At 42.7% G+C, this 278433-nt stretch overlaps 2 protein-coding genes across 3 annotated transcripts; both read left to right on the top strand.

Annotated features, from left to right (window-relative positions):
* The first annotated feature begins 24808 nt into the window (after nucleotides 1-24808).
* TMEM86B (transmembrane protein 86B) lies at nucleotides 24809-41429 on the top strand. The gene is made up of 3 exons (XM_075838849.1): nucleotides 24809-24909; nucleotides 38522-38780; nucleotides 40907-41429. Exons 1-3 carry the CDS (start codon nucleotides 24859-24861, stop codon nucleotides 41332-41334), a joined length of 738 nt encoding a protein of 245 aa, XP_075694964.1. The 5' UTR covers nucleotides 24809-24858; the 3' UTR covers nucleotides 41335-41429.
* A 51412-nt stretch (nucleotides 41430-92841) lies between these two features.
* PTPRH (protein tyrosine phosphatase receptor type H) lies at nucleotides 92842-260780 on the top strand. Of its 2 annotated transcripts, XM_075839920.1 has the most exons (23): nucleotides 92842-92921; nucleotides 103388-103608; nucleotides 190047-190092; nucleotides 191374-191631; nucleotides 203236-203499; nucleotides 219927-220190; nucleotides 224374-224637; nucleotides 226907-227170; nucleotides 229365-229628; nucleotides 233426-233689; nucleotides 236883-237155; nucleotides 238527-238844; nucleotides 239493-239750; nucleotides 239832-239916; nucleotides 241862-241909; nucleotides 242524-242611; nucleotides 250832-250922; nucleotides 251427-251503; nucleotides 251748-251882; nucleotides 253120-253242; nucleotides 255074-255234; nucleotides 255623-255758; nucleotides 260111-260780. In XM_075839920.1, the coding sequence occupies exons 2-23, from the start codon at nucleotides 103555-103557 to the stop codon at nucleotides 260252-260254; spliced, it is 3879 nt and encodes a 1292-aa protein (XP_075696035.1). In that variant the 5' UTR covers nucleotides 92842-92921; nucleotides 103388-103554; the 3' UTR covers nucleotides 260255-260780. The 2 variants fall into 2 exon arrangements, with proteins under 2 accessions (XP_075696035.1, XP_075696036.1); XM_075839921.1 differs by lacking the exon at nucleotides 92842-92921 and having other exon boundaries at nucleotides 103336-103608.
* The last annotated feature ends 17653 nt before the right edge of the window (nucleotides 260781-278433 follow it).

Below are 278433 nucleotides of genomic sequence, written 5' to 3'. Positions count from 1 at the left end.
TTAGAAAATTGCATTCCCTTTGTATCTCTAAATTAGTGGCGCTCTTTATAGAGGACTTGTCACCTCTCCGGACAAGTCGTTGTTTTTGTTTTTTTATATAAATGCATGTATTCCAGAATAACAATTTTCAAACATCCTTTCGTAGACCTGTGTTGTGGCATTCCTCTTATTCCTCCTGGAAATAAATTGACAACTGGATCTTGCCATTCCTTGTCAATAGATTGTCTTTACACTCTGACAAAGTCCAATTAATGTTCCCAGTGTCCGTATGTTGGGACAAAGGGAATGAATGGTATTACCCAGTTGCCAAGTTATGCATACATTTCAAGCAGGAATGGAATAATACTAGGGGAAAATACTCCACAACTTTTATTTCATGGGGATTACAAGTATTTATTAAAACCGACATGTCATGCAGATGAATCCTCTATAAATGTAGTTCAATCCCGGTGATTAAATATCATTGCTATTAAAATATACCATACGTTGCTGTTAAAGAGAACCTTTCACCTGCCCATACATGTGCAGCATGTAATAGGCAGGGCTGTACAAACCCGGTATCGCTATCAATTTTTTTCCTATCTTTCTCCGTTATCTAGATATCGCTGCCATTATATTTGGCGCCCGATATTTAAATAACCCCCTGAACTATCAATGGGGCGTGTTATTGGCAAGGGGGCGTGTAACATCTCTGTGACACTGTCCAATCAGCTACGGACGGTGTCACAGCAAAAGCTGGAGAGGGGAGAGCATGTGCACGCGCAGCTTGGAGCTCACTTTTCAGCTCTAGGCAGACAAGCTGAACAAGACTGTGTGATCTCTCGCAAAAGCTCACACCGTTTTGTCCTTGTCTGGCAAGAGCTGAAGAGTGCGTGAGAGCGTGCGTGCACAGCTCAAGGATGCCACTGCCGATGATACTCCCGCTGCCATGGAACAGAAGAACAATTCACCTTCTGTTCTGTGGTGGCAGCGGAGATGCGCGCGCACGTGCTCTCACACTCCTCTCTCCAACTCTTGCTGTGACACTGTATGTAGCTGATTGGACAGTGTCACCGCGATGTTACACTCCCCCTCGCCAATTACACGCCCTATTGACAGTTCAAGGGGTTATTTAAATATCGGTCGCCGAATATAATGGCACCGATATAAAAATAACAGAGAAAGATAGGAAAAAATTTATAGTGAGACCGGGTTTGTACAGCCCTGCCTATTACATGCTGCACATGTATGGATAGGTAAAAAGTTCTCTTTAAGGTATACCAAAAAATAACCTCTGATGGCTAGTGGGCATTTCTGACATCCTCGAGGGTAGTAACTGATCTATTACATTATATGTTCTAATTCTAAAGCAATAATTTGCATGTCCATTTTTAGGTATTTTTTTCCTAGATCACAGTGGAGTTAACAGTATGTATACTTCTACAGAGGCACTTTACTTTTCTAGTTGATTTGCAGATAAGAACTTCATGCACTTATATCCTGTGTGATCGTAATAACATCAGTATTCATGCCCTTGTCTACGTCCGTCATTTGTGGGCTGAATTCTGATTCATTACTGTATACCAGCCTTTACATCTGTTCTATAGCCAGTAGTCCCTGTTCTAAATGAAGCTGTAAAAGATGACTTTCTGTATAGTGGAAGATGAAGTCCTTTTACTATTTGATTGATCGGCTAGTGGCCCATTTCAAGATCTAAAATGTCAGGGCCCCAGTGGGCAATTGACAGAGGTTAGACTGGTTCTTTATAGTCTCTTTGCAGTATGACCTCAGTACTTTACTTTGTGTTTTTTGACTATTGACTTTTTATGATATCTGCTTCCCATTCATTTCTAAAAAGAAGTGACTGAAAATGTGCAGTCATCTACTTAATGAGAACCTGGACCAGGACCTGTTATTCTTGACACGAGTGGAGGTCCCACCTGCTGGCCCACTACCGGCATGACTCTTGCAACAAATGAATAGTCTGAAAAGACCCTTTTTATTCTCATTCTGTACAGTATAAGCTATCATGAATTTGTGGACCACTGTGACTAGGATCACAAGTATTCTTATTAAGTTCTTGCGTGGGTTTTTTTTGTTTTGTTTTGTTTTTTGCTTTCTACTATTGCTTTATATATGTTTTAGTTACAAAGAAAACCGTTACCTTATTGTTTCCTAATATCCCCTATTTCTTGTGAAGGAATTAAAATATTCGCTGGTATTCCTGTTTTGGGTTTAAATTATTTACTTCTAAGAGTTTATCCACCAAATTTAATTTCAGCAAAAATGTGATTAATACTATAAGGCCTGATTCACGCGAGCGCTGCACATCTCGGACTTGAAAACGGCAGTTTTTCACGTCCGAGGTGTATCCGTGCTCTGCGCTGCGGGACGTGATGTCACGCATCCCCCATAGTTGAGAGCCTATGGAGTGATGCGTGAAAAGATAGGACATGTCCTATTTTCGCACGGACCCTTTACACGGTCCATTGAAACAACGGCTGTGTGAACGGCCACATTTAATTACATCGGTCCGTGGGACGGCCGCTGTTTCAACGGCCGTCCCACGGATGTTTAACACGTTCGTGTGAATCAGGCCTAAGAACGAGAAATATATACTTTTTAAATTCCTTCTTGCCTTTATGACATTGTTTTCTGCTCCCTCAGTTCAGTGGCAATTCTGCCTTTGGGCTGAAGAACTCCGTAATCTGAGACAGACTGGTTGCTATGAATGTGCTGCCTAACAACGGCATATTGTCAGACAGGAGTTGGCACATTGGCACTATGCTGACAACAGAGAAGGGGGGAAAAGCAGCTTGGCAGCAGTCACAACATGCCAGTCCTAATCTCAGGCTGCATTATTTGTGTTTTTTTCCCCCGAAAAAAATAAATAAATTGTGAATCACTTAAAGGGTTTATCCATGATCAGGAATCTATGTCTTGACTTGGCACGTTTAATTATTGAAACTTAAAGGGGTTGTTAAGGATTGGTAATAAGGTCTTTTTATTCTAAAAACAGCCAATCTTCATCCCCATGATCCTGAACAACCCCTTAAGTACTATTTTTGTGTATATAGGCTACACGTCCATATATTAAGCTGTATGGTGATACGTGGAAATAATCTCAACCGTACAGTCCGGACTCCCAAGTTCTATGCTTGGACACTGAATGAAATCGAGTACATTACTGTGAATCAAATGACATGAATTTCTGAAACCTGGAGAATCCCTTTAAAACAATTTCTAATCGGACACAAAGTGGTTTCGCACTAAAACGCAAAGAAATGTATCCTGTCTCACATCATTGACCTAATGCAGATAACAGATAAGGCGAGGATGCAGTAGCCCTCTTCAATATTTTAGATTTTCTACCAGTTGTCATAAAACAATCCGCATATTAATTTGAATGTGCCTTTTACTGGCCCTATGTGGTTGGTGCATGTCCACTGTCCTTGTATTTACTTGTAAAGGAACACAGTAATGGTACTAGAGGGAAATCGGTGTAAACTGTTGTGTAAGCAATGCCTTTCCCGGCGTTTCTGTGAAGTAATATGCCACTTAGTAGCCGTACCGAATTGTTCATTTTTTTTAATGAAAAACAAAATGTTAAAAAAATGATTTCAAATATATCAGATAATTATTTATATATTTTCTTTTGCAACTTTTGAGAATATTTTAAATATGTGTCCTTTATTTTTTCTTTGCTGGAAAGAAAAATAAATTATACATAGACTTGCTTACAGTGTATATGTATTTTATGTTTTGTGTGTTTGTGTTTAAATGAGAGTTTCGTTGATATCCAGATGACTGAGTAATTCACATTAAAGTGCACCTGTTCTTGGACTAGTGCATTGTAAATCGGGGTCCCACTAGTGGGTGGAGTTTGGGGACTCTATACCACTTCCTTTTGTCGGTGAATGCCAATGAATTTGATTGTAAAGTGCTATATGAATAAAGGTTATTAATAATATGATTATCATTTTTGGTAAACATTTCTTTGACCAGATGCACAGAGGAACATGAAGGTGGGATTGGAGAAAAAAAAAAACACGCTGCTACTGCCACCTCCCCCAAAAAGTTTTATTGGAAGTACTTAAAAATTGTAATCCCTTTAAGTGATATTTTTTAAATAGAAACAAAAAAAATCAAAGCACTCAAGGTACAATTCTGCATTATTTTTTATGTAAGAAACCCCTCCACAAAGTAGGCATAGGCCGGTTTTCTAGTATAGAAAGATTGCAAGAGAGCCCAAAAATGTTGGCTTTTGATCTTTTTATGCCATTATCGAGAATTTTGTGAAAAGGGGTTGGGGCTTAAAAACGTAAATTGAAGAAAAATGTCTTAAGTTATAGCGTAAATCTAGGAGCTGGCGTAAATTTTACTCTGTGGGGCATAGCAAGGTAAAGGCCGGGCCAGGCACCCTACCTGGGGCCCCCCTTCCCTGATCAGACTACCCTCCCCCATCGAGCGAAAAAAAAATAAGGTATGCTCACCTCAATGGTGCACTTTGCTTCTTGCCGCCGGGTCCCCTCACAATGCTGTGGTTCATTCAAAGTACTGATGCCAGGCAGTGCCAGGACATTGTATGTGACACAGCACACAGGACATTTGAGTGTTGTCACATATAAGGCCCTGACCCTGCTCAGCGTTAGGAACTTGTATGAGCTGAGGGACGTATATTTTTTTAAAGTCACATGGGGGGGCAAAACTGGTCCCGGACCGAACACTGTGCAGGGAGCCGGGCTCCTAGCATCATAGTTATGTACGATGCTAGGAGTCCCTGCCTCTCCGTGGAACTACTGTCCTGTACTGAAAACATGATTACAGTACGGGACAGTTGTCCTGCAGCGAGGCAGGGACTCCTAGTATTGTACATAACTATGATGCTAGGAGCCCGGCTCCCTGCCGTGTGTTCGGTCCGGGACTTGCGGCCGAAATACGTTCCGTCCATTACGGACGTAACATGCTCGTGTGAACCCAGCCTAAAGCTTGTCAGCAGAGGGAAGCATGAAGTGCTCTAAAATCTGTTAGACGGCTGCGCTGACTCTGGACTTGATATAACACAGTGGACCAACACTGCTGCTCAGTGGTCCAAAGTCCTGTTTTCAGATGAAAGTAAATTTTGCATTTCATTTGGAAATCAAGGTCCCAGAGTCTGGAGGAAGAGTGGAGAGGCATCAAGACAAGTTGCTTGTGGTCCAGTGTGAAGTTTCCACAGTCAGTGACGGTTTGGGAGCCATGTCATCTGCTGGTGTTGGTCCACTGTGTTATATCAAGTCCAGAGTCGGCGCAGCCGTCTAGCAGGAAATTTTCGAGCACTTCATGTTTCCCTCTGCTGAAAAGCTTTATGGAGATGCTGATTTCATTTTCCAGCAGGACTTGGCACCTGCCCACACTGCCAAAAGTACCAATACCTGGTGTAATAACCACAGTATCACTGCGCTTGATTGGCCAGCAAACTTGCCTGACCTAAACCCCATAGAGAATCTATAGGGTATTGTCAAGAGAAAGATGAGACACCAGACCCAACAATGCAGACGAGCTGAAGGCCGCTATCAAAGCAACCTGGGCTTCCATAACACCTCAGCAGTGCCACAGGCTGATCGCCTCCATGCCACGCCGCATTGATGCAGTAATTCATGCAAAAGGAGCCACGAACAAGTATTGAGGGCATATACTGTACATTTCAGTAGGCCAACATTTCGGTATTAAAAATCATTTTTGAAATTGGGCTTATATAATGTTCTAATTTTCGGAGGCACTAAAGTTTGGGTTTTCATTAACTGTTTGCCATAATCATCAACATTAAAATAAAAAAAATGCTGGGAATAGATCACTCTGTGTAATGTATCTATATAATATGAGTTTCACTTTTTGAATTGAATTACTGAAATAAATTAACTTTTCGATGATATTCTAATTCATTGAGAAGGACATGTATGTATGGTGATAGAAGAGGATAATCCTGCTCTCTTATCTCTGTGTGCAGTGCATAGAAGACAAGATAGCAGTCAGGGTTCGCCCACTAGCTCAGAAAAAACTGAGAATTAAAGGCGTTGTCCGGGAATAAATTTAATTTTAACTTAGTCATATTTAAAAACATTTCTAATATAGTGTCTACTTACCTGTGCCAGCGTTATCCTGTTCTGATCTGCTGTCATGTGACCGCACCAAGGGTTAATTTTTTGTTTCCTGTGAGGTACCGTGTCTTTGCTCGCACTTCCGGCTGCGAAAGGCACGGCGCGTCATCAACTACATTTACAGGCAGTCGGCCGGGCGGATGTTTCATGAGCTTTTCAGAGCTCCGCCTCCTCTGGGCCCGCCGCCTGTAGATGTAGTTGATGACGCGCCGTGTCTTTACACAGCAGAAAGTGCTGGCTGAGCGAAGACACGGAGCGTCAGCAATCTTAGTACACGCCCCCTCCTATCGTCGTCCATGCCGCCTCAGCCCTCTTCACACTCGTCGTTCCCGCACTGCCTGGCTGTCTTGTCTCTTCCCTAACACACCCCCTCCTCCTTTTATCTTGTCCTCCACTCTCCCTCCTCTATTGTCGTCCTATCGCTAATGGCCCTTTTTGTTTTATATATTAGCCTAATAACTGTCTGCAACATCCTGTGAACATAGAGGGGCGTGGCAGTATGCAAATAGCTGAGATGCTTTGGAGGAAGGGGGGGATGCAACTGTCCTCAGATGCAGCAGGGGATCATGGGTATGGTGGGTTACAAGACAGGAAACAGACAGTAAGGGATGTAAACAAACCGTAGCAGTGACGATGGAGATCCCACAGAAACTGGTTAGAAGTTTAATAGGGGGTATTAGGGAAGGCAAACCAAGGCTGGGGGATACTTTTTTAGATTTTTTTTCCCCCTGGACAACCCCTTTAAGGAGTCTACTAAAAAGTGCAGAATAAAAGTCATATAATCGCCAGTAATAGTGTAATATATCATGTACACACATATGACCGCTAATTCTGAAAAGTTAGGTACACTTCAAATTTTTCCCCTTTAACCCCTTCCCTCTTTAGCCACTTTTGACCTTCCTGACAGCCTCATTTTTCAAATCTGACATGTGTCACTTTATGTGGTAATAACTCCGGAATGCTTTCACCTATCCAAGCGATTCTGAGATTGTTTTCTCGTGACACATTGCACTTTAAGTTACTAGCAAAATTTGCTCGATATGTTCAGTATTTAATTGTGAAAAACACCGAAAAATTGCAAAAATTTGCATTTTTCTAAATTTATATGTATCTGCTTGTAAGACAGGCAGTAATACCACACAAAATTGTTGCTAATTATCACCCATATGTCTACTTTATGTTGGCATAGTTTTTTGAACATCCTTTTATTTTTCTATGACCTCACAAGGCTTAGAACTTTAGCAGCAATTTCTCACATTTTCAAGAAAATTTCAAAAGGCTATTTTTACAGGGGCCGGTTCAGTTGTGAAGTGGTTTTGAGGGCCTTATATATTAGAAACCCCCAAAAAGTCACTCCTTTTTAAAAACTTCACCCCTCAAAGTATTCAAAACAGCATTTAGAAAATGTCTTAACCCTTTACACATTTCACAGGAATTAAAGCAAAGTAGAGGTGAAATTTACAAATTTCATATTTTTTTGCAGAAATAAACGTTTAATACAATTTTTTTTATAACACAGAAGGTTTTACCAGAGAAATGCAACTCAATATTTGTTGCCCAGTTTCTGCAGTTTTAGGAAATATCCAACATGTGGCCCTAGCGTGCTACTGGAATGAAGCACCGGCCTCAGAAGGAAAGGAACACCAAGGGGATTTTGGGGCCTTATTTTTGATAGAATATGTTTTAGGCACCATGTCAGGGTTGAAGGGCTCTTGCAGTGACAAAACTGTAAAAATCCCCCCAAAAGTGACCCCATCTGGCAAACTAGACACCTCAAGGAAATTATCTAGGGGGATAGTGAGCATTTTGACCGCATAGGTTTTTTTACAGAAATTATTGGAAGTAGGCCGTGAAAATTAAAATCAACATTTCTTCAAAGAAAATGTAGGTTTAGCGATTTTTTTTTTTCTCATTTCCACAAGGACTAAAGGAGAAAAAGCACCGCAAAATTTGTAAAGCAATTTCTCCCGAGTAAAACAATACCCAACATGTGGTAATAAATAGATATTTGTACACACGTCAGGGCTTAGAAGGGATGGAGTGCCATTTGGCTTTTGGAGTCCACATTTAGCAGGAATGGTTTGCGGAGGCCATGTCACATTTACGAAGCCCCTGAGGGGACAAAACAGTGGAAACCCCCCACAAGTGACCCCATTTTGGAGACTACACCCATTGTGGAAATTATCTAGGGGTATAGTGAGCGATTTGACCCCACAGTTTTTTTGCAGAAATAATTGGAAGTAGGCCCTGAAAATAATAATCTACATTTTTAAAAAAAAAAAAATCTAGGTTTAGCTAATTTTTTTCTCATTTCCAGAAGGACTGAAGGAGAAAAAGCACCACAAAATTTGTACAGCAATTTCTCCCGAGTGAAACAATACCCCACATGTGGTAATAAACGGCTGTTTGGACACACGGCAGGGCTTAGAAGGGAAAGAGCACTATTTGGCTTTTTGAGATCACATTTAGCAGGAATGGTTTGCGGAGGCCAGGTCACATTTGCAAAGCCCCTGAGGGGACAAAACAATGAAAACGCCCAAAAAGGGACTCCATTTAGGAAACTACACCTCTTGAGGAATTCATCTAGGGGTGTAGTGAGCATTTTGACCCCACAGATGTTTCATAGAATTTATTAGAATTAGGCAGTGAAAATAAAAACAGTCCTTTTTCTTCAATAAGACGTAGCTTTAGCGCAAATTTTTTCATTTTCTCAACAAATAAAAGAAAAAAAGAACCCAACATTTGTAAAGCAATTTCTCCCGAGTACGGCAATACCCCATATGTGGTCATAAACTGCTGTTTGAGCAAACAGTAGGGCTCAGAAGGGAAGGACCGCCATTTGGAGTGCAGATGTTGCTGGATTGGTTTCTGGGCGCCTGTGGGCCCAAAACAGTGGAAACCCCCCAGAAGTGACCCCATTTTGGAAACTACACCCCTCAATGCATTTACCAAGGGGTGTAGTAAGCATTTTAACCCTGCAGGTGTTTTGTAGAAATTTGTGTTCACTCGATGTTGCAGAGTGAAAATGGGATTTTTTTCCATAGATATGCCAATATGTGGTGCCCGGCTTGTGCCACCATAACAAGACAGCTCTCTAATTATTATGCAGTGTTTCCCGGTTTTAAAAACACCCTACATGTGGCCCTAATCTTTTTCCTGGACATATGACAGGGCTCAGGAGTGAAGAGTACCATGCGGAGTGGAGTCCTAATTTGGCGATTTACAAAGTATTGGTTCACAACTGCAGAGGCTCAGATGTGAAATAATAAAAAGAAACCCCTGAGAAGTGACCCCCATTATGGAAACTGCACCCCTCAAGGCATTTATTAAGGGGTGTAGTGAGCATTTTCACCTCACAGGTCTTTTCCATAAATGAATGCGCTGCGGATGGTGCAAATTAAAAATGTATATCTTTCCCTAGATATGCCATTCAGTGGCAAATATGTCATGCCAAGCTTATGACGCTGGAGACACACACCCCAAAAATTGTTAAAAGGGTTCTCCCGGGTATGACGATGCCATATATGTTGAAGGAAACTGCTGTTTGGGCACGCTGTAGGGTTCAGAGCCGAGGGAGCACCATTTGGCTTTTGGAGAGCGGATTTTGCTTGGTACTATATTTGTTTGAGTATTGCTGGTGTTTCCATTTATAATGTGGGGGTACATGTAAGCGGGGCGGAGTATATAAGGGGCATAGTCAGGTGGTATATAAAAAAAATAATAATCCATAGATGTGTGTTACGCTGTGAAGCAATCCTTTCCGCACAGGCCAGTGTCGCACTGATAAATGGGGTCATTTCTTATCCCCCTTTTGGTCCACACTCCGCACCTTTTGTAGTTTGGGGAATTTTGCTGGGAAGTGTTGTCCTGGTATAATACGGGCACCGTCGCTTCCAGCGGATATGTTTGGGCTCTCCTCTTCCTGGTTCCCTAATTTTAGGTCCTTGATAAATCGCCTCTTGAAACAGAAGAAATGTTCCCCTCGGGCACAACTGCATATTTTTTTATTTCCATAACTAATTTTATTTTTCATAGACGTAGCGGTATGAGGGCTGGTTTGTTGCGGGACAAGCTGTAGTTATTATTGGTACCATTTTGGGGTACATGTGACTTTTTGATCACCACCTTTTATCCTATTTTTGGGATGCCGGGTAAACAAAAAAACGCAATTCTGGCACAGCTTTTTTCGGTTTTCTTATACAGCGTTCACCATGCGTTATAAATTACATGTTAACTTTATTCTGTGGGTCAGTACGATTCCGGTGATACCTAATTTATAGCACTTTTTTATGTTTTACAACTTTTTGCACAATAAAATTACTTTTGTAAAAAGAATGTATTTTTTCTGTCGCCAAGTTGTGAGAACCATAACTTTAATTTTTTTGTCGACGGAGGTGTATGAGGGCTTGTTTTTTGCGGGACGAGCTATAGTTTTTATAGGTACCATTTTTGGATACGTGCGACTTTTTGATCACTTTTTATTCTAATATTTGTAGGGCAAAGTGACCAAAAAACAGAAACTCTGGTAAAGTTTTTGACGTTTTTTTTTTATGCTGTTCACCGCGTGCAATAAACAATATAATATTTTGATACCTCAGGTCGTTACGGTCGTGGCGATACCAAATACATATGGTTTATTATTATTTTTCAATAATAAAGGACTTGATAAGAGTAAAAGGGTGATTGTGTTTTATTTGATTACTTGAAACCTATATTGTTTTCAAACTTTTATTTTTTGCACTTTTTTTTCACTTTTTTTACACTTTTCTTCAAGTCCCACTAGGGGACTTGAATGTCCAACGGTCAGATTTTTTTGTAGTGCAATGTATTAGATCTGTCAGTCATTCACTGACAGCAAGCCGTTTAGGCTTCGCCTCCCGGCGGGGCCTAATCGGCTTCCGTAATGGCAGAGCAGGAGACCATTGTGTCTCCTGTTGCCATAACAGCAGTCGCCAGTCCCGATTGCCTGTCAGGGCTGGCAATCTGTTAGTAACCGCTACAATGCAGCAATCGCTTTCGATTGCTGCATCGAAGGGGTTAATGGCAGGGATCGGAGCTAGCTCCGGTTCCTGCCGTTACAGGTGGATGTCAGCTGTACAGTACAGCTGACTTCCACCGCTGATGACGCCAGATCAGCTCCTGACCCGGCGCTATCTTGCCGGCAGCTACGGAAGCCGATCAGGCTCCGCCGCCGGGCGGATCTTGACCGGCTTCGGTGCTAGGCAGACCGGGAGGCCAGTATTAGGCCTCCGGTTGCCATTGCAGCCACCGGAACCCCGGTAATTTCATTTCTGGGGCTCCGATGAGCTGCAAACACCGTAAGTGCAGCGATCGCGTTTGAGCGCTGCACTTAAGGGGTTAATGGCGGGGATCGAAGCTAATTTCGGTTACAGTCGGATCTCAGCTGTAAGATACAGCTGAGATCAGACGATGATGGCACCGACTCGGCTTCTGAGCCGGTGCCAAACATTTGCCGTAAATGTACAGCATTTTGCGGGAAGTCAATGCTTTCCATGACGTACATTTACGGCAAATGTCGGGAAGGGGTTAAACCATTCCAGTGTATCTTTAGCGGTATGTTGAGGGTTATTGTCCTGCTGGAAGGTGAACCTCTGTCCCAGTCTCAAATCCGGCAGACTGAAACCGGCTTTCATCGAGAATTGTCCTGTATTTACTGCCATCCATCTTCCCTTCAATCGAGTTTTCCAGTCCTTGCCGATGAAAAGCATGCGCCTTCGTTTAATTGGTTTGACCAGACCTTATTTATGGGTTTCATAGCCAAGGGGGTGAATACATATGCACTCACAACCTTTCAGTTATTTACTTTCATTCCACTGTAAGGCTATGTTCACACGGGGTCTTTTGCCGAGTTTTTTGACGCGGAAACCGCGTCGCAAAACTCGGCAGAAACGGCCCGAGAACGCCTCCCATTGATTTCAATGGGAGGCGTCGGCGTCTTTTTCCCGCGAGCAGTAAAACTGCCTCGCGGGAAAAAGAAGCGACATGCCCTATCTTCGGGCGCTTCCGCCTCCGACCTCCCATTGACTTCAATGGGAGGCAGGAGAAAGCGTGTTTTATGCCCGCGGCGCTCAATGGCCGCGGGCGAAAAACGGCGCGATAATTGCTATTCACACGGAGTATTTTGGGGGAGGAATATCTGCCTCAAAATTCCGTTTGGAGCTTTGAGGCAGATATTCCTCCCCCAAAATACTCCGTGTGAACATAGCCTAACAATTTGGACTATTTTGTCAGGTCCATTACATAATGTAAAATGTAAAATCCATTTTAATTTGTGTATATATATATATATATATATATATATAGCCGGCCTTAGGTACGTGCGAGCAGTGCGGTCGCACAGGGCGCCGTCCGCCGCACTGTAAGGGGGGCGCCACCGGGAGTACATTCCATGGCCACTACTCGGGACGCCAGCGGGTCAGGTGCCACTCACTTACTTACTTTAGGACGCTAAAGGGGCAATAGGTGGCAAATGGGCACCATGGTGGCACTGAAATGTCAAATGGGCACAGAATTCAGTGCCTTCATAGTGCACATTTACCATTTGTTACCCTTTTAAACCCTGTTCAGATTATGTGAATAGCTATGTACACCTTTGACATTTTTTATTTTTTTTATTCTATAAAAATCAGTGTGTTTGGTGCAACTTTGTAATTACATTTAAGGTTTCGTTCACATCTGCGTCAGGGCTCCGTTCAGGCGTTCCATCTGAGCTTTCCGTCAGAACAGAGCCTTGACTGAAACAAACGGAAACCATAGGTTTCCGTTTGCATCACCATTTATTTCAATGGTGACGGATCCGATACAAATGGTTTGCGTTTGTCTCCATTGTGCAAGGGTTCCGTCGTTTTGACGGAATCAAAAGCGCAGTTGACTACAGTATTGATTCAGTCAGGGTTCTGTTCTGACGGAAAGCTCAGATGGAAAGCCTGAATGGAGCCCTGACGCACATGTGAACGGAGCCTTATTAAACTATTTTTGCTTTTTGAGATACAGCTGTTTTGTATTCTGTATACAGAGAAGCCGTGTCTAGTGCTGAGACCTGAGTCCGTCAGGTCATTGGGACTGACGGGTTCAGTGTCAGCAGGTCCTCTATGTCGACGGTTCATAACTTTAGATGTGATCGATAACAGGTGGATCCTGCGTGTCAGAGACACAGGACCTGCTGACACTGAACCCGTCAGTCCCATTGGATTCAGGTCTCAGCGCTAGATACGGCTGCTCTGTATACAGAATACAAAGCAGGTGTATCTCAAAAAGTAAAAATAGTTTTTAATAAAAAGTATTTATTTAGAAAGTTGCACAAAACACACAAATTATTAAAAAAAAAACAAAACATTTCAAAGGTGGGCACAGCCTTTAAAGTGGTTGTCCGAAACACAAATTAAACATTTTGTTGAAGCAGCAGGAGTTAAAAAAACAACAACTTATACTTACCTCTCTCCTCCCAGACGTTCCTGCGCTGGGGGTTCCCGTCAGATCTGTTCTCTGTTTGTATATAGCTGTGACATCATGTTGACCGTACACCATCGCTGCAGCCTATTAATAGCCTCAGCTGAGACCAGTAATTAGCTGCGGCGGTGATGTACTATCGGCGTGATGTCACCGCTGCAGTCACTCTGTGTGCACACAGAACAGAGGTTACAGAAGCCCCCTGCGCAGGAACGTCTGGGAGGAGAGCGGTAAGTATCAGGGCCGGCTCCAGGTTTATGTGGGCCCTTGGGCGACACAAGACTTAGTAGGCCCCTTTGTGGGGGAACTCACGGAGGCAGTAAAATGGCAGAAAATGTCACTGTGCCCCCATATAGACGTTAGGCCCCCAATTTGTACCCCCATAAGTTTAGCACCCTCAGTAGATAGGGCCACACAGCCCCCCTCCCAGGTAGTGCCACACAGCCCTCCTCCCAGTGGTGCCACACAGCCCCCTCTCCCTGGTAGTGCCACACAGCCCCCCTTCCTGGTAGTGCCACACAGCCCCCCCTCCCAGGTAGTGCCACACAGCCCCCCTCCCAGTGGTGCCACACAGCCCCCTCTCCCTGGTAGTGCCACACAGCGCCCCCTTCAAGGTAGTGCCACACAGCCCCCACGCCTCTGGTAATGTTACACAGCCCCCCTCCCTTGTATTTGCACCTTTGGGGGTTCCCTCTAGGAGTGGAATCCCCAGCCAGAGCATTGCCGACACTCTGGGTGGGGATTCCGCTTCAGGAGTAGCCCCTCACGTCATTGTGCATATATGGACAGTGTTTTCCGAGGCAGCCCCAGAGCCATAGTCCCGGGCAGAGCACTACTAGCACTCCTGCTCTGCTCCTGACATCACTGTCCATATATGGACAGTTATGCCGTGACGCCGGCCCTGGTAAGTATGGGCTGCTTTTTTATTTGAAGCCCTCCTCTCCTGCTGCAACATAAAAAGTTTAAACCTGGACAATCCCTTTAACCTCTTAACACTATCCGTGTATGTATGGCAGATGTGCATTCCAACAATATTGCATGTGCCACTGTGTGTTCTCTGTGGTGTTACATAGGACTGCAGGTAACATCTACTACATTATCTGTACTCAGGGAGTTATCAATGTGTTATCTGTGGTGTTACATAGGACTGCATGTAACCGCTACTACATTATCTGTACTCAGGGAGTTATCACTGTGTTATCTGTGGTGTTACATAGGACTGCAGGTAACGATCTGTTCTGTGTGTATATATGTGCCTGCGTGGGTATATTTGGGCCTGTATGTCCATATATTTACCTATATGTATTTGTATAAGACCCATTATGTGTGTATACATGCCTCGTGTGTGCACATGTATGCGCGCGTGTGTGTGTGTGTGTGTGTGTGTGTGTGTGTGTATATATGTATATATATATATATATTTTTGTGTATGTATGAATACTTGCCTGTATGCCTAAATATGTGCCTCTATGTCTATGTATGTATAGTATATATGTTCCAGTATGTGCGTGTCTCTATATATATGTATATACATGTGTGTATATATATATATATATATATATATATATATATATATATATATAATGAATGTGGTTACGTTTTTTTGTTTTGTGGGGGGCAGCAATAGAGAATCCTGTACAGGGCGCCATCCAACCTAAGGCCGGCCCTGTGTATATATATATATATATATATATATATATATATTAGTGAAGGAAATAAGTATTTGATCCCTTGCTGATTTTGTAAGTTTGCCCACTGTCAAAGTCATGAACAGTCTAGAATTTTTAGGCTAGGTTAATTTTACCAGTGAGAGATAGATTATATTAAAAAGAAAATCACATAGTCAAAATTATATATATTTATTTGCATTGTGCACAGAGAAATAAGTATTTGATCCCCTACCAACCATTAAGAGTTCAGCATCCTCCAGACCAGTTACACGCTCCAAATCAACTTGGTGCCTGCATTAAAGACAGCTGTCTTACATGGTCACCTGTATAAAAGACTCCTGTCCACAGACTCAATTAATCAGTCTGAATCTAACCTCTACAACATGGGCAAGACCAAAGAGCTTTCTAAGGATGTCAGGGACAAGATCATAGACCTGCACAAGGCTGGAATGGGCTACAAAACCATAAGTAAGACGCTGGGTGAGAAGGAGACAACTGTTGGTGCAATAGTAAGAAAATGGAAGACATACAAAATGACTGTCAATCGACATCGATCTGGGGCTCCATGCAAAATCTCACCTCGTGGGGTATCCTTGATACTGAGGAAGGTGAGAGCTCAGCCGAAAACTACACAGGGGGAACTTGTTAATGATCTCAAGGCAGCTGGGACCACAGTCACCAAGAAAACCATTGGTAACACATTACGCCGTAATGGATTAAAATCCTGCAAGGTCCCCCTGCTCAAGAAGGCACATGTACAGGCCCATCTGAAGTTTGCAAATGAACATCTGGATGATTCTGAGAGTGATTGGGAGAAGGTGCTGTGGTCAGATGAGACTAAAATTGAGCTCTTTGGCATTAACTCAACTCGCCATGTTTGGAGGAAGAGAAATGCTGCCTATGACCCAAAGAACACCGTCCCCACTGTCAAGCATGGAGTTGGAAACATTATGTTTTGGGGGTGTTTCTCTGCTAAGGGCACAGGACTACTTCACCGCATCAATGGGAGAATGGATGGAGCCATGTACCGTCAAATCCTGAGTGACAACCTCCTTCCCTCCACCAGGACATTAAAAGTGGCTCATGGCTGGGTCTTTTTCAGCACGACAATGACCCGAAACATACAGCCAAGGCAACAAAGGAGTGGCTCAAAAAGAAGCACATTAAGGTCATGGAGTGGCCTAGCCAGTCTCAAGACCTTAATCCCATCGAAAACTTATAGAGGGAGCTGAAGATCCGAATTGCCAAGCGACAGCCTCGAAATCTTAATGATTTACAGATGATCTGCAAAGAGGAGTGGGCCAAAATTCCATCTAACATGTGCAAACCTCATCATCAACTACAAAAAACGTCTGACTGCTGTGCTTGCCAACAAGGGTTTTGCCACCAAGTATTAAGTCTTGTTTGCCAAAGGGATCAAATACTTATTTCTCCGTGCACAATGCAAATAAATATATATAATTTTGACAATGATTTTCTGTTTTTTTTTAAATATAATCTATATCTCACTGGTAAAATTAACCTAGCCTAAAAATTCTAGACTGTTCATGTCTTTGACAGTGGGCAAACTTACAAAATCAGCAAGGGATCAAATACTTATTTCCTTCACTGTATATATACACACACTTCGCAAGGCACTGTATTCAATGTATGTAGCCTCAGTAAATAGCCCACATTTTCATTATTTAAATGGCTGATAAGGCAACTGTACACTTTTGTGTAAATATTCCTGGAGGCTCCCAGCACTGAAGAGAAGTAGTGATCATGGCAGCTGGGATTTTTCTAAACGTCATCCCAATGAAGATCATTACAGTCAGCCTCTCCCCAGACAGGAATGGCTGATTATGGGAAACATTGATTGGCCACGTGCCTCAAGTATGACTCCCAAGTATATTCATGCTCCTTCACTTGCATTAACGCCTCTTTGGACCGCATATTGGGAGTTCCCATGAAAAAAAACTCCAGACCTTTTATCTCACTAATTTGTCATGCAATAAGGAGGAAACCGTTTTGCACCTTGCCATAATATTGCTTATCAGTCAAATGTTCAATTACTATTGAGCCAGGAGGGCCTGTATAAAAATGAATGTAATTCCTTAACAGTTCATGCAATATTTTTGTTAAACTCCTTGAATTAAAGCTGAAGGCCAACACTTGTGGTGATCAATGGCCATTCTAAGCTGAATGTGCCTGCCATCGTCAGTTCGCTGACGTTACATAGCTTAAAGGGGTTGTCCGCCTTCTGACGACTGATGACCTATCCACCGGATAGGTCATAATTTTATCGTCGGTGTGGGTCCAAAACTCGGACCCTGCACCGATTTTCCGCTCCGGTGGCCTGCGGGCATCGGTGAAGCAGTTGGCTCCGTACATAACATAGCGGCCGTGCTGCAGAACAGCAGGTCCGCTTCTATTCACTTGCAGTACGGCCATATTCCGTGGCCGGAGCTAAGTGCTTCAAGCATGCACCTCCGGTGCACGGAGGCATTGGACCGGCTGATCTTTGTGGGGATGGGTGTCGGACCCCCAAAGATCATGTCGGAAGGAGGAAAACCCATTTAAGACCTCGCAAGAATCCGCGGTGCAGGTGACCTTTAAAGAAGAAAAAATTGGTGATGTACAGAGGCTAAATTTCTAAAATTTATGAAGACTCTTTAATAACTGTCCTGCTTGAAAAAGACCATGAATAGTCCAGTTGCAAATCTGTTGGCCACCATGTAGAATGAATATCTGATGCTTGATATCTATGATGGACTTTGGTATGAGGCAGTAATAAAAGGATTGCTTAATGGTAGCATGAGTAAGGAGGTAGAGATAAAAAAATGTTAAATTGTATTGCGTAGTACTCCAAATCTGGCCATTCACATTCATTTACTCAGCCAAAGCTATGATTAAGTCAGTTTTGGCCAGTAGTCAAGTGAAATTATGATAGACTCAACTGTTTTCAAGCCTGATGTTCAACAAATATCTAGGGGGGCAAAAAATTATTTCATCAGGTTATGGCTTTAGCTTGACTCACCCACTGACAATGATGCAGGTGTAACTCCAGATACTCAATGGCCTATAAGGATTTCTGGCAGGAAGTCTTGACCATTGGTTGTCGAATGAAAGGGATATTTCTGTTCTCCTTTAGGCCAGGATCACACATGCAGTTTTTGGATCCGTTTTTTTGAGCCAAACACAGAAGTGGACACAAAAGAATGGAGATGCTTCAGTCTTTTCTTTATACCTGTCCTTAGTTTTTGGGTCCACTTCTTACTTTGGCTAAATAAACAGCCAAAACGGCATCAGAACTGTGTGTGTAATCCTGCCCCTAGGGTGGTTTCACACACACGGTTTTGTTTTTTTGTAGAAAAACGCCACTCCACTTTTTGATCCTGCTTTTTAAGTCAAAGTGTGAAAGCACCCTTACTTAAAAGGCTTGACCACATTTTTTTCCCCCCAAAAAAAATCTGGCACAAGTCTGTGTGTTAAAATAGCAAAAATGCTTTAAAATCATTAGATTCACACAAAATCTAAATTTCAGTATCTGATAGACCTGCCTTAATACTGTTTTATATGGACATTGAAAGGGCAATGTTTTATATGAGACCTTGCAATTTACAGTAATAGACTAAGGATAAACTTTTTGTGTTCCTGCGTTAAATGAGGGAGCCTCGGAAGAGACCACCATCAGCTTTCTCCCCTTTACAAATGTTCCCATTAGGTTTTAAAATGAAAATTGTCTGTAATTTTTCTGTAATGACTGGGAGTGTAGTACAGAAGATGCTAAGCATGCCGAGTGCTGCTTCTACAATGCCTGCGCTGCTTTATCGTCATGCATTGAGCAGCTGAAACGTTGTATCTTTTTCACTGATGGGTGAATACATTTATTCTATCTTGACCTCTGGAGTGCTGCCTCGCTTTTCATTTTTTTTATAGAGCTCATGGTGTCCCAGACAAATTTATGTGCCAAACAGTATATCACCAAGAATTCGACATCATTTTATGCCCAATCTTACAGGTGGACCCACGTAGACGCAGCAGAGTTGGGCAAGTTCTGGGAACTGCTCTGTAGAAGCCATCCATTAGGGCCTACTGGGGCACAGACATCTTATACCGCACCCCGATGTACCGCATGGCCATGTCCAGGATGCGTTATGAGACAATACTTCACTTCTTTTAAACAAAAAGTTAATTAGAAAAGATTGGTGTAAAGAAGAATAAAAATTAGCTTTTATTAAATAAATCTGAAATATCTCAAAGCACAAAAAAATATATACAGTCCTGGCTGTGAGATTAATGGCAAAACAAAACTATCTAAATGACCGTGGTGATCCCTAAACTACCTATAGAACTGTCATTAATACTGCAGTCTCTTTCTATATAGCGGCACCAGTTTGTATTGCATATATCATCACCACGTGGATTACATGTTTTTGTCTCGTGGGATGTCAGTTTAATATTTCCCCTTTGGTGGTCTACCAAGTATATACTGCTGAATGGAGTGTTACATGAATGCACAGACATTGTATTAATACTAAATATTTGAAGAGAAATTATAAAAATCCAGACAAGTAAATCACAGTCAAGATTTATTTTGAACTTCGTTCAAAGAATATCAATTAGGTAGCAACTGGCTAACTAACAGTGCGGATACATGAAACACATATTTAAGTCATAAAAGCTGGGCTGGTTTATTACCTGGGGACATCCAGCTTATTGATCCCTAAGAGTAAAAATATTACCTAGTTTCTGCCTATATTTTTGTTTTTTTGTGCATTGAGATATTTAAGACTTATTTAATAAAAGTAAATTTTTATTATTTTACCAATCTTTCCCAATTTCCTTCTTGGTTTAATATAATTCAGTTGGTGGTGTACACCTTGTGTAAGAGCTAATATAACAATCTCTTCAAGTAATATCACTAATACATTAATACATCGCTTGTTACATTATGCTAATAATGAGCAGTTGACCCCTTGATAAAGCTACAGGCGAAACGCGCGTCAGGGCGCTCATTCACATCCTGGGTCACATTGACAGTCTCCTAAACATGGGTAAGTGCATCAGCTAGGTTTAACCTGGATCTATGCTATATATCTTAATGCACTAGCCACTTTAAGCAAATACAAGCTTTTACATTGAGCTGTTTACACTTTGCTTTTTTGCACTATTCCTATCTTTACCCACTATTATAGATGCATCCTATGTTGGAGTTACATTGATCCAATAATCTCTCCATACTATATATAAAATGTATGCAAATACCTTGATTAATGTATGTATTGATGACCCAGACAAGGACTTATTTTAGATTCTCTGCTTTTATTTTTTGTTTTTGATGCTATTAATAAAGATTGTCAACTTTTTCATATTTTGATATATACGGACTCTTTTGTTCTCTAGTTTATATAATAATGAGCAGTGCCCATCCCAAGATAACCTCAATTTTGACTGTTTGTATGAACTGAGACCCCTAATAGCCCATTTCAGTGCCCGGTTTTCCCAAGCAAACGCCCCCGAGAAGTGTATTTTAATTGATGAGTCCCTGGTACATTTTAAAAGGAAGCATCAATTCCGCCAGTATCCACCAAGTAAGCGTGCAAGGTATGGTGTGAAGATGTGTAAACTGTGCCAGAGTGCATCAGGGTATACTTACACATTTAGGGTATGTCTAGGGAAGGACACCAGTATTCAGTCCCCCGAAATGCCCCCTCTTACTGGGAGTTAAAGCCAACATTCTGTGGGATTTGGTGTACCCACTGCTGGACCAGGGTTACCACCTCTACCTGGATAATTTTTAAACCAGCGTCCCACTCTTCAAGTACCTTGCCTACAGAAGTCCTGCAGCATGTGGCACCCTTAGAAATGAAAAAAATCTGAGAGGCCTCACTAAGACTCTGCTTGGGCAAATACTCAGAAGGGGTGAGACCAGGGCACAATCCAGCAGCAACTTATTGTGTGTCAAGTACAAGAGAGATGTCCTTGTATTGGCAACAATATATGGCCAAACCCAATATCCATGTACCAGTATGAGGTACCAGTACATAAACTCCAAACCAGACTGCATCCTGGACTACAATATGTACATGGGTGGGGTCGACTTGTCAGATCAAGTCCTGAAGCCCTACAGTACCATGCAGAAATCAAGGGTTTGGTATAAGAATCGGGCCGTGCACATTATACAGATGGCGTTGTACAATGCGTACATGTTACATCGATGTGCAGGCCAGAGGGGAATTTTCCTGAAATTTCAATAGGTGGTTATCAAGAACCTAATCTTTAGGGACCAGGAAGGAGGGGGCGCACATCTTACCAGGGCAACACTTTCCAGGAGAAGTTCCCCAAACTAGCAAGAAGGGAAAGAGTCAAGAGAGGAGATGAGTCTGGAGCTGTAGACAACTGCCACATGTAGGGTATTGCTGTACCTGGGAGAACCCACATTACATTTTATGGGGTGTATATCTCCGGTGGCAAATACTGGGCACAATCTATCGGACACTGAAATGGAATAGAAAATTGCAATTCTCACTCTGCACCATCTGCTGCGCATCACCTTTTACACAATACCTGTGGGATCAAAATGCTCACTATACCTCTAGATGAATGCCTTAAGGGGTGCAGTGTTTAAAATGGGGTCACTTCTCAGGGGTTTCAACTGCGCTGGTACCTCAGGGGCTCTGCATACATGACTTGGCACCAGAAAAGCTCCAGTAGGCCAAATGGTGGCCCTTCCCTTCTGAGCCCTCACATGGGCCCAAACATCAGTTTCTTACCACAAATGGGGTATTGCCGCACTCAGGAGAAATTGTGCAACAAGATGGGGTATTTTATTCCTTGTGGAAAGAAGACATTTTGAGTAAAAACTAGATATTATTGGAAAAAATTTTATTTTTTTTTTTTAAATTTACAGACCAATTCAAATAAGTACTGTGAAAAAACTGTGCCATCAAAATGGTCTCAAGACCCATAAACGAATTCCTTGAGGGGTGTAGTTTCCAAAATGGGCTCACTTCTCTTGGTTTTCCATTTTACTGATACCTCTGGGGCTCTGCAAATGCAACATGGCACCCGAAAACGACTCCAGCAAAATCTGGGCTCCAAAGAACAAATAGTGCTCCTTCCCTTCTGAGCCCTCCTATTATCCCAAACAGCAGTTTATCACCACAAATGGGGTATTGCTGCAACAAAATAGGGTATTTTATTCCTTGTGGAAAGAAGACATTTTGAGCAAAAACGACATATTGGAAAAAAAACTACATTTTTATTTTATTTCTCATACCAATTCAATCAAGTTCTGTGAAAAAAATGTGTCGTCAAAATGGTCACAACTCCCATAGATTAATTCCTTGAGTGGTGTAGTTTCCAAAATGGTGTCTTTTTAGGGGTGTTCCCTATGTTTTGGCATGACCAGACCTTTTCAAATGTGACATGGTGTCTAAAATATTTTGTGATTAAAAAAAAAAAGCTCCAAAATCCACTAGGTGCTTATTTGCTTCTGGGGCCTGTGTTTCGGTCCATTAGCACACTAGGGCCACATGTGGGATATTTCTAAACACTGCAGAATCTGGGCAATAAATATTGAATTGTGTTTCTCTGGTAAAACCTTCTGTGTTACAGAAAAGAAATGTATTAATATGGAATCTCTTAAAAAAAAATGAAATTTGTATATTTCACCTCCACTTGCTTTAATTCCTGTGAGACGACTAAAGGGTTAAGAACCTCCCTAAATGCTGTTTTAAATACTTTGAAGGGTGCAGTTTTTAAAATAAGGTGTTTCATGGGGATTTCTAATATATAGGCCCCTGAAAGCTACTTCTGAACTGGTCCGTAAAAGAAAGGCTTTTGAAATTTTATTGAAAACGTGAGAAATTGCTGCTAAAGTTCTAAGCCTTGTAACGTCCTTAAAAAATAAAAGGACGTTCAAAAATCGATGCAAACATAAGTAGACATATGGAAAATATTAATTAATAACTATTTTGTGTGGTATAACTATATGTCTTACAAGCAGATACATTCAAATTTGAAAAATGCAAATTTTTTAAAATTCTCTCAAAATTTTGCTGTTTTTCACAAATGAAAACAAATGTATCGACCAAATTTTACCACTAACATAAAGTCCAATGTGTCACGAGAAAACAATCTCAGAATCGCTTAGGGTATGTTCACACTCTAGACTAAAAACGGCTATAAAATACGGAGCTTTTTTCAAGGGAAAACAGCCTCTGATTTTCAGCCTTTTTTTATGCATCAGGCGGTTTTTGCTGCGTTTTTTACGGATGTTTTTGGAGCTGTTTTTCTATTGACCAAATTATAAACGGCTCAAGAAGTGACGTGCTTCTTTTCATGAGGCGTTTTTTTACGGGCCGTTTTTAGAAACAGCCACTTAAAAAACGCCCCGTCGGAATGGAGCGCCGTTTTTCCTATTGAAATCAATGGGCAGATGTCTGGAGGCGTTCAGCCTCCGTATTTTTTTCCATTTTTTGGGCCGTTTAAGGCCCGAAAAACGGCTGAAAATAGGCCGTGTGAACATACCCTGTTATTGCTAAAAGCATTACCAAATAAAGTGACACATGTCAAATTTGAAAAATGGGGTCTGAGCCTTAAGGCCCAAACTAGGCTGCGTCAAGTGGTAAAGACTATGGACACCTATTGGGCCATTTTTTAAATTGCTTTTGCTGTGTCATGTGCTAAAAAAACAACAAATTAATTTAAAAATGTTACTCTGTTCAGCTTCTGCAGCCTCCAAGTATTTTCGTTCATAGCAGAATGCCACTCACCGTGAAATCCGTCAGACAAATAGTCTGAAAAGTACATTCCATGTCTGTTTCAGAGACCCAGAATATGAAGCAAATGTTATTGCAGCTACTCACACGACTCTATTTCTTTTTATGTCCGTGTTAAAATTATATTGCATATTCCATTAGTGTTTGTATTGTACCCGTGGAAGTTGATGAAAACATCTTATTTTCATCCACGTTTAGTCTGTGTTTAGACAATGCGGAGGTCTTCAAAAAAACAATCCGCCCAATATCTGCATTGTAAATCTCAATTTTCTATAACAATTTAAATACGTGTTTCAGCTTTCAATTAAAATTTATATAATCTGCAAAATATCCATGTAGAATCCACAAAAGGGAGGCATAATGCAGATTTTGTTGGAAGCAAGGGAATCAGATTTTTAAAACCACATTCACATACATTGAATTTAATATGTAATGTCTGCAATATAAGAAAATATGGATGAAAAACACTGACACAATTCGGATATATGGACAAAAAATGGATTGAAATATGTATAAACATATCCCTATGTAGACCTGTATTTGAGGACACTCATACTTCTGTCGATTCACATTCCCTACGTATTGTACTGAATAAATGGCAAGTATACGACTGTGAATATATTATTTCTGGCTGTTGCTCTTTGCCCGGATCATGATGCACGGAGCACAGACACCCCGTTATCAGTAACACTGCTTAAGTTAAAAGTCCAGGCCACAGGTTAAAGAGTAACACGCTCACTATGTACAGATCGGATTAATTCATTCTCCAATTCCACAGAAAGGGAAAGCATCTATCAGCCACTATTTTGGGTTCTGCCTTATAAAAGAGACATGGATATTCTAGAGACAGACTCAAGATACAGGAGAAAGTCCCTGGCTACCGTAAGTTCACTAATGCTGGCAACTGGGGACTGACGGGGGCATTTCATATTAAAACAGTAATTATCAGTTTTTTTTTACAAATACATTGAGACATTTACTGCTGATTGTGGTTTCACCAATAGAAGTCACAAGTATTTTCCGAAATAAACGGATATTAACTCATGTAGGTGTGTTTTATGTATTTAATATTGATATCCTGCTCCATAAGGGAAGTACGTACCATAGAGGCAAACCATATGGCTCCTTTGGGACCGTTGGAAATAGGGTGGCCAGCCGAGGTAGGCCCCATCTTTGTTTTTTACTTTGTGGTAGGGATCCATGTAGGATTCTCCTCCCTAGAGAAACTGCAGTGTTAGCAAACAATATGGTGGCAAAATTGGCCCAGGGGGCATCCAAAGGGTTAGAGGGCAAAAGCAAACACTAAGCCCTTCTGTCCTGCGTGACGAAACCCAGCACCATAACGCGGTGTACCATTAGCATTTTACACTTCTGTATTTTCAGTAAAGAATATAGTTGCTTTTGATTACAGGATTTTTATATTGTGTGCTGAATATTATTATGTTACACTTATTAAAAGCAGTCTGTCAAGTAGTCCGTAATGTTAAGCCGTTAATGGAGATTTTACAGGTCATATTTGTGGTGTGCATCTAGCTCTGCAGCACTTAAGTTGAATTATATGCATGATATTCACGCTCCCCCCGCTGCTTTACACATTTATCTCTTTTACTGTGCATAAGTGCTTAAATGGACATTAACCTTTCAAACAACTTATGCTCAGCTAATAGTATACCTGATATATACAGTACATGAACTTTGTCATTTACTTACTGATAAAAGTTGTTTTATCCATGCACATTATGTGTGAAGTTACTGCCACTAGGTGTCTCCCTTCCTGTAATCTGCTGTCGACCCCCTGTTTTCAAGCAAAATCCATCCCTAGTTACAGAGCAGAGGAGACGGACTACAGAAAGTTGGGGTGTGTCTGTTCACTGCCTGCCAATAGAAGTTTATGAAGAGTGGAGGAGGAAGCAGTGAGTCAGCAACAGACACCCCGCATACAAGTCTGTGGAGAGGGGAGGGGGGAGCAGAGGGAGAAAGACATAGAAATCTTACCAGGAGCCTGTGTCACTCCGATGCTGGATTCTCAGCTACACTACCCATTACTGCTGTATATTCTCCTCCATGCTGCTGCAGCTTTTATATATGTGATAGATTGAGATAGTAGGGCAGGATCTCCCCTTCTATGTGTGCAGTGTATAGAAGACATGATAGCCGTTAGACTCCAATCACTAGCTCGGAGGCAATTGAGAATTAGAGAGAGAGCCTGTAGAGGGGAAAATTGATAAAAATACAGAATACAAGTCATATAATGGCCAGAAATAGTGTTATTCCTCATGTACACACATATGATAGCTTATTTTGAAAAGTCGCATAAAAAGTTAGGTTACGCTTTAAATATCACCTGTAAATTCCCTTAAACAACTGATTATTACTAAGTGACAGACTGCTAGAATTAATCCAAAAAATGCAATATTTGAAGCAGCACAAATCCCGTTATCAGGAGCGGTGTCACGCTGTAAAATCAGACAAACCCAGTCTGACGTAATGTAATCTTCAGAAAAAGCGTGGTGAACAGCAGCACACGTCTCCCAAGTTTCAATCAATATGTTTTTTTTATTGGTCAAACATCCAGTAAAAAATGGCAACGATTCGACCCGTGACAAGTGGAGGGTCTTTCTCAAGACCCTCCACTTGTCACGGGTCGAAACGTTGCCATTTTTTACTGGATGTTTGACCAATAAAATAACTTATTTATTGAAACTTGGGAGACGTGTGCTGCTGTTCACCACGCTTTTTCTGAAGACTCAGAGAGGGCAGCATAAGAACCTGACAGATCCTCTTAACTACAAGTGTGAGTCTTCCAATAATAGAGCAAGGAAATGTGGCAAAAGGGACATTTATTGAGAATGTAGCTAATACACAAATTTTTTTTAAACTTTATTAACCAAAAAAAACTGCCATACTGTGACTGATGATACCATCATACATTAATTAAATACTGCCAAATGTGTGCTGATTATTATTACAATAGGGTGACTCAATATGGAGTGTTTCACACCACATTCGGAAGAACAACTCTGGTGGAATACGGTGGTGAAGAGGTTAATACCAACATCCCCGATAGTCTACGACCCTTAGTTTCCGTGCTGCGGCAGCCGCTGGCCGTAGAATCCAGGTGGGGGTGTAGTCAAGAGAGGGTCGCGCGTGCGCACGTCTTTCTCCATTCTGCTTCATAGGAGTTATGGAAACCGCTGCTCGGCTGTTTCCGTAACAACGATTCTGTTCAATTGGAGTTACGAAAATAATTGAGCAAGCACTACTTGGCTGTTTCTGTAACTCCCATTGAACAGAATGAAGAGCAGCGCACACTCGCGATCCTCTCACTACTAGTTCCCGTCTGGGCTCTGCGGCCAGCGGCCGCCGCACCAGGCAGGACCTGGCCAGGAAACACCCATTCTCGATATAGGTGTGGGTCCGAGGGCTGGAACCCACATCTATGAGATATTTACACTACCGTTCAAAAGTTTGGGGTCACCCAGACAATTTTGTGTTTTCCATGAAAACTTGAAAACTCACACTTATATTTATCAAATGACTTGCAAAATGACTAGAAAATATAATCAAGACATTGACAAGGTTAGAAATAATGATTTTTATTTGAAATAATAATTTTCTCCTTCAAACGTTGCTTTCGTCAAAGAATGCTCCATTTGCAGCAATTACAGCATTGCAGACCTTTGGCATTCTAGCTGTTAATTTGCTGAGGTAATCGGGAGAAATTTCACCCCATGCTTCCAGAAGCCCCTCCCACAAGTTGGATTGGCTTGATGGGCACTTCTTGCATACCATACGGTCAAGCTGCTCCCACAACAGTTCTATGGGGTTGAGATCTGGTGACTGCGCTGGCCACTCCATTACAGATAGAATACCAGCTGCCTGCTTCTTCCCTAAATAGTTCTTGCATCATTTGGAGTTGTGCTTTGGGTCATTGTCCTGTTGTAGGATGAAATTGGCTCCAATCAAGCGCTGTCCACAGGGTATGGCGTTGCAAAATGGAGTGATAGCCTTCCTTATTCAAAATCCCTTTTACCTTGTACAAATCTCCCACATTACCAGCACCAAAGCAACCCCAGACCATCACATTACCTCCACCATGCTTGACAGATGGCGTCAGGCACTCTTCCAGCATCTTTTCAGTTGTTCTGAGTCTCACAAATGTTCTTCTGTGTGATCCAAACACCTCAAACTTCGATTCGTCTGTCCATAACACTTTTTTCCAATCTTCCTTTGTCCAATGTCTGTGTGCTTTTGCCCATATTAATCTTTTCCTTTTATTAGCCAATCTCAGATATGGCTTTTTCTTTGCCACTCTGCCCTGAAGGCCAGCATCCCGGAGTTGCCTCTTCACTGTAGACGTTGACACTGGCGTTTTGCGGGTACTATTTAATGAAGCTGCCAGTTGAGGACCTGTGAGGCGTCTATTTCTCAAACTAGAGACTCTAATGTACTTGTCTTGTTGCTCAGTTGTGCAGCGGGGCCTCCCACTTCTCTTTCTACTTTGGTTAGAGCCTGTGAAGGGAGTAGTACACACCGTTGTAGGAAATCTTCAGTTTCTTGGCAATTTCTCGCATGGAATAGCTTTCATTTCTAAGAACAAGAATAGACTGTCGAGTTTCACATGAAAGCTCTCTTTTTTCTAGCCATTCTGAGAGTTTAATCGAACCAACAAATTTAATGCGCCAGATTCTCAACTAGCTCAAAGAAGGTCAGTTGTATAGCTCCTCTAAACAGCAAAACTGTTTACAGCGGTGCTAACATAATTGCACAAGGGTTTTCAAGTGTTTTATAATCATCCATTAGCCTTCTAACACAGTTAGCAAACACAATGTACCATTAGAACACTGGAGTGATGGTTGCTGGAAATGGGCCTCTATACTCCTATGTAGATATTGCATTAAAAACCAGACGTTTGCAGCTAGAATAGTCATTTAGCACATTAACAATGTATAGAGTGTATTTCTGATTAATTTAATGTTCTTCATTGAAAAAACCTGTGCTTTTCTTTCAAAAATAAGGAAATTTCTAAGTGACCCTAAACTTTTGAATGGTAGTGTATGTCAAATTCTATGGATATGTCATAAATGTCTAAGTTGGGAATACCCCTTTAAGGAGTTCATAACATTATCCATAATGATATACGGATGTAGCCATCTTTATCTTGACTCTGATAACTTGTTGCTGCGTGATATTGCACAACAAAAGCCATTGAAAAAGTCACGATAAAGGATCTTGCCACTGTGTATTTAATGCTTTAAAAGTCAAGATAAAGACGCTTACATCTGAATAGTAGTGTAGAGGTTAAAACCTGCTTCCCTGGTGGTCTAGAATAGCGGAGTGGTTAATTAATAATATTAATCTTTACATAGAGCCAACATATTCCACATCACTTCACAATTCAGAGTCAATATGTACAAACAATATCAGACATTACAGAGTAACAACTCATTAACAATTTAAACGAAATGAAGGAGGTTCTTGTCACAAGGACACAGACTCATTCATTTATAGGGCCCCGTACACACGACGGTGATGTATACGGATCAGTGTGGAGGCTGCGAGTCCAGGCCGCAAAAACTCAGGATAAGTAATTTTACAGTTCTTATTTGTGACATGGACTCGCACATGACCGACCCTGCATTTTTATTTTTGATCCGTCAGTACGGATGACACATGGATGCACTACAGAAGGTTTTTGTGGACAAATTGACCGCAACGGATTCGTGGCTTTGCGGACCGCAAAGTCACCATGGTTGTGTGCATTAGGCCTAAGAGCAAAACAGGGGTGACACTAGAGGTAAAAGTACTTTCTTTTTTTGGGGGGGGGGGGGGGGAATAAAGATGCATGAGCCTGTCATCCAGAAAGTATCAGTGCAGATGTGTATAGGAATGCATGTAATGTGATAGATATTGTTAAATTGAAAAGTTCTGAGGAACAATATAGAAGGGCCAGCATTATGGCTGCTCCTGCTAAATGGGGCACCACAGATGGCCGGACCCCATGAATCTTAATATTGTTTAGATGTTGTATATCATTAATTGCTTTATATATGAAGCTGTTATTTGGCCACTGTGCGGTTGTTATTTATTATATATTCAGAACTGTACAGTGGTATTTACTTAGGCATTAAGAGGTACTGTTATTTAGACACTGTTCAGTATACTATTTTTGCAATGTATGGTGGAGGAGGCGGTGTATGGGAGTGTTTTTTGCCATCATATAGTATTGTTATTTAGGTACCGGGGCAGACATACCATATGGGCAACCTGTGCAGCTGTATAGGGGCAATGCAGGCAAGGGGGCCCATTGCAACCCTACAAATATTTGTGAATTTTTACAGCAGTGAGGGATGAGGTGGTATGTGGCTAGCACCCCATGGTTATCAAATTAGCAGTTGGAAATGAAGGCGCCAATATACTGTGCTTGTTTCCATCTGCCCTTGGTTAAGCTACTGTGATATCACAAGAGTATTTCCATCTGGCAGGCAGCTGTAAAATCACAAATGTCTTTTTTTTTAAAAAATAAGCTGTTGTGACATCACAAATGGGTTTCAGTCAGGAAAGCTGCTGTGACATTACAAGTGTGTTTCCATCAGGTAAATTCTGTAACATCACCACTGTTTCCATCGGTTAAGTTTTTGTGACATCACAAGTGCGTTTAAGTCCGTTAAGCTGCTGTGACATCACAAGTGTGTTTCTGTCATTTAAGCTGCTGTGACATCACAAGTGGGTTTACGGAAGTTAAACAGCTGTCAGCTTTTATTGACATCTCAAGTGTGTTAAATCGATAGTAATCCTCTGTGACATCAGTTTGTTTCAGACAGGCAACATGCTGTGACATCAAAGCTAGTTTAGTCAAGTAAAATAGTATGATATGAGTCACATTTAATGGGTTAAACCAAGTCTCAAACAGCACACTGGGAGAGTGCTATATAAATGTTTTATTCAAACACAAGGATTGTACTCAGACAATCCAAAGGATGTACTCCCACTAACTGTGCGATTGGTTGTGTATATTAAGGCTATGTTCACACGCTTAACAAAAAACGGCAGAAAATACGGAGCTGTTTTCAAGGGAAAACAGCCTCTGGTTCTCAGACGTTCTTTCAGCAACTAGCTTTTTTGAGGCATTTTTTACAGCCGTCTTTGGAGCTGTTTTTCTATTGAGTCAATTGAAAAACGGCTCCAAAAACGTCTCAAGAAGTGACATGCACTTCTTTGTATGAGGCGCTTTTCAAAACGGCTGCGTAACCCCCCCCCCCCATGGGAACGGAACACAGTTTTTCCCATTGAAATCAATGGGCAGATGTTTGTAGGCGTTCAGTCCCCGTATTTTTAGCTTTTTTTGGGGGTACTTACGCCCAGAAAAATGGCTGAATATAGCCCATGTGAACATACCCTTAAGGGCACATTCAGATGTGGCGGAATTGCTGTTGAATTGTGCAATGAAATTCTGCAGCAGACGTTTTTTACATTTGTTTCTATACATTTTTAGCAAACTTAGTTCAGATGTTGCAGAAAATAACTGTGTGGAATTTAGGCTGCGGTGCAGATTTTTCCCTCCGCGGCATGCTCATGACGTTGCGGAGAAGAAACGGAATTCCACTGCGGATTTCAGCCTTTGCAATGCAAAAACTGAAATCTGGCAAATCCGCTGTGATTTCTGCAACTTCTGAATTACCTGTCAAATATGAAAATGTTGGTGCAGATTCGTTGCGTAATTGCCCCAAATCTGCCCCAACATTTTCAGCGGAAAAATTCCGCCACGTCTGAACATGGCCTAACACTATAAAACAAAAAAGTCACTAAATCAGCCATCCTACATGTTTTGCCACCTAAAGTAGCGTCATCAGAGGGGAATGGCTGTTTCAATGACGCCCTGATGACGACACTTTACGTGGCGAAATATGTAGGGTGGCTGATTTAGGGACTTTTTTGTTATTTTAATATACAATCCACGTATGATTAGCTTTATAACTGAGAAATGAGTCGTTTAGCGGCAATAGAGGGATGATATGAATGTGTAGGGATCATGATACAGAGCAATCTTAGGTGGAATGCCTCCACTTATTTCAGTTTGAGCAGACATAGGATAAAAAGTAAAGAGGAATGCCTCTAATGCATTTAATAGAGATTCTTTATTCCCCTTTTTGTATGACCAATCTCAGAATTGTTAGATGAGCAGTTTAGTGACAGTAGGTGGACAAGAGGGGTGTGTAGAGCAATTTATATATAGGAGGAATGCCTCCATGTCTTTCAGTTCAAGCTGATAGAAAGTAAATTATGAGGCGTGCCACTAATGTCTTGAATGCACCTTCTTGTTTCCAATCATATACGAAACTTGTGTCAATAACAATGTCTTCAATGAATGTAGTAGATATTGATATCTCTAACACATGAGCTTGCAAACAAATGAAATTAAAATACCCATGGAATTGTCAGTGATGTTACCATCAGTCTATACACAATTATTCAAATATATATTGAAACATTATTGATATCATCCTATGACATCACACAAGGGTGAATTCCTACCTGCTGGAATACCAGTTCTCCTATTCATAAGCGATTATATTGAATATCTCTCTTCCCTCTATAGATTTGCCCATCAATACCAAAATTTAAATATAATATTTATTATTGCTAAAGGCAGTCCATGGATTCCATTTTTAATTCACCATTTTTTTCCTCTTAGGGTTCTGAAAAACTTTTTTATTAGCATCCATTCTTAACAGATCCTATTGGCTACTGACCTCTAATGGGGTCAGTTAGGTTTCCATCTGTTTCCCTTTTTTTTTTAGTTGGCAAGACTAGTGCTGATAACTACATTATTCTTGCAGTCCAAAAAGAAATAGAAACATGACAAATGGGAGCTCAGCACCAGTGAGAAATAAACCTTACAGGGGTTGTTATTGACATGTACATGCTATGTTATGCTATGTATACATTCTATATAATCATGTGTGACCCATATGATATATGGGATCATTTGTGGCAGGGATCCGATGTCTTCTAGGGTCAAGGATCCCCTATTTAGATAGTTCTTGGTCATTTGACCAAATTTGGATTGACTACTTTTTGCGCTGCTCATTAAAACCTGATGACAGGAAGTGTCAGCAATCAAGACCGGACTCTCGAAGAGATGCCAAGTCAATCTTGCAATGTGCTGCAAAAGAAACTTTCTAAAAATACACATAGCTTTCTGCTACACAAGTGTGTACGCATATTAGTATCTGACCTATTGCACAAGTCTCTTAAAAGGTTTCTGAACTTTTCATTATGCAAGGATTGACCTTTAGTTACATAACATAAAAAAACTTCCGTAGAGAAAAAAATACTACAATACATGAATGTTGGTTTGACGGTGCTCTTGGCCGATAGCCAGGCAGTCCACGCACATAGCAGTGGTGTGTGCATGAAGTCATAACATTACATGAAAACAGTCAAGGTTAGGCATTTTGTATTGTACTACTTTACATATTTTTAGACCAAAAACTGGAACTGATTCCAAGAGGAAGAAGAAGAAACACCTTTCACATGGAAAATGTCTTCCTCCTATTTGGATCCACTTCTTGATTTTGGAATAATGGCCAATACATGTTTTTTTTTTTCATGGATTTGTGCCTGGATGAAACTTTCTCAGGTAATTTACCAAAGATGACAGAAATAGCAATTTCATGGCACACTGTGATGGTCCTCAGGTGGGTACAACTTTGAGATGCCAGTCGACCATTTGATTTTTACTTGAGTGGAATTCCGCTTTATGCTCACTTGAATGCAAAAATGATAGTTAGGTTACATCCAAAACTATATTCAGAAAGATATCACACTGGTATTATTGACATGTACCAGATCAGATTTGTGATTAAATCCATTAACGTCACACATGAGACTTCAAGTTACTACAGATGCAGCCATCTTTATCTTGACTTTTAACGCATTAAATACAGTCGCAATAAACTTTACGTTTTTCAGTTTACATGTATGATTCATGAAACAAATATATTTATTACAAAGTACGTCATATATAACGCAGAAACATCTTTCCTGTGTCCGTACTCCGAGTGCAGTTGAGACCCCTATAGTAATAACTGCTTTTCAGAGCCTATAGAAAGGCTCAATACAAAAGTCCCTCGCAGTCTTGCTGCATACAGCAGCGTTATGTCACTGTTAATAAATCTCTTTAGGGCCGGTATACATACATGCATACATGTATACCAGGATCTGCTTAGTTACTCGTAAACATAATAAACCGTAGAACATCCCCAGTTCAACCCCTTAACCTCTTAGGTAATGTTCGGAGCGGGCTCATCCGCTAAACCCGCTCCGTACGCGGTCAGTGTCAACTGTGTTTTACAGCTGACACCCGGGAATAACAGCCAGGAGCAGCTATCGAGCTGTTCCTGGCTGTTTAACCACTTAGATGCTGTGATCAAGCACGATCGCAGAAACTAAGATGTTACAAATAGGGGGTGCCCCCGTCTGACAGCTCATCGCCCCCTTCGCAACACGATCGGGGGGTGCCAATGGTTGTCATGGCAACCCAGGGGCCTAATGAAATAAAGTTTTTAGTATTGTTAAAAAAAATAAAAAATTATTTAAAGTAAAAAAAATCAAAATACTTTTCCCATTTTTCCTCTGAAGTAATGTAAACAAAATAAAAAAAACAAAATTGGTATCGCTGCGTCCCTAAAAGTCAGAACTATTACACTATAGCGTTAATTAATGCGCACGGTGAATGCCATAAAAATATATAAAATGCCAGAATAGCTCTTTTTTGGTCACTTCATATCTCACAAAAAAAGTGATCAAAAAGTCTCATGTAGCCCAAAATGGTACCAATATAAACTGCAGCTCGCCCCGCAAAAAATAAGCCCTCATATGGTTCAATCGAAGAAAAATAAAAACGTCATGGCTCTCAGAATGTGGCCACAAAACACAAATTTTATTTTTAACAACTAGTTTTTTTCCTTGTAAAAGAAGTAAAACATAAAAAAAACTGCATAAGTTTAGTATCACTGTAATCATATTGACCGGTAGAATAAAGTTAACGTGTTATTTTTACCGCACGGCAAACGCCGTAAAAACGAAACCCCTCAAAAGATTGAGGAATTGCTGTTTTTTTCCTCTTCCACCCCACAAAGAATTTTGTTACGATTTCCCACTACATTATATGGTACAACAAATGGCACCATTAATAATTACAACTTTTTCTGCAAAAAACAAGCCCTTCAATGGTTATAATGACAGAACAATAAAAAAGTTATAGTTTTTTAAAGGTTGGGAGCAAAAAATGAAAACGAAAATCCAGTTTTAATGACAGGAACTTAAAGGGAATTTGTCGCTAGAAATTTTTTTTTTTTAGTTCAACAATTATTATTTAAGTGATTACACATTGTTTTAATTTTTTCACAAGTCAGGATATATTATAAATTAGATTCTAATTTATAAAATTTCCATGTGCTGGCCACTAGAGGGAGCAGTTCCCAAAATTGCAGCATGGTCAAAGTGGTAAAGCAACCTCATTGCTTTATGCTGCAAATTTGGGGTAGACACACTCGCTCTAGGTTCCTCACACAATCCCCCCTCTTATTTTCGCTAGTGCCAGGAGAAGGAGGGGTTGAATCTTCAAACCTCCTACACTGTGTGCCGCCATTTTCCGAGCGAATGCACAGTGTAGGAGGATTAGATACAGGGCTCAGCAGACAGTATAACACGAACATACACGAACATAATACACACATCACATACACAAACATAAATTACCTGCTCCTGCCGCCTCCGCTCCTATTCCTTGCATCTTCGCTTCCTTGAACATATGGCCGGAAGCCACGGCCAGAAGTCGTCATCTGACTGTCCGGCAGCAGCTTCCGGTCCACATGAAAATGGCGCCGGATTTCGCTCTGCTAACAAGCTTCATTTTGGTCTGTGTGGGAGCGGCCCATGCGCCGATCCCACACAGACTGCGTACGCTGCAGTGAATGGAACGGCTCCCGTTCACATTCTCTATGGGGATGTTTGTGCCGTATTCCATTTCTGTATGTGTCGTTAATCGACACATACAGAGATGAAAACAAAAATGGCAGCCCCCATAGAGAAGTAAAAGTAAGAAAAAAAAATAAGTAGAACACAAGAACACAAATAAATAAAATGTATTTTAATATCATACTAAAAGCAATATTATATATATATATATATATATATATATAAAAAAAAAATCATGACACCTTCCCTTTAAAGGATATGTACACCTATGAAAAGGGTTTCTTTTTCTTTCTAAAACAGTGTATTAGGGTGTTTTGTGCAAATTTGTAATTGGCTTTTATTAAAAAATATTTTTACTTTTTCAGATACATATTTTATGTTCATAAGGGGGGATTCACACGAGCGTGTATTCGGTCCGTGCGGGCCGCGTGGTTTTCACGCGGCACGCATGGACCAATATAAGTCTATGGGGCAGTACAGACAGTCCGTGCTTTTTGCGCAGCGTTTGTCTGCTGCGCAAAAAGCGCGACAGGTTCAATAACTCTGCGTATTTCGCGCATCACGCACCCATTGAAGTCAATGGGTGCGTGAAAATCACGCGCACCACACGGAAGCACTTCCGTGGGACGAGCGTGATTCGCGCAACAGCAGTGAAAAGGATGAATGAAAACCGGAAAGCACCACGTGCTTTTCTGTTTCCGAACATCCAAACGGAGTGTCTTTGCGATGAGCGAAGCCGGACAAGCGTACCGAACTTCACCGGGTTCGGCCAAACTCGTTTTGGCCGATCCCGGCAAAAAAATTATCGGTACGCGACGTCAGGAGATAGTCACTGTCCATGGTGCTGAAAGAGTTAAACTGTTTCAGCACCATGGACAGTGACTTGCGATCCCAAAATACATTAACCTGTAAAAAAAAACGAAGTTCTAACTTACCGATTACTCCTGTCTCCTTCCTGCAGTCCGACCTCCCGGGATGACACTTCAGTTCAAGTGACAGCTCCAGCCAATCACAGGCCAAGCACAGGCTGCAGCCAATCACAGGCTGCAGCGGTCACTTGGACTGCTGCGTCATCCAGGGAGGTGGGGCCCGATGTCAAGAGAGGCGCGTCACCAAGGACGCGTCACCAAGGACGCGTCACCAAGGCAACGGCCGGGAAGTTCTCGGTAAGTAGGAACTTTATCTTTTTTTTTTACAGGTTTTTCGCTGTTGTGTTCGGCATTCACTGTCGAGGGTGCTGAAAGATTTAGCTCTTTCAGCACCTTGGACAGTGACGGGCGTTGACAAGCCTCATCTCTATGATGCCGGCTGCGCGAAAATCACGCAGCCGCGCATCAGACACGCATGACACACGCAGCTGTCAAATGGTTTTTGCGCTCGCAAAACGCTGCGTTGTTTGCGCGCGCAAAAACGCAACGTTCGTGTGAATCTCCCCTAACTTAGATGTGATTGATAACAGGTGGATCCTGCGTGTCAGAAACACGCAGGACCCTCTCGCACTGAAACTGTCAGTCCCAGCCTTACCGAGGAGACATCTCTAAGAACAGGCGCTGTTAGTAAGGGTATGTTCACACGTGAACGCCCCAAAAGACGGCTGAAAATACGGAAGCTGAACGCCTCCAAACATCTGGCCATTGATTTCAATGGGAAAAACGGCGTTTAGTTCCAGACGGTACATTCTTTTATGTGTAAAAAGAAGTGCATGTCACTTCTTGAGCCGTTTTTGCAGCCTTTTTTCATTGTGTCAATATAAAAACAGCTCCAGAAACGGCCGCAAAACCCATCAAAGGCTATGTTCACACGGAGTATTTTGCCGAGTTTTTTGACGCGGAAACCGCGTCGCAAAACTCGGCAAAAACGGCCCGAGAACGCCTCCCATTGATTTCAATGGGAGGCGTCGGCGTCTTTTTCCCGCGAGCAGTAAAACTGCCTCGCGGGAAAAAGAAGCGACATGCCCTATCTTCGGGCGCTTCCGCCTCTGACCTCCCATTGACTTCAATGGGAGGCAGAGAAAGCGTATTTCGCGCTGTTTTATGCCCGCGGCGCTCAATGGCCGCGGGCGAAAAACAGCGCGAAAATCGCCGCGAAAATCGGCGTGCAGGGAGAGGAATATCTGCCTCAAACTTCCAAACTGAATTTTGAGGCAGATATTCCTCCTGCAAAATAACCCGTGTGAACATAGCCAAAAAGTGTTTGATCCTTAAAAAACTGCTGAAAATCAGGGGCTGTTTCCCCTTGAAAACAGCTTTGTATTTTACGGCCGTTTTTAGTTTGCTGTGGGAACATAGCCTAACAGCTCCTGCTTAGAGAATGAGCGTTCACTGGAGCACTCATAAGCGTTTTGTACAGTGACGCCAAAAGACGTCGCTGTAGACTGAGGACCTGAGACCCCCCCCCCTGCCGTCTAGTGACCACCCAGGGTCTTTTTAAGGGCTAATGATATAAGACTAAAAAAACGAATTAATAAAACTGCTGCAGTTACTGTTTTTTCTGTTTGTTTTCTGTCTAGGTAAGGAACACTGTGCCAAAACTGCTCCCCTTCCTTATGACCGTGTGCAATTATTTTGTGCTGTGGATTCCACTATCCGAGCCTGGCTGGTACAATGCTCTGATTAAATCTCTACCTATTTCGAGCCTGGAGTTCTTTGTTCTCATCTATTCCACTAGTGTGGGCAAGTTCAGCCCTTATGCCAAGAAAATCTTTCTGGGACTCGTCTTTTCAGCTGCTGGAGATATCAGCCTGGTTTGGCCAGATTACTTTCAATTGGGTAAGAACTCTACAAGGAATGACAAGACTAATCTAACCCTAGTATTGGTAGTGTCAGAGCATAGTATAATAGTATAATGAGTTAATCATAGCTTAAAATGGGGTTCTCCTAAGTGGACATTCCTTTCTCAAATGGAAGCTCCTAATTGCTATTGCTGCTGCCGAGATCAGCTGATATTGGCAAGCGAATATTGAACGGGCAACCATGAGTTACTTGAAGTTGGCCTATATTGGAGTCACTCTTTCAATTGGCTCTCCACTCTGCCCAACAGATGTTCATACACCTGATGGATTGCCCTGTTGGCACAACAACTCTAAGCTCAATGGCTCATGGGTTAACGCTGTTGCCCAGCGCTCAGGTCCTGACCAGGGCAATGTCTGCATGAAGTTTGTATGCTCTCCCTGTGCTTGTGTGGAGTTTTTCCCGGGGTTCTAGTAACCTACAACCTCTGGAACCTATTGACCAGTGAATCCTTTTCTATCAAATTAACTATTTGGTGCTCTGTGTGTCTAGGATAGGGATCCCAAATTTTCAGCAAGGGGCTTTTGCAAAGTTTCTGGCAGGCCTGGTGCATAGATGTATCACTGTCTGAGGAAGCCGCCACTGGAAAAGGGTTGTACAGAAAGCCCTGTTTTTCTCTCCTCGTCCCCTGGTTGAATGTGATGGACATGTCTTTCTTCAACCATACTATATAACTAAGTGGGCAAACCCTTTATTAAAAGTGTCATCAGAAAGACACTTTTCAAGTGCAGCAAATTTATCGAGAAGGTGTATGCTACGTAAGACATTCGATGCTGTTATTCTTGGTGTATATATATATATATATAGTTGAGTCACATTATTATGACCACCTCCTACTTTCTACGTCGACAGCGTGTAGCCCATGAAGGAAGTGATGTGTCATGGGCCGGCTTGGTGGGTATATAAGGTGTGCGATAGGCTGTCTGAACACATATCACTCGTTGTTGTCATGGGTAACGGGCGATTTATCAGATTTAAAAAATGGATGACTATTGGCTTTCGGGCCAATGGTGGCAGTATTTCTCAAACAGCGCAGTTTGTGAACTGGTCGCGTGCTGCTGTGGTGAATGTGTATAGTTACTGGACAAATGACACCATTGGGAATAACCAACGTGGAATGTCGGCAACGAAGGTGCGCGAGGGCCGAACGACACGCTAAAGTGGAGCAGCTCACCATGAAAATCAACCAGGGGGCTACCAGACGTGTGTCTAAAACAACAGTTCAGCCAACCCTATGGCGTTTGGAGCTCCGAAGCAGACGGATGGTCACTGCTCCTATGCTAACAAAGGTGCATTGGAAAAAAAGGCTTCAATTTGCACGGCAGTATCGGAATTGGACCCCCTGATGATTGGCAAAGGGTTGCCTTCTCCGATGAGTCATGTTTTCTGCTTCATAGAATGGATGTATATATGCCAGTACTTTGCATTTAAATCAATGGCATTCACTTTCCATTGTTTCCAACTAGTGTCCTTCTGCCCTCCATTGCCAAGGGCTGCCATCTATGTGTCACTTGGCTTTAGCTAATTGGGGAGAGAAGGTTCCAAGATACACATATTATAATAGGGGATATAACAAAATGACACCTTCAAGCTGCTGTAAAACAAAAATAACAGTTAAAAGGGTGTCAAAGACTTCCAGAAACAGCGCCACTCTTGTTTATGTGCTGTGTCTGGTATTGCGTTTTTGACTTGAATAGGAATGAGCTGCAATACCAGAGACAATCAATTGGACAGCAGTGGCACTGTTTCATAAAATATAAAAGCAGACCAATTTTTTTAATCCCGGACAACCCCTTTAAATCTGGTCACAATAAAATAGAGAACAGGGGGAATTTATTAGGACTGGCATTTCATACCCCAGTCTTAATATAGAGAGTGCTGGAGAAAAACGTGCATAATTTATTAAGAGGCCCCACAATGAGTTAACCTGGGAAGGTCTTATATCTATATTCTTGATTTTTCATACCAAAATCTATTTTTATGATGTTAGGAAGAAAACAGCTTTCATTTTATCAAATTTTTGGCATGCTGACCATTTCCATGTTTAGCCCAAATAAGCATCTGAAATGATTATTTACATGAAAATCTTTTTTGTTCTCTTCCAGGTATGATCATGTTTGGATTGGCGCATCTCATGTACACAACGGCCTTTGGCTTTCATCCTCTAAATCTCCGAATCTTCATTGTTCTCGCCCTGTTTTGTGTCGGTTTTTACTCTATGACTTTCTCATACCTCAGCGGACCTTTTGTGTACATGGTAGCCGGATACACCATGCTGATTGGCACTATGACGTGGAGGGCACTTTCCAGAGTCAGCTTGGCATCTCACAAGTTCTCCTGGCCATGTATCTCTGCGGCTGTGGGATCCATCTTCTTCATGATTTCTGACTGTGTATTGGCCATTGATAAATTCTGCTTCCCTGTCTCTAACTCCCGGGTGATTATCATGTCCACATATTATGGTGCACAGATGCTGATAGCCCTCTCAGTCACTGGCTGGTCCAGAGATGTTTCAATGTGGAAGTCTAAATAATATCTAATACAAAGTATATAATATCCTCATATCATGTAATGCCAATTAAGCTGGCCTTGTCACCACTCCACTAAAATAAAAGTCTTTTATTTCTACACATTATTCATCCAACTATTAAAGGGGTTATGAAGACAACCATGTTTTCAAATGATGCCGGGGGTCCGACTCCTCTAACTTTCGGCTATCCGCTGTTCTTGCCAGTGGAAGCTAGACAGCTCCTCTATAGCCACCGCTACAGGATAAATGTGGTATAAGGCCCAGTTCACATCATGTTTTTTGCCTATGTTTAACGTATACATTAGAATAAGCTTCCAACATATACATTAAACAAAGTCTGTGACGGATGCCTAACATTGGCATCCATCACCATAGACTCTAATGGTATCTGTTAATTGGATACGTCGTGAACTGGGGTCATGAAAGTTAAAAGGATACCATTATAGTCTATAGTTGATGGATGCCGCTATTAGGCATCCGTTCATTGTATCCGTCACCCATAGACTATAATAGTATTCGTATACCTCAAGAAAGCTATTGGAAAGCCCATGATGTATCCCTTAAACGGATGCCTGTGATGTATGCCATATATTGGCATATGCCACCTATAGGCTCCCATGTTGCAAAATGTATATACGTTATTTGCAGGATCCTGTGGGATGGAATAGCCTAGTCTAAGTTATTCCATCCTTGAAAAACAGTGTCGGGAATGGAAGCTGTATACTATATGATCACGCTGTGGTGCTGGGCTGGGAAGGGGGAGAAGCTGGATGCTGAATGGACAGTGTCATACAGAAAACATTACACCGCCCAGAGGGAAAAGAAAGAGTCACCTCCCATTTGGCAAGTATAGCCAAATCATCATATTTATAAAAATGCTCATAACTTTGCAAATAATAGTAATAATAGTTATCAGCATCATAGCGCCTATTATATTAGTTAGGAGACAGGGCATTAATAAACTAGTGACAGATCCTATTTAACTCACCTTAGTGATATCTATCTGCACACAAAAATTATTATTATTATTTTTTTTAATTAAATGCTTGCTGCGTCGATGCTTTTCTTGATAGTAAGTTGACAGATGCCTGTTTGGCTAGCTAACCAACTATAGCTATACCTCCTGTACTGCCCTGATGGTGGACCTGATTGACAATACATATACAGTATGTCATCAATGGCTGAACACTACAACACCCACCGTTCCCAAATACAAAGGGGCTGCATTATTTTCTGACCCAGCGCTGCTTTTGACCAGGCACTAAAGAGAGTTGCAACATGAGATCCATTCATGTGAATGGCCAGTGGTTGTATAATCAACCCAGCACTCAGGCATCGATGACATATCTTATTGATGTCTCTGGTATATTAATTTGGGATATTAATACATCAATGAGCCAGATATTTTACGACTATATAAAAGCTAAAGGAATAGAATTAGAGCATTTGTAGTACAGGATCTACCGCCTCTATATTTGGGCTGTTACCTAAACTAGCACTGTACAGATCCTCCGCTGAAGATACTCAGGTGCCCCAGGCTCCCACTGCAGTTGCCCAATCAGTTTTGGTGCTGGAACTTGTAATCTCATGATCCAAATCTTTAATAGCGCACTAAAGACTTCTTTTTTTTTTGTTCAATAGTTGTGTGGTTGTTAGCGGTACCATTGTTGAAAAGTATGATCAGTGTTTTACTATTTAGGCCTCAAACAGACGTAGCGACAAATCTGTAAAGAATCTGTCTTAGGCTGGGTTCACACGTGGCGGAATTTCACTTAAATTCTGCTGCGGACACTCCGCAGCGTTAATCCGCAGCGGAGCCGTTTCTCCATTGACTTCCACTTTAATTTAGCAGTGTTCGTTTAGACGATGCGTAAAATTCCGCTGCGGAGCATAGGCTGCGGAGCGGAATTTGGTGTCCGCAGCATGCTCTGTCTGTTGCGGAGCAGTGGCGGACTCATGGCGGAATTTCTCCATTGACTTCAATGGAGATTCTAATTTCCGCAATGAAGTCCGCAGCTGTCATGCACATGTTATGTGTGCTGCGGATGCGTCTTGCTTTTTTAACTTGACATTTCTTCATTCTGGCTGGACCTATGTATTTCTAGGTCTACAGCCAGACTGAGGAAGTCAATGGGGCTCCCGTAATGACGGGAGCGTTGCTAGGAGACGTCTGTAAATAGTCACTGTCCAGGGTGCTGAAAGAGTTAAGCGATCGGCAGTAACTGTTTCTGCCCCCTGGACAGTGACTACCGATCCCAATATACAGCAACCTGTAAAAAAATAGAAGTTCATACTTACCGAGAACTCCCTGCTTCTGTCTCCAGTCCGGCCTCCCAGGATGACGTTTCAGTCTAAGTGACGGCTGCAGCCAATCACAGGCCAAGCACAGGCTGCAGCGGTCACATGGACTGGCGCGTCATCCAGGGAGGTCGGGCTGGATGCCGAAAGAGGGACGCGTCACCAAGACAACGGCCGGTAAGTATGAAATTCGTTTACTTTCACTAGGGAAAGTGCTGTCCCTTCTCTCTATCCTGCACTGATAGGGAGAAGGGAAGCACTTTTCCCGCAGTCCGCAGCAGCTAGTCTGCATCAATTTTCTGCACATTTTGGGCAGATCCGCAGCCGTAATCCGCAACCCGGATTAGGTGCGGCATTGATGCGGACAGTTGCGGAGGAAATCCGCCACGTGTGGCCATGCCCTAACAAGCATTATGCATGGTAAAGTGGGATATCTGTGAAAATCCGTAGCATGCCCTGATTTCAGTGCGGATTTTCTCTGCTACATGTGGATGGGGTTTTGAAAACCCCATCTACGTGTAAATTGCTGGATCTGCTCAGAAAATCCGCAATGCCTGGCTTCAACCTCACAGCTAATAAAGATTGGTAAGATAATTAAATCAGAGCAGCACAAGAAAACAGCTCAAAATGACTTTAAGAATTTGGATGAAATCCTATCGGGCAGAAAAAAGTCCAGAAAACAATAAACACAGAGACATGGATGTTGGGCAAGTAGTAACTTTAAAGATCCTAACTATAGACTGTATAGACTGTATAAATTACGCCATTCCCAATTGAAATGTGTTACTTCCAGTTGCCACAAGAGGGCGATGTAGTCAAAGCTCTGAATACAGACCTTGTAGCCGTAGCAGTAGTAGACAGCAGCTAGCATGGGATCTTATGTTAGTGTCTGGGAGCATGCACTGAGTAACAGAATGAATACTATACTGTAAAACTAATGTGACTGTAAACATAAATTGTTGCTGATTTGCTGCGATTTATAATAAATAGGGAAAGCTCGCCATATATGTAACGATTATTGTAACAATGCGACAGTTATGGTAAATGTTGGGCAATAATGATTCCATCATATTCATTCAACTTAAAGGATCTGTTCCAACCAATAGAAAGGAAAAGTTATTCATATGCTTCAAATTTCTTCCATTTAGTATGAAGATAAATACACTTCACATGATATAGATGATGGCTATAAAGGCAAAACCACGAGGAAGAGGTATTAAAGGGGTCGTCTCATCAAGACAACCTCCTCCATCGGGCATATAGACATCATAGAGGGAAGTCCTCCACTTTGGACCTCCCTCTATAAGAGGAGAGTTGCTAACAGAGAGCATCTTCGCTCTGGCGTAATGTACGACCATTTATTTGGAAACGTATGGCCAACCAAGCTTCCTCAGATGTTTTTGCTGCTGTTTGTAGTATGTGGCAGAATAAAACACGGTTTGTAACTTCAGACGGATTTCACCCCTTAGTTGTACTGCGCATGCACCAGCAACATGAACAGCGCAAACTGAAATCCGAGGGGGTGCGAATGTCCCCCCTAACGTCACATCAATTTTTCCTCGTTGATTTTGCACCTCTGCATTAATTTTGGAGTCTGATGACGGGGTATAAATTCAATTCAATTCAATTCAAATTCAATTCAAAACTGGCAGACAATAGTGATGGCACCCACCAGATTTTTTGCCCAGGGGCCTCCATTAACTTTAATCCGGCCCTGCCGCCATTATCAGCGGATCACAAGGGGCTTCTGAAGCCGGATCTGTGAAACACTGGGCCAGCTTCAATCTGAAAAGGAATTTTCTTGTTGACACAACCTCTTTAATGCAATTCCGCATTGAGATATGCAAGAAAAAGACAATAATCTCATATTGATCAACGGCTGTAAACACTTTAAGCAATTTAAGACACTTTAAGCAATATAAAATACTTATGTAAACTTGTTGACACCTGGTTTTTAGGAAACCTAAATAAAAAGTATTACATGAAATAAAGTATCACAATATATGACGCCGATCATTCCTGTGAAAATGTGCTCCCTTCCAGAGGACCCAAGTGTCTCCTATGCCTCACAGTGAATGGTTTACTACTAAAGGTGATCTACCAGTTAGCTGTTACCAGGAAGATACTTTTACCCATGGGTGATATGGGTGTTGCGTAGCTGTTTCTTAAATACATTTTTCTATGAGTGTTTTATTCTCTGTATGCAATAGCCAGGTCAGATCAAGGTCTGTGGAGGCCTTTGGGCAAAAAATTGTGTGTGCCCTCCCTCCTTTCTTTTTAATTTTCTTAAATTTTTTTTGAAGGGAAAGGAAAGCCCGGCTAGAGGAAAAAGATAAAAGTGATATCGATAGAATATATTAAAGGATTAAAAACAGTGGCACAATCACAACAACAGTCTTTTACAATCTACCATAAAGTGCACAAATAACAGAGCTATAAAATGCCTTTCTCTTCTCTCTCGCTCTTTTCCTCTTTCTCTTCTCTGTCGCTTCTCTCTCTCCTCTCTCTTCTATTTCTCCTTTCTCTCCTCTCTCTCTTTCTCTCTCCTCTCTTTTCTCCTCTCTCTTTTCTCTTCTCTTCTCTCTCCTTTCTCTCTCCTCACTCTCTCCACCCTCCCTCCTTTTTCTCTCCTTTCTCTTCTCTCTTTCCTTTATCTTTGCTCTCTCATTTCTCTTATTTCTCTTATCTCTATCTCTTTTCTTTATCTCTCCTTCCTTTTTCCTCACTCCCCTTTCTGTCTTTTATCTCTCTCTCCTTTCCCCCTTCTATTCTCTTTCTCCTTCTCTCTCTTTTCTCTATTCTCTCTCCCCTTTCTCTCTTCTCTCCTGTTTCTTCTGTCTCTCCTTTCTCTCCTCTCTCTCCTTTCTATTCCCTCTCCCCTCTCCCTACTCTATCTTTTCTTTATTTTCTCCCTCTTTCTCTCTACTCTTCTCTTCTCTCTCTCCTTTCTCCCCTCTTTCTCTTTTCTCTCTTTCTCGCTCTTCTTTCTCTCTTCTCTCTCTCCTTTCTCCCCTCCCTTCTCTTTCTTTTCTCTCTCCTCTCTTCTCTTTCTTCTCTCTCTCCTTTCGCTTTTCTCTCTCTCTCTCTTCTCTCTCAATTCTTTCCTTTCTCTTCTCCCTCTTCTCTTTGTTCTTTCTTTCTCTCTCATCTCCTCTCTTTCTTCTCTTTCTCCTCTCTTCTCTTTCTTCTCTCTCTCTCCTCTCTCCATTTTCTTTTCTCTCTCCTTTCTCTTCTCTCACTCCTCTCTTCTCTTACTTCTCTCTCTCCTCCTCTCTCTCTCCTTTTTCTTCTCTCTCTCATCTTTTCCTGTCTTCTCTCTGTCTTCTCTATTTCTCTCCTCTCTTTCTTTTCTTTCTTGTCTCTCTCCTTTCTCTTTTCTCTCTTCTCTTTCTTGTCTCTCCCTCTCTCTCTCCTTTCTCTTCTCTCTCTCTCTCTCTCTCCTCTCTTTCTTCTCTTTCTATTCGCTCATTCTTTTCTCATCTCTCTCCTCTCGGAGCCAGGAAAAGCACACTCACTGAGCAAACATGGAAATAGAAAATTGTACATTAACAGAAACCAACAGAAGAATGGAAAGACCCAAAAAACACAGGTTGTATATACAATTTCTGGCTACTCTACAGCTGTCTAAGAAGAGATTGTGATTGTTTTTCTAACAGTAGATACGTTTATTTGTCCAAGTTATAATTAAACAACTATAGTTTAGTAATTGTCCCACTCCAGAAGTGAATTTATGGCTAAAGTAAGGTAAAAATAGTAAAAGAATACAATATAGTAATTTATATAGGATTGCTACTAAACATCACTAAGGCAGAAGCAATTCCTAGTTATGTCCTTTCAGCGCAACTCTCAATGATCACATTGTCAGGAATCCTATATATTGGGAAAAGATGGTAGCTTAGATTGAATAAAGCTTAATCAGTGTGTAAATGAACAGTTCTACAACTTTCTAATGTACTTGTTTTTCAATTCCTCACTATTTTTAAGATCTTTGTTTGCTGTCAGTGAATAAGGACACTTGTTTACATTCGCAGATTACAAAACTGTACAGCTAGTCCTGCTCTCAGCTGAGAAGTGGATACAATTGTATCCAGTCTAATCAATGCTCTTTCAAATAAACACATCAGAGGCAACATAAATCTGCCTTGTAGTTTCTACAATGTATCAGTTGTATAACTTTTTATTTATACGCTAATTAAGCTTCATTTTCATAAAACCGTAAAGCCTCATTTTACTATAGTGCCTTCATGTTCTGTTGTACAGCCCCAACTTCTAGTCAACATACCCCCAGCATATTAGACTTCTTTATGAATTGTCTTGGCCCTTACTATACCTTATTGGCCGAAACCATGATAAATACTATAGAAAAATCCAACATGCAATTATTGCTGTAAAGAACATGCTGGGCAGGAAACCTAGCAGTCTGAAAAACATGTCATTTATTTTACCATGTAACGTCTGTCACTACACACACACATAAGATATGAGCCATGCCCCATTCTAAGCGAAACTGCATTCTTTGTTAAATCCAGCGTCCAAACTGTTACCCCACATTCCTTGGAAGATGTCCAAGATCTGGGAGTGAGAGCAGAGAAAGCATCTCATTATGTCAAGTCACAGAGACACTCCCTGATGATATAAATAGCTTTCTACACAATACTAATTTCTTCTTCCACCATCACCAGGAGTCCAGACTTCATTCTGCCAGGAAGTGGGGGGACACTGTGTACTGACATTTGGCCCCCTTATCCACTGTACATTGACCTACTTCTCCTGACACAAGTGAGGCCATTGTGCCCATTTTGTACCCATTTAAAGTTAATCACGATTGTAGTCTCCAGACCTCTTATAGCTTGACTCAGTAATAAATCCTAATAAATGGCTACGATCAGTACTGAAGTTTATGATTTTCCATCATCCAGTCCTCTACGCTGTTAGTGATGATGGCAAGTCTAGAATGTTTAAATTCCTTATTGTATATCTTATCTATATCTGGTATATCTTTGATAGGTGCAGTATCATAATTTAGTCATTTCAAGTTTTTTTAAATTTTAACAACTTTGGAGGAACTTAGTTGTCACATGACTTTTCACCTACCAAGTAAAACCAGTACAGGGCAAGAGAAATAACAGGAGTGGAGCCTGACACAAATTTTTGTTAGGGGGTGGGGAAATTTGTGGCATTAAGATAACAGCCATTTTTAAATGGAGCGCTCCTTTAAGGTAAAAACAGAGGGAGGGAAACTAAAGCTGGCCATACACATTACATTAAAGTCAGCCATCCCCATCGATTTTGGTGGGATTGGCTGTCGATTCAATGTGTATGAGGACAGTTTGACAGTCCCCAAATGTCTGCCAACGAGGAAAGAAGGATCATTTTAGTTTTCAACATGCCCGATTCATTGTTCTCCTTGAAGATCTAGCAGTTTATCTCCTTCTTCGTGATACAATAAACATGCACATTTGACCAGGGCTGGATTATAGGAGGGAAGGGGAACTTGCCCAGGGTCTCCACCACCCAGTTTCCTCCAATACTTCCCATTAAAGTTTAAAAAGATTTATTGTGTACACCTAACAGTGGCAGAAGTAGTAATTGTGCAGTTTGATCAATATGGAGAGACTGGCAAAAGGTCAGGGCAGGCGGCGGGTAGTCAATAAATGAAGTCAAGAAACAGGATGGGTCAATATCAGAAAATCCAAAATAGATATACTACAATGCACAGCACAGGGAACAAATAAACCAAATTTCTCTGGCCCAGAGAGACGGGGAAGGGTATCTTAAGTAGCCTGGGAAAGATGGATGATGAAGGTGAAGCAAGGTTTAACCATTAGAGAGCCTAAACAATGGGATACGGCCACAAGCCCAAGGACTGTATAGAAGCAAAGAAGCGATTCAGGATGTCAGCAGAGTCAGATGGTGTTTTATTAGTGATATCAGCAGCGTACACGGTTCGCTTAGTGTCAGTGCGACCACTGCAAGGAAGCGAGAGAAGGATGCTGGAGCGTGAAGAGGGGAGTAGCAACGCGGCCAGTGCTGCTGGTGACACATATCTTCTGATTGAGCACGAGATCAGGTAAAATCCAACATGTCGAACCTTGTTTTCACCAACAGCAGACACTGGGGGACTATGGGACTGCCCACGTATAAGACTATCGTCAAAGTCTGTATATATCAGTGGCATCTGCTGACAATTATCTAATGTTTATTTTAAATATATAAACTCGACAGGTCACGTCATAGGTTAGGTGCCAATAACAAGTGTCAAAGCACCTCCAATATATAGTTATAATGTAGCAAAGCTCCAATATATCATGAGAAACAGAAGCCATGACGCCACAAATATTTGAAAATAGTTACAAAACTTTATTTATTTAAACATACAATAAAAAATAACATGAATTAAAAATTGGATAGGATCTAAAATGTCAGTGTGGTTAGTGAAATGAATTAAACCACGGGTTACCTACATGAGAATGTTCCTAGTGATTACATATGCCTACAGCAAGAACCAAAAAACTAATGTCCATATAACATCCTTGAAGCGTATATATGTCTCAAAAGTAGTGCAGAATGGCAAGAGAAGCAAAGGTTTAGCAATGACCATACGTTCCTAATGCCCAAAGTGAAAGAAGTGCATGAGAGAATACGCTAAATAGGAAAAATAACATGTAGAAGGTTTAAGTTCAAGATAAAAAATGCGGAAGGTAAACAAATCCCGGCATGTGGAATACTATTGAAACAGACACAGGTCTGCTACAGATGGTAAGTATAGATGTAGGCTTACCCATGGAAATGAATAGTCAAATGGCACCACACCGTAGCCAGGTCTGATAGCGCCCCGCCTCGCGTTTCGCTGATGTAGCTTCCTCAGGGGGTGTTTATGTCCAGTGTAAGTTATTCACGCACTGTAAGACGCCGCTGCTGCTGGGAACGGGGCCCCCACTAATATTTTTGCCAGCCCTGCGCTTGACCAATTCAAGTGTCAATGTTTATGGTGTAAGCGGGAGACAGCTGCCCAAAGTGAATGGCTGCTTAAAGCTAGATCTTCTAAGAACTGTACTACTAGTTATAGCACACTGTTTTATGGAAAATTGATGTATAGTGATCAGGATTAAAGGGGTATTTCCATCTTAGACATTTATAGTATATCCGAGGGATATGCCATAAATGTCTGATAGATCTGGCTCCCAGCTCTGGGACACGCACCTATAGCAAGAACGGGGATCACCCATTGCCCATATCAGCTGGCGCAGGGGCCCCTGGCCGCAGATTCCAGGTGGGGGTCTAGTGGAGAGATTCTATTGTATGTCTATTACGGAAACAGCCGAGCAAGTGCTTCTAGGCTGTTTCTGTAACTCTTATTGAACAGAAGGCGGGCGCAGGTACGGCCCTCTCCCCACTAGTCTCCTCCTGAATGCTGCAGGCAGCGGCAGCTGCACCAGGCGAAGTGGCAGGCAGATGACGCCCGTTCTCAATATAGGTGCAGATTTATTGGAAATGCCATAAATGTCTAAGTTGGGAAATACCCCTTTAAGCTTGACTCTGGTGATTTGTTTAAAAGGGTGGTTCACTTATTTTCACTTTCTGTAATTAACAGAAAAGTATTTTCTGTTAAACTGGTGTTAACGTTGCCAGAAAATGAATGTTATCCTCCTCTGTTGTACAGTCACTGTTATGGGTGTCAACAAATATATATGTTAAACTTGTGGAAATCTATCCCAAATTTATTTTCTGACATATCATAGAGTATTTCTGGAGATCATTGGCAGATATGGGCATCTAACTGCTACTGATTTAAAAAAAAATATAGAGCACCCAAATACCTTGGGTGCAGCATCGGAAATCTCTGACATGGTATTCTGTAAACTAAGGTCCATTCTGGTGACTTGTTTAGAATATTGTATCAGAGTCACGGAAATCTGTGAACATCAGTTATCTTCTATCTATGGCCAGACCTGGACACTATGGAAGAACACTAAACAATGCTACCAGCTTTGTACATTTAGGGTATGTGCACACACACTAATTACGTCCGTAATTGACGGACGTATTTCGGCCGCAAGTACCGGACCGAACACACTGCAGGGAGCCGGGCTCCTAGCATCATAGTTATGTACGATGCTAGGAGTCCCTGCCTCGCTGCAGGACAACTGTCCCGTACTGAAAACATGATTACAGTACGTGACAGTTGTCCTGCAGCGAGGCTGGGACTCCTAGCATCGTACATAAGTATGATGCTAGGAGCCCGGCTCCCTGCAGTGTGTTCGGTCCGGGACTTGCGGCCGAAATACGTCCGTCAATTACGGACGTAATTAGTGTGTGTGCACATACCCTTATACCTAAACAAGTTTTTTCTTAGGTGGATGACTGCATAGTAACATGCAGCAGGCTTTCCTTAACAAAAAAAGGTAAAAAAGGTTAAAAAAACAAACGTATACCAATGTTTACCTACCCAGTGGATGGCACAAGAACACTCTTTTGGCATCCATCGGGTCTTTAAGGGTCTATGGACCTGTTAATGTGCTGAATGGACACACTAAACATGGTGTGAACATAGTCTTATTGTGTGACAATAAGCATCAGCAGCCATGCTCAACAGTATTGGGATTGGTTGCCTTTTTACAGGGGTTAAATAAGGAACCCCCAGTTAGAATGGATTAACCCCTTAATGACCGGGCATGTTTGTACCTTAATGACCAAGCCAGATTTGTCAAATCTGGTATGTCTGACTTTATCAGAGAATAACTCTGTGAAAGTTTTGAATATCCAAGTAATTCTGACATTGTTTTTTCGTCACATGTTGTACTTTATTTTAGTGGTAAAAGTAGACTGATACGATTTGCGGAAATTAATTAAAAAATAGAAAAATGGAAGAAATTTTGTAAAAATTACCATTTTCCCCTATTTTTAACTGCAATATGTCACATATATACAATACATTTTCAGCAATTTAGAGGACTTACAAATTGAATAATAATTTTATAAATTTTGAAGTACATTTTGTTTTCCTGCACCAAGCCATGTTTTCAGAGGCTCATAGGTCTCAGAGTGATGGAAACCCCCACAAATGACCCCATTTAGAAAACTAGACCCCTTAAGGTATTTACCTAAGGGTATGGTAAGTATTTTGACCCCACAGTTTTTTGCTAAATTTAATACATAGCAGGTGAAAAAAATAATAATTTCACTTTTTTTCATAAAAGTATCAGTTGGAAGACCAATTTCTTTGTAAAGCGACCATGAGAATGAAGAAACACACCACAAAATCTATCACCCTGTTTCTCCTATTTTCAAAAATACCAACATTGTGGCCCTAATGCGTTGTTTGGACACACGGCAGGGCCCCAAAGGAAGGGAACACCCGGAGGCTTTCAGGACTCATATTTTGCTTGAAAATGTTTTAGGCCCCACTGTACATTTGGAGAAGCTTTGAGCTGCCAGAACGATACAAACTCCCCATAAACGACCCCATTTTGAAAACTAGACCCCTTAAGGTATTTATCTAGGGGTATAGTTAGCATTTTGACCACACAGGTTTTTTGCTAAATATATTGGAATTAGTCTGTAAAAATTAAAATGTACTTTTTTTCTGAAACAACATAGAAATTTTTATTATTTACAAGGAATAACGAAGAAAATGCACCCCAACATTTGTAAAGCAATGTCTCCCAATTACGACAATACCCCATATGTGGTAATAAACTGCTGTTTGGACCCACAGCAGGGCTCAGAAGGGAAGGAGCGCCATTTGGATTTATGATTTTGCTGGAATGGTTTTTGGTGCCATGTCGCATTTGCAATGCACTGGAGGGACCAAAACAGTGGAAACCCATGAAAAGTTACCCCATTTTGGAAAAACCTTCAAGAAATTTTTCTAGGGGTATAGTGAGCATTTACACCCCACGGGTCTTTTGCAGAGTTTATTGGAATTAGGGCGCGAAAATTAATATCAACATTTTTTCCACTAAAATGTTGCATTTTCTCATTTTCACAAGGGATAAAGGAGAAAAAAAACAACCATTTTTTATAAAGCAATTTCTCCCGAGTACGGAAATACCCCACATGTTGTCAAAAGTTTTTTGATTAGAAATGAATTAACCCTTTCAGGACTGATCCATTTTTTGCTTTCATATTTTAGATTTTCACTCCCCGCTTTCCAAGAGCCATAACTTTTTTATTTTTCCATCAATAGAGTGGTGTGAGGGCTTATTTCTTGCGGGAGGAGCTGCAGTTCTTATTTGTACCATTTTTTGGTACATAAAAAGTGATTCAAAAGTTGTATTACATTTTTTTTTAGAGCGAAGGTGACAAAAAAAATAAAACAGCGATTTTGGCGGTTTCAATTATTATTTTTTTTTAAGGTGTGCACTGTGCAAATTAAATATTGGTATATTGTAATAGTTCGGACTTTTACGGACGTAGCGATACCAATTTTGTTCATTTTTTTACATTACTTTAGAAGAAAAATGCGAAAAGGTGTTTTGTTTTTTTAACTTTAAAAAAAATAATTCTCACTACTAATAACTATAATTCTTCTACACATTTTATTATTCAATCCCCTTAGGGGACTTGATCCAGCGATCATTGGATCACTGGTACAATATACTGCAATACTAATGTTGTATATTGTTATTCTTACAGGCTTCTGTAACAGAGCGATCGCTGTACCTGTCCGTTAGTACCGAGGGGACCTGCTGTAATACACAGCCGACACCCGCAGCTTATGGAGCGGGCTCAGCACGTGAGCCGGCTCCATACATAAACCACCGCACCATGACGGGCAATTAAGTCATAGTGCGCAAAGGGGTTAATGCACAGCGGATGGTTCAAAGTGAAAATTGCAATTTTCCGCTGATATGCCATTTTAGTGCATAATATGTTGTGCCCAGTTTGTGCCACAGAAGACAAATACCTCATAAAACGTTAAGCGGGTTCTCTCAGGTATGGCGACGCCATATATGTGGGCGCAACTGCTGTTTGGGCACGCTGCAGACCTCAGAAGGGAGGGATGCCATTTTGCTTTTGGAGCGCAGATTTTGCTTGGTAACTGTTCTGTTTTGGGTTTTGCTGGTATTTCAGTTTATAATGTGGGGACATATCTAATCTGTGCGGAGTACATCAGAGTATATGTAATCTGTGCGGAGAACATCAGGGCATAATAAGAGGGTATAATAATGCGGTAAATAAATAATAATTCATAGATATGCAGCCAGTGTCGCACTGATAAATGGTGCCGATCTTATCCGCTTTTGGACACTCTGCACATTTTGCATCGCCATATTCTGAAAGCCAGAACTTTTTTATTTTTTCACCACCGGAGCTGTGTGAGGGCTTATTTGTTGCGGGACAATCTGTAGTTTTCATTGGTACCATTTTGGGGCACATGCGATTTTTTTTTATCACTTTTTATTCAATTTATTTGCAATCCTGAGCAAAAAACAGGAATTCTGACACCGTTTTCTAGGTTTTCTTTTTGCGGCGTTCACCGTACGCTATAGGTGACATTTTTACTTTATTCTGCGGGTTGGTACGGTTACGGCGATACCAGATGTATATAGGTTTGGTCCTTTTTTTTAGCGTTTGCGCAATAAAATGACTTATTTCTAAAAAAAAAAAATTCTGTGTCACCATATTCTGAGAGACATAATTTTTTAATTTTTTAGTCAAAAAAGCTGTATAAGGGCTTGTTTTTTGCGGGACGGATAGAAGTTTTTATTGGTACTATTTTCGGGTACATGCGACTTTTTGATCACTTTTTATTCTTTATTTAGGGAGCGGTGGTGACAAAAAAAAATTGTGATTCTGTCGTAGTTTTTTATTGATTTTTTTTTGGGGTGTTCATCGTGTGGGAAAAACAACATTATAGTTTTATAGTTGGGTTCGTTACGAACGCGGTGATACCAAATATGTGTACTTTTTTAACGTGTTCATTTTTTTTCTATAATAAAAGTCTTATTCTAGGAAAAAAAGCATTTAGTGTTTATAGAACTTCTAACTTTTATTTTTACACTTTTTTTAAAACATTTTTATTACTTTTTATTACTTTTTTAACTTGTCCCACTAGGGGACACTTAGTCTTGCAGCTTTGATCGCTGCTAGAGTACATTACACTACACACGTAGTGTGATGTACTCTAACTGTCATTGTGACGTGACTGTCACACTGACAGGAAGCAGAGGAGGAACGGCCGGATGCTGTTCCTCCGAGGCTTCCGTACATGGCAACCCGGAGGTCATTATCTGACCTCCGATTGCCGTGACAAGCATCGGTAGCCCCCACGATCACTTCGTGGGGGCTGCTGATGTGCTTCAAACCACTTAAATGCGGCGACGGCAATCCGTCGCCGCACTTAAGGGGTTAACTGCCGAAAGCAGCGGCGATGGTCCGCTGTCCGGCGAGACTGATGTCTCAGCTGTCTAGGACAGCTGTCAGCGCGGGTCTGTCACTCTGTGTTTACACAGAGTGACAGTTTGAAATGCGGACGAAAATGAACGTCATGGTGCAGGAACTAGCAGCCGACCATGACGTTCATTTTCGTCCTTGGTCATTAAGGGGTTAAGGATTTTAGATTACTAGGAGGTTTTCTCAAGCTAAAGCTGATGTTTCAATTCATGGTTGCAGATTGACTTTAAAGGAATTTTCGTTGCTAACATTTGCCACACAACATTTAAAAGTCTCGCAGTTGCTCCTTAGCACTAAACTACAAGCGCCCACCTTGTCAGCACAGGCAATCACTAACAGCAGCAGTTTGCAGCATCTGACTAAGAATTTTCCTTTGGGTAAAAGACGAGATTGCTTTATCCAATGAAAGGGAAATCACAGGGACAGAAAAGTAATTGTGGAGTGAGAAAACCAGACAGAAAGGTTAATCAGAAAGTCAAACAAGTCAAGATTACGGCTCTGAGGGTGGAGAAGTAGAACAGGAGTAGGTGGTAAAAGAAGCCTGGGTTAAAGTTGGCGTAAGAACAACTGGAGCCAAAAAAACAAACACTGAGACAAGAAGACGTATGTTAACACTGAAATGGGCAGCGAGATGTGCTGGTATCCAGAACTGCTATCTAGGAACAGGGGCTGTACCATTTCTCCTAAGTAGGCCAATACCCATCAACAATGCCCTTCTACTTGCAACCATGACACAATGGTAGACCAGTGAACTGTAAAAGGGAAAAACCAGTAATACCTACTTAGACACATGAACAGGGTAAAGTAGAGAAACAAGATGATAGTTACAAGAGGGGAAGGAAGAGCAATATGAGGAATAACACATGATGAACATGGTCTAAGGAAGGCAAATGCACAAGATATTGCACAAGATTTCCAAATACTTTACTGCTGACCAAGGGTTTAATTATTATTTTTTTAAATAAAAAATAGAAGTGCTAGATGAAAATGGCACCAATGCATCTAAGGATCTAAAGGTGAAAAGGTCTTACTGGCTATCAGTGTCAGCAAGTTACCTTCCTGTGTAGAAAACTTTAGGTGGTAACTATTGGCCAAATATTGACTACCACCTGACATGACATGTAAGGTTAAAGAACAATTGGGCATGTTAGGGTTAAGCATGCCTGATCCTTTGTTCCCTTGGGAAATAAGCCGCTGTCAGATGTTCTCACCCACTTTTTAAACATGGCGGGCTAAACCAAATGTGCATGTTTATAAGAGATATCTGTCAGACAGCTAAATCATGTGTATGACCAACTTTAGACCGTGATATATGTGGCCAGTCAAACAGCTCAAGTCATTGGTCAAGTAGAAGGAAAAACATTACAATTATCTTATAAGGGGTATGAAATGTACTCAGTAAGTCCCTTCACTGTTGTCTGCTTCTACTTTCACAAGATGACAGAGGATGTCAAAAGGCTCACTGAGCGCCACTTCCTTCACGCCGTCCCTGCCTCTGTGAACCAAAGATACCCCCAAAAGAGATGCCGGGTGTGTAGTAAACATGGAAGGAGGAGCGATTCCCGGTTTTAATGCCCCATGTGCCCTTCAAATCCAGGCCTGTGCAACTACCCCTGTTTTGAGACCTACCACCCTGTTTCTAATTATTAATTTTATCTATAATTTAGGGAAAACCAAAAAGGGTGGGGTGGGGGGGATTCTTTTTAGGGAGTCAATTTCATTTATGCATATTTTTTGGTTTCATTTCTGGGCTTTCCAAGGGAGGGAGGGATTCTCATGGGGAGGTTTATTTATTTCAGACTGTAAAACTAAATTTCCCCTTTATGATTTTTTTTATACAATTCTTGGACAATTAAATCCAGGACTTGATCATTCACAAATTCATTTCTATTATATAAATCTTGGACAATGAAATCCTGGACTTGATCACTCACAAATGAATACAGTTTATTGTGCAGGAGCCACATCTGTCTATTCAGAACATGGACCCCACAAGTGATCTTGAAATAAATAATAAATGTGGGCATTGCATTTATTGTAGATAAATCCAACACCTGCGGCCCGTGCCGCCCCTGAATTAGTGGAAGTCATGCATTTTAGCAATGACTACAAGAATAAATTGAGGATATATTTCTTTTTTATGATGACTATGTCCTGCCACATACAGCTGTTACATTCCTAATTCTGTACCATGATATTGGTTTTTTTTGGATGATCACTAATAATCGAGCTGTTCCTTATCAATACACCATGGGCTTTGTTACAGTTCTTCTGGAAATACTGACATCATTTTGGGGATTAGTGATCCTTTACTGTTTCTATAGATGGTTTTGGACACTGCCCCTCTATATATTCTGTAGGTGATTGGTTGTTTTGTGCACATAGCGGTTCCTATCTTGCCGGACAGGGGCCTGTTATGGTGTACCGCGTCACTTGGCACATTCGTCCCTCATAAGGATTGATGGAGCTAAAGAGACGTTGTACAACCAGTCACTGAAAAAAAAAAAACCTTGTCATGGCAGCCCTGCAGGTGTTCTTCTATCTAGTGAACAGACTCGAGTTTGCCACATAGTTGGATACATTTTCCTCCATTTGTTTGAAGATATTGCCCGTCACTCCAGTACAGTTTATTTTTTCCTCTCTGACTGATTTTATATTAGGACAGAATTCTGTCCACAATGACATCATAATGGCACCAACTGCTTCTTCAGCAAGACATAGTCATAAGTACAGGCAAATACGTCTATAGCAACATGTATCCGTCATGAATACACGGCTTCACTTCTCTTTTGTATGACGCACAAATTTATTAATGTGGCATATTTCTAACAAAATAACCTTCTACCACGTCGTCTCCTCTATTTCATGTGGAAACGTAATAAGAATTTGAAGAAAACATTATATACCCATAGTGTCTGAAATAATACCCATTATTTCCTCCTTTAAAAAAATTTTGGTCTGCATGCCCACTACACCACTAGATGAATACCTTTAGGGGTTTTTTCTGCGTGTTTTTTTTTTTTTTTTGTTCAGGCTGCTAAATGCCTCTAAATGCCTCTAAATGCATGATATGGGGCCTAGAATTTATTCAATTGTGTCCTGAAAGCCAAAGGGTGCTCCCTCTCTTTTTAGCCCAGCCACACGTCTAATAAGCAGATTGGGGCAACATTGGGAGTATTTTTGAAAACAGGAGAAACCGGGTGATAGATTTTGGGATGTGTTTCTTCATTTTCATGTTCGCTTTACAAAGAAATCGGTCTTCAAACTGACACTTTTATGAAAAAAGTGAAATTTTTTTTTTTCACCTGCTATGCATTAAATTTAACAAAAAACTGTGGGGTCAAAATACTTACTATACCCCTAGATAAATACCTTAAGGGGTCTAGTTTTCTAAATGGGGTCATTTATGGGGAGTTTCTATCGTTCTGGCAGCTCAAAGCCTCTCCAAATGTACAGTGGGGCCTAAAACATTTTCAAGCACAATATGAGTCCTGAAAGTCTCCGGGTGCTGCCTTCGTTTTGGGCCCTGCTGTGTGTCCAGGCAACGCATTAGGGCCACAATGTGGGTATTTTTGAAAACAGGAGAAACAGGGTGATAGATTTTGGGGTGTGTTTCTTCATTCTCATGGTCGCTTTACAAAGAAATCGGTCTTCAAAGTGATACTTTTATATAAGAAGTGATTTATTTTTTTTATTTCACCTGCTATGCATTAAATTTAGCAAAAAACTGTGGGGTCAAAATACTTACAACACCCCTTAATAAATACCTTAACGGGTCTAGTTTTCTAAATGGGGTCGTTTATGGGGAGTTTCTATCGTTCTGGTAGTTCAAAACCTCTCCAAATATACAGTGGGGCCTAAAACATTTTCAAGCAAAATATGAGTCCTGAAAGCCTCCGGGTGCTCCCTTCCTTTCAGGCCCTGCTGTGTGTCCAGGCAACGCATTAGTGTCACAGTGGGGGCATTTTTGAAAACAGGAGAAACAGGGTGATAGATTTTAGGGTGTGTTTCTTCATTCTTATGGTCGCTTTACACAGAAATCGGTCTTCAAAGTGATACTTTTATGAAAAAAGTGAAATTATATTTTTTTTACGCCTGCTTTGCATGAATTCTTACAAAAAAACTGTGGGGTCAAAATACTTACAACACCCCTTAATAAATACCTTAAGGGGTGTCGTTTTCAAAATGGGGTCACTTGTGGGGGTTTCCACCATTCTGACACATATGAGCCTCTGAAAACCTGGCTTGGTGCAGGAAAACAAAATGTACTTCAAAATTTTCAAATTATTACTAAATTTGTAAGTCTTCTAAATTGCTCAAAATGTTTTTATTTTTTTCAAAAATGCTGCCAAAATAGAGTAAAGAGATGGAAATATATATTTAATAAAAAAAATTGTACAGTATGTATGTACATATGTGACATATTGCAGTTCAAAATAGGGAAAAATTATAATTTTTACCACATTTCTTAAATTTTTCTATTTTTTTATTAATTTCTGCAAATCGTATCAGTCTACTTTTTCCACTAAAATAAAGTACAACATGTGACGAAAAAACAATGTCAGAATTACTTGGATATTCAAAACTTTCGCAGAGTTATTCTCTGATAAAGTCAGACATACCAGATTTAACAAGAAGATAACCCAAGCACTCAAGCGTATAGATAAGTAAGATTTGTTTATTATTTTGCTTTCAGTTTTATCTTCACTGAAGTAAATCTTCACAAGATTTCAGTAATTTTTTTTTTTTTTTTTTTTCTTACAGGCGATTTTTATTGAGGTTTCGGCCGAACCAGGCCTTTATCATAATCGCTTAAACTAATATACAAAAGAGAGAGATACAGAGTATAAGTATTGTTGCATACAAATATACATGAAAGTAAAAGATTTATACAAGAAGACAAAAGCTTGATAAATGTATAAAGAACATGTAACACATACAAGGACGTAATTGATGGAACTATATATACTAAATTGAAAAAAATGACAAGCAAAATATCTCAAGCGACTAAAAATATGTATCCATTTAACTAAACAGTAAGATAGCAGAGATATTGCCAGAGGCAGAAATATATTGAACCACATGCTCAACTTTAATGATATTGCCTATAGATAACAAAGCACATTTTTTTTTTACATTTTCATTATTATTCACTGCAGAAATGCATTGGCTAGTGGTAAACAGACAAACAGTAAGTTTAGTAGATGGAGGGGTATTGACAAAATACCCCTCAGGACCATACCATAAGATATCGGTGGTGTGGATAGAATGGAGGGAACAGTAGGAAAATATATAAATAAATGAAAGTACCGTTACCTGTATAGAATCGTGGAGCTGGGTATTGAGGCATCTGCCAGACGCTCTGCATGTGTGTCTGCTTCCGTGTTGTGCGTCCCTTGGACTTATAACAGGAAGTGGGAGTACACTGAATAACGCGGTGTACTGCACATGAGCCCACGGCGTTACGTGATTGTGTGTTGTGGGTAGTTGAAACGCACGCTAGCGGTTACCATAGTGCTGTGGAACGCATAATAGGATCGGGATGTCGGCAAGACAAATGAGCATTTAGATGTAAGTAACCTGGACAGAAATGGATGTGTAGTTTTATCTAGATATACTGAAGGGTGTCAGTAAAGGTCATGGTATATATAAAAGGAAAAAATTTAGGACCAGGAAAACGTTCTAGAATATAAAGGGAAAAGGATAAAATGGAAAAAAAGAAAAATAAAAAGTGATGGAAAATGAAATCTGTTTTATGGTACCTGTGTCTGGTCGCACAGTTATTCGTACTTTTCTTAGCGGGCCTAAAAAAAGGTAGATATAGGAGATGGTTAAAAATGGAATGATATCAATAATTAACATAACAGGTCGTATTCCCTATTTAAACCTTTGGGTGTTAGTGTTTCAAGGATATGAATCCAGAATGATTCTCTCTCTTTTAATAAATGTATATGGTTACCACCTCTTCTTGGTCTAGGTACCTGTTCAATCACTTGGAATCGCAATTGCGATAAATGGTGGTTCATTTTAGTGAAGTCGTCAGGTAAAGGTAGCCATGTTTTATGACAACGAATTGTGGACTTGTGGCTGGATAAGCGGTCTCTTATGTGCTGGGTTGTTTCACCCACATAAACTAGACCGCATGGACATTTAATGAGATAAACTACAAAATTAGAGTCGCATGTGTAGTATCCCTTTATCGGGAATGTTTTATTGCAGTGTGGATGTTGGAGAGTGTCACCTTTAATGATACTGGAGCAGCTTGAGCAATGTAGGCAAGGGAATGTGCCTTTACGTTGGGCTTGGAAAAAGGTTTGTCTTGTCATCTTGGTAAAGCTACCTATATCAGCCGTAATCAGACGATCACGAATATTTATTGGTCTTTTCAAACACATCATTGCTGGGTGTGAGAAGGCCTCTATTTGTGGATAAGCTGTATGCAATAACGGCCAGTGTTTTCTATTGATCTGTTGCAATTTAGGCATTATGGGGTGATACGTATGTACAAATGGTAATCGGGCTTGTGGATGTCTGGTAGGTATGACCATATCTGAAAATGATGTCCTCTGAAGTTCTTCACGTAATAGTGTTGCAGGATAACCTCTCTGTAAAAACTTATCAGACATCTGTTCTAACCTGATTGATTTTATATTGTCATCCGAAACAATTCTGCCAATTTTTGTGAACTGAGATCAGGGTAGAGAATGCTTGGTGTTCCTGGGGTGATTGCTCTGATAATGTAATAGACCATTCTTGTCGGTGGGTTTAGAGTAAAGGTCTGTAGTCAATTTACCCTCATTATCCTTCATGACTATGGTGTCTAGAAAGCAGATGCTGTTGCTATCTGAATTGAGTGTGAACTTTAATTCATCTCTTATCTGGTTCATATATAGTAGAACATTTTCTAAAGAATCTTGAATGCCTTCCCAGATGCAAAATATGTCATCAATGTATCGATGCCAGCATCTGGCATGTTGTATGAAATCTAGGTTTGTGTAAATATGCTCTTGTACAAATAATGCCATATAGGCATTCGCGTAAGGAGGTGCGACATTTGACCCCATGGCCGTGCCGCAAATCTGCACATAGAACTCATCTCCAAACATGAAGAAATTTTCATGTAATATTAAGTCAAATGTCGCACCTCCTTTTTTTCGAGAGTCAATGAAAAACGGCTCCAAAAGCGTCCCAAGAAGAGACCTGCACTTACTTTTTCCGTTTTTTTACGCGGCCGATTTTTCGTCCAAAAATAGACCGTGTGAACATACCCTAACACTACACGTGGTACAGTATAAACAAGGTATCACAATCCTAATATATACCACCACCCACTTACCTAATCATACATGTATACGTTGAGTTACAATACAAACACGCTCACTATTTCTGTCCCACTCTCTCCTAAATATAACCTGTCCCTGTACACTAAGGGTTAAGAAGTGATGTGGACTATAAAGAGTTACCAGGGAATTATCAGGTAAAGGGTTAACCAGGGAATGTGCAGGTTCAGCAAGGGTTAACCAGGGATGTACCAGAGGATGTGCAGGTAACCCGGGGTATACCAGGGGATATGCAGGTCAGCAAGGGTTAACTAGGGATGAACCAGGGGATGCGCAGGTCAGCAAGTGTTAATTAGGGATATACCAGGGGATGTGCCGGTAATGTGAACCAGGGGAAGGTAAGGGTTAGAAAGAGGAGCCAGGGAGAGAGAGGGTTAAGTGTAGCTGTGGCTTAGCGTGTAGGAGCCAGGGACAGGAGGCAGGAGCAGGAGACAGGAGCAGGAGACGGAGCAGGAGAGCCGGTCATTGGTGGTGTGGTGTTCGGTGAGCCAGCGTTGGTGGAGGGAGGCAAGACCCAGCTACTGAGCGTACCGAAGCAGGGCTATTCAAACCCTGCCAGTACGCCCGTAGCGGTGATATGACATCACCGGCCGACCGATGAGCGCGCGAGCACGAGAGCACTGTCGTGCATGCGGGAAGTTTAAAATGGAGACAGGAGATCAAAGCAGCATCTCCTGTCTCCATCAGTTCCAAGCTATAACTAATAATAACTAGTTGTCCTGCTTTGCTTGTGTAACGGTTACTCATGACCAGGGCTGTGTCTCTACAGCCCCGGCTCATGAGACACTATATATATATATATATATATATATATATATATATATATATATATAAAATAGGGGACCCCCCCAACTATACGGAGCTGTTTTCAAGCTGTTGTCAAGCTCCTGATTTTCAGACATTTTTTAAGCCACTCGCGCTTTTCGTGGCGTTTTTTACGGACGTTTTTCGGAGCGGTTTTTCTATAGAGTCAATGAAAAACGGCTCCAAAAAAGGCTCAAGAAGTGACATGTACTTCTTTTTCGTGGGTGTTTTTTTATGTGGCCGTTTCTAAAAGCGGCTGCGTAAAAAAATGGCCTGTCGGAACAGAATGCCGTGTTTCCCATTGAAATCAATGGGCAGATGTTTGGAGGCGTTCTGTTTTAGATTTTTCGGCCGTTTACGGCCCGAAAAACGGACGAAAATAAGCCGTGTGAACATACCCTCAAAGTCGTGAAAAAGAAAATCTCTTCTTTCTATTTTTTTTATTATTTTTTTTTAATACACCCACACAGAATTATCCACACAAAAACCATGAACCACTATAAGTATTTTCATGTGTGCGGGTGCCATAATATTATTATTATTATTATTTTTTTTTTTTTTTATAGAGACCGCAAATGCAAAATAAAACAAACAGGTACACAAATAGATACATAAAATTACAAAATAAAAAACACCATCACCACAACCATCATGCTACCAGGGTGGGAGGGAAAAAGTTCGGCTAAAAGAGGCTGAAGAGGGAGGGGAACTATATACTACTCCCCATCCCCATAAATCATCCCCCTTGCACTACCCATACGCCCTCCCCCTCCTAGAATAGATGACTCGCTGTAGAAAGGAGGGAGGGACCTACACTACCTCAACCATAATTAACCCCTTAGCCAGCAACAGTCCCAGGCTCAGCGGCTATACGCCTGTGAGACTGCAAAGGGCATTTGAGGCCTATTGTGGTATTTTCAAAGCATTTGACAACAATTGCAGGGCTCTGAGGTCAAATTGTAAAACAAAACCCCAAGTAGTGAACCCTATCTTGGAAACTACACCCCGTAGGGCATATTAACGGGTGTAGAAAGTATTTTGACCCCATGTGTTTTTTCATTAGAAATTATGCGCAGCAGATGGTGCAAAGTAAAAATTACAATTTTGCACTGATATGCCATTTTAGTGTACAATATCTGGTGCCCAGTTTGTGCCACTGAAGACAAATACCTCAAAAAATGTTAAGCGGGTTCCTCCAGGTATGGCGATGCCATATATGTGGACGTAAACTGCTGTTTGGGCACGCTGTAGGGCTCAGAAGGGAAGGAGCACCATTTGGCTTTTGGAGCGCAGATTTTGCTTGTTAGTTTTTCTGTTTTGCTGGTATTTCAGTTATAATGTGGGGGCACATGTAAGCTGGGCAGAGAACATCAGGGCATAATTAAAGTGTATAACAATGTGGTAAATAAATAATCTTGGAACACTGTACACATTTTGCATCGCCATATTCTGAGAGCTAGAACTTTTTTCTTTTTTTTCCACCGGAGCTGTGTGAGGGCTTATTTGTTGCAGTACAATCTGTAGTTTTCATTGGTACCATTTTGGGGTACATGCGATTTGTTGATCACTTTTTATTAATTTTTTTGTCAAGCAAGGTGACCAAAAACCATAAATTCTGACAATGTTTTTTATTCTTTTTTTTTTTTACAGTGTTCACCGTGGGCTATAAATGACATTTTACTTTATTCTGCGGGTTGATACGATTACGGGGATACCATAAGTATATCTTTTTTTTTATGTATTGCAGCGTTTGCACAATAAAATCAGTTTTTAAAGAAAGATATTTTATTTTTTGTGTCACGATATTATGAGAGCCATAACTTTTTTATTTTTCATCAAAAAAGCTTGTAAGGGCAGCTTAGGCAGTTTGTAGTTTTTATTGGTACTATTTTGGGGTACATGCGACTTTTTAATCACTTTTTACGGTACGTTCACCCTGCCTATATTCGGGCCGTAAACGGCCGATAAATCGGAAGTAGAACGCCTCCAAACATCTGCCCATTGATTTCAATGGAAAAAACGGCGTTCTGTTCCGATGGGGTGTTTTTTTATGTGGCCTTTTTGAAAAGAGGCCGCGTAAATTAACGCCCACGAAAAAGAAGTGCATGTCACTTTTTGAGCTGTTTTTCATTGACTTTATAGAAAAACAGCTTCAAAAACAGCCGTAAAAAACGCCATGGAAAACTCGAGTTGCTAAAAAACGGCTGAAAATCAGGAGCTGTTTTCCCTTTATTTTCAGACGTTTTTTAGTAAGCATGTGAACAAACCCTTATTCTATGTTCTGTGAGGGGTGGTGACCAAAAAAGTGATTCTGGCATAGTTGTTTATTTTTTTTACAGTGTTCACCGTGCAGGAAAAATATCATTATTGTTTTTTATTTTTGGTCGTTACGGACGTGGTGATACCAAATATGTGTACTTTTTTTAACGGTTTCATTTTTTTCTTATAATAAAATACTTATTATAGTAAAAAAGGCAGTGTTTATTCTTATTCACGTGAAACTTTTATTTTTACACTTTTATTTAACATTTTTATTAATTTTTGGTTTTGTCCCACTAGGGGACTTGAAGGCCTGTACTTCTGATCTTTACTCTAAGGGTATGTGCACACGACCTCTTTTCAGACGTAATGGAGGCGTTTTACGCCTCGAATTACGCCTGAAAAAACGCCCCTAATATGCCTACAAACATCTGCCCATTGCTTTCAATGGGAATTACGATGTTCTGTTCCCACGAGCCTTTACTTTAAGCTTCGCTGTCAAAAAACGGAGCGTAAAAAGGTGCTCCGTAAAAAGAAGTAGCATGTGCGTGTGTGCAGACGTAAACTGCATTTACGTCTGAAATTACGGAGCTGTTTTCAGGAGAAAACAGCTCTGTAATTTCAGACGTAATTGCTCGTCCTTGCATTTTGCGAGGCGTCATTAACGGCCGTAATTTAGAGCTGTTCTTCATTGAATTCAATGAAAAATGGCTCAAATTACGTCCAAAGAAGTGTCCTGCACTTCTTTGACGAGGCAGTCATTTTACGCGTCGTCGTTTGACAGCTGTCAAACGACGATGCGTAAATTACAGGTCGTCGGCACAGTACGTCGGCAAACCCATTCAAATGAATGGGCAGATGTTTGCCGACGTATTGGAGCCGTATTTTCATGTGTAAATCGAGGCATAATACGCCTCGTTTACGCCTAAAAATAGGTCGTGTGAACCCAGCGTGTCACTTCTTGAGGCGTTTTTTGGAGCTGATTTTCCATTGAACACTATGAAAAACGCCTCAAAAAAGCCTCAAAAAACGTCTGAAAAGTAGCCTCAAAAGAAGCTCCAAATTTCATTCTCAGGCTGGGTTCACACGACCTATTTTCAGACGTAAACGAGGCGTATTATGCCTCGTTTTACGTCTGAAAATAGGGCTACAATACGTCGGCAAACATCTGCCCATTCATTTGAATGGGTTTGCCGACGTACTGTGCAGACGACCTGTAATTTACGCGTCGTCGTTTGACAGCTGTCAAACGACGACGCGTAAATTGACTGCCTGGCAAAGAAGTTCAGGGCACTTCTTTGCAACGTAATTTGAGCCGTTCTTCATTGAACGCAATGAAGAGCAGCTCAAGATATACGAGCGTCACAGACGCCTCGTATATTACGAGGAGGAGCATTTAGGGCTGAAACTACGCAGCTGTTTTCTTCTGAAAACAGGCTGTCATTTCAGCCGTAAATGCCTGCTATCGTGTGCACATACCCTCAGCTTCAAAAACGCCTTAAAATCAGAGGCTGTTTTCTCTGAAATCAGCTCCGTATTTTTCAAACGTTTTTTGTTAAGCGTGTGAACATACCCTAAGGCTGGGTTCACACGACATATTTTCAGACGTAAACGAGGCGTATTATGCCTCGTTTTACGTCTGAAAATAGGGCTACAATACGTCGGCAAACATCTGCCCATTCATTTGAATGGGTTTGCCGACGTACTGTGCAGACGACCTGTCATTTACGCGTCGTCGTTTCACACCTATCAAACGACGACGCGTAAAATGACTGCCTCGTCAAAGAAGTGCAGGCCACTTCTTTGCAACGTAATTTGAGCCGTTTTTCATTGAAATCAATGAAGAACAGCTCAAGATTACGGGCGTCAAAGACGCCTCGCAAAATGCAAGGAGGAGCTCCTACGTCTGAAACGATGTAGCTGTTTTCTCCTGAAAACAGTCTGTCTTTTCAGATGTAAAAGGAAGCTAGCGTGTGCACATATCCTTATACATTGCACTACCCACGTAGTGCAATGCATTAGAGCTGTCAGTTATTCACTGACAGCAAGCCTATTATGCCCCACCTCCGGGGCAGACCAGGAGGCCATTGTTAGGTCATAGTAACGATCGGCAATGCTGCGATCACATTGCAACGATGCTTCAAACCACTAAGATGCCGCAATTGATTTGGATTGCGGCATCTAAGGGGTTAAGGGCAGGGATCGGAGCTAGCTCCGTTGCCTGCAATTACAGCAGGTTTCTGAGCCTGTGCCATCTTGTTTCTGGGCACGGAAGCCTTTTAGGCCCCACCTCCGCCATTGTTAGGCCTCCTGTCTGCTAGAACAGCCATTATCATTGCGATTATCATTGCGGGGTTCCAATCTGCTAGAAAAACACATAGATGCAGTGCTCGCTTTTTAGCGCTGCATTTAAGGGGTTACTCGGCCGGATCGGAGGCTAGCTCCGGTCCTGGCCATGCAGCAGGGTGTCGGCTGTAATATACAGCCAACACCCGCTGGCGATGATGCATGTACAGCTTCCGTTTGTTTCAGTCAGGGTAAGGGTATGTGCACACGGCAACGCAAAATACGTCTGAAATTACGGAGCTGTTTTCAGGCGAAAACAGCTCCTGAATTTCAGACGTTTTTACAAGTGCACGCGTTTTTCGCGGCGTCCATTACGGACGTAATTGGAGCTGTTTTTCAATGGAGTCAATGAAAAACTGCTCCAAATACGTCCCAAGAAGTGTCCTGCACTTCTTTGACACTGGCGTAATTTTACGCGCTGTCTTTTGACAGCGATGCATAAAATTACACCTCGTCTGCACAGAACATCGTAAGACCCATTGCAGACAATGGGCAGAGGTTTGCAGACGCATTGGGGCCGTCTTTTCAGGTGTAATTCGAAGCGTAAAACGCCTCCATTATGTCTGAAAATAGATTGTGTGAACATAACCTAAGGCCACACGGTGCAGTCACGGTGCGTTTATGTTGCGTTTTTAAACGGCAAAGTCATTTTTCAAGTCAATGGTGACATTTTGGTAAAGGACAGACTGCTGCTATTATATTACAATGTGTTTTTTTGTGCAGTTGACTGCATCTTCATAATGTCTGACCGCATGCAGTTAATGACCGCGCTGCCAAAGTTGTTGCTGAACTGCTTGTGTTTTTGCTAACAGTTCTGCAAAGCAATGTAATGAAATATATACAGGAAGCGCCTAACAAACTTCAAAACCAGTGAAAACAATGTCCATGAATTATTTCCTTTAAAAACGCAACAGAACTGCAGCATAAGGGCAGATTCACACGAGCGTTGCGTTTTTGCGCGCGCAAACAACGCAGCGTTTTGCGAGCGCAAAAACCATTTGACAGCTGCGTGTGTCATGCGTGTCTGATGCGCGGCTGCGTGATTTTCGCGCAGCCGGCATCATAGAGATGAGGCTTGTCGACGCCCGTCACTGTCCAAGGTGCTGAAAGAGCTAAATCTTTCAGCACCCTCGACAGTGAATGCCGAACACAACAGCGAAAAACCTGTAAAAAAAAAAGATAAAGTTCCTACTTACCGAGAACTTCCCGGCCGTTGCCTTGGTGACGCGTCCTTGGTGACGCGTCCTTGGTGACGCGCCTCTCTTGACATCGGGCCCCACCTCCCTGGATGACGCGGCAGTCCAAGTGACCGCTGCAGCCTGTGATTGGCTGCAGCCTGTGCTTGGCCTGTGATTGGCTGGAGCTGTCACTTGAACTGAAGTGTCATCCCGGGAGGTCGGACTGCAGGAAGGAGACAGGAGTAATCGGTAAGTTAGAACTTCGGTTTTTTTTTTACAGGTTCATGTATTTTGGGATCGCAAGTCACTGTCCATGGTGCTGAAACAGTTTAACTCTTTCAGCACCATGCACAGTGAATGTCTTCCGACGTCGCGGACCGGAATTTTTTTTGCCGGGTTCGGCCAAAACGAGTTTGGCCGAACCCGGTGAAGTTAGCTTCGGTTGTCGGGGTTCGCTCCTCGCAAAGACACTCCGTTTGGATGCTTGGAAACAGAAAAGCACGTGGTGCTTTTCTGTTTCCATTCATCCTTTTGACAGCTGTTGCGCAAACACGCAGTTCGCACGGAAGAGCTTCCGTGCGACCTGCCTGGTTTTCACGCACCCATTGACTTCAATGGGTGCGTGTTGCGTGAAATACGCAGTTATTGAACCTGTCGCGTATTTTGCGCAGCGAACAAACGCTGCGCAAAATACACGGACTGTGTGTACTGCCCCATAGACTTCTATAGGGCATTGCGTGCCGCGCGAAAACCACGCGGTCTACACGCTGCCAAATCACGCTCGTGTGAATCCCCCCTTACAGAGACAAAAAAACGCATGCAGTTGACCGCATGCGGTTTTCAAACGCAACAAAACCGCAACAAAACCGCGTCAACAACGCACTGTGTGGCCTTACCCTCAGAGTTCCATTCTGATGGGAAGCTCCGACGGAACTCCAGAACGAAACCCTGACGCAGAAGCCTTATTACACTCTGAGCAGGTTTCACATAAAATTTGGGATTTCTTTCAAATTTGATACAATGCAAAATTACCTGTTAATCAATTACTTATTTGAACTACTATAACAATACTACATTACTATATTAATACTGTTCAGTTTAAACTTTCATAAAATTTTGGCGAGTTTACCCCATGTGCTTATTAAAACAATCCAGTTTTCCAGTTTGGGTATGTTCACATGCTTAACAAGATACGGCTGAAAATACGGAGCTGTTTTCAAGGGAAAACAGCTCCTAATTTTCAGTTGTTTTTTAATCAAACTAGCGTATTTCGCTGTGTTTTTTATGGCGGTTTTTGGAGCTGTTTTTCTATTGAGTCAATGAAAAACGGCTCCAAAAACGGCTCAAGAAGTGACATGCACTTCAGTTTACAAGGTGTCTTTTTACGCAATGTTTTTTGAATATGAGGCGTAAATAAACGCCCTGTCGGAACAGAACGACGTATTTCCCATTGAAATCAATGGGCAGATGTTTGTACGCGTTCTTCTTCCGATTTTTCATCCGTTTTTCGGGATGTTTATGGCCCGAAAAAACGCTAACAATAGCCCGTGTGAACATACCCTTTAAGTGTCGCTAAATGCAATCTGGCCGCTCAGTTGGCAGCGTTTGGCAGACACAAGAATGTCAACATTGTGCAGCCATTATTAGATAGTGCCACAGTGCCTTCTGTAAATAATGGACAGTGATGTCAGGGGCTTCCCTAGAGCCGAAGTCCCGGAGCAGAGCCGCTTCTAGCGCTCCGCCTGGGACTCCTGCTATGCTTCTGACATCACTGTCCATATATGTCCATAGACAGTGACGTCAGGGGATCTTACTGCACCGGAATGTGATGTCTGGGGCAACACCAGTGCCGGAGTCCCAGAGAAGAGCAGAGCACTAGTATAGGCTCTGCTCCGGAACTCTTGGGAAGCCTCTGACATCACTGTCCACATATTGACAGTGATGTCGGGGGCAACCCCAGAGCCAGAGTACCAGGCAGCGGGATACTAGCTTGGGACTCCAGCTCTGCTTCTGACATCACTTTTCATATATGGACAGTGATGTCAGGGCTTCCCTAGAGCCGGAGCAGGGTACTCCGATGCTCCTCCTTCGGCCTGCTCTCTCCTCTCTCGATGGAGCTACGTTGCCCTGCCTACGGACCCCTGCCTTACAGTAATGCCAGATGTGGCAGATATTTTAAATTGATTTCACTGCAATTCCTGAGCCGCATGCCCTCGATTCGGCACAGATTTTTTTTCTGATACCTTAAGGATAGGATTTTCAAAACCTCATAGACATATGTATTAGCTACGAAATTCCCGTTGAAAATCCGTTGCAATTCCACTGTCTAAATTGATGCTAAGACCTTGTTCACACAGTACAGAATGGGATCCAGGAGGGAAAACATTTAGGGCCTCCTTTTATATATTTCTTCTGTTTAGGTTCCAATCCTGGTTTTGACTTCAAAATACATGCAAAATATGCTGTAAACACATTGAACTTTAAGTTAATGGTAAAATTTGGTCTATACATTCAGTATTTAATTGTGAAAAACACCAAAATTTAGCGAAAAATTGCAAAAATTAGCATTTTTCTAAATTTGAAGGTATCTGCTTGTAAGACAGATACTAATACCGAACAAAATAGTTGCTAATGAACATTTCCCATATGTCTAATTTGAATTGGCACAATTTTTGAACATCCTTTTATTTTTCTAGGACTTCATAAGGCTAAGGGTATGTGCACACACACTAATTACGTCCGTAATTGACGGACGTATTTCGGCCGCAAGTCCCGGACCGAACACAGTGCAAGGAGCCGGGCTCCTAGCATCATACTTATGTACGACGCTAGGAGTCCCTGCCTTGCTGCAGGACAACTGTCCCGTAGTATAATCATGTTTACAGTACGGGACAGTTGTCCTGCAGCGAGGCAGGGACTTCTAGCATCGTACATAAGTATGATGCTAGGAGCCCGGCTCCTTGCACTGTGTTCGGTCCGGGACTTGCGGCCGAAATACGTCCGTCAATTACGGAATTAATTAGTGTGTGTGCACATACCCTTAGAATTTTAGAAGAGATTTCTCAAATTTTCAAGAAAATTTCAAAATGCTATTTTTTCAAAAACCAGTTCAGTTCTGAAGTGGTTTTGAGGGGCCTATACAATACAACCCCCCATAAGTCACCACATTTTAAAAAACTGCACCCCTCAAAGTATTCAAAACAGCATTTACAAAGTTTCTTAACCCTTTAGGCGTTTCACAAGAATTAAAGCAAAGTAGAGGGGACATTTTCAATTTTTATTATTTTTGCAGAATTCATATTTAATCTAATTTTTTCTGTACCACAGAAGGTTTTACGAGAGAAACACAACTCCATATTTATTGCCCAGATTCTGCAGTTTAGGCCTCCAAAGCAAAGGAGCACCTAATGGATTTTGGGACCTTCTTTTTATTAGGTTAGACACCATGTCATGTTTGAAGAGGTCTTGTTATGCCAAAGGAAAGGAAAGACCCCAAAACAGACCCAATTCTGGAAACAGCACCCACAAGGAATTCATCTAGAGGTGTAGTGAGCATTTTGACCCCACAGGTGTTTCATGGATTTTATTTGAATTTGCACGTGAAAATGAAAAATTTTAATTTTTTCCAATAAGATGTAGATTTAACTAAAAAAATAAAATTTCCACAAGCAATAAAGAAGAAAAAGCCCCCCAACATTTGTACAGCAACTTTTCTGAAGTACAGAAATACCCCATATGTAGGCATAAACTGCTGTTTGGGCACACGGCAGGGCTCAGAAGAGAAGGATCGCCATTTTGCTTCCGGAGTACAGATTTTGCTGGATTGGTTTCTTGTCACCATGTCGCATTTGCAATGCCCCTAACGCACCAGTACAGTGGAAACTACCAAAAAGTGACTCCATTTACAAAACTACACCCCTTGAGGAATTCATCTATGGGTGTAATAAGCATTTTGACCCCACAGGTGTTTCATAGAGTTTACTAGAATTGGGTAGTGAAAATTAAAAAAAATCCTTTTTCTTCAATAACACGTAGCTTTAGCTCAAAATTTTTCATTTTCTCAAAAAATAAAGGACAAAAAGAACCCCAACATTTGTAAAGCAACTTCTCTGGAGTACGACAATACCCCATATGTGGTCATAAACTGCTGTTTGGGGATACGGCAAGGATCAGAAGAGAAGGAGCGCCATTTGGCTTTTGGAGCACAGATTTTGCTGGATTGGTTTCTTTGCACCATGTCGGTTTTGCAAAGCCCCTAAGGTACCAGTACAGTGGAAACTACCCAAAAGTGACTCCATTTACAAAACTACACCCGTTGAGGAATTAATCTAGGGGTGTAGTGAAAATTTTGACCCCACAGGTGTTTCATAGATTTTATTAGAATTGGGCAGTGAAAATAAAAAAACTAATTTTTTCTTCTATAAGACGTAGTTTTAGCTCATAATTTTTCATTTTCTCAACGAATAAAGGAAAATAAAGAACTCCAACATTTGTAAAGCAATTTCTCCCGAGTACGGCAATACCCCATATATGGTCATAAACTGCTGTTTGGGCACACAATAGGGCTCAGAAGGGAAGGAGCGCCATTTGGCTTTTGGAGGGCAGATTTTGCTGGATTGGTTACTGGGTGCTATGACGCATTTGCAAAGCCCCTGTGGAACCAAAACAGTGGAAAACCCCCAAAAGCGACCACATTTTGGAAATTACACCCCTCAAGGTATTCACCTAGGGGTGTAGTGAGCATGTTAACCCTGCAGGTGTTTTTCAGAAATTAGTGTGCACTCGATGTTGCAGAGTGACAATATGAGAATTTTTCCATAGATATGCCAATATGTGGTGCCCAGCTTGTGCCACCTTGAAAAGACAGCTCTCTAATTATTATGCTGTGTTTCCCAATTTTAGAAACACTCTACACGTGGCCTTAATAGTTTGGATTGAAAGAGTACCATGCAAAATTGAGGCCTAATTTGGCGATTTACAAAGTATTGGTTCACAATTGCAGAGGTTCTGATATGAAATAATAAAAGAAACCCTTGAGAAGTGACACCATTTTGGAAACTACACCCCTCGAGGCATTTATTACGAGGTGTAGTGAGCATTTTCACCACACAGGTCCTTTCCATAAATAAATGCGCTGCGGATGGTGCATAGAAAAAATTTCAATTTTCCACTAGATGACATTTCAGTGGAATTTATGTAGTGCCCAGCTTGTGCCACTGGAGACACACACCCCAAAAATTGTTAAAAGGGTTCTCCCAGGTATGGCGATGCCATATATTTGGAAGTAAACAGCTGTTTGCACACACTGTAGGGCTCAGAAGGGAGGGAGCGCCATTTGGCTTTTGGAGCATGGATTTTTCTTGGTAGTGTTTTTTTTTAAAGTTTTACTGGTATTTTAGTTTATAATGTGGGGGCATATGTAAACTGGACAGAGTAAATCAGAGGCATAGTCAGGTGGTATAATAATGGGGTAAAATAATCCACAGATGTGTGTTACGCTATGAAGCAATCCTTTCTGCACAGGCCAGTGTTGCACTAATAAATGGTCTTTACTTGGTCCACACTCCGCACCTTTGCAGTTTGGGTAATTTTGCTGGGAAAGTGTTGTCCTGGTATAATACGGGCACCGTCGCTTCCAGCAGATATGTTTGGGCCTTCCCCTTGCGGGTGTAAAGGATTTGCCAGACACAGCTTCTGTGTCAACGCCCGTGGTTAATCAGCCTGCATCTGTGCCTAGGTCTGATAGAGTGACTCGTTCTGCTACCACTCAGGCTGGTAGGCTGAGGAGTGGGAGAACCTAACACAGCCTGGCCAGACGGTCCTAGCTCCCGTCCTTGGTCTACTTATACCTTCATTTGCTGCTTGTCCTTTGCCTGTGATTCTCTTGCTTCCTGGCTCTGCTGTTCCTGATTTTCCTATTGACCTCTGCTTCATATTGAACATGGCTTTGCTGACTACTCTCCTGCTCTGCGTTTGGCACCACGTACACTCCTGGTTTGACTCGGCTCGTTCACTACTCTTGTTGCTCACAGTGTTGCCGTGGTCAACTGCCCCATTTCCCTTAGCTTCTGTGTACCCTTGTCTGTTTGTCTGTCATGCACATATTGAGCGTAGAGACCGTCGCCCAATTGTACGCCGTCGCCTAGGATGGGCCGTGCAAGTAGGCAGGGACTGAGTGGCGGGTAGATTAGGGCTCACCTGTCTGTCTCCCTACCCCAACATTACAGCAGGTTCCCTAATTTTAGGGCCTTGATAAATCGCCTCTTGAAACAGAAGAAATGTTCCCTTACAACCTTCACAACTGCATATTTTTCTTTCCTGACTTATTGGAGCCTTAACTAATTTTATTTTTTTATAGACGTCGTGGTATAAGGGCTGTTTTTTGCGGGACAAGCTGTAGTTATTATTGGTACCATCTTAGCTCTGGTCCCTGCCGTTACAGGAGGTTGTCTGCTGTAACATATAGCTGACAACCACCGCTGTTGACGCCGGTTCAGCTTTTGAGCCTACAACATCTTGCCATCGGCTACGGAAGCCTGGAAGTCGGGGCCTGGAAGGCTTCCATACTAGGCAGACCAGGAGGCTAGTATTAGGCCTGGGGTGCCGATGAGCTGCAATCCCCTTAAATGCAGCGATCGCTTTTGATCGCTGCATTTAAGGGGTTAATGGCGGGGATCGGAGCTAATTTCGGTCCCCACCATTACAGCGGGGCGTCAGCTGTAACATACAGCTGACATAGGATGGTGGCACCGACTATGAGCTGGTGTCCACCATTTGTCGTATGGATATGGCAAAATGCGGGAAGCACTAGCTTTCCATGATGTATCCATACGACATATGTCGGGAAGGGGTTTAGGATCACTGTTTGAATTTTTGTATAAAACATTTTTAACATCTCTATTTTTGTTGTCAATAAAAATGTTGTTATTGTTTTGATACAATTTTGGAGGTGTATACTACCGTTCAAAAGTTTAGGGTCACTTAGAAATTTCCTTATTTTTTAAAGAAAAGCACAGTTTTTTTCAATGAAGATAAAATTTAATTAATCAGAAATACACTCTATACATTGTTAATGTGCTAAATGACTATTCTAGCTGCAAACGTCTGGTTTTTAATGCAATATCTACATAGGTGTATAGAGGTCCATTTCCAGCAACCATCACTCCAGTGTTCTAATGGTACATTGTGTTTGCTAACTGTGTTAGAAGGCTAATGGATGATTAGAAAACACTTGAAAACCCTTGTGCAATTATGTTAGCACCGCTGTAAACAGTTTTGCTGTTTAGTGGAGCTATAAAACTGACCTTTCCTTGAGCTATTTGAGAATCTGGAGCATTACATTTGTGGGTTCGATTAAACTCTCAAAATGGCTAGAAAAAAAAGAGAGCTTTCATGTGAAACTCGACAGTCTACTCTTGTTCTTAAAAATGAAGGCTATTCCATGCGAGAAATAGCCAAGAAACTGAAGATTTCCTACAACGGTGTATACTACTCCCTTCAGAGGACAGCACAAACAGGCTCTAACCAGAGTAGAAAGAGAAGTGGGAGGCCCCGCTGCACAACTGAGCAACAAGACAAGTACATTAGAGTCTCTAGTTTGAGAAATAGACGCCTCACAGGTCCTCAACTGGCAGCTTCATTAAATAGTACCCGCAAAACGCCAGTGTCAACGTCTACAGTGAAGAGGCGACTCCGGGATGCTGGCCTTCAGGGCAGAGTGGCAAAGAAAAAGCCATATTTGAGACTGGCTAATAAAAGGAAAAGATTAATATGGACAAAAGCACACAGACGCTATATCTTTCACTATGACCTGGATCCGTAAGTCCCACGAACACTGAATCCGTCAGCTGTCCCTGACAGCTCATAACTTAGATGTGATAGAGTACAGGTGGACAATGAACCAGTCAGGTCCACGGGACTGACTGATTCAGGTCATAGCGAAAGATAGAGCTGCTCTGTATAGAGAATACAGAGCAGCTGTATCTCAAAAAGTAAAAATATTTTTTAATAAAGACTAATTAAAAAGTTACACAAAACACACTGACTAACCTGTTTATAAAAAAAATAAATGTCCCTCAAAGGTTTACATAGCCTTTAAGTCTTAACCCCTTTGCGCAAATGTGCATGACTGTACCTCCAGATTGCATGTGCTTTACCACAATTGGGCGTACAGTCACATCCTGGCTTTAAACTGTCACCATGTTAAGTGACATGGTGACAGCGTCCTGACTGCAACTGTTAGTGACAGCATGGCCCCCTGTTGTCAAGCGTGGGTCAGTCCTGACTGGCCAATCACAGCAGAGGAGGCAGGGTTCACAGGCATCACCGGCTCTAACAAGCTCTGTTGTGTGTGAGAACTAGTCAGAGTCAGTCGTAGTGAAGTGAACATTAGAGAAGTGGAGAACTGGTAAAACCCTCAGATATGCCCAATTTCTGCCCACTGATCACCACCTTTGGTGCCCACTGGTCATCTGATTCATCCACCCAAAGTGCCCCTCTGCTCTTCTGTGGCCTGTGCTCAGCCATCATCTGTCACAGTACTCAGTCGCCATCGCCCTGCTGTGTCCCTAGATTGCCCACTGCCCAAGTTCCCTGTTAGGTAGCAATGACACCTCTCATTTAGATTTTCCCCTGGCATGTAGTGTATCCTTACTCATCAAATACAGCAGGGTCGCTCGTCGCAGGTCCGTTCTTTTTTGTTCTTTAAAAAAAAAATGTGCGTAGTTATTTTTGGTTTCAGTTCGTATTTGTAAAATCCCCGAATATGGGCAGAAGAGTTTACACAGCTGAGGAAGCATATGAAATGCTCTGTTCTGATACGGACAGCGCAAGCAAAGGTAAATCGCAGTTCGTACTGTCATCTTCGTCTGTATAACACGTCCCCACCGTCAGCGCAGGAGAGCCGTAGGTCCTGCTCTGCCCAAGCTGACATGGGTAGCTGCGGATAATTATACCCCCCAGGTGCCTGAATTTACAGCCCCCTAAGACATTCAAGTTGATAGTACAGGGTTCAGCCCCATAGATTAGTTTAAACTTTTCTTTTCTGACACCCTTTAATTCCTGATATTTTATTTAATACCCCCCTGTACCGCACAATTAGGGTATGTTCACACGCACTGTGTTCTGACGTAATTCGGGCATTTTACGCCTCGAATTACGCCTGAAAAAACGCCCCTAATACGCCTACAAACATCTGTCCATTGCTTGCAATGGGTTTTACGGTGTTCTGTTCCCACGAGGTGTAATTTTACGTGTCGCTGTCAAAATACGTCGCGTAAGAAGACGCCCGCGAAAAACATGTGCATGTCACTTCTTGGGCCGTTTTTGGAGCCGTTTTTCATTGACTCCATTGAAAAACTGCTCCAATAACGTCCGTAAAATACGCCGCGAAAAACATTACAAAAATGTCTGAAAATCAGGAGCTGTTTTCGCCTGAAAACAGCTCCGTATTTTCAGATGGTTTTGGTCACTGCCTGTGAGCATACCCTTATGAGTAGGACACAATTTGAAGCTATCATGAAGTTCCTGTATGTAAAGATAGACCATTAATTGTTCACTACTCACAAAGTTTTTCCAAAGTTTATACCCCCCAACAAAACTTTGCAGTACATGAGTCATTAGTGAGCTTCAATGGTAGACTGCATTTCAGGCAGCATCTACCAGATAAAAGAGCCCAATACGGTATTAAACGTTATAAGTTATGTGAAAGTGCCACCGGCTACACCCACTATTTTAGAGTTTATGAGGGAAAAGACTCCCATATAGATCCCCCAAAATGCCCCCCCCCACCTAGGAATTAGTGGAAAAATTGTATGGGATCTTGTTCATCCTTTGCTTGGCAAAGGATATCATCTTTATCTGGACAAATTTTATAACAGTGTCCCATTGTTAAAAGTTCTTAAAAGTTCTCTCATCCAGATTCCCATTGGTGTGTGGAACAATTCGGAAAAATCAGAAGGGCCTCCCCAAAACTTTGCTGGGTCAGACACTGAAATTAGGAGAGAGCAGTGCTGTCTGTAGCGACTATCTGCTGCTCCTGAAATATAAGGATAAAAGGGACGTCCGTATGCTGACCAGTATTCATGATAGCAGCTGCAGCCTTGTCCCTCTACGCGGATCCACCACACAAGTCCCCAAACCATTTTGCGTACAGGAGTACAACAAATATATGGCTGGTGTTGACCTGTCTGATCAGGTCATAAAACCATACAGCCCCACCTTACATGGATTGCTTTATACAACGCCTTTGTCCTCTGCAGATTTGCTGGCAGTAGGGATACGTTCCTGCAATTTCAGGAAACAGTCCTTAAAGAGGCTCTGTCACCAGATTTTGCAACCCCTATCTCCTATTGCAGCAGATCAGCGCTGCAATGGAGATAAGAGTAACGTTTATTTTTTTTTTAAAAACGAGCATTTTTGGCCAAGTTATGACCATTTTTATATTTATGTAAATGAGGCTTTCTAAAGTACAACTGGGCGTGTTTAAAGTAAAAGTACAACTGGCGTGTATTGTGTTCGTTACATCTGGGCGTTTTTACTTCTTTTACTAGCTGGGCGTTGTGTATAGAAGTATCATCCACTTCTCTTCACAACGCCCAGCTTCTGGCAGTGCAGACACACAGCGTGTTCTCGAGAGATCACGCTGTGACGTCACTCACTTCCTGCCCCAGGTCCTGCATCGTGTCGGACCAGCGAGGACACATCAGCACCAGAGGCTACAGTTGATTCTGCAGCAGCATCGGCGTTTGCAGGTAAGTAGCTACATCGACTTATCTGCAAACGCCGATGCTGCTGCAGAATCAAATGTAGCCTCTGGTGCTGATGTGTCCTCGCTGGTCCGACACGATGCAGGACCTGGGGCAGGAAGTGAGTGACGTCACAGCGTGATCTCTCGAGAACACGCTGTGTGTCTGCACTGCCAGAAGCTGGGCGTTGTGAAGAGAAGTGGATGATACTTCTATACACAACGCCCAGCTAGTAAAAGAAATAAAAACGCCCAGATGTAACGAACACAATACACGCCCAGTTGTACTTTTACTTTAAACACGCCCAGTTGTACTTTAGAAAGCCTCATTTACATAAATATAAAAATGGCCAAAAATGCTCGTTTTTAAAAAAAACAAACATTACTCTTATCTCAATTGCAGCGCCGATCTGCTGCAATAGGAGATAGGGGTTGCAAAATCTGGTGACAGAGCCTCTTTAACCCCTTAAGGACGCAGCCAGGCTCAGAGCCCATTTTTCAAATCTGACATATTTCACTTTATGTGGTAATAACGTCGGAATGCTTAAACCTATCCAAGCGATTCTGAGATTGTTTTCTCGTGACACTTTGGGCTTCATGTTAGTGATAAAATTTGGTCAATATATTCAGTGTTTATTAGTGAAAAATTGCAAAATTTAGAGAAAATTTTGAAAAAATAGAATTTTTCAGAATTTTAATGCGTCTGCTTGTAAAACAGACGGTTATACCACTCAAATTAGTTACTAGTTCACATTTCCCATATGTCTACTTTAGATTGGCAGCGTTTTTTGAACATTATTTTATTTTTCTTGGACGTTACAAGGCTTAGAACATAAACAGCAATTTCTCATATTTTTAAGAAAATTTCAAAAGCCTTTTTTTTAAGCTACCTGTTCGGTTCCGAAGCGGCTTTGAGGGCCCTATGTATTAGAAACCCCCATAAAACACCCCATTTTAAAAACTAGACCCCTCAAAGTATTCAAAACAGCATTTAGAAAGTTTTTTTAACCCTTCAGGCATTTCACAGGAATTAAAGCAAAGTGGAGGTGAAATTTGCAAATTTCATTTTTCTTGCTGAATTGAAATTTTATTCAATTTTTTTTTCTGTAACACAGAAGGTTTTACCAGAGAAATACTACTATATATGTATTGTCCAGATTCTGCCGTTTTTAGAAATGTCCCACATGTGGCTCTCGTGGACTAAAACACAAGCCCTAGAAGCAAAGAAGCACCTAGTGCATTTTGAGGCCTCTTTTTTTTAGAATATATTTTAGGCAGCATGCCAGGTTTGAAGAGGTGTTGAGGTGCCAAAACAGTAGGAATCCCCCAATAGTGACCCCATTTTGGAAACTACACCCCTCAAGGAATTCATTTATGGTTGTTGTTATCATTTTGACCACACAGTTTTTTCACAGTACCTATTTGAATTGGGCTGTGAAATTAAAAAAATGTCTTTTTTTCCAATAAGATGTCATTTTTGATCAAAATTTCTTATTTTCACAGAGAACAAAATACCCCATTTTGTTTCCCAATTTGTCCTGAGTGCGGCAATACCTCATTTGTGGTGATAAACTGCCGTTTGGGCCCATGGGAGGGCTCAGAAGGAAAGGACCGCTATGTGTTTGTTGGAGTCCAGATTTTGCTGGATTGGTTTTCGGGTGCCATGGCGCATTTGCAGAGCCCCAGAGGTATCAAAGCACTGGAAACCCACCAGAAGTGACCCCATTTTGGAAACTACACCCCTCAAGGAATTCATTTATGGTTGTTGTTATCATTTTGACCGCACAGTTTTTTCACAGTACCTATTTGAATTGGGCTGTGAAATTAAAAAAATGTCTTTTTTTCCGATAAGATGTCATTTTTGATCAAAATTTCTTATTTTCCCAGGGAACAAAATACCCCATTTTGTTGCCCAATTTGTCCTTAGTGCGGAAATACCCCATTTGTGGTGATAAACTGCCGTTTGGGCCCATGGAAGGGCTCAGAAGGAAAGAACCGCTATGTGTTTGTTGGAGTCCAGATTTTGCTGGATTGGTTTTCGGGTGCCATGGCGCATTTGCCGAGCCCCAGAGGTATCAAAGCAATGGAAACCCACCAGAGGTGACCCCATTTTGGAAACTACACCCCTCAAGGAATTAATTTATGGTTTTTGTTATCATTTTGACTACACAGTTTTTTCACAGTACCTATTTGAATTGGGCTGTGAAATTAAAAAAAAATATTTTTTTCCAATAAGATGTCATTTTTGATCAAAATTTCTTATTTTTACATGGAACAAAATACCCCATTTTGTTGCCCAATTTGCCCTTAGTGCGGCAATACCCCATTTGTGGTGATAAACTGCCGTTTGGGCCCATGGCAGGGCTCAGAAGGAAAGGACCACCATTTGGCCTACTGGAGCTTTTCTGGTGCTATGTCATGTATGCAGAAGTCCCAGAGGTACCAGTACAGTTGGAACCCCCGAGAAGTGACCCCATTTTAAAAACTACACCCCTTAATACATTCATCTAGAGGTGTAGTGAGTATTTTGACCCCACAGGTACTGTGTAAAAGATAATGCGCAGCAGATAGTGCAGAGTGAGATTTGCAATTTTCTATATATATATGCCATGTCAGTGAACGATATAGTGTGCCCAGCATGTGCCACCGGAGATATACACACCATAAGCTGTAATGTGGGTTCTCCCGGGTATGGCAATACCCTACATGTGGCTGTTATCTGCTGCCTGGGCACACGGCAGGGCCCAGAAGGGAAAGATGAGGGGGATAAGCTGTGCGGAGTGCATCAGGGTAAATTAAAAATTAAGGGATGTATGATAAATTCGAAAACAATCTTTCATACAGAGCCCTGGTTTTTCGGGACACGTGTCGCATTGGTATGTTGTGTCCTTCCTTATCTCCCTCTTTGAGCAGACTCTGCACCTCTTTTGACTTTTTCCCTTCTTGCCAGTTTGGGGAACTTCTCCTGGAAAGTGTTGCCCTGGTACGATGCGTGTGGCCTCGCTTCCAGAAGTACTGGGTGCCCCCCCTTCTTGGTCCCTAAAGATTAGGTTCTTGATAACCACCTCTTGAAATTCCAGGAAAGTTCCCCTCTGGCCTGCACATCGACGTAGCACGTATGCATTGTACAATGCCATCTGTATGATGTGCACGGCCAGCTTCTTATACCACACCCTCGTTTTCCACATGGCGCTGTAGGGTTTCAGGATTTGATCTGACAAGTCCACCCCTCCCATGTACCTATTGTAGTCCATGATGCAGTCTGGTTTGGGAGTCTCTTTACTGGTACCTCATACAGGTACATGGGTACTGGTGTGGCCATGTATTGTTGTCAATACTAGGACATCTCTCTTGTCCTTGTACTTAACACACAATATGTTGCTGCTAGATTGTGCCCTGCTCTCACCCCTTCTGAGTGTTTGCCCAAGCAGAGTCTTAGGGATGCCTCTCAGATTTTTTCTAGCAGTGCCACATGCCACAGTACTTCTGGAAGCGAGGCACTTGAAGAGTGGGACGCTGGTATAAAAATTATCCAGGTAGAGGTGGTAACCCTGGTCCAGCAGTGGGTGCACCAAATCCCACACAATTTTTGCATTAATTCCCAATAAGGGGGGGCATTCTGGGGGCTGAATACTGCTGTCCTTCCCTTCATATATCCTAAATTTGTAGGTATACCCTGATGCACAGCTTATACATCTTCTTGCCATACCTTGCCCTCTTACTCGGCAGGTACTGGCGGAATTGAAGCCTCCCTTTAAAATGTACCAGGGACTCATCAATAGAAATACACTTCTCGGGGGTGTATGCTTGGGCAAACCGGGCACTGAAATGGTCTAATAGCGGTCTCAGTTTGTACAAACGGTCAAAACTGGGGTCATCTCGGGGTGGGCACTGCTCATTATCCGTATAATGTAAAAAGCGAAAAATTGCCTCATAACGCATCCTGGACATGGCCATACGGTACATCGGGGTGTGGTATAAGATGTCCGTGCTCCAGTAGGTCCTAATGGACGGCTTTTTCAGAAGCCCCATGTTCAAATGAAGTCCCCAGAACTTGCCCAGCTCTGCTGCATCTACAGGGGTCCACCTGTGGGATTGGGCATAAAATGATGTGGGGTTCTTAGTAATATACTGTTGGGCATATAAATTAGTCTGGGAGACCATGAGATCTATAAAGTCATCAGTGAAGAAGAACTTGAAAAAGTCCATTTCACTGAGCCCTGCCGTATTAAATTTTATCCCTGAGCTGCCCGTGTACTCTGGGATTTGGGGCTCATAAATGTCTGGTGTGGGGGTCCAAATGGAGTCACTTCGCTTGGGGGATTGAACTGCGGCGGGGTCATCTTGCTCCGGGGCTTCAACTGTGGTGGTGGTCCTGGGGCGTCTCCTAGGGGGTTCCTCTCCTTCATCACTGGATGAGGAGGTGGATAAGTAAAACAGAGTCTCACCACCCGACGACTCTGTGTCGGAGGCAAGAAATGAATATGCCTCTTCGGCACTAAGTGTCCATTTGGACATGTTTGACTGCTTCCCTAACTAGGGGCAATCGGCTGCTACCTAAACCAGCCAAAAATTTTATGTTTTTATAGAACGAGTGGGCTTCCCTGACACTAAACCTAACTGGGGCGAGGGTTCCTAACACTAAACCTAACTAGATTTTATTTGAACTTCCCTGAGACTAAATCTAATTACGGCGACTATTCCCTGACACTAAACCTAACTAGATTATTCCGAGCTTCCCTAACACTAAACCTAACTACAGTGACGGGTGCCTGACACTAAACCTATCTAGATTGTTCCGAGCTTCCCTGACGCTAAACCTAACTACGGTGATGGATCCCTAACGCTAGATCTACCTACGGTGATGGATTCTTGACGCTAAATTCCCTGACGCTATACCTAACTACGCTCTTGGACGGTTCCCTGACACTAACTAACCCTAATACTAAACTAACCAGTTAAATTGTCAAAATTGGCTAAACTAACAATTATTTTTTTTTTAATTTTTATATATTTTTTTGTTTTATATGTTTTTTATAAAGAAAAAAAAGAAAAAATAATCCCCAGGGACCAAAAAATTGGTCCTGAAGACTAAGAAGTGGTCAGTGATAGGTGATCACCGACCAAAAATGTGCGGGGAACACAAGGAGGAAGGGTGCAGGAATGGGTAGTGGATGGGAGAGGTGGGATGCTGAAAAAAGTTATTTTTTAGACTTTTTTTAAACTTTTCTTTGACTTTCTCTTCTCTCTCTCTAACTCACAACCGCTCCGAACACCTCGCTATCTCCAACAGAGGTGTTCAGGGCGGAAGCGGCAGGATGTGAGGTCAGAGAGAGGTAGTGAAGTGACCGATCGCCACTATTGGACAGTTACACACTAACTGACCAATAGTGGTGATCGTGGAGGCGGGACCATCGTGTCAGGTCCCGGCGTATTGAGCTGTGATAGCCTGCTGTCGGAAACAGCAGCTGTCACAGCTCGTGCACGCGCCGATGGAAAATGGCAATTAATTTTCCCAGCGACGTACTATTCCGTCACTGAGCGCGAACGTATTGGTTAGCGCGACGGAATAGTATGTCGCTGAGCGCGAAGGGGTTAAGGCCCTGATATTTGCTGACCAGGAAGAGGAGGGCAGTTCAACTGGTCATCCCGTCAGCAGGATAATTCCCGGCCAGCATTTCCCTACGAAAATCCCACCGACTGAAAAAAAACAGAAGCCCCCAAAAAAATGCTGTGTGTTGCGCCAAGCGAAGCATTCGGAAGGACACCACATACCAATGTGAGACGTTGCCGGCCTGTGCATGAAACTATGTTTCAAAATATAACATACCTCCTTGGATTTTTTATTTTATTTGTTCTTTATCCACCTTTTCTGTCTCCCATATTGGACATGACAAATTATATATTTTCTACGGACCAGTGCCATCGCTCATTTACAATCTTTAAAAAAACAAAACAAAACCTAGAACAAAACTAAAAATTCTTACTATACCAAGAACCCGAGGGAGTATCTATCTCATCCAGATTGCAAATCTGGGTGGGAGGAATAAATCCAGATGAGATTGGTTGTCTCAGCAAATCTTTTTTTGCTGAGGCCTTTGATATTTTTTTTTTGGGCTGGATTTTATGGAATGGTGGGTAGGTTGGTAGTGGGACCTGCCATTCCCTCTCCCTCCATTGCGGGTTCTCCAGGTAGTCCTCAGTTACTGCACAAATTAAAAATTCTTACTATACACATAGATAAATACCTAGAGGGGTGTCACTTCACAAATGTTTTATTTTTTTTTTTGCTATACCCCTTGATGAATACCTTGAAGAGTGTTACTTTACAAGCTAAAATTTCTCACTATACCTCTAGATGAATTCGTTGAGGGGTTTAGGTTCCTAAAATGGGATCACTTTTCTGGGGTATCTAATATTTTAACTCAACAGAGCCTCTGTTTTCATGACACAGGGCAGTAAATACCACCATAGTAGGCCTCAAATGTTACATGGTGCTCTTTATATTCTGAGCCCTGCCATATATTCAAACAGCCGTTTATGACCACATATGGGGTAATGTTGTACTTGGGAAAAACTGTTCTACAAATGTTGGGGGACTTTTTTCCCTTTAGTTCTTGTGGAAAAGAAAAGCTAGACCTACATTTTATTGAGAAAAATTTTGATTTTCATTTTCACGGCCTAATTCCAATAATCTCTGCATAAAACTTGTTGGGTCAAAATGCTTACTATACCCCTAAATAATTTCCTTGAGGAGTGTAGTTTCCCAAATGGGTTCACATGTGGGGGGTTTTCACTGTTTTGTCCCCCTCATGGGCTTTGCAAATGCAACACGGCCGCAGTAAACTATTCCAGCTAAATTTGAGCTCCAAAAGTCAAATGGTGCTTCTTCCCTCCTGAGCCCTGCCATGTGTTCAAACAGCTGTTTATGACCACATAAGGTGTATTGTTCTACTCGGGAGACACTGCCTTACAAATGTTAGGGTACTTTTTCTCCTTTAGTTCTTGTGGAAATGCTCACTATAACCCTAAATAGTTTTCTTGAGGGGTTTAGTTTACAAAATGGGGTCACTTGTGGGGGGTTTGCACTGTTTTGTACCCTGAGGGGCTTTGCTAAATTTGAGGTCCAAAAAGCCAAATGGCGCTCATTCCCTTCTGAGGTCTGCCGTGTGTCCACACAGCCGTTTATGACCACATGTGGGGTATTGTTGTACTCAGGAGAAATTGCTGTACAAATGTTGGGGTGCTTTTTCTCCTTTAGTCGTTATGGAAATGTAAAAAAATGTTGTTGTTTTTTAAAAAATTCAGATTTTCATTTTCACGGCTCAATTCTAATAAAATCTATGAAACACCTCTGTGGTCAAAATGCTCACTACAAACCTAGATACATTTCTTGAGGGGTGCAGTTTCCAAAATGGGGTCACTTTTGGGTGTTTCCCTTGTTTTAGTACCACAAGACTTCTTCAAAACCGACATGGTGCCTAAAATATAATCTAATAAAAAGAAGGCCCCAAAATCCTCTAGGTGCTTCTTTGCTTTTGAGGCCGGTGCTTCAGTCCATTACTACACTAGGGCCACATGTGGGATATTTCTAAAAACTGCAGAATCCTGGAAATAAATATTGAGTTGCATTTCTCTGGTAGAACCTTCTGTGTTACAGAAAAAAAAGGATTAATAATGAATTGCTGCAAAAAAAAATGAGATTTGTAAATTTCACCTCTACTTTGCTTTAATTATTTTGAAACGCCTAAAGGGTTAAGAAACTTTATAAATGCTGTTTTAAATAATTTGAGGGGTGCAGTTTTTAAAATGAATTAATTTATTGGGGTTTGTATTGTATGGGCCCCTCAAAGCCACTTCAAATCTGAACTGGTCCATGTAAAAATAGCCTATTGAAATGTTCTTGAAAATGTGAGAAATTGCTGCTAAAGTTCTAAGCCTTGTAACATCATAGAAAAATAAAAGGACGTTCAAAAAACGATGCCAATCTAAAGTAGACATATAGGAAATGTTAATTAGCACTACTTTGCTCATTTTAATTTATATAAATGCAATTTTTTTTAATTGTTTGCAAAATTTTGGTGTTTTTCACAACTAAACACTGAATGTATCAACCAAATTTTACCACTAACATAAAGTCCAATGTCTCATGAGGAAACAAACAATCTCAGAATCGCTTAGATTGGGGAAAGCATTCCAAAGTTATTACCAGATAAAGTGACACAGGATAAAGTGACACATGATAAAGTGAAACAAGGCTGCAATACCTGTGAATCGCCGCTACATGTGTGTCAACGATTCGCAGTAAGCAAGTAGAAAAACAGGGGAAACAGTGCTCATATGAGCGATGCACCCCCTTCAAAACCGCTGATCGGCGGTGGTCTCAGGAGTCGGACCCCAACCGATCAGCAATTGATGGCCTCCCCTGAGGATAGGCCATCAATCTTTAGGGACTGGAAAACCCCTTTAAATACAGGATGACCAGATGAAATAATAAGTCAGCCACAGTAAAAATCAAGTGGCAGCATTGTCCTGACCTTCCAGATAGCCAGTAGAAATCTTAGAAAATCTTAGAAAAATAAAACAAAAAGAGAGAAATGGACCCGTGCCTGATGGGCAGCATTTTTGAAAATATGAATAAAATCAATATAGATTTATAATACCTTGATTAATTATTTCTGATCGGTCTAAATATATCGATACTGTTGTGTTTTTAGTGACACCGTTAGACCCTTCTCTTCCTTTTAATATAAATAACCACCTATATTACCATTTATTTAGTTTCCTGAGGAAGAAGTCAGTTGAATTGCGAAATGCTGCGCTCTTTTTACATGATATATTATTAACTAAGAATAAAAAGAATTGACTGAAAGAAAACACAACTAAGGATTTTCTTCCTGGGACTATTTTACCCACTTTATTTGCTCCAATAAGGAATTATTGCACCAGGCCATCCAGTCTAGATGTATTTACAGGATCAGAAATTCTGTAAGGCTATGTTCACACGGGGTATTTTGCCGAGTTTTTTGACGCGGAAACCGGGTCGCAAAACTCGGCAAAAACGGCCAGAGAACGCCTCCCATTGATTTCAATGGGAGGCGTCGGCGTCTTTTTCCCGCGAGCAGTAAAACTGCCTCGCGGGAAAAAGAAGCGACATGCCCTATCTTCGGGCGCTTCCGCCTCTGACCTCCCATTGACTTCAATGGGAGGCAAGAGAAAGTGTATTTCTCGCTGTTTTATGCCCGCGGCGCTCAATGGCCACGGGCGAAAAACGGCGCGATAATCGCCGCGAAAATCGGCGTGCAGGGAGAGGAATATCTGCCTCAAAGTTCCAAACGGAATTTTGAGGCAGATATTCCTCCCCCAAAATACTCCGTGTGAACATAGCCTAAGTGTACAGTATAAATCAATATTGATTTTATTCTTATTATCGAATATACTGCATCAGGCAAGGATCCGTTTTTCTCTTTTTGTTTACATTTTCCTGTAGAAAAGAATAGATGCACAGAATGGAGTTTATTCTGCAACCTGCAAGCATTATTGTACGTGATCCTATAGTTTACTGTTGTTAATGCAAGTGAGATTCAGCTGTTCCTTAAAGAGACGGTACCCTTTATCAGGCAAATACTTGGACTGAGAACTGTGTGTACCACTTCGTGGCCAGGGGGGGTCCCTGCTCCTGGTGGTCCAAAGAGCATGAGCCACTGTTATATCCATCTGTTTTAACTGTAACAATCTAGTCAATAAAAAGTGATCTATTTAACTGCAACATCATCATTATCCTCTAGAAAATCTGAATGGAACTTGCAGAAATCCATGTTTTTACGGCAGAAACCACCCCAACCAGATGAATGGAACTCATATTCAGTCACTGAAATTTCTGCAATAAAATCTGTCGTGTGTGAGTCCAGGGTATATATTAAATCAACTAGTTTTTTGTTACATTTAAAAAAAATAAAAAATTCTGTTTTTCCGCGACCTTTGAGGACATGGCTAGTTTTGGCCTTCAGGATGCACTGGCAGCTGATAGGGCTCATTCACACTTGCGTATGAAAATATGGAACAAATACGGATATACAATTTGGATAATTTTTTTGTTCTGTTTTTGTTTCATTATTGTATTTGTTTTTGTTCCATATTGTGTTTGAGTTGTTCGTTGTTCATCCGTATTTGTTCTGCTTCTAGTTAAAGGTTAAACAAATATTTTGTGTTATGTAGCGTTGCAGAAATACAGATGATAAAAAAACAAAAATGCGCACATGTGGGCTATGCAAACATGGAACGTGTTTATAAATTCATCCTATTGAAGTCTATGGGCAAGTAATAGAACCCATACAGATCCGTTGGAAAATGCTGTGCATTGAAAAATATGCCATTCACATTAAAACACAAAAATGTGAATAAAACCATTTAAAGACTGAATTCACACAAAGCGTTGTGCTGCATTTTTCGTGGCATTCTTATAGGTGTTTTTCATAGCATTTATTTAGTTCTATGGGTCCTTCTCAATGAATTAGAATATCATCAAAAAGTTAATTTATTTCAGTAATTAAATTCAAAAAGTTAAACTCATATATTATATAGATCTATATAATGAGTGATCTATTTCCAGCATTTTCCTTTTAATCTTGATGATTATGGTAAAAGTTAATGAAAACCCGAAATTTAGTCTCTCAGAAAATTTGAATATTGGGTAAATGTTGAAGATTGTAGACTCATGGTGTCACACTCTAATCAACACAAAACACCTGCAAAGGTTTCCTAAGCCTCTAAATGGTTCAACAGTCTGGTTCAGTAGCTAGACAATCATGGGGAAGACTGCTGACTTGACAGTTGTCCAGAAGACAGTCATTGACATCTTACACAAGGAGGGTAAGCTACAAAAGGACATTGCTAAAGAAGCAGGCTGTTCACAGAGTGCTGTATCCAAGCATATTAATTAGAAGTTGGGAGGAAGGAAAAAGTGTTGTAGAAAAAGGTGCACAAGCAACAGGGATAACCGCAGCCGTGAAAAGATTGTCAAGTAAAGGCCATTCAAGAATCTGGGGAAGATTCACAAGGAGTGAACTGTGGCTGGAGTCAGTGCTTCAAGAGCCACCACACACAGACGTATCCAGGACATGGGCTACAACTGTCGCATTCCTTGTGTCAAGCCACTCATGACCCAGAGACAACGTCAGAAGCGTCTTACCTGGGCTAAGGAGAAAAAGGACTGGTCTGTTGCTCAGTGGTTCAAAGTCCTGTTTTCAGATGAAAGTAAATTTTGCATTTCATTTGAAAATCTCGGTCCCAGAGTCTGGAGGAAGAGTGTAGAGCAGGGGTCGGGAACCTATGGCTCGCGAGCCAGATATGGCTCTTTTGATGGCCGTATCTGGCTCGCAGACAGGGCTCCTACCTGTCTATGGGAAGGATGCATGCACCGCGCTCCATCAGCCCGTGCACCGCGCTCCATCAGGCCGCGGTGCACGCTGATATTGGTAGTTCTTTGATGGCCTGATAAGCATTGGCGGCAGTGGTGAGCGGCAGGGAGCATGGACTACATTTCCCATAACTCCCTGCATAGCCGCGCCGTCTGCAAGCACGCACCTGCGTCCCCTAGTGAAGCGGCATCTGCCTCCTCCCTTGTGTCTCCCTTGGACGTTAACGGTAGGAAGTATTCTATTCGTCGTTGGTTAGCAACAGCATTAAAACGTTATTATGTTATAAAAAAAAGAGTTCGGAGATTTGTTGTTCTTTAAAATTAAATACAAGTCAATGTGTGCACTTTATGTACAGTGAGACTATTTAATAAAGTTCAATTATTTATTACGCTGGGTGTGCCTGCTTGTATGTACCACTTTAAGTAGTAAATGCTTTAGTTCCCTATGGGTCTGAGCCTCTCTTTTTTGTTCATTTTCTGTAAGACCAACACTTTTAAAAGGGCCACTGACAGATACAATTGCTCCAGCGGTCACTTAGTACACAAAGGAGTGTTCCTCTCTGCTGCACTAAGCCACCGCTGGACCTAAACAATAATTCGCTGTAAAATAATAAAATAGATAATTGACATAACTGACAATGCGTTGTGTGACATGTCCAACATTCCAGCTTCTTTCTTCTGCGAATGCCTCAAAGCTGGCATTCTCTCAACATCAGGTGGGAAGAATGCCAGCTTCCAGTCATGCGCAGGAAAAAGAAGAAGCCAGACTGCTGGACTGATGTCATGCATCGCAAGCTCACAATGTAAGTTATTTATTTAATTTTTTTACTGCTAATTACCATTGTTTCAGTCCAGTTGTGGCTTTATACAGCAGGGAGGAGCATTCCTTGCTGTACTAAGTGAACATTGGAGCGATTGATCTGTCAATGGCCCTTTAAACATATTGTACGGCTCTCGCGGAATTATATTTCAAAATATGTGGCGTTTACGGCTCTCTTAGCCAAAAAGGTTCCTGACCCCTGGTGTAGAGGGATCAATCCAAGTTGCTTGTGGTCCAGTGTAAAGTTTCCACAGTCAGTGATGGTTTGGGGGCCATGTCATCTGCTGGTGTTGGTCCACTGTGTTATATCAAGTCCAGAGTCAGGAAATTTTCCCTCTGTTGACAAGCTTTATGGAGATGCTGATTTCATTTTCCAGCAGGACTTGGCACCTGCCCACACTGCCAAAAGTACCAATACCTGGTGTAATTACCACAGTATCACTGCCCTTGATTGGCCAGCAAACTCGCCTGACCTAAACCCCATAGAGAATCTATACGGTATTGTCAAGAGGAAGATGAGACACCAGACCCAACAATGCAGATGAGCTGAATGCCGCTATCAAAGCAACCTGGGCTTCCATAACACCTCAGCAGTGCCACAGGCTGATCACCTCCATGCCACACCGCATTGATAACACCTCAGCAGTGCCACAGGCTGATCGCCTCCATGCCACGCCACATTGATAACACCTCAGCAGTGCCACAGGCTGATCGCCCCCATGCCACGCCACATTGATAACACCTCAGCAGTGACACAGGCTGATCGCCTCCATGCCACGCCGCATTGATAACACCTCAGCAGTGCCACAGGCTGATCGCCTCCATGCCACGCCACATTGATAACACCTCAGCAGTGCCACAGGCTGATCGCCCCCATGCCACGCCACATTGATAACACCTCAGCAGTGACACAGGCTGATCGCCTCCATGCCACGCCGCATTGATAACACCTCAGCAGTGCCACAGGCTGATCGCCTCCATGCCATGCCGGATTGATGCAGTATTTCATGCAAAAGGAGCCCGACCAAGTATTGAGGGCATATACTGTACATACTTTTCAGTAGGCCAACATTTTGGTATTAAAAATCATTTTTGAAATTGGGCTTATATAACATTCTAATTTTCTGAGACACTAAATTTTGGGTTTTCATTAACTGTTAGCCATAATCATCAACATTAAAAGAAAAAAATGTTGGGAATAGATCACTCTGTGTGTAATGAATCTATATAATATATGAGTTTCACTTTTTGAATTGAATTAATGAAATAAATTAACTTTTTGATGATATTCTAATTAATTGAGAAGGACCTGTATGTCGTTTTTTCAAAATGCAGCATGTTTTGTGTATGGCATTTTTTTTTCTGGTGTTTTTCCTATAGGAAATAAATACATTGAAAAACGCTTCAAATTTATGGTGTATTTTTACAAGTGTTTATAATAGTGTGTGAAGGAGGCCTTAGGCTGCATTCACACAGAGCGTTTACTGACGTTTTTGGTTCTGCTTTTTTCACAGCTTTTGTGCACATTTTTTTTGCACATTTTTCCCCTATAAAAAGCTGTGGCCAGATGTTACGTTAATGTCCATAGTAAAATATAATAAAGCTTATATACACAATTGGTTTGTGGAATTTTTGCAGCATGCAGCATGCTCTAGGTATGGGGTTTTATAGGCGTTTTTCTCCATAGTCTTCTCTATAGGAAAAACGCCTGTGTGTCGGAGGCCTCGGGCCAGCGCTTTGCGGCAACATATTGCCCACGATTTGTTATACTGTGATCTCATGTGAGATCGCAGCAAAAATTTGCATGTGTTTGCCTGCACTTGGAAACTTAAGGCCACGTTCACACGTGGCAGAATTTTTCCGCTACAAATGTTAGTGCCACTTCGGGGCAATTACGCAACGAATCTGCGCCAACATTTGCATATTTGACAGGTAATTCAGATGTTGCAGATATCACAGCGGACTTGCCACAGATTTCAGTTTTTGCATTGCAAAGGCTGAAAGCTGCAGTAAAATTCCGCTGCTTCTCCGTAACATAATGTGCATGCTGCGAAGGGGAAATTCTGCACCGCAGCCTAATTCCCGCACAGTTATTTTTCGCAACGTCTGAACGACGTTTCCTAAAAATGTATAGAAACAAATGTAAAAAACGGCTGCTGCAGAATTCCATGAGGACTGTCCGCTGCGGAATTCAATAGCAATTCCACTACGTCTGAACGTGGCCTAATTGTATTTTTGAGATAATAACGGGCACATTTACTGAGACTGGTGTTTCATACGCCAGTCTTAGCTACCTGCTGAGCTGGAGTAAGATGCGACAGATTTTGAAGTAAAATGCGACAGGATCCGTCACATCATTGTAGTGCAAAAACCATCCATTCGTCCTCCCCATCCCCATCATCGGACATAAAATAAAAAATAAGTATGCTCACCTGACCGCTTTTCATCTCCCCTCCGTGTTCCCTCAGGCTACCGCAGCATGCGGCGACGCATACTAGGTCCTCACGCAGGGCAGTGTCAGGGCCTTATATGCAACCCAGAACACAACGTCATCAATACTGTGTGACGTACAACGTCCTGATGCTGCCCGGCATCAGGACCTTGAATGAGCCGCCACATGCTGAGGAAGCCGGAGGGAAAAAGAAGATGAATGAGGTGAGCATAATTAATTTTTTATTTAATTGTCCGAAGTGGGTGGGTTGGTGGTGTAGTCTGATCAGTGGGGAACAAGGTACAAGGCCTGGCACGAGCCTCTACCTTGATATGCCCCACAGAGAGAAGTCTATTCTAGCTAGGAGCTGGCATAGATGTCCACTATAATTTACCCCAGTATTCTAGCAAAAATTATAATACATTTGTTGTGCTGCTGTTTCACAAAAGTGGTGAGGGCGCATAAAAAGGCTCTTTATAAAATGTTTTAGTCACTTTTCGCGTCTCACTAGACACTTTTCAAAAGTGTCTAGAAATGGAGGCGTGGCTAAGTGAATTAGTCAATTAGTCCAATTTATTACTGACGTGCACATCTTCAGCCTAAGGTTTCTTGTGTATGATCATTGCCATTTTGTGGACCGCAAAACACGGATCCTAGTAGGTTCCGTGTGCTGCTAGTTTTTTTTGCAGACACATACACTAGGATGGGTGAGACAGACCGCAAATATGGAATAGGACCTGTTCTATAATTTGTGGAACAGACAGACCGATTCGCATAAAAAACCGGATGTGTGCATGGCCCCATAGAAATGAATGGTTCAGTATGCTATCTGCAAAAAAATAAATAAACCAGATAGGACACAGAAGAAAATAACAGTTGTTGCATGAGCCCTAACTTATCTAGTTTATGCCGTCTCAGTTTCAGACAGTATAAGGGCATGCCCCCACGTGGCGGAATTCCTCCGCAACTGTCCGCATCAATGCCGCACCTAATCCGGGTTGCGGATTACGGCTGCGGATCTGCCCAAAATGTGCAGTAAATTGATGCGGACTAGCTGCTGCGGACTGCGGGAAAAGTGCTTCCCTTCTCTCTATCAGTGCAGGAAATAGAGAAGGGACAGCACTTTCCCTAGTGAAAGTAAACGACTTTCATACTTACCGGCCGTGACGCGTCCCTCTTTCGGCATCCAGCCCTACCTCCCTGGATGACGCGGCAGTCCATGTGACCGCTGCAGCCTGTGATTGGCTGCAGCCGTCACTAAGACTGAAACGTCATCCTGGGAAGCTGGACTGGAGACAGAAGCAGGGAGTTCTCGGTAAGTATGAACTTCTATTTTTTTTACAGGTTGCTGTATATTGTTATCGGTAGTCACTGTCCAGGGTGCAGAAACAGTTACTGCCGATCGCTAAACTCTTTTAGCACCCTGGACAGTGACTATTTACTGACGTCTCCTAGCAACGCTCCCGTAATTCCGGGAGCCCCATTGACTTCCTCAGTCTGGCTGTAGACCTAGAAATACATAGGTCCAGCCAGAATGAAGAAATGTCATGGCAAAAAAGCAAGACGCATCCGCAGCACACATAACATGTGCATGACAGCTGCGGACTTCATTGCGGAATTTAGAATCTCCATTGAAGTCAATGGAGAAATTCCGCCATGAGTCCGCAACCAGTCCGCCACTGCTCCGCAACAGACAGAGCATGCTGCGGACACCAAATTCCGCTCCGCAGCCTATGCTCCGCAGCGGAATTTTACGCATCGTCTAAACGAACACTTCTAAATTTAAGTTGAAGTCAATGGAGAAACGGCTCCGCTGCGGATTAACGCTGCGGAGTGTCCGCAGCGGAATTCAAGTGAAATTCCGCCACGTGTGAACCCAGCCTAAATAAGGCCAGGAACATAAACGCAGTTTTGATGCCGTTTTTGTCTCTGTTTTTTTTATCCAAACACAAGAGTGCACACAAAAGAAAGGAGAGACATCAGTCTTTTCTTTATACCTTTCCTTCCATTTGGTTTTACTTCTGGCTTTGGCTCCCGGCCTATATCTGCCCTATGGTTGTTTTTTTTGTTTTGCATTTGCAAAATTGTGTATGCATGACATCATGTACACATGCGACGTCTACTATGCTATAATTTAACCCCTTGAGTACCCAGCTCATTTTGGCCTTGAGGACCAGACCCATTTTTTCAAATCTGACATGTGTCACTTTATGTGGTAATAACTCTGGAATGCTTTTACCTATCCAATTGATTCTGAAATTGTTTTCTCGTGACATATTGTACATTATGTTAGTGAAAAAAATTTGGTCGATAAATTAATTGCTTATTTGTGAAAAACACGAAAATGTTGAGAAAATTTGAAGAAATTATGATTTTTCCAATTTTAAATGTATCTGCTTGTAAAACAGATAGTAATAGTTACTAATTAACATTTCCCATATGTCTACTTTATGTTTGCATCGTTTTTTGAACATCCTTTTATTTTTCTAGGACGTTACAAGGCTTAGAACTTTAGCAGCAATTTCTCCCATTTTTAAGAAAATTTCAAAAAGCTATTTTTTTCAGGGACGAGTTCAGTTCTGAAGTGGTTTTGAGGGCCCTATATATTAGAAACCCCCATAAAACACCCCATTTTGAAAACTGCACCCCTCAAAGTATCCAAAACAGCACTCAGAAAGTCAACCCTTTAGGCGTTTTACAGGAATTGAAGGAAAGTATAGCTGACATTTTCAAATTTAATTTTTTTTTTTATAAAATTCATATGTAATACATTTTTTTCTGTACCACAGAAGGTTTTACCTGAGAAACGCAACTCAATATTTATTTCCCAGGTTCTGCAGTTTTTAGAAATAGCCCACATGTGGCCCTAGTGTGCTAATGGACTGAAACACAGGCCTCAGAAGGAAAGGAGCACCTAGAGGATTTTGGGGCCTCCTTTTTTCAGAATATATTTTAGGCACCATGTCAGGTTTGAAGAGGTCTTGTGGTGCCAAAAATGTGGAAACCCCTAAAAGTGACCCCATTTTTTAAACTACACCCCTCAGGTAATTTATCTAGGGGTATAGTTAGCATTTTGACCCCACAGGTATTTTGGTATATTTATTGGAGTTAGTCTGTGAAAATGAAAATCTACTTTTTTTCTGGAAAAACTCAAAAATTTCTAATTTTGCAAGAAATAAAGGAGAAAAAGCACCCCAACATTTGTAAAGCAATTTCTGCTGATTACGGAAATACCCCATATGTGGTAATAAACTGCTGTTTGGACCCACAGCAGGGCTCAGAAGGGAAGGAGCGCCATTTGGATTTTGGAGCTCTGATTTTACTGGAATGGTTTTCGGTGCCGTGTCACGTTTGCAACGCCCTGGAGGGACCTAAACAGTGGAAACCCCCAAAAGTGACCCCATTTTGGAAACTATACCCCTCAAGGAATTTTTCTAGTGGTATAGTTAGCATTTTGACCCTACAGGTTTTTTGCTGAATTTATTGGAATTAGTCTGTGAAGATAAAAAGAGACTTTTTTTGGAAAAAAAACTGAATTTTCTAATTTTTATAAGGAATAAAGGAGAAAAAGCACCTCCACATTTGTAAAACAATTCCTACTGATTACGGTAATACCCCATATGTGGTAATAAACTGCTGTTTGGACCCACGGCAGGGCTCAGAAGGGACGGAGCACCATTTGGATTTTGCATCTCAGATTTTGCTGAATGGGTTTCTGGGGGCCATGTCGCATTTGCAGAGCTCCTGAAGTACCAGTACAGTAGACATTCCCCAGGTGTGATTCCAATTTGGAGACTACACCCCTGAAATAATTAAATTAGAGGTGTAATGAGCATTTTGAGCCCTCAAGTGTTTTATAGATTTTATTAGAATTGGTCCGTGAAAACAAAAAATTTTTTTTCCAATACCCTGTAGATTTAGCTCATAATTTTTCATTTCCACAAGGAATACAGGAGAAAAGACACCCCAAAATGTGTTACACAATTTCTCCTGAGTAGGGAAATACCCCATATGTGGTTGTAAATGGCTATTTGGACATACAGCAAGGGTCTAAACGGAAAAAGCGCAATTTCGTTTTTGGAGTGGAGATTTTACAAAATTAGTTTTTGACGCCATGTTGCATTGCGCTGAAGTACCAGTACAGTGAAAACTCCAGAGAAGTGACCCCATTTAGGAAACTACACCCCTCAAGGAATTCATCTAGAAGTGTAGTGAGCATTTTGACCCCCAAAGGTTTTGCAGAAATTAGTGCACAGTGGATGTTGCAGATTGAAAATTGCCATTTTCCACAGGTATGCGCTATTTCAGTGCCCAATGTGTTGGGCCCAGCTCGTACCACTCCATTTTTTCTGAGGTGAGGAGACCAAAAAACTGAAATTCTTTCACAGTTTTTTTTTATAATTTTTTAACGGTGTTCTCTGTGCAGTATAAACAACATGTTTACTTTATTCTGCGGTTCCATACGATTATGGCAATACCAAATTGATATTGTTTTTATATGTTTTACTACTTTTACAAAATAAAAACACTTTTTTTCTAAATAAATTGTTTTAGTGTCACCATGTCCTGAGAGCCATAACTTTTTTATTTTTTTGTCGACGGAGCTGAGCGAGGGCTTGTTTTTTGCGTGACACACTGTAGTTTTTATTGGTACCTTGTTTGGCTACGCGCGACTTTTTGATCACTTTTTATTCCATTTTTTTGGAAACAACGTGACCAAAAAAGGAAATTCTGCCATTGTTTTTTATTGTATTTTTTTTACGGTGTTCACCGTGCGGGATAAATAATATGATCTTTTTTTAGGTCAGGCCAATACGAACGCGGCGATGCCTATTATGTCTATTTTTTATTTTTTTTTCATATTATAAAGGGCTTGATTAGGGAAACAGGGTGATTATTGGGTTTATTACGTAAAACTTTTATTTATTTATCGAAAACTTTTTTTTTCCCTCTTTTTAATTTACACATACTAGGAGACTGGAAGATCTGATCTTCTGATCCCCTGTACAATACACTGCACTACTTCTGTATGTACTGATGTAGTGCAGTGTATTGTAACTGTCACTTTACAACTGACAGTTGAGCCTATTACGTCCTGCCTTGGGCAGGACCTAATAGGCTCCCGTACCTGGCAACCAGGAAGCCGTTGCTAGGCTTCCTGGTTGCCATTGCAACCATCAGAACCCCGTGATTTTTTTGCGGGGGGGGGGGGCAATGGGGTGCAGAGGGAGCCCCCTCCCTCTGTATCAATCACTTAAATGCCGCTGTCGCTATTGACAGCGGCATTTAAGGGGTTAAACTACAGCGATCGTAAAGAACAGTGATCGCTGTTGTTGCAGTGGGATGTCGGCTGTATATTACAGCCGACATCCGATGAAGATGGAGTGCGCACAGCTCCTGTGCACGCTTCGTCCTCAGGGCGTTACTATATGCCCATTTTCGGGAAGGGGTTAATAAAAATAGTGTTTTGTTTTTTTACACCGCTTTCTCTGATCTCCTCACGGATCTCACAGAAATGAGGAGATCAGAGAAAGTGACAGGAGCTCTCTCCTGTAGACGACGTCACAGATGGCTGTGATTGGTCAGTCTTCAGAGACTGACCAATCACAGCAATCGCCGGCATGGGGGACTGCTAATTGGTCCCCAGGCCGGTAACAGAGACGGTTAGCTGTCAATGACCGCTGCCGCCGCTGTTATATCACTATGTGATTTCACAGTTTATTCCTTCTCCGCAATAGTACGGCGAAGGTCCGCTGCAATGAGCGGCCTGCGCCGTACTATTGCGGAGAAGGTACGCAACGGGTTAAGATTGTACATGATATCGAAATGCGATTTAGTGTGCAGACATTATAATATTGCATGTTTAAACGCCATGAAGCTCTGGTCTTAATGATAACAGCTAGTTGTCATATGTCAGAGAGAGACTCACACAAAGGCAAAATTCACACGAACTTGTGCGTTTTGCGTGCGTAAAAAACGCAGCATTTTTCCTGCGCTGCAGTTCCGTGTGACATCAGTGTATGGTGCTGGTCAACGTTTTTTACGCGCGTATGTCAGCCGTAGGAGGTGGTTTTCTTGTTCTCATCATTTATTGTGCAACAGTTGTGTGAATCACGTACAGCACACAGATGTGCGTCCGTGTGCTGTCCGTGACTTTCACGCATCCATTGACTTCAATGGGTGCGTGATGCGCAAAAAACGCACAAGTATAGGACATGCAGTCAGTTTCACGCAGCGGACACACGCTGCGTGAAAAACACAATGTCTGAATGGGCCCATTGACTTGCATAGGTCCATGTGAGGTGCGTTGTTTTAAGAATGTGCCCAGTAAGGGCACATTCAGACGTGGCGGAATTGCTGTTGAATTATGCTGTGAACAGTCCGCAGTGGAATTCTGCAGCAGCCGTTTTTTACATTTGTTTGTATACATTTTTAGGAAAGTTAGTTCAGACGTTGTAGAAAATAACTGTGCGGAAATCAGGTTGTGGTGCAGAATTTTCCCTCTGCAGCATTATTTATTTATTTCAGTTACTTATATAGCACCAACATATTACGCAGCGCTGTACAGAGGTCCTCTTTTTTACTGTCCCCATTGGGGCTCACAATCTAAATTCCCCATTGGTATGTTTTCAGGTGTGGGAGGAAACCGGAGTACCCGGAGGAAACCCACGGAGAACATACAAACTCCATGCAGATATTGTCCTTGGTTGGATTTGAACCCAGGACCCCAGCGCTGTGCTGCAAGGCAACAGTGCTAACCACTGCCCAAGACATTCTGGAGAAGAAGTGGAATTTCACTGCGGATTTCAGCCTTTGCAATGCAAAAACTGAAATCTGTGGCAAGTCCGCTGTGATATCTGCAACGTCTGAATTACCTGTCAAATATGCAAATGTTGGTGCAGATTCGTTGCGTAATTGCCCCAAATCTACACCAACATTTCCGCCAACAATTCCGCCACGTGCCCTAAGGGTATGTTCACACGGGCTATTTTCAGCCGTTTTTCGTTTTCCAGCCTGAAAAACGGCTAAAAATGCGGGGGCTAAATGCCTCCGAACAGCTGCCCATTGAATTCAATGGGAAAAATGGCGTTCCGTTCCCACAGGGCGTTTTTTACGCGGCCGCATAAAAAAACACCTCGTAAAAAGAAGCGCATGTCACTTCTTGAGCCATTTTTGGAGTTGTTTTTCATTGACTCAATAGAAAAACAGCTCCAAAAATGGGCGTAAAAAAACGCTGCAAAAAACGCAAGTTGCTTAAAAAAACGTCTGAAAATCAGAGGCGGTTTTCCCTTGAAAACAGCTCCATATTTTCAGACGTTTTTTGTTAAGCGTGTGAACATATCCTTTGGGTATGTTCACACAAGCTATTTTCAGACGTTTTTCGGGCCATAAACCCCCCGAAAAACGGCTAAACATGCGGAGGCTGAACGCCTACGAACATCTACCCATTGATTTCAATAGGAAAAATGGCGTTCTGTTCCGACGGGCGTTTTTTTACGCTTTATTTTAAAAAAAGACGTCCCGTAAAAAGAAGTGCATGTCACTTCTAAGCCGTTTTTGGAGCCGTTTTTCATTGACTCAATAGAAAACGGCCATAAAAAACGCAGCGGAAAACGCTAGTTTGATTTAAAAAAACGGCTGAAAATCAGGAGCTGTTTTCGCTTGAAAACCGCTCCGTATTTTCAGACGTTTTTGATTAAGCGTGTGAACATACCCTAAGAATCTGAAACACCTGCACTAGGGTGTGATAGATGTAACTCGCCCCTTGATTTTCTTGCTTATCTGCACTTGGTATTTGATTTCAGGGCAGGTGCTATATGTAGCAGAGCTCTGTTTGCTATCTGAACTCAGTTATTAACTTTGTGTAGGATGCAACTTCCTACTGTGCAAAGGGAGGTGGCCATTCAAATAGAAGAATAAAAGGTTAAAGTCCTGCCTTGTAGAGAGGAGGAGAATTGTGTGACGGCTGCTGCTGCTATTAATGATTTCACTGTCTCACTTCCCTGTTGCTCTGAAAGTACAAAGATCTGACAAGTCCCAACTTTATTCTGAGTGACAATGAGAAAGTGACAGGATCAGGAGTTCACGGTGACATCCGAAATACCAGCACGGCAGGTGTAACGAGAGTTCCCCGGGAATTTGAGCCTCTCAGGTGTTGGGTCCTAACAAGAATCTCAATGCCCCTATGGCGTTTCACTACATCACACCAGGGCGATGCAACCTGTCTCCTCTGCTACTGGTAAGTACGGTGTCATTATGGCAGATGTATGATATGTAATTGGAATGGCTGAGACTCGTAGATCCACATCAGCCTCTCAATAATAATGATTCTTGATGATGAGGGTCGAAACATGTTGGGGCTCATGTATACAAACTGTCGGCGGGGGGAAATATCTCTAAAACGGTAACGTCATATACAGAACAGCCTGAGACATTTAAGTATACGTTTTCTGGCTTATACGTCGGTCATTGTGCGACATATGCTTACTTGTTGTGTGACATTTCCAGGTCTAGAAATTTCGAAAGTATGCGAAAGCAAATAACTGTCATGTGCTGCCTTGTGAGTGACATATCTCCGAGACATTTTCTGCTTGTGGCGCACTACTGGGACCGTTTCTTTAGACCGTGATGTCCAAGAGACATATGAAACTACATGTATAGTGTTTGTATACAAATATGGAATTGGATAAAGCCATATTGTGATGGCATGTGCTATTCTCCGCAGCTCTAGGTTGTCTTCTGGTTAAAGTAACGTAAAAAGTGTCCTCTAACCTCTTGTAACGTGCACATTTACGATATATTTCTATGAAGTACAGTAAAAAATAGTGTAGTACCGTGTTAGCCAGAAACAATATGCAATGTTAAATACTTTTCTGTCAAAAAAGACAAAAGTATAGTAGGTATGATACCTGTATTGGCTAACCATAAAAGGTTAGCCAATAAAGGTATCATACCTACTATACTTTTGTCTTTTTTGACACAAAAGTATTTAACATTGCATATATTTCTATGAATTTCGTGTGCTGCATTATGTGCTTCTTTAGATTAGTTTTAGTTTTTTGGTTCCTCATTTTGAATTTTAAAGTTCATAGAGAAATAAGCATCTGTATAAATACTAGATATTGTATAGGGATACCTACAATGTAATGCTGTATAGGTAAGAATGTAGTGAGTGGAAACTTGGTTTTTTATTAGATATGCAAATAAGACTGAGGATGTGGATCCAATTTGTATATTCACATAAAGATATTGCAGGTGAGCAAATCACGTTCTCCAGGGAGGATGAGGGAAATAAATGAGAACCGATAGGGGCCAATTTATCAATATTCATGCATAATTTATTTTTTTCTTTGAGTAAGGTCTGAGACGTATTCTTATAAATGTCTCATAGCATATGTCTCTAATAATACACCCCATTCAATAAGCTCTGCACCTGTTGTACGGATGTAGCCATCTTTATCTTGACTGATAACTTGCTGCAGCGTTATATCACATAACAAAAGCCATTGAAAAAGTCAAGATAAAGGATCTTTCCACTATGTATCAATTGCGTTCACAGTCAAGATGAAGACCGCTACATCTGTACATGAGTGACAGAATTATTTCTTTAGACATCGACAATTAGTCTTTCTAGCTGTGATCAGACGCTGCAAACCAGGTATGAAAAGAAAACCCTTTAAAAACCTGCTGTAAAGCCTTATTCAGATGAACGTTGAAACCGTCTGCGTGACGGACATGTTTTTAACGGCCATCATGTGGCTTTATGTGCTTCTATGGGGCAATTTACACGGCCGTTGTTTTAGTCTATGAGGGATCCGTGAAAACGAGTCCCACCTAGGTGCAAATCGGCCGTGAAAAATGGCAGTCGAGGGCCCAGGTACATGTCTTGCTTTGGGCCCTAGCTATCCAAGCTATACCATGCCTCTGATGGGGGAGGTCAACTGACTTTTCAGAACTTACTCCGATGTTATAGCTGTGACACATTGAAAAATATGCCAGAATATTCATAGGGTTAGTGCTGTAAGTATATTTGGTTAAAAATGTACAAGTAAAATAACTAAGCACTGATAAACTAAGCACTACAGTTTATTCTATAGCCTATAATTGACTAGCAATTGGGAATAAAACATACTGTCAGGGAGAGAAAAATCCCTCAGCCCGTCCTTTTTCTGAAGGAATTTACAGGGCTTGTCCCATCTGGCATATTAAGGCATATAGACATCATAGAGGAGGGACCCCCTATGCGATTATACATTATAGCAGCCGAAGGGATTCTAACATGCAGGGGTCTCAAAAGGATACTGACTCGTATTAATATCCTTCTGCACTATAGCAAGTCATAAAGCATTTCTCTATACAGTGAGAAAAATTGAAGGGTTCTCTCTGAAAATAACTGCTATGAAGATATTTGGTAAGGTTGGCTCTGAGTGACCTGATGACTGAACAAGCAAACCCATGAGAGCTAATATGGCTGACCATGGCATATGACAGGTATCTACTTCCTGACCCAAAAAGTAAAGGCAGGAGAAACAGCAGAGATTACAAGAGACCGCACAGCTACTGCTCTTAAGAACTCAGGAGTATAGTCAAGATCTATTTTTTTGCTGTAGATAGTTTATTAAAATTAAGATAGAGATTATATATGTAGAAATTGTATTTTTCCCCATTTGGAATTTAATCGGTAAGGTTCTGTTTTTCTGATATATTTATAATTCTGCAGTAGAAAAAAAAAAAAGAGATCTTCTAGTCACTTAGGCAGAGTTCGCACAGAGTGCTTGTGTAGCAGTTTGGATCATATACTATATATCGTTCCAAAGGTATCCCGGTTAACTTCAGATGGAATTGTCCTCTGCTGGACATCATAGACTCTTTTTGGTCGGCCCTATTACATATGTCAGAACCTTGTCTCAGGATGATTCCCCTGGTGGGCAAATATAACCCTTGTTGCCACTGCTGGCCCCTTGTGAGAACAAGGCCATTTACTGACCATCTTTTGATCCGAAAGTGGGTTCAATTGTTTTAGGTTTCATTATTGGACTACTGGGTAATTTAGACATTTATGTTATGATTATGTGGATTTTTTTCCCCTATCCTTTTCATGCTCTGATCACATTCATGTTGGATAGGAGGACAACTTTTGCCCCAAGGGATCCAAATGGATTGGACAACTGATTCAGGAAATAAATTTATATGTAAATACAATAACTCACCTGCCCCAAAAATCTGTTATTTGATTTACTTTTTTTTAAGCTGTAAGGCTCCCAATAGAAAGGATTTCCATTTATCACCCAAAACAAACATTTTGCCAGCTGTTTCTCATTCATCAAAATATAGTATAGAGCGTCCGACATCTGATCAGATCCTTCACGTTTTCATCTAAAAGTCTAAAACAAATGCAAAACGCGTTAAGCAAAACATTTTGAGTGAATGAATGTCCCAATCATCTCCTGTGGTTGATCTGTCAAATTCTAGTATTCTACAAGATGTTCATTAGGTTATGAAGTCCTGCCTAAATAAACGTTTAAAATGTCTTTATTAATTAGTATTTAAAATAGGGCACTCATGCCAATTTATACTGTGAATAGGCGTTTGGCAAAACAGAGACACAGTTCCCTGATCAGGTGTAAAAATAAGATGATGATTGGTACACCTATAGTATCGATACAACACCCGACAGGAGTAGTGATTGCCACCACTCGTCCGTTTGCCGCAACGATACAAAGTAGCTCAGTCCAATATGAATGTTCCACAGGCACCGATGCTGGGTGCACCAATTGAAACATGAACAGAGAACTTAGCAAAATATAAATGTGGTCTGTTTGCCACAAGTTAGCAATTTTGAGCAATTTTCCAACGCGTTTCTGAAACCCTCTGAACCAGAGGGGAACGTCCTCAGGGGTATTTGTAAATTGCGTATATTAGTTTGAGCAGCTACCATACAGCACATATTATGCTGCTGAATTTGTGTATTCTCAGGAGCACAATGAGACACTAATGCATCGGTGCCTGTGGAACATTCATATTGGACTGAGCTACTTTGTATCGTTGCGGCAAACGGATGAGTGGTGTGTATCACTACTCCTGTCGGGTGTTGTATCGACACTAAGGTGTACCAATCATCATCTTATTTTTACACCTGATCAGGGAACTGTGTCTCTGTTTTGCCAAATGCCTATTCACAGTATAAATTGGCATGAGTGCCCTATTTTAAATACTAATTAATAAAGACATTTTAAACGTTTATTTAGGCAGGACTTCATATATTTCAATATTAAACGTATACTAATTATCCTGTTACCATTGGAATTTACTATGTTCATTAGGTTCAGCAACATTGGAAAGGTACAAGATGTGTACAGGTAGGCATGAAAAAAAAAGATTTATCTCAATTTTTTTACGGGGGAAGGTACAATTGTCCAAAACATATACATCTTTTGCTATAAACGAATACATGTCATCATGTAGAATCATTGTAAACCTAGAAGAAAACCGACAACTTACTTTGCCCTTCAGGGGAAATACTTGTCTGGCTACTACTAAAGGATTTCCACATTGAATATAAATGTGTCAGATCACAATTAGCTTCAATTGTTCCCTGAGTGTTAGTTACATGCCGGATACATCCATAGTTCTCCATAGCCCCTTATGGACTTATCCTACATATCTGATCCTTAATGCCCTCCCGCACATATAAAGGGCATGTAATGCTGGCAAAGAAATTAAATAATTGTTGTCAGATACAGCCTGCCCACCCGTCCTAGCCATTAGATGGTCAGCAATTCCTATCGGCCAACGAATCCCTATAGTCTATGGCTAATGAATACAATCCATGTTCTCTGTAGACCTCATCAATGGGAAAGACCATTGAGAACTTGCAGGCCCATGTGATAAATGGTCACCTGTTATATTGAATTTGGCCACCCGCTAATTTCCCCAGCAATTACAGCTGATCATCAATGGGTCCGCATTTTTTTTTTTTTGTGGGACCGATGTTCGATAGTTTCCTTCTTTTTTTTTTTTATCTTCACTGGACTGATAAACAGGTTAAAAATTAATGCAAAGTGATATCACGTGGTCATCAGTTAGATCGGCTGTAAAGTGAAAAAAAACTGCTGTAAAAGTCAAGTGTGAAGTGAAGCGAGCAATATTGTCACTCATGTCGTCAGTCACATTTGATGAATGATTTGTGCATCTTTGGCTGTTTACGTTACGATAAATAACTGCGTATAGGTGCAGCATTTGCCCCGAAGGGATTCCTGTGCACTAACTGCTACTAAATGTGTTACTCCTTTATATCTTGACAGGTTGGTTGTCAAATGCTATAAATTCTGACACCAGAAATGAGTTGCACATTTTAGTATTAAAGCTGCAGACATATTCGTGTTAACTGTCTGCAGCATAGCCATTTCTGTACTTGTATGGCTGATTTTATACATGTACTGCTCTTTGATAAGCCAGAATGCTCCATATCCATATGCTTTATTTGTTTGAATTCGATTTACTCAATTTGATCGGGAAAATGTAAATGCAAATAAGTGTCTGTTTTTTTTTTTAATAGCACAAATTGCCACTAAAATAAGTTTTTAAATTGTCTCCCCCTTTCTGTTACAGTTCTTTTTACATAGTGCACATATAATTTTTGGTTGCCGGGTGGGGCTAGAAGCTGCGGTTTGGGCTAACATTGGTGTTCTTTTTTTTGTTTTATTTACTTTTTGTTTTGTCTTTATTTATTTTACATATTGTGACCCTCCCCTATAGGGTCATAAGAGACCTTTTGCTGATTTCTCCTGTAGCTTGGACTGACCTATTAGCTTCAGTTACAGGGGAAATATAGCCTTCAAAGATACACCGCAGAGCTGATCTGTGTCTGCTAAGACCAAGCAGCTACCCGGCGATCAACGTGATTGCTGGGGATGGAGCAGGAAGCGCCATTGCAGCTTCCTGATCTGTATACACGGAGCTCATCCCTGCCTTCTCTATAGGAAGTACGGATGTCTCTGACAGGCGGTTCCCCTCATCTGCAGCTGCATGATTTCCGTGCAACTGCAAACTCTGCAAAAACGTTTCAAAAAAAGTTGCTGTAGTGTTATATGCGGACCAGATGGACGTTTTAAGATGCTCGGTGGCCCGCAAGTGGTTAACTGTATTTGTAATCTGATGTAGGAAAACTTTTCCACTGCACTCTAGGAGCTCAGCTGATCTATTAGGGATATGTCAGATGGCATGCTTGTTGACGGTTTCCAATAACAACAACTGGAATTGCGAATGTGTCTCTGGACTATAAGGGTATGTTCACATGAACTGTTTTCAGACGTAATTTGAACGTTTTACACCTTGCATTACGCCTGAAAAAACGGCTCCATTACGCCTACCAACATCTGCCCATTGCTTTCAATGGGTTTTGCTCCCACTATATATATAGTGTGTGTGTGGTGCTCAAATGTTATCACACACTTTAATATAAAAAATCTCCTTAAAATGACTTGTTATTAAAAGGGATTTTTGGTTGGGATGACCCTTATCGATTTTCATTATTATGGTATCTAGATGCAATAGGGGGGGGGGGGGGGTCCCCAGCTTGACTTGTTTGTGTAATGCCCGTTTATTTCAATGGGTGCCATGGGGTAGCATATAGTATGTTAGGCTCTAGAAACTGTTGATAAAATAGCGGTGGCCCTTTTGTGAGCACTGAGCTGGGCAACAGCATTTTTGGCATTAGTTTTGCAATTCGTCATCTTATATATTATTACACTACAAAACAACGAATTTATATATTTTTTTTACACTAATAGAATAGTTCAGCTTCTTGTAGTCTGCTATTTCTTCTGACCGCTGCTATTTTTGCAGTAGGAGGAACAGAGGCTTATTTTGCAATGGTTAAAAAAAAACTTTGCAGATGTAAACCTATTGTGGACATAAATGTATCAGTTTTCAAATCTATTCTGATAATTTCCAATACAAAAAAACATCCATTAATAATGCTGGTGCTGGATTATCACATATTCTGGATTATAGGACCGTCATGGAATTGTATTTTAAATGTGCAAGTTAAGGAAAGGGCTGCTACCACTCTGTTTTTCAATCCGAGAAGTCTCCTAATTGGTTATCACTGTTAAATATGGCCATACACATACTGTTAGATATCTGTCAGCTGAATGATTCATTGCCCAAAAGCCCTGATCCCCCTATAAACATGCAAATTCAGTTGGCCAAAGTCTTATAGTATTTCATTGGGGGGAAATGAGACACCTTTGGTGCTTCTTATCGCCACTGAAAACAAAAGACCTCACTAGTTAAAATCCCAATGAGATAGAAATATATGACTAATTATTATAGCCAATATTTTATTAAATAAGAAATTCGGATTCTGAAAAAGAAAGGGGAAAAATTTATTTACCGTAAGTTACATAAGGAAAAATAAAGCAGCTAAGCTAGAGCTTTAAGAACTTTATCACTCAAATGTGTCATGTGTCTCAAGTGGAAAGTGAGCGGAATAAGAGGAAAAAAGACAAAGGCCGTTTTCATTCCGATTACTGAGGCCTGTGTGTGAGACTACAGTAGTACTGTGTGTGTCTGTCATCATTTTACCCAGGGAGGACTAGATCCTTGGTCGTCGTCCCTCCTCTCATCTGCCGTAGGTGAAATTATCTTAAAGAGCTTTTCCCCTCTTAAACATATACGTTTACAGCCTTTTTTGTGATGATCAGAAGGATTTTCTATGGGATCCTGTTTTTGCAATTAGACATATTCCAGTTGCGGAATATTCTTACAACAGCATCCAGTTAGACTGTTATATTTCTCAAAAGGTTGCATTGAGTTGATTAATCATCTCAGAGGTGGATCCTTCCCAAATGGGTCCATAGGCAAGGCAGAAAAAAACCCAACCCTTAAATAGTGACATACATTTTCATAGCTACCATGCCGGCCTTCCATAAGGTGCAGAATATAGATTCCTAAATACTGTTATCAACTCTCTAGGTCCTAGGTAGGTAAACTCTGGAAGGTCTTAGTAGATCACAATGCTTTGGTTCTGCAAAGAGGACGCTTCAATTTACAGTCCTAAAGGTCATCACATCAGAGTGGAGTCCGAAATGTTGGACTAATAAAGCAGTGGTAACTCTTTATACCATAGTTTATTTGGGGTCGCTGTTTTCCTTTCCTGTAACCCCATTGACACTACTCTTCTACCTCTGGTCCGATGTCTTGATTCTACATGATTGTGCTATGTCTTTACCTGTGAACTTACTGCAAAATGTCAACCCACCCATAAAAGGTTTATTTAAAATAAAAACACACCCCAATGATTGGTAACTACTGCAGGTCCGACAGTTCAGCAGACCTTGCCGGGAATAGTTTAATCTGGCCATACAACCACTGTAGGAGGAAATGTAGGATTACTTGCCATATAATACATGGCTATACCGACTTCACCAAAATGTTAATGGCTCTCTACTCGTGGTGGTGTAGGGGGAAACCACTCGAGCAACCTCCTTCTATTATGTCCATATGCCCTTATAACGAATATTGACAGGGGTTGTCCACATAAGAAAACCCCTTTTAAATTAATTAAAAACTACGTTGCATGAATAAATGTGAACTTATACAATCCTTTACATTAGCATTGCACATCAAGCCACAGCCTAAAAGGCAGGACAAAACTCCCCAAGTAAACATGGCCTAATACAAGAACAAAGCTGTATACTTCTATATAGATGGTTGTAAAATACAATTAATATATTTTTATTTGCCTATGTTTAACATATTACCCGGGAAAAGCATACATTATACCATAGACTATAATGACATGCATTAAATGGATACGTCCTGAACTGGGATCATGAGGGTTCCTGACATATTCATTAAACGGATACCATAATAGACTATGGATGACAGATGCCAATATTAGCTATCTGTCCCAGGTATCCATCACCCATAAACTAATATGATATTCATTTAATGTACACTACCGTTCAAAAGTTTGGGGTCACCCAGACAATTTTGTGTTTTCCATGAAAACTCACACTTATATTTATCAAATGAGTTGCAAAATGACTAGAAAATATAGTCAAGACATGGACAAGGTTAGAAATAATGATTTTTATTTGAAATAATAATTTTCTCCTTCAAATTTTGCTTTCGTCAAAGAATGCTCCATTTGCAGCAATTACAGCATTGCAGACCTTTGGCATTCTAGCTGCTAATTTGCTGAGGTAATCGGGAGAAATTTCACCCCATGCTTCCAGAAGCCCCTCCCACAAGTGGGATTGGCTTGATGGGCACTTCTTGCGTGCCATACGGTCAAGCTGCTCCCACAACAGCTCTATGGGGTTGAGATCTGGTGACTGCGCTGGCCACTCCATTACAAATAGAATACCAGCTGCCTGCTTCTTCCCTAAACAGTTCTTGCATAATTTGGAGGTGTGCTTTGGGTCATTGTCCTGTTGTAGGATGAAATTGGCTCCAATCAAGCGCTGTCCACAGGGTATGGCATGGCGTTGCAAAATGGAGTGATAGCCTTCCTTATTTAAACTCCCTTTTACCTTGTACAAATCTCCCACTTTACCTGCACCAAATCAACCCCAGACCATCACATTACCTCCACCATGCTTGACAGATGGCGTTAGGCACTCTTCCAGAATCTTTTCAGTTGTTCTGCGTCTCACAAATGTTCTTCTGTGTGATCCAAACACCTCAAACTTCGATTCGTCTGTCCATAACACTTTTTTCCAATCTTCCTCTGTCCAATGTCTGTGTGCTTTTGCCCATATTAATCTTTTCCTTTTATTAGCCAGTCTCAGATATGGCTTTTTCTTTGCCACTCTGCCCTGAAGGCCAGCATCCCGGAGTCGCCTCTTCACTGTAGACGTTGACACTGGCGTTTTGCGGGTACTATTTAATGAAGCTGCCAGTTGAGGACCTGTGAGGCGACTATTTCTCAAACTAGAGACTCTAATGTACTTGTCTTGTTGCTCAGTTGTGCAACGGGGCCTCCCACTTCTCTTTCTACTCTGGTTAGAGACTGTGAAGGGAGTAGTACACACCGTTGTTGGAAATCTTCAGTTTCTTGTCAATTTCTCGCATGGAATAGCCTTCATTTCTAAGAACAAGAATAGACTGTCGAGTTTCACATGAAAGCTCTCTTTTTCTAGCCATTTTGAGAGTTTAATCGAACCCACAAATGTAATGCTCCAGATTCTCAACTAGCTCAAAGGAAGGTCAGTTTTATAGCTCCTCTAAACAGCAAAACTGTTTACAGCGGTGCTAACATAATTGCACAAGTGTTTTCAAGTGTTTTCTAATCATCCATTAGCCTTCTAACACAGTTAGCAAACACAATGTACCATTAGAACACTGGAGTGATGGTTGCTGGAAATGGGCCTCTATACACCTATGTAGATATTGCATTAAAAACCAGACGTTTGCAGCTAGAATAGTCATTTAGCACATTAACAATGTATAGAGTGTATTTCTGATTAATTTAATGTTATCTTCATTGAAAAAAACGTTGCTTTTCTTTCAAAAATAAGGAAATTTCTAAGTGACCCTAAACATTTGAACGGTAGTGTATACGTCATGTAAAGCTATTGAAAAGCCCATGACGTGTACGTTAAATGGATACCTGTGATGTATGACATACAGTGATATACGTCACTCATAGGCTCCCATGTTAAAAAAAAGTACACTGCGAGGTATACGTTTTTTTTGTGGGCTGGAATAGCGTATGCTATTCCATTCCTCAAAAAAAAGGTATACTGACGTATTCCAGTCCGACGGAGGCCAAAAGGACATTCTTTTGGCCTTCGTTGGGCTAATAGAGCCCTATAGACACATTTAGTGTATATGCCGGGAGATTAGCTGACATACACGTAATGTGAGCTAGGCCCAAGTGATGTTATTGCTACAAACACTTTTTTGCTTGCTGGTGATACTGTAGTGAATGGGTTATATTTATGCTGATGTTTATTACTCCGGTTTTAAGAGTTTGAGGTGGGAAGTTTTTTTTTATGTCTCTAGGTCATGGTAAGGAAGATGCTGCTTTCACTAAAGAAGAATAAATTGTTAACAGAAATGGTAAACTGGAATAACCAGTTCACAGCGCAGCCCTAGAGTAAAATAGTGAGGACAATGAAGAGGAGTGAAAGGTTGACATATCCGATGTTTACAACGACTATTAATAACACCTGCCGTACGTTACACTCGATATACGTAATTTCCTTCAAATAATTCTAAGTACACAATAAGAGAACTCATCTCATGGAGAGGGTAAGGGCACGTCCACCCTATTCCTGGAAATATTGGTATCACTTCTTCATTACAATGTTAAAGGGCGTGTCCAGAGTCAGACAAAAGTATTTTGCAGAAACAGTGCCATTCTTGTCCATGGGCTGTGTCTGGTATTGCCGTTTTCAAATGAATGGGGCTGATTTTTAATACTAGACAAACCCATGCACAAAAATTAAACTGTTTCTGGAAAAGAAAAACAGACCCTTTTTTTTCTGGACACTATTTTTAAACCGATTGATACCACTGTTACAAAAGGGTTGGACAAGCAACGGAGAGAATTCAAGAGCTCTTTATTAATGAAATTGTTTTCCATGGACTTTAAAGGGAAAAAAGACAAACATTTTTTCCATTTCGTTGTTGTCTCCCGAAACACAGTGGTGTATGACCCTGAGTAACATGAGGCTGATCCTTTTGTTACCTGTACAGTAGTAATAAGCCATAAGGCTGGATTCATGCAGTCAACAACTGATCTAAACTAAAACTGATGACAAATCAACATAATATTATATCAGTTTTTCAAGTTGTCACCCATTGGGCAGATTTCCTAATAGTGTCTTAAGTTTAGACTGTTTAGCATTAGACTATATGTGGCACATTTATTACAGTGGCTCATCCGGGATGATACATTGAATGCATTTTTAGACACTTCTGTCTTGCTTTAAACCACCTTGTTGCTGGTTACGTTTGCGTCAAATATTTGCGCCAGAAAATATCTAAAAAATGTCCAAAACGTGTTGAAAACTAAAAATACGAACCTCTGTGTCGAGAATGGCGCAAAATAAAAAAATTTCTGGCAAACACGATTGTGATCATGAGTCTCATGACTGAACTGATGAATACTGACTGCAGCAGTTCAGTTTTAGGCAAATTAATAGGATCCGGACATAGATGATTATTGTCCATTTATCAGCCACGTTCTTTCCTGCAAATGTTACTGTGTTGGATTTTTTCAGCCAGTAGTCGACTTTGAACTTACATTTTTCGAATACAATCGGCTAATAAAAAGCCAATGCGATGTGATTTAGACTTCAACTTAGATCAGGCAGTCAGAAGATGCTCCAGATTTGTCTCAGTGGCGCATGCTGTATGATAAATGTGGAGCAGCTTGTTAGACATGTTAGACACTTATCCCGTCTTTATATTACCTCTTGGTTGGCTTAGTTATTTTTTTTTTCTCCACCAAATTTATTTGCAATTTTGGTGCATTTTAGGCAAGGGACCTTTTAATTGAGCCACACCCATTTTCGAGATGTTTTACGAGAAGTTCTAGGTGCAACGACATTAGTAAATCTAACCCCAATGCATTCCATCGGGTGTTACTAGTGTCTGTTATGCAACAGATCTGGCGCTTTCGGTATTTTCGTTGTTCTATTCCTACGGCCGACTTAAAGGAATTTTTTGCTTAACCCCTTGATGACCAGGCCATTTTGCGCATTCATGACCAAGGATTATTTTTTGTTTTCTCACGGTCGCATTCCAAAAGTCGTAACTTTTATTTTATTCCGTCGACATAGCCGTATAAGGGCTTGTGTTTTGCGGGACGAGTTGTATTTTGCAATTCCACCCTTTTTGGATGCATATAATATATTGATTAACTTTTATTAACTTTATTTTAGGAGAGAATTGAAAATAAGCAGCTATTCCAGCATTGATTTTCAGATTATAAATTTACGCCGTTTACTATGCAGCGTAAATAACATGTTACCTTTATTCTATGGGTCGGCACGATTATGGGGATACCAAATATGTAAAGGTTTTATGTTTTCCTACGTTTGCACAATAAAAACCCTTTTAGAAAAAAATTACTTGTTTTTGCATCGCTGCATTCCAAGAGACGTAACTTTTTTGTTTTTCTGTCAATGTGGCCATATGTGGGCTTGATTTTTGTGGGCCAAGGTTTAGTTTTCATTATTACTTTTTTGGGGTACGTAGGACTTATAGATTAACTTTTATTTTTTATGGGGGGAAAGGCAGAAAAAGAAGAAAGAATTTTGCCGTTGTTTTTTTTGGACGCCGTTCATCCGCCGGCTTAATTAATGTGTTAATTTTATTGTTCGAGTCGTTACGATTGCGGGGATACCATATATGTGTATGTGTTATTTGTTTTGACACTTTTACTAAATAAAACCACTAAACTACTAAAGTGGTTTTATTTTATTTTGACTGTAATATTATTATTTTTTTTTTCATAAACTTTATTTAACTGCTTTTACATTTATATTTTTTTAGACCCACCAGGGGACTTCACCATGCGATCTGCTGATCGCTTATATAATGCTTTGGTATACTTAGTATACTAAAGCATTATTGTCTGTCAGTGTAAAATGGACAGGCAATCTATTAGGCCATGCCCCTCAGGGTATGTTCACACATCTTAACAAATTACGTCTGAAATTACGGAGCTCCTGAATTTCAGACGTAATTGCAAGTACTCACGTTTTTCGCAGCGTCCATTACGGAGGTAATTGGAGCTGTTTTTCAATGGAGTCAATGAAAAATGGCTCCAAAAACGTCCAAAGAAGTGACATGCACTTCTTTGACGCGGGCGTATTTTTAGGCGCCGTCTTGACAGTGACGCGTAAAATTACACCTCGTCTGAACAGAACATCGTAAAACCCATTGTAAGCAATGGGCAGATGTTTGCAGACGTAATGGAGCCGTCTTTTCAGGAGTAATTCAAGGCGTAAAACGCCTGAATTACGTCTGAAAATAGGTCGTGTGAACATACCCTAATAGGCAATTGCTGAACACAGACCTGGGGGCGATTTCTTTGCGGGGGCGCCGATAGGGGGACAGAGGAAGCTCCCTCCCTCTGTCAAACACATTAGATGTCGCTGTCGCTATTGACAGCTGCATCTAATAGGTTAAACTCCCGGAATCGGAGCGCGCTTTGATTCCGGCAGTTGCGGCAGGAGCCAGGCTGCGTATATAACAGCCGTGCTCCTGCCGCTGATCGCGTGTGTAGACTGGCAGATATATCCATCGTTAAGAGGTTAAACACTCCGTTATATATGCCCTTATAGAGGAGGGACCCCCTGCTTAGAACCTCCTTCTATAGAGCAGAGGCTTCGGGGCACTCGGTACATCCATGCATTACATGACAGCCCATTGTATTTAGTGGGGGTAATGTAATACTTCATTTCTCTTAAAGCATTACTGCAGTATAAATCAGCACTAGCCACCCCTCGCCCACCAATATATTAATCAGATGTACTAGGGTTGTCGGCTCTTGGCACTGGAAGAAACATCATTCTTGCTTATGGTAGGAATTCCAACAACACATCATAAGATATCTGAAGGTACTTTTTTTTTTTTGTTACTATAATTTTTATTGAAGGAATGAAAATACACTCACTAAATATAAACCATTGGTGTAAATAACAAAATGCTAAGGGCTAGTTCACACAGACGTTTTTGGCGTTCTTTTTGACGTGAAAAGTGCGCCAAAATATCCGAAATTGTCTCCCATTAATTTCAATGGAAGGCGGAGGCGCTTTTTTTCCCCGCTCGCGGGAAAAAAAAGCAACATGCTCTTCCTTCCCGCGATTCCGTCTCTGACCTCCCAATTAAATCAAGAAGGCTGAGAAAGCGCTCAATGGCCAAGGCTGAAAAATAGCTCAAAAAACGCGGCAAAGAAAGTGCAGGCAGAGCAAAATCTGAAGGGATTTTGAGGCAGATTTTTCTAACATGTATAACAAATAAGCTAGTGGGTAATCTGAAGGTACCTGTTAACGTGTTAAGATTTAGACCCATCTTTTTATAGAAATCCCGCTTTTGACAACTGTTGACGTTGAGCTCTCCGCATTCTTTAGGGTTCATTTATGTGGAGGAAATATGCGTCAGAGAAAAGGGAGTGCCAGGTGACGGACCCACATTACGGCTTCAAATGTGGGTGGCAAATAAAAGGTGAAATTCTTCTTTGTAAAAATCAAGAGGCTTTAAAAAAACAAAAAAAATATAAAATATAAAAGCTATCTACTGTACTGTACAACCGAAAGAGAAAAGAAGAGTTGGCCATTTTACACAGCGCCTATATCTCAAACTGTCTAGATAGGGAACTGAAACCTAATGGGAATTTCCACTATTTTATTACTTTAAAGATACTTGGGTCCTATATTAATATTTCTTTCTTAGGGCGGGTTCACACATAGCGGAATTTCACTTAAATTCCGCTGCGGACACTCCGCAGCGTTAATCCGCAGCGGAGCCGTTTCTCCATTGACTTTCACTTTAATTTAGCAGTGTTCGTTTACACGATGCGTACAATTCCGCTGCGGAGCATAGGCTGCGGAGCGGAATTTGGTGTCCGCAGCATGCTCTGTCTGTTGCGGAGCAGTGGCGGACTGGTTGCGGACTCATGGCGGAATTTCTCCATTGACTTCAATGGAGAGTCAAAATTCCGCAATGAAGTCCGCAGATCTTATGTGTGCTGCGGAGCGTATTGTTTTTACTACCATGACATTTCTTCATTCTGGCTGGACCTATGTATTTCTAGGTCTACAGCCAGACTGAGGAAGTCAATGGGGCTCCCGTAATGACGGGAGCGTTGCTAGGAGACGTCTGTAAATAGTCACTGTCCAGGGTGCTGAAAGAGTTACGCGATCGGCAGTAACTGTTTCTGCACCCGGGACAGTGACTACCGATCTCAATATACATGTATCTGTAAAAAAAAAATATAAGTTCATACTTACCGAGAACTCCCTGCGTCTGTCTCCAGTCCGGCCTCCCAGGATGACGTTTCAGTGTAAGTGACGGCTGCAGCCAATCACAGGCCAAGCACAGGCTGCAGCGGTCACATGGACTGGCGCGTCATCCAGGGAGGTCGGGCCGGATGCCGAAAGAGGGACGCGTCACCAAGACAACGGGCGGTAAGTATGAATTTCTTTGACTTTCACTAGGGAAAGTGCTGTCCCTTCTCTCTATCCTGCACTGAATAGGGAGAAGAGAAGCACTTTTCCTGCAGTCCGCAGCGGCCAGTCCGCATCAATTTTCTGCACATTTTGTGCAGATCCGCTGCAGAATCTGCAACGCAGATTCTGTGCGGCATTGATGCGGACAGTTGCGGAGGAATTCCGCCATGTGTGGTCATGCCCTTAGGGCAACATAAGGAGGTCATTACCTCTGGGAAACACTTCACTATTGGCTGCTTTTTAATTCAGTTCCGTTAAGGCACCGTTATGATCAGTCACCACATTGTCTAATAGGCCCTGCGGTGCGCAAAACCGAAATATATTAGAATGCGGTCAAAACAGTTATTTAGCCTCAACAACCATGGAAACAAACCCTGCTCCGCACGGTTGGTTTCTGCATTTGCAAATTTATCTGAGGGTGTTGTCAATTGTAAAGCAATGTGGTTCTATGTTAAAGGGGTTTTTCATATTTTAGTAAATCAAAACTACACAAATGATGCAAACAATGGACCTCAAGAACCAAATGAGTCATGAGATAGTGTTCTTGTTGTCCATAGCAACCAATTAGAATCCACTTTTAATTTTCCAGTTACTAAAAAATAATTTTTATCCATCAGCCGTTTACTATTTGAAAAACAATATGTCTAATTTATGTAAAATTCTTTAATGCTCCACAGTCCATATTGTTGCAGTTCTTATTGAAATGTTATACATAGCGATGCAATATTCTATTATTTTCACTAAATACACAATTCTTCAGTAAATATTGTACAGAATTTTTTTTCTAAGGCTCTGTTTGCATCAGTTCTCATCTGTGTCTGAGGTTCCTTTAAAATGACAGACACCATGACGGAAACCCAACGGAACCCATAAAAGTCAATTGGTTCTGTCGCACGCCTTTGGAGTCCGTCATGTAACGAATCTGGCGCTTCCTGTATTTTCAATGTTCTGTTCCTATGATAGAGCAGAATGGAAACACTGAACGCAGATGTGAATGAAGCCTAAGACCAGGAATATGAGAATCTATAAATTTATATAACAGGAGAATAAATGTTTAAAAGGAAGGTTCACTAAGACATGTCAGAAGATGCCAATGGTGGGTATAAGTATCTTGTGACGCCCACCAAGTGTCATGTTCCTTTGTGTGTATTTTTTGGGTATAATAGAATATTGTATAGTGACGTAAATAAATTCAATAAAAACTGCAATAATATGGACGGTGAAACTTTCAAGACATATAAATAGACTTATTGCTATTTAAACAGTGAATGGCTGAAAGGTAAAAACAATTTAGTAGTTAGTCTATTTCTCTCATCGACTTTCAATGCCCCGATGTGAGACTCAGATGTTGTCACAAAGGGTCTGTGGACCCACTGGGCCGTACCGCCTTGGCGGTAAGGCAGCTGGCCAACAGGGAGCAGGTGAATGTCTATAGTTCGTATAGGGTACCTATGGCAGATCAGACAGCAGCAGGGCAGGTCGGCTAGGACTAGGCAGCAGGTAGACGTCAGGCGAGGTGAAGCAGGTCAGACGTGGATATAGCACGACACGACTTTGGCACAGCACGACTTTGGCACAGTGGCACAGTGCTCAACCAGGGTTGTATGGAATGCTAGGGACAGGAACAGGAACTGGAACAGGAAACACACTACGAGGCCATCACATAGACAAACTAGGGAACAACAACACACAGGCATCGAAGCAGGGGGCTGGACCCCTCTTATAGTCCACGGTACTCACGGGTCAAAGTTCATTACAAGGTCCGGTGCGCACGCGCACCCTACGGGATCCGGCTGAGAAGTGGACGCGAGCACTGGCGTCTCCTGAGGAGGAGGCTGGGGCCAGCGCTTGCTGACTCGTGGCTGCAGCTGTCAGGAGGGGACCGGAGCTGACAGCCCGCAGCCACGGACATTACAGATGTGCTTCACTACCAATATGAACTGAAAGGTGAATTTAGGTTCCATTGACCAAAAATAACATATTGTAAATTCAGTTCTCACAGACACCTGGAACCTATGCTGTGTTCGGACGTTGCGGTCATATCGCTCTTCTTGCCACTTTACTACGGTAAAAATGTTGCGATTTGATCTCTATGTGACATGTGGATCCAGCCATCTTCCTACACAATTCTGCTTTTGCTGCTTTCAGACATGAAACCTAACAGCTCAGCTGTAATTGTGTAACTGCCATCTGAGCTCCCACAATGCACTGCTCCCTGGTAATTGGAAACCAGCTTTCACTTTAGACATGACTAGCCCACAATTATTGCAAAATAAGTAATGCAGAACATTTCCAAAGTTACTTAAAGGAAAACACCAGACAAAACTGATGTTTTTGTGTGTTAAGACGTGGTGCAAGGCCTGAAAGGATGTGGGCCATTTCATGCCCCAGTGATTCTGCCTTGCTGTTTTTTGAATCCCTGTGTCATGCACCACCCTCTCAGAGCCTTTGTTTCCTTAACAACTTATGTAGACTTTAATAGTGGAATATTGTAAACCATAGTACAAAAAGTGCATTTGCCCTTTAAATGGTTGTTCCCACAACGGAAATTTGTCACCTATCCACAGGATAGGTGATAAATATATGATCGCTGGGAGCTCCACCACTGGGAACCCCTTGGCTGTCTCCAGTTGGCTCTATAGACATTGATTGGAGCGCCAGCGCACAAGCACGACCACCGCTCCATCAAAAATCCTCCTCACTGCGATCGTAGGGAGGGGGAAAAGAGCTTGCCATTCTAGCAGGGCCTGTACAGTTTAAGAACTCCAATCACCCTACTGAAGATCCTCACACCTGTGCTTAACCATTGTGCCCGCACCTGAATGACATTACCATTACGACATACTTCAGGCTGGCCACCACCATGAGGTTTAACAGCCTCTATTAGTTGAAATTTATTCCATCATATCTTGTCTGCAACTTTCCCCTGACTCCCCAATCGCCCCAGAAGAGGCCGTTTGACACCTTAAATCAACTCAACCGCTACCAAACCAACCAACCATAATCCTCAGAGATGCAATAACCATCAAGCTATTAGCGATAATATGCTCTAGAACACTACCTATTGCAACCTCCTCGGCCGCGGACCGTCGGGATTACTCACCTCTCAACGGCCGCAGCCATGGATCTGTAAGTGCTGGCCCGCATCTCCTCCCTAGAAGACACCAGCGCTCAATCCATCTCCATTCTGCCGTGTCACGGCCTTAAAGTGCCAGCGCGCGCACATGAAAATAATAATTAATTAACCCATGATCACCCTGCCCCTTTACTCCTTGCCTGAGCGTTGTTGTGTTTACCCATGTTAGGCTTCGAAAATGGTCCCTTAGTGTTATCCTGTTCCCGTGCCCTGCTACCTGTATCATGTATCCCGTGCTATGTTGTTCCTGTGCCTTGGAGTGTTGGAGTCATGTTATGCCACCTGTCACGCCTGCTGTCTCACACCACATTTGGTGTCATCTGCCTGCAAGTCCATCTGTGCCTAAGCCACTGCTACTGTCTGGACTATCTAAGGTACTCTTGTACTAGGACTGTTGTTTGGGCAGCTGCTACTCCGCTACGGCGGTGCGGCATAGTGGGTCCACATACCCACGGATCGTGACACCTCTACAAGTCACATTCCAGCTTCTAGACCAAATTACTGTGCAAGTGACAGAGAAAATAAAATTATACAGTTCAGCTCTACTAAACTGTGGTTGATGATACAGTGTTAAAGTGAGACCGCTGTAGCTATAATCCTGTAAGGTAAAAGCCTGCAAAATACACCATAATAGTGTGGTAACCATAATCTGGAACACGTGTGGGAAATTCTGGTATACCCCAAAAAGAAACGGTTACTAATCATTAAAAGCATATATTTATATCTTTTCCAACTAAGGTAAAAAATACAATCTCTTAAAAGTTACACATTCAGTCATGGATATTGAGATATATATATGTGTATGTGTGTGTGTGTGTGTGTGTGTGTGTATATATATATATATATATATATATATATATATATATATATATATATAGCATTTATATTGTACAACTTGCATTGTACCCCATTCTGAAAATTGGACAGGGAACTGCCTCTGAAAATAAATATAGTTGCTTCTCAGACTGCTACTACCACCTACATAGCACCTTATGCTGTAAACCTCACCGCTGTTGTTCTGTGGATCACCACCAATCTTTTTGTTTGTTGGTAAGGCCACAACAGTCACTTTTTCAATGAGTATAAACCAACCATTACCTCCGTTTATAGGAAGAGCCTTTTAGGGCATTAATAATATCTCCGTCCATTGTTCCTCAATTATTTATAGTGCACTTGATGATTTTGATCCTTAGCCGCACACCCAAGGGCAGCCAGATTGAACATAATGCACTTGCTCTTTTTTCCATGACCAGTCCATCATAACCAACTAGTGCTAACTTGGATCTCTCCCTTGACCCCAGCCGTGATCACCGAGGACATTTTTAGAAGAGACCAAGACTGCCCATAAAAACCCGAACACCCTGGGTAATTCCCAGCTTCAAGTAAACCAGGGTCATCCTTCTGAACTTTTTCAAAGGCCATATTCGTCTAATACAAATAGTCTAGTTGATCAGGCTGCCAATCTGAAGCCGAAAATCCACTTCATTTTTAGATATGGGCCAGCACCATTTTGATGCTACCTGTTCCTCCATGAAGCTAGAGGTCTATGTAGCTGATACATGCAGATGATGAAGCTTTCATGATGCATAGCCCTGCGCTACTTGTGTTCGTGGTTGTATTAGGTCATGATGGCAGCCTTGAGAGAAACATGAGTCGGTCAATATAAATAGTCAAACATCTTACAAGTCAACAGAATGGGTCCTTGAAGATACATACTCATAAAAAAACATGAGTGCCCTTTTCTCCTCCAGCTGCAGTTGCTGCCTCGGAGTACTTAGTTTATTCTGCAGGTGTGTGAAATATGATTGCCCTGATCCCAGGACCTTGACCCTAAGGCCACATGCACACGTTGAGTATTTTGGTGCGGAAAATACGCACCAAAATGGCCGTAATACGCAGGAAATTCGTGGGAAAAAAACGCACTGGATCGTGTGTTTTTTTTATGCATTTTTCGGTGCAGTTTTTACGCTCTGCTGCGTTAATAGGTACGTTTTCATTCTGTGGTTTTGCTGCGTATTTCTTCAGAACTAAGGAGATCGAACACGCAAGCAGAATTTCAAGATAAATTGACATGCTGTGGTTCTAAAAATATGCACCACGGGTCAATTTACGTGTCGTAAAAAAGCGCACCGTGGATATGAGCTTTCTGGAAATCTCATTGACTTTGTTCGTACTGTATTACGCTGCGGTTTTGCAGCACGCGAATACGCAGGTAATACGCAACATGTGCATTCGGCCTAACAGACATTTAAATGGTTTGCAGAAACCAGGTGGCCATAACGAGATGGTAACTCCTCCAAACCAGGGGACCATACCCCTTATACCCCTCTATACTAGAGGGCCATGCCGAGAGGGTTGCCCATCCAGAACAGGGGGCCATAACTGAGATGGTTACCCCTCCACACCAGTGGGTATCTGCACTGTGTGAGGTAAGTGGCAGCAGATACATAAGGAGACATACTATCGAAATGAGTTTGTGTGGTAATAATGATCCCATGTATGGTGTAGAAGCTAATGCTACACTAAAACATGATGTCTGAGGTAAACGCTACGGAAATTCTACCTCCATAAATTTACATGCTGTGCTGATTTTTAAATATGCACCATGTCCGTTTATGCTGTCAAATGGTTGCGTATTTGTTGCAGATTTCCCTCTTGGGGCTCAATAGAGTAGTGAAAATCCACAACAAATGCCAAATGTGTTCTTTTGCTGTGGAATAGCTGTGTATAATAAAAACAAAACTTTACTCCGGGATACCGTATTTGCTGTAGAATTTTTCACAGCAAATCTGACCCATGTTAACATGACCTTAGGGTACTCACACGTTGAAGATAAATTTAGCTGAGAACATTTAAAATAAGAATGCTCTAATTTCCATGCAGAAAATGTTCCGAAGAATGCGGCATCTAAAGATGTTGATTCAAAAAGAAATAAAAACAAAATGCAGTTACAGAAGAAAATTTGGGAAAATACATTGGATCTTTGCTCAAAATAAATAAAAGAAAATGAAAATCTAACTAAATGGACATGTTCTCCACTCTGTTATCTCTACATTGTGAATACATTGCACTATATCAGAATCTTTGAATGTGGACATTTCGGGCAATCTACCTATGCAAGGTTACCTGTGTCCTATCACACTATTTTCCTAGCATTGGTCAAGGCATTATTAAATGGTTTATGCACATCATGTATTTCGAGGTCCCTGTTTTTGTGCCCACCAATGAGTAACTGGCCTCGTGTGTTTTTAAAAAAAAATAAATCATGTACTTTGCATATTTGTTTTGTGCCTGAGCATATATCTCTTTTATATTGCATAATAACAGGGGTGTGCCATCGCATGTTCACTACCAACACTCGTATGGTGATCATTTTTTTTATTATGAAAAAGTGTCTTCCTATTAAACCTCTGTTATAAATTATATAAAAAATACTTTGCCATATTTAAATTACAATAATAAAAAAAATCAAATATTGTTAAGTGTATTCTATTGTCATTTCAAAGAATTTAAATATTTGTAACTTTATTTTGTTAGTACAATTTGTAAAAAAAAATAACCGATTTAAGAATTGATGGCATAATGAATATTATAATATGTATTTTTTATTTTTTTTTGTGCTTTTTATAGCTAGTAGGGCTGTGCCACTTTAATTAGTCCTATTTTTCATGAGCACAGAACTTTAGTACTTACGGATGTGTACACTCCAGCGATTATACAGCCTGAATATAACCCACAGGTTCATAAGACACATTAGCTCCTGATCATCATAATTATTATTTTTTATGTGTTTATGATGATGATAATATAAATACAAAAGCAATACTTCATTCATGTTGAACTCCTCAGATTGTTCATTACTACATATCTAGTGTCGAGTGACTGTGGAACTCTGAGAAGGCCTTGGGGTATATGTTCTGTAATGTTTACAAAAAACATGATCTGTAATTGAGAAGGTTTATATGACCTGTGTAGTCACATGTAGAATGGGTGTCATTTATGTGTCATAGTATTATAGTAGCAAGAGTATAAAGTTCCTTTTACACCGGCCAATCTGGTCTGTAAAAACAAACGCCGATCAACGAGACATCTCATTGATCGGCGCTCGTTTTCTCCTTTCACAAGGAGCTATAATCAGTAATGTATGGGGACGAGCGCTCGTTACTACGATTGCTCGTCCCCATGCATCTCCATCATGTTGGCAGCACATCTCCATGTTTACACAGGGGGATGTGCTGCCAACAACGATAATATTTTTTGCTGCATAAACGATACAATCAGCCAATGGACGAGCGTTTACACAGCGCAATGATCGGGAACGAGTGTTCATATGCTCATTGGCCTGTGTAAAGGGAACTTTTAGATTTATCCGGTCTGTTTTACTATCTAGAACTCTGTGTGTCAGATTATAATGTAATTATGTTGATGCTTATTCTGAATCAACATTTATAAAGCCACTGTTTACTATTTTGTGCTCTATAATATAAAACAGTTACTATACTGTAGTGTACTACCTTCTATGTGATTTATTTGGCAAGTTTTATCTCAATATGTGTGTCTACTAATTAGTCTATACTATAATCTACACAAGCATCTGAAATCAGGATATATGACAAACATTTTAGTAAACTTCAGTTTTTTTCCAGGCATGAGTTCACAAAAGCCTTCTGATAATATCCATTATATATCAGTTTATTGTGTGATTAGCAACTAGGCACCTTAGATAACGTGCCCTAGCTAAAAATCCAAGGTCAACCCATAGGTACTTCAACTAAAAAAGATTTTTCTCCAGATACTAATGGGGAGTGTAGTAGCCTTCAAGACTTTAGAATTAAAGAGGCTCTGTCACCACATTATAAGTGCCCTGTCTCCTACATAAGGAGATGGGCGCTATAATGTAGGTGACAGCAGTGCTTTTTATTTAGAAAAACAATCTCTTTTTACCACTTTATGAGCGATTTTTAGCTTTATGCTAATTAGTTTCTTAATGCCCAAGTGGGTGTTGTACAGAGGAGTGTATGACACTGACCAATCAGTGACAAATTGGCGTCATGCACTCCTCTCCATCCATTTACACTGCACTAGCGATATAGTTATATCACTATGTGCAGCCTCATACACAAACCCTAACATTACTGCAGTGTCCTGATAATGAATATACATTACCTCCAGCCAGGACGGGATGTGTATTCAGAATCCTGACACTTCTGAATCTTTTCTGTGAGATTTCCAGCAAGGCAAACGTAATCTCGTTTGAAATGACAGGTTACATCGTAATCTCGCGAGATTACGCTTGCCTTGCGGTAAATCTCACAGAGACAATACAAAAGTGACAGGATTCTGAATAAACATCACGTCCTGGCTGGAGGTAACGTATATTCATTATCAGGACACTTCAGTAATGTTATAGTGTGTTTATGTGGCTGCACATAGCGATTATAGCTATATCACTATGTGCTGTGTAAATGAATGGAGAGAAGTGTATGATGCTGATTGGTCACTGATTGATCAGCGTCATACACTCCTCTGTACAACGCCCACTTGGTCTAAAGTAAAAACACGCCCACTTGGGCATTAAGAAACTCATTAGCATAAAGGTAAAAATTGCTCATAAAGTGGTAAAAATAGATTGTTTTTCTAAATAAAAAGCACTACTGTCACCTACATTACAGCGCCAATCTCCTTATGTAGGAGATAGGGCACTTATAATGTGGTGACAGAGCCTCTTTAAGTTTATGCTGTATTTGTGTATCTCCCAGTAAGTATAAAGGGTGAGCTGGTGTATAAAGAGAGTGATACATATGTAGATCTATTCTCTTCAACATCACAGCATAAAATCACTAGTTGCAAAATAAATATGTATGGTCAAAGCCTGGGTATATAGCTAATAAGGGGAATACATCAATGAGTAAGAGATTCATAGCACCCAAAAATCTCTGTGCAGTTCTGCTCTATTGGTCGCTAGCTGTAACTCCTACCTTGAGTGTCCTGTATTGGCTGAACATCCGCTGTCTGTGTGCCCCACAAGCTGAGATCACCAATACCGCACAGTCTAGTATTACGTAGCTTCCCACAGGGGGCAGATTATGGAGAAATCAGCTCTGGTGTTCTGACATTGAAGCCCCCCCCCCCCCCCTCCTCAAGTGCGTATTTATGAATTTGGCATCTATTCTTGGGACTGTACTTTAGCATCAGTCCTCACCTACTGGGCCCTAAAGCAATAATCTTTCCTAGCCCATTGTAAAAATATGCTACAAGATTACAATCTACTGTATAAGAAAAAGACGCCAAACATGACTTGCACAGTGAATTAAGGGAAACTAGTAATTTTAGTTTCAATCCCACATTTTGTACTGACTGCACGAGAAACTTATGTAGTTTCTGTATTATACTTACTGAATATTTTTTCTGCATTGCATAACTACAGCTAAAAATACTGCACAAAATAAAAAGGCGTCATCAAAATAAAATGACCAGCAAAGCATTGTGAAGCAGTGAAAAGAAACTTGGGCCACCCTATCCATTCAAGGACAAAAGTTTCATTACAAAGTCTGTTTGATAAGATCCCACTAATGTGACTGTCCGATCACAACGGGGAGCATCATTGTTCGAATCTGTCACAAATCATTTCCACAGTACAGCAGAGTAACTTCTGAAGACCAATGCTCAGCGGAGGTGCTCTCCATAGGGGATTCGTTTTCTTGTTTGCTCTGAGCCCTTTTCTTTTGCCCTGAAATTTGCAGGTATGTAGAGGTAGCAATTGCCACTCGACCCGTACTCCTGGGGGCCCATAGGCCCCCAATAGTACAATAGAGAATGACTGCATTATACGTATGGACATGAAGGGAAGGCACAATGTATTTAATGAAAGCGATCTCACTATATTACTGAATAATTGATTTTTGTGTTGCATATAGATCTTGTATGATCCGGTACGGCGCAGTGCACATTTGTCGTCTGTTAGGTGGTGGGCTCGGATAAAGCTTATGCACCAGAAATCTTTAAAAAGGTTGATCAGGATTAGAAAAACATGGCTGCTTTCTTCCAAAAATAGTGCCATACCTGTCCATGGGCTATGTTGGGTATTGCAGCTCAGCTCTATTGAAGTGAATGTGGCTGTGCTGCAATACCACACGCAACCTGTCCACAGGTGTAGCGCTGTTTTGAGAAGCAAGTAGCCATGTTTCTTTTTTTTAAATCTTGTACAGCCCTCTTAAAGGGAACCTGTCCAACCTGTCACCACATTTCACCTATTAAACCACCAATACCTGTGGAAGTGGGTGGAATTTTATTTTATTTTTTAATGTAACCTATAATTATCTTCTAAGTGGGATCCTGTGGATATGTCATAAATGTCTCTGATGGGAAAACCCTTCTAAAGGGTTATTCCCAATTTGACTCAAATTTTTTATATAATGCATCCTAATACGAAATTAAATGCTAAATCTATTGTTATTAAAAAATTCCATCCCTAACTACTTTTTTTTCCAACTTGATAACTCAGCTAGTGCTGGTTATCTTTTATAAAAGGGGCGTGAGCGGCTCGATGTCAATCAAGCCGCTCTGCACTGTACGCCCCCCCCCCCACCCGACGTTGCTAGATAATCTAGTTCTAGCAGCATCGGGATAATAACTACATAACTTTACATTTATTGGTGTTAAACTTTATTTGCCTCATTCCTGCTTTTGAAACTTATATCTGGGGGTTTGGGGTGTTGTTGCTGGACCTCATACATTTGTAATTGAGCAGACGATGCAGCACTATTGATCTTGAGGGGCAGCTCGGGCAGCCAACGTGTTGATTGTCTGTGACTGTTGCAGGCTAGAACAACTCTAATCTATGATGGAAGACAGAGAAGGATGGGGGTGGATAGAATTTTTGGGCTTGCTTCTGTGTATAGGATGCTATTGATGGTACTAGCAGAACCAGTTTCTTGAGTAATATATAACAGGTGTACATAGTTGGATTTTGTATTCTCCTTTTCATTTGTAAGATGCATTAATAAATTATTGGTCTTACATACAGGATAGGTAATCTGACCTTCGTTCTGGGAAGCTCTGAGATTTTTTAGTAAAATGGCTTAAAAGTTACGAACAACTTCGATGCTGTGTAGACCAGGATGGTGGCTTTAGGGCATGGCCAGACATGGCAGAATTGCTCTGGAATTCCGCTGCGGCCAGTCCGCTGTGGAAATCTGCAGCGGACATTTTCTCCATTGGTTTCTACACCTTTTTAGTTAGTTAGATTCGTGCACACGTGGCGGAAAACTCTGCTGCGGACCATAGGCTGCGGTGCGGAATTTGGTGTCCGCAGCATACACTGGCTGTTGCGGACGTGTAGCGGACTTGTTGCGGACTTATTGCGGAATTTCTCCATTGACTTCAATGGAGTTTCAAAACTCTGCAATGAAATCCGCAGATGTTATGTGTGTTGCGTTGCGTATTTGTTTTACAAACAGGATATTTCTTCATTCTGGCTGGAACTATGTGTTTCTAGGTCTAGAGCCAGACTGAGGCCTCATGCACACGAACGTACTTTTTGCCTCACGTAAATACGGGTCCTTGGTCACACGTACTCGACCCGTATTGCACCAGTATTTGCGGACACGTTTTCGCTGCAAAATTGCACTGCACTAATCGGCAGCCCTTCTCTCTATCAGTGCAGGATAGAGAGAAGGGACAGCCCTTTCCATAGTAAAAGTAAAAGAAATTCATACTTACCCGGCCGTTGTCTTGGTGACGCGTCCCTCCCTCTTTCGACATCCAGCCCGACCTCCCTGGATGACGCGGCAGTCAATTTGACCGCTGCAGCCTGTGATTGGCCTGTGATTGGCTGCAGCAGTCACATGGGCTGAAACGTCATCCCGGGAGGCCAGACTGGAGGAAGAAGCAGGGAGTTCTGGGTAAGTATGAACTTCTATTTATTTTACACGTTGATCTATATTGTGGTCGGTAGTAGTTAGGAAGATTGGGACCTTTCAGAATTTAAAGAGGCTCTGTCACCACATTATAAGTGCCCTATCTCCTACATAATCTGATCGGCGCTGTAATGTAGATAACAACAGTGGTTTTTATTTTGAAAAACGATAATTTTTGAGCAAGTTATGAGCAATTTTAGATTTAGTTTCTTAAAGACCAACTGGGCGTGTTTTTACTTTTGACCAAGTGGGTGTTGTAAAGAAGTGTATGAGGCTGACCAATCAGTGACCAATCAGTGTCATACACTTCTCATTGTTCCAGCCCAGCATGATCCACAGCACCAGTGAGATTGTGCAGTGAAAGAAGCTGGGCTGGAACAATGAGAAGTGTATGACACTGATTGGTCACTGATTGGTCAGCCTCATACACTTCTTTACAACACCCACTTGATCAAAAGTAAAAACACGCCCAGTTGGTCTTTAAGAAACTCAATCTAAAATTGCTCATAACTTGCTCAAAAATTATCGTTTTTCAAAATAAAAACCACTGTTGTTCTCTACATTCCAGCGCCGATCAGATTATGTAGGAGATAGAGCACTTATAATCTGGTGACATTGCCTCTTTAACATGTAGTAGGTGCGTGACTTTGCTCAAAGCGGTTGTCTTGATTGTTTTCCAGAAAAAGCGGCACTGTTGTAAATGGGCTGTGTGTGGTATTGCAGTTGAGCAATTCCGTTAATGCTGGATTCACATACGCGCTTTTTGTGATGTTTAGGCCTCATGCACACAACCATATTGGTTTTGTGGTCTTGTGATGCATTTGTGTGTCATCCAAACTCACTGATCCACAACAATTCACCAGTATTGGTGAATCCGCAAATCCAGATGTAAAATGACTTGTCCTGAGTTTTTGCCGCCCGATTTTGTGGCCCAAGCACCGATCCGTGTAAATCATGGCTGTGTGCATGGGGCCATCGAAAAGAATGTGCCTTCAATTTATCCGCAAAAATGTGGATAAATTGCGTGGCAAAAATACGGTCGTGTGCATGAGGCCTTACTGTGTGTTTTTTTTATTTTTGTCTAAAAACACTGTGGCCAGATTTTACTTTAAAGTCTATATCAAAATATGAGAGCCATATTTTGGGGTCAGTGGTATTTTTTTTCAAAACACGGCATGTTCCAGGTTTGGCGTTTTTTTTTTCTGGCATTTTTTTCCTATAGGTTTCTCTACACCAGGAAAAACACTTATACAAAATTACACTAAATAAAAAACGCATGTAAAATACTTTACATGCATTTTGAAACGATGAAATAAAGGTATGTGTGAAAGAGGTCAAAGGCTGGGTTCACACGTGGCGGAATTTCACTTGAATTCCGCTGCGGACACTCCACAGCGTTAATCCGCAGCGGAGCCGTTTCTCCATTGACTTCCACTTTAATTTAGAAGTGTTCGTTTAGACGTTGAGTAAAATTCCGCTGCGGAGCATAGGCTGCGGAGCGGAATTTGGTGTCCGCAGTATGCTCTGTCTGTTTCGGAGCAGTGGCGGACTGGTTGCGGACTCATGGCGGAATTTCTCCATTGACTTCAATGGAGATTCTAAATTCCGCAATGAAGTCCGCAGCTGTCATGCACATGTTATGTGTGCTGCGGATGCGTCTTGCTTTTTTAACATGACATTTCTTCATTCTGGCTGGACCTATGTATTTCTAGGTCTACAGCCAGACTGAGGAAGTCAATGGGGCTCCCGGAATTACGGGAGCGTTGCTAGGAGACGTCAGTAAATAGTCACTGTCCAGGGTGCTGAAAGAGTTAAGCGATCGGCAGTAACTGTTTCTGCACCCTGGACAGTGACTACCGATCACAATATACAGCAACCTGTAAAAAAATTAGAAGTTCATACTTACCGAGAACTCCCTGCTTCTGTCTCCAGTCCAGGTTCCCTGGATGACGTTTCAGTCTAAGTGACGGCTGTAGCCAATCACAGGCTGCAGCGGTCACATGGACTGCCGCGTCATCCAGGGAGGTCGGGCTGGATGCCGAAAGAGGGACGCGTCACCAAGACAACGGCCGGTAAGTATGAAATGCGTTTACTTTCACTAGGGAAAGTGCTGTCCCTTCTCTCTATCCTGCACTGATAGAGAGAAGGGAAGCACTTTTTCCGCAGTCCGTAGCAGCTAGTCCGCATCAATTTACTGCACATTTTGGGCAGATCCGCAGCCGTAATCCGCAACCCGGATTAGGTGCGGCATTGATGCGGACAGCTGCGGAGGAAATCCGCCACGTCTGGCCGTGCCCTAAATGTGGCAGAGCTGCAGATTCTGTGCCTAAATACTCATCAAATCTACTAACATTCTGCATCCAATGCAAGTAAATGGGGTATTTACTTGCTCCGGAAAAAATCTGTGCAGATTGTGATCCGCACCGCTCTGTGTCAGCCTAAGATTTCTGCTGTGGATTCTTTGCAAAATACACATCAGGATGTCCATACACTACCGACTTTTTTCTGTTGTCTACTATGCTATTAATTCCGCCCAAAAAACGGAAACCTTACGGAACGGAGACAAACAGAAACCATTAGCAACGGAAGCATTCCCATTGAAATCAATGGTAAGGCAAATGGAAAGCTATGGTTTCCGTTTACGGTTCCCCTGACGGAAAGGTCTGATGGAACCCGTGAACGGAACCCCGACGCAGATGTGAACGACGCCTGAGCCGGTTTTACTGCAAGCTGCTCATCACAATAGGGTAATATGTCACCTAAGGGTATGTTCACACGCTTAACAAAAAACGGCTGAAAATACGGAGCTGTTTTCAAGGGAAAACAGCCTCTGATTTTCAGCCGTTTTTTAATCTTACTAGCGTTTTTTTACGGACGTTTTTGGAGCTGTTTTTTTATTGATTCAATGAAAAACAGCTCAAGAAGTGACATGCACTTCTTTTTACAAGGTGTCTTTTTACGTGCCGTTATTTGAAAATGAGGTGTAAAATAACGCCCCGCCGGAACAGAACAGCGTATTTTCCATTGAAATCAATGGGCAGATGCTTATAGGCGTTCTGCTTCCGATTTTTCATCCCTTTTTCGGGACGTTTACGGCCCGAAAAACGTCTGAAAACAGCCCGTGTGAACATACCCTAATAATAGAACATATTACGACATGCACTAACTACAATATTTAAAACACACAATGCATATTATAGTCTAACGTACAATAACAAAATGAAACAATGGTAACATATCAGTGGACGGGAATGTTTACACTTTAAATAGTGAATTTAATCTAGAATAGCCTCTGGGCAGTGAGATGTGAAAGGTTTTCTTGCGGCACAAAGATTAGAAACAGAGAGAACACAATTACCAAGCACTTTCCTGGGCCCTCCTTGTGTTTCATACCCTCACGTGCAGAGAAAATGAAACTTGGTGTAGCCACACTCCACCGCACTTAGCCTGCTCTGCCCAATAAGTATTTCCTCTCTGATAAGTTTCCAGTGGAAACTGCTGTTTAGGTCCTAATCTATGTGGTTTTCTTGTAGATCACAATAGAATGCATTGTATCACTAGCAAGCAGGGGGCACGCACTGATAATGTGCGCATATTATAATGCCGTGCTCTGTAGTCACCTGTAGGATAAGGAGAATCTAGAACTAACAGATAGACAGCTCTGATATTGATAGAATCTCTTCTGCGTTCTGTTAGCTGAATAAAAGCTGCTGTTTATGGCGGTCTGTGAATGGGACACAAGCTACAGACTGGTTTATAAGACTTGATAGACTTCTTAAAGAGGCTCTGTCACCAGATTTTGCAACCCCTATCTGCTATTGCAGCAGATCGGCGCTGCAATGTAGATTACAGTAACGTTTTTATTTTTAAAAAACGAGCATTTTTGGCCGTTGCGGGTTTTCCCTATTGAATTCAATGGGGATGCAAAACCCGCAACAGAAAGGCAAGTGTTGCGACTTTTGAGGCGAAAATGCAGTGTTTATGCTGCAAAAATTGCAACTCCAGAAAAAAATAAAAAATATATATACTTACCCAGAGCGCCCTCCTTTGTCCTACAGTCCGGCCTCCTGGGATGACGTTGCATCCCATGTGACCGCTTCAGCCAATCACAGGCTGCAGCGTCACATGGCATGCAACGTTATCCAGGGAGGCCGGAGCGGACGTCAGATGAGGGAGGGGGTAAGTATGAACAGCTTTTATCCGCAGTGAAAATTTCGTTCGTAAAATCGCACCACAATTTGCATGATTTTTACACAGCGTATCCGTCTTGTGGGAACCCGGCCTTTCTGTGCACACATAGACCTGCACTACTAGTCTTCTCTTTCTTTTCCTCCGAATTGTTGTTCTGCTTCTTATTCTAGATAGGTTTTTGGTTTGTATCCCTTGCGACCATTTGAGTAGGGCTTCTCCAGAATATCCTGCCTACGGTACCAGATCTACATCTCAGGAGCATTGAGGCACAAAATACTTGGTGCTTTAGAGCCCACCTATTAATGAAGTCCCACTAAAAACATGCCAAATATGCAAATAGATATACAGTTCATCGCAAATAAATGTATATTATTGACCAGGTTTCTTTCAAAATCAATATTTAGATTACCACATATAAGTTTCTAATATGCAATTTCCTATGGAAACATTAGACAAAGCAAAAAAGAGAGAAAACGGAACAAGCCAAACTCAAAAACCCAAAACAGTATAAATATCTTATAGAAAGTTTTACCATTTATTAATATTAAAATTTACATTTATTATTCATTTTAAACATGGAGGAATTTCAAAGCAAGTCCTAAAAACTCACTTGTATCCAGTTTCAGAGTTAAAGAGGCTCTGTCACCACATTATAAGTGCCCTGTCTCCTACATAAGGAGATGGGCGCTGTAATGTAGGTGACAGTAATGCTTTTTATTTAAAAAAACGATCTTTTTTTCACAACGTTAGGAGCGATTTTGGTTTATGCTAATATTTCTTAATGCCCAAGTGGGTGTACTTTTACTTTCGACCAAGTGGGCGTTGTACAGAGGAGTGTATGATGCTGACCAATCAGCATCATGCACTCCTCTCCATTCATTTACACTGCACTAGCGATATAGTTATATCACTATGTGCAGCCTCATACACAAGCCCTAACATTACTACAGTGTCCTGATAATGAATACACATGAAATCCAGCCTGGACGTCATGTGTACTCAGAATCCTGACACTTCTGACTCTTTTTTTGTGAGATTCCAGCAACGGATACGAAATCTCGCGAGATCACGGAGCTAAACGAGATTTGGTTTCACTTGCCGGAATCTCACAAAAAAAGAGTCAGAAGTGTCAGGATTCTGAGTACACATGACGTCCAGGCTGGATGATCATGTGTATTCATTATCAGGTCACTGTAGTAATGTTAGGGCTTGTGTATGTAGCTGCACATAGTGATATAACTATATCGCTAGTGCAGTGTAAATGAATGGAGAGGAGTGCATGATGCCGATTGGTCAGTGTCATGTACTCCTCTGTACAACGCCCACTTGGTCGAAAGTAAAAGTACGCCCACTTGGGCATTAAGAAAGCTCATTAGCATAAACCAAAATCGCTCCTAACGTTGTGAAAAAAGATCGTTTTTTTAAATAAAAAGCATTACTGTCACCTACATTACAGCGCCGATCTCCTTATGTAGGAGATAGGGCACTTATAATGTGGTGACAGAGCCTCTTTAAATAATAATAATAATAATAATAATAATGATTGCACAGGCACAGTGGCAGTGCCCGCAGGATCACAATCACCAGAATACTCCTTGTCTGTCAGTCATCAGGAGAGTATAAATATATTATGTAAATGTCTTTTTTTTTAACTTGTTTTAAATTGTTAATTATTCTATACCTGTATCAGAGTGGCAAAAAATTCAGAGTGGCAACAATATGTCTACCTTTACAGCTATCATTACGACTCCCGTAGGGTGGTTGCCTGGCTTTCTCAGACTCCGTTAGTTAATCCTCTAGTACTGCTTAAGGCCCGATGCACACGACCGTAGAATTTTTTGGACCAATTCACATCTATTGAATGTGGACATCTTCCCGTATTTTTGCGGGAAGGTGTCTGGGCTGTAGAAGGGCTCCGCAAAAAAAAAAAGGCATGTTCTATCTTTTACTTTTTACGGGCCGTGCTCCCATACCTTGTATGGGCTGAAAGTGGCTGTCCGCTGCCGTCGGCAATCATGGGCAGTGATTACGGGCATGGCTTAAATGAAGATTGGCCGTTCGGCTGTTGGGAAGTGTAGTGGCAACCATATTGTCATCCAGCTTTACCAGGAACTAAGAAATGTCTGAATAGAATGTATAAAAATTTGTGAGAAATGCCCTTTATAAGTTTACTGTGTGCATGAAGCAAATGCACGTTAGCAGGACCTGGCTCCTTTGCATATCACAATGGTGAACCTATTTCTGGGTGCCTGTATCTGTATCTGAAAGAGGAAGTCACGGAGTTCTCTTTCAGGATTGTGATCTATAAATGTCACCCTGCAGCGTTTGTTGAGGAAGTGAGCGACCAAAGTATTTACAAGTACTTGACTTATAAATTCTTTGTAGTACATAATAGTCACAAAACTGACACCTTTCTAGATAAGCTGGTGAAAAAAAGAATCCTTTTTACATCACTATTTCGGTAGTATCGGAACATTTCCTTGTTCCGCCATGTAATCAAGCAGATCTTTTTATTTCATGGTCTGGTATGATCTGTGTATTTTTAATGTATGGTAAAATATTGCTTATTGTTAAAACAAGATATACTGATCTAATGTTTATAACGCCAAATATTACAGAATTCGAATATATCACCTCATCCCAGGCAACCCCTTTAATATGAAAGCCGCTCTAGAGACACCTGGCAAATAGCTTCTACAGGGCAAATGTAGTATTACATGCAGACATATAAATGAGGTGGACCGACTGGGCCCGCTAAAGCGAGGGTGGAAAAAGGAGGAACAATCTGCTTGGTTGATAAGGTGTAAAGAAAATGCCACTTGAAGAAAGGAGGAGGGGGTTTAAGTTGTTGAAGCATAAAATAGGGATCAGGGGAATATAGCATATACCAGGGGATTCAAGTGTTTCTAACTATACTTTATAAAAAATGTTGTGCTTCATATATTCATTGTAAGTATGATTTCCAAATTGTAGCAGCTTATGTCTGTTGTCTCCAGGAAACGTGTCTGCTGTCTTAGGCCCCATGCACACGAACGTGCTTTTGCGGCCGCAATTCCCCCGAAAATCCACGGGTGAATTGCGGCCCCATTCATTTCAAAGAGCACATGCACAGGACCGTGGTTTCCATGGTCCGTGCATGGCCCAGGAGACTAGACCGTAAAAAGAACGGACATGTCTTATTACGGCCGTGTTTTGCTGTCCAGGCTCATAGAAAATAATGAACGCGGTCATGTGCATGACCCGTGATATGCGGGCGGCTCACGGGTGACACTCCACGGCCGTCCGAGTCGCAAATCACGACCGTGCACATGGCTACGGTCGTGTGCATGAGCCCTTATTGTTTAGGAATAGATAGTTGTCATCCATCACATCAACATGCCTATCGGTTTTTCATCAGATTACAATGTAAAAATATATATATTTTAACATTGGAGCCAAAGGGACAATGCCAGTTTGCCTTTGGCAATTTTTTACATTTTTTCATATCCATCTTTCCCATTTGTCGCTCCATTGATTCTTTATAATAACATGTGACCACATGGGACATGTAGTGGAACAGCTCCAACGAACACCGTTCCAGACAATGTTTTTTTTTTTTTTTACAATCCTCAATCCGAACGCATAAAGCTACAAGTATTTCTGTACAATTCAATCACAATGTAAGGGTTGAAATGTTGTTCCGTGTAATGGTATTTTGATAGCAAACGCCTTTTACATTTTTTTACTTAGAGTGCTGTTGTACAGATATTTTAAGAGTTTTGTCAGGTAGGAAGTTGTCCTTGGTGGTATGTGTGTGTTTTGTGATTTTTAAAATTTTTCTAATATATATATTTACAAAAAAATGTATTTAGCTTTAGCGCTGCAGCTTCTATGAATCCACTATACATAGAAGCTGCATAACGCCATTGTAAGCAGAATCAATCAACTGGATTGGCAGCTTAGCTAACAGCGGCTCCTGTGAGCCGCTGACACACAATCTAACCCTAAAACTGAAAAATCTTAAGTACAATGGCGTTATGCAGCTTCTATGTATAGCGGATACATAGAAGCTGCAACACTAAAACGTAGGAAAATTAGTAATGTATAGTAGAAAAATGTTTAAAGTCACAAAACACATATTTTACATTAAAAAAAAGGCTTCAAATGTATTATCTAGCTTTTAAAAAATGCTGATTCCACACCTGATGCATAGAGAGGACTCCTAAGCTCGGCAAAATAATGGAGAGAACTCCTTGGACATTATTTCTCTATGTAGAAATGATTCATGTGTACCTCCTGTACATTTTACCTTCATGTACTGTTTATACAAGCAGAGATCTACTATAAATTAAGATTCTACCATGTAATGTAACATATTTCTACCAGAGATAAGTGAATTTCCCGAATTGGTTATGGGTCTGATTCTATTGAACCGGCCGTCAGATTCAATTTGGTCTGAGTAAATTCATTGCCAACCGAGAGTGCCCTGATTGTCCTTAAAGGTTGTGTATGACACTCCGAGGTCTCCTAGGACTGTACCCAACTTTCCAGGACTTTCAAGCTTTTTAACGCCAAGCCAGCATTAGTAATGTCAAAGTGACAGCAACATATATGACTACAGGTAAATGGATGGTAGCAAGTGTTAACAAACAGCCTGTTTAAAAACACAATGCACTGTCAGATTTTTTAATGGTTTTAAAAAAAAAAAAAAGGTCTAAAAGTTATACATTTTTGGTGGCCGAAGTCTACAGGTGTTTATACACACTTTGGTATCGGAAGAAGCAATTGTTTTTTAACAAGCGGTCCAAAAATGATCCCTTTTTAGGGGTAGATACCTGCCGGTGTTTATACTCACTCACAGCAATGGCTGCCTGTGCCTGCGTTACTAACACACTGACACTGACTGACAACTATCTCTCGCTAAAATCTATCTCCCTATCTATCTCTCTCTAAAATCTATCTCCCTATCTATCTCTCTCTAAAATCTATCTCCCTAACTATCTCCAGGAAGTGGCGCCACTGTTCAAATGCCCATTTAATGGCTAAGAGTTCGCGGTTACCAATATCATAGTTACTCTCAGTGGGCGAAAACTTCCTGGAGAAGTAGGCACAGGGACGGAGATGGGTGAGGGACCTGGTACCCTGGGACAAGACAGCCCCCACTCCCACCTCGGATGCGTCAACTTCCACGATAAATGGCTCCATTTGGTTGGGCTGAACCAGCACCGGGGCCGAGATAAAGCACTTCTTAAGGACCTCAAAAGCCTGGACAGCCTCAGGAGGCCAGTGGAGGAGATCAGCACCTTTGCGAGTGAGGTCCGTAAGAGGCTTAGCGATGACCGAGAAGTTAGCAATAAATCTCCTGTAATAATTAGCGAAGCACAAGAAACACTGTAACGCCTTCAGGGAGGCAGGTTGGACCCATTCCGCCACAGCCTGGACCTTGGCGGGGTCCATGCGGAATTCATGAGGAGTGAGGATTTGACCCAAAAATTGTATCTCCTGTACCCCAAACACACATTTTTCGGTTTTTGCAAACAGTTTGTTTTCCCGAAGGACCTGGAGCACCTTCCTGACATGCTCAATGTGGGAGGACAAGTCCTTGGAAAACACCAGTATGTCATCAAGGTACACTACAAGAAATACCCCCAGGTAATCTCTTAAAATCTCATCTATGAAATTCTGGAAGACCGCAGGAGCATTACACAAACCAAAGGGCATGACGAGGTATTCGAAATGACCTTCGGGCATGTTAAACGCAGTCTTCCACTCATCCCCCTCTTTGATACGGATAAGGTTATACGCCCCCCGTAGATCAAACTTAGAGAACCATTGGGCCCCCTGAACCTGATTAAAGAGATCAGGAATCAAAGGAAGGGGATACTGGTTCCTTACAGTGACCTTATTCAAGTTACGGTAGTCAATGCATGGCCTAAGACCACCATCCTTCTTCCCTACGAAGAAGAAGCCAGCACCTACCGGAGAAGTAGAGGGGCGAATGTAACCCTTGGCCAGGAATTCCTGGATATACTCTCTCATGGCTTCACGTTCGGGATAAGAAAGATTAAATATCCTACCCTTAGGGAGCATAGCTCCTGGTACCAATTCGATAGCGCAATCGTATTCTCTATGAGGAGGTAACACTTCGGAGGCCTCCTTAGAGAAAACATCAGCGAAGTCCTGAACAAACTCAGGTAGCGTGTTCACCTGCTCAGGGGGAGAAATAGAATTAACAGCAAAACATGACGTCAAACATTCATTACCCCATTTGGTAACCTCCCCAGTATTCCAGTCAAACGTGGGAATATGCAACTGCAACCAGGGAAGGCCTAAAACCAAATCGGACGATAATTCCTGCATCAACAGTACAGAGCACTGCTCAAAATGCATGGAGCCAACAAGGAGTTCAAAAACAGGGGTATGCTGTGTAAAATAACCATTAGCAAGAGGAGTGGCGTCGATACCCACTACCGGGACAGGTTTAGGCAAATCAATGAAAGGCATAGCTAGAGACATAGCAAATTCCACAGACATGATATTAGCAGAAGACCCTGAATCCACGAAGGCACTGCCGGTAGCAGACCTACCACCAAAAGAGACCTGAAAGGGAAGCAAGATTTTATTACGTTTCATATTTACGGGAAATACCTGTGCGCCCAAGTGACCTCCCCGATGATCACTTAGGCGCGGAAGTTTTCCGGCTGCTTATTCTTACGCCTAGGACAGGTGTTCACTTGATGCTTGTCATCCCCACAATAGAAGCAGAGACCATTCTTCCTGCGGAACTCTCTACGTTGTCGGGGGGACATGGAGGCCCCGAGTTGCATAGGTACCTCCGAGTCTTCCGTGGAAGAGCGAAGCAACGGGACCTCGGGAGGCATCATGGGGGAGTCAGAGGGGAAAACACAAAAACGTTCAAGTAGTCGTTCCCTGAGACGTCGGTCAAGTTGTACCGCTAAAGCCATAACCTGGTCTAGGGAGTCAGAAGAGGGATAGCTAACTAGCAGGTCTTTCAGGGTGTTCGACAGACCCAACCTAAACTGGCACCTTAAGGCAGGGTCATTCCACCGAGAAGCTACGCACCACTTCCTAAAGTCAGAACAATACTCCTCAACAGGTCTCTTACCCTGACGTAAGGTCACCAGCTGACTCTCGGCAAAGGCAGTCCTGTCAGTCTCGTCATAAATGAGTCAGAGAGCAGAAAAGAAACGATCAACGGAGGAAAGTTCAGGGGCGTCAGGAGCCAAGGAGAAGGCCCACTCTTGGGGCCCTTCCTGGAGCCGGGACATAATTATACCCACCCGCTGGCTCTCAGAACCTGAGGAGTGAGGCTTTAAGCGAAAGTAGAGCCTACAACTCTCCTGAAAGGAGAGAAAAGTCCTCCGGTCCCCTGAGAACCGGTCAGGCAACTTGAGGTGGGGTTCAAGAGGTGAGGTGAGGGGCACTACCATGGTAGCGTCAGGCTGGTTGACCCTCTGAGCCAGGGCCTGGACCTGTAGGGAGAGACCCTGCATTTGCTGGGCCAGGGTCTCAAGGGGGTCCATAGTAGAGTCAGGGACCAGGGTAGACTAGGTATATGGGCTTGTGATTATGTAATGATGGGGGTAGGGAAACGGACAAGTGAGCCCTAATCTACCCGCCACTCTGTCCCTGCCTACTTGCAACGACCCGCCCTAGGCAACGGGGTACAAATGAGCGGCGGTCCCTACGCTCAGTAAGTGCACGAGACAAACAGACAAGGGTACACAAAGCAAAGGGAAATGGGGCAGTTGCCCACGGCAACACCGTGAGTAACAAGAGTGGTGAACGAGCCGAGTCAAACCAGGAGTGTACGAGGTACCAAACGCAGAGCAGGAGAGTAGTCAGTAAGCCAGGGTCAGTATGGAGCAGGATCAAATAGTAAGAAGCTGTAGCTGGGCCAGGAAACCACACGAGAAGAATCACAAGCAAAGGAGGAACAGGAAAGGCAGGTATAAATAGACAGAGGGCGGGAGCTAGCTCCGTCTGGCCAAGCTGCGATAGGCTCTCCCACTCCTAAGCCTGCCAGCCTGAGTGGTGGAAGCTGGAGTCAGTCTCAGAGACATAGACTCAGGTGCCGACTGATTACCAATGGGCGTATACACAGAAGTTGTGCCTGGCAGATCCTTTACAGGTGCTTTAAGCTGGACCTATTGAAAATGTTACAGCAAAGTTAGGTGAGATATATACATATATATACATACACAGCACATTATATATATATATATATATATATATATTTATATATATATATATATATATATATATATATAAAAGTAGAGATCTTGCAGCACTCAAAGTGGTGAAAATAAAGTGGTTTATTCAGCCAACAAACAGCGACGTTTCTGTCCAACAATAGGACCTTTATCAAGCATGCTTGATAAAGGTCCTATTGTTGGACAGAAACGTCGCTGTTTGTTGGCTGAATAAACCACTTTAATTTCAACACTTTGAGTGCTGCAAGATCTCTACTTTTATATACTACCTAGTCCTTGGATCTGGATGGCTTGCTTGGCACCTGTGCATCTTCTCTAGTGAGTGCTGCTGTTTTCTTTTGTTGCTATATATATATATATATATATATATATATATACTGTGTGTGTGTATATATGTGTGTGTATATATATACATGTTATATACTGTGTGTGTGTGTATTTGCCTTTTGCTATGTTTGACATGGCTTGTGCTTATTTCTTTGAATAATCCTCTATTATATTAACATTAAGACTGTTTGTCTTGGCATAACAACAATTCATAATTGGCAATATGATACGGCTTTAAACAATGTCAAATAAATGGAAGCAGTGCAAGTTATCTGATTTTTCTGCACAAACCATTTCCTGCCTCTGAATTTCTTGGTAGGCAGGTAATTTTTAAAACTAGACTTTTCATTGTTTTACTAGGTGATACCATGCTAAAATAGTCCCATTCAGGACGGTTATCTCAGTGGTCCGTTTCTACGTGGCCTGGGAGGTGACCATATAGCAATGTCTTTCATCACTCAATAATTATAACTAAATATTTATCCGCAAATGGTATTTGATCTCCATTAGAAACTTGCAGGCAGAAAAGAGAATGTGGGTGTCCCTTTTTTTTTTTTCATTTCTGTTTCTGACAATGTGGAGTGGCAACAAGTAGATTACCGTTGTCCCCCAACTTACCATACTTCTCTAGACATTAGTTTGATATAGATATGCACAACTACAGGAGAAGGGCATGTTTATCTACCTCCTTGTAGCATATTCTCCGTATGTATCAAATTTGACATACTACTGAATTTCTTAGGTCTATAGTACCAAAGCTCCTAGGGCTTCATTTAATTTTTTTTTTTTTTCAATTCAGCTAAACCAATTGGCTGAAATCAAGGAAAGCAGCTGTGATTTACTAGTCGCAGCCTGTGTCCGTGATCCCTTTACCGTAACTGGAGGGGGCACCCGTAGCACTGAAAAAGTCCTCATGGAAACAACAGGCTGCAGTTCTATCGATTGTATACCTACATTGCTCCCTATGGATGTGACTGCTGAAAGTTCATGTATTATGTTTGTGCTCAAGGTCGCATTACATTTATAAGGTCTATAAAATATTATTCATTTAATCCATTTTACAACGGTTATCCCCATCTGATTGATATTTAGAATGAGTTGGTTACTACCGTGTATAATTATGGTACCATATCAGCAGATGAGCTATGCCCTGATACCTTGTATAATTATGGTACCATATCAGCAGATCAGCTATGCCCTCATACCTTGTAGAATTATGGTACCATATCAGCAGATCAGCTATGCCCTGATACCTTGTAGAATTATGGTACCATATCAGCAGATGAGCTATGCCCTGATACCTTGTAGCATTATGGTACCATATCAACACATTTGCTAGGCCCTGACACCCTATAGAATTATGGTACCATATCAGCAGATGAGCTATGCCCTGATACCTTGTAGAATTACAGTATCATATCAGCAGGGGATGTATTTGTCACCTACCTTCCAATGTATACAACATTTTCTGTCCTATTAAACAACACGAGATACACAGTCAAACTCTTCCCAGTCTGAAATGGCTGATAACTGGGAACAATAAGCAATTTATTTTTAATCTTCAATGACCTCTTGCATTATCTAATAAAAATGTGGTATGAACCCTGTCATCGCTCCTCTTCATGGAAAGAACATGTCTTAATCAAGGATGAAGCAACAGACCACAACATGTTATGAAAATGAAGATCATTTTCTAAATTCTGTAAAACATCACACAGCTATCCTAATAACAAAAGCAATATAGTTGTCCAGACCGAGGCGTATACAATACAATGTGTCTGGCAGGTCCCCATGTTTTGTTATGTGATGATGAACGGATGAGAAAGGAAAACAACCGGCTGCTTCTGAGGCGAGACAAAGAGGTCTATGACTGGTCGTGTTTGGAAACAAACAGTTGGATATTTCATTACTGTATAAGTGTTTTTTGTAAACTTTAGTAACAAACAGGGTCATAAATATCTCAATAACAAATGACATTTCTTGCAAAACATTTCTTATGATGAGAATGGAGAAAACGGCCTGGTGGACTGTGTAGGACAAGATCATAGCAATCCCAAAAACACAATGGGGTAGATTTATGAATGGATAGCATGAGCTATATATAAAGCAGAATGTCCCTGTAATGACGGGGTAGGGAGACAGACAGGTGAGCCCTAATCTACCCGCCACTCAGTCCCTGCCTACTTGCAATGGCTCCTCCTAGGCGACGGCGTACAACTGGGCGACGGTCCCTACGCTCAATAAGTGCACGACAGACAAACAGACAAGGGTACACAGAAGCTAAGGGAGATGGGGCAGTTGCCCGCGGCAACACAGTGAGCAACAAGAGTAGTGAACGAGCTGAGTCATACCAGGAGTGCACGAGGTACAAATCGCAGAGCAGGAGCGTAGTCAGTAAAGCCAGGGTAAAAAATGAAGCAAGGTCAATAATCATAGCAGGAGCAGCAGAGCCAGGAAACAGAAAAGAATCACAGGCAAAGGAGGAGCAGGAAATGCAGGTATAAATAGACAGAGGGCGGGAGCTAGCTCTGTCTGGCCAGGCTGTGATAGGCTCTCCCACTCCTCAGCCTCCCAGCCTGACTGGTAGAAGATCGTGTCACTCTCTCAGACTTAGGAGCAGGTGCAGACTGATTACCCACGGGCGTCGACACAGAAGCTGTGTCTGGCAGATCCTTTAAAGTACCCCCCCCCCCTTTTAAGAGGGACCACTGGACCCTTTCTAGGTGGACCTGGCTTATTGGGGAAGCGAAGATGGAACCTCCTGAGCAATACCCCAGCGTGAACATCCCGGGCGGGTACCCAAGTCCTCTCCTCAGGCCCGTATCCTCTCCAATGGACCAGGTACTGGAGGGAGCCTTGGACCATCCTGCTGTCCACAATCTTGGCCACCTCGAATTCTACCCCTTCAGGGGTGAGAACAGGGACCGGAGGTTTCCTCGAGGGAGCCAAGGACGGGGAGCAGCGTTTAAGGAGGGAGGCATGAAACACGTTGTGTACTCGAAAAGACGGGGGTAACTCCAGTCGGAAGGAGACAGGGTTAAGGACTTCAATGACCTTGTACGGCCCTATATATCGGGGATCAAATTTTTTGGACGGGACTTTAAGGCGCAAACTTTTAGAAGATAGCCACACCAGATCTCCGACCACAAAGAAGGGGTTAGCAGAACGTCTTCTATCTGTCTTTTGTATGCTCTGGGACGCCTCTAGGTTCTTCTGAACCTGGGCCCAGACTGTGCACAGTTCCTGATGAACGACATCTACCTGGAGTGGGATTGTTGGAACCACCTGGTGAAACGGAGGAGAACCGTGGATTAAACCCAAAATTACAGAAAAAGGGGGAGACCCCTGACGAGTTACTGACCCGGTTATTAAGGGAAAATTCGGCGAGGGGAATGAAGGAGACCCAATCATATTGACAGTCAGAGATAAAACACCTTAAATATTGTTCTAGAGACTGATTAGTCCTCTCAGTTTGGCCATTAGTTTCAGGATGGAAGGCCGAGGAGAAGGACAGATCAATCTCCAACTTTTTACAGAAGGCTCTCCAAAACAATGAAACAAATTGTACCCCTCTGTCAGAAACAATATTGACAGGAACCCCATGGAGACGCAGGATGTGTTTGACAAACAAGGTAGCTAACGTCTTAGCATTGGGTAGTTTCTTGAGGGGCACAAAGTTGCACATCTTACTGAAACGGTCTACTACAACCCACACCACCGACTTGCCTTGAGATGGAGGCAAATTGGTGATAAAATCCATGGAGATATGGGTCCAAGGTCTCTGGAGAATGGGCAAAGAACATAGTAAGCCCGCTGGTCGGGACCTGGGAGTCTTGGACCTAGCACAAATTTCACAAGCGGCGACGTAGGCCTTAACGTCTTTAAGCAACCCAGGCCACCAATAGTTTCTGGCAATGAGATGGTTGGTACCCAGGATGCCTGGATGGCCAGATAGTGCACAGTCATGATTTTCCCTAAGTACCCTTAGCCGGAATTGCAGGGGAACAAACAGCTTGTTCTCAGGAAGGTTCCCGGGAGCTGAACCTTGATCAGCCGCAATTTCGGAGACTAAGTCAGAATCCACAGAGGAAATGATTATACCTGGAGGCAAAACACATGCAGGATCTTCCTCCGAAGGAGGACTGGCCATGAAGCTACGCGACAGTGCATCAGCCTTAATATTTTTAGACCCAGCCCTATAGGTGACCAAAAAGTTGAATCTAGTAAAAAATAACGCCCATCGAGCGTGTCTCGGGTTTAGCCTCCGGGCAGATTCTAAGAAAACCAGATTCTTGTGGTCGGTAAGGACCGTTACCTGGTGCCTAGCCCCCTCCAGCAAGTGGCGCCACTCTTCAAATGCCCATTTAACGGCTAAGAGTTCGCGGTTGCCAATATCATAGTTACTCTCAGTGGGCGAGAACTTCCTGGAGAAGTAGGCACAGGGACGGAGATGGGTGAGGGACCTGGTACCCTGGGACAAGACAGCACCCACTCCCACCTCGGAGGCGTCAACCTCCACGATGAATGGCTCCATTTGGTTAGGCTGAATCAGCACAGGGGCCGACATTAAAGCACTTCTTAAGGATCTCAAAAGCCTGGACCGCCTCTGGAGGCCAGTGGAGGAGGTCATCACCTTTGCGAGTAAGATCCGTAAGAGGCTTAGCGATTACCGAGAAGTTAGCAATAAATCTCCTGTAATAATTAGCAAACCCCAGGAAGCACTGTAACGCCTTCAGGGAGGCAGGTTGGACCCATTCAGCCACAGCCTGAACCTTGGCAGGGTCCATGCGGAAGTCATGAGGAGTGAGGATTTAACCCAAAAATGGCATCTTCTGCACCCCAAACACACATTTTTCGGTTTTAGCAAACAGTTTGTTTTCCCGAAGGGCCTGGAGCACCTTCCTGACATGCTCAATGTGGGAGGACCAGTCCTTGGAAAACACAAGTATGTCATCAAGGTACACTACAAGAAATACCCCCAGGTAGTCTCTTAAAATCCCATTTATGAAATTCTGGAAGACCGCGGGAGCGTTACTCAACCCAAAGGGCATGACGAGGTATTCAAAATGACCTCCGGGTGTGTTAAACGCAGTCTCCCACTCATCCCCCTCTTTGATGCGGATAAGGTTATAAGCCCCCCCGTAGATCAAACTTAGAGAACCATTGGGCCCCCTGAACCTAATTGAAGAGATCAGGAATCAAGGGGATACTGGTTCCTTACAGTGACCTTATTCAAGTTTTGGTAGTCAATGCACGGCCTAAGACCACCATCCTTCTTCCCTACGAAGAAGAAGCCAGCACCTACCGGAGAAGTAGAGGGGCGAATGTAACCCTTGGCCAGGCATTCCTGAATATACTCTCTCATGGCTTCACGTTCGGGACAAGAGAGATTAAATATCCTACCCTTAGGGAGCTTAGCTCCTGGTACCAAATCGATTGCGCAATCAAATTCTCTATGAGGAGGTAACACTTCAGAGGCCTTTTTAGAAAAAACATCAGCGAAGTCCTGAATAAACTCAGGTAGAGTGTTCACCTCCTCAGGGAGAGAGATAAAATTAACAGAAAAACATGACGTCATGCATTCATTACCCCATTTGGTAAGATCCCAGTATTCCAGTTAAACGTGGGATTATTCATCTGCAACCAGGGAAGGCCTAAAACCAAATCGGACGATAATCCCTGCATCACCAGTACAGAGCACCGCTCCAAATGCATGGAGCCAACAAGGAGTTCAAAAACAGGGGTATGCTGTGTAAAATAACCATTAGCAAGAGGAGTGGCCCACTACCGGGACAGGTTTAGGCAAGTCAATCAATGGCATAGCTAGAGACATAGCAAATTCCACAGATATAATATTAGCAGAAGACCCTGAATCCACGAAGGCACTGCCGGTGGCAGACCTACCTTCAAAAGAGACCTTAAAGGGAAGCAAAATCTTATTGGGTTTCGTATATACGGGAAATACCTGTGCGCCCAAATGACCTCCCCGATGGTCACTTAGGCGCGGAAGTTTTTCCGGCTGCTTATTGTTACGCCTAGGACAGTTGTTCACTTGATGCTTGTCATCCCCACAGTAGAAGCAGAGACCATTCTTCCTGCGGAACTCTCTACGTTGTTGGGGAGAGACGGAGGCCCCGAGTTGCATAGGTTCATCCGAGTTTTCCATGGAAGAATGAAGCAACGGAACCTCGGGAGCCATCATGGGGGGGTCAGAGGGGAAGGCACAAAAACGTTCCAGTCGTCGTTCCCTGAGACGTCGGTCAAGACGTACCGCTAAAGCCATAACCTGATCTAGGGAGTCAGAAGAGGGATAGCTAACTAACAGGTCTTTCAGGGCGTTCGACAGACCCAATCTAAACTGGCACCTCAAGGCAGGGTCGTTCCACTGAAAAGCTACACACCACTTCCTAAAGTCAGAACAGTACTCCTCAACGGGTCTCTTACCCTGACGTAAGGTCACCAGCTGACTCTCGGCAAAGGCAGTCTTGTCAGTCTCGTCATATATGAGCCCGAGAGCGGAAAAAAAATGATCAACAGAGGAAAGTTCAGGGGCGTCAGGAGCCAAGGAGAAGGCCCATTCTTGGGGCCCGTCCTGGAGCCGGGTCATAATTATACCCACTCGCTGGCTCTCAGAACCTGAGGAGTGGGGCTTTAAACGGAAATAGAGCCTACAACTCTCCCGAAAGGAGAAAAAAGTCTTCCGGTCCCCTGAGAACCGGTCAGGCAACTTGAGGTGGGGTTCAAGAGGTGAGGTGGGGGGCCCTACCAGGGTAGCATCATACTGGTTGCCCTTCTGAGCCAGGGCTTGGACCTGTAGGGAGAGGCCCTGCATTTGCTGAGCCAGGGTCTCAAGGGGGTCCATAGTTAGGTCAGGGACCACTCAGTCCCTGGCTAATTGCAACGGCCCGTCCTAGGCGACGGCGTACAACTGGGCGACGTTCCCTACGCTGAATAAGTGCACGACAGACAAACAGACAAGGGTACACAGAAGCTAAGGGAAATGGGGCAGTTGCCCACGGCAACACAGTGAGCAACAAGAGTAGTGAACGAGCCGAGTCAAACCAGGAGTGCACGAGGTACAAATCGCAGAGCAGGAGCGTAGTCAGTAAAGCCAGGGTCAAAAATGAAGCTAGGTCAATAATCATAGCAGGAGCAGCAGAGCCAGGAAACAGAAAAGAATCACAGGCAAAGGAGGAGCAGGAAATGCAGGTATAAATAGACAGAGGGCGGGAGCTAGCTTCGTCTGGCCAGGCTGTGATAGGCTCTCCTACTCCTCAGCCTCCCAGCCTGACTGGTAGAAGAGCGTGTCACTCTCTCAGACTTAGTAGCAGGTGCAGACTGATTACCCACGGGCGTCGACACAGAAGCTGTGTCTGGCAGATCCTTTACAGTCCCCACTCACTGATTGTCAGAGAAGTAGATGGTCAAGTCAGTGAGGGAGATTTTTAAAAACTGGTGCAAACGAAAAGTGGAGCAGTCGCCAATAGCAACCAATCAGATTCCACCCTTTTTCAGAGACCTTTTGTAAAATGAAAGCAGCAACCTTATTGATTTCTATGGGCAACTATTCCTCGATGAGCCAGAGTGGAGAGCAGCAAACAAAGAGCAGCTCTCGCTCTGAAGGACCCTGCCTGTCCATATATTACAAATCATTTAAATGGCCAACATATAATAGTAGTGTCAACTTCGCCGGGTAATAACTGAAGTTTTCTGAAGCCAGACCAGCTGCGACCAGCTGATAGTCGTGTAATATGAGGTCCAATATGGAGGTGGTGTAAGGCCAAATGGGTGCAGGGTCACGGAAAGATGGAATGAAGACCAGACGTTGATGGCCAAGCAAGGCTCTGTTCACGTCTGTGTCGGAGGCTCAGTCATATTTGCCAGATGCATTCAGTTCGGCAAAATGACGGAAGCCTGACGGATCCCATTAGCATCATTTGAGGGATCAACATCTTCAGTTTTTCTTGTTCTGTTCCTACGATGGAACAGAATAACTGAAAACCTGATGCAGATGTTAACAGAGCCTTACTTGGGCCAGTGTTGCGCTCACACATGACCACAGTAGACAGCAATACAACACTTCTCAGGATAGAGGAGAGGCACAGTCTTTAAAAGGTTTCACTTCAACTTGGTACAGGCAATAATGAGTCTGAGGCACTTCTCCGTGATACATGAGTACGTTCTCTTCAGATTCACAGGTTCTCACTTGACCTTCTGCTTGATTGTGGGAGATTCCCTCCCTTTCACCCATTACTCACTGTAGGCTCCTGCCTCTGTCACCTAACACAGTGATCCATGTTGGGAGGTTCCGGCCATTGTTACTTGAGGGCACTCCAAGCCCTCTCCGATACTCAGGGCCGTCACGTAACACTGGTGACCTCGGGCACTATGCAGCAACACCTCTGCTGTCTAATGAACTCTAGCCCGTAGACTAAACCCGTTAACTGGGAACAGATGTCTTTGAAACACTCTGCACCAGTCCGATAACGTAGCATAGCCACGCTGTGTTACTTCCCCAACACTGTTATGGCGTGACCATCCAACATAACTAAGATGGCGTTCGGGTCGTATCTCTCAGGGCCAAATTTCTAAAAGCTACAGCATTACCTGGACCAGACCACAATATAAATGATCGTACAAATCACACATGACAATGCAATATACAGCAGGAACATGTCGTCCTTCGAATTTCCAACTTTGGGGAGAAAAGCACATTAGCGAACTACATTTAAAGGGACAATAGTCTTTACATGGGACTTCCATCTGTACAATTTCAAAATAAATATACTTTGTGACCCTTTAAGGATGAGGGTTACTCCGCACATACTTACAGCCGGACCAGCTTCAATTGAAAAAAGGGTTGTTAAAATGAGACTACCCCGTGATATCACTAAAAAAAAAAGATGAAAAGATTTAAACAACTTGACAGAGGAGGACAATTCAAGAATTTCTATTTTCTGGTGTTTTTTTTTTGTTTTTTTTGTTTTACGTTAGAGGCAAGTTCTCTTTAAGAATGGCAGACATTTTTAATTTGGTTCTGTCTGAGTTATTTTAATTTCACCAATGCTTTATTGAGAGACCGGAAGAGTCTTAGGCTCTGAACCATTGGCCACGGGAGAAAATTTGTTTAGTAAACAGTGTTTTAGGCATTAACAACTATTTTTATAAAAGAGATTAGCTATGACCTTTACTAGAACCTGAACGATATGCATTGATGTGCGGTCTACAATAACATCCAGTGCAGGACAATAGCGAAGATAATACTGCGTATTCACGAACGTTTCACAGAATTCTATATTCAGCATCTGTTTTTTACTGGAATGTGGGGAGACCAGTCTGTCTGAGGTGTAACCTCTCCAACAGTACCATCATTTTACTAAAGTTGTTCTCTTCTGTCAAGTTTTGTTTTTCTTCATTTAGCGGCCGACATTTATTATTCAGCTCAGGCTTGATTTGGGTGGAACTTTACCGGTTTTACAACATTTGTTTTCTTGCTCCAAAAAGAAGGAGAGGTGAGAAAAGTGGATGTGGTGAGGCTGTGAATGTACTTTAGACTCATTTTTTTAAAAGGCAAAGGGTATAAAATAGAGGCGCAAATTAGTGGAGCAGATGCTTGGAGCAGGTCTGAAAAGAAATTAAAAAAAAAGACCACTTTAAATGTACCAGATTTATTAAGAGGTTTGCGTCTTTTAATAAATGAGCGCAAATACTTGTCAACTACCCTCTCTAATTTCATTGTTGCAAAACACGTCATTATTTATAAATGGCGCCATTTGTTGTAAAATTGTGTTATTCTATTCATTCATTTTCTGTTTCTGGGTGTTAAAAAAAAAGACTCAATATAATAGCTTAGATTAGTTCTTCAGATTATACTACTGCTGTCATAAGGGTGCACTAGACCACACAGCCAGACTGCTGTTATAGGGGGTACTCTAGACTACAAAGTAAGACTGCTGATATAGGGGAAACTCAAGACTACGCAACCAGACTTCTGTATAGGACACATACTAGAACATATATACAGGGTGGGCCATTTATATGGATACACCTAAATAAAATGGGAATGGTTGGTGATATTAACTTCCTGTTTGTGGCACATTAGTATATGGGAGGGGGGAAACTTTCCAAGCTGGGTGTTGACCATGGCGGCCATTTTGAAGTCGGTCATTTTGTATCCAACTTTAGTTTTTTCAATGGGAAGAGGGTCATGTGACACATCAAACTTATCGAAAATTTCACAGGAAAAACAATAGTGTGCTTGGTTTTAACGTTACTTTATTCTTTCATGAGTTATTTACAAGTTTCTGACCACTTATAAAATGTGTTCAAAGTGCTGCCCATTGTGTTGGATTGTCAATGCAACCCTCTTCTCCCACTCTTCACACACTGATAGCAACACCGCAGAAGAAATGCTAGCACAGGCTTCCAGTATCCGTAGTTTCAGTTGCTGCACATCTCCTATCTTCACAGAATAGACAATTACCTTCAGATGACCCCAAAGGTAAAAGTCTAAGGGGGTCAGATCGGGAGGCATTTCTTCTGCGGTGTTGCTATCAGTGTGTGAAGAGTGGGAGAAGAGGGTAGCATTGAAAATCCAACACAATGGGCAGCACTTTGAACACATTTTATAAGTGGTCAGAAACGTGTAAATAACTCATGAAAGAATAAAGTAACGTTAAAACCAAGCACACCATTGTTTTTCTTGTGAAATTCTCGATAAGTTTGATGTGTCACATGACCCTCTTCCCATTGAAAAAACTAAAGTTGGATACAAAATGGCCGACTTCAAAATGGCCGCCATGGTCAACACCCAGCTTGAAAAGTTTCCCCCCTCCCATATACTAATGAGCCACAAACAGGAAGTTAATATCATCAACCATTCCCATTTTATTTAGGTGTATCCATATAAATGGCCCAACCTGTACATAAAGGCACAGAAATACAGGCAAAATATAACCAATTAGGCTGGTCACAAAAAATCAATGTCTGAATTTTTACCGGGGGACCCCCCTAAAAGTTGTCAATTGGCTAGAAAATTTGATTGGCAAAGTTTCAGCTCAACTTGAAAACGTTTTCCCGTGCCTCATTGAGGTTAAAGTTTAGAAAAACTATGATTTTTAGCAAAAAAATCACAGTTTTTCCTCCTTAAAATGGAAACCATTTATCCTAGAAACCTGATTCTTGTGTCATTTCATAGGAAATTTTGTTGCCTTGAAGTTTGATTCCCATAACTTTGTTGCTAAAACTTATAGATTTCGTGGTATTTAGCATTTTTCGGGTCAGGTCGTGGTGCTTATCCTCAACAGTGACTTTTCATTCAAATGCCTAACAACATTACAACATTTAATTACATCTGCTTTCCAGATTTTGCTTTTAGTATTTTTCATTTTGTACATTAAACATGGTTTAGTTGGAGGTGTTTTCAAAAGTAAATTAGGGGAAAAGAAGAGCAAGGAAGGTGTAAAAATGATAAGTGTTCAAATGCATTTTATTAATTATATTATTATATTATACATATTATTAAATTATTATTATTTAACATTTTCAGATTAAGGTGGTAATGGCTTAGATACAGTATGGTGGCTTTTGAAGAGTCAGGAAAAATTTGTCTACATTTAGATACAACTTGTAACAGAAACTGTAGTTGTTCTTCGTCTTTCGTCAAAGAGGAATTGAAGTCTTGGATTACTTTTATACCCCTTTCAGCTGTGTCATTAACAACCCTGAAACCGTTCACAATTTTTTTTAGCTTTTAAATAATGTCGATTTTCATACCATACATCGGGATCAGTATTTAAAAATACTTCATGCAGGGTGAGTGCAGTGCCCTGTTCACCTGCACAGGTCGCATACTGCTAAGGCCATCCCTGGTCCATACTACACAACTAGTCTGTTATAATGGGAGCTCCGGACTACACATCAAAACTGCTTATATAGGGGAAGGTCCAAACTACACAGCCAGGCTGCTGTTATAGGGGTGCTTAGACTACACGACCAGGCTGCGGCTATAGGAGGAGGTCCAGACTATTCAACCAGATAGCTGTTACAGGGGGTGATGTTATAAGGTGTGCTCTAGACTACACAGCCAGCTTGCGGTTATAGTGGAAGGCACAGACTACACAACCAGACTATTGTAATAGAGGGTGGACCATACTACACAGCCAGACTGCTATTATAGAGGCTGTTCTAGACTACACAACCAAACTGTTGTTATAGGGGCCGCTTCAGACTACACAACCAGGCTGCTGCTTTAGGGGGTGGTCCAGACTACACAACCAGACTATTGTAATAGAGGGTGGTCCATACTACACAGCCAGACTGCTGCTTTAGGGTCCATTTCAGACTACATGAGACTGGTGTTATAGGGGCCTCTTCAGAGTACACAACAAGGCTGCTGCTTTAGGGGGAGGTCCAGACTACACAACCAGACTATTGTAATAGAGGGTAGTCCATACTACACAGCCAGACTGCTGCTTTAGGGTCCATTTCAGACTACATGAGACTGGTGTTATAGGGGCCGCTTCAGACTACACAACCAGGCTGCTGCTTTAGGGGGAGGTCCAGACTACACAACCAGACTATTGTAATAGAGGGTAGTCCATACTACACAGCCAGACTGCTGCTTTAGGGTCCATTTCAGACTACATGAGACTGGTGTTATAGGGGTTGATCCAAACGACACAACCAGACTGCTGTTGTAGAGGATGGTTCAATCTATACAACCAGAAAGCTGTTATAAGCCGTAGCAAACGACATAACCAAAGTGCTTCTATAGGAGACAGTCCAGACTACACAACCAGGCTGCTGTTGCAGGGGGGTTCTGAACTACACAACCAGACTGCTGTTCTAGGGATGCTCCAGACTGCTGTTCTAGGGATGCTCCAGACTGCTGTTCTAGGGACGCTCCAGAATGCTTTTCTAGGGACGCCTTAGACAGCTGTTCTAGGGATGCTCCAGACAGCTGTTCTAGGGATGCTCCAGACTGCTGTTCTAGGGATGCTCCAGACAGCTGTTCTAGGGATGCTCCAGACAGCTGTTCTAGGGATGCTCCAGACAGCTGTTCTAGGGATGCTCCAGACAGCTGTTCTAGGGATGCTCCAGACAGCTGTTCTAGGGATGCTCCAGACTGCTGTTCTAGGGATGCTCCAGACAGCTGTTCTAGGGATGCTCCAGACTGCTGTTCTAGGGATGCTCCAGACTGCTGTTCTAGGGATGCTCCAGACTGCTGTTCTAGGGATGCTCCAGACTGCTGTTCTAGGGATGCTCCAGACTGCTGTTCTAGGGATGCTCCAGACTGCTGTTATATGGGGCTCTCCAGACAACACAACCAGACTGCTGCTATAACTGGTGCTGCAAACTACACAACCAAATTTCTTCTATGGGGAACGGTCCAGACTACACAACAAGGCTGCTGTAATAGGGACCCTCCAGACTGCACAACCAGACAGACTGCTGTTTTAAGGGGAGATCTAGACTACACAGCCAGACTACCGTGCAGCAACCTGATTAGAATTTTATTTCTATTTTAATTTTTCTGACCAATCGGAAAATGCTGCACAAGCCAAAGTTGAAAGACCTTTGTAAGGCTGGATTTACACAGTGTTTTGCTGTGCTTCTGTGCTTTTTTCGTATCATTTCTAAACGCATTTTTGCAGCGTGTTTTTATTGCTTTTTATTAGTGCGGCCAGATGCTCCATTAAAGCCTATAGTTAAAATATAAAATGCACTAAACACAACTGTCTATTGGTTTGTGGCGTTTTTGAGGCAAGTATGTGGTCAGTGGTGTTTTTTACAAACACAGGATGGTGTTTTTTCAGGCGTTTTCCTCATAGGCTTTTCTTTATGACTTCAAAAATGCCAGAAAAAAGGCCTGTACAAAATGACACCAAATGAAAAATGCCACTAAAAACGCCTTAAAAACGAAGGTTACATATTAATTCTGCTGGTGTTTTTGGACGCCCTTTTTTTGATGCAGATTACAGTGCCAGAACAATTCTGTGTGTGAAGGAGGCCTAAAAGTATTTTACAAATGTGTTTAGGTTCAACAGCTCTTTATTTTCAAGTGAATTTACATTAAATACTGTCTCTTTTGCTCTACCACTACTAGATTAACAAGGTGGTATTTTAGAAATATTCGTGTCAGATACTAAATTATCAGGATTTGTTGTTCAATCTCTATTAAAGGCCCATTTACAAGGGCCATTGATTGGGCGAACGAGCAGTCACACGTTCACTCATGCCTGATCTTTGCCCTATGTAAACAGGGCAGTAATCAGCTCAATTAATCTTTCGTGCTGCCCTAAAATTCCTCTTGTCGGCAGCACCTCTCTCCGTGTACACAGGGGATGTGCTGCCGGCATAATATATACTGTATGGAGGCTGAAGAATTGTACGGTTTACCGTTAACAGTTGTAACAGTTTGCATTGGCCCGTGCAAAGGGCCTTTAAACGACTGCCAAACCAATCTGTAGTTATCGGTGATTGGCGCTCGTCATAGGGACATATCTGCCCATGTAAACCCAGTGTATGTCACATTGGACTTTGTGTTTTAAATGTTGTCCTGAATTTTCCGTAGCAGATAATGGGCTGTGTGACTCACTAATTATATATTCTGGATCAAAGCGTCAAAGAAAGATAGCAGAGCTAATAGTGCTTTAGATGCCGGGGTCCAAAGGCCGCTTTCCTCATTGGTAAGGTAATGACACCTGTCACAACCAAGCGAGTATTAGAGAGCAGTGTGTGTGTTTATTTATTATAAGAGGGATGTGGTATGTAGTCCGGAAAAAAGCTGCAGATGCCAGTGAACCCTACTAGAGATAGGTGGCAGGGTGACCAGCTGGCCCTACAGTACATTGAGTATTATAAAAAAAAAAAAAAACTATACCCTGTTTGAACTCAATGGATATATGTCTTTTTTTCAACCGCTCTAACTATGTAACTCTGGGGATTGGTTGTCTGAGTGTGATGAGGCGCATTCCGAAGCCTCTGCCTTGGTTACCAGGGAGCGTTTGTCCTAGCCCTGGCCGTGCTATAGATAGTATGGGGTGGGTAAAGAGGCAAACTACAGATGTTGCACCAAAAGTTTTCAGCTATATCTCTGGGTAGGATGCTAGGTTGACTGTACCTAAATTATGTTCTGTCTGCAGTCGACTTTATTTATAATATCCATGCTATGACCGCATGATAAATGTTCCTGCAGAAATCGAATCCGCCTGCTGAGGTGAATCATTCCTTCATGAGGTTTTAGGCCTAGTTCACACAAAGGAATTTGCAGGCAGAAAAAAAATCAGATTTTGACCTGCCTGCACTTTCTTGCCGTGGTTTTCGAAAGCACTTACTCTGCCTCAGGGGTCAGGGGCAGAACCACACCAAGAAAGAAAATGTTGCTTTTTTTCCCCACAAGCGGCTAAAAGTCGCCGCAGAGAAGAAACGCCTCAGACTCTCATTGAAATCAATAGGAGGCGGTTTCAGATGTTTTTTGGCGCTGATTCCGACATGGTTTCCGTGTCAAAATCAGTGGCAAGGAACTGGCCCTTATAGTTCTGGTAATTCTGTTTACTTCCAGGTTTTTACCTGTTTATGTTCTACCATTGTCTAGATATTAGTTCCTCATATTGGAGGGGACCATTAATTATAGCGCAAAATGACTTGCAGAGCTGACAAATGTCCTATGTTCTGACATTTAAAGCAGAAGTTCCATCTTTTGTCAACCAACATTTGTATATTTGGGAATGGCATTTACTGCAATTCCCTACTATACTTCTACTATTAGAAATGTTCAGTTTAAGGCCGGATTTACACAAGCGCACGCAAAAGGTACTTAACAGCTCCGTATGATGCGTGGCTGCGTGATTTTCGCGCAGCCGCCATCATTACGACGCTCTGTTTGTATGTTTGTAAACAAAAAAGCACATCGTGCTTTTCTGTTTTCAGTCATACTTTTTACTGCTGTTGTGCGAATCACGCGCGTCACACGGAAGTGCTTCCGTGTGCTGCGCGTGATTTTCACGAACCCATTGACTTCAATGGGTGCGTGATGCGCGAACAACGCACAAATAACGGACATGTCGTGAGTTTTATGCAGCGGACACACGCTGCGTGATACTCACGGACAGTCTCCACGGCCCCATAGACTAACAAAGGTCTGTGCGAGGCGCAAGGAAATCACACACGTTGCATGGACGTATATCACGTTCGTCTAAATAAGCCCTAAGAGTAAGAGATCTGATAATATAGAAAGACCATTCCACTGAGAGTTAGAGCAGAATACAGGTTGCCTTTTTTTCTGCATTTATTGGCATAGCCTATGGCCAGGCAGGAAAGCTATGAGGAATTTGATCTCCCAATGTTTACCTGTTTTATTATCGAACCTTTCCCAATGATAAAGAAAGCAATGTTTACCCCTCAATGACCAAGCTGTTTTGGCATTAATAAAGCAGTGAGGTTTTGCGTCTCCCCAATTCGGCAGCCATAATTTTTTCATTTTTTAATTGACGTGGCTGTGTAAGACCTTATTTTACGCGGGAGGAATTGTAGTTATTTCGGCGCCATTTTGGGGTACATCTACATTAGTGTGTAAGTAATATAAATTTTTTTTGCGAGGCAATTTTGTCATTGTTATTTTGTTTATTTATTACACTGCTCACAAATCACACTAAATAACCTGTTAATGTAATTTTTTGGGTTAAGCCATGGGGATACCTAATACGTGTAATTTTTTTTTGTTTTTATATAGCATGTGTAACAAACTTTATTTTATTTGAAATAATCGCATAATTTTATTTGCAGACTTTTTTAAAAATTTATTTTTAAATCCAGTTAAAGGGGTTGTGTCATGACAGATATTTAAGGCATGACCATGGGACATGTTATAAATGTATGGTGGATGTGTGTCCCACCTCTGAACGGGGTCCCCAGACCACGTTCTACCAGGTGAGGCAGCCGCTGGCTGCCGCAACCTGGTTGAACATCAGTGCGCAGCAAAACAGGTTTTTCGCAAACAGCTGAACTCGCTGAGCTGTTCTGTTTCCGTAAGATCCATAGAAGTGAGGGCACAGGGGGTTTCCAATCCCCAATCTCATCACCGGGAAGCCCAGCTTGGTCCTTACTCTGATCCTGACCATTAGAGCAGGAACTAAACTGTCATTAGATAGCTGCACACCCGCTCCATGTGGGCTCGGGCCACCATGGAATAAGGTCCATAAAATGACCTCTGTAGAAAGGTATAATGGCAGTCATTAAGGGGTTAATAATAAAAGGTTATTAGGGACCAGAATTAAAATTAAGTAAAAAAAGATTTCCAAAATTTTCTTCTCCAGTGCTTGTTCATCAGAAATGGGAAGATCGTGTAAAAGTGGAGGGGCTTTGGTTACTTTTTCTCTTTTGCTGCAGCAAGTCATCCATTACTTCTCTGTCTGCAATGGGGACGAGGTTAATTAGGACAAGCCCCTTTATTTAAGCCCCACTGCTTATCCATGGTAGGAGATGGAGGGGATAAAAGGATGACATTATTTTTCAGGAGCGTGCAGGAATTCTAGAAAACTGTCAAATAGTGTTTTCTTTGTTTCTCTCTCATTCATTTCTTAACTCATAAACTTTATATTATCAAGATCTTCTTTATTTTTGGTGATCTGTGGTAAAATCTACAGAAGCCTACAGGTTCTGACTGGCCCACCAGAGTACCAGTGGTGGGCCCAGGCTCTGGCACAGAAATGGGCCTCTGACGTCCACAGAAGGCCATTTGGAGCTCTTTGGAGCCAATCACTTGCCACTTGGGTCTATTTATTATTGGTTGATTCACAAATGACCTTTTAGATCTTATTGATGATACGTCCTATATGTACAATGATATTAGCAAATTATGTTACTATTAAAAGTAAACATGCCCTGTATAGATGGAGGGTGGATACTTAGATTTATGTACTCTGCTGAGCTCATGGAGCCCCATTCTTACACTGGCAGCCTAATATTATTTTACCATCTTAAATACATTAAGGTCTAATGCAACACAAAAGTATTGCTTTTGCGATCCGCAAAATCACAGGTCAGACCATAAAAAAAACCTTGATGTGCATCTGTGTGTCATCCGGACGCACGGATTTACAACAATTCACCAGTATTGGTGAATCCGCAAATCCGGATCATAAAATGACTTGTTCTGAGTTTTTGCGGTCCGGATTTGCGGCCACCGCACCGATCCGTGTAAATCACGGTCGTGTGCAAGGGACCATAGAAAAAAATGAGTCTGCAGAAATATAGTTGTGTGCATGAGGCCTAACACTGGGCAGGCTCTGTAGAAGGGGCACTTGTCCTGCTCAGCTTCTTCTGTAGTGCACTCCAAGTCAGTACAGACAAAGAAATTAATAGAAAATATATAAAATCTCATCTTGTGGGAATGTTTGGGGAAGAGAAAAGGTCTTTTCAGTCTGAATGACTAATTCTTCTCAAAGTATATTGTTTGTACTTTTAAATACTCTATCAAAGATTTTCCGAAAAAAATAAAAATTCTTCAATGTGCATTAAAACAGGTGACAGGTCCTCTTTAAATAAAAAAGGAATGAGTTGGAGAATGACATGGTGATGGGCATTAATCCGAATGTCTTTCCGCTCCCTCAGCACAGTCCGCTAGAACCAGTTATGCCACTTTATATGCCAATTGATGGGGACAGTAAGGTTCAGTCTCACACTTTGTTTAGAGGAAAGGAAACTTTTGTGACTGTTAGGCTATGTTCACACGGGGTCTTTTGCCGAGTTTTTTGACGCGGAAACCGCGTCGCAAAACTCGTCAGAAACGGCCCGAGAACGCCTCCCATTGATTTCAATGGGAGGCGTCGGCGTCTTTTTCCCGCGAGCAGTAAAACTGCCTCGCGGGAAAAAGAAGCGACATGCCCTATCTTCGGGCGCTTCCGCCTCCGACCTCCCATTGACTTCAATGGGAGGCAGGAGAAAGTGTATATCTCGCTGTTTTATGCCCGCGGCGCTCAATGGCCGCGGGCGAAAAACGGCGCGATAATTGCTGTTCACACGGAGTATTTTGGGGGAGGAATATCTGCCTCAAAATTCCGTTTGGAACTTTGAGGCAGATATTCCTCCCCCAAAATACTCAGTGTGAACATAGCCTACATAAAAAGAGAGTTAAAAACGTTTAGTCTATCTATCTATCTATCTATCTATCTATCTATCTATCTATCTATCTATCTATCTATCTATCTATCTATCTATCTATCTATCTATCTATCTATCTATCTATCTATCTATCTATCTATCTATCTATCTATCTATCTATCTATCTCATATCTACCTATCTATCTATCTATCTATGTTCATACAGGGAGGGCAGTCAATTATTGAGTAGAAACACTCACTGGATGTAAAAGTTATAATGAATTTTCCCACAATACTTACAAATCTGCTCAGCTCCTCCTGCTCTATAACCTGCTGCCCGCGGATAGAGCATGTTCCTGTTATGATATTTAATACTAAGTAGGATACGTGACTGCCTATACTAGACCTATATAAAACTAGACTTCGAAAGACTGAAGTGGATACACAAATTTTCTCGCATCCAAATACTCCTGTGCCAATATAACCAGGTCATCTTAACAATTAGTCCAGCTGGGGAAAAACCATTGTTGAAATGTAAGGTAGGTTTTAGATGTATATGAGGGGCCTTAGTATTGGCTAACCAGTATAATGTATAGTCACATAGCAGTTTTTTTCATTCATCAGTAATATCTTTTTTTTGTTGTTGTTTTGTTTTTCTTAAGAAAAGCCGTGAAACCGCCACTGTGACCACTTTTTCAGCTACCACAATCTAACATTTCTAGATTCTTGAATGGCAAATTTGGTAGGTTATGTTGTGATATATTATGCATATTTGCTTTTTAGATGTTTAGAAGGATGAGTGACAACCCCACTTGGAGTGCAGTGGCTCGAGGCGAGCGTGGGTTGTCTGGGCACTCTATATACATGGATATACATAGGCATATTTGTAATTCGGACAACCACTTTCTATATGCCCAAAATACATTTTGGTACTATTAATGACTTTCAAGTAAGTTTATGGGTATCACGGCACAGATGACTCTTGGCACAGGTGATGAACTCGACTCAGACACTAGACCGCACTGGAACAAACACACTTACTGGATACAGGATACAACTAAGGGAACATTTGCAAAACAAACATGAGTAGACATAACAACGCTCAGGCAAGGAGGGAGAGAGCAGAGCCCATTTTATAGTCCAGTGTGCGTTGGGATTGGGTAGGGAACATTTTACTGGTGCGCGCACTAGCCCTTTAAAGCCAGGAACGAGCGCGCACCCTAGGGGAAGCAGTAGAGAACTGCAGCCGCGTGTGCTGGCGTCTCCGTGGAGGGAAACGCCGGCAAGCACCAAGTGTCCTGCGGTCTCGGTTGCCGGTGAGTATGACGTGCCAGCGACCGCGGGCACAACAATAGATCAGTCTTAAAACATAGATAAAATTAAGATTAATGAGATGTGGTTTAAAAACTCACGTCATGCACATAAAAGAGCTGATAATTCATATTATATTTTTACTAGATAACATTGTATTTAGTTCCCATAACATCTAGAAAATTACCAGAAGGAGGAAGCTCACCTGTCTGCTATAGTATAACTTTATAGGGAACTTGTCATGAAAGACTTCTCTCCACACCAATAAGTTTTCTCATGATGAGGAAGTGCTATGTTCCGCCAGTGAATCACCATCTGTTCTACTGCAGTAGTACAAAACAACACCTGAAACAAGACCAGATCTCCTAAGCGTCTCTCTTTTAGAGGGACAGTCCCAATTTTTGGCCTGTTCCCTTTTGCTAGTTGAATGTCCCTATTTGCAAGTGATCAAAAGATTTACATTTATAAATTTTGCATATTGCCCACAAATCGTCAGTCAGTCTGGTTGGTAGTACACCCTGTACATCTGTACGTGGTGTGTGTGTGTGTGTGTGTGTGTGTGTGTGTGTGTAGGAGGAACTACCGCGGTTGGTACACAATGAACAAGACACACCTTCTGTTTGGGGCAACTTCTTTTACTGCAGAGAGCAATTAACAATAACTTCTTTTCTATGGAGCAGACAGAGAGCCTGAGGTTGAGGACTTCGATCCCGCTGGAAGTCCCCCGGAGAGAGGTTGTGCCTGACCCCACGTTGCCGGCTTGGCTAAGGATACGCCGCTGTCAGTCACGGCGGAAGCTACCCGCTACTGAAAGCCTACCCTAGGGTAAGAGTCACACTCTCGGCCCACGGGTCGCGTCGTGGGAATCAGCGACTAGCGTACCTACTAGCACCGTCACGGGTCCTTGCGGAGCTACCCGCTACCTTTCATGACAACCCTCTCTCTCCTCAGTCGGTGGTGCGCACGGTGGACCCCCTAGGACGCAACTGAACTGGCGGGCTGACGCTACGAGTTACACAAAGTCCAGCTAGTAGTCCGACAAAGTCCCGTCAACCCGACCGTTCCTTCTGTCTGCTCCTGCTCCAACAAGATTCATAAATAACAGTTCTATGCAAGGTTACATGCGGTGCTTCATCAACAACAGTTCCATGCAGGGTTACATGCAGTGTTTTAGCAATAACAGTTCCATGCAGGGTTACATGCGGTGTTTTAGCAATAACAGTTCCATGCAGGGTTACATGCGGTGTTTTAGCCTGGAGGACACGCCGCGACACTGGCGCGGTTACTATGATAGCAAGTCCGCCCTGTCTTCTGGGCCTAGCTCAGGGTGAATTGGTTAGCGGTAGCTAGCGATGGACGTCACTGCTTGAAACAGTCACTGACTGGGACAAGGGCCCTATCTTTTGGCGGGGCTCTGGGTCTTAGTCAGGGGTCTTGAGGTCTGGGCACGGTACCTGTGGCTGTTGGCACACTCCTTGTGCTCCGGCCGGTCCTCTGTCCTTTTCCAGGATGATGGCAGAGCCCACGTTTTTGTCAGGCTCCTGCCTTCTCCTTCCTCCTGCGGTCTCCAGTGGCAGCTCTCACTCTCCCGGTCACTGTCCGGACCCCTGTTCTCCTATCCTCGTGTTCTCCGTCCTCTCCTCTGTCCTCCTGCTATCACACCCCACTCTTCTCCTCTCACTCCTCTGACTCTTTCTCTGCGCGCCGCTGCTGACTCCGCCCCCTCCTATTTCGCGCCCTCTCTTCTCTTCCTGCCGAGTCCCTCCTCCTTGTCCCGCCATGCAGACCTCGCCCTCCTCGCCGTCGGGCGCATGCGTCATGGCTCTCGGCGGTGCGGCCGTTGCCATGACGCCACAGACGCTCCTTCCTCCTGAGCCACCACCTCTTCAGCGCCCGCCAAGCCCGCGCTCCTGCGCCGTCCTCCAAGAGGGGTAAGTCCCGTTGCAACCCTCACACTTCCCCCCTTGTTAACAAGTGCAGTCCTCTGCACAAAACTTCATAGTCTTGTAAATAGGCCAGTTGCCGGTTGCGAGTGCACCTCTGTGGGTAACGCAGTACACGATTCAATTCCGTTGCAGGTGTCTCCCCACACTCCGTTTGGTTCTCCGTCCCTGTTGGTCGTGACGCCCAGGACACACTAGGGTCGTCTGATGGAACCACCAACCACCAATCTCCGTCAATATTTGTCGGTGGAGCACCCTGCGGTTCTTCTGGCCTCGCGGGCGTGACTGGTTCTGGTGTCAGGAATGTACACGGCCGCAGCAGGTTGCGATGCAGCCTTCTGCTCGGTCCCTGATCACCCTCTGGTCTCACTTCATACACAGGAAGCCTGGGATCGACGCGTTTTACCACCACATATGGTTTCCTCTCCCATCGGGACTCCAGCTTACGGCCACGTGCTGCCCTGCGATTTCGCACCAGCACCCGATCCCCCGTATGGAAGGCCTGCTGCCGTTCTTCTACGATGGGTAGGCTCTCTGTGGGCCGAGCTCTCTCCATTTCGTCTTTTGCTGCGCTCATTCGTCGTTGGTGTTCCTGTATCCATTGTGACGGGGATCGATTGCTCCCTACCTCCGGCGTCTCTAACAGAAGATCCAACGGAACTCGGCTTGGTCGGCCGAACATCAATTGATATGGGGTATACCCGGTAGCTCGATGCACAGTGTTGTTATAGGCCCACACCAGGTCGTCCACATACTCGGGCCACCGTTCTTGCCGTTCGTCCCCGATGGTTTTTAATAGGCCAAGTAAGGTGCGATTGAATCGTTCACAAGCCCCATTCCCTTGGGGGTGATAGGGGGTCGTTCTGGATTTCCGAATTCCGTGTAAGATACACAGCTCTTGAAAGAGATCCGACTCAAAATTCGGTCCTTGATCCGACAAGATGCGCCTGGGGCACCCGTACGGACGGATGACATACCTCCACAATGCAGTCGCGGTAGTTGTCACAGTCTGGTCCCTCGTAGGAATCACCACGGCAAATTTCGAAAAATGGTCCAAGCATGCTAACGCATATCGGTGCCCCGAGGTGACTTCTTGGACTGTTAAGAAGTCTACCGTCAGTAGTTCTAATGGTTCACCCATCACAATGGTCATGGGCTTTTCTGCCTGTTCCGTCGCCTTGTGTAAGACACACTCTGTGCATTCCTTGTAGACACCTCTCATTATTTCTTCCAGGTTTGAAGCATAGAAGTGATTCCTGATGCTCTGTACAGTCTTTTCCACTGCAAAATGACCTCGGTTCTCGTGCATCCACTTGCACACGGGTTTGACGTCGGCGATGGGCAATACCAACTGCCATATATCACGCGATTCCCGTGGTGCCCACACTCTTCGGTACAATACCCCATCATGGTGTTCTAGTCGCTCCAATTGCCGAACCAATGCTTTAGCTGGCGCTGACAGCCTGCTTCGCTCCTCTGCTGTGGGTCTTTCCTGCCGCCGCACCCATTTGTCGATGGCTTGGAGGTCTTGGTCTTGCTGCTGCCGCTTCTTCCACTCGGCCCTATAATACATCTCAGTAAGATCCTCAATCCCTTGTATTGTGGTCACTACCCGCTGTTGCTGCATTGGGGGATGCACCACGCGCAATGGGGGTATCTCTACCTCTTCTTGCTCCTCGTCCACCTCTCCGACCGGGGTCTCACATGGCTGTCGGGAGAGTGCATCGGCGTTGGTATGGTTCTTACCGGGCTTGTAGCGGATGGTATAGTTGAATCGAGCCAGTCGGGCTATCCATCGCTGTTCCATCGCCCCCAATTTTGTCGTCCCAAGGTACGCCAGGGGGTTGTTATCCGTGTAGATTTCCACTTGACTTCCGACCAGGTATTCGGCAAACCGTTCGGTAACAGCCCACACGATGGCCAATAACTCGAGCCTGAATGAGCTGTAATTGGTTGGATTGCGTTCTGACGGTCGCAGACTACGAGTACCATAGGCGATGACGCACTCTACGTCTCCTTGCTGCTGGGCCAGGACCGCTCCCAGTCCCTTCAGGCTGGCGTCGGTGTACAGCCGGAATGGCTGGGCGAAGTCTGCAAACGCGAGGATGGGTGCGGTCACCAGTCGTGCCTTCAGTGCTGCGAATGCCGCTTGTTGTGGCTCCTGCCATTGTTCCACTACACTGGGGCTTCGGCTCCCCTTCTTTTGGGTGGGTTGTCCACAGAGGAGCTGATTCAGAGGACTTGCAATTTTTGAGAAGTCTCGGATGTACCTCCGATAGTAACCGACCAATCCGAGATAGGCTCGTACTTCCGTTGTGTTCTGGGGAATGGCCCACTCCTGTATGGCTTTAATCTTATCTGGGTCAGGTGCAATTCCCGTTGCATTCACGACATGGCCCAAGTACTTGATCTGCCGGCGGCCCAGTCAGCATTTGCTGGGTTTTAGTTTGAGTCCATACCTTCCCAATCGTTCCAACACGACCTGTAGATGCTGCAGGTGTTCTGGGAAGGTCTTTGAAAAAAATGACAATATCGTCCAGATAGATCAAGACTGACTCATAATTTAGATCTCCCAAACAATGCTCCATTAGCCGTTGGAAAGTACTGGGCGCATTTGTTAGCCCGAACGGCATCCGGTTGAATTCGAACAAGCCTGAGGGAGTGATGAACGCCGTCTTCTCCTTATCCGCTTCCTTCATGGGTACTTGCCAGTACCCACTTGCTAAATCGAGCGTCATGTAGTACCGAGCCTCCTGCATGGCGGTTAGTGATTCTTCCACTCGGGGCAGTGGGTAAGCATCCCTATGAGTACAGGTGTTCAATTTGCGGTAATCCACACAAAACCGGAGCGACCCATCCTTCTTCCTTACCAGCACAATCGGGGCTGCCCAGAGGCTCTGACTCTCTCGAATCACCTGTCCGTCTAACATCTTCTGGAGGAGCTCTTTTACCTCTCGATACAGCGCGGGGGGAATATTGCGATATCGCTCTCTGATGGGCGGCGCCGCCCCCGTGTGAATCCCATGTTCGATGGTAGTGGTGCACCCAAAGTCCTCTTCATGCTGAGCGAAAAACCCATCCGAAGCGTTGCAGAAGCGTCCTCAGTTGCTCTTCTGACTTGGTATCCGGGGCTATTCCGTCCAGTTCAAGTTGGCGCCACAGTCGATCAGTCTGCTCGTTCACGTCAGCCTCACTCCCTTCATCTCTCGGCGATGTCTCTTTTAAAGTTTCGACCATGGCCGGGTCCGTCACGTCCTCTGGCCTAACCATCTCAACAGTAGCTAGCACTGTGCCGGCCGGTATCTCGACCACCCTTTGGGTCGGATTCAGCACCCTGATGGTCGCCATTCCTTTGGTTATCCGACACACGGTTCTTCCTACCACCCAGGGTGGCATGCTTTTGAGACTTCGCATGGGTTCCACCATGACCATGGCATCCCTTAGGCGATGATGAGTCCCTACGGAGAGGGGAATGGCTACTTCCTGTAGAGATGGTACTTGCAGCACCGCTTTACCTGGGGCCCTCACCGACCCTACTCGCCCCCGTAGCATCTTCAAGTCAGCCTGTCGTTGGCAGATTTGATGCACATGAAACAAAGCTTGCCGTGCGGTTACATCGGTTGCCAGCTCTTCCCATCGGGCACCGCTCGTCTCGTTAAACATCATGCCATGTATTTCCTGCAACACATTCATGCCAATTATAACAGGTATACCCGGCCTTGCACAATTATGTACTACCACAATACCAGCACGGGGAAAATTACGGTTAAACACTTCTAATTCTAACCACGTCACACCGGCAATGGGAATTGGCAGGCTATTAGCCACCGTAAGTTCAATCCAAGGGGCTTCTAGAGTCTGGTGACCTTCGAACTGTTCATGGAACAACTGATAAGTCATGGTGGTTATCTCCGACCCAGTGTCAATAAGGCAAGGAACGTTAACCCCCCCGATTTTGGCTGTCACTACGGGGCATTTTCCTGTCAAAAGTTCCACCCTTCCTTTTGGGCCTGTCGATGGAATGCCCGCAGCTTGGCCCTCAGCGGCGGGGTACCTTAGTTTAAAGGTGGCTGCTCTCGTCTTGGGTAGCGTCTCATCCTGCAATCTCTGGCTGGTCACACTGCCAACAGCGTCGAGGCCCTCCTTGTGTCGATCGGGGTGGACGAAGAAGGGGTTCCGGTCGATCGGCCAGTACTCTTAATTGCGCCACATCGGTCTTCAATTCCTGAATAGCCTCCTTGACATCCCGGGCGAATTCGGTGAACACTGCTTCTGGCCGTCCGGTCTCCCTTGAAGATGGTTCGGGTGTACCCACGTTCTGCAGGGCCATACTCGCCTCTCCCAACTCCTCTCGGTGAACTTCGAGTGTTTCTCGCAACACCTCACTCATCGTGGCGGCGGGGGTGACCCGGACGTGGTCTCTCGCGGCGCGCCTCAGGGTCCGACTGTCTAGCACGGATACAAACTGGTCTCGCACTATTCGGTCCGGCTCTGTTAAGGCCGCGCATCCCGCGGGATCCTTCCGTACCAGTCGACTCCACATTCCTTGTAATCCTACCGCAAATTGCTGGAGTTATTCCCCGTTCCTCTGTACCCGGGTATAAAATTTCTTCCGGAGGTCAGCGGCTGAAGTGACATCTCCATATAGGGACTCTAATCGGCTGATGATTGCTTCTAGCGTGTCGCGGTGTTCTAGCGATAAAACCAAGACAGCTTGTCTCGCGTCCCCTTCGAGTGAGTTGAAGGCCAGGTCGGCTTGGTGGGTCACTGGTACCTGGAATAACCGGGCCGCAGTACGAACTCATTTCGTCCAGTCCGCAATCGATACACTCTTTCCGTCAAACTTGGGATTGTTCATTAGGGCGGCCCCCATGGGTATCATGACGGTCGGGGTCGGTGGTAAGGTCCCGCTACTGGACGGTTCCATCGCGTCGAGGTTTCGGATCCTGCCGACTACGCCAATTTATGTAGGAGGAACTACCGCGGTTGGTACACAATGAACAAGACACACCTTCTGTTTGGGGCAACTTCTTTTACTGCAGAGAGCAATTAACAATAACTTCTTTTCTATGGAGCAGACAGGGAGCCTGAGGTTGAGGACTTCGATCCCGCTGGAAGTCCCCTGGAGAGAGGTTGTGCCTGACCCCACGTTGCCGGCTTGGCTAAGGATACGCCGCTGTCAGTCACGGCGGGAGCTACCCGCTACTGAAAGCCTACCCTAGGGTAAGAGTCACACTCTCGGCCCACGGGTCGCGTCGTGGGAATCAGCGACTAACGTACCTACTAGCACCGTCACGGGTCCTTGCGGAGCTACCCGCTACCTTTCATGACAACCCTCTCTCTCCTCAGTCGGTGGTGCGCACGGTGGACCCCCTAGGACGCAACTGAACTGGCGGGCTGACGCTACGAGTTACACGAAGTCCAGCTAGTAGTCCGACAAAGTCCCGTCAACCCGACCGTTCCTTCTGTCTGCTCCTGCACCAACAAGATTCATAAATAACAGTTCTATGCAAGGTTACATGCGGTGCTTCATCAACAACAGTTCCATGCAGGGTTACATGCAGTGTTTTAGCAATAACAGTTCCATGCAGGGTTACATGCAGTGTTTTAGCAATAACAGTTCCATGCAGGGTTACATGCGGTGTTTTAGCCTGGAGGACACGCCGCGACACTGGCGCGGTTACTATGATAGCAAGTCCGCCCTGTCTTCTGGGCCTAGCTCAGGGTGAATTGGTTAGCGGTAGCTAGTGATGGACGTCACTGCTTGAAACAGACACTGACTGGGACAAGGGCCCTATCTTTTGGCGGGGCTCTGGGTCTTAGTCAGGGGTCTTGAGGTCTGGGCACGGTACCTGTGGCTGTTGCCACACTCCTTGTGCTCCGGCCGGTCCTCTGTCCTTTTCCAGGATGATGGCAGAGCCCACGTTTTTGTCAGGCTCCTGCCTTCTCCTTCCTCCTGCGGTCTCCAGTGGCAGCTCTCACTCTCCCGGTCACTGTCCGGACCCCTGTTCTCCTATCCTCGTGTTCTCCGTCCTCTCCTCTGTCCTCCTGCTATCACACCCCACTCTTCTCCTCACTCCTCTGACTCTTTCTCTGCGCTCCACTGCTGACTCCGCCCCCTCCTATTTCGCGCCCTCTCTTCTCTTCCTGCCGAGTACCTCCTCCTTGTCCCGCCGTGCAGACCTCGCCCTCCTCGCCGTCGGGCGCATGCGTCATGGCTCTCGGCGGTGCGGCCGTTGCCATGACGCCACAGACGCTCCTTCCTCCTGAGCCGCCACCTCTTCAGCGCCCGCCAAGCCCACACTCCTGCGCCGTCCTCCGAGAGGGGTAAGCCCCGTTGCAACCCTCACGTGTGTGTGTGTGTGTGTGCGCGTGTTTGGGGTTGGGGGGTGACTATCACTAGTGAGTATTTTTCTCTACACAGTTTTACAGCTTTTAGGCTAGGGCAACACGATTACATGCAAGATGGTTGTTACACAACCTCTATTGATCGCTATGGTAAAAAAAAAAAAGTGGTGACTCTTGCAAAAAATGCAATCAACTCCCATTGGAAACAGCACATTGTGCTGGGGATTTTATTTGGATTCGTACACAACTACATGTTGCTCAGTAGCACTATCCTAAAGGCTTATTCACACGAACGTGTTAAACGTCCGTGTGACGGCCGTTGAAACAACGGCTGTCACACGGACCTATATAATTCAGTGTGGCCGTTCACACGGCCGTTGTTTCAACGGACTGTGTGAAGGGTCTGTGAGAAAATAGGACATGTCCTACTTTTTCACGCTTCACGCATCCCTCCATAGACTCTAGTCCATGGGGGATGCGTGATATCGCGTCCCTGAGCGCAAAGCATGGATGCACCTCGGATGTGAAAAACTGACGTTTTCACATCCGAGATGCGCAACGCCCGTCTGAATCTAGCCTAACTCAGAACCTTGATCTTTTTTCCCTATGTGTCTTCTAAACAAACTCTGCCCATGTTGTCCATGTTGTCCTTTGCAAGTGACATTGGTAATTTTATGGACGTGCCCACTAGCAGTTTCCAGGAAAATGTTGGATCCAGACAATGTTAAGAATAGAAAGTAATGCAGGTTCTATCTCTAATTTTATCTATTTTGGATTGCATTCAGTGAGCTACCACCTGTGCTTTGGCTCTTTACACTGGTGTTTATATGTACTCGTAGACCTTTGTCTGTAATTCCGAGAAGTGCGCCTGTCTCCTCTAACCACTGTATACATCTGATGTGAGGTATTTAGAAAATAAAGCAATGTTGTCAGCAGATGTATTTTCTAGGACATTTAGATATTTCTCAAACCCGTCCTCAAGGAACCCCAACAGGTCATGTCTTGAGGATTTCCCATAGAGGAAACACATGCTAATAATTGATCTAGTGACACTTTTATTAAAGGGGTTGTATACGATTAGTAAAACATGTCTGCTTTCCTCTAAAAATGCCACACCTGTCCACAGGTTGTGTATGGTATTGCAGCTTAGTCCCATTCACTTCAATGGAGCTGAGCTGTAATACCAGACACAACCCATGGACAGGTGTGGCGCTGTTTCTGGAAAAAAAGAAGCTGTGTTTTTTTGTAGTTCTGTACAAGCCCTTTAATTAATTCACCTGTGTAATTCAGGAAATCCCCAATACATGACTTGGTGGGGTTCCTTGTAGACTGGATTGGGAAACGCTGGTCAAGGACAAAGGTGGTATCTAAAATACATATGATTTCCAGCTTGGTACATTGATGAAAATTGACCAGTATAGACAATGAAACATTGGTACATCTAATTGCCACAACTGTCAGGTCTGTTAGTAGACTAGACTCTGTGAACATGGCATGTTGTGTCTTTAAAGAGGCTCTGTCACCACATTATAAGTGCCCTCTTTCCTACATAAGGAGATGGTCGCTGTAATGTAGAGAACAGCAGTGCTTTTTATTTAGAAAAACTATCTATTTTTACCACGTTAGGAGCGATTTTAGCTTTATGCTAATTAGTTTCTTAATGCCCAAGTGGGCGTGTTTTTACTTTAGACCAAGTGGGCGTTGTACAGAGGAGTGTATGACGCTTACCAATCAGTGACCAATCAGCGTCATACACTTCTCTCTATTCATTTAGTCAGCGCATAGTGACACTGCGCTGTTCACTATGTGCTGTCTTATACTGACATATTAACGTTACTGAAGTGTTTAGACAGTAACTAGACATTCCTTCCAGCCAGGACGGTATGTCTATTCACAATCCCGACACTTCGTTAACGTTTCTGTGGTACTTACAGCAAAGCAAAGCGTAATCTCACTGTAACTTGTCATTTACAGCAAGATCTGGCGAGATTACGCTTGCAATGCAAAAGCTGAAATCCACAGTGAAAGTCCGCTACTTCTCTGCAACATGCTGCGGAGTGTAAATTCTGCACCGCAGCCTAAATTCTGCACTGTTATTTTCCGCAATGTCTCAGCTAAGTTACCTAAAAAGCTATAAAAACCAAAGAGAAAAAAAATGCTACTGCGGATTCCCACTGCGGACTGTCCGCAGTGGAATTCCGCCACGTCTGAATGTGCCCTTAAATTGCTGGTAAAATAATAAACTAAAGATGTTCGGCACCACAGGGAGATGTGTTGCTTACATAAGTGTTTACACAGGGACATTTGCTGCTTAAAACTATAATATTTCTTGCTGCATAAACGAGCAGATGAGCAAATGAATGAGCATTTGCCCGATAATTGGCCTATGTAAAAGGGTCTTAACTTCTTTAAGTGACATGACCATAACATTGCTTATTCCAGTTACTAACCCAAGATCCTTGCATTAACTCCACCCATGAATCCTATTAAATTAAGACATACACTTGGTCTATTCTTCCTATTGTTCACTACCCCTCTAAAACAAAACCCGTCACAAAGAAAGGGCATTGTCCACATTTTGGCTCAACTTTATCTTTTAGTCACCTTTTTAGTTAACTCAACATAGACAAAGCATGATCAGAAGGTCTTTGAACAATTAGAAAGCTCCCATTTATAAGCAAGGTTGTTTGTCACACAGGAGTAAGACAGGGTGCACATTTGTAGCACTATAAGTGTCCTTTTACACCGGCCAATTATCGGGCAAACGAACGTTCACAGAACAATAATTGCCCTGTGTAAACAGGGCAACGATCAACCAATGAACGAGCAGATACCCATTCATCGGCTGATTGTATCGTTTTAAATGCCCAAAATATTATCGTTGTCGGCATCACATCTCCATGTGCAAAGAGGGAGATGTGCTTCCGACATGATAGAAATGTATGGGGACGAGAGATCAGAGTAAGGAGCGCTCGTCCCCATATACAGCTCCTTGTGACAGGAGCAAACGAGTGCCAATCAACAAGCTGTTTCGTTGATCGGCGCTCATTTACATGGCCCACGTCGGGCCATGTAAGACTATCTTAACTCTTGTATTTGAGGGACAGCTCTTTGTCAACAGGAGCCTGTTTTGACAGCAACCTCTTCACCTCATATAGCTAGACCACATACAGTCAATTTCTTGTTTTTTTGTCTAGTAATTTGCTTTCATTTCCTTTCAGTGAACTTTCCTTTTATCTTCAATGAACTGTGTACCTAGCTGGATTGATCACTACAGTTCTAAATGGATTGAAGATAATCCTTATTGACACAATACATTTACAAAAGTTCATGTTTTTATCAGAGAAACCATTAACTTCATATCTGATTGTGTATTATCAGATATGTGGTCCGTGTAAGGTGCTTTTTTTGGGATCTTTTTTTCCTTGTTTTGAGCTATGATTATCCTGTGAACATTTGATGAGGTAAAATAAATTGTGTGAACATACACTATATGGCCAAAAGTATGTGGACACTTGACCATCAAACCTACATGAGCTTGTTGGGAATCCTGTAAGGTGGGCCTAGGGATATACAGCTCTATACAGAGTTGTCGTGGGACAGATGGTATGGAGACAGGAGTGATGGCAAAAATATTTTTTACTCGGGTCGGTATTAACTTCACACGCGGCAGACAAACAAACAAACAAACAAACAAACAAACAAACAAACAAACAAACAAACAAGAGGCACAGTATCTTGGTTACATCTGGTTCAGGTAGGCATATGATGGTTGGTTCATACTTGTCAGACAGAGTCAAGGGCACTCCTACCTTATACAGTGGCACGTTCTTTTTAAATCCGGGTCACTGTATCACGGTACATTAAATGCTGACCTGCTTGCTGCTCCACTGTATTCTCATTGACTCATGTGGGGAGGCTCCTGCCCATCACCTCCTCACCAAAGCACTGTAGACACCCGTGTGGAGGCTCTGTGCTCCTCTGCACAATCCTGATCTTCAGTTCAGTGGAGTGTGCAGCTGCAGACCAATCAGCACTCTGTTTTTTAGGAATAGTGCTGATTAGTGTGCACTTGCACCGTACACCAGATTAGTGACTGACAGGCTGATCTACCAATCAGAACTTTCCCTTTATAAACAACAAAGTGCTGATGGGTAATCAGGGTAATTGATATCGCTCTGAAGGCGGAGGAGCAGCCCCCCTAGACCATAGACTCCAAACTAGTGGAGTTCTTGGCCTGTATTGGAGGTTTCCCACAGTGTTTCCTATGAAGATCTGACAAGAGGATCACACCCTTCAAAAACTGACAGAACAAGACCCATATTGAAATAGAGAACGTCTCTTGACAAGGGACAATAGAGTTCGGTTCTGTCTTACCTTTTTCTTGCTACTGTCTGTACCAATTCACACCCCCTTTTGTCTCAAATTTACATTAACACCCTAATTAGCCCAATAAAACACAGAGACTTCCACTTGGATTGAATTGGCCACAACCATTTTATTAACAAACAACAAAATAAGGGCCTGTTCACATCAGCGTTGCCCTTCCATTGAGGAGTTCCGTCGGAGGTTTCCATCAGGTTACCCCTCGACAAAAAGGCAAATGGAAATCTTAGCTTCCGTTTCCATTACCATTGATCTCAATGGTGACGGAAACGTTGTTAATGGTTTCCGTTGGTCACAGTTGTGACAGGGTTCCGTTCTTTTGACAGAATCAATAGTGCAGAGGAACCCCTCAACCACCTCAAATATGCGAGTTCCCCCACAACAACGTAGCACACTCAATTCCTTCCTGAATCCTCAACACCGACTGATCCACACCACCCGCATTCAAATGCACACCATCCGCCGACTAAAAATTGCCCAAACCATCCTCAAAATTGTAGTGATGAACAAACACACCACCATTCCTCCCCACAAATGCAGACACAGCCCGATTCACCTTCACCCAAGCCCTATCAATCGCCGACACCAACCTGATGGCCCTCCACAATCTACGAGGCACAATCTCCGACCATACCACAATCACTCGGGGGAAAAAGAACCATAGATGAAGCAGATCGAAACGTATATACCTGATCAATTACCAGAATGACCAGGGTCATTCCCCCCAGCATGCAGCACCAGGACGTCTGGCGCCCTATCCAGCCCTGCAGAATGTTGGAAATTATCAACGACCAGCGCCATAATAATGCTGAAGGAATTCTGACCACATCTCCAAGTCATCCTGATGTTCCCGGACCACGTGAACAAAATGATGAGAAGCCTTCACACCAGCTGTCACCCGCGCCAAGTGTCTACAGAAAACACGTCCCTTTCGGCATAATCCAACATGCAAAATTCCGTTTTCCCAGGAGAGATTGCAAATCGCGCAATGTGATCTTTCTCAAGTGACACGTTCTTCCCACCAGAATTTCAACTCTTCCAATTTCTCTGGGGAAAGGCGGCATTGCCTGCTTTCCGCATCAATGGTGATCCCCTGAAGCACTATAACCGGCTGAGGGCCCTCAGTTTTCGCAGGCGCGAGCGGGACCCCGAACCGCCTAGCCATCCATTCTACCTTCTACAAAAGGTTACCACACACCAGGGACCCCGCCGTACCGACACAAAGGAAATCATCCAAGTAATGAACGAGTGAGACCACCCCTGTCACCTCACAAATCATCCATTCCAGAAACGAACTGAAATCTTCGAAATAGGTGATGGATGAGACAGGAGATGGATGAGCCTGTACTTGTTAGGCTCCTTTTTGGGGACCGTCCCGAGTGGGGAACCACCAAGTCAGAAAAGGGGGGGGGGGACAAACGGACCCATCATTATACCCAGCCCCACCTCCTTATTCAGCTTCTCAGACACTATCAATGGGAAGTCACAAGCAGACTTTAGGTTCCGCAACTAAATGTGGACATCATGTAGAGGAGGTGGAATACAAAAACTATCCCTAAACCCTGATTCAAGTAAAATCGCCTTTTCCCTATCCGGGTACCTATTTAGGTAGGGCAACATCTCTACCAGTCTCACTGGCGTCTCCCCGATTGCCACCTGAGCTGCCCCCTTTTCCTTTGCCCTTCTTAAAACAAGGGGACGACCCATGGGACGTTCCTCCGCAAACCGAGCAGGAGTGCTTAAACTTGCAACACGCCCCAAATTTACATTATACAATATTGTCCCTCATTGAACTGCCAACACAGATCAGATTTACTGCCTGCAGTCCCACCCAACTGTCCTCCCCCTTCCTGTTGTTCATACTGGCTGGAACCTCCGGACCCGCCTGGAAAGGACTCCCTGCCAAACCGAACCGGCGTCATGACCCACAACCATAGGCCAATATCCTTTTGATCCCACCGTATACTCGGGTGGACTGAGTTTACAGTGGAACGTGGTCTAAACTGCTCATTGTATCTGAGCCAAGTCAACCCGCCGTCAACCCTGTAAGCCTACCCTATAGCATCCAAATAGCAAAAAAGGCCGGAGCAATTGTCTGGCGCTTTCTCCCCAATAACACTCGCCAAGATGGTGAACGCCTGTAACCAATTAGGAAAAGTTTGGGGTATCAACCTGTACCTCCGTTTCTCCTCCTCCTCCTTCTTACTTTCCACCCTTTTTGGCTTGTCTAAATTAAACTTCTCTAGGGGCAAAAGTGAAAAATGTCAACTAATTCGTCTTTCCAGATTTTTTCTTTAACCTCGGGTTTCAAGTGAGCTCCCAGGGGACCCTCATAACAAACAAAATCCTCCCCTTTGCCCTATCATCCAAACACACCCGATCAACTTTCGAGTCCTTATCCACCTGAACCGACACCACCACTCCGGACTCACTAACTACAGCCCCTTGCCCCCCGAGCCATCTCCTACCAACACAAACGACGTTCCCGCGGCACCTGCCCATGCAGAAACTGGTGACGGACCCCCATTAAGCCGACATTTTCGCAACGCATCAACAATTCCCGCACACTACCCAACAAATCACCGGAACTATCAGCATCTCTCTGACCCACACTACCAACAACAGATTCCCTAACTACCCCCCCCCCAGGGACATCCCTCCCTGCCCCGGGGTCCTAAATATGGTGGGAATCGAGCAAGAATACTAAAAAGACTTACCGGGCTGCACGGGAGCTGTGATCCCACCAGAATGAAGAACAGGATCATCCAGTCATCCTCCACAAATGTCATGATCATCACCGGAATCGCCCACCGCCTGCGTCATGAATCCAGAAGTTGAACCTGAGGGCAGCTCCTGCCACCCTCCGCCTGAGCCAGAAAAACAACCGATGACGTAGCCCTCGCAGGCTGACAACCCTCCACCACAGAGCCAGCATGGCGCCAGCCACCGCCGTTGTCCCGCACGACCACCGACTGTGGCCTGTGGGAGGTCCTAGAGCCTCTGTCACGAGAACAGGCGGGCTGCCCAACTAGAGCATCGCTAGGCCGGCCCACCACAGATCCAGGTGAAACTGAACTAGGGCCAGAGGGTGTCCCCCGCATCATGGGGACCGGACACACTGCCCCCGCTGGATCCGGCGGGATACGGGATTCCAGCCAGACCAGGGCCTGGGTCCAGGATGAGAGGGCACCAGGCCTCGGCCTCCAGGGTCCCTGTAGGGGCACCCAACCCTGCCCCGGATGCTGGAAGTAACCTCTGGGGCTCAGTATCGACGGCGACCTGGCCCTCCTGGATCGCCGAAGACTCATCATCTGGGGACCGCAGTTCTGTGATCCCCCAGCCGTCTCCCCCTCCCTGGTCTCTGTGTCCTGTGCACCCTCAGCCGAGGGCGCAGTCGCACAGACCCCAGCCGGGCCACCCACCCGACCGACAAGCAGGGTACTGAGCCAGTCCAAGCCCCGCTCATTAGCCATAGTTCGGAGCTGCTCCAGCAGCATGGAAACATCCGCCATCGGGAAGGTAGGTGTTGAGACGCGGGAGACCGGCTGAAAATTGCAGGAGCGAGCAGCAAGCACAACTGCTCAGCTTGCTCCTTCTGGTCAGACTGGCGCTTAAACCACAGCATCGTCTAACCAGGCCTAGTCTCCTCCCCTTCCTATTTCCCTTGTCATGTGGCCTCCGCCTATGCCTGTGGCTCGGGTACGGACATTCTATCTTTAGCGTGTGTATTCTCTGTCATTGATAATTTTGCGCATGATAACCAGCATGGTGTCCATCGGAAATTATAATTATACTTAAAGGGGTTGTCTCATCAGGGGCATTGGTGGCATATTGCTGGTATATGCCAGCAATATCTGATCAGCGGGGGTCCGACCAATACGACCCCCACCAATCGCTAGAATGAAGTAGCAACAGCAATAGCAAAGCACAGTGCCAGGTCATCTTCCGCTTGCTCCACTCTGCTATATCTAGGTGGCCACATGGAAGATTGGACATTAGTAGCATATCCTGGCAATCGGACATCAAGAACACCCACAGACATAGAATAGCTTACTAGTTTTACAACGCTTCCATTTACTCATGTACATCTTCTGAAATGGATGGAGTCTTCATACACTAGTTCACATCCAGGATTTTGAACAAGACAGAATTTCAGCAATTATCTGTGTTGATAATCTTTTCTTCTTTACAAAAATGTTGCTGTAAATCTTAAGTTCAATGCTGATATTAAGGTTAAGGGTATGTGCATACACAAAATAAAAAAACCTCTCAAAATACAGAGCTGTTTTCAAGGGAAAACTACTCCTGATTTTCAGATGTTTTTTAATCAAAGTCGCGTTTTTCGCAGCGTTTTTAACGGTCATTTTTGGAGCTGTTTTTCTATAGAGTCTATGAAAAACGGCTCCAAAAACGTCCCAAAAACTGACATACACTTCTTTTCGCAGCCGTTTTTTTAAAACGCCCCGTCGGAACAGAACGCCATTTTCCCCATTGAAATCAATGGGCAGATGTTTGGAGGCGTTCTGCTTCCGATGTTTCAGCCGTTTTTCTGGAAGTTTACGGCGCGAAAAACGTCTGAAAACACAGTGTGAACATACCCTCAGAATGCACAGTTTTTTCTAAAGGAGACTCCTATTTAAAGCAACCTTGAAGAACAGGGACACACCTTGGAGTACACGCATATTGCTCTAAGGAGTGGTCACATCTATTTTTTATTAAATGTCGATGTCTTTTTCTAGTGTTTATTGTTCACACAGCTATGTTAATGTTTACAAATGTTTACAGTAAAAGAAAAAATGTAACTTTTCTGCTTTTATTTGTGATCTTACGTGAGGTTTCACACTGCACAAACCTAAAACGCTCTATAAAATGTCCAAAAGAGGAGCAGATGCACCAGTCCCTACTTAAAGGGGTTTTCCCATCTTGGACATTTATAGCATATCCATAGGATATGCCATAAATGTCTAATAGATGCAGATCCCATCTCTAGAATGGGGCCTTGTGACCCCTGTCCTTCCTTATCTTGCTCTAGCTACTCTCCGACTGGAGAGCAGCGACAGCAAGAGTAGGTAAGACTGGGGTCAGGGGGAAACACGTTCTAGAGATATTGGAAATTGATGGCATATCCTGTGGATATGTTATAAATGTCAGAGATGGTAATACCCCTTTGATGGCAGCCCAGTCCTTTTACTTTTCTGTGTGCCATATCCAATTATCAGACATTGGATTTTCTCAGCCAATCATAACTACCAAAAGTGCTCACATGTCATCTTATATGTTGCTGGCTGGGAAACAACGATCTTCATGAGACTCCAAACTGGCCCTTTGTCAGCATTCATTGTTACTGACCAATACCAGTTTTCAGTATGGTACAAGAGCATCTGAAGTCACATTGCTCCAGATTTGTAGCAAGTGTGTTCCGACAAACTTCAGCATTTTTTCTTCCAGACCCGTTAAAGTCTGTTTATTCAAACTCATGGGGCTTCAATCTAGTCTCCGAAGCTCCATTCTACAGCAGCAAGTTCCCACACGAAAAAGCACTAGGAACTGTAGTTCTTTGATGTCATTGAGGAGGAAGGTGCTGGCAGGGCTGTACCTTGGCTTTTCCTGTTACAATGTCTACAGAAATCAGTGGAGCCTATAGTAATAAACAAAAGCACTTACAAATTAACAGTAGGTTCGACAAGGTACTTTTTCTCTACAAAGATGGCACATCAGAACAAATGATTCGGAAGGCCCCCAGAAGTCAGTGACCTGTTCCGCTAAAGCGAAAATTCTCCTGTCCGACCATGTGCACTTCTAACTTCCTCCTTATATTTTGGTCCATTCTTAAAGATAATACAATTTCACAGTAGACCCTTTTGTTAAAAAAATTTGCACCATATGTATATATGTATACCATGAGTATCTATATATTGATAGAACATAAAACGTGATTGAAAAGCATTCTTTCCTATCCATTTTCCATGAACAATAGGAGTGGAGGCTTTGGCAACTCACATATTTGTCAGGCTCTTCAGTTTATGGAAGGATCTGCAAAAAAATATTTAATAGACTGAGGCCTCATGCACACGACCGTAGCCATGTGCTATGAGCCTGGACCGCAAAACACGGCCATAATAAGACATGTCCATTCTTTTTGCGGTCTAGGCTCCCGGGCAATGCACAGACCGTGGAAACCGCAGTCGTGTGCATGGACCCATTGAAATGAATGAGGCCGCAATTCACCTGTGGATTTTCGGGGGAATTGCGGCTGCAAAAGCACGTTCGTGTGCATGGGGCCTAAAGGGAATATAAGCCCACATGCACATGGCAAAGCATGGGCAAGATCCTTACAGTAGTACATAAAGTACCCTGCAGCTCTGAAATATGGAGCCGCAGAGATTACGTGTGCCATAGTATCGTGCCCTGTGCTGCGCAGCGGGTTGGAGATATTCTCTTTTCGAAGCAATACTTCTATAGGAGAATACTTCTGTAATACTGCATTCCATGGAGCATGCCACAACATTTTTTTTGTCAGATTCATATGAAATTGGAGGAAATTGGAGGTCTATGGATGCTCTATTACAACTTGGAGCAACTCAGAGGTTGTACAAAACTGTAATCTGTTCATCCTCCTAAAGATTCAACTGGGAAGATCATTTTAACCACTTGGGGCAAAATGATGTACCTGTATGCCATGAAGGTCAACAGCGGAGGACAGCTGTTAGTGATGGCCGCAGTCCCACACTGACGGCCTGGATCAGAGAAAACTTTCATTCCAGCTGTTTAACCCTTCAAGTAACGCAATCCATATAAATCCTCACCAGCCACAGCATTGCAATCACAGGACCTGATTCTAAGGTATACTGATATCCAGTAATATTGCCTAACAGATCCATGTGCATTTTATATGCAGCCAATCTCCCTGCCCAGCAGCCGATGATTGACAGCTTTCTCCCTACGCACAGTAATTAGGAGGAAGTTGTCCATCAACAGCGGCTGTGCGGAGGGAGCGGCAGCTCATGAATGCTCCTACTTCCTCCCAGCGCGATACAAGTGTGTTGTAGTGCTCTAAGGCCTTATTCGCACGAGCGTGTTATACGTCCGTGATACGCGCGTGCTTTTCACGCGCGTCGCACGGACCTATGTTAGTGAATGGGGCCGTTCAGACTGTCAGTGATTTTCACACAGCGTATGTGCGCTGCGTGAAACTCATGACATGTCCTATACTTGCTCGTGTTTCGCGCAGCACGCACCCATTGAAGTCAATGGGTGCCTGCAAATCGCGCACAGCACACGGAAGAACTTCCAGGTGCCGCGCGTGATGCGCGCTACAGTAGTAAAATAAATTAATGAAAACAGAAAAGCACCACGTGCATTTCTGTTTGTAAACATAAAAACAGAGTGTCATAATGATGCCGGCTGCGCAAAAATCACGCAGCCACGCACCATATGCAGATGCCCCACTGACCTTTTGCGTGCGCAAAACTGACACGTCTGTGTGAATAAGGCCTAAATGTAAGTTCTCTAAAATCACTTAACTATCAGACATTAGAGACGAACAGCTGAAATCAGTGTTTCTGTCACTACTGTATGATCACAGAGGGCAGCATAAAGTCGCTAACTTGTTCCATTTAAATAAAGTTAACAATAATGAAAAAATAATGTTGCAAAAGACAAAAAAAACAATATACAGTGAAACCTTTTTGAGAAGACCACCGCTTATCCAGATCAGATTTCTGGTGACAGATTTTCCGTTTCACCATACTGTATGTTATGCATAATGGCCATCTTATTTGAGAAGACCACCCGCCCTTAGAAGACCACTTTTCAAAGCAATTTTGGGTGGTTATCTCTAAGGGGTTTTAGTGTATGCAATTGTTTATTTTTTTTTTTAATACAATGTGTACAATAAAGGTATTGCATCAATTAAATGAAAGATATATATATATATATATATATATATATATATATATATATATATATATATATATACTGTATATATTATTTTTTTTTTTTAGATCAGGCTCAGTTTTTCTGTTACAGAGCTCCAGATCCATTGCAAGGACATACAGTTAAATGATAAAATCCTGGCTGCCTGCAGTTACCACTAGAGGGAGCTTACTGCATACTGCTTGATTATTGAGTTCAATATTATAACAATATGCATTAGGCTCCTAGGGTCCCTCTAGTGGTGGATACAAGCAGCTTGGTCTAACTCCAACCAATGTAATGATGTATTAAGAAATAAATCAGCACACAATGTTGGACCTTTAAAATGACACACTGTTAAAAGGTGGTTATTTGCTTTAAGAAGTTAATGGATTCTCATGTAATGTATAGCAGTACTTTTTCTGACAACCAGGGTATGTTCGAGCAATAAAGGAGCACACTTTGACACACATCTGCACATCTCAACAACAATGTTCTTTTTTAGAGAAAAGGGGAGTGCAGGATTATTGATCCAATTTATAACACTTGAAGAAGATAAGACTTTTTTATTACATAAGTATTCTGCAATAGCAACTTCCCTGTTATTTCTGATCCATGATTAAGTTTTTATAGTTTCAGGCAGTAGTTGTAGTTTCACAAGGAGAACCGCAGGTTGGTGGCCACTTCTTTAAGGCGTCGTTTAATTCTGATAACTTTCTGATATGTATACAAGGTAACAGAGAAGTATTCTAGAATTTTGGCTGCCAGAAGCCACCACTAGGGGTTGCTTAGGAGTTTCCTGCATACAAGGTTATTATGGAGTTCAGTGGTAGATATGGGCAGCAAGCACTTGAGCTCCACCACCTAGTGGTGGCTGCAGAAAGCCAGAATTTTATCATTGAAGTAGAAGGAGAACCAGGAAATTTGTAGCTCTGTGATAGAAAAGGAGAGCCCCATCTCTCAGAGAGAATATAAAATTGACCAGTACAGACATCCTGGACCTTTCAGGTTAAGAAAAAACAATGGAAGAAGATGGACTGATCTGAGAAATAACATTTTCTTTTACATCATGTGGACGGCCGGGTGAGAGTGCGTCGCTTACATGAGGAAAAGATAAAGCCAAGATGCACTATGGGTATAAGACAAGCGGTGGAGACACTGTGATGCTCTGGGCAATGTTCTGCTTAGAAACCCTGGCTCCTGGCATTTATGTAGATATTACTTTGACACGTACCATCTACCTAAACATTGTTTCAGATCAAGCCCATCGTGTCATGGCACCAGTGTTCCCTAATGGCACTGGCCTTTTTCATCAGGATAATGCCCCTGCCACACTACAAAAATTATTCAAGAATAGTTTAAGGAATATGAAAAAGAGTCCAAGGTGTTGACTTGGCCTCCAAATTCCCCAGATCTCAATCCAATTGTGCATCAGTGAGATGTGCTGGAAAAACTAGCCCGATCCATGGTGCCAGACACCACAGGACACCTTCAGAGCAGTTTTGGCGGTACAAGGGGGACCTAAACAATATTAAGCAGGTATTTTTAATTTATGGCTGATTGGTATATGTGTATGTATATATAAATAAGAAGTTACTTACCATTGTCATGAGGCACCATATTTTCGCCTAAAGCAATGAATTCTGAGTCCATAAGAAAAAACCTCTGCGTGTCTCTGTATAAAATTGTGATCAGAAGAAGGTACACAATGGGCCCATAGAAGTCTATGCCCGCTGTACTACAGATCTATACAACACTGATAAATCCTGGCTTTCTATTGGTAGTTGTGTTGAATGTGTTTTTTAAACTTCTGCTGTTCCCAGCTCATTGGCTCTAATAAAAAAAAATCCTTTTTTCTAATCTCAGAAAACCATTGTAAATTTCTTTCTTTTTTTGTTACTTTGAAGATACTTTTGGCAGTTTGCATACAGTGGTTCACCGAGGTCTTTTTTTTTTTTTACCTTTACCAAAGTTTGCAAAAAAGTTTAAAGATAAAGATTCAAATTAATTCTGGGAAAAAAAAAAATGTGGGTAGATATTAGTTGTTGAATTGACCACATTTGTGTTTGTGATCTATTTAAAGTCGACCTGTCAAATAGCCTGTTAATGTTGTTGCGGGTAAAACGGCCCGTTTACCTGCAAAATCGTGCGGCCATAGATGTAGCAAACTTTTGACTAGACCCCCCATCCGCTGGGTGCCACGTACAACCTCCCATTTGTAGATAGTGCCCCCTTGTAAATTGTGCCATACAGACCCCTCCTGTAGATTGTGCCATACAGCCCCCTTTAGATTGTGCCATACAGACCCCCCTGTAGAGAGAGCTATACAACCCCCCTGTAGACAGTGCTATACAGCCCTCCCCCTGTAGACAGTACTATAGAGCCCCCTCCTTTAGACAGTGCTCTACAGCCCCCCCTGTAGACCATGCTATACAGCCCCCTTGTAGATAGCGCTGCCACCTCCCTTGTATATAGTACGATATATCGCCCCCAAACAACAAAAAATTATACTCACCTAGGCCCCGTTTCCCTGACGCCGGCGTGATTCAGGGACGTCATCACGCCGGCCTGCTCAGGAATCCTGACACAGCCTATGGCAGAGCAGGGAGATAACGCCCTGCTCTGCCGTAGTGTATAATAGTATCTGCGTCCTAAGGAAGCAGATACTATTGAATGTGGCATTTCTACTGCTGTAGTGCAGCGGCCTGGTGGTGATGGGGTTGTGCGAGGCGGTATAGGGACACGGTGGTGATGGGGTAGTGCGAGGCGGTATAGGGACACGGTGGCTGGGCCTTCAAGCACTCCCTGCGGAGCGCTTACAGGGAAATGGAGGGGGTCTGCACTGCATTGTGAATGTTGATGGTAGTAGTTGTAGTTTCCCCCTGGGGCACACCCTGTTGTACAGCCTTCCGGTATGATGGTATTTGGGGTGCCCTTGTTGGTAACGTGGGTGCAGAGTGAATACACGGGAGACGGTGGAATAACTTGTAAATAGTAATTTACGGTCCTTTACTTCAGGTTTGGCAGGGTACAGATGCAAGGGCTGCAGGCTGGCAGGTGAGGAGACAAGGCAGAGGATTCCTTCTGAATTTCCTCCTTTGATTCCCTCATGAGCTGGATTTGCTCTCTGTGGTAATTACACAGCTGGATTACTTGTGTGTGTTTCTCCAGGTTTGATCCAAGATTCCTAAACTGGATTCTCTCCTCAGTGCTGCAGGGTTTCTTCCTAAACAGGAACTACTACTCACTCCAACCGTTACTGGGTTCTCTCTCTACTAACGGATTTTTTCATTATAACTGTTAGGCTGGGTTCACACGACCACATTAACGTCCGTAATGGACGGACGTATTTCGGACGGAAGTCCCGGACCGAACTCAGTGCAGGGAGCCGGGCTCCTAGCATCATAGTTATGTACGATGCTAGGAGTCCCTGCCTCTCCGTGGAACTACTGTCCCGTACTGAAAACATGATTACAGTACGGGACAGTTGTCCTGCAGAGAGGCAGGGACTCCTAGCATCATACATAACTATGATGCTAGGAGCCCGGCTCCCTGCACTGAGTTCGTTCCGGGACTTCCGGCCGAAATACGTCCGTCCATTACGGACGTTAATGTGGTCGTGTGAACCCAGCCTCATAGTGATCAGGAGGTTGTGGCTGTTGTGGGTGTCCTGGAGCAGGCACTGTTATGGGGGTCCTGAGGTCCACTGTTTTGTTTAAGTGACATGGCAGCCATCAGGGTGATTGTGATCCGTGGGGGCAAAGGGATGGCAGGTAATATGTTCGCAGGGAACCCAATGGACGAAGGTGCTTTAGGTTTATGTTAAGTAAGAGCTCCAGGAATGGCCCCTTTAATAAAGGTAAGCACCTGTAAATGTTGGCCTAAACTACGCTACAATATAATCAACAGTGAGCAGCAATATTAGCAGCAGAAAATCTGGAGATAAAAAATTAAATTTTCTGCTAATAAATCTTGAGCTCCAAATTTCCCCTGTGCGATTACTGAGTAACAATTGCCATAGATTATAGTGTGCCTATGGTGAAACAGTCTGCTCTATGGATACTATGGTTTTATGAATAGAGATAAGTAAAATGTCATCAGCATTTTTTATTCTTATTGTAAAATATGTGAAATTTTAGAAATGACTTAATATTAATATACAATGTCTGCATTGTAGCCTTATTGAACATGTTCACATTGGTGAAACGCTGCCATCTGCTGGTCAGCTTTGTGATATTACAGGTATGCAAGAAGAGTTTATGGGTTATGAGCTAAATAAAAGTTCAAAAGAATTATAGTTCTTATACATTTTTTCTTGTTTCTGCTGTTATTTTGTTTATCGGTATTTAATATGTTCAATCAGTTAAATTATGTGCCTCCATAGGGATAAAGTCTTAATACATTTTTTCTACTGGTCTGTATGCAAATTAAAACTCCCTTGAAAAGGTGCTGGACTTTAGCCTTGTTACGCCTGCGTATACAGGACCATGAAGGCTGCAGACTGTCAATTTTACATCCTTTTTTCATTTCAGCCGTGCACTTTGGTAATTTTGTCGATATTTTGGCATATACTATATCTATTTGTTTGCAATGTTTGTGTGCATATTTTTATATATATAATATATATATATATATATATATATATATATATATATATATATATATATATAATGTATATGTTTTTTCTTGCAGACTTTATTCTTTTGCCTGGGTGCATTCAGGTTCGTTGCTTTGACCGGTGAGTAAACTTTTACTATCTTGGTGGCGTCATGGATTTGGTATTCAGATGATAGATATTAGGCCCTGTCATTAATTAAACTTATGTTCCTTAATACTTACCTAGCTACCGGGGAAATTAAAATAGTGGGAATTACTCCCACCCCCCCAAACTACAGACTATTTAGAGTAACTAGTGTTTCTTACCTGTTCCTGGGCCCCATACAGTCAAATCTTTGGCCCCCCTCCCATTACTGGAGGGTGGCAACAGAAAGTGGTTGGAGGGAAACTGTGGTATGATGCAACCTGGCAGTGGCTCTGTGGTGGGGCAGGGAGGAATCAGTAGGTGGGCAGGGGCGGAGCCAGGGTCAGGGGAGGAGCGATCTTACTTACCCTGAGGGAGGAGACCGGACCACCTCCTTTTTCCGGCCCTGTTTCTCCCGAAGCTGCAGCAGTCTGCCTGCCATGTTTGTTTGTTCTGGGGTCTAGGTGGAACTTTTGCTGCTGTCTGCCTCAGGGTCTGGTGACCCCGGTTTTGCTGGAAGGTTTGCAATTTAAATGATGATGCGGAGAAGTTTCCGCCCGGTTGGTCCCGGGGCGCTGGAATTAGTGTCATACAGTGTCTAGGTAGATTTGCTACCCTGAGTCGGTGCCCTGCTGCTGGGGATTTTCCTCGGACACTGTTTTATAAATACCCTCAAAGGCCTTCTCCTTCGGTGCTCCAGATGGTCTGGACTATCTTACGTACATTAAAATGTCTATACTGTGTATATGCTTATAAAGGTTATATTTTATTACTTTATGGTTAATGAAAGAGGCTGCTGTGGCCTTCCTTTTCCCATGTCACGCAGTCCTGCGTCATTTATGGGCCTTTTTTTACTGTTTGGTTGTGATGTTATGGGCCGAACAGTCTCTACAATTCCATGAGTCATGGGAAGCTCCATCTTGGAGCCATTTTTAATATTATATGAGAGAATTGCATTACATCTGAGTGAGAGTGATTTCAATAACATAGTAGGGCATATTAGGGCAGCAGGAGAAATCAAATTCACCCAATATCTCCTTAACAAGATACAAGCTTTGTAAAGACCCAGGCTGCAGTGATTTCCATCAACAATACGACCGCTTACATAGGCTTTTTCCTTTACAGAATACAGGCTGCCATATACATTACAATACAGTTTATAGTAATGTTCTGGCTTCTAAAGGGAACAATTCCGATATTACATTATTAGATGTATTAATTATACATTTTCCTAATCTAATCATCAAGATTATTGTTTGTTTTTTTCTTAATTTTTAGTTCCATCGGAAGTTACGCATATAGTTACAACAGACGTCACTGAAAACTCCTTTACTCTGTCTTGGACGCCCCCTGGTGGAAATGTTACTGAATACAGAGTAATTATCGATGATGGAATGAAAAACCCTATAAATGAAACTCCTATAAATGCTACATATAAAGCTTCTGGTTTAGATCCTGGAGTCACCTATACAATAACAATATACGCAATCAATGGCAATGACACCAGCAATGGTATATTGAAGAATCAAACAACATGTAAGTGGTATACTTCAGTATTGATACCTGAGGGGGCTGTGTAACGCTCTGCAGAAAAGCACTTGTATTGCTGTAACTTTGTAATATACTCTTTTTTTTTTTTTTATAATTCTTTCCCAGGTTGACAATCTCAGCATATCAAATACAGTGTTGGGGTGTAGTACATCGTTTCTTACTATAGCTTCATATATTACAGACAGCTGCATGTTGCTGCCATATAACAGATTGTACTGACAGGCAGGCATGCCTACTGCAGTATATAGTGTATATGACATTATTATATATTGTATTAGTATATATAAGGTCTCATTCACATCTGAATTGGAGGCTCCATTAGGGGCCTTCATCTAAGAGCTGGCTGAGATTACTGGAGACAATAGCGTTATTGCCTCCGGTAAAATCACGGACACCCGATGGAGAGCCGACGGAACCTATTAACGTCAATGATTCGTCGTCGTTGTTTCCGTTATTCCTTTGTTCTGCTCCTCTGACAGAACAGAACAACATGACCGACGCAGGTGTGAACAGGGCCTAAGTTGTGTTACATACTCTAAACACTGCAATGTGTTGTATATGTCTTATTAAATCAGAGATTCAGTATTGGCATTTTTTTGTTTTGCCGTGGTGGACATTTTTGGAAAAGGTGACAACAGAACGTTCAGACATACTGGTTGTCACATTTTGAATTTGCTTTTCAGTACTTGACAACAAACTATTAATAATTCATGCTGAAAAAGTGACCGCGTGTTTTCAGCTGCTGAAAAGCAAATTTAAAATGTGACAACCAGTACCGGTATGTCTGCACTTCCTGCTGTCACCCAAAAATAGCCACCGCGGCAAAACAAAAAAAAGCCAATATCTCCGTAAGTAAGAAATCATTATTAACCCCTTCTCTCCGCAGCCAATCTTCCGGTTTTTCATTATTGTTTTTTCTTCCCCACATTCTAAAAGCCATAACTTTTAAATTTTTCCGCCAACATAGCCATATGAGAGCTTGTTTTTTGTGGGACCATTTAATGTGCTGAGAGACTGACATTTTTTTATTTGTGAAGTAGGCAAGTAACAGCAATTCTGCCATTGTTTTTTGTGTTTTGTTGTTTTAAGTATGAGGGCTTATTTTTTGCGGGGCGAGCTGTAGTTTTTATTGGTACCATTTTTGGGTATATGCGACTTTTTGATAACTTTTTATTTCATTTTTGAGGAGCTAAGGTGACCAAAAAACAGCAATGCTGGCGTTTTTTCTTTTTTTTTTCGACAGCGTTCACCGTGCGGGTTAAATAACATTATATTGTAATAGTTCAGACTGTTACAGACGCGACGATACTAGTTAGGTTAATTTTTCTTTTTTTAACGGGGAAGATAGGGGATTTTTTTCCTTTTTTTTTTGTACATTACTAAATTTACATTTCTAGTAGTTGAACCAGTGATTGTTGGATCGCTTGCACGATCTACTGCAATATTAATGTGTTGCAGGATACCATGATTTTTACAGACTCCTATTAAGACTTGGTAGAGCTTAAAGGCTATGTACACCTTTTGAGAGCGTAAAAAGGTCAATCCGTGTCTTATGTGCTACTCTATATTTAGTTTTTATTAAAAAATATTGAACCTTTTTTTTCTGTAGTAACGCCATACATAAATGAAGGGGGTTTCTGAGTTTATATACATAAACCTTAATCATTGCATGACGAAAGTCTATGCTTTCTAAAATTTGTTTAAAGGATATCTGCTTGATGTCAGTGAATTAATACAAGTGTATAGGCTTTAGAAACATCTGGATCACATGCTGGGTAAAATTGGCAGTGTATTATTTACCTTCTGGTAACTGACATATCTACCTCCCTGCACTCACTACAATATATTACTCTCAAGCATTATATACCTAACTTCCCGCACTCACTATATTACACTCATCCATTTTAGACCTACAATTTATCTGCACATTCAGCATCATTGACATGCACAGTCCATTAGAGTGTGCACCCGCAGAAAGGGGGAAAGTTGGAAAACATTTTCCACTTTTTTTTTTTACACTAGAACCAAGCTCAGTTCCTAATTACGGCACCAGAATCAAGCAAAGTACACAAACAGGGTACCAGTACTAAGCTTAGTACATACAGTACCAAAATCAAGCTTAGTACAAAAATACAGTACCAGAACAAAGCTCAGTACATATATAGAGCACCAGAACAAAGCTCAGTACATATATGGATGTAGCCATCTTTAACTTGACTGATAACTTGCTGCAGCGTGATATCACAACAAAAGCTATTGAAAAGTCATTGAAAAAGTCAAGATAAGGGATCTTTCCACTGTGTATTTAATGTGTTAAAAGTCAAGCTAAAGACGGCTACATCTGTATACAGAACCAGAACCAAGCTCCGTACATAAATACAGTTCTAGAACCAAGCTCAGTACATATAGAACATCAGAACCAAGCTCAATACATATATGCAGTTTCAGAACCAAGCTCAGTACATAAATACAGTACTAGATCCAAGCTCCGTACATATATACAACACCAGAACAAAGCACAGCACAAATATACAGCACCAGAACCAAACTCAATACATATACAAAGCACCAGAACCAAGCTCATTACATAGATACAACATCAGAACCAAGATCAGTACAAATATACAGCACCAGAACAAAGCTAAGTGCATAAATACAGTACCAGAACAAAGCTCAATACATATGTACAGCACCAGAACAAAGCTCATAACACAAATATAATACCAGAACCAAGCTTACACATAAATACAACACCAGACCCAAGCACAGTACATATATACAGTGCCAGAACCAAGCTCAGCGCATAAATACAGCACCAGAACAAAGCTCAGTACATATATGCAGCACCAGAACAAAGCTCAGTACATAAATACAGCACCAGAACAAAGCTCAGTACATATATACAGCGCAAGAACAAAAACCAAGCTCGCTACATATATATTGTACCAGAAAAAGCTCAGTACATACAGTGCCAGAAACAAGCACAGTGTAATGATGGGGGTAAGGAAAAGACAAGTGAGCCCTAATCTACCCGCCACTCAGTCCCTGCCTACTTGCAACGACCCGCCCTAGGCGACGGGGTACAACTGGGCGACGGTCCCTACGCTCAATAAGTGCACGACAGACAAACAGACAAGGGTACACAGAAGCAAGGGAAAAGGGGCAGTTGCCCACGGCAACACCGTGAGCAACAAGAGTGGTGAACGAGCCGAGTCAAACCAGGAGTGTACGAGGCACCAAACGCAGAGCAGGAGAGTAGTCAGTAAGCCAGGGTCAATAAGAAGCAGGGTCAAATGGTTCAAGAAGCTGCAGCAGGGCCAGGAAACAAAACGAGAAGAATCACAAGCAAGGAGGAACAGGAAAGGCAGGTATAAATAGACAGAGGGCGGGAGCTAGCTCCGTCTGGCCAGGCTGTGATAGGCTCTCCCACTCCTAAGCCTGCCATCCTGAGTGGTGGAAGATGGAGTCAGTCTCACAGACATAGAAGCAGGTGCAGACTGATTACCTATGGGCGTGGATACAGAAGCTGTGCCTGGCAGATCCTTAACAGTACCCCCACTTTTATGAGGGGCCACCGGACCCTTTCTAGATGGACCTGGTTTATTGGGGAAACGAAGGTGGAACCTCCTGACCAATACCCCAGCGTGAACATCCCGGGCGGGTACACAAGTCTTCTCCTCAGGCCCGTATCCTCTCCAATGGACCAGGTACTGGAGGGAGCCTTGGACCATCTTGCTGTCCACAATCTTTGCCACCTCGAATTCTACCCCCTCAGGGGTGAGAACGGGGACAGGAGGTTTCCTCGAGGGAGCCAAGGACGGGGAGCAGCGTTTAAGGAGGGAGGCATGAAACACGTCGTGTACTCGAAAAGATGAGGGCAACTCCAGTCGGAAGGAGACAGGATTGAGGACTTCAATGACCTTGTACGGCCCTATAAACCGGGGAGCAAATTCTTGGACGGGACTTTAAGGCGCAAGTTCTTTGACGATAGTCACACCAGATCCCCGACTATAAACAAGGGGTTAGCAGAACGTCTTCTATCTGCCTGAGTTTTTTGTATGCTCTGGGACGCCTCTAGGTTCTTCTGAACCTGGGCCCAGACTGTGCACAGTTCCCGATGAACGACCTCTACCTCGGGATTGTTGGAACTACCAGGTGAAACTGAGGAGAACCGTGGATTAAACGCAAAATTACAGAAAAAGGGGAGACCCCTGACGAGTTACTGACCCGGTTATTAAGGGAAAATTCGGCGAGGGGAATGAATGAGACCCAATCATATTGACAGTCAGAGATAAAACACCTTAAATATTGCTCTAGAGACTGATTAGTCCTCTCGGTTTGGCCATTAGTTTCAGGATGGAAGGCAGAGGAGAAGGACAGATCAATCTCCAACTTTTTACAGAAGGCTCTCCAAAACAAAGAAACAAATTGCACCCCTCTGTCAGAAACAATATTGACAGGGACCCCATGGAGATGCAGGATGTGTTTGACAAACAAGGTAGCTAACGTCTTAGCATTGGGTAGTTTTTTGAGGGGCACAAAGTGGCACATCTTATTGAAGCGGTCTACTACAACCCACACCACCGACTTGCCTTGAGATGGAGGCAAATCGGTGATAAAATCCATGGAGATATGGGTCCAAGGTCTCTGGGGAATGGGCAAAGAACGTAGTAAGCCCGCTGGTCGGGACCTGGGAGTCTTGGACCTAGCACAAACCTCACAAGCGGCGACGTAGGCCTTAACGTCTTTAGGCAACCCAGGCCACCAATAGTTTCTGGCAATGAGGTGCTTGGTACCCAGGATGCCTGGAAGACCAGATAGTGCGGAGTCATGATTTTCCCTAAGTAGCCTTAGCCGGAATTGCATGGGAACAAACAGCTTGTTCTCAGGAAGGTTCCCGGGAGCTGAACCTTGATAAGCAGCAATTTCAGAGACTAAATCAGAATCAATAGAGGAAATTATTCCTGGAGGCAAAATACAAGCAGGATCTTCCTCCGAAGGAGGGCTGGCCATGAAGCTACGCAACAGTGCATCAGCCTTAATATTTTTAGACCCAGCCCTATGTAACCAAAAAATTTAATCTGGTAAAAAATAACGCCCATCGAGCTTGTCTCGGGTTTAGCCTCCGGGCAGATTCTAGGAAAACCAGATTCTTGTGGTCGGTAAGGACCGTTACCTGGTGCCTAGTCCCCTCCAGGAAGTGGCGCCACTCTTCAAATGCCCATTTAATGGCTAAGAGTTCGCGGTTGCCAATATCATAGTTACTCTCAGTGGGCGAAAACTTCCTGGAGAAGTAGGCACAGGGACGGAGATGGGTGAGGGACCTGGTACCCTTAGACAAGACAGCCCCCACTCCCACCTCGGACACGTCAACCTCCACGATAAATGGCTCCATTTGGTTGGGCTGAACCAACACCGGGGCCGAGATAAAGCACTTCTTAAGGACCTCAAAAGCCTGGACAGCCTCAGTAGGCCAGCGGAGGAGATCAGCACCCTTGCGAGTGAGGTCCGTAAGAGGCTTAGCGATGACCGAGAAGCTAGCAATAAATCTCCTGTAATAATTAGCGAGAAGCACTGTAACGCCTTCAGGGAGACAAGTTGGACCCATTCCGCCACAGCCTGGACCTTGGCGGGGTCCATGCGGAATTCATGAGGAGTGAGGATTTGACCCAAAAATGGTATCTCCTGCACCCCAAACACACACGTTTTCCCGAAGGACCTGGAGCACCTTCCTGACATGCTCAATGTGGGAGGACCAGTCCTTGGAAAACACAAGTATGTCATCAAGGTACACTACAAGAAATACCCCCAGGTAATCGCTTAAAATCTCATTTATGAAATGCTGGAAGACCGCGGGAGCATTACACAACCCAAAGGGCATGACGAGGTATTCAAAATGACCTTCGGGCGTGTTAAACGCAGTCTTCCACTCATCCCCCTCTTTGATGCGGATAAGGTTATACACCCCCCGTAGATCAAACTTAGAGAACCATTGGGCCCCCTGAACCTGATTAAAGAGATCAGGAATCAAAGGAAGGGAATACTGGTTCCTTACAGTGACCTTATTCAAGTTACGGTAGTCAATGCATGGCCTAAGACCACCATCCTTCTTCCCTACGAAGAAGAAGCCAGCACCTACCGGAGAAGTAGAGGGGCGAATGTAAGCCTTGGCTAGGCATTCCTGGATATACTCTCTCATGGCTTCACATTCGGGACAAGAGAGATTAAATATCCTACCCTTAGGGAGCTTAGCTCCTGGTACCAAATCGATAGCGCAATCGTATTCTCTATGAGGAGGTAACACTTCGGAGGCCTCCTTAGAGAAAACATCAGCGAAGTCCTGAACAAACTCAGGTAGCGTGTTCACCTCCTCAGGGGGAGAAATAGAATTAACAGAAAAACATGACGTCAAGCATTCATTACCCCATTTGGTAAGATCCCCAGTATTCCAGTCAAACGTGGGATTATGCAACTGCAACCAGGGAAGGCCTAAAACCAAATCGGACGATAATCCCTGCATCAACAGTACAGAGCACTGCTCCAAATGCATGGAGCCAAGAAGGAGTTCAAAAACAGGGGTATGCTGTGTAAAATAACCATTAGCAAGAGGAGTGGAGTCGATACCCACTACCGGGACAGGTTTAGGCAAATCAATCAAAGGCATAGCTAGAGACATAGCAAATTCCACAGACATGATATTAGCAGACGACCCTGAATCCACGAAGGCACTGCCGGTAGCAGACCTACCACCAAAAGAGACCTGAAAGGGAAGCAAGATTTTATTACGTTTCATATTTATGGGAAATACCTGCGCGCCCAAGTGACCTCCCCGATGATCACTTAGGCGCGGAAGTTTTCCGGCTGCTTATTCTTACGCCTAGGACAGTTGTTCACTTGATGCTTGTCATCCCCACAATAGAAGCAGAGACCATTCTTCCTGCGGAACTCTCTACGTTGTTGGGGGGACACGGAGGCCCCGAGTTGCATAGGTACCTCCGAGTCTTCCGTGGAAGAACGAAGCAACAGAACCTCGGGAGGCATCATGGGGGAGTTAGAGGAGAAAACACAAAAACGTTCACGTTGTCGTTCTCTGAGACGTCGGTCAAGTCGTACCGCTAAAGCCATAACCTGGTCAAGGGAGTCAGAAGAGGGATAGCTAACTAGCAGGTCTTTCAGGGCGTTCGACAGACCCAACCTAAACTGGCACCTTAAGGCAGGGTCATTCCACCGAGAAGCTACGCACCACTTCCTAAAGTCAGAGCAATACTCCTCAACAGGTCTCTTACCCTGACGTAAGGTCACCAGCTGACTCTCGGCAAAGGCAGTCCTTTCAGTCTCGTCATAAATGAGTCAGAGAGCAGAAAATAAAAGATCAACGGAGGAAAGTTCAGGGGCGTCAGGAGCCAAGGAGAAGGCCCATTCTTGGGGCCCTTCCTGGAGCCGGGACATAATTATACCCACCCGCTGGCTCTCAGAACCTGAGGAGTGGGGCTTTAAACGAAAATAGAGCCTATAACTCTCCCGAAAGGAGAGAAAAGTCTTCCGGTCCCCTGAGAACCGGTCAGGCAACTTGAGGTGGGGTTCAAGAGGTGAGGTGAGGGGCACTACCATGGTAGCATCAGGCTGGTTGACCCTCTGAGCCAGGGCCTGGACCTGTAGGGAGAGAACCTGCATTTGCTGAACCAGGGTCTCAAGGGGGTCCATAGTAGTGTGAGGGACCAGGGTAGAGTAGGTATATGGGCTTGTGATTATGTAATGATGGGGGTAAGGAAAAGACAAGTGAGCCCTAAACTACCCGACACTCAGTCCCTGCCTACTTGCAACGACCCGCCCTAGGCGACGGGGTACAACTGGGCGACTGTCCCTACGCTCAATAAGTGCACGACAGACAAACAGACAAGGGTACACAGAAGCAAGGGAAAAGGGGCAGTTGCCCACGGCAACACCGTGAGCAACAAGAGTGGTGAACGAGCCGAGTCAAACCAGGAGTGTACGAGGTACCAAACGCAGAGCAGGAGAGTAGTGAACAAGCCGAGTCAAACCAGGAGTGTACGAGGTACCAAACGCAGAGCAGGAGAGTAGTCAGTAAGCCAGGGTCAATAAGAAGCAGGGTCAAATGGTTCAAGAAGCTGAAGCAGTGCCAGGAAACAAAACGAGAAGAATCACAAGCAAGGAGGAACAGGAAAGGCAGGTATAAATAGACAGAGGGCGGGAGCTAGCTCCGTCTGGCCAGGCTGTGATAGGCTCTCCCACTCCTAAGCCTGCCATCCTGAGTGGTGGAAGATGGAGTCAGTCTCACAGACATAGAAGCAGGTGCAGACTGATTAGCTATGGGCGTGGATACAGAAGCTGTGCCTGGCAGATCCTTAACACACAGTAAATAAGTACTAGAATCAAGCTCATTATATGAATACCGTATGAGAACTAAGCTCAGTTCACAATACTTTATCATGTTGCTGCTATACTATCACCTGTTCATTTTTAAATGGTATTTCAAGTGTCCCCAACCCTAATAGTGCCACAAAGCTACTGCTTCCAAAAATATTAGTGACATGAAGATAGTTCTCCTTCACATATTGCCATACAAATACTGTCCTCAAAAATCATAGTGCCACACAAACTACCCCCTAATGCTCCCAATAATAGTGCTACATGTAGTCCTCCTAAAATAGTGCCAAACATATAGGTTGGAGGGGCTGAGAGAAGCAAGATCTTTTTGAGCCCGCACCATACTCGACGGGTGATGGCCGTTTCAAGCTTGAAACGGCCAAGATGAAATGGAGATGACTCAGATCTTGGCAAACAAACCCCTCAGATGTTGTGGTAAATGGCCACTGTGTCACTGAGCAGTTAGACAGAGAGAGGGGACTCAAATAACCACTTGGTATGACCACCCTTTCCATTCAAAACAGCATCAATTCTTCTAGGTACACTTGCACACAGTTTTTAAGGGAACTCAGCAGGGAGGTTGTTCTAGACATCTTGGAGAACTAACCACATATCTTCTGTGGATGTAGGCTTCCTCAAATCTTTCTGTTTCTTCATCCCAGACAAACTCGATGATGTTGAGATCAGGGCTTTGTGGTAACAATATCATCTCCTCCAAGGCTCCTTGTTCTTCTTTACACTGAAGATTGTTCTTAATGACATTGACTGTATGTTTGGTGTTGTTGTCCTGCTGCAGAATAAATTTGGAGCCAATCAGACGCCTCCCTGATGGTATTGCATGATCTTCCGCTCTCCAGCCCTTCAGAAAACAAACTGCCTTCTGTTACAGCCAAATATTTCACATTTTGACTTATCAGTCCAGAGCACCTGCTGCCGTTCTTCTGAACCCCAGTTTATATGTTTTTGTGCATAGTTGATTTGCTTGGCCTTGTTTCCACGTCGAAGGTATGGCTTTTTGGCCGCAATTTTTCCATGAAGACCACATCTGGCCAGACTTCTCCGAACAGTAGCTGGGTGTACCTGGGTCCCACTGGTTTCTGCCAGTTCTGAGCTGATGGCACTGCTGGATATCTTTTCGATTTAGAAGGGAAGTAAGCATGATGTGTCTTTGATCCGCTGCACTAAGTTTCCTTGGCCGACCACTGCGTCTACGGTCCTCAACATTGCCCATTTCGTTGTGCTTCTTCGAAAGAGCTTGAACAGCACATTTTGAAACCCCAGTCTGCATTGAAATGTTTGTCTGGGAGAGACCTTGTTGATGCAGTATAATTACCTTGTGTCTTGTTACTGAGCTCATTCTTGCCATCGTGGACCTGTGGCATGAAACAACCTTACATTTTGTAGCAGAGTTTTTTCTGTTCCTCACTGTTTTAATTCTCCTACACTGCTGTTTCTCTAAGGGTATGTGCACACGGTAGCAGGCTTTTACGTCTGAAAAGACAGACTGTTTTCAGGAGAAAACAGCTGCCTCGTTTCAGACGTAAATGCTCCTCCTCGCATTTTGCGAGGCTTCTCTGACAGCCGTAAATTTTGAGCTGTGCTTCATTGAGTTCAATGAAGAACGGCTCAAATTACGTCTGGAAGAAGTGTCCTGCACTGCTTTTGACGAGGCTGTATTTTTACGCGTCGTCGTTTGACAGCTGTCAAACGACGACGCGTAAATGACAGGTTGTCTGCACAGTACGTCGGCAAACCCATTCAAATGAATGGGCAGATGTTTGCCGACGTATTGTAGCCCTATTTTCAGACGTAAAACGAGGCATAATACGCCTCGTTTACGTCTGAAAATAGGTCGTGTGAACCCAGCCTTACAGTAAATGACTGTGTTTCTTCCTACATATGAAAATGATGATCATTATAACCTCTTTGGTATAATTGGTTAATGATACACCTGACTATAATCCTACAAAATCCATGACTGTGTGCAAGTGTACCTAGAAGAATTGATGCCATTTTGAAGGCAAAGTGTGGTCACACCAAATATTGATTTGGTTTAGATTTCTCTTCTGTTCATTCACTATGAATTTTGTTAACTGAGAGAAAAAAAACTTTTTTTAACACTTTGATTTTTTTTAATGCATTCTTCCTTTGCAGCATTTTTCCACCACTGCCTAAAAGTTTTGCACATTACTGTATGTCACAGAAAAGTCCCCTTCTTGTATCTCCCACGGTTGCCTAGCTGTGACATATTTTTTACATTTTTATTTTAATTTATCAAACGGCATTTTCAATAAAAAGTGGTTTTATTTTGCTAAAGTGAAAGAAAAAAACCAATATATGGTGTAGTCACAATCGTAACTACCCAAACAATAATGTTTATACGTTATTTAAACTGCATGGTGAGCGCCATGCAAAAAAAAAAAAATGGCGTAGTTCCTTTTGTCCTACCAGACCCCCCCAAATAATAAGTAAATAAAAGTTAATTAATAAGCCCATGTACCCCAAAATGGTACCAATAAAAACATCTTGTAACATAAAAAATTCAAGCCCACATATAGCGACATCGATGGAAAAATAAAAAAAGTTATGATTCTTGGAATGCGGCGATGCAGAAACAAATAATTTTTGTTCAAAAGTCTTTTTACTGTGAAAAAGTAGTAAAACATCAAAAAAACTATACATATTTGGTATCGTACTGACCCAGAGAATAAAGCCATTACATTATTTACACCACGTGGTGAGCAGTGTACATTTAAAACACAATATAAAATGGTGGGATAGTCGATTTTTTCAATCCCCCCCCCCCAAAAAAAAGTTAATAAAGTTGAACAACGTATTATGTGTACCCTAAAATGGTGCCATCGAAATATACAACTCATTATGTGGGGGGGGGGGGGGGGAAGCCCTCATATGGCTGTGTCCATGGAAGAATAAAAAAGTTTTGGCTCTATGAAAAGCTAAAAAGAATACCTGGTCATTAAGTCTTTTTATTTCTATATTCATAAATGACATAATTAATTCAATACCCATTGCTTATGACTTAATGACTTCTGCTGGGTCCACATGATATAAATTGTAATACTGTTGTACAAAGAGCACTGATGTCTTATACCCAACACTACAGTCCTACTGATGATCGTATAGGCCTCATGCATCTGGAATACATTGTAATCTAATGTTTCCCATTTTGTACCCTCTCAGTGCCCTCCAGTGTGTCTGGTTTCCACGTCACTGATGTATGGACGAATCAAATGAATCTCAGTTGGTCCATCCCTACTGATGTCAATGCAAAAACCTATAGATACAAAATTTTTATAGAACAACTCAACAAATCTGTTTCTAGTAACAACAGCTATGCGCTTATAACAGGACTGTCGCCAGGAAGTAATTATAATTTCACCATCTACACTGTGACGGAAAATGAAGTTCAGAGCAGCGCATTTCAGAAGATATCACGTACAACACGTAAGTATCTTGTTCTCTATAAGGCTGGGTTCACACGACCTATTTTCAGGCGTAAACGAGGCGTATTATGCCTCGATTTACGCCTGAAAATACGGCTCCAATACGTTGGCAAACATCTGCCCATTCATTTGAATGGGTTTGCCGACGTACTGTGCCGACGACCAGTAATGTACGTGTTGTCGTTTGACAGCTGCAGGGCACTTCTTTGAAACGTAATTTGAGCCGTTTTTCATTGAATACAATGAAGAACAGCTCAAATGTTCGGCCATCAAAGACGCCTCGCATAATACGAGGAGGAGCTTTTACGTCTGAAACGACAGAGCTGTTTTCTCCTGAAAACAGTCTGTCTTTTCAGACGTAAAAGCCAGTTCTCGTGTGCACATACCCTAAGACTGGTCCAAGCCTCAATATCATCCTCTGTGCCGATTTAATATATTAATATATCTTTATATCATTCAAGGCTCCAGTATTATGATACAAAGTGTTGCTTAGACATAAAGTTAAATTATAAAAATTGCAAAAAAATTAGTGACATGGAGATATTGCCTCCCAACATAGTGTCATACAGATAGTGCCCCCAAAAATAATAGTGCCACACAGATAGTTCTCCCAAAAATATGATTCCAAAGTAGTAGTTGGGAAAACAGAACCCCTTTTTAATGATTTTTTTTTATTCCGGAGGTTTGTCTGGCCCATAGGAGATATGGTGTCCCGATTTTGCTGGGAGATTTGCAATTTAAATAATGGTGCGGGGAAGTTCCTGCCCGGTTGGTCCCGGGGAGCTGGAATTAGTGTCATACAGTGTCTGGGTAGATTTGCCACCCTGAGTCGGTGCACTGCTACTGGAAATTTTCCTCGGACACTGTTTTATAAATGCCCTCAAAGGCCTTCTCCTTCGGTGCTCCAGATGGTTTGGAATATCTTATGTACATTAACCCCTTGGCGACATGCAACGTATTATTACGTTGCGGTCGCCAAGGTCTTAACGCAATCCAAGATACGGTTACGTTGGATTGTTAAGCGGTAACCGTGTGTAAGACCACGGTGACCGAGTAAATATGGCTGCTGACCCTGACAGCAGGCCATCTTTACCCATCTCCTAGGGGGAACACGTGACCCCCCCCCCCCCCCCCGCATCAGCGATCGCTGTCAATTCTGAGCGGCCAATCGCAGCTTTTTTCGGCATATACCTATCACTGTGCCACAGGGCACAGTGATAGGTGGTGATTGGTGCTGTCTAGGACAGCATCAATATCTGCCTTGCACTCAGTGGCCGGTGGAACCCGGCGCCCCCTCCCCGATCGCTACAATTGGTCGGTCTGCACAGACCGACCAATCGTAGCCATTGCGGGTGTTTCAAACACCCTACACCAGCTCTGCCACTTCATTCTACTTAGGAACAGTAAGCAGAGCTGGTGCATACCTACTGTGAACCATACTGACCATTTTTGAGGCCTGTGTTGCTGGCGATCGTCGTCTCCTGCATTCTGTTGTCATTATCATCATCGTCCGACTCCTCATCATCAACTGTGCTGCTGCTGTTTTCATTTGCCTTTTTTTAGTAGCAGCACTGTGATCTGTCCCTAAATTTCCCTGACCCTTCTCCCCCCACCCCACCTCCCTGTCCTGCGGCCGCTGTGCAATGATCTGTGACCGCTGTGCGGTCACTGTGCTACATTTTTGCCACAGGCCTTTTTTTTGGTTAATTTTTCCTCTGCACCATCTCCATGTGTGCGCCCTGCGGCCACTGAGTGCTGATCAGTGACCACATCACTGATCAGCATCTGTGGTAATTATTTTTGACGCAGGTTTTTTTTTTTTTGCTTTTATTTTTAATTTTTCTAACAGCACCATCTCCATGTGTTATACCCTGCAGCCGCTGAGTACTGATCAGTGACTGCAATCACTGATGGATATTTGTGCTCAGTTATTGGTGCAGGTTTTCTTTATTTTAGGTCTTTTTTTACTGCACCATCTACCTGTGTGCGCCCTGCGGCTACTAAGTGCTAAGTCTACAATCCGCTCAATGGTAATTTTCTGACGCAGGTTTTACTTTGGCCTTTTTTTTTTTTATACCTGCACCAATTTTTTTGTGTCCAACCTGCAACCACTGAGCACTGATCAGTGACCGCCATCACTGATCAGCATTTGTGCTAATTTTTTAGCTCAGTTTTTTGCCTATTTTTACAGCATCATCTTTTTGTGTGCGCCCTGCGGCCACTGAGTGCTGAGTCTATAATCAGCCTCAGTGGTAATTTGTTGACGCAGGTTTTTGGCCTTTTATAAAACTGTAAAGAAAGGTGAAAAGTAAAAAAATATATATAGCCAGGTTAAGTAGGGAGTTAGTGTGAATTTACTGTAGTATATTTTTTATACTACAGTTTTTTTATTAGCATCAGTAAGTGATACCGTAGCGTTACAGGATTAGCGTCAGTTAGTGACGGACGTTCAGTTTGCTTTTTACTGAAGTTCGCTCACTAAATTTTACGTAGGTGTATAGTTTTAGTCTAAATTTCCTGCAGTATAATTTTTATACTACAGTATTTTTAGCACTACAGATTTAGCGTCAGTCAGTGACGGACGTTCAGTTTGGTTTTTACTGAAGTTCGTAGCATATTTTTTATACTACAGTAAGGGATAATTGCTTAGTGTCAGGAAGTCAGAACTTTTTTTGCAGTTTTATATTGCCGTATGTTTTTTTTATTTACTGAAGTTTATTCAGTACTTTTTATTCTCCAATTTTTTTTATTTTGTACATCTATACACGTGTAAAAGCACAACACACACAACCCCCTGTGTAAAAATAAATTGAGTATTACACGTATTGAAGCACTACACACCCCACTAATAAAAATTTCCCAATGATCCCAAAGGGTCTATTCAGCAGAGGAGACATATGCCCTCCTGGCCTCTGACACTGATTCGGCCAGCGAGGTAGAAGAGGAATTTGCCCCATACATCTTGTCCTCCTCCTCTTCCTCATCATCCGGTGATGAGGAACTCACGCAAAGGCGTCCCCGGAACATAAGCAGAGGAAACCCCCGCAATTACTGTGCTCATGCGGAACCTAGCCCCTGTAAATTATCAGCCTCAGATACCTGATTTCATGGGCAACTCAGGAATTAATTTTGAGACTGAAGGCCTCACAGAAATATACTTTTTTAAGGTTTTTTTTCAGTGAGGAATTTGTGAATTTAATGGTGCCCCAGACCAATTTCTTCGCCCAGGAATGTATTGCCCAGAACCCCGCATCATCATATGCTAGACCCCCTCATGTGGACCCCTGTAGATGCAGCGGATATGAGGACATTTTGGGGACTGGTGCTGCATATGGGTCTAGTGAAGAAGCCAAAGACTAGGCAGTACTGGAGTACAGATGTTTTATACAACACCCCAATTTACCGCATGGCCATGAACCTGACTCGCTTTGAATCAATTTCAAAGTTTTTGCATTATAATGATAATGCACAGTGCCCGACCCGTGATGACCCCAAATATGACCGCCTATTTAAAATCTGGCTAGTCATTGATCACTTTAGCACCAAATTTTAAGAAGTGTACACCACCGAAAATAACATTTCAATAGACGAGTCCCTTCTACATTTTAAGGGGAGGCTAAAATTCCACCAATACCTGCCCAGTAAGAGGGCGAGGTATGGGATAAAAATGTACAAGCTGTGTGAGCAGCTCAGGGTACACTCACAGGTTGTCTTACTCAGGAGAAATTGCTTTACAAATATTGGGGGGCTTTTTCTCCTTTAGTCCTTGTATAAATTAAAACAAATTAGCTAAACCTACATTTTCTTTGAAAAAAATTTAGATTTTCATTTTCACGGCCTATTTCCATATAATTTCTGCAAAAAACTGTGGGGTCAAAATACTCACAATACCCCAAGATAGGGGTGTAATTTCTAAAATGGGGTCACTTTTAGGGGGTTTCCACTGTTTTGATCTTTCAGGCGCTTTGCAAATGCGACATGGCACCTGAAAAACATTCCAGCAAAACTTGAGCTCCAAAAGCCAAATGGTGCGCCTTCATTTCTGATGGCTGCTATATGTTCAAACATCAGTTTATGACCACATGTGGGGTATTGTTTTACTTGGGAGAAATTGCTTTACAACTGTGGGGTGCTTTTTCTCCTTTATTTCTTGTAAAAATGAAAACATTGTATGTTTTATTGGAAAAAAATTAGATTTTCATTTTTACAGCTTAATTCAAATACATTTAGCAAAAAAACTGTGGGGTCAAAATGCTCACTACACCCCTAGATTAATTCATTGGGCGGTTTAGTTTCCAAAATGGTGTCTTTTTGGGGTGGGTTCCACTGTTTTGGCACCACAAGACCTCTTCAAACCTGACATGGTGCCTAAAATATAATCTAATAAAAAGGAGGCCCCAAAATCCTCTAGGTGCTCCTTTGCTTCTGAGGCCGGTGCTTCAGTAAATTAGCACACTAGGGCCACATGTGGAATATTTCTATAAACTGCAGAATTTGGGCAATAAATATTGAGTTGCATTTCTCAGGTTAAACCTTCTGTGTTACGGAAAAAAACCTATTACAAATGAATTTTGTAAAAAAAAATTACATTTGTAAATTTCACTTCTGCATTGCTTTAATTCCTGTGAAACGCCTCATGCTGGGTTCACACGACCTATTTTCAGGCGTAAACGAGGCGTATTATGCCTCGTTTTACGTCTGAAAATAGGGCTACAATACGACGGCAAACATCTGCCCATTCATTTGAATGGGTTTGCCGACGTACTGTGCAGACGACCTGTAATTTACGCGTCGTCGTTTGACAGCTGTTAAATGACGACGCGTAAAATGACTGCCTCGTCAAAGAAGTGCAGGACACTTCTTTGGACGTTTTTGGAGCCGTTTTCTCATAGACTCCAATCAAAACAGCTCCAAAAACGGACGTAAAAAACGCTGTGAAAAACGCCGCGAAAAACGCTGCGAAAAACGCGAGTTGCTCAAAAAACTGAAAATCAGGGGCTGTTTTCCCTTGAAAACAGCTCCGTATTTTCAGACGTTTTTGGTCACTACGTGTGCACATACCCTCAAGGGTTAAGACACTTTCTAAGTGCTGTTTTGAATACGTTGAGGGGTGGAGTTTTCAAAATGGGGTGTTTTATGGGGACTATCTAATATATAAGGACCTCAAAGCCACTTCAGAACTGAACTGGTCCATAACAAAATAGCCCTTTGAAATTTACTTGAAAATGTGAGAAATTGCTGCTAAAGTTCTAAGCCTTGTAACGTCCTAGAAAAATAAAAGGATGTTCAAAAAACAATGCAAACATAAAGTAGAGATATGGAAAATGTTAACTAGTAACTTTTGTGTTGTATTACTTATACATTAAAATTTAGAAACATCAACATTTTTGCAAATCTTCTCAAAATGTTTGCGTTTTTCACAAATAAATATTGAATTTATTGATCACATTTTTTCACTAACATAAAGTACAATATGTCACGAGAAAATAATCTCAGAATCGCTTGGATAAGTAAGTGCATTCCCAAGTTATTACCCCATAAATTGACACGTCCGATTTGAAAAAATTGGCTGTGTCCACAATGCCAAAATTGGCTGAGTCTCCAAGGGTTTAAAATGCCTATGCTATGTATATGTTTATAAAAGTTATATTATTAATATTATATCGTTATTTTTCAATGTCACAAAGTCCTGCCTTTATTGTTTGGTTGGGATGTTATGGTCCGAACAGTCTCTACAATCCCATCAGTCATGTGAAGCTCCACCTTAGAGCCATTTTTAATATTATATGAGAGAATTGCATTACATCTGAGTGAGAGTGATTTCAATAACATAGTAGGGCATATTAGGGCAGCAGGAGAAATCAAATTCACCCAATATCTCCTTAACAAGATACAAGCTTTGTAAAGACCCAGGCTGCAGTGATTTCCGTCAACAATATGACCGCTTGCATAAGCTTTTTCCTTTACAGAATGCAGGCTGCCATATACATTTATACTAATGTTCTGGCTTCTGAAGGGAACAATTCCGATATTACATTATTAGAAGTATTAATTATATATTTTCCCAATCTAATAATCGAGATTATTGTTTTTTTCTTAATTTTTAGTTCCATCAGAAGTTACGCAAATAGTTACAACAGACGTCACTAAAAACTCCTTTAGGGTATGTTCACACGGCCTATTTACGGACGTAAATCGGGCGTTTTTGCCCCGAATTACGCCCGAAAATAGCGCCTCAATAGCGCTGACAAACATCTGCCCATTGAAAGCAATGGGCAGACGTTTGTCTGTTCACACGAGGCGTATATTTACGCGCCGCTGTCAAATGACGGCGCGTAAATAGACGCCCGCGTCAAAGAAGTGACCTGTCACTTCTTTGGCCGTAATTGGAGCCGTTATTCATTGACTCCAATGAATAGCAGCGCTAATTACGGCCGTAATTGACGCGGCGTTCAAGCGCCTGCACATGCCGGTACGGCTGAAATTACGGGGATGTTTTCAGGCTGAAACATCCCCGTAATTTCAGCCGTTACGGACCCCCGCCGTGTGAACATACCCTTACTGTGTCTTGGACGCCCCCTAGTGGGAATGTTACAGGATACAGAGTAATTATCAATGATGGAATGAAAAACCTGATAAATGAAACTCCTACAAATGCTACATATAAAGCTTCTGGTTTAGATCCTGGAGTCACCTATACAATAACAATATACGCAATCAATGGCAATGGTATATTGAAGAATCAAACAACATGTAAGTGGTATACTTCAGTATTGATACCTGAGGGGAAGGTGTAACGCTCTGCAGAAAAGCACTTGTATTGCTGTAACTTTGTAATATACTCTTTTTTTTACAATTCTTTCCCAGGTTGACAATCTCAGCATATCAAATACAGTGTTGGGGTGTAGTACATCGTTTCTTACTATAGCTTCATATATTACAGACAGCTGCATGTTGCTGCCATATAACAGATTGTACTGACAGGCAGGCATGCCTACTGCAGTATATAGTGTATATGACATTATTATATATTGTATTAGTATATATAAGGTCTCATTCACATCTGCATTGGAGGCTCCGTTAGGGGCCTTCATCACAGATCTGGCTGAGATTACTGGAGAGCCGACGGAACCTATTAACGTCAATGATTTGTTGTCATTGTTTCCGTTATTCCTTTGTTCTGCTCCTCTGACAGAACAGAACAACGGACCGACGCAGGTGTGAACAGGGCCTAAGTTGTATGTCTGCACTTCCTGCTGTCACTTACCCAAAAATAGCCACCGCGGCAAAACAAATGAAGCCAATATCTCCGTAAGTAAGAAATCATTATTAACCCCTTCTCTCCGCAGCCAATCTTCTGGTTTTCCATTATTGTTTTTTCCTCCCCACATTCTAAAAGCCATAACTTTTACATTTTTCCGCCAACATAGCCATATGAGAGCTTTTTTTTTGAGGGACGAGTTGTTGTTTTTTATGGCACCATTTAATGTACTGAGAGACTGAAAATGTTTTTATTTGTGAAGTAGGCAAGTAACAGTGATTCTGTTTTTTAAGTGTGAGGGCTTATTTTTTGCGGGGCTAGCTGTAGTTTTTATTGGTTCCATTTTGGGGTATATGCAACTTTTTGATAACTTTTTATTTCATTTTTTTGGGGAGCTAAGGTGACCAAAAAACAGCAATGCTGGCGGTTTTCTTTTTCGACAGCGTTCACCGTGCCGGTTAAATAGCAGGCGCGCTCTACTATTCAGCTCAAGCACTGTCCGTAGCAGAGACACTCCCCCTTGCCAGTTCGGCAGACAAAGTGCAAGAGCTGAAGAGAGGATGCGCGCTCTCCTCTCTCCAGCTCTTACACTGTCCGTAGCAGTGACACGCCCCCTTGCCAGTTCGGCAGAAGACTGATCTTGGTAGCTGAAGAGTGAGAGCGCGCGCGTGCACGCTTTCCTCTCTCCATGTCTCGCTGTAACACTGTCCAGTGCTGATTGGACATTGTCATAGCCATAGTAACACGCCCCCTTGCCATTACACGCCCCGTTGACAGTTCAGGGGGTTATTTAAATATTGGGCGCCAAATATAACAGCACCGATATCTAAATAATGGAGGATGGTAGAATTTTTTTTTAAAGTGCCCCAGGGTTTGTGCAGCCCTGCCCATTACATGCTGCACGCAGCTGCACATGTATGGGAAGGTGAAAGGTTCTCTTTAATGCATTAAAAGTCAAGCTAAAGACGGCTACATCTGTATACAGAACCAGAACCAAGCTCAGTACATAAATACTGTACTAGAACCAAGCTCAGTACATATATGCCGTTACAGAACATAACAGTACATATAAACAACACCAGAACAAAGCTCATAACACAAATATAATACCAGAACCAAGCTCACACATAAATACAACACCAGAACCAAGCACAATACATAAATACAGTACTAGAACCAAGCTCAGTACATATATACAGCACCAGAACAAAGCACATAACACAAATATGATATCAGCACCAGAACAAAGCTCAGTACATACAGTACCAGAACCAAGCACAGTAAATAAGTACTAGAATCAAGCTCATTATATGAATACCGTATGAAAACTAAGCTCAGTTCACAATACTTTATCATGTTGCTGCTATACTATCACCTGTTCATTTTTAAATGGTATTTCAAGTGTCCCCAACCCTAATAGTGCCACAAAGCTACTGCTTCCAAAAATATTAGTGACATGAAGATAGTTCTCCTTCACATATTGCCATACAGATACTGTCCTCAAAAATCATAGTGCCACACAAACTACCCCCTAATGCTCCCAATAATAGTGCTACATGTAGTCCTCCTAAAATAGTGCCAAACATATAGGTTCGGGGAACTGAGAGAAGCAAGATATTTATTTAAAACCTCTTAACGACATATAATGCACAGTTCAGTCACATGTGCGCCATCACAAAATGTTGTGGGCTCAGGAGCTGGGCCCGCACCATACACGCCAAGTGACGGCTGTTTTAAACACCAGCCTGAAACTGCCAAGATCAGCAATAACTCAGATCTCGGCCAATAAACCCCTCAGATGTTGCGGTCAATAGCGACCATGTCACTGAGCAGTTAGACAAAGAGAGGGGGCTCCCACTGTCCCTCTATTGCCCTCCCCGCAACAAAATCGAAGGTCGACGACCAGTTGCCATTACAGCTGGAAACCTATTGAAGGCCTCCAGGTCCGCCATCAGCGCCCTATTACGCCTTTACAGAGGCAATACTTAATAGTAGAGCACAGATAAAGGCAATACATAAGTATTGCAGTGTATTGCATTAGCGCTCTGTAGATTGCGTGGAAAAGTCCCCTAGGGAACTAAGAAAATGAAGAAAATGTTAAATAACATTTTTAAAAATATAGAAAGAAAGCTCAGCTGTAAGTAGTATTAGGTGAGTGGTGTTTTCAGCCTCTGTATGTAACTAAGAATGTTTCACTTCAATTGTCAGCAAGCAGAGATCTTGAAAGTGTTAAAGGGTTTTTCCATAATCATCATTTATTACATAGCCAAAGGATAGGTGATAAATGTCTGATTGGTGGGGGATCTGACTGCTGGGATCCCCACCGATCCAGAGAACGGGGGTCCCCGAGTGCATTATGTGAATGGAGCGGCATTGCGAATGCTCGGCCACTACTCCTTTCACTTTTTATGGAGCCGCCGGATATAGCACTTGGACCCCCATCAATCATACATTTATCACCTATCCTGGTGCTGTTGGCATTTTTTGTCTTCTGTATATCTGCAGTCACAGGCGTTCTTGGACCTGTATACACGTTTTGTAGCATTTTGTTGGAATGTGCTGTTCAAACTTTTGTGTTTATGTGATTCATATATGTGGGGTTAGTGACTGCCTCCATTTTTGTTCTTGCACTCCTCCCATTCTGCCCTGGGTCATTTTAATTAGTTGAATGCTGGTTTCTACCATCCCCAGATATATATGTAGGCTTAGTCCCAGTTCTGGGTGTATGTGCAGAGTAGGACCCCACCTATGGAGGACAGTCGTTGTCGTTGCAGGTGGGCAAACACTTTTTGATCAAAATGTGCACTAGGAACCTCCCTATTATAAGTAGATTTAGCATGTAATGCATATTTATTTATATTTAGCGGTTTAGGTTACATTAGTGTTCGCATTGTACTGTCGCCATTTTTTGTCTGCTGTATATTTGCAGTCACAGGTGTTCTTGCACCTGCATACACGTTTTGTATCATATCCACAGGATATATCATAAATGTAAGATAGATGGGGGTCCCAGCGAGTTACATTGTTTACGTAACTCGCGACCATATAACATTTTTCATGGTCGGAATTCACCTCATTCAGCCGCAACACACAGCGGCTGAACGGGGTTTAAGGGGCCCCGTTCTGGAGATAGAGGTGGGACCCGCATCTATCTGACATTTATGACATATCCTGTGGATATGTCATAAATATCTCTCGTGGGAAAACCCCTTTAAGGACAAAATAGGCCTGGTCTTTCAGCTGAACATCCCTGTACCAAGGGCTCTAAGACTCCTTCCTGTTGCTACACGCACACGCAAAAAGGGAAAGGATTTGCTGCAATCTACATAGAACCGCATGTACTTTTCTATGCCAGTTTTGTGCCGATTCCACCGCTTAAGGTACTCTTAAAAAAAGTGGGCAAAGGTTAGCTGAAGAGGGCGGGACCCGATTAATTTGGGTTGGGTGGCCCGACACATTTACCAAAACTTATGTCAGAAACCAGCGTAAATTATGGTTCAAATCTACGCCAACTCATACCTGGCGTAGATTTCACTTCCTGGAAACATCTTAATATATTTTCTCCGAAGTATTTTAGAAAGTTGAATTTTTATTATATAATAATAAAGCTTTGCCCCGTTAACACTTTTCTGCACATCACAGTAAGGGTCCCCTGTCTACATCCCAAAGTGCATGACGTAATCACCGTGGGAGCCCAGCTGTCACTAATAGAAGGGCTCCCGCTGCGATGCCCGGGATCGGAGGTTTCTCCACTTTACTCAGATTAACCGCTTTAAGGCTGTGGTCAATAACGACCGGCATAACCATGGGATAGCAGAGTACGTTCCGAGTCCCAAGACATAGACCCCTTGACTGTCAAGTGACCATAACCCCTAACCCACCATTTTCAAGAATAACACAGAGACTTGGGTTGGATTAATTTTGGCCACAGCAGCCATTTTATTTATTAACAAACATAAACGTAATTTTATATATAGAAAACACAAATTTAAATGACGAGGAAGGGGAGTCCTTGGAGCTACAAAATCTGGCCCCAAACTGTTCACTCATGTAAAATATTACCCCCAGCTGATTCCCTACAGGCTCTTTAACAACCACAGATGGCTGTTAAAACTATAAATCACTCCTCGGGACACTACCCAGCAGGTACCACCAAGCAAATTATAATTTGGGAGGGACCATACTCCCGATAAATCCCCCGCACCAATTTACCACCAACTCCAAGGACCACCAATCTGTTACACGAACATACTTGGAAAACCTTCAAGTATGAGAGGCCCCACCAATCATCAAATCGCCCTCCACCCCCTCCTGGATTCTGAAGGCCCATAAGTTGTAGTTACGTACGAAGACCACACCGTGTCTCACAACAAAACCGGATTCCGCCCAGTTAACCTTTACACGGGCCTTATTCAGGCGTGCAACTTTGCGAGCATGTCGCCAACCCTCCGTGGTACAATCTCCGGCCACACCACCACTACCCAGAGGCGTATAAGGTCATACTTAATGTCCCTAATCAGTTCTCTGAAAGGGCACACCCCGAGGTAGTTTCCACCCACATGCAATACTAATAAATCCGGGCCCTATCCAGCTGTGCGAAACAGTGAATTCAAACTCTATGAAGCCGCCGTCGTAGCTGCCCCTATGTAAAAGGAATGAGGAGCATAAGCAGACCCATCCAACTCCAATGCAGCCAGGCATTTTCGAAAGGCCCAAGTAAACTGGTACTTAGACAAGAATGATCCATCCACATGGCACAGCAGCTGGTGGGCAAATAGAACTGTTGGGAGTAAAACAAACCACCGGGCACATCCTTGCTCCATGAACCTTCCCCAACACTACTCTCTTTCTCCTACCAACCTGATCCATTTTCGACCACTTAATCCAAAACTCAAACCTATTATACAGCACAAAAACATCCTCGGCTTATAACCCACCCAATCGACCAGTGCTGAGAGCTACCAATTCCCCTATGCGAAGGGCCCCGAAGAAGGCCCAGGAGAAAGCAAACCTATACTAACCCACCTCAAAAGAAGAAAAGCAAACATCCCCCAAAACCTCCCACAAACGTTCCAATAATGGGAACGAAACCGGGCAACGCCGGTTCGGTAAAAACCTACCCCTACGATAACCCCTCAAGGCCTGGACAACCAAGAAATCTTTTGTGACATCTTCAAAACCCCAAATCTTAAAACCGAAGGCCAAAGCTGACCCAAAACTATTCACTTTCGACACCGATCAGCCCATTACTGAAACCTGCTCCAGGAACCCCAGCACAGCCACCACCCGATCCCTGTCCCGATGAACACCGTCCAAACTCGACAACTATCTTATCCAGTTATCTTCCATGCCGTATCGCAAACTAACCAAGTACCACGCGCTAGTGAAGACCGAATCAATCCTCCCGCTGCTCGCAAAACGAAACTCCATAGACGTTGCGGGCAGTTGATCGCCACCGAGTCCGCTTCCGAAGCCAACAATCAAAACCAATCCCACTGTAAACGACAAAGAGAATCGGCAATCAAATCCTTAACTCCGGGTACATGAACTGCGACTATCCAAGCGTTCAGGAACAGGCACTGTGAAACCAGATGATGCAAGAGACGAACCACCGGAGGGGAGGACGCAGACAAATTATTAATGGCCATCACCACCCCCATATTGTCACAATGAAAACGAACCTTGCTGTTCTGGAACCTGTCACTCCAAATCTCAACTGCCACTACAATAGAAAAAAGAGGGAAAGGTTCCGCAACATACCAAGTTCCTTTCAACTCAGACGGCCACTGAGACAAACACCGTTGCCCCCTACAATATGCACCGAAACCCACGCTGCCCGAAGCATAAGTAAACAACTCCCAATCAAAACTATCCACCACTGGGGGTATCAAGAGCGACTTTCCATTGTACAACCACATGAACTCTGACCAAACCACCAAATCATCCCTGTGTTCCCTGGTTAGGCAAATAAAATTATGTGGCGCGCGTGCGCTGTGGCCCCCAGCCAGCCATCTAGAAAACACCCTGTCCATAGGCATGATACGGTACGCAAAATTGCGTTTGCCAAGGAGGGACTGCAATTATCTAAGGGGTATCTTACGCAAATGCCGCCCCCGCAGCTCATCTGTCCGTAGTGCCACCAGTTTATCCTCAGAAAGTCGACACTCCAAAATCCAATATCTCTGTAAGTAAGAAAACCTTATTAATCCCTTTCCTCCACAATCAATCTTCCGGTTTTTAATTTTTGTTTTTTCCTCCCCGCATTCTAAAAGCCATAACTTTTTAATTTTTCCACCAACATAGCCGTATGAGAGCTTGTTTTTTGCGGGACGAGTTGTTGCTTTCTATGGCATCATTTACTGTACTGAGAGACTGAAAAAAAAATTATTTGTGAAATGGGTAAATAGCAGCAATTCTGCCATTTTTTTATTTATTTAGTTTTTTTAAGTGTGAGGGCCTATTTTTTGCAGGGCAAGCTGTAGTTTTATTGGCAATATTTTGGGGTATATGCAACTTTTTGATCACTTTTTATTTCATTATTTGGGGAGCTAAGGTGACCAAAAAACAGCAATGCTGGCGTTTTTTCATCTTTTTTTCAACCGCATTCACCGTGCGAGTTAAATAGCGTTATATTGTAATAGTTCAGAATGTTATAGATGCGGCAATACTAGTTATGTTCATTTTTATTTTTTTAACAGGGGGAAAAGAGGCATTTTTTAACTTTTTAACTTTTTTTTGAACCAGTCATCGTTGGATCGCTTGCACTATATACTGCAATACTAATGTGTTGCAGTATATCATGATTTTTACAGGCTCCTATTAAGACTTGGCAAAGGTAGAGCTTTAAGACTATGTACACCTATTGAAAGCTATTTTTTTTAGATACAGCTGCTTTGTAGTCTTTATACAGAGCAGCTGTAGCTTACGCTGAATCCTGTACCTGTGTTTGGTATAATTGGTTAATCATAGACCTGACTATAATCCTACAAAATCCATGACTTTGTGCAAGCGTACCTAGAAGAATTGAAGCTATTTTGAAGGCAAAGTGTGGTCACACCAAATATAGTTTTGATTTAGATTTCTCTTCTGATCATTCACTTTGTATTTTATTAATTGATAGAAAAAAAACTAACACTTTTTGAAAGCATTCTTAGTTTGCAGAATTTTTCCTGCCTAAAACTTTTGCACATTACTGTATGTCACAGAAGGGCGCCCTTCCCACATCCCGCGGGTACCTGGCTGTGACTGATAAACAAAATAAAAATAATAAATATAAAATAAGACCATAAAAGTGGTTTATTTTGAACAAATAAAACCTTAAGAAAAAACCCAATATATGGTGTAGTTACAATCGTAATGACCCAAACAATAATGATTACACATTATTTAAACTGCATGGTGAGCGCCATACAGAATAAAAAAAGTCGTAACTTCTTTTTTTTTTCCTACCACGCCCCCCAAAAAATAAGTAAATAAAAGTTAAATAATAAGCCCCATGTACCCTATAATGGTACCAATAAAAACAACATCTCGTCACGTAAAAAATTCTAGCCCACCTATTGCGACATCGATGTAAAAATATGAACGTTATGGCTCTTGGAATGCGGCGATGCAGAAACAAATAATTTGTTTTTACTGTGAAAAAGTAGTAAAACATAAAAAAAGTATAAATATTTGGTTTTGCCATAATCGTACTGACTAAAGAATAAAGGTATTACATTATTTACACCGCGTGGTGAGCAGCGTACATTTAAAATGCAATAAAAAAGTTAATAAAGTTAATGAACATAGTATATGTACCCTTAAATGGGGCCATTGAAATATACAACTTGTTATTTTAAAAAAAGGCCTCATACGGCTGTGTCGATGGAAGAATAAAAAAGTTATGGCTCTAAGAATGCGACTATGAAAATCTAAAAAGAATACTGGTAATTAAGGACAAAATAGGCCTGATCTTTAACTGGTTGCCGACACAGGACGAGAATACTCATCCTGAGCGGTGTGTACTTGGCGCATTAGGATGAGTATGTGTGACAGCCAGTGTCCGCATGCCACGATGAGCGGGGCAGCGGCTGTAATACACAGCCGCAGCCCCGCTCTATCGGCGGAGTGAAGAGAAGCCTCTGCTCTCCTCCATTAACCCCATGAATGCCGCGATCAAAGATGATCGCGGCATTCAAAGCTAAAGTGAGAAGGGGGTCTCCCATTTGATCGCATCACAGAGAATCCCTGTGAAGCGATCAATGGCTATACCTGGTATGGGCAGACAGCCCAGGGTCCATTGAAGGACCCTAGGGGTGTCTGACCATATTTCCTATTGTTAGGGCATACTTAGGTATGCCCTAACAACTGCCTGTGTACAATCAGTACACAGGCTAATGTACTGGCATATAGATATATGCCAGCACATTAAAGTTCAAAATGAAAAATCCCTCTATGGGATTAAAAAAAAAAAGGTTAAATTAATAAAAACAAAAGTTTTGTTAAATAAAAAAAAATAGTAACAAAAATACACACAAATACAATTTTTTTACAATAAATAAACTTTTCAAAATATAAGTTCCAAAACATGAAATAATATACGCATATTTGGTATCGCCACATCCGTAACAACCTGTACAATAAATGTATATGTTATTTATGATGATCGGTGTATGGTGTAAAAAAAATAAAGAAAACTGCAGCAGAACTGCTTTTTTTTCTACGTTTTTGCCAAAATTAAAATTTATACAAACTAAATGATAATGTAATGTACCAAAAAATGGTACCTATATAAAGTACAACTCGTCCCGCAAAAAACAAAGTCTCATACAGCTACGTCGGACAAAAAATTAAAAAGTTATGAGCGCTGGGATGCAAAGAGGGAAATATAAAAAAATTGTACGGTCCTCAAGGCCAAGATTGGCCATGTCCTTAGCCGGTTAAGGGGTTAAGCCATATTTTCTTCAGCTTTTTATTTCTATATTCATACATGACATAATTAATTCAATGCCCGTTACTCACGACTTAAAAAATTCTTCTGGGTCCAAATAATGCAAATTGTAGAACTGTTGTACAAAGAGCACTGATGTCTTATACCCAACACTACAGTCCTACTGCTGATCGTATAGGCCTCATGCATCTGGAATACATTGTAATCTAACGTTTCCCATTTTGTACCCTCTCAGTGCCCTCCAGTGTGTCTGGTTTCCACGTCACTGATGTATGGACGAATCAAATGAATCTCAGTTGGTCCATCCCTACTGATGTCAATGCAAAAACCTATAGATACAACATTTTTATAGAACCACTCAACAAATCTGTTTCTAGTAACAACAGCTATGCGCTTATAACAGGACTGTCGCCAGGAAGTAATTATAATTTCACCATCTACACTGTGACGGAAAATGGAGTTCAGAGCAGCGCATTTGAGAAGATATCAAATACCACACGTAAGTATCTTATTCTCTATATAAATGGTCCAAGACTCCATATCATCCTTTGCTGAGAAATATCCCAAGAATTCTAATACTGTTCATTTAGGACAATTCATTTTGAAGTGAATGTCTAGTCTTGAACACGATTTATTTTATTTAAATAGAGCCAAAATTCTGAGACTATTAATATCTTAATATATCTTTATAGCCTTTAAGGCTTTAGTTTTATGATGCAAAGTGTTGCGTAGGCATATAGATAAATTATAAAAATGGCAAAAATATTAGTGATAGTGCCCCCCAACTTAGTGCCATACAAATTGTGCGAGATTTGTTTCACTCTTTAGCAATTTATGATAGTGATACAATTGTATCTATATAGATAATTCACTAGTGCTTGCGCACTTTACATTGACACATTTACATTGGCGTCTAGCATTTATGTCCATGTTATAATTGCAGACCTTGTACATTGTTTACACAGACCTCTGGAATGCCAGAGGGTCTAATCTATTAAATCTGCGAGCCCCTGACGAATCACTGCAGCGTTTTCTAAGAGTAAAGAAACGCGTAGAGCTAGTTGTTTGTAGATAGGCAGCGAGAGTGTTATGATAACACGAGGGTAACTGAATTAAAGCTGCAAATTCAGTCTATGGCAATCACGGTGCTCTTAAACAGCAGCAGCTTCAGTATTTGAAACTAGAGAAGGAACCCGAGTGATATCTTCTTGACAAGGGGGCTTACCGGTCCCAACTTGGAGATAATAATACTAAAATATCATAAAAATATAAAATAATTAAAATACAAGAGAAAAATACATAAAACTCAAAATAATATAAAAATTAGAGTGTGATGGTATTAACCATTAAAACTTTATAACGCATCCTTGCCCTATCCGAACCTATTACATGTCAATGTAAAGTGCGCAAGCACTAGTGAATTATCTATATAGATACAATTTTATCACTATCATAAATTGCTAAAGAGTGAAACAAATCTCATACTGAAGGTTACGTTGTAACTAATAAATTCCCATTGGTATCCACCCAGTGAATTATATGTAACACATTATCCAAGGGAAAACGACTAAGACTTATCTTCTACCATTGAACAGTGAAGAATCATACAAATTGTGCCACACAGATATTGTTCTCAAAAATATTAGTGACCTGAAGATAATGCCCCCAAACATAGTGCCATACAGATAGCGTCCTCAAAAATAATAGTGCTACACGTAGTCCCAGTAAATCAGTTTCAAACATATAGATAGCCCCAAAATAGCACCATACATACAGTCTCCCTGAAAATGAACAGCATATATTAAGTCCCTCTGAGCCTCACCTACCCCCGTTCCTACGATGCATCCAGCAGCGTAAGACTCTTCTGGCCTTTGCTGTATGGGAATGACATGGACAGGCATGATGATGGCATCATGCTGACTTGCGTCACAAGAAGGCTGTCGTCGTAGAATAGTGGCTCATTGAACCCTGGGCTCCTTTGTACCCGCTGGGGCGTTTATTCTGCAGACACAGGTACAATTGACCCAATCTGGTCAGGACCATGCTTCTCCCCGATTCAGTTATCTGGCTGCTATTTTTGGAAGATGCATAAGTTTTTATTATAGAACATTTAAGCTTTGCCCCCTTAAGCCTTTTCCGCATTTTCTTGTACATGCAAATCACGGCAAGAGTCCTCTTCCCACTTCCCAATGTGCATGTATGTGATCGCACAGGCTCAGTTTCTTTGCCTGCGTAAGCACGATGGGAGCCCAGCCGGGCTCCTCCTGCAATGTCCGGGATCGGAAGTTTCTCCGCTGCGCTCTGTATAACTGCTTTTATGTCGTGGTCAATAACGACTGCGGAATTTAAGTGGTTTGACCGAGGAAGGCGAACGCTATTGTCGGCCACCAATGGGTTGCCATCAGGGGCGTAACTAGGAAAGACTGGGCCCCATTGCAAACTTTTGACTGGCCCCCCCTTCCCTGGGTGCCACACACAAACCCCCTTTTAGAGAGTGCCCTACCCTGTAGATAGTGCCATACAGCCCCCTGTAGATTCTACCATACAACCCCCTGTAGATTCTACCATAGAGCCCTCCTGTAGATAGTGCCATAAGCCCCCCTGTAGATAGTGCCATAGAGCCCCCCTGTAGATTGCACCATAGAGCCCTCCTGTAGATAGTGCCATATAGCCCTCCTGTAGATAGTTCCATACAGCCCCCTGTAGATAGCACCATACAGCCCCCCCTGTAGTTCGCCCCCTAAACAAATAAAACCAAAAAATTATATTCACTTAGGCCCTGTTCCCGTGACGAACTGAGCTTTTCCAAAGCATCCTCAACGCCGACAGGATCCTTGCGTAGGCCGGCGTGATCCAGTGACGTCATCACACCAGCCTGCGCATGGATCCAGTCTCTGCGCCTGATAGGCTGCAGGCCGAACATAGCCTGTAGGCTGTAGCCTAATAAATGGCAGAGCAGGGAGATATCTCCCTGCTCTGCCATGCATACCTCCCAACTTTCAAGTATTACAAAGAGGGGCAATTTTTTTAATTTTAAGCCATGCCCCTATTCCCACCCACTCCCCGCCCATCCACCCCCGTTCAGCCCACACAGTATCATGCTCCCATAGTGCCTCCCACACAGTATAATACCAAATAGCTGCCCCCACACTGTATAATTCCCCCATAGCTACCACCATACAGTATACTGCCCCATAGATGCACCCATACAGTATAATGCCCATACAGATGCCCCCATACAGATTCTCCCATGAAGAAAAATGCCCTTACAGTTGCCGCTATGCAGTATAATGCCCAAACAAATTCCTCCATACAGCGTAATGCCCCATAGCTGCCCCATGCAGCATAATGCCCCCATAGCTGCTCCCATACAGCGTAATGCCCCCATAGCTGCCCCCATACAGCATAATGTCCCCATATCTGCCCCATACAGTATAATGCCCCCTAGCTGCCCTGATATAGTTTAATGCCCCTTAGCTGCCCCTAGTGCCAGTGCCCTTGTGGGGACACAGTGCCCATATAGATAGAGCTCATGTAAATAGCACCACAGTGTCCCCTGTAGATAGTGCCCCTATATAGTTCCACAGTGTCTGTGTAGATAGCACCACCCCCTGTATATAGCGCCATTGGGACTCCCTCTAGGAGCAGAATCTCCAGCCAGAGCCCTGGCCTGGGGATTCCGCTCCTAGAGTGAAGCCCTCATGTCACTTTCCATATATGGACAGTGACGTCAATGTCTACTCCTTGAGCAGAATCCCCGTTGTCGAATATGGCCGGGCACTCCACTCCAGGAGTATCCCCTGACATCAATGTCCATATATGGACAGTGACCTCAGGGGTTTTCTCTAGGAGCAGAATCCTCGGTCAGATCATTGGCAACGGGGATTCCGCTCAAATAGTAGCCACTGACGTCACTGTCCATATATGGACAGAGACGTCAAGGGCTTCCCCAAGCACAGCGCTTAATGTAGTGCTGTGCCCGGGGAGTTCTCGGCCAGTGGGGGAGTTCCCTCTGCTCCTCCGCTCCGAACTAATTCTGAAGCAGGAAGCTGATGGTTTCAGAATTGGGTTCAACTGTATCTGCGTCCTGAGGGTTTAAGACATAAAAAACCTATACTTATTTGGTATCGGCGTAATAGTATGAAACCATAGAATAAAGGTAAGACATTATTTATGGCGAATGGTCATTGGCGTTAAATTTAAAACGGAAAAAATCAACGGTGGAATAGCTGTTTTTTTTAAATTCCTCCCACCCAAAAAAAAAAGTTAATAAAAGTTAAAAAACCGTGCTATTGAAAAATACCACTTGTTTCACAATAGACAAGCTCTCACACGGTGATATTGATAAAAAAAATAAAAAAGTAATGACTCTTGGAATGTGACGATGAAAAAACTAAAAAGAATGCACTGTCATTAAGGACAAAATAGGCCTGGTTTTAAGGGGTTAAGCAATATTTTCTACAGCTTTGTGTTTCTATATTTACACATAACATATTTTATTTGATGCCCATTGCTCACGACTTAATGAATTCTTCTGGGTCCACATGATATAAACTGTAGTGGTGTTGTACAAAGAGCACTGATGTCTTATACCCAACACTGCAGTCCTACTGATGATCGTATAGGCCTCATGCATTTGGAATACATTGTAATCTAACGTTTCCCATTTTGTACCCTCTCAGTGCCCTCCAGTGTGTCTGGTTTCCACGTCACTGATGTATGGACGAATCAAATGAATCTCAGTTGGTCCATCCCTACTGATGTCAATGCAAAAACATATAGATACAACATTTTTATAGAACCACTCAACAAATCTGTTTCTAGTAACAACAGCTATGCGCTTATAACAGGACTGTCGCCAGGAAGTAATTATAATTTCATCATCTACACTATGACTGAAAATGGAGTTCAGAGCAGCGCATTTCAGAAGATATCAAATACCACACGTAAGTATCTTATTCTCTATATAAATGGTCCAAGACTCCATATCATCCTTTGCTGAAAAATATCCCAAGAATTCTAATACTGTTCATTTAGGACAATTCATCTTGAAGTGATTGTCTAGTCTTGAACACGATTTATTTTATTTAAATAGATCCAAAAATCTGTGCTTTATAGCGTTTAAGGCTCCAGTTTTATTATACAAAGTGTTGCATAGGCATAAAGTTAAATTATAAAAATGGCAAAAATATTAGTGACATGAAGATAGTGCCCTCCAACTTAGTGCCATACAAATTGTGCACCCAAAAATAATAGTGCCACACAGATAGTGCCCCCCAAAAATATAAGTGACATGAAAGTAATGCCCCCAAACATAGTGCCATACAGATAGCGTCCCCAAAAATAATAGTGCTACACGTAGACCCCCTAAATTAGTTTTGAACATATAGGTTGCCCCAAAATAGCACCATACATACAGTCTCCCTGAAAATTAAGGCTGGGTTCACAGAAAGTTTTTTGCAGGCGGAAAATCTGCCTTAAAATTCTGTTTGGAATTTTGAGGCAGATTTTCCTCTGCCTATAAGCCGATTTTCGCTGCGTTTTTCGCCCGCCGCCATTGAGCGCCGCGGGCATAAAGCACAGCAAAATACGCTTTCTCTGCCTCCCATTGATGTCAATGGGAGGTCAAAGGCGTAAACGCCTGAAGATAGGGCATGTCCCTTCTATTTCCCGCGAGCCGGTTTTTCTGCTGGCGGGAATAAAACGCCCCCGCCTCCCATTGAAATCAATGGGAGGCATTTTCGGCCGTTTTTTGGCGCTTTTGCGGCGCGGTTTCAGCGTAGAAATACTCGCAAAAAAACTCTGTGTGAACTCCCCCTAACAGCATATATTAAGTCCCTCTGAACCTCATATGCCCCCGTTCCTACGATGCATACAGCAGCGTAAGACTCTTCTGGCCTGTGCTGTTTGGGAACGACGTAGACAGGCATGATGATGAGATTACGCTGACTTGCGTCACAAAAAGTCTGTTGTAGAATAGTCAAGGAACCTAGGGCTGCCTTGTACCCGCTGGTGCGTTTATTCTGCAGATACAGGTAAAATTTAACCCATTCATGTCAGGATCATGCTTCTCCCCGATTCAGTTATCCGGCTGCTATTTCAACAACCCGTTTGAAAGTTGCATACGTTTTTATTACAGAAGAATTAAGCTTTGGCCCATTAAGCCTTTTCCGCATTTTCACGTACATACACATCACGGTAGGTGTCCTCTTCCCATATACCGATGTACATGTACGTGATCACACGGGCTGAGCTTCTTTGCCTGCGATATTACCATAGGAGCCCAGCCGGGCTCCTCCTGCAATGTCCGGGATCAGTATTTTTTTCCGCTGCGCTCTGTTTAACCGCTTTAATGTTGTGGTCAATAACGACTGCAGAGTTTAAGTGGTTTGACAGAGGGAGGCAAACACAATTGCCAGCCACCAATCGGTTGGCATATCAGCTGAGGGCCTAACAAAAGGCCCCCTGGCCTGCAATGACTGTATGCCTATAAGGCCGTGCCAGCGACACGTCCTTCTAGACTGTCAGTTTTACTCTGACAGGCAGTAATGCTTTGGTATACTAGGTATACCAAAGCATTATATATATAAGCGATTAAAAGATCGTATTGTGAAGTTCCCTAGTGGGACTAAAATAATTAAATACAGTTAAAGAAAGTTAACTAAAAAATGAAAAGTTTACAGTAAAAAAATAAAACCATTTTTCCATAAGTGGTTTTATTTTGTAAAATTGTAAAAAAATAATAATACACCTATACAGTATCGCCGCGATTGTAACGACCAGAACAATACATTTAACACACTATATAAACTGCTTGGTGAGTGCCATACAAAAAACCCACAAAAAAGCAAGAATGGAATAACTTGTTTTTTACCCACCGCCCTTGCAAAAAATAATAAAAGTAAATGATTAAGTCCCAAGTACCCCAACATGGTACCAATAAAAACGACATCTCTTCCCCCAAAAAACAAGGCCACCTATGGCTATATCGATGTAAAAAAAACTAAATGTATGGCTCTTGGAATGCTGTGATGCAAAAGCAAATTATTTTTGTTTAATGACTTCTGCTGGGTCCACATGATATAAATTGTAGGAGCGTTGTACAAAGAGCACTGATGTCTTATACCCAACACTACAGGCCTACTGCTGATCGTATAGGCCTCATGCATCTGGAATACATTGTAATCTAACGTTTCCCATTTTGTACCCTCTCAGTGCCCTCCAGTGTGTCTGATTTCCACGTCACTGATGTATGGACAAATCAAATGAATCTCAGTTGGTCCATCCCTACTGATGTCAATGCAAAAACCTATAGTTACAACATTTTTATAGAACCACTCAACAAATCTGTTTCTAGTAACAACAGCTATGCGCTTATAACAGGACTGTCGCCAGGAAGTAATTATAATTTCATCATCTACACTGTGACTGAAAATGGAGTTCAGAGCAGCGCATTTCAGAAGATATCAAATACCACAAGTAAGTATCTTCTTCTCTAGAAGACTGGTCCAAGCCTCCATATCATCCTCTGTGCCGATTAATATCTTAATATATCTTTATAGCCTTTTGAGGCTCCAGTTTTATGATACAATGTCAAAAATATTAGTGACTTGAAGATAGTGCCCCCAAATTAGTGCCATACAAATTGTGCCCCCAAAAATATTAGTACCACACAGATAGTGCCCCCAAAAATATTAGTGACATGAAGATTATGCTCCCAAACAAAGTGCCATACAGATAGTGTCCCCAAAAATAATAGTGCTATACGTAGACCCCCTAAATTAGTTTTGAACATATAGGTTGCCCCGAAATAGCACCATACATACAGTTTCCGCATATATTAAGTGCCTCTGAACCTCATCTGCCCCCGTTCCTACGATGCATCCAGCAGTGTAGGACTCTTCCGGCCCGTGCTGTATGGGAACGACGTAGATAGGCATGATGATGAGATCACGCTGACTTGCATCACAAAAAGGCTGTTGTTGTAGAATAGTGGGTCAAGAAACCTAGGGCTCCCTTTTACCCGCTGGTGAATTTATTCTGCAGACACAGATACAATTGAACCCATTCATGTCAGGATCATCCTTCTCCCCGATTCAGTTATCCGGCTGCTATTTCAACCCGTTTGAAAGTTGCATAAGTTTTTATTATAGAAGAATTAATCTTTGGGCCATTAAGCCTTTTCCTCATTTTCACGTACATACACATCACGGTAAGAGTCATCCTTCCACATCCCGACGGGCATGTACGTGATCGCATGGGCTGAGTTGCTTTGCCTGTGTAATCACCATGATAGCCCAGCCGTCTCCTCCTGCAATGTCCGGCATCGGAAGTTTCTCCGCTGCTCTCTGTTTAACCGCTTTAATGTCGTGGTCAATAACGACTGCGGAATATAAGTGGTTTGACAGAGGGAGGCAAACACAATTGCCGGCCACCAATGGGTTGCCATGGCAACTAAGGGCCTAACAAAGGCCCCCTGGCCTGCCATGACTGTATGCCTATAAGGCCGTGCCAGCGACACGTCCTTCTAGACTGTCAGTTTTACTCTGACAGGCCGTAATGCTTTGGTATACTAGGTATACCAAAGCATAATATATATAAGCGATTAAAAGATCGTATTGTGAAGTTCCCTAGTGGGACTAAAATAATTAAATACAGTTAAAGAAAGTTTATTTCAAAAATTTAAAGCGCACAGTAAAAAAATAAAACATTTTTCCATAAGTGGTTTTATTTTGTAAAAGTATAAAAAAAGAATAATACACCTATACAGTATCGCCGCGATTGTAACGACCAGAACAATACATTTAAGACACTATATAAACTGCATGGTGAGTGCCGTACACAAAAACCCGCAAAAGAGCAAGAATGGAATAACTTGTTTTTCACCCCCCTTGCAAAAAATAATAAAAGTAAATCATTAATTCCCAAGTACCCCAACATGATACCAATAAAAACGACATCTCATCCCCCAAAAAACAAGGCCACATATGGCTATATCCATGTAAAAATACAAAATGTATGGCTCTTGGAATGCGGTGATACAAAAGCAAATTATTTTTGTTTAATGATATTTGTATTGTGCAAAATTAGTAAGACATAAAACCTATACTTATTTGGTATCGCGTAATAGTACGGAACCATAGAATAAAGTTATTCCATTATTCATGTCGTATGGTTATCGGTGTTAAATTTAAATCGCAACTAAACAATGGCGGAATAGCAGGTTTTTTTTCAATCCCCCCCCCCCAAAAAAGTTAATAACATGTAATAAAAAATGGTGCTATTGAAAAATACCACTTATTCCACAATAGACAAGCTCTCATACGGCGATTTTGATAAAAAAAATAAAAAGTAATGACTCTTGGAATGTGACGATGAAAAACCTAAAAAGAGTGCCTGGTCATTAAGGACAAAATAGGCCTCGTCTTTAAGGGGTTAAGCAATATTTTCTGCAGCTTTGTGTTTCTGTATTCATACATTACATATTTTATTGGATGCCCATTGCTCATGACTTAATAACTTCTGCTGGGTCCACATGCAGTAAGTTGTAGTAGCGTTGTACAAAGAGCACTGATGTCTTATACCCAACACTACAGGCCTACTGCTGATCGTATAGGCCTCATGCATCTGGAATACATTGTAATCTAACGTTTCCCATTTTGTACCCTCTCAGTGCCCTCCAGTGTGTCTGATTTCCATGTCACTGATGTATGGACGAATCAAATGAATCTCAGTTGGTCCATCCCTTCTGATGTCAATGCAAAAACCTATAGATACAACATTTTTATAGAACCACTCAACAAATCTGTTTCTAGTAACAACAGCTATGCGCTTATAACAGGACTGTCACCGGGAAGTAATTATAATTTCATCATCTACACTGTGACTGAAAATGGAGTTCAGAGCAACACATCTCAGAAGATATCAAATACCACACGTAAGTATCTTGTTCTCTATGTAAATGGTCCAAGCCTCCATATCATCCTCTGTGCCGATTAATATCTTAATATATCTTTATAGCCTTTTGAGGCTCCAGTTTTATGATACAAAGTGTTGCATAGGCATATAGATAAATTATAAAAATGGTAAAAATATTAGTGTCATGAAGATAGTGCCCTCCAACTTAGTACCATACAAATTGTGCCCCCAAAAATAATAGTGGCACACAGATAGTGCCCCCAAAAAATAATACTGCTACACTTATTCCCCTAAATTAGTTTTAAACATTTAGGTTGCTCCAAAATAGCACCATACATACAATTGACCCGTAAAATTAACAGCATATGTTAATATATTAAGTGCCTCTGAACCTCACCTGCCGCCGTCCCTACGATGCATCCCGCAGTGTAGGACTTTTCTGGCCTGTGCTGTATGGGAACTATATAGACAGGCATGATGAGATCACCCTGACTTGCGCCGCAAAATGGCTGTTGTCTTAGAATAGTGGGTCAGGGAATCTATGGCTCCCTTGTGCCCACTGGTGGAAGTTCGTTTATTCTGCGGACACAGATTCAATTGAACCCAATTGGGTCAGGATCATCCTTCTCCCCGATTCAGTTATCCGGCTGCTATTTCAACAACCCGTTTGAAAGTTGCATAAGTTTTTATTATAGAAGAATTAAGCTTTGTCCCGTTAAGCCTTTTCCGCATTTTCACATACATGCACATCACAGTAAAAGTCCTCTTCCCTCATCTCGATGTGCATGTATGTGATTGCACGGGCTCAGCTTCTGTCCGCCAATGGTTTGCCATGGCAGCTGGGGGCCTAACAAATGCCCCCAGGCCTGCCATGACTGTATGCCTATAAGGCCGTGCCAGTGGCACGTCCAAATAGACTGCCTGACAGTTTTACTCTGACAGGCATTAATGCCATGGTATACTAAGTATACTAAAGCATTGAAGGAAGAGGAGTATTTTGATCCAGCGCTGCGTGGAGTTTAAAATGGAAGCGGGTTTCCAAGTTTAATGTTCTTATTTTAAAAGATAGTCCAGAGGTATATAGTCCTGGTGTGAAGGTAAGCGGGCGGTGATGTCCTCAGAGCCTACGCGTTTCGGATGCTTCTGCGTCCTTAGTCTTGGCTGTAATGTCATTACAGCCAAGACTAAGGACGCAGAAGCATCCGAAACGCGTAGGCTCTGAGGACATCACCGCCCGCTTACCTTCACACCAGGACTATATACCTCTGGACTATCTTTTAAAATAAGAACATTAAACTTGGAAACCCGCTTCCATTTTAAACTCCACGCAGCGCTGGATCAAAATACTCCTCTTCCTTCCCTGTTTCAGACCGTGCGCCGACACGAGGATCCGGGCGCTGCTGTGACACAATCTACAGTGTCGGGTGAGCTGGAGGATTCCTCCCCCCTCTTCCTCTATTTCTATTTTTATACTAAAGCATTATATAATCGTTTCAAAGATCGCATTGTGTATCCTTAAATACCTTGACTCATCAGAAGCATCTGGGAGGGATGAATTTTACAGACTTAGGCCTGATTTACACGAGCGTGTGCGTTTTGCGCATGCAAAAAACACGGCGTTTTGCGTGCGCAAAAGGCACTTAACAGCTGCGTGTGTCATCAGTGTATGATGCGCGCCTGCGTGATTTTCGCGCAGCCGCCATCATTATGACACTCCGTTTGAATGTTTGTAAACAGAAAAGCACGTGGTGCTTTTCTGTTTACATTCAGAGTTTGACAGCTGTTGCGCGAACCACGCAGTTTGCACCGAAGTGCTTCCGTGCGGCATGCGTGGTTTTCACGTACCCATTGACTTCAATGGGTGCGTGATGCGCGAACAGCGCACAAAGAAAGGACATGTCGTTAGTTTTACGCAACGCACTCGCGCTGCGCAAAACTCACGCACTGTCTGCACTGCCCCATAGACTAATATAGGTGCGTACGACATGCGTGAAAAGCACGCGCGTCGCACGCGCGTATATTACGCTCGTGTAAATGATGCCTTACAGGTGTATTATCAAGCGATTCAGCTGGGTAGAGTTATTGAATGGCATAATCAGTATGAACCTAAAATGTATGTACCGGTAGAAGAGGAAATTTGTGAATCTTCCTTGACGCAAGCACTCATTCGTTCTGATTATTTAGCGGGCACTGTACCTAGAGTCAATCTATTGACAAAAGCAACCATATGTGTATTGAAAATGTTATCTGCCACAATGGCAATACATCCTTCGCCTTCTCCATTGATGAGGGTGGGCGATTTATTGGGTATGGAAGACCCAGACCCGAAATGATGGTCCTCTTTACAAAACTCTTTAAAGGGGAAAGTGATTGGGGACATAATGCTAGATGGAACTTTTCCTCTGTTTGAACTACTTCGACTCGCATTTCCTAACACTCCTATTAATCACTTACATTATTCTCAATTGCTATTAAACTTTAGGAATCTTTCAAAACAGGGCTCTTTCCTACGAGATCTCACATGGTTTGAACAATTGATGTCTGTGACGCAACCTGCTCTTAATCTTACCTCCAAAATATATAAAAATCTCATCCTGAAGGCACACCTTCCTCAGTTGCCTTATATTCGGGCATGGGAAAAAGTGTTAGATATTACATTTAGCCCTACTGACATATCTCATATATTTAAAAATTGCTTTGGCCCCTCTAGGTGTGTCGCTATACAAGAGACGACTTACAAATTGGTGAGTAGGTGGTATAAAACCCCGGCTCTCCTTCACAAATACGACAGCAATATCACCCAGACTTGTTGCAGATGTTTATCACATACAGGTACATACACTCATCTTTGGTGGGAGTGTCACCTTTTTAAACCTTTCTGGGCTAAAGTAGAGGACATATTGTTATCCATTTGTCCACAAGCTCCTCGGTTATCCATGAAGCTTGTGTTTTTAAATTTGAACCCTATTCTTCAGAATTCGTTTAATAGGGTGTTGTGGTTACATATGCTATCAACTGCTAAAGCCATGTTTCCACTTTACTGGAGGAAGGAAGATACTCCTCCAATCTCTCAATGGTTGAATACAATTACCCAGATCTCTAGACTGGAGGAGTTTTACAGTTAAAGAAAGTTAATTAAAAAAATTAAAAGTGCACAGTAAAAAAATAAAACCATTTTTCCATAAGGTGTTTTATTTTATAAAAGTATAAAAAAATAATAATACACATACATGGTATCGCCGGGATTGTAACGATCAGAACAACACAGTTAACACATTGTTTAAACTGCATGGTGAGCGCCGTGCAAAAAACAATGATGAAATAACTTTTTTTCATCCCCTCAAAATACAATAAAAGTAAATCATTAATTCCCATGTATCCCAACATGGTACCAATAAAAACGACATCTCGTCCTCCAAAAAACAAGGCCACATATGGCTATATTGATGTAAAAATACAAATTGTATGGTTCCTGGAATGCGGTGATGCAAAATCAAATTATTTTTGTTTAATAGTATTTGTATTGTGCAAAATTAGTAAGACATAAAAAAAAACTATACTTATTTGGTATCACTTAATATTACAGAACCATAGAATAAAGTTATCACATTATTTACATTGCATGGTGAGTGGCGTTAAATTTAAAACGCGAATAAACTATGGCGATATAGCTGTTATTTTCAATCCCACCCAAAAAAAGTTAATAAAAAACACTGATGTCTTATACCCAACACTACAGGCCTACTGCTGATCGTATAGGCCTCATGCATTTGGAATACATTGTAATCTAACGTTTCCCATTTTGTACCCTCTCAGTGCCCTCCAGTGTGTCTGGTTTCCACGTCACTGATGTATGGACGAATCAAATGAATCTCAGTTGGTCCATCCCTTCTGATGTCAATGCAAAAACCTATAAATACAACATTTTTATAGAACCACTCAACAAATCTGTTTCTAGTAACAACAGCTATGCGCTTATAACAGGACTGTCGCCAGGAAGTAATTATAATTTCATCATCTACACTGTGACGGAAAATGGAGTTCAGAGCAGCGCACTTGAGAAGATATCAAATACCACACGTAAGTATCTTATTCTCTCTATAAATGGTCCAAGACTCCATATCATCCTTTGCTGGAAATTACACCAAGAATTCCAATACTGTTATTTAGGACAATTCAGTTCAAAAAGAATGTCTACTCTTAAACACCATTTCTTTTATCTAAACCGATCCACAATTCTCTGCCGATTAATCCTTTATTACATATTTATAGTGTTTGAGGCTCCGGTTTAGTGATGTAGAGCGCTGCATAGTCAAGGAGCTAAATGATAAAACTTAGGCAACCTGGAACCACCACTAGGGAAAGCAACACTGTTTGCCTACTGTTATATAGTACATTGAACCTAATAATAAAACTGTATACAATAAGCTCCCCCCTAGTGGTGCCTGCTGCCAGCCAGAATTTTGTCATTTAACTCTATGTCTACGCAGGGGATTTGGATAGATAGAAAATAGAAAAACAGACCGCATACTCCTATAATATATATTAAGAAAATATAGAGGGACACTCCCACGGTCAGATGGGCCGTTCCTGCCGGTTTCACAGCCAGTCACGTGATCTTGTAAGTCTGTTCTTCTTTGTGAGGCCAATAAAATGGGTGGGTCAAGTAAGTCACACCCTGCCCGAAACCCTCCTTCCCTCTCTATCATGCTGCCTAAACCCCTCCCCCTTCTGCTCTCCCCTAATGTGCCATGACTCTGTATAACATAATATTAGCAGACTCAATGTGACAGTGTTATAACAAAAAAGCAAGGGTGTCGCAGCACCGGAGCAACAGATGTTGGAAATGTAATGGGTGCAAGCCTCACAGGAAACTGAACCAGTGTCTCACAGGTAGAATCCAAAAAAGAGAGACAAGGCAGCACATGCAAAAATAAGCGGAATTTAGTCACCCAACAATGCAATGCAACGTTTCAGTCCAACAAGACCTTTCTCAAGCATGTGAACATACCACACAAAGAGTATATAAGGTCTCAAAGAGTCATAAGTGCCAATTATACAATCAATACAGAAAAAGTATCAAATACATTATAATGCATACAATATAATAAAATGAATACATCTCATAGTGGATATTAGAGTCTACAGAAGGTAAATATATCGAAAGTGCCTGTAAACAATGTAAGGCTACAAGAAAAATATCCAAAAGTAGCTAAAGTGCCTAAATATACCCAGATGATAAGTGGATTAAAAATGACAATGTTTTATTACATACATCAAAACGAGTGGACTTCCCATTCCTCCGTCTCAGCGTCTCCAAATTCCTACTGCGCATGTCCATCCAGACATTCAATGTGATGTCATTAGTGGGAGCTGAAAAGACAAACAGCGCATGCGCTCTCAGCACACAGGAATCATTTCTGTATAAAGCCGGCCTGAGTCAACTCTGACATCACTTGCGCAATAATCACAAGCAATAATCCTTCCAGCGCCATCATGAAATAGGGTAGTAGCGCGGATGACAAAAAGGACCATGATGTTTCTTGCCCGTAACTAAAAATAAAAATTACCATGTGGGACATTATATTATTCAGGTGTATAGGTATATATAATTCTAACTTTAAGCGCGGTTTACAAAAAATTGTATTACACGGAAATGTCTCAGAATAATCAGAAAAGATATGTCTGCACCCGTATATGGGAAAACTATCTTCCTACCATCTAGAGAAAATGAAGTTTAAACCAGACATGCATAAAATAAACATTTCTAAGAGTCAAAAAACTAGGTTACACTAGACAGTAATATTAAGCCCATAATATAAATCATCCCTGTGATATCAAGTAAATATGGCCAAATGTTCTGTACAAGGACCATCCTTTATTAATAAAAGAGCATAATCTATTAAGCAAAAAGGAATAATACAAAATATCATGGTCAGCATATGAGGAAGATGAGATGTGTGAGTTCAAAGGAGGAGGAGGTCCACGTGTCTATTTTAATCTAAAAAAATATAAAGAAGGAATATAAAAATACATAAATATGAAATATACAAATATGAAAAGTCTTATATAAGATCATATGATATATAGTAATCAAATTACAATGCGGCAAAAGTGTGTCCAAAACTTCCCATACCGTACAAAAGACGTATCCGAAAAGCACCCCATAGAGCCAAAACGAATCTCAGCGAACTTCTCAGGTGACCCCAGAACTAATCTTAAAGTCAAGATTTAACCCATTAGGTGATAATGCATTTAGCCGAAAGATCCATTCAAGTTCTTTACGCTTAACTTTAGCTATCCTATCACCTCCTCTCTTATGCATTGGTACTTGGTCTAGGTTCTGAAATTTCAGGTCATTGACACCTTGTCCAGCCTTCAAAAAATTACTTGAGACAGGTAGATCAAGACTCTTTGTGCGGATAGTCGACTTGTGCTTATTAATTCCAATCCTCTATCATGATGCCTAATCCCCTCCTTCTTCTGCTCTCCTCTAATGTGCCGTGACTCTGTGTAACCTAATATTATCAGACTCAATGTGACAGTGTTACAACAAAAAGAACTAGTGAATCTCAGAGGTGGCGGCAGGATACAACTTCAATCCACTGCACATGCGCAGGAACTGTGCAGAGACAAAGGAGGATGACTGTAAGCAGGGGGATACATTCGGATCATGGCTGGATGACACGCCGACCACTGGGAACGTGTTTAGGAGCCATTGCTGTTGGGGACACGTGGTTGTTATCACTGCCTACCATTGAAGAGGTGGGGCTGATGCTATCATGCAAACTAGCCTAATTAAGAGTGGGTGATGTAGCAATGGGCAATGTATCACTGCGTACCTGGCCAGTCTTGCCATTCAATTGTGTGGAATAACTGGGTCACAACTGCTGGGGAGCTAAAACAGTAGCCAGCTCCTATTTACACTACTAAAAATTATTGTGACGAAATGTTACCTGACTGTTGTGGCCAATCACTGGCAGCGGTCATGTCATTATTGACGGAATGTCACCCTTGCGGCCAGCAATTGCTACTGTGGTCACCTGACATGTCATTACAAAAAAGTCAGCAAACAAGACTGGCGAGGCTGGTGTGGAGCAGAATAGAATCATGGATAAGCATATTGTGCAGTTATTGATATTTTCCATTTTCAGGATATACACGAAAGTTTAAAAATCTCGGATACCCTTACATATTTAAATTGGATGTTTCATTAAAAGGTAATATTTAAAGAAATTTGGATTTAAAATGACTTTCTTCATTTTTTTTTTAGTGCCTAATGCACCAAACAATCTTCAAGGAGATGCTGTTGATGTCTCTGAAATATACATCAACTGGACAGCACCAGAAGATATTAATGAAAAATCCTATGACTACCAGGTGAAGTGGGAAGATACTAATACGACAGCACTGTACAATTCATCAAATACGAAGGACACACATCTCAACATAAAGAACCTTCTTCCAGGACATCTTTACAAAATTACTGTCATTTCTGTGATCCAAAATACTCCAAGTGTTAATACTGAAATATACACAGCGACCAGTAAGATGACTTCTTTTATTTACTTCACTGTTTATCTCCTTCTAAGAATCTCTAGGATTAGAAAATAGGGTCTCCTTTTTTTTTTTTTTGATGAACAGCGCTACACTTGTCCATGGGCTGTGTTTGGTATTGCAGCTCAAGCCCATTCACTGAATGCGGCTGGCCTGTACTATCGGACACAGCCCATGGACAAATATGGTCCTGTTCTTGAAAAAAGCGGAAACTGTTTTCTAATCCTAGAAACCCCTTTCATGTCCAGGATTTTCTTGGAGTCACTCAAAGACCTTTTATTAAACACTGTACTTGTATGCCCCATAAAATAACAGTTCAGGAATATATTTTCTTAGTACTCTGCATTGCGCCAATCCTCTGATATTCTTCCTGATAATTTGTAAATAAATAGACAGCGGGTTATTACCATTCCCCTTGTCAATGGGGCGTGATACCGTCAATGTTCCCAGTGTCAGACTGTGTTGGGACACACCTTATTGACTAGAGAAATGGTAAAGCCCAGTTGTCAATTTATCTATACATTTGTAATGGGAATAACAGAGGAACGACACAACACGGAGCTTCTAGAAATGATACTCGAGAATTGTTATTTCATGGGAAACGCAAGTATTGACTAAACTAGACATATCCGGAGAGCCGACAGATCCCCTTTAAGACATTTTGAATGGAATATACCCGCTATTGCCTCCCATCTCTTCATCCCTTAATCTTCTATTCTATCTCGGCTATCTCGTTTTCTCTTCTTTACCTCTATTTCTTCTAAACCTATTCAAATGAATGCGCGTTCCCGATCATTGGCCTTTGTAATCAGGGCAACGATCAGCCCTGATTTTCGACTGTATTGTCCGCTATACCTGATCCACCCTTGGTTCTACTAAACCGAACTTAGATCACCATAGAACTTCATGATAATTTATCTGCGGTTTAGTAGAACAGTATGAAGTCCGGGTATGGTGTCAATATTACGAACTCTAAAACGTGGCCATATTATGGCCATATGAAATTAGCCATATAGATGTACTGTATTCTCTAAGTCTGGTACATATTATGTCCGAACAAAAACTGCTATCAATTATGTCTCCAATTAAAAGGGGTTGTATGAGCTTGTAAAAAAAAGTAGACCCTTTCTTCTAAGCTCCTAAAACCCCTTTTAATTGGATACATCATTTACTTTTGGTTATTGGCTGTGTCTGGTATTGCAGGTTAGCCTCATTGACTTGAATGTGGCTGAAGTGCAATACCAGACACATCCTATGGACAAGTTTGGCGCTGTTTCTGGAAAATATCATACATGCAAGCCCTTTAAGTATGTTTATTTCTTCTTTTTTAGTTTTACATGCAGTTTGTTTTTTGTTTCAGAGTCACTTTCTACAGAGGGGTTAAGCGTTGGTAACATAAACAACACCAGCGTCACACTGAAATGGAATATGCCTTCTATTCCTTCTAGTATTGTATCAGGATATCGGATCACTGTCTATTTGAATGGAAATAAAATTTCAGAAAATGAAACTATTGAACAAGTTTATATTGTGGATTGGTTGCTTCCTGGAAATATTTATAGCCTCAGTGTTGAAAGTTTTGCGCGAAATAAAAGGCCCGGAACTGTTAACCGAATGAATACAGCGGATAACTTCATTACATCATACAGCACGCCCAGCATCATCAAAGTTGAAACAGGTAGAGTAGGAAACTGGTGGTCAATATATCTGTAGCTGGCATGACGGACCTAGCCTGAGAAGACTCTGCCAAAAGTTCTCAAGTTTCCTGAACAAGCTTGTAAGATTCTTTGTTGTAGCATATTCTGTTCAGAGGAGTAGCTAGACTTTCCATCACCCTGGGCAAAGATTCATTTTGCTATTTTAGCCCCTTTTTTTTTAAATACCCCTGCCAAGGCAAACTGGCTTGTTGGTGCCCCCTCCTGGCACCCAAAGCACATACCCCGCCTGCCCCCTTTTCTATGCCCGGTTTTGTTAACAAGCATTTCTCCCTGAAATATTTTAGAGTAGAGATCATGAGCTCTGCTACATCCGTATATTGTACAATATATGAAGTAGATATGTAAGTTACCCAAAATATGAGAAAGGTCACCCATGCAATTTCAGGGTTTGGTTTTCCTCTGAGAATAAACCCCTCTCCCCACATTATTACTTTACTTGTCCCTACTAAACCCACAGTTCCTCCCCCAAAAATATTATCCTATTTTGATATTAAATATACAGTATACTTTAAGCATATGGCTTGAGGAATATAGAAGAACCCGAATCATCTTCCAGCAGGGACATGGTGACCTCAATACTTTGCTAATAAAACGTTTCCTTTTTTCAGTACCTGACGCTGTCCGGGACCTCAAGTGTTCTATAGTGGACGCATACCAGATAAAAGTGGATTTTCAGTGTCCTGCTGGGAATTATTCTTCATTCAACGTGTTGGTGAACGATGACCCCAGAAGTCAAGTGGACTGCCCGAATAATGTCTTAATATCCAATCTTCAACCTGCTGCTAGTTACAGAATTAGTGTGAGGACCATAGCTACAGAAAAATCTGTTGTCTCCGGCGTAATAATGTGTGATACTGACAGCACAGGTAAATCATGAGCTGCCACACACTCCATTCTTATGAGGGTTGCATGGATGGTTTATTGACCAAATCTTTCTTGGTTGGCAGGAGTCATTGTTGGGTCAATATTTGGCGTTCTACTATTTCTTCTCCTCATCGGACTTATAGTTTTCTTTGTTTTGAGGAAGAGAAGGTGAGATATTTGTTTTGAATCTTTTTTTGAGTGATTATTTTTTTCAATGACAGATTTCGCAGTCCGGGGTAATGCGTAAGACTAACCACTAAAAACAGAATCTGTGTGAGGTGCTTACCCTTAGATCAAAACTATGGATATATCCCATACAGTTTAATTGATTGGGGATTTTGATGCAAAAAACAATGGGGTATGGGGCATTATTATAAAGTATTAAAGAATTCTTTGAAGGGGATGTGGCTTAAGTATTGGGCTGGGTAGGTCTAATTACAATTTTTGTTTTCCCATATTCATTATATTATATTCTAGCTAAAGAACCTATATTACCTGTTAGCTCTCCTGACATGTCTACTTTCATTCCTCATTAAATAAAAAATCTGAAGCTTCTTTTCTTACAACTATGTGCTGTGCTGTCCCTCTGTTATTCCTACTGGAAATGTATGAATAAATTAATAACCGGGTGTTACCATTCCTCTTGTTAAAAGAGTGCGACCCTACACCAGTGATTTACATCTTTATCACAATGGCGTAACCCCTTAAAAATGTTTACACTCCCAAGGAAACGTCTCGCATTTAAAGAATCTTGGTGTAGAGGTGCCTAAAGGATTAGAAAGTCTATATTCTGGTTAAAATTTTATGATAACCTTGTTTGCCACATGCTAAGCATCTTTGAGCAGGCAGAAATAGGTTTGCCTTACCTACTGTAGAAGTGACAGCTCTGCTGCTGTCCTCTGGGGAGCCCCGACTAGGTTCTGAGGGAACCCTGGTTACGAAAAACTGCCCTACACATTCTAGCAGTCCTAAGGAAAGGCCATCAATGTTAAAGGTGTCACGTAGGGTTCGTGGACCCACTGGGCCGTACCACCTTGGTGGTATGGCAGATGGCCAACAGGGCGCAGGACAGAGTCTATAGTTCGTATAGGGTACCTGTGGCAGCTCGGAAAGTAGCAAGGCAGGCTCGGCTGGGACTAGGCAGCAGGTAGACGTCAGGCGTGGAGTAGCAGGATAGGCGCAGGATAGGCGTAGCATACAGCACAGCATGACTACAGCACAGCACGGCACTTGACCAGGATAGCACGGGATACAGGATACAGGAACAGGGAACACTGGGAGCTGGAAAACACTAGGAGACCATTTGCAAGACAAACTTAGGGTACGATAACAACGCTCAGGCATCGAAGCAAGGGGCTGGGTCCTTCTTATAGTCCAGGGCACCATGGGCTGATTACATATGGAAGTCCGGTGCGCACGCTGCACCTTTAAGAGCGGGCACGAGCGTGCACGCGCACCCTACGGGACCCGGCCGAGTGGACGTGAGCGATGGCGTCTCCTGAGGAGGAGACTGGGGCCAGCGCTTGCAGACCCATGGCTGCGGCCGTCAGGAGGTGAGTGAACCTGACGGCCCGCAGCCACGTACATAACAAAAGAGATATGCGATTAGAAAATATGGTTGCTTTCTTCCAGAAATATGGGCTATTACAATATTAAATATGTGTAGTATTACAGTTCAGTGTCATTCAAGTAAATTGAGCCTAGCTGCAATACCAGACAACGCACATGGACAAGATTGGTGTTGTTTCTGGAAGAAAGCAACCATGTTTTTTTAATGTCATACAACCCTTCTAAGGCCCCAGAAACCCCTTTAAAGCTGCAGTGAAGCCCGCTATGTATGTACTTGAGGGGCAGGGGGTGATGAGAAAATTGAAAAAAACTAAAGCTTCAAAGTTTTTGGTTTTGTATGACTCCTTTTCTGGAGTATTTTTGGTAATAAAGGAATATTTGGGAGTTAGAATTTTTGTTATTGTAAAACTATTACTGATTTCGTTGAAGGTTTTGTTTTCCATCTTCTCATGGAAGCTTATAGATTTAGAATTGTATGTTTTTTTTTGTTTTGTTTTTACTAAACTCTAAGAGGACATTTTTAACACTTTCTCTTCTTTCTTAGGTTAAAGGATAGTAGGGACAACATACCAACTGTTTTTACAACAAGGAGGTAACCAGAGGCTCACAATTTGTGTTGCTTATTTTTGCTTGTTTTTAAACATGGGGGCATACGTAAGAGGGAGGGAGCTTCTCTTTTCTAGTTGGTTTACACCACCACACCGGCCCTTTACAGTATGGCTCAGTGTTTGGTTTCTCCAAGCCCCTTCCCTTCATTGAGATATTGTTTATTAATTTTGTGTTCCTATGGAGAGAGGGCGAACTATGTAGGTTTACACCTATGTGTCAACCTAGTGGCCAACCAGAGCTTAAGGCCTCCCATAATGTGAGCCATAGAAGCTGCGGGATCTGATTCTATGTTGTGTGCACCTTAGTATCTTCCCTGTATATCCATTTTACTCTGTCAAACCATGCAATTCAGGAGCATGGAAGGTCTTTCACACACTCCTCCTAGGACATAAAAAATAAATCCCTTGTTCCATCTCTAATAAGGTCAAGTCTAGTTGTATGATCATCTTAATATAATGTTTATAGCTTAGATCCTTTACTACGCTGCCTATGAAACAGAATACCCCATAAGCCAATTGCATGTGACCAGCAGAAATAACCGTCACACATCCTCATCCTCTTCTCCTGAATTAAACTTTTGTTTTGGACTGTGTCTAGATTTCACACTATTCCAAAAGAAAAGTTCAAAGAACATTATGAAAATTGCCATGCAGACAGCGACTTTGGATTTGCAGAAGAATATCAGGTACAGTTCGCTTACAGGTGTAGATTTGTCACCTCTCTCTCCTGCCTTGTTTGATAGTATAAGAAACAGATTAACATGTGTGTGTGTACAGGGCCGCCATCAGGAATTTCAGGGCCCCATACAGCTACATTTTCTAGGCCCCCCTTTTACTGCTCGCGGGAAAAAGATGCTGACGCCTCCCATTGAAATCAATGGGAGGCATTTTTGGGCCGTTTTTGACGAGCTTTGCGACGCGGTTTCCGCGTCAAAAAACTCGTCAAGATACTCAGTGTGAACATAGCCGTACACGTATAAATTCCCTGCGAGTGGTGCAGCACCCCAGCCTACTGTATAATGACATTCTGCAGCTTTCTGTCTTCCTGCTTCAGTTCCTCATGATTTTCAAGATCTCTGCCTGCTGTCTGTGAATGAGAACATTAAAACCAGTCCTGGCTTATTACTTTCACAGCTGATGGTCTTGTTAAAATGTATCAGTGTAGATAAGAGCCATCTGCCTGGAGTCCAGCACCGGAGAGTGGTTTGTGCTGTTGCTGCGTTTAGCTCACAGATGATTGACTGATACATTGTAACAAACTTTTTTATATACAACTTTAACGCCATACAGCCCCCCTTGTAGAGAACGCCATACAGCCCCCTCTGTAGATAACGCCATACAGACCCCCTGTAGATAACGCCATATAGCCCCCCCCTGTAGATAACACCATATAGCCCCCTTTGTAGATAACGCCATACAAGCCCCCTCTGTAGATATCTACAAACGGGGCTGTATGGCGTTATCTACAGGGGGTCTGTATTGCGTTCTCTACAAGGGGGTCTGTATGCTGTTCTCTACAAGGGGGTCTGTATGGCGTTCTCTACAGGGGGGGCTGTATGGCATTATCTACAGAGGGGGCTGTATGGAGTTCTCTACAGAAGGGGCTGTATGGAGTTCTCTACAGGGGGGGCTGTATGGCGTTCTCTATGGGGGGGGGGTGTATGGCGTTATCTACAGGGGGCTGTATAGCGTTACCCAAAGGGGGGGGCTGTATAGCATTACCTACAGTGGGGCTGTATAGCGTTATCTACAAAGGGGGCTGTATGGCGATATCTACAGGGGGACTCTGTATGGCGTTCTCCACAGTGGGGGCTGTATGGCGTTATCTACAGAGGGGGCTGTATGGCGCTAACGCCATACAGCCCCCCTGTAGGTAACGCTATACAGCCCCCCCTGTAGGTAACGCTATACCGCCCCCTGTAGGTAACGCTATACAGCCCCCCCTGTAGGTAACGCTATACAACCCCCCCTGTAGGTAACGCTATACAGCCCCCCCTGTAGGTAACGCTATGCAGCCCCCCATAGGTAAAGCCATACAGCCCCCCCTGCAGGGAACACCATGCAGCCTTAACCCGCCCAAAAAAAATCTGACCTACAGCGTGTCCTACAAAAGACATGTATCCCCTATCCACAGGATAGGGGATACATGTGTGATCGCTGGCAGCGATAGGGAGAATGGGGGAATGAAGGTCCCCTTGAAGCTCCCCATGACTAACCTCTGACTTCCGGCGTTTGCGCAGCTCAATAAAAATGAAAGGAGCGCTGGTCACGCATGCGCACAAGCGCGACCGGCGCTCCATTCATTTCTACGGAGCTGCCGACACAGACGCCGGAAGTCCGAGGTTTGTGATGGAGAACTTCAGGGGACTTTCAGTCCCCCGTTCTCCCTATCAATGCCAGCGATTACACATGTCTTTTGTTTAATGGCAGAGCGGGGAGATACCTTCCTGCTCTGCCGTAGTGTTCAGTGGCGTCGCGCTGTAGTAGCCATAGCGGCAGCAAGCAGAGCCTCCGGCAATGCTGGGGGCCCGTGCCGGCGGGCGACACGGGCCCCCTCATGCTGCGGGCCCCCGCCGGTAGTTACGCCACTGGCCGGGCACCTTACAGAAGTACCCCTAATACCCCCCTGATGGCGGCCCTGTATGTGTGTATATACAGGGTGGGCCATTTATATGGATACACCTAAATAAAATGGGAATGGTTGGTGATATTAACTTCCTGTTTGTGGCACATTAGTATATGGGAGGGGGGAACTTTTCAAGCTGGGTGTTGACCATGGCGGCCATTTTTAAGTCGGACATTTTGTATCCAACTTTAGTTTTTTCAATGGGAAGAGGGTCATGTGACACATCAAACTTATCGAGAATTTCACAAGAAAAACAATGGTGTGCTTGGTTTTAACGTTACTTTAATCTTTCATGAGTTATTTATGTCATTATGGGTGTCAGGTCCGAGCATTCCTAGATGAACAGTTCCCTGGAAAGTGGATTGGTCATCGTGGGCCAGTTGAATGGCCCCCTAGGTCTCCCGATCTGACCCCCTTAGACTTTTATCTTTGGGGTCATCTGAAGGCAATTGTCTATGCTGTGAAGATACGAGATGTGCAGCAACTGAAACTACGGATACTGGAAGCCTGTGCTAGCATTTCTTCTGCGGTGTTGCTATCAGTGTGTGAAGAGTGGGAGAAGAGGGTTGCATTGACAATCCAACACAATGGGCAGCACTTTGAACACATTTTATAAGTGGTCAGAAACTTGTAAATAACTCATGAAAGAATAAAGTAACGTTAAAACCAAGCACACCATTCTTTTTCTTGTGAAATTCTCGATAAGTTTGATGTGTCACATGACCCTCTTCCCATTGAAAAAACTAAAGTTGGATACAAAATGTCCGACTTCAAAATGGCCGCCATGGTCAACACCCAGCTTGAAAAGTTTCCCCCCTCCCATATAATAATGTGCCACAAACAGGAAGTTAATATCACCAACCATTCCCATTTTATTTAGGTGTATCCATATAAATGGCCCACCCTGTATATATATTATACAGGGATATTAATTGGTGTCATGGTTCAGCTTCAACTGCAAAGGGGAGACATTTCCTCAACCTGTTGCAGGAAAATTTTATGGGCCAGTTTGTGGAAGACCCGACTAGAGTTGAAGCTCTGTTGGATCTGGTCATTTCTAATAATGCAGATCTTGTTGGGAATGTCAATGTTCGTGAAAACCTCGGTAACAGTGATCATAATATAGTTACATTTTACCTATAGTGTAAAAAACAAACGCAGGCTGGGAGGGCAAAAACATTTAATTTTAAGAAAGCCAAATTCCCCAGGATGAAGGCTGCAATTCAGGGTATAGACTGGGAAGAACTAATGTCAAATAATGGGACAAATGATAAATGGGAGATTTTCAAATCTACTTTGAGTTATTATAGTGCAAAATTTATTCCTATAGGTAACAAGTATAAACGACTCAAATTAAACCCCACATGGCTTACACCTTCTGTGAAAGGGGCAATACATGACAAAAAAAGGGCATTTAAAAAATACAAATCTGAGGGTACAGCTGTAGCCTTTGTAAAATATAAGGAGCTTAATAAAATCTGTAAAAATGTTATAAAAGTAGCAAAAATACAAAATGAAAGGCAGGTGGCCAAGGATAGTAAAACAAATCCCAAAAAATTCTTCAAGTATATAAATGCTAAAAAGCCAAGGTCTGAACATGTAGGACCCTTAGATAGTGGTAATGGGGAGTTGGTCACAAGGGATCAAGAGAAGGCAGAGTTACTAAATGGGTTCTTTAGCTCTGTATATACAACTGAAGAAGGAGCAGCTGATGTAGCCGGTGCCAGTGCTGTTAATATATCAGTTGATATACTGAATTGGATGAATGTAGATATGGTCCAAGCTAAATTAAATAAAATAAATGTGCACAAGGCCCAGGGACCAGATGGGTTACACCCTAGAATTCTTAAAGAGCTTAGTTCAGTTATTTCTGTCCCCCTTTTCATAATATTCAGAGATTCTCTCGTGACTGGTATAGTGCCAAGGGACTGGCGCAGGGCAAATGTGGTGCCTATTTTCAAAAAGGGCTCTAGGTCTTCCCCGGGTAATTATAGACCAGTAAGCTTAACATCCATCGTGGGGAAAATGTTTGAGGGGCTATTGAGGGACTATATACAGGATTATGTGACAAAAAATAGTATTATAAGTGACAGCCAGCACGGTTTTACTAAGGACAGAAGTTGTCAAACTAACCTAATCTGTTTTTATGAAGAGGTGAGCAGAAGCCTAGACAGAGGGGCCGCTGTGGATTTAGTGTTTTTGGACTTTGCAAAGGCATTTGACACTGTCCCCCATAGACGCCTAATGGGTAAATTAAGGACTATAGGTTTAGAAAATATAGTTTGTAATTGGATTGAGAATTGGCTCAAGGACCGTATCCAGAGAGTTGTGGTCAATGATTCCTACTCTGAATGGTCCCCGGTAATAAGTGGTGTACCCCAGGGTTCAGTGCTGGGACCACTATTATTCAACTTTTTTATTAATGATATAGAGGATGGGATTAATAGCACTATTTCTATTTTTGCAGATGACACCAAGCTATGTAATATAGTTCAGTCTATGGAAGATGTTCATGAATTGCAAGCGGATTTAAACAAACTAAGTGTTTGGGCGTCCACTTGGCAGATGAAGTTTAATGTAAATAAATGTAAAGTTATGCATCTGGGTACCAACAACCTGCATGCATCATATGTCCTAGGGGGGGCTACACTGGCGGATTCACTTGTTGAGAAGGATCTGGGTGTACTTGTAAATCATAAACTCAATAACAGCATGCAGTGTCAATCAGCTGCTTCAAAGGCCAGCAGGATATTGTGGTGTATTAAAAGAGGCATGGACTCGCGGGACAGGGACATAATATTACCAATTTACAAAGCATTAGTGAGGCCTCATCTAGAATATGCAGTTCAGTTCTGGGCTCCAGTTCATAGAAAGGATGCCCTGGAGTTGGAAAAAATACAAAGAAGAGCAACGAAGCTAATTAGGGGCATGGAGAATTGAAGTTATGAGGAAAGATTAAAAGAACTAAACCTATTTAGTCTTGAAAAAAGACGACTAAGGGGGGACATGATTAACTTATATAAATATATTAATGGCACATACAAAAAATATGGTGAAATCCTGTTCCATGTAAAACCCCCTCAAAAAACAAGGGGGCACTCCCTCCGTCTGGACAAAAAAAAGGTTCAACCTGCAGAGGCGACAAGCCTTCTTTACTGTGAGAACTGTGAATCTATGGAATAGCCTACCGCAGGAGCTGTCACAGCAGGGACAGTAGATGGCTTTAAAAAAGGGTTAGATAATTTCCTAGAACAAAAAAGTATTAGCTCCTATGTATAGAAATTTTTCCTTCCCTTTTCCCGTCCCTTGGTTGAACTTGATGGACATGTGTCTTTTTTCAGCCGTACTAACTATGTAACTATATATATAGTAAAACAAAATCTTGCAGTACTCCGGTGAGCAGTAGAAAAAACAGTGATTTATTCAATCAACATCAGGTAATACAACGTTTCAGTCATGTGATAGGACATTTTTGCTTGAGAAAGGTCCTATCGCAGGACTGAAACGTTGTATTATCTGATGTTAATTGAATACATCACTGTTTTTTCTACTGCTCACCGGAGTACTGCAAGATTTTGTTTTACTATATTATAATATTATACAGTCCACGGATCAAGACCATTTGCTTGGCACCCATTCACTTTTGATGCCATGAGTGCTGCTGCTCCCTATTTGTCTATATATATATATATATATATATATATATATATATATATATATATATATATGAGTTAAATAAATACTAAGAAGACTTTTACGTTTCTGCAAACGGTTAATTTTTTTTTAATATACTTAACTTAATTTGGCATGGTTCCCGCACCACTGGTCTTCAGGGTCCCCAGCTGCGTCATGTTGGTGACCTGGACAACTAATTACTGGTCGTAATGATGACGAGTGGTCAATTGTGATATCACTGTTGCCAGGCTATAGGCTATTGGCTGCCCCAGTTATGAGGTGTCAGTTCTCCATCTAAATGTTTAGAAAAATCTGATGAATACCACAGTCTGAGATGGGGAAATCAATGTTTGTCTGCTGTAAATCCGCTTTTCCCCTTTTCTGCTGACCGCACAGTGTCAGAAAGCTGAACAATTGCATCATAAATAAATCCCTCATTTTGTGCTGATTCATTTCTTAATACATCTATACAGAGCTCCAAATCCCCTGCATAGACAAAAGAGACAGAATTCTGGAGCTTCGTGTCAGAAAAACAGAGGTCTGACCCCTATAAATATATGTAAAGAAATTAACCAGCATAGAATGTTAGACCTAAAAAGACATGGATTGTCAAGAATTTTATCAATGCAAAGGCTGGTATCAGATTTGATAAAATATTTATCATTGAATGTTTTCTGCTAAATATACCACGCTAGAATATATTCAGCATGTTCAGCTTAAAGGGGTGATTCATTGTTGACCCTTCCTCCCACATCAACTCGTCTCCATATGATTTATCTGTGTGCAGCTTCCTAAGGCCAAATGCCACAATGCGTATTACGTGCGGATTTTCCGTGGCAAATCCGCAGCATAATACATTACCAGCAAAGTAAATAAAATGACAAGTAATCTCATCTACACATTGCAGAATTTAGCCAAAGGCTTAGTTCACACAGGGTTTTTTTGCCCATGGCCCTTGAATGCAATGAAAGGACTGCTAGCAAAAAAACGCCGCAGGAAATGCTCAGAAACGAGTGCTGCAGGTCTTTTTTCTGCCTTTCTGTTGATTTCAATGGGCGGTCAGAGGCAGAAACCGCGGCAACATGCCACTTTTTTCCCCATGAGTAGCCAAAATCCGCATGGGAAAATGAACGCCTCTGTCTCCCATTGAAATCAATGGGGGGCAATTTTGCCAGTTCTTTGTCTCTGATTCCGATGCGGTTTTCGCGTAAAAAAAAAAAAAGGCCAAAAAAACCTCTATGTGAACAGACCCTAATGATTCTATCACAGGGGAATAAAGCAATGTAAAAGAGAACACCTTACTGCAGTACATGCCCCTATGCAAGTATTTGCATATAAATGTATCCCAGGGCTATGTTCAGGCGGAAGATATTTCCTGCAAGTAATATCTTCCGCAGTTCTGCGCGCATATCAGCCCCATTCAATGGAGCTAATCTGTGTGTGGCTACCTGATGCTGTTCTCATGCGGAATAGGCCTGCGAAAACTGCAGAAAGTGTCATGCCCCTTCTTTTTTTTTCATCAACGTAGTTTTCAATTCTGTGCACTGAAAATTGTTCATATGGGGCTGTTTTCCATTAAAAACAACAAGAGGCATTTCAATGGCAAAATTAATGTGAATTTTGTCGAGGAAAATGTATCAGAATCTATGTTCATTTTCCTCTGTGTGAACAAAGCCTAAGGAGACAACTTATTAAATTCACCTTCAGGGGGTTTTAGAACAATTAAATTTTTTAACTTACAATTATTTATATTCTGTTGAAATAATTATGAATGACTACGAGGAGTAGACATACTATTTGTGCAGTCTGTGCCGACTCCAGAAAATATCACTGCATCCTATAGTCTACTAGACTTTGTATAAGTTGTAGTATTAAGGGCATGGCCAGACGTGGCGGAATTGCTCTGGAATTCCGCTGCGGCCAGTCCGCTGCGGAAATCCGCTGCAGACGTTTTCTCCATTGGTTTCCACACCTTTTTAGTTAGGTTTGTGCACACGTGGCGGAAAACTCCGCTGCGGACCATAGGCTGCGGTGCAGAATTTGGTGTCCGCAGCATACACTGGCTGTTGCGGACGTGTAGCGGACTTGTGGACTTATTGCGGAATTTCTCAATGAAATCCGCAGATGTTATGTGTGTTGTGTTGCGTATTGGTTTTACAAACAGGATATTTCTTCATTCTGGCTGGACCTATGTGTTTCGAGGTCTATAGCCAGACTGAGATGAAATGTTTTAAAAGACAGCAGGAAGTACTCTTCACCTGAATACGCAACGGCTAATCCGCATCAATTTACTGCACATTTTAGGCAAAGGCGCAACTGACTCTGCAACGCAGATTATGTGCGGCATTGATGCGGACGGTGTCTGCAGAAATACGCCACGTCTGGCCATGCCCTAATGGTTGGCATGGCTCAATTCCTGGCACAGTGATGAATGCTATTCGTGACAGAAACTCCATGATGAGCTCCACAGTGGCAACAAGGGGCCCATTCACTTGGCTTTGACTAGGGGCCCTCTGATATCCACCACTGCTCTGTAGTCTCTATTAGTAAAGAGGATATCATATACTTTGTTTTAGAGTCTGACATCCTATTTCTATATCAACAGGAACTCAGCATGGTTGGAACATCGCAGTCAAAAAGAGCAGCTGAGCTGCCAGAAAACAAAGCCAAGAATCGTTTTACCAATGTCCTACCATGTAAGTAGATGTAAAGTGATTACTACCATTTTAGTTACCAGGAGAATACTACTTGGTATCATTTTATATAACGTGTTGCCCAACAATATATACAGTAAATAATATTCGATGAGCTAAGCTCTAGACATGCTCCAACTTCTTAATTTACTTAGAATTTACATTTGCTCCTCAAGAACTGTTATCAGGACCATGGCCGCAAAATATTTTATGTTAGCGATGGAAATGGGGGTGATTGTTTATGGACAATCATGGTCATGTATTATGTCCATGAAGATGTAGAAACAAACCATCTCTTTCTCCTTCCTCTCTCCTCCAGTCCTTGAACCCGGGGCTCAGGTAACAGGATTCAAGTATTGTAGTGATTCTATATGAAGTTGAAGCACGTCTAGATAGAATTTAGAATACAGAATAAAGAGGGGCCAAGAGTTATCTACATGGATGTAGGAAAGAGAGTTGTATACTACAGTCTTCATTTATAATGTATAATTTGTATTTTATTTAAAGACGATCATTCAAGAATTAAACTGTCTATTATGAATGACATACCTACTTCTGATTACACCAATGCCAACTACATGCCAGTAAGTACCAGCACTAGATTTGTCTGCTGTTTTCGTTGCTTTTGCAGCCTTTATCATTACTTATTTGTGTGTCTTTGGAATGAAATAGTGTTGTGGTTTTCTGTGATTTTGGCATTTCGCTTTTTTCTCTCGTACTGCACACTACTTTCTTCCGACTTGTCGTGCCTGAATTTTTCAATCTGCCAGATAATAGAACTGTTTCACTTGCGAGTATTGTTTCGTAAAAACGTTTCTTTATCTGCAGGGTTATAATTCCACTAAAGAATTTATAGCCAGTCAAGGACCTTTACCAAATACTACTGCGGATTTCTGGAGGATGGTTTGGGAGCATCAGGTCAATACCATTGTAATGCTGACCAACTGTATGGAGAATGGACGGGTAGGTTATAGTTCTCTGAACAAGAAATATTGCAAGTATCTCTATTCCAACTATTCATTTTCACAAAGGATTTTTGAGGGTGTATATAACATAGTCAGCACCCGAGGTCCATACAAAACATCACCTCTTCACAGGCATCCGCCATGATGTGAAAGTGGAAGGAGCAAACAAGCTCCTGTCCCTGAATGGGGGTGAAGTATCATAAACCACTATTATAAGAAGAAAACCACGACACTCAGCTGGCAGGTGCACAGGTAGGGTTCCAATTCGTAGCAATATAGAAGAAGACCCAGCACTCAATAATTCGTCCAATTCGTAGCAATATAGAAGAAGACCTAGCACTCAATATTGTTTCGTAGATAGAATCTACGAAACAATATTGAGTGTCGGTTCTTCTTCTTTGGATCATAAACCAATGCCACGAAAAGGTCCCAATTTTTATTCTTTGGCTTGGGACCCTGCCCCCACAATTATTTTGTACCATTGATGGTACTGGTGTTCTCCTACGTGGGTGAGTGGCTATTGTGCCCCATCAGGCACTAGGGTCTGGGTGACTGCAACCTATAGGTACCTTCCTGAAATACCTCAACTTTTTCTGTTAGACGACAATAACAATCTGTTAATAACATTAACCTGCAACTTTGATACTGCTCAAAGAGTACAAGTTAATGGGGGAATGCTGGGAGTTAAGCCAAATCACACTATGCGTATTATGTGCGGATTTGCCACACAGATTTTCCTGCGGTAAATCTGCAGAATAATGCAGTACCAGCAAAGTAAATGAAATTTCAAGTAATCTTATCTACACGTTGCAGATTTTTCCTGCAAATAAATTGACCTGCAGTGAGGATTTAAAAATCCGCAGCATGGCAATTTATCTTGCGTTTCCGTCTTAGAATTGTATTTGACAAGTTTGTAAAACAACACACCAAAAACCGCAACATAAAATCCGTTCAGGTTTCCGCATCAAAATGTGAAATTTTAAAAATGCATAAAAAGAAATGCAATATTAAGTGCGGAATTACCTGCGCTTATCTATGGTTTTAATGTGAATTTTCCGCATCTAATTCCGCAACATGTGCATGCAGCCTTTAAATTCTGTAACCGCTGGAGAGCCACGGTTTGCTGACCCAAACTGTAGTAAGTGGCTTTCACATATTTCACACATAACACACATTCACTTTGTTTGTGAAAAAATAAAAATGTCAGTGATTCTCTTTTATTTCTCCTTTCCCAGGTAAAATGTGACCACTACTGGCCGCTGGATTATACCCCGTGTACTTATGGAGACATATCAGTCACTGTTTCATCAGAAACTATCTTGTCTGAATGGACAATACGAGACTTTTCTGTCAAACATGTATGTGACGTATTTATATTCTTTATTACATACGCTGGAAGGTTCAATTCCCATAATGTAACTGTTCTATTTGTCTTATAGGATATGATCACCTTAATACACTATTGTACAGTATAAATATAAGATAAGTCCATCAAGCTCAACCAATCATGCTACAGTGTTGATCCAGAAGAAAGCAAAAACAAAACAAAAAACCCCTATAAAGTAGTTGCCGACTCCCTTAGTTGGGGAAAAAAAATCCCAATTCCAATGAAGGCACTCGGAATAAATCCCTGAATCAATGACCCGTCTGTAGTGATCTAGTACATATAACTTGTAATATTATTTTCAAGAAAGGCATCCAGGTCCCTTTTAAACTTTGTCACTGAATTCACCATGTCAACTTCCTCTGGCAGAGAGCGCCACAGTGTCACTGCTCTTACAATAAAGAATCCCTGCTATGTTGTGTAGAAACCTCCTCTTCTCTAAATGTAGTGGATGCCCCCTTGTCCTGGGTACAAAATAAATCATTAGACAGTTTTTTGAGATGGCCATTGATATATTTGTACATATTAAAAAGCTCACACTAAGGCCTTATTCAGATGAACATATGTCAAATGTGAATTTGCACCGGTGCGGGACCCGGGTTCACGGATCCCGCATAGACTTAAATCTATTGAGGGATCGGTGAAAACGGCCAAATATAGGACATGTCCTATTTTTTCATGGGCCTTTCATACGGTCCGTTAAAACAACGGCCGTGTGAACAGTCCCATAGAAATGCCGTGTGTTTAAAAAACGTCCGTCACCCGAACGATTTCAACGTCCTACTGAATAAGGCCTAAACCGTCTTTTTTTCCCAAACTAAATAACACCGATCTTTGAGAATCTTTCTTGGTTCTGCAATCCACCCATGACATTAAAATTACTGTGACTAAAGTTTTGCACGTGAAAAAGATGGGGACGTATGGGCACCACTATGTATGAAAGAAATCTATATGGGGTGCTGCAGTAACATGCAAAAAATATGCATACTAGGAGAGAGGAAAAGGCACATGTGCAAAATTGCGCACACCCAAAATAATAAGAAAGGGATACGAAAAAACCTTAGTGTATAATAACGTTTAGTCTTTTCATTCCCGTTTTTTTCGTATCCCTTTCTTATTATTTTGGGTGTGCGCAGTTTTGTACATGTGCCTTTTCCTCTCTCCTAGTAAGCATAACGTTTTGCACGTATCAGCATATATTCAGAAATATCCGTACTTCTTGAAAAAATGTTACGGAGCCGCCTTTGCTACCAGAGGGGAATGACTTGATCAGAGAGCTGTTTTTCATTACCTAAACATTGCAGAGTAGGGTATGACACAGAAAACTTCCGATTTGTTAAGACTGGCATTTCTTACGCCAATCTTAATCTAAAGATCGCTGGAGAAAAATGCGCCTAATTTATTAGGAGGCAAACGCCCCTCATTAATTGAGGTGCATCTATGGCTTTTTGTGTGTCTGAAAAGGAAATCGAGTTGGCATAGATATCCGCTATAATTGACACCGGTTTCTGGCGTAAATTATGTCATGCCAATTTTTCAGGAAAGTGTAAAGATGTAAAATGTGCAAATTGATACTTTTCTATACCAAATAAACTAGTGAAAAGTACTTTATAAACCCACTACATAGTGTGAGAAGATATACAATTTATAAATAAATGTATTCATTCCAAAAAGTCATAAACGACTGCAGTTCTCTAGAGTCAGATGTTACACATACTAAAGTATGAAAATAAGTTTCTACTTTAAAAATTACAATCTTAGATGCTTGGCAGAAATTGTGGTAATACAATTTATTTTCATTACAGGCAAACCAACAAGGCATAAAATATCTGCGCCATTTTCATTTTACTGCATGGCCTGACCATGGGGTACCAGAGTCCACCTCATCCATCATCCAGTTCCGTAGTCTTGTTCGCGAGCACATGGACCAGCGAAAGAGCAATGGGCCAACAGTTGTACATTGCAGGTGAGATATAAGCATAATAAAATATGTATTCTATTTAAGACAAAATGGTTTTGCTTGATTGGGAACTCTCACTTTCTAGTCAATACCAGAAAAAAATTTGAAAGAGTCTTAATTAGTAACTGTTTTCGAAAAATAGCGCCACTCTTGTCAATGGCATGTATCTGGTACTGCAGCTCAGCCTTATTCACTTAATTGCATTCAATGACATGAGATGGTTAGGGGTGGGCAAGATCTTGCTCCAATGCACAGTAACTTTAAGCTAGTCCTGTCTAAGAACAGCAAGACCATGAAATGATCATTTCAGTATATTGTTTTCTGTCACAAGAGGAAATGTTTCCACACGGCTTAGTTGTGCTTTTCACTGAACCTTTGTGCTTGTCCTCTATAGTGCGGGAGTGGGCCGAACTGGAACGCTTATTGCTTTGGATTACCTTATCCAGCAGATTGAGAAGGAACAACGTATAGGAATTTATAACTTTGTAGAGAAGATGAGAATGAATCGAAACTTAATGGTACAGACAGAGGTAAGCGAGTCTGAATATATTATATATGTAATTATACAGTTGATGGTGCTTTCCTCACCAGTAGTTGTTTTTCAGTACAATAGACCACATTTTAAACAAGAAAACGAAATAAAATTAAAATAAAATCTGGTATGTGTATTATAAACATTAGGAGGACCATCAGTTGAGACTTTTTCTTGCAACTTGGGTTCTTGGATTTTCATTTTTTGATGAGGATATTTCTATTAGGTACTTGGATGGTGTTGCACGAGGACCTATCACTGATTGCTTTACTTGTCCTTTTATAAAGGTCCTTGTGGTTCAAAGAATTTATTAAAAATAGGTTTTCAATTCCTCTCTGTCCCTTGGCATGAGATGTCACCTTAAGGCTGGATTCACACGAGCATGTTCGGGCCGTAAAGGACGGAAAGTATTTGGGCCGCAAGTCCCGGACCGAACACACTGCAGGGAGCCGGGCTCCTAGCATCATAGGTATGTACGACGCTAGGAGTCCCTGTCTCTCCGTGGAACTACTGTCCTGTACTGAAAACATGATTACAGTATGGGACAGCAGTTTAACGGAGAGGCAGGGACTCCTAGCATCGTACATAACTATGATGCTAGGAGCCCGGCTCCCTGCACTGTGTTCGGTCCGGGACTTGTGGCCGAAATACGTTCCGTCCTTTACGGACCGAACATGCTCGTGTGAATCCAGCCTTAGAGTAACTGTATTTACAGAAAACTTTTTTGACAGCGTCATCTCAGAAGTTTTGATCAATGGGGTCCGGGTGCTGAGACCTACCCCATCGCTGAAACAAAGAGACAGAAGCGCTCAGCCGAGTGCTCTCTCAGCTCTCCTCGTCAGCCTGAAGACTGGCTCAAAATGTTTTCTGAAAGTACAGTTACTCTTTAAAGCACTATGAGGGTTGATTTATTAAGCAATTTGTGGCCCGAAAAATGTATTATAATTTGCACTAGCTGATTTCAATTTGTGGTGCACGGACAGCCTAAGATGTGCCAAAATGTAGCCCATCTTACTCCAGAAATGCCCACAAAACAGCTAGAAGTTCAACCTTTTTAGTACAAAATAGGATAACACTGCCCCTTTTGTAGTTTGGTTCGCAGGACTGTCCTGCAAAAATCGGCTAAATGTAGGTAGATAAACAGATAGATATAGTGTGCACAGACCCCAAGTTGACTGCATCTGCTTTGGTATTTCTAAAGAATTTGTGACCATATTTGTGCCAGAATAACACGATCTTTGTGTCCTAATAACCTCCAGCCCTATATCTCTCTGGGGCCATACAAAGTCTCCATGTACACTACCGTTCAAAAGTTTGGGGTCACCCAGACTATTTTGTGTTTTCCATGAAAACTCACACTTACATTTATCAAATGAATTGCAAAATGACTAGAAAATATAGTCAAGACATTGACAAGGTTAGAAATAATGATTTTTATTTGAAATAATTTTTCTCCTTCAATTTTTGCTTTTGTCAAAGAATGCTCCATTTGCAGCAATTACAGCATTGCAGACCGTTGGCATTCTAGCTGTTAATTTGCTGAGATAATCGGGAGAAATTTCACCAGAAGCTTTCTTCCAGAAGCCCCTCCCACAAGTTGGATTGGCTTGATGGGCACTTCTTGCGTACCATACGTACCATCAAGCTGCTCCCACAACAGCTCTATGGGGTTGAGATCTGGTGACTGCGCTGGCCACTCCATTACAGATAGAATACCAGCTGCCTGCTTCTTCCCTAAATAGTTCTTGCATAATTTGGAGGTGTGCTTTGGGTCATTGTCCTGTTGTAGGATGAAATTGGCTCCAATCAAGCGCTGTCCACAGGGTATGGCATGGCGTTGCAAAATGGAGTGATAGCCTTCCTTATTCAAAATCCCTTTTACCTTGTACAAATCTCCCACTTTACCAGCACCAAAGCAACCCCAGACCATCACATTACCTCCACCATGCTTGACAGATGGCATCAGGCACTCTTCCAGCATCTTTTCAGTTCTTCTGCGTCTCACAAATGTTCTTCTGTGTGATCCAAACACCTCAAACTGGCACACCTCCGTCGCATACCCAGCTGGGTGTCTTTAAGGGCGTACAATAAATGGACCGAAATAGAGAAGCTATGGATGGCCCCGGTTCACCCAAACTCCCTGTTATGGGGCGACCCATTGGTAATGCCGACTGCATCTTTATTGGGTCCCATGAGATTTCAAAGGGAGGTGTGGGAAACCTGTAAAAACCGCTTTCATTTGGCGTCGGGTTGCCCGCCCCTGACTTCGATACTCTACACTCCCACTATTCCGGGGGGCACTACCTCCCGAATAGTCCGATTGTGGACGGGAATTGAGGTATTTCACCTGGCTGATATGGTTGATCCCCACACGCAAGAGCTTCACCCGTTTTCATACTTTCAAAAACATCATAATATTCCCTCCTCTGCATTCTTTCACTATCTTCAGGTCAGACATTACATGCAGCAAACTTTCAGATCCACGTGGGTCACTGCACCTACAAGCTTCGAAAGGTTATGTCGGTATGCTACCACTACTAGGGGGCTTATCTCAGCCATTTATGCAATATTGCTATCCCCGGAGGGTTCCCCTCCGCCTGGGCATAGATACATGTTGAAGTGGGAGGCCCTACTGAATAAATCCATCCCTCTCTCATTATGGCAGATTATTTGGTCGCAAGCAGCTAAAACCTCCATCTGCACTGCATATAAGGAAAACCAATATAAAATCCTTATGTTTTGGTACCACACCCCTGCCTTTCTGCATAGCTTCAATCCGGGTATTCCGTCGGATTGCTGGCGTTGTAGAAGTCAGAGAGGAGATCTGTTCCATATTTTCTGGAGCTGCTCACTGGTACAACAGTATTGGTTGGAAGTTAAGAACTTGGCATTGGCGGTGTTGCAGCAGGATATTCCCTTAGATCCTCTTCATTACCTCCTGAATGTTCCCCCTAGGTCTTTGGGGAAATCACCAGCTCCACTCTTTCGACACTTTCTCACTGCCGCTAAGACGTTGATAGCTTGGAAATGGAGACAGACAACCCCTCCCTCTCACATCGACTTAGTAACTAGAATTAGGGAAATACGTACAATGGAACATATGACGGCCTCTATTGACAATGAACTGGACAGGTTCAAAGTGGTGTGGGACCCGTGGGACAAGTATTCGATACAGGGATCTCTAGATTAGGTTGTAGGTGGAGCTCCGACTACCCCCCCTCACCCCCTTAACCCCCTGTGTCTTTTCCCAGATGTCTTGTTTGTCTATTGAAAGTTACTGTCTTACCATGTGAATTGCATGGCCCTCCATGCTGCTCTAAGCTATATGTATATTTTGAAAAATTTTCAATAAAAACACAGTTGAAACCAAACACCTCAAACTTCGATTAGTCTGTCCATAACACTTTTATCCAATCTTCCTCTGTCCAATGTCTGTGTGCTTTTGCCCATATTAATCTTTGCCTTTTATTAGCCAGTCTCAAATATGTTTTTTTCTTTGCCACTCTGCCCTGAAGGCCAGCATGCCGGAGTCGCCTCTAGACGTTGATACTGGCGTTTTGCGGGTACTATTTAATGAAGCTGCCAGTTGAGGACCTGTGAGGCGTCTATTTCTCAAACTAGAGACTCTAATGTACTTGTCTTGTTGCTCAGTTTTGCAGCGGGGCCTCCCACTTCTCTTTCTACTCTGATTAGAGCCTGTTTGTGCTGTCCTCTGAAGGGAGTAGTACACACCGTTGTAGGAAATCTTCAGTTTCTTGGCAATTTCTCGCATGGAATAGACATAATTTCTAAGAACAAGAATAGACTGTCGAGTTTCACATGAAAGCTCTCTTTCTCTAGCCATTTTGAGAGTTTAATCGAACCCACAAATATAATGCTCCAGATTCTCAACTAGCTCAAAGGAAGGTCAGTTTTATAGCTCCTCTAAACAGCAAAACTGTTTACAGCGGTGCTAACATAATTGCACAAGGGTTTTCAAGTGTTTTCTAATCATTCATTAGCTTTCTAACACAGTTAGCAAACACAATGTACCATTAGAACACTGGAGTGATGGTTGCTGGAAATGGGCCTCTATACACCTATGTAGATATTGCATTAAAAACCAGGCGTTTGCAGCTAGAATAGTCATTTAGCACATTAACAATGGTGTAGAGTGTATTTCTGATTAATTTAATGTTATCTTCATTGAAAAAAACTGTGCTTTTCTTTCAAAAATAAGGAAATTTCTAAGTGACCCTAAACTTTTGAACGGTAGTGTACCTTTCATACCCTTTCAGCTAGGGAGAATATTATTTCCCATATAGTCTTATACTAACCTATAACTTTGTAATGAATTTATTCAATTTCTAGGCACAATATATATTCCTCAACAAATGTATGTTGGACTTGATTGATCAACCTGAGGATGAGCATATCTATGAAAATCACACTGGAACTCAACTTGTCTATGAGAATCTCTCTGCAATTAGAAATCTCCAAAGAGAAAATGCTTAGCTGAGGATAGGTCAACCACTGGAGCTGGCAAACTCACCCAGGACATTTGGAAGGCCGATCTCTTGTGTGCCTTTCTCCAGACGAAATCCTCTACTCCATTGTTATTTCATGTACTTTGTGTATTAAGCCTATGCACTCATTGTCCATAGTGAGATGCTGAGCCTCCGTACTTGCTCAGGTGCTCTCATTATATGGCTGCTGTACTTCACCGCCGGGGAATATGTTGACGTAACCATCCAAATGTTGTATCCGAAATAGACTGACAATGTTACGAGAGATTCCTGACCTTTTATATCCATCTTCACTAATACTGGTAACTGTGCCATAAAATCACGACTTCCCAGAAAGCGACAGAACTGGATGAAGAATGAGCCGATAAGGCATACGGCACAACGTTTTATTGATTTTATCTTATTATTTTAAAGATTAAGGGGAGAATACAATCACTTTTTCTCTTTCTCCTTCACAACTTAGGAAATCCACCTGTCTCTTTGCTAATTTCTATGTGGATACAATTTACAGGAACTAGTCATTATATATATATATATATATATATATATATATATATATATATATATATATATATATATATATATATATTTAGCTTTAAGCAGTTTTAAGATCAAAATGTAAAGATCAAAATGTATTCGTGTAATTCTTGAGAGAAAGCGAATCTGTCAGCAGTTCTGTAATTTGCACTTTTATAGATATTGTCTTATGACTTTTCTTCTTGATTCAAGCAATGACATAGAAGCTCATTTTTGGAGAGCTGATTTTAAGAAATGCAGCAATTTAATATATAATTAATATGCAGAATGTATTTTTATATAATGCACTGAAGAAATAATAAACCTTACAATTTCCCTAGTGCAGCTGTACTGCACATCTTTTTATATTGATAAGATTTGATGCTGTCTTTTGTACGCATACCTTATATATTTTCAGGATTTAAGAATCTTACTTGATTGCAAGTTAGTTGGTGTCTTGCATATTCCTTCTACTATGAAAAGTTATGCCACTTTGTAATATACTGTTTACCAGTCTTTGCAATTGCAAGATCTCAGCTTGCTATCTTTGACTGGAAACATACTGTAACCGCGGAAACCGCGTCGCAAAACTCGGCAGAAACGGCCCGAGAACGCCTCCCATTGATTTCAATGGGAGGCGTCGGCGTCTTTTTCCCGCGAGCAGTAAAACTGCCTCGCGGGAAAAAGAAGCGACATGCCCTATCTTCGGGCGCTTCCGCCTCCGACCTCCCATTGACTTCAATGGGAGGCAGGAGAAAGCGTGTTTTATGCCCGCGGCGCTCAATGGCCGCGGGCGAAAAACGGCGCGATAATTGCTGTTCACACGGAGTATTTTGGGGGAGGAATATCTGCCTCAAAATTCCGTTTGGAACTTTGAGGCAGATATTCCTCCCCCAAAATACTCCGTGTGAACATAGCCTTAGGCAGACAGTGATGTTTATTTATATTAGACACGATACTATACAATGCGTAGAGTTACATAGTTACTAAGGTTAAAGAAAGACACATGTCCATCAACTTCAACCTATTACAGAGACCGCTGTATGATCGAGATGAAGGCAAAGCAAAACCCAATGTTGTTGGTTGCATGCCGTTGAGCCTGGGAGACTGAAAAACTAGGTTACAAAGGTTGTCTGGAAAAGAGAATCTGGAGGTCATCATTTTCAATGGAAGAAACACTGCCTTCCACAGTAGAGGTTCACATGTGGCTTTTGTCTCTATTTAATAGCAGTAAGTCCTAAGTTAATGGGATCCCTCTGTCATATTCCATACCCATCATTGACTTTATTATGTATTTATTAGACATGTCTGCAAAAACTGAACTGTTATTAGGTAGGACTATGTAGTAGGAGAATGACCATCTTGTTGGCATGTGCATTGGTTGTATAACTGATGGGGTAGGAGAAGATATTTTGGTGCCCAGCTGCTCTCCTGCCTACACTTCACCCTACACTGATGACAACTCTAGGTTGTGGATGTGCATCTTGTGGGTTTACTATTCTCATAGATCTGTACCTTCCATTCAGGTCTCAGGAGACATATTAATCATGCTAGTAATCACCCAAAGGTAGGAGAATATAGGCTTGATATTGTAGCTGATTATTATAGATACTGCCAATGTGGGAGTTCTCCTTTAAATGGACACTAACTTTTCAAACAACTTATGCTAATCTAATAGTATACCTGATATAGATCAACTTTTACATCGGCCGATAATCATTAGTATTATAATTATTGGCCGGTGCAGCGTGCGCCGATCAACGAGACATCGTTGATCGGCGCTCGTTTGCTCCTGTCACACGAAGCTATGGATGGGGACGAGCAGTCGTTACTCCGAACGCTCGTCCCCATACATTATTATCATGTTGGCAGCGCGTCTCCCTGTTTACACAGGGAGATGTGCTGCAGACAACAATAATATTTTACTTTTTTAAAACGATACGATCAGCAGATGATTGAGCGTCTACTCGTTCATCTGCTGATCGCTGCCCTGTTTTCACAGGGCAATTATTGTCAACGAGCGTTCTATGAACGCTCGTCTTCCCGATAATCGCCCAGTGTAAAACCCCCTTTACAGCATTAGTATGGATAAAACTACTACATTTTAACAGTAAAGTGGGGGAGTAGGTGGAGAGAGCTGAGAGATAGTGAGTCAGCAACAGATATGCTGCATACAAGGCTATGAAGAGGGGAGGGGGAGCACAAGCAGATTGAAAAAGACACAGATGTTCTGCAGCTTCTTTCATTGTTACCCCAGTGCTGGATTCTCAGCTACACTGGTCTGTACTGCTGTATATTCTCCTATATGTTTCTGCAGCTTCGATATATGTTATAGATAGAAATAGGAGAGCCGGATTCTCCTCTTCTCTGTATGCATTGTATAGAAGACATGATAACAGTTAGGCTGGGTTCACACAACCTATTTTCAGGCGTAAATGAGGCGTATTATGCCTCGAATTACGCCTGAAAATACGGCTCCAATACGTCGGCAAACATCTGCCCATTCATTTGAATGGGTTTGCCGACGTACTGTGCCAACGACCTGTCATTTACGCGTCGTCGTTTGACAGCTGTCAAATAACGACGCGTAAAATGACTGCCTCGTCAAAGAAGTGCAGGACACTTCTTTGAAACGTAATTTGAGCCGTTTTTTATTGAAGTCAATGAAGAGCAGCTCAAGATTACGAGCGTCAAAGACGCCTCGCAAAATGCGAGGAGGAGCTTTTACGTCTGAAACGACGCAGCTGTTTTCTCCTGAAAACAGTTTGTCTTTTCAGACGTAAAAGCCAGTTCTCGTGTGCACATACCCTAAGACTCCGTCCAGTAGTCAAGGAAAGCTAAAAATTAAAACTGCTAAATAATGCCGGAAATAGTTTTATTCCTCATGTACAAACATATGATAGCTTATTCTGAAAAGTCACCTGAAAAGTTACTGTAGGTACGCTTTAAAGCTTTTTTATACATTGCAGAACCACATTGTACATTTGGTTCAGAAAATGAGGGCATCAGATTGAGTTTATTTTTCAAGTGACTTGAGCTGAAGTAAACACATCATCTGAACTGTGCAGAAGTGTCAGGACTGTCAGTGTGTCATCTCTGTATCACTTTCCCAACCACTGCTCAGCTTTTATCCTCTGAATTTGCATCTGAATTGACCTTATTTCATAAACACCATTCTGGCCCTCAAATCCATTAAGTGAGACGTGCTACAGTCTATTAGATTAAGTCATTAAACGATAGTGGTGAAAACAAAATCGCATAGCTCTCCCACGCTGTGACATTGCTTCATTGCCAGCTCCTTGAAACTGGAGTCCGTGCCATTTGACTTATAGCTTTGCCATTTAGTCATTGAACAGCATGCTTGATTATTTTTATCTATAAACCCATTAAAGAAATATGGGGATAACCATAGTAGTAAGGGAATAGAGTTGAATGTCACCTGTAATCGTCAATATATATAAAAACGATATTGCTTAGACACTCAATATAGGTGAAAGTAAGATAACTAAAACATAACATTGGTATGATAATCTCGGATTATATCATACTTAATGCCGCCACAGCTATGTTTTTACTTTTCTAGCATTCAAATTACAGTGATGGGCAAAAGAGCAGCTCCGAAAACATGTAATCACCCAACTAAAAAATATGGGCATAGCAGCAATTTAAGATAATACACATTTGTAAAGGATCTGCCAGGCACAGCGGGGTTAACTCCCAGAACTAATCAGTCAGCACCTGAGAATACATCCCTGAGACTGACTCCTGCTTCCACCATTCAGGCTGGCAGGCTTAGGAGTGGGAGAGCCTATCGTAACCTGGCCAGACTCAGCTAGCTCCCGCCCTCGGTCTATTTAAGCCTGCACTTCCTGTCCCTCGGTGCTTGTTATTGCTTTTGTTTCTTTCCTTGTGGTTCCTGGCCCAGCTACAGCTCCTGCTATTTTTGATCCTGCTCCATACCGACCCTGGCTTACCGACTACTCTTCTGCTTTTCGTTTTGTACCTCGCACACTCCTGGCTTGACTCGGCTCGTTCACCACTCTGGTTGCTCACGGTGTTGCCGTGGGCAACGGCCCCTTTTCCTTGCTTGTGTTCCTTGTATGTTTGTCGTGTTTGTCGTGCACTTACTGAGCGCAGGGACCGCCGCCCAGTTGTACCCCGTCGCCTAGGGCGGGTCGTTGCAAGTAGGCAGGGACAGAGTGGCGGGTAGATTAGGGCTCACTTGTCCGTCTCCCTACCCCCTGCCACTACATAATAACAAGCCCATACCTAGTCTACCCCTGGTCCCTGACACCACTATGGATCCCCGTGAGACCCTGGCTCAGCAAATGCAGGGTCTCTCCCTACAGGTCCAGGCCCTGGCTCAGAGGGTCAACCAGCCTGATGCTACCCTGGTAGTTCCCCTCACCGCACCTCTTGAACCCCACCTCAAGTTGCCCGACCGGTTCTCAGGGGACCGGAGGACTTTTCTCTCCTTTCGGGAGAGTTGTAGGCTTTACTTTCATTTAAAGCCTCATTCCTCAGGTTCTGAGAGCCAGCGGGTGGGTATAATTATGTCCCGGCTCCAGGAAGGGCCCCAAGAGTGGGCCTTCTCCTTGGCTCCTGACGCCCCTGAACTTTCCTCCGTTGATTGTTTCTTTTCTGCTCTCGGACTTATTTATGACGAGACTGACAGGACTGCCTTTGCCGAGAGTCAGCTGGTGACCTTAAGTCAGGGTAAGAGACCTGTTGAGGAGTATTGCTCTGACTTTCGGAAGTGGTGCGTAGCTTCTCGGTGGAATGACCCTGCCTTAAGGTGCCAGTTTAGGTTGGGTCTGTCGAATGCCCTGAAAGACCTGCTAGTTAGCTATCCCTCTTCTGACTCCCTAGACCAGGTTATGGCTTTAGTGATACGACTTGACCGACGTCTCAGGGAACGACAACGTGAACGTTTATGTGTTTTCTCCTCCGACTCCCCCATGATGCCTCCCGAAGCTCCGTTGCTTCGTTCCTCCCCGAAAGATTCAGAGATACCTATGCAACTCGGGGCCTCCGTGTCCCCCCAACAACGTAGAGAATTCCACAGGAAGAATGGTCTCTGCTTCTACTGTGGGGACGACAAGCATCAAGTGAACAACTGTCCTAAGCGTAAGGTTGCAGCCAGAGAACTTCCGCGTCTAAGTGATCATCGGGGAGGTCACTTGGGCGCACCGGTATTTCCCGTAAATATGAAACGTACTAAGATCTTGCTTCCCTTTCAGGTCTCTTTTGGTGGTAGGTCTGCTACCGGCAGTGCTTTCGTGGATTCAGGGTCCTCTACTAATATCATGTCTGTGGAATTTGCTATGTCCCTTGCTATGCCTCTTATTGATTTGCCTAAACCTGTCCCGGTAGTGGGTATCGACGCCACTCCTCTTGCTAATGGTTATTTTACACAGCATACCCCTGTTTTTGAACTCCTTGTTGGCTCCATGCATTTGGAGCAATGCTCTGTACTGTTGATGCAGGGATTATCGTACGATTTGGTTCTAGGTCTTCCCTGGTTGCAGTTGCATAATCCTACGTTTGACTGGAATACTGGGGAGCTAACCAAATGGGGTAATGAATGTTGTACGTCATGTTTTTCTGTTAATTCTATTTCTCCCCCTAAGGAGGCGAATACGCTACCCGAGTTTGTTCAGAACTTCGCTGATGTTTTCTCTAGGGAGGCCTCCGAAGTGTTACCTCCTCATAGAGAATACGATTGCGCTATCGAATTGGTACCAGGAGCTAAGCTTCCTAAGGGTAGGATATTTAATCTTTCTTGTCCCGAACGTGAAGCTATGAGAGTGTATATCCAGGAATCCCTGGCCAAGGGTTACATTCGTCCCTCTTCTTCTCCGGTAGGTGCTGGCTTCTTCTTCGTGGGGAAGAAGGATGGTGGTCTTAGGCGATGCATTGACTACCGTAGCCTGAATAAGGTCACGGTAAGGAACCAGTATCCCCTTCCTTTGATTCCTGATCTCTTTAATCAGGTTCAGGGGGCCCAATGGTTTTCTAAATTGGATCTACGGGGGGCGTATAACCTTATTCGCATCAAAGAGGGGGATGAGTGGAAGACTGCGTTTAACACGCCCGAAGGCCATTTCGAATACCTCGTCATGCCCTTTGGGTTGTGTAATGCCCCTGCGGTCTTCCAGAATTTCATAAATGAGATTTTGAGAAATTACCTGGGGATTTTTCTGGTAGTGTACCTTGATGACATACTGGTGTTTTCCAAGGACTGGTCCTCCCACGTGGAGCATGTCAGGAAGGTGCTCCAGGTCCTTCGGGAAAATAAACTGTTTGCCAAAACCGAAAAATGTGTGTTTGGGGTACAGGAGATTCCATTTTTGGGTCAAATCCTCACTCCTCATGAATTCCGCATGGACCCCGCCAAGGTTCAGGCTGTGGCGGAATGAGTCCAACCTGCCTCCCTGAAGGCGTTACAGTGTTTTTTGGGGTTTGCTAATTATTACAGGAGATTTATTGCTAACTTCTCGGTCATCGCTAAGCCCCTTACGGACCTCACTCGCAAAGGTGCTGATCTCCTCCACTGGCCTCTTGAGGCTGTCCAGGCTTTTGAGGTCCTTAAGAAGTGCTTTGTCTCGGCCCCGGTGCTGGTTCAGCCCAACCAAATGGAGCCATTTATCGTGGAAGTTGACGCATCTGAGGTGGGAGTGGGGGCTGTCTTGTCCCAGGGTACCAGGTCCCTCACCCATCTCCGCCCCTGTGCCTACTTCTCCAGGAAGTTTTCGCCAACTGAAAGTAACTATGATATTGGCAACCGCGAACTCTTAGCCATTAAATGGGCATTTGAAGAGTGGCGCCACTTCCTGGAGGGGGCTAGGCACCAGGTAACGGTCCTTACCGGCCACAAGAATCTGGTTTTCCTAGAATCTGCCCGGAGGCTAAACCCGAGACAAGCTCGACGGGCGTTATTTTTTACCAGATTCAATTTTTTAGTTACCTATAGGGCTGGGTCTAAAAATATTAAGGCTGATGCACTGTCGCGTAGCTTCATGGCCAGCCCTCCTTCGGAGGAAGATCCTGCTTGTATTTTGCCTCCAGGTATAATAATTTCCTCGATCGATTCTGATTTAGTCTCTGAAATTGCTGCTGATCAAGGTGCAGCTCCCGGGAACCTTCCTGAGAACAAGCTGTTTGTTCCCCTGCAATTCCGGCTAAGGGTACTTAGGGAAAATCATGACTCCGCACTATCTGGCCATCCAGGCATCCTGGGTACCAAACACCTCATTACCAGAAATTATTGGTGGCCTGGGTTGCCTAAAGACGTTAAGGCCTACGTCGCCGCTTGTGAGGTTTGTGCTAGGTCCAAGACTCCCAGGTCCCGACCAGCAGGCTTACTGCATTCGTTGCCCATTCCCCAGAGACCTTGGACACATATCTCCATAGATTTTATCACCGATTTGCCTCCATCCCAAGGCAAGTCGGTGGTGTGGGTGGTGGTGGACCGCTTCAGTAAGATGTGCCACTTTGTGCCCCTCAAGAAACTACCCAACGCCAAAACGTTGGCTACCTTGTTTGTCAAACACATCCTGCGTCTCCATGGGGTCCCTGTCAATATTGTTTCGGACAGAGGGGTACAATTTGTTTCATTGTTTTGGAGAGCCTTCTGTATGAAGTTGGGGATTGATCTGTCCTTCTCCTCTGCCTTCCATCCTGAAACCAAAGGCAAACGGAGAGGACTAATCAGTCTCTAGAACAATACTTAAGGTGTTTTGTCTCTGACTGTCAATTTGATTGGGTCTCTTTCATTCCCCTCGCCGAATTTTCCCTTAATAACCGGGTCAGTAACTCGTCAGGGGTCTCTCCTTTTTTTTGTAATTTTGGGTTTAATCCACGGTTCTCCTCCGTTTCACCTGGTAGTTCCAACAATCCTGAGGTAGAGGTCGTTCATCGGGAACTGTGCACAGTCTGGGCCCAGGTTCAGAAAAACCTAGAGGTGTCCCAGAGCGTACAAAAAACTCAGGCTGATAAAAAACGTTCTGCTAACCCCCTGTTTATGGTCGGGGATCTGGTGTGGTTGTCGTCTAGGAACTTGCGTCTCAAGGTTCCGTCCAAGAAGTTTGCTCCCCGGTTTATTGGGCCGTATAAGGTCATTGAGGTCCTCAATCCTGTCTCCTTCCGGCTGGAGTTACCCCCGTCTTTTCGGATACACGACGTGTTTCATGCCTCCCTCCTCAAACGCTGCTCCCCGTCCTTGGCTCCCTCGAGGAGACCTCCTGTTCCCATCCTCACCCCGGAGGGGGTGGAATTCGAGGTGGCCAGGATTGTGGACAGCAAGATGGTCCAAGGCTCCCTCCAGTACCTGGTCCATTGGAGAGGATACGGGCCCGCGGAGAGGACTTGGGTACCCGCCCGGGATGTTCACGCTGGGGTATTGGTCAGGAGGTTCCACCTGCGTTTCCCCAGTAAGCCAGGTCCACTTAGAAAGGGTCCGGTGGCCCCTCATAAAAGGGGGGGTACTGTAAAGGATCTGCCAGGCACAGCGGGGTTAACTCCCAGAACTAATCAGTCAGCACCTGAGAATACATCCCTGAGACTGACTCCTGCTTCCACCATTCAGGCTGGCAGGCTTAGGAGTGGGAGAGCCTATCGTAACCTGGCCAGACTCAGCTAGCTCCCGCCCTCGGTCTATTTAAGCCTGCACTTCCTGTCCCTCGGTGCTTGTTATTGCTTTTGTTTCTTTCCTTGTGGTTCCTGGCCCAGCTACAGCTCCTGCTATTTTTGATCCTGCTCCATACCGACCCTGGCTTACCGACTACTCTTCTGCTTTTCGTTTTGTACCTCGCACACTCCTGGCTTGACTCGGCTCGTTCACCACTCTGGTTGCTCACGGTGTTGCCGTGGGCAACGGCCCCTTTTCCTTGCTTGTGTTCCTTGTATGTTTGTCGTGTTTGTCGTGCACTTACTGAGCGCAGGGACCGCCGCCCAGTTGTACCCCGTCGCCTAGGGCGGGTCGTTGCAAGTAGGCAGGGACAGAGTGGCGGCTAGATTAGGGCTCACTTGTCCGTCTCCCTACCCCCTGCCACTACAACATTCTTTGGCTATACAAAACAGTAGTAATGAAACGTTTTAAGGGATTATTCCAATTTTATAATGTGATGGCCTATTGCTTACCTCTTGAGAGGTAAGGAGGCCGCAGTGCTAATCTTTTCGTTTTCCAGGCGGTGCTTCCTGCTACCCGGCTTTGAAGGAAACTGCATAGCCACATTCACTTGAGCACAGTCTAAGGACCCTCCTGTTCTTCACCCTTAACATATAGAAGTACATACATTTTCCTGGTTGAATCTTCAGGTGACGGCTGCTGACGTAGTCACTGATTGGTTGCAGGTGTGCTGCAGAAGATGTCAGGCTGAGATGTGGTGTCGAGAGGATGCATAGGTTAAGATAGCCAAAGCTCAAAAACATGAAGGCAATCCAAGATAGAAGAAGTACTGGGAAAAGTCTGAGATGTAGTTCAGAGATGGAGTCATGGTCGATAACAGCAAATACTATGGGTAGCTGAAGGGCGAGGCAAGAGCAAGGACTGGACAAAGCAAAGTTCGGAAACAAAAACGATAGACACAGAAGCAACACTGCAAGTCGGGATTTCACTAACCTGAGGTTTAGGTGAGGCCCGGAGGGCAATGTTGCTTTAAATACCCCATTCTTGCTAATATCGCACTGGTTGTCATGAAAACTGGAAGTGAACAGGAATGGAGATCTGGAGAACACCACTGAAAATCAGAAGAACAACTCTGGAGTTCAGATAGCAGCCTGCGGTAGTGAAAGTCTGATGCTGAACTACGGAGAAAGAAGTAACACTGCTCATATGTGTTTTATTTGTTCTACTATACTGTTATTGTATTATGGACTAATGTCTAGATACCTTTCAACATTATGCGGTAAAAAAAGTACAACCACTTCCCTTAACAAATGCACACATTCATGCTGCGGCAGGTTGTTTCCCATAAGAGAGAAAGCCACAGTGCTCCCACATATGCCAGCAACAGTGTCTCCATAAGTGTCCGGCACAGTGCCCTAATAAGTGCCAGAGCCACAGAAAAGCAGTATTAAAAAATACTTCCATGCTTCCCTTCTGTGTGACGCACTGACAGCTGAAGCTCAGAGACTTAAACATAATGAAGTGATAAAAGCTTAACGACTTTATAGGAGGGGACAGACCAGTCAAAATCAGTTCTGTTCCTCCTAAATAGGTATAACTAGAGGGGTTTTCTACAGTATAAAGCAGAGGCGTAGCTAGATTCAGTTTGGCACCCCCCATACTTCTTTCCCGACATCACCTTCCCCCTCGCCATGATTGCTTTCTCTGCCAATCAATTAGGTGTCTTTTTTTTCCAATTTTTTTTTTTGTATCTCAAACATAAAAGCATTTGTACATTTTACAAGCAATATAGTTATACAATTACACTAAACGAAAATAAATTAAAGAGGTAAGTGTGCCTGACTAAAACAGATTGTATAACTGAGGCTAATGGGACTATATAGTGACATAATGAACAGCATCCTCTTGTAGATAGTGCCACACCCCTTCGTAGGTAGTGCCACACAGATTCACTTGTAGACTGTGCCACACAGCCCCCTTTTGTTGATCGTGCCACACAGCCCTTCTGTAGATAGTGCCACACAGCCCCTTTGTAGGTACTGCAAGACAGCTCTCCTTGTAGCACACAGCTCCCCTTGTAAATAAAGTCACACAGCCCTCCTTGTAGAGAGTGCCACACAGCCCCCCTTGTAGAGATTGCCCTACAGCCCCCTGTAGATAATGCCACACAGCCCCGTCTTGTAAGTAGTGTCACATAGTGCCACACAGCCCCCATTGTAGATAGTGCCAAACACCCCCCCTGAGATAGTGCCACACACATACCATTGTAGATAGTGCCATATGCCCCTGTAGATAGTGCCACCCCCTTGCAGATAGAGCCACACAGTCCCCCCTTGTAGATTGTGCCACACAGCCCTCCTTGTAGAGAGTGCCACATGGGCCCATTGTAGATAGTGCCACACAGCCCCCTTATAGATAGTGGCACACAGCCTTCTATAGATAGTGGCACACATCATCAACTTGTAGACAGTGCCACACAGCCCCCCTCATATATAGTTCCATACCTGCCTTGTTAATAAAGCCAAATAGCCCCCTCTTGTAGGTAGTGCCACACAGCCCATCTTGTAGTGCCACACAGTCCCCCTGCTGTAGATAGTGCCACACATCCCCCTATAGATATTGCCACACTCCTCCCTAGTAGATAGTGCCAAACACATCCCTGTAGATAGTGCCACACACATCCCATTGTAGATAAAGCCACACAGCCCCAATTGTAATAGTGTCACACAGCCCCTTGTAGATAGCGACACACAGTCCCCCCTTGTAGATAGCGACACACAACCCCCCTTTGTAGATATCGACACACAGCCCTCCTTGTAGATAAAGCCATACAGCCACCCTGTAGATAGTGCTTGTCACGCCTGTGGGGTATATGGACCCACTAGGGCGCTCTGCCGTAGTGGAGTAGCAGCTAGCGAAACAACAGTCAATAACAGTCCCTGGGGTAAGAATACCTGGGAAGATGATCTTGCAGATACTCGGAGAAGCAGGCACGTGGTGTAGCAGACACTTGGCACAAATGATGCTTGGCGTGTTAGATGACACTGGACGTGGCAGATGACACTAGACGTTGCATATGACACTGGACGTGGCAGATGACACGGAATGTGGCAGATGGAAAAAAACGACACCAAAACTAGATACAGCTCAGGAACAAACACAGATACAGGATACAGGAAGCAGGATACGGGAACACTAGGAGCAGGATACAACTAAGGGACTATTTGCTTAGACTAACATGCGAATACAACAACAATGCTCAGGCGAGAAGTAGAAGGGCAGGGCACTTTACATAGTCCAGGATGTAAGGGGATAGGATAGGGAACACTTTGTTGCTGCGCACGCTGGCCCTTTGAGGACGTGGACGAGCACACGTGCGCACCCTAGAGGCAGGAGTTTGAAGCCACCTGTGTTGGCGTCTCCTGGGAGGGAGACGCCGACAAGCCTTCGGTATACCGCGGTCGCGGCTGGTGGTGAGTACAGCATGCTGGCGGTCAGAGACTGCGGACACAACAGTGCCACACAGCCCCTCTGTAGATAGTGCCACACCACACCTCTTTTAGTGCAAATAAACCCTTCTTGTAGATAGTGCCACACAGCCCCCTATAGATAGTGCCATACCCCCTGTAGGTAGTGCCACATCCTCTTGTAGATACTGCCACACAGCCCCAATTGTAGATAGTGCCACACAGCACCCACTTGTAGATAGTGCCATACCCCCCTTGTAGATAAAGCCAAACAGCCCCCTCTTACATAGTGCCCCCTTGTAGATAAAGCCACACAAACCCCCTTGTAGAGAGTGCCACAAAGCCCCCTCTTGTAAATAGTGCCACAGAGCCCCCTGTGGATATTGCCACACAGCACCCATTGTAGATAGTGCCACAAAGGCTCCCCTTGTAAATAGTGCAACAGCCCCCTATAGATAGTACCACACCCCCTGTAGATAGTGCCACACTCCCATATAGATACTGTCACACAGTGCCCACTTGTAGATAGTGCCTAACACACCTCCCTGTAGATAGTGCCAGAAACACCCTTGTAGATATAGCCACCCAGCCCCCTTGCAGATATTGCCACACAGCCCCCTCTTGTAGATAGTTCTACCCAGCCCCCTTATAGATAGTGCCGCACAGCCCCCTTTAGCTAGTGGCACAACTCCCCCTTGTAGATAGTGCCACACAGGCCCCTATAGATAGCGCCACACCCCCTGGTAGATAGTGTCACACAGCCCCCACTTGTAGATAGTGCCACACAGACCCCCTTGTAGATAGTGCCATACCCCTTGTAGATAAAGCCAAACAGCCACTTCTTGTAGATAGTGCCACACAGCCCCACTGTAGATACTGCCACACAAGCCCCCTTGTAGATACTGCCACACAGCCCCCCTTGTAGATAGTGCCACACACCCCTGTAGATAGTGACAAACACACACCCTTGTAGATAAAGCCACACAGCCTCCTTTGTAGATAGTGCCACACAGTCCTCCTTGTAGATACTGCCACACGTCCCCCTTGAAGATAGTGCCACACTGCCCCCTTGTAGATATTGCCACACAGCCACCCTTGTAGATAGTGCCACACAGCCCGCTTTATAGATACTGCCACACAGCCTCCCCTTTTACACAGTTCTCCCTTGTAGGTAGTGCCATACCCCCTTGTAGATACTGCCACACATATGACATATGACACTGGACGTGGCAGATGACATGGAACGTGGCAGATGGAACATAACAACTCCAGCACGAGATACAGCTCAGGAACAAACACAGTTACGGGATACAGGATACAGGAAGCAGTATACGGGAATACTGGGAGTAAGATACAACTAAGGGACTATTTGCTTAGACTAACATGGAAATACATCAACAACAGTGCTCAGGCAAGGAGTTGAAGGGCAGGGCCCTATACATTGTAATGGCAGGAAGGAGGTGAAGGGAAAGTGAGCCCTAATCTACCCACCGCCCTGTCCCTGCCTACATGCAACGACCCGCCCTAGGCGACGGGGTACAACTGGGCGGCGGTCCCTACGCTGTCTAAGTGCACGGGAGAACAAACAGGGAACACGCAAGGGAAGGGGCAGTAGCCCACGGAACGCCACGAGGAAACGGAGCGGTGAATGAGTAGTCCGGACCAGGATGAAGTGGAGTATACCCAAGTGAGCACGGAGGAGGAAGCAAGCCAGAGGCAAAGCAAAGCAGGTTAAGCGGAACTGCAGCAAGGCAGAATCACGGCAGAAGCAGGCTGGAGCAAGCAGAAGTGGGGCCAGGAATCCAGAAGAATTACAAGCACTGAGGAGGAGAACACGGCAGGTAATAAAGGACAGGGGGCGGAGCTAACTCCGACTGACCAGGCCGCGATAGGCTCTCCCACTCCTGAGCCTGCCACCCTGGTTGGTGGGAGATGGTGTCAGTCGAACAGGTCTGGCCTCAGGTGTGGATTGATTAATCCCAGGAGTATACCTAGACGTAGTACCTGGCAGATCCCTAACATACATAGTCCAGGATATAAGGAGGTTAGGGAAAACTTTGTTGGTGCGCGTGCAGGCCCCTTAAAGGGACTCTGTCACCACATTATAAGTGTCCTATCTCCTACATAAGGAGATGGGTGCTGTAATGTAGGTGACAGCAGTGCTTTTTATTTAGAAAAACGATCTATTTTTACCACGTTAGGAGCGATTTTGGCTTTATGCTAATTAGTTTCTTAATGCCCAAGTGGGCGTGTTTTTACTTTAGACCAGGTGGGCGTTGTACAGAGGAGTGTGTGATGCTGACCAATCAGCGTCATGCACTTCTCTCCATTCATTTAGTCAGCGCATAGTGACTGCGTTGTTCACTATGTGCTGTCTTATACTGACACATTAACGTTACTCAAGTGTTTAGACAGTGACTAGACAATCCTTCCAGCCAGGACGGGATGTCTATTCACAATCCCTGCACTTCGTTAACGTTTGTTTGGTACTTACAGCAGAGCAAAGCGTAATCTCGCTGTAACCTGTCATTTACAGCGAGATCTCGCGAGATTACGCTTGCTCTGTTGTAAGTACCAAACAAACGTTAACGAAGTGCAGGCATTGTGAATAGACATGCCGTCCTGGCTGGAAGGAATGTCTAGACACTGTGTAAACACTTCAGTAACGTTAATAGTTAATATGTCAGTATAAGACAGCACATAGTGAACAACACAGTGCCACGATGAATGGATCTGCTCCACTGCCTCCTCAGTAACCCTTGAGACGGGATCCTTGCATAGGCCGGTGTGATCCATTGATGTCATTGCGCTGGCCTGGGCAGGGATCCTTTCCCAGCGCCTTAGTGAATGGCAGAGCAGGGATTAGCTCCTTGCTCCGCCATAGTACTCAATTGTACTGTATCTAGACCCTAAGGATGCAGCATCCACTTCCTTCCCTCCTAGTTGTACATGCCTGCCTGCCTGCCCCTAGCTATGCCACTGGTATAAAGAAAAGCATTTCAAAGGGTAAGGTTTTTTTTTTACTAATGAAATCTTTATTGAAACATACTCTTTTACTAATCTGTTTTTATTTTTTTTCTATTTTTTTGTACATGATTTAGGGGGCGGCCATCTTGTCTGTGCTGAAAATTTTGTTGTACATTTTCGACAACTGTGGATAATACCTTGCAGTGAGCTAAATTCATGCAACTCGTCTATCAGACTGCCAGATAGAGAAGCGTGATTCATCACTCCACAGAACACGTTACCACTCCTCCAGAGTCCATTGGTGGCGTGGTTTACACCACTCCATCCGACGCTTGGTATTGTGCTTGGTGATGTAAGGCCTACATGCAGCAAGTTGCTCAGCCATGGAAACCCATGCCATAAATGTCTCGGTGCACAGTTTTTGACAGGTGTTAATGCCCAAGGAGATTTGGAATTGTGATTTTTGAATCAGTAAAGCGTTGGTGACTTTTATGCTCTATACACCTCAGCACTCAGTGACCCCGCTCTGTAAATGTACATGGTCTGCCACTTCGTGACTGATTTGCTGTGGTTCCTAACAGTGGCGGATTAAGTAGACCATGGGCCCTGGGCTGTTACCCAAACTTGGGCCCCCCTTCAGCACCGCCGCCCTGCCGCGCTGTAACTATTTTTAACACTACCTTTTTGGGCAAGTATTAACAAATGGGTATTTCGATTCCCCTTGTCACAGGACTGTGTCCCTACATACTGACAGTATCACACTGTGCAGGGACACGTCCTCCTGACAAGGGGAATTGTCTATCAGTCCTAGACTGCAGAAAGACTTTTTGTCAAATACAAGTATTTCTTATAATAAACATGTCAGGAGAGGTGACAGATTCTCTATAAATCTAGTGACTCACAGGTGACGTCTCAGATTCTCTATACATCTAGTGACTCATAGGTGACGTCTCAGATTATAGTAGTTTTTTTCCTCTTTTCTTCTCCATCCGGTCCAGAGCTTATGACGACTTCTCCCAGCCATGAACCATTTCTGCAGAATTTGCCACTCAGATGTCTTCGGCTCCTCACTTTTCCAACATTTCCACACCTATAAACGAAAATGAAGTTATCATGATGCCACATACTTTGCCCCTAAATATAATAGCACCAAACACTGCGCGCCTGAATATAATAATACCACACACTGTAAAACACCACATACACACAGCCCCCTGTACATAGTGCCACACACAGCCCCTGTAGATATTACACACCCTCATAGATAGCGCCACACACAGCCCCCTGTAGATATCACACATCCCCCCGTAGAGAGCGTTACACACAGCCCCCTGTACATAGTGCCACACACAGCCCCTGTAGATATTACATACACCCATAGATAGCGCCACACACAGCCCCCTGTAGATATCCCACATACCCCCCGTAGAGAGCGTTACACACAGCCCCATGTACATAGTGCCACACAGCCCCCTGTAGATATCACACATCCCTCCGTAGAGAGCGTTACACATAGCCCCCTGTACATAGTGCCACACAGCCCCTGTAGATATTACACACCCCCATAGATAGCGCCACACAGCCCCCTGTAGATATCACAAATCCCCCCGTAGAGGGCGTTACACACAGCTCCCTGTACATAGTGCCACACACAGCCCCTGTAGATATTACACACCCCCATAGATAGAGCCACACACAGCCCCCTGTAGATATCACACATCCCCCGTAGAGAGCGTTACACACAGCCCCCTATAGATAGTGCCATGCAGCCCCCCTGTAGAGAGCACCACACAGCCCTCCCCATCTTGCAAATAGCGCCAAAAAGCCCCCCTATAAAGAGCGCCACACATATACCGCTGTGGATAGTGCTACACAGCCCTCCCCCTTTGTACATAGTGTCACACAGCATCCCCCCTTGTATATAGTGTCACACAGCCCTCACCCTTTGTATATAGTGTCACACAGTGCTGCCCCTTTGTATATAGGGCCACACAGCGCTCCCCCTTGCATATAGGGCCACATAGTACCCCCATTGTATATAGTGACACAGAGCACTCCCCCCTTTGTATACAGGACCACACAGCGCTACCCTCCCCCTTGTATATAGGGCCACCCAGCACTCCCCCTTGTATATAGTGTAACAGAGCAATCCCCCCTCCTTGAATATATACACAGCGATAGTCCCCACCTAAAAAAATATATAGTTTACTTACCTTACCATATGGCGGCAGCTCCAGCTGGACGCTTGTGAATCCTCCGGACTAGACGCATGCGCAGACCGGCGTGATGCAGTACCTCATCACGCCGGTCTGCGCAGGGAGTCTTCCCAGCATCTTATAGGCTGCAAGCCGAATGTGACGCTACCGGCCATGAGGGGGCCCGTGCAATCATGTGCGGTTCGGCCGGCCATGGGCCCCACGGGAGTCTTGGGACCCGGGTGACCGCCCGAACCGCCCTAATGATAATCCGCCACTGGTTCCTAAATGATTTGCAATAATACCACTCATAGTTGATGGTGGAATATCTAGGAGGGAAGACATTTCACAAAGTGAATTGCTACAATGGTGTAAACATTACAGTTCCACTCTG

Source organism: Rhinoderma darwinii, chromosome 10 (assembly GCF_050947455.1).
Source record: "Rhinoderma darwinii isolate aRhiDar2 chromosome 10, aRhiDar2.hap1, whole genome shotgun sequence".
Lineage (NCBI taxonomy): Eukaryota > Metazoa > Chordata > Amphibia > Anura > Rhinodermatidae > Rhinoderma > Rhinoderma darwinii.
Note: the sequence above shows the minus strand (reverse complement) of the source record. Positions and strands in the feature narration are given on the sequence as shown.

Excerpts from the sequence above, each read along its gene's own strand:
- TMEM86B (XM_075838849.1), top strand. The coding sequence starts at position 24,859 with ATGGATATTCTAGAGACAGACTCAAGATACAGGAGAAAGTCCCTGGCT. Across the intron at positions 24,910-38,521 it reads GGAGAAAGTCCCTGGCTACC|GTAAGGAACACTGTGCCAAA; the intron begins GTAAGTTCACTA and ends TTTTCTGTCTAG. Across the intron at positions 38,781-40,906 it reads GCCAGATTACTTTCAATTGG|GTATGATCATGTTTGGATTG; the intron begins GTAAGAACTCTA and ends GTTCTCTTCCAG.
- PTPRH (XM_075839920.1), top strand. The coding sequence starts at position 103,555 with ATGGCGTTTCACTACATCACACCAGGGCGATGCAACCTGTCTCCTCTG. Across the intron at positions 241,910-242,523 it reads ACTGTTTTTACAACAAGGAG|ATTTCACACTATTCCAAAAG; the intron begins GTAACCAGAGGC and ends GACTGTGTCTAG. Across the intron at positions 251,504-251,747 it reads CCAATGCCAACTACATGCCA|GGTTATAATTCCACTAAAGA; the intron begins GTAAGTACCAGC and ends CTTTATCTGCAG.